Source organism: Cuculus canorus, chromosome 30, assembly GCF_017976375.1.
Source record: "Cuculus canorus isolate bCucCan1 chromosome 30, bCucCan1.pri, whole genome shotgun sequence".
Lineage (NCBI taxonomy): Eukaryota > Metazoa > Chordata > Aves > Cuculiformes > Cuculidae > Cuculus > Cuculus canorus.
In genome coordinates, this window is record NC_071430.1 from 1,239,834 (window position 1) to 1,484,745 (window position 244,912).

Below are 244,912 nucleotides of genomic sequence, written 5' to 3' on the forward strand. Positions count from 1 at the left end.
GCTCTACCCTGTGCCTCAGTTTCCCCTTATAGGCATGATCCCTGCATTGATTTTGAGGTCCCTGGAGCTGATTTTGGGGTCCCCCGGGCTGATTTTGAGATCCCTGGGGTGATTTTGGGGGTCCCTAGGGCTGATTTGGGGGTCCTGGAGCTGCTTTTTGGGGTCTTCAGGCTGAATTTTTGAGTCCCTGCGTTGATTTTTGTAGTCTTTGGGCTGATTTTTGTGGTCTTTGGGATGATTTTGGGGTCCCCGGGGATGATTTTGGGGTCCCTGGGGTGATTTTTGGGGTCCCAGGACTGATTTTGGGGTCCCCGGGCTGATTTTTGGGGTCTTCAGACTGTTTTTTTGAGTCCCTGCGTTGATTTTTGTGGTCTTTGGGCTGATTTTGGGGTCCCCGGGGATGATTTTGGCATCCCTGGTGCTGTTTTTTGGGGTCCCCGAGCTGTTTTTTGGGGTCCCCCAGGTGTTCGTGGACACGGTGGGCCCCGCAGCCCGGTTCTCGGCGCGGCTCCGTGAGCTTTTCCCGGCGCTCGACGTCACCGTCAGCCCCAAAGCCGATGGGATCTTCCCGGTCGTCAGCGCCGCCAGCATCTGCGCCAAGGTGGGGACCCCCCCAAAACTGACCCCCCCAAACCCTCTGACGCCCCCCGAGACCCCCAAATTGACCCCCTCGAACCCTCTGACCCCCCGAGATCCCAAAATTGACCCCTCCAAGTCCCTCTGACCCCACCATATCCCTCTGACCCCCCAAGACTCCCAAACTGATCCGCCCACACCCATCTGACCCCCCCTCGGGACCCCCAAACTGACGCCCTGGGACCCCCAAAATGCCCCCTCCCAGCTGACCCCCCCCCCCAAATCCCTTTAAATCCCCATCAGACCCCCCTTAAGTGCCCCCACCCCAAGTCCTGTGCCCCCCACAAATCCCTCTAGGCCCCCCCTAGCCTGTCTTCCTCCCCAAATCCTTGACCCCACCCCCAAGCCCCCCCTGAACCCCCCCAAAACCCCCTGAGCCCCCCCAAATCCCCCCCTGCCTCCCCCCCCCCAAGGTCGCTCGGGACTGTGCTGTGAAACACTGGAAATTTGAGGAGGATTTGGGGGAGATCGACCGCGATTACGGCTCCGGGTACCCCAACGGTGAGGGGGGGGCACAAGGGGGGGGTCCCAATGTCCCAACCTCCCCCCCATTGTCCTGGGGGGGGGTCACACTGTCCCAAAACCCCCCTTGTCCACCCCCCCAGACCCCAAGATGAAGCAGTGGCTGCAGCAGCCGCTCCGGCTGAGGGGGTCCTGAGGGTTTTGGGGTGCACAGCGGGGGTCTCAATGTCCCAAACCCCCTCCCCATTTGTCCTGGGGGGGGCTCTCAATGTCCCAACCTCCCTTTCTCTTGTCCTGAGGGGGGGTCACACTGTCCCAAATCCCCCCCTTATCCCCCCCCCAGACCCCAAGATGAAGCAGTGGCTGCAGCGGCAGCTCCTCCTGGGGGGGTCTTGGGGGTCCTGAAGGTTTTAGGGTGCATGGGGGGGGGCCTCAATATCCCCAACCCCCCCCAAACTTGTCCTGGGGGGCTCTCAATGTCCCAAATCCCCCCCTTATCCCCTCCCCAGACCCCAAGATGAAGCAGTGGCTGCAGCGGCAGCTCCAGTTGTGGGGGTCGTGGGGGTTTTGGGGTGCGCGGGGGAGGTCTGGGGGGGGGTCTCAATGTCCCGTTCCCCCCCCGTTTGTGTGTCCCCCCCCCTTTCAGATCCCAAGACGAAGCAGTGGCTGCGGCGGCAGCTCCAGCCCGTGTTCGGGTTCCCGGGATTCGTGCGCTTCAGTTGGGGGACAGCACAGGAGCTGCTGCGGAGGGAGGGGGTCCCCGTGGAGTGGTATGGGGGGGCTGGGGGGGGACGTGGGGGGTGGCCGGGCATGGAATTGGGGGTGGGGGGCGCTGTGGAAGCCATGGAATGATGGGGGGGGGCTCCATGCAGTAGTATGGGGAGGCATGGAATGGTCTAAGGGGGTTGGGGGGGGCATGGAATGGTCTGGGGGGGAGTCCATGGTGTGATACGGGGGGATTGGGGGGGGGCATAAAGTGTTAATGGGGGGGCGTGGAGTGTTCTGGAGGGGTCATAAGGGGCTGCTGTGGATTGGGGGTACACGGAGGGGGGGTCCTTGACCTCCTTCCCCCCCCTTCCTCCCCCAGGGCTGATGATGACCACCAGGCAGACCCCACTGCCCCCTCCTCTCTCCTCTCCTACTTCGCCCGGACACCCCCCCGCCGCCCCCCCCACCGCTTCTTCCAGGAACGAAACCTGCGGCCCCTGGCCGAGCTGTGACCCCCCCCACCCCCCCCAGAGCAGGAGAACACCTCCCCCCTCCCCCAATAAAGCTGTTTTTTCACAAAGAACAGCAAAAATCCACTTTTTTTTTTTGGGGGGGTGGGGTATTGTCTGTAGCGGTTTGGGGTGTCACATGGAAGGGGGGGGTCTGAAGGGGAAGGAGGGGGCCTGTGGGGGTCTCTGGGGTTGCAGAGACCCCCTTGTGGTGGAGTTTGAGGGGCGTTTTGGGCTCCCTGGCTTGGGGGGGTGGACCCCCATGAACCCGTGCCCCCCCCCGCTCCCAGTCCCGTTTGTCCCGGTCCCCCCTCCCCCCTTCCCCATTAATCAGGCCTGGCTGGGCGCCTGGAAATCACCGTGTCCTTAATCCCACGGATTAGGGGTGTAATCCCGGGGGGGGGGGAAATGTGTGGATTACCCTTCGGTAGCCCCCACCCACCCTCTTTTTTTTGGGGTGAATTCGGGTCTTTTTGGGACCATGATGTCATCACCGCAGGCGCGGGGGGAGAGGGCGGGGTGCGGCCGCTTCAGCACCGCGGACAGCGCGGGGGGGGGGGGGGAAGGAGACGATTCAGCACCGCGGACAGCGGTGGGGGGAGAGAGAGAGGTTCAGCACCGAAAAGAAGGGAGAGGGATGATGGGGTGTTCAGGAAGGAGAGGGGGTGCGAGGGCGATTCAACACAGTGGACAGCGCCAAAGGGGGGAGGGGGGGGAGTGAAATGCGATTCAGCACAGAGGAAATCGCCACCACCACACACCCCCCACCGGCGATTTAGCACCAAATGGGGAGGGGGCACGATTCAGCAGCACAGACAGCGCCGAAAAGGGTTTAGGATAGGGAGAATTCTGCATCGCTGACAGTGCCGGGGGGGGGGGAGTTGTGGTGGTGGTGGTTGTGTTGGGGGTATTCAGCACATCGGACAGCGCTGAAGTGGTGGGCAAAGAGGGCGATTCAGCATCGCGGACAGCGTTAAAGGCGATTGGGGGGGAGGGGGCGATGCGATTCAGCACGGAGGACAGCGGGGTGAATGTGGAAGCGATTCAGCACCGCGGACAGCGCCGAATGGGAGGGGGGAGAGCACGTCGATTCAGCACCACAGACAGCGTAGAATGGGAAGGGGGTGACGCGATTCAGTACCAGAGACAGCGCCGAATGGGGGGGGTGATTCAGCACCGTGGACAGCGCGTGTGGGGGGGGCGGTACAGTGCGTCCCTGCAGCGAAGGGGTTAAACCCCCCCCCCCCCCCAGGGTGTCCCCCCCCTCTCCGAACGCTTATTTCTAACAGCCCCCCCCCCCGGTTTGGGGCGGGTCTGGGTGGGGCTGGAGGGGGCGGGGCTAAACCCGGGGAGGGGCCGGGGTCCTTCGCTGTGGACGATGGCGGCGGGAGGCTGAAGGAAGCCGGGGGCGGGGGGGGCGCTGCGGGTTTTGGGGTTCAAAGAGGGGGGGTGTGGGGGGGGATAAGACCTAAGACCCCCCCTCCAACCGCCACCGTCATGGACGACTCGGGCGTGATCCGGCGGCGGCGGCTGCAGGTACCGAGGGGGGGGGTTGTTGGGGGGGGGGGGGAGATACCGGAGGGGGGGACCGGTAATGGAGGGGCGGGGGGGTCTCTACCGGAGCGGGGGGGTCACTACGGGGGGGATGGGGTGTCGGTAAGGCAGGGCTAATACCGGGCAGGGCGGGTATGGGGGGGTTGAAGCCCAATCGGGGGGGGGGGGGGGGCGGTCCCGGGGGGGGATGCAACCCCGGTACCGGGAAGAGGGGGGCGGGGCGGGGTCGGCACCGGAGGGGGGAGGGGGCGGGTGATACGGTATCGGGGGGGGGGGCTGGAATAGGGGCCTGGATCCCCCCGAAAGCGCTGTCAGGGGGTGGCTCAGGGGGTTTGGGGGGGACCCCGGGGGGGCTCAGGGGGTTTGGGGGGGACCCCGGGGGGCCTCAGGCTACGCCCCCTCCTTCCCGTCCCACAGAAGGATTTGCCGCTACCGAGGAAGAGCAGCAGGTGAGACCCCAAATTCCCCCCATCGCCTCCCCAGTGACCCCCATCATCCCCCCCATTGCCCTCCCGCACCCATCATTGCCCCCCCATCCCCCCACATCGCTCCCATCAACCCCCATTGCCCCCATCACTCCCCCATTGCCCCCCCATGGTCCCCTATCACCCCCTATCGCCCCCTATCGCCCCCTGTCTCTTCCCTATTGCCCCCCTACTGCCCTCCCATCACCCCCATTGCCCCCTATCGCCCCCCCCGGTCCCCCTCGATGCCTCTCGGGTCGGGCAGTGGCTCCATGTGCCACCGCGGCCTTCATCCCCCCCTTCATCATCCTCATCCGCCTCCTCCATCCCTTCCCTTCCACATCTTTGGCTTCATCCCCCTCCATCCTCATCCTCGTCATCCCCCCATCATCTTCCTTCCCCTCCATCCTCATCCTCATCCTCCATTCCTGTCTTTCAGCCTCAGCCTTCATCCCTCTCCATCTTCATCCTCAGCCTTTGTCCCTCCTCATCCTCATCCACATCCTCCATCCCTTCCCCATCCTCAGTCTCAGCCTTCATCCCTCTCCATCTTCATCTTCATCCTCAGCCTTCATTCCTCCACATCTTCCATCCCTTCCCCATCCTCAGCCTTCATCCCTCTCCACCTTCATCCCTGTCCATCCTCATCCTCATCCTGCTTCCCATCTTCAGCCTTCATCCCTCTCCATCCCCATCCTCACCTCCCTCAGCCTTCATCCCTTTCACTGTCCTCATCCCCCTCCCATCCTCCCTCCATCCTCAGCCTTCATCTCTCTCCACCTTCATCCCCCTCCATCCTCATCCTCATCCCCCTCCCATCCTCATCCTCCCTCCATCCTCAGACTTCATTCCTCTCTGTTCTCCTCACCATCCTCACCCCTTTCCATCCTCATCCTCAGCCTTCATCCCTCTCCACCTTCATCCTCCCTCCATCCTCATCCTCATCCCTCTCCATCCTCAGCTTTCACCCCTCATGACCTTCATCCCCCTCCATCCTCATCCCCTTCCATCCTCATCCTCATCCCCAACCCTCTCCATCCCCATCCTCGCCTCCCTCAGCCTTCATCCCCCTCACTCTCCTCCTCCTCCTCAGCCTTCGCCCCTCCCAATCTTCATCCCCCTCATCCTCATCCTCTTTCCCCTCCTCAGCCTTCCTCCCCTCCTCTCCCTCCTTCCTCCTCACTTCCTTCACCCTTTGGGTTTTTTTTTGGGGGGGCTATGGATGAGGGTTGGGGAGGGGATGTGGGGGTTGAAGGGGTGTCCTGGGGGGGGGTCCAATCCCCCCTGACCCCCCCCGACCCCCCCTGACCCCCCCGAACCCCCTCAGCTGCCGCACGAGCAACAGGAAGAGCCTAATCCTGACCAGCACCTCCCCGACCCTCCCGCGGCCCCACTCGCCGCTGCCCGGACACATCGGTGAGACCCCCCCAGTAACACCCAGTCACTCCCAGTAACCCCCAGTCACCCCCCAGTAACCCTCAGTGACCCCCCAGTAACCCCCCAGTCACTCCCAGTAATCCCCAGTGACTCCCCAGTAACTCCCAGTAACTCCCAGTAACCCTCAGTCAGTCCCAATAACCCCCAGTAACCCCCAGTGACCCCCCAGAGACTCCCAGTAACCCCCAGTCACTCCCAGTCACCCCCCAGAGACTCCCAGTAACCCCAGTCACTCCCAGTCACCCCCCAGTCACTCCCAGTAACCCTCAGTCACCCCCCAGTCACTCCCAGTAACCCTCAGTGACCCCTCAGTAACCCCCCAGTCACTCCCAGTAATCCCCAGTGACTCCCCAGTAACTCCCAGTAACCCTCAGTCATTCCCAATAACCCCCAGTAACCCTCAGTCACCCCCCAGTCACTCCCAGTAACCCCCAGTCACTCCCAGTCACCCCCCAGTCACTCCCAGTCACCCCCCAGTCACCTCCCAGTAACTCCCAGCAACCTTCAGTGACCCCCCAGTCACTCACAGTAACTCCCAGTAACCCCCAGTGACCCCCCAGTAACTCCCAGTAACCCCCCCAGTCACTCCCAGTGACCATTCAGTCCCCCCCAGTGACACCCCCCCCAGTCAGCCCCAGTAACTCCCCCAGTAACTCCCAGTAACCCCCAGTAACCCTTCAGTCACCTCCCCTGCCCCCCCATTGCCCCTCCCCTCCTTCTCCCCCTTTTTCCCCTTGGGGAGGGGGCGTGGTCTGAGGGGAGGGGGCGTGGTCTGAGAGGAGGGGGCGTGTTTGAGAGGAGGGGGCGTGGCTGTGACGTCACCCCGCCCCGCCCCCCGCAGGCAGCAGCCCCCTCGACAGCCCCCGAACCTTCTCCCCGAGCCACCCCGGGCAGTTCTGCTTCGCCTCCTCCCGCCGGTGAGGGGGGGCCCGGGGGGGGGGGGCAAGGGATGAGGGGGTCAAAGGCTTTGGGGGGGCACAGGGGGATGGGAGTGTCCAGGGGGGGTCCTGGAGGGGGAGACAGGGGATTGGGGGGGGGGCCGGGGGGGTCCAAGGGTTGGGGGGGGTCCAAGAGATGAGGGGGTCAAAGGCTTTGGGGGGGGCACAGGGGGATGAGAGTGTCCGGGGGGTCCGGGGGGGGACACGAGGAGCTGGGGGGGGTCCATGAGGTCCAGGGTTGGTGGGGGGGCACGGGGGGGTCCGGGGGGTTGAGGGGGACGGGGGGGGGGGGGGGCACGGGAGTTGGGGACAAAGGAGGCGGGGGGGGGGGGGGGCACAAGGAGTTGGGGGAATCCTGGAGTTGGGGAGGGGACCACGGGGTTGGGGGGGTTCAGGGGGAATCTGGGGGGGGTCCAGGGGGTTGGGAGGGGGTCACAAGGGGCTGAGGGGGTCCAGGGGTGGGGGGCAGAGGGGCTGGGGGGGGGTGGGCACAAGTATTTAGGGGGGCTCCAGGGATTTGGGGGGCTCCAGAGATCCGGGGGAGGTGTTCAGGGATTTGTGGGGGGGGTCAGGGGGTCCCTGTGACGCCCCCCCTTGTCCCCCCCCAGCCCCGATGGGCGCCGATGGTCTCTGGCGTCGCTGCCCTCGTCCGGGTATGGAACCAACACCCCCAGTTCGGCCGTCTCGGTGAGGGGGGGGCGAATGGGGGGGGGGCACCATGAGGGGGGGGCATGGGGGCAACCGGGGGGGGGGGGAGTGAGGGGGGGGCATGGGGGGTGCTGTGGGGTCTATGCGGATCTATGGGGTTCAGTGGGGTCTATGGGGCACAGTGGGGTGCAGTGGGGTTCTATGGGGTGCAATGGGGGTCTATAGGATGTTATGGGGTCTATGGGGCACAGTGGGGTGCTATGGGGTCTATGGGGTGCAATGGGGGTCTATGGAGTGCTAAGGGGTCTATGGGGCACATTGGGGTGCTATGGGGGTCTGTGGGGTGCTGTGGGGATCTGTGAGGTGCAATGGGGGTCTATGGGGTGCTATGAGGGTCTGTGGGGCACAGTGGGGTGCTATAGAGATTTATGGGGTGCAATGGGGTCTATGGGATGCTATGGGGGTCGATGTGGTCTATGGGGTCGATGTGGTCTATGGGTTGCTATGGGGTCTCTGGGGATCTATGGGGCACACTGGGGATCTGTGGGGCGGAATGGGGCTCCATGGGGTGATGGGGGCCCGCAGTCATCGTGCTCGTCGCAGGAGCGGCTGCACCAGCGGGGGGTCCATGGGGGGTACTGGGGATCTATGGGGCACACTGCAGATCCATGGGGCTCTATGGGGCTCTATGGGGCGCTGTGGGGTGACGCGGGCCCGCAGTCGTCGTGCTCGTCGCAGGAGCGGCTGCACCAGCTGGGGGTCCATGGGGGGTACTGGGGATCTATGGGGCACACTGCAGATCCATGGGGCTCTATAGGGCTCTATGGGGCTCTATGGGGCTCTATGGGGCTCTATGGGGCTCTGTGGGGCGCTGTGGGGTGACGCGGGCCCGCAGTCGTCGTGCTCGTCGCAGGAGCGGCTGCACCAGCTTCCCGCTCACCCCACGCCCGAGGAGCTTCGTTTCCTCTCCAGACACTTCGGCAGCTCCGAAAGCCTCGTGCAGGAGGAGGGGGGGGCTCGGGGGGGGACCCCCAACCCCCGGCCCCGATCCCGCAGCCTCAGGTGTGTGGGGGGGGCACACCATGGGGCTGGGGGGGAAAAGTTGGGGGTCTATGGGGGTCTATGGGGTGCAATGGGGTCTATGGAGTGTGCTATGGGGGGGCTATGGGGGGTCTGTGGGGTGCAATGGGGTCTATGGAGAGTGCTATGGAGGGGCTATGGGGGGGTCTATGGAGTGTGCTATGGGGGGGCTATGGGGGGTCTGTGGGATGCAGTGGAGGGGCTATGGGGGTCTATGGAGGTACTATAGGCTGCTATAGGGGGGTTTATGGGGTGCTATGGGGGTCTGTGGGGTGTTATGGGGTCTATGGGGTGATATGAGGGTCTATGGAGAGTTCTATGGGGGGGCTATGGGGATCTATAGGGTGCTATGGGGTGCTATGAGGGTCTATGGGGTGCTATGGGGTGCAGTGTGGGGCTCTATGGGGTGCTGTGGGGCTGGAGGGGGTGCAATGTGGGGCGCTGTGGGTCCCACGGGTGTTGGTCCCCCCCAGCCCTGGACGCTCGCCCTCATCCCACGATAACGAGATCGTCTTGATGAACCACGTCTACAAGGAGCGATTCCCCAAGGTGGGGCTGGGGGGCACTTGGGGGGCACTTGGGGGGCACTTGGGGGGTCTTTGGGGGCTCAGTCTGGGGTCGCTATGGGGCAGTGGAGGAGTTTCTGGGGTCACTCTGGGGCAGTGGAGGAGGTTCTGGGGTGGCCGTGGGGTTCTGGGGTGGCCGTGGGTCAGTGGAGGAGATTCTGGGGTCGCTATGGGGCATGGGAGGAGGATCCGGGGCGCTGTGGGGTGCTATGGGGCACTGTAAGAGGTTGTGGGGCGCTGTGGGGGCACTATGGGGCAGTGGAGGAGGTTCTCTGTTTTTACGGAACTGAAGGAGTTTCTGAGGTGCCTTTATGGAACTGAAGGAGCTTCTCAGGTCTCTATGGGGCACTGGAGCAGGTTGTGGGGCGCTGTGGGGCGCTGTGGGGCTGGAGATCTATGGGTCCTGCCCCCCCCCCAGGCGAAGGCGCAGATGGAGGAGCGCCTGGAGGAGTTTGTGCGGGGGGGGGGCCCGGCCGAGGCCCCTTTGCCCGACGGCGCTTTGAGCTTCATCCAGCACCAACTGGTGGAGTTGGCGCGTGACTGCCTGGCCAAGGCCCGCCAGGGCCTCATCTCCGCCGCCTACTTCTACGAGCTGCAGGACAACATGGAGCGGCTCCTCCAGGACGTGAGCCGCGGGGGTCACTGGGGGCCACTGGGAGGTACTGGGGGTCACTGGGAGGCACTGGGGGCCACTGGGACTCAACGGGAGCCATCGGAGCTCAACAGGAATCAAGAAGGGCCAATGGTACCCAATGGGATTCATGGGAACCAATGGGACCCAATAGGACCTAACGGGATTAACGGCCACCTATGGGACCCAACGGGATCAATGGGACCCAAAGGGACTCAACGGGACCCAACAGGACTGAATGGTACCCAACAGGATCAGGGGGAACCCATGGGACCCAATGAGATCGATGGGAACCAATGGGACCCAACAGGATCAAATGGGAACCAATGGGACCCAATGAGACAAAACGGGATCAACAGGAACCAAAGGACCCAATGGGACCCAATGGGACCCAACGGGATCAAGGGAAGCCAATGGGATCAAGGGGAACCAATGGAGCCCAAAGGGACCCAACGGGAACCAATGGGACCCAATGAGATCAACGGGACCCAATGGGACCCAATGGGATCAACAGGAACCAGTTGGACCCAATGGGACCCTATGGGACCCAACGGGACCAAGGGGAACCAGTTGAACCCAATGGGACCCAATGGGACCAAGGGGAACCAAAGGGACCCAACAGGACCCAACGGGACCCAATGGGATCAAGGGGAACCAATGGGACCCAACAGGATCAACAGGAATCAATGGGACCCAATGAGATCGATGGGAACCAATAGGATCCAACAGGATCAAATGGGAACCAACGGGATCAACAGGAACCTGTTGGACCCAATGGGACCAAGGGGAACCAATGGGAACGAATGGGACCCAACGGGACCCAATGGGATCAAGGGAAACCAATGGGATCCAACAGGACCCAACGGGGTCAAGGGGAAACAATGGGACCCAACAGGATCAACAGGAACCAATGGGACCTGATGGGACCCAATGGGACCCAATGGGACAAGGGGAACCAATGGGATCAAGGGAACCCAATGGGACCCAATGGAACCCAACGGGATCAAATGAAAACCAATGGGACCCAATGGAGACCCAACAGGATCAATGGGACCCAACGGGACCCAACGGGATTCAGCAGGAACCAATGGGACCAACAGGATCAATGGGACCTAATGAGACCCAACGGAATCAATGGGAACCAATGGGACCCACTGGGACTCAACAAGATCAAGGGGACCCAATGGGATCCAACGGGACCCAAAGGGATCAAGGGGAACCAATGGGACCCAATGGGATCAAGTGAAAACCAATAGGACCCAACAGGATCAAATGGGAACCAACGGGATCAAGGGGACCCAGTGAGATCAAGGGGAACCAATGGGACCCAACAGGATCAAATGGGAACCAACGGGATCAAGGGGACCCAATGAGATCGATGGGAACCAACGGGACCCAACAGGATCAAATGGGAACCAATGGGACTCAACGGGATCACAGCAATCTGTTGGACCCAATGGGACCCAACGGGACCAAGGGGACCCAACATGACCCAGTAGGACTCAATGGGATCAAGGGGAACCAATGGGAACCAATGGGACTCAACAGTTACCAATGGGACCCAACATGATCCAATGGAACCCAACAAGACCCAATGGGATCCAACGTGATCCAATAGGACCCAACACGACCTCCCTGTGTCCCGCAGGCGTACGAGCGCTCCGAGTCGGAGGAGGTGGCCTTCATCACACAGCTGGTGAAGAAGCTCCTCATCATCATCTCCCGCCCGGCTCGCCTTCTCGAGTGCCTGGTGAGACACGCGGGGGTGGGCTCGGCACTCTCCTGCTCATGTGTGTAAGCCACACGCGTGTGACGCTGTGTTCCGTGCGCAGGAGTTCGACCCGGCCGGATTCTTCCAGCTGCTGGCGGCGGCTGAGGGACAGGCGCGTGCCGGGACGCTCAAGGCTGACATCCCCCGCTACATCCTGGCCCAACTGGGGCTGCCGCGCGAGCCCTTCCCCGGTACACGCGTGTGCGAGCGGGAACACGGAACACGGCGTGGGGGGAACACATAGGGTCTGTGGGTTGGGGGCATCCATCATGGGGAGGGTGTGTAGGGGAAGACGCACACGCGTGACATCCCGTGTCCCTGTGGGGAACACACGTGATACAGTGCTCTCTCCACACATGTGACATCCCGTGTTCCCTCACACGCATGATGTCCGATGTCCCACAGATGTGGTGCACCTGGAGGAGCCGGACAGTGGGGGCACCAACACCCCCGAGCCCGAGGATGGCACCGAGGTGGGTGTGGGGTTCCCGTGGGTCTCCATACGTGTTTCCCATGTCCCCCCATATCCCCCTGGTGTCCCCCTAAGTTCCCATGTCCCCCCATATCCCCCTATATGTCCCCATATCCCCATCTCCCATGTCCCTCAATGTCCCTATCCCCCCATATGTCCCCATTGTCCCCCCATAGCCTCATGATCCCCCCATGTAACTGTCCCCTTCGTATGTCCCCCTACGGCTGAATGTCCTCCGTGTCCCCCATATACCCCTGTTCCCCATGTCCCTCATGTCCCCCCCATGTCACAATGTCCCCCCATATCCCTCCATGTCCTCATGTCCCCTCCATGTCCCCATCCCCCCATATGTCCCCATTGTCCCCCCATATCCCCTCATATCCCCCCATATCCCTCCATGTCCCCATATATCTCATGTCCCCCCACACCCCCCCATGTCCCCCCATATCCCCACGATCCCCCCATGTCCCCCAATGTCACCATCCTCCTCATATATCCCCATTGTCCCCCCACGTCCCCCATATCCCCCCCATGTCCCCAATGCCCTCCATGTCCCCCCATATCCCCATGTCCCCCCATATGTCCCCATTGTCCCCCCCATCCCCCATATACCCCCATATCCCCCAATGTCCCCATATCCCCATGTCCCCCCAATCCCCACATCCCCCCATGTCCCCCCATTGTCCCCGTGTCCCCTCAGGGCCGCGGCGCCGTCCCCAGAGCCAAGAAGCCACCGGGTGAAAGTGACTTCGAGACCATCAAACTGATCAGCAACGGCGCCTACGGGTGAGGGGACACGGGGGGGACGTGGGGGGACAGTGGTGACACTGCATGACATGGCGTGACGCTGGGTGCCACCAAGTGCCATGGCGTGACGCTCGGGTGCCGGCAGAGCCGTGTACCATGACGTTTGGCATGATGTGGCGTGTCACGGCACGATTCTGGGTGACACTGGGTGACAGCACGACGCTGGGTGCCGTTACGTGTCGCGGCGTGCCACCACGGTGCCGTGGCGTGACGCTGGCGTGCCGGCAGGGCCGTGTACCTGGTACGGCACCGCGCTTCGCGCCAACGTTTCGCCATGAAGAAGATCAACAAGCAGAACCTGCTGCTGCGCAATCAGGTGGAACAGGCGTTCGTCGAGCGCGATATCCTCACCTTCGCCGAAAACCCCTTCGTCGTTGGGCTCTTCTGCTCCTTCCAGACCCGACGGCACCTCTGCATGGTCATGGAGTACGTGGAAGGTACGGGGGGGGCGGTTGGGGGGCGCGCTATGGGGCTGGAGGTGGTGATATGGGGCTGGGAGAAGCGATATGGGGCTGGGAGTGGTGATATGGGGCTGGGAGAAGCGATATGGGGCTGGGCAACATCATATAGGACTTGGCATTGTGATATGGGGCTGAGGGTCATCGTATGGGGCTTGGGGTCACCATATGGGGCTGGGAGTGGTCATATGGGGCTGGGAGAAGCAATATGGGGCTGGAGGTGGTGATATGGGGCTGGGGGTGGTGATATGGGGCTGGGCACCATCATATAGGGCTTGGCATCGTGATATGGGGCTGGGAGCCATGATATGGGTCTGGGGGGCATGATATGGGTCTGGGATTGTGATATGGGGCTGGGGGGCATGATATGGGGCTCTGTCTCCCCTCTGTCCCCCCCACGTCCCCCTATCCTCCCGTATCCCTCCTGTCCCCCCCTTTTCCCCTGTCCCTCCCATCTCCCCCCTGTTCCCCTCTGTCACCCCATCTCCCTGTCCCCCCCATCCCCTCCTATGTCCCTCTGTCCCTCCATGTCCCCCTGTGCCCCCCTATCCTCCCGTATCCCTCCTGTCCCCCCCTTTCCCCCTCTATCCCCTCATCCCCCTGTCTCCCCCATCCCTGTCCCCCCCATCCCCTCCCATGTCCCTCTGGCCCTCCATGTCCCCCTGTGCCCCCCTATCCTCCTGTATCCCTCCTGTCCCCCCCTTTTCCCCTGTCCCCCTTTGTCCCCCCATCCCCCTATCCTCCCATATCCCCACTGTGCCCCCATCCCCCCATTTCCCGTCCCCCCATCCTTCCATCTCCCCATCCCTCTCTGTCCCTCCTGTCCCCGCTATCCTCCCATATCCCTCCTGTCCCCCCCTTTTCCCCCTGTCCCCCCCTTTTCCCAGGTGGGGACTGTGCGGCGCTGCTCAAGCAGATCGGGGCGCTGCCCCTCGAACTCGCTCGCCTTTACTTCGCCGAAACCGTCCTGGCCTTGGAATATCTGCACAACTACGGCATCGTCCACCGGGACCTGAAACCGGACAAGTGAGGGGGGGACACACCACACACACGGGGGGGGAGGTTTGGGGTCCCCTGGGGTGGGGGCGTCTCTGGGTGCTCAATAGCTGTAAAATCACAGCCTCGTGCACCGGGACCTGAAATGGGGGGAGTGGGGGGGCAAGGGGGGGGGGAATGAGGCTTCATGGGGAGCACAGGGGGCTCCCCTGGACCCCCAGATCCCCCCCCAGCCTGCTGATCACCTCTCTGGGCCCCCCCTGACCCCCCCGCCCCCCCCAGCCTGCTGATCACCTCTCTGGGCCCCCCCTGACCCCCCCGCCCCCCCCAGCCTGCTGATCACCTCTTTGGGCCACGTGAAGCTGACGGATTTCGGGCTCTCCAAGTTGGGGCTGATGAGTCTCACCACGAACCTCTATGAGGGTCACGTGGGGCGCGAGGCGCGCGAGTTCCGCGACAAGCAGGTACCGGGGCGGCGTGGCCTAAAGGGAAAGGGGGCGGTGCTTAGGGATGGGGCGTGGTTTGGGGAAGAGGTGGGGGCTGGGAGCTATGGCTTGTGGAATGGGTGGCGGTTAGGAAGGGGGCGGGGCATTAGGAAGGAGGCGTGGCTTCTTTAAAGGGGCGGGGCGGGGCCTCGAGAAAGGGGTTGTGTCTCGCAGTGGGTGGGGTCTGGGGTGGGCGGGGCATCAGGAAAGAGGGCGTGGCCTCTAGGGCTCGGGAAGGGGGTGGGGCTGGCAAAGGGATGGGTTTTATAAAGGGGCGGAGCTATGTAAAGGGCGTGTCTTTGTAAGGGGTGGAGCTTCGTGAGGAGGCGGGGCCTGGGAAAGGTCTGATGAAGCTAGGGGCGTGGCCGGGAGAGCAGGCACTGGGCAGGGGGGCGTGGTCTGAGCTGTTGGGGCGGGGCTTGTGGCAGGGGGCGGGACCACGAGAGTGGAGAAAGTGGGCGGGGCCTGAGGGCCTGATGGGTGTGGTTTGAAGGCCTGATGGATACGGTGGTTCAGGGGGTTATTGAAGGGGCGTGGCCTGAAGGGGGCGTGGCCTGGTGTGCATGTTGATGGCGGGAGTGGGCGTGGCTTATGGAAAAGGGGCGTGGTCGGACGTGAGCAGTGGTTGTGGGCGGTGCTTCATGAAGGGGGTGTGGCCCTATGTTCTTGGGGTGTGGCTTTTGTGGGGGCGTGGCCATATATGATGGGTGGGCGTGGCCTGGGGAGGGTCTATATTATGGGGGGGGTCGGGGGGGACCAGGCTTTGGGGGAGGGGGGGCATTTCTGGGGGTTCGTGGGCCCCTCCCTGACCCCCCCGACCCCCCCCAGGTGTGCGGCACCCCCGAGTACATCGCGCCGGAGGTGATCCTGCGGCAGGGCTACGGGAAGCCCGTGGACTGGTGGGCCATGGGCATCGTCCTCTACGAGTTCCTGGTGGGCTGCGTCCCCTTCTTCGGGGACACCCCCGAGGAGCTGTTCGGACAGGTCATCTCGGGTACGGGGACACGCGGGGACACGGGAACGAGGACATGGGACAGGGAGATATGGGACATGGGAACGTGGGGATAGGGACATGGGACATGGGGACATGGAGAAGGACTTCAGACATGGAGACATGGACATGGGGACATGGAGAAGGACATGGGACATGGGGACATGGGACATGGATATGGGGATATGGACATGGACACAGGGACACAGACACGGGATATGGACACATGGAGAAGGCCATGGGACATGGGGACATGGGGACATGGACATGGACATATGGACATGGGGACATGGCGACATGGACATGGGGACATGGGAACATGGGGACATGGAGAAGGACATGGGACATGGGGACATGGACATATGGACATGGTGACATCGGGACATGGACATGGGACATGGGGATGTGAGGACATGGGGACGTGGACACAAGGATATGGACATGGACACAAGGACACAGACATGGGACATGGGGACACGGAGAAGGACATGGGGGCATGGGGACATGGGGACGATGACATGGGGCACGGGGACAATGACATGGAGACAATGACATGGGGGACATGGGGACGATGACATGGGGGACACGGGGATGGCGACATAGGGCAATGACATGAGGGCACACGGGGACAATGACAAGGGGACATGGGGACGATGACATGGGGACAATGACATGGGAGCACATGGGGACAATGACAAGGGGACGATGACACGGGGACATGGGGACAATGACACAGGGGACATGGGGACAATGACATGGGGGCACACGGGGACAATGACATGGGGACGATGACATGGGGACACGGGGATGATGACATGGGGACAACAACATGGGAACAATGACATGGGGACAACGATATGGGAACAATGATATGGGGACAATGACATGGGGGGACATAGTGACAATGACATGGGGGACATGGGGATGATGACATAGGGACAACGACACGGGGACAATGACATGGGGGCAATGACATGGGGGCAATGACATGGGGGACACAGGGACAACGACATGGGGACAATAACATGGGGACGATGACATGGGGGGACAGAGCCGGGTGGACACGGGTACATGGGAGGACACGGGACATGTGGCACAGACACACGGACACGGGGGGGATGCGGGGGGGGACCCCAATGTCCCCGTGCTGACCCGTGTCGGCGCGGTGTCCCCTGGTGTCCCCCCAGATGAGATCCTGTGGCCGGAGGGGGACGAAGCGCTGCCGCCCGACGCCCAACACCTCATCTCGCGGCTCCTGCAGCCCGACCCGCTGCGCCGCCTGGGCACCGGTGACACCCCTGTCCCCAAGGACCCCCATGTGTCCCCCAAGTCCCCCCTGGGTCCCTCGTGACCCCCTGTGTCCCTATGTCCCCTTTGCGTACTCCATGTCCCCCCTGTGTCCCCCCGTGTCCCTATGTCTCCCCTGTGTCCCCATGTCCCCCCTCTGTCCCCATGTCCCCCGTCTGTCCCCATGTCCCCCCACATCCCCCATGTCCCCCGTGTCCCCCCCCACCCCGTCCCCCCTCTAATTTCGGGGGGGGGGCAGGAGTTAAAGGCTTCACCTCCCCCCTCATCCCCCCTCCGACCCCCCCCCAATTTTTCAGGGGAAATGGGGGGCAGAAGGTGAAGGTCAGGACCATCCTGACCCCCCCCCAGCCCTCCTCGACCCCCCCTGACCCCCCCATTTTCCAGGGGGGGCCCCTGAGGTGAAGGCGCACCCCTTTTTCGCCGCTCTCGACTGGACGGGACTGCTGCGCCTCAAAGCCGAGTTCGTCCCCCAACTCGAGTCCGAGGAGGACACCAGTTACTTCGACAGTGAGAGACCCCCCCAGACCCCCCCGGGGTCCCCCCAACACCCCAGCCCCCCTCCGAACCCCTGGGACCCCCCCAGACCCCCCCCGGGGTCCCCCCAACACCCCCAGACCTCCCCAGGACCCCCCAAACTCCCCAACCTCCCCCAGACCCCCTACAAACCCCTGGGACCACCCAGACCCCTCCAGACCCCCCCGGGACCCCCCAGACCCCCTCCAAACCACTGGGACCCCCCAGACCCCCCCGGGACCCCCAAACTCCCCCAGAACCTCCCCAGCCCCCCTCCTAACCCCTGAGTCCCCCCAAACCCCTCCAGACCCCCCCGGGACCCCCCAATGCCCCGCAGACCCCCTATGAACCCCTGGGACCCCCCAAACTCCTCCAAACCCCCCCTGAACTCTCCCAGACACCCCCCCGGGGTCCCCCAAACACCTCCAGACCCCCCCGGGATCCCCCAAACACCCCCAGACCTCCCCAGCCCCCCCCAGGACTCCCCAAATACCCCCAGAACCCCCCCCCACCAACTCCTGGGACCGCCTAACCCCCCCCCCCAGAACCCCCCGGGAACCCCCCATACCCATTGCCATATGCCCCCCCTTTTGCCCCCCCATGCCGCCCCATTGCTCCCCCATTGCCCCCCCTCACCTGATTGCTCCCCATTGCCCCCCTCACCCATGCCCCCCGTTTCCCCCCTCACCCCTTGCCCCCCTATGCCCCCCATTGCCCCCCTCATCCCTCCATTGCCCCCCCACACCATTGCCCCCCCATGCTTCCCCCCCCATTGCCCCCCCTCACCCCATGACCCCCATTGCCCCCCCTCACCCCCCATGCTCCCCCCTGTTGCCCCCCCACCCCATTGCCCCCCCTGCCCCCATTGCTCCTCCTCACCCCATGCCCCCCATTGTCCCCCATTACCTATTGCCCCCCCATTGCACCCCCTCACCCCATGCCCCCCATTGCCCCCCCCACCCCATGCCCCCCATTTCCCCCTCACCCCCCATTTCCCCCCTCACCCCATGCCCCCCATTTCCCCCCTCAACCCCCATCTCCCCCCTCACCCCATGCCCCCCATTTCCCCCCCTCACCCCCCATCGACCCCCCTTGCCCCCCCACCCCTTGCCCCCCCATACCCCCCATTTCCCCCCCTCACTCCCCCATTTCCCCCCATGGCCCCATTTCCCCCTCATCCCCCCATTTCCCTCCCTCACCCCCCCATCTCCCCCCTCACCCCATGCCCCCCATTTCCCCCCCTTACCCCCATTTCCCCCCTCACCTCATGGCCCCCATTTCCCCCTCACCCCACGCCCCCCATTTCCCCCCTCACTCCCCCATTTCCCCCCTCACCCCTTGCCCCTCCATGCCCCCCATTTCCCCCCCTCACACCTCTCCCCCCCCCGCCCCCCCCAGCTCGCTCGGAGCGGTTCCCTCACGCCGCGTACGAGGATGAGGACACGACTGAAGAGGAACCGGTGGAGATCCGGCAGTTCTCGTCCTGTTCCCCCCGGTTCAGCAAGGTGGGGGGCGGGGGGGCAAAAGGGGGGGACAGGGGGAGGGGGGGCAGAGGAGGGGTGAGGGGAAAGGGGGGGCAAAATGGGGGGGACAGTGGGATATGGGGTGGACAGGGGGGTAGGGGGGGACGGGGGCAAAAGGGAAGGGCAAAATGGCGGGATATGGGGAGAGGGGGCAGAGGAGGGGGTGAGGGGAAAGGGGGGGCAAAATGGGGGGGACGGGGGGATATGGGGGGGACAGGGGGGCAAACCGGGGGGTAGGGGGGGCACGGGGGGGGGACAGAGAAGGGGGACATGGGGAAAGGGAAGGGCAAAATGGGGGGACAGTGGGAGGGGGACACAGGAGAGGGTGAGAGGAAAGGGGGGCAAAATGGCGGGGATGGGGGGATATGGGGATGGGGGGCAGTGGGGGACAGGGGGGCAAACCCGGAGGGGTAAGGGGGACACAGGGGTGGGGACAGAGAAGGGGGACATGGGGAAAGGGGGGGCAAAATGGGAGGACATGGGGAAGGGGGGGCAAAATGGGGGGGCATGGGGAGGGGGGACAGAGAAGGGGCGGCAAAATGGGGGGGAATGGGGAGGGGGACACAGGAGAGGGTGAGAGGAAAGGGGGGCAAAATGGCGGGGATGGGGGGATATGGGGATGGGGGGATATGGGGATGGGGGGCAGTGGGGGAGAGGGGGGCAAACCCGGGGGGGTAGGGGGGACACAGGGGTGGGGACAGAGAAGGGGGACATGGGGAAAGGGGGGGCAAAATGGGAGGACATGGGGAAGGGGGACACAGGACGGGATGAGGGGAAAGGGGGGCAAAATGGGGGGGATGGGGGGATATGGGGATGGGGGGCAGTGGGGGACAGGGGGGCAAAATGGGGGGGCATGGGGAGGGAGGACAGAGAAGGGGCGGCAAAATGGGGGGGAATGGGGGACATGGGGATGGGGGGCAAAATGGGGGGGCAGAATGGGGGAGGACATGGAAGGGGGACACGGGGGACATGGAAGGGGGGGACATGAGGGCAAAACGGGGGGGCCCTGTGAGACCCCTGTGCTCTCCCACGTGTGCAAACCCCTGTGCCCGCCCGTGCTCACACGCGTGTGCGCAGGTGTACAGCAGCCTGGAGCAGCTCTCGCTGCAGTCCGAGCCCAAAGCGCCCAAAGGGCGACGCGACGGTGGTGTCACACGCGATGGTGGTGTCACACGCGATGGTGTCACGTGTGACCGCGGATGGCGCACGGCATCGCCCGAGCTGTGAGCACCCATGGCCGGGGGGGGGTCTTGGGGGTCCTGGGTGGGGGGGGGAAAGCCTGAGGGGGGTCTGAGAAGGGGCTAATGGGGGGGTCCGGGGGGGGTCCCAAGGGTGGGGCCTCAGGGGGGTCTCAGAGTGGGGTTTCGGGGGGGGGTCTCAAGGGTGGGGGTCTCAGGGGGGTGTCGGGGGGGGGCTCCCGGGGGGGGGTCCCAAGGAGGGGTCCTAGAAGGGGATTGAGGGGGTCGTGGGGGTCCCAGGGGGGTCTCTCAGAGTGGAGATCCCAAAGGTGGGGGTCTCAGGGTGGGGGTCACCCCCCCCCGAAACCCTGGGGGGTGTGGGGGGTACAGGGGGGGTCAGCCCTCCCCCCAAATGCCGGGGTTCCTGCAGGAAGCGCCCCCCCCCCGCCGAAGGGCCCCCCCCCCGAGGGTGAGGGGAGCCCCCCCCTCCCCGGTGCCCGGCGACGCTTCTCAGCACTGCTGGAAACAGGGGGGCCCCCACCCCGAAATGGGCCGCCCCCCCGCGAGGGACCCACAGAGGCAGCAGGAGAGGAGCCAGGTCAGCTGGGGGGGGGTGGGGGTCCGTTTTGTGGGGGCCCAGATGGAACTGGGGGGGGTCTTGGGGGCTGGAGTCCCTTTTCGGGGGGGGTCCTAAGCCCCTTTGGGGGGGTCCCACATTCTGGGGGACCCCTGGGTCCATTTTGGAGGGGGGGGGTGTGGTCCTGGAGGAGGAGAGGGGTTCCTGGATTTAGGGGGGTCACTTTTTGGGGGGAGTCTCAGATATTTGGGTCTCCCAGACTTGGGGGGGGGGGGGGGGTGTCTCTGATGGGGGGGTGTCCTGGAAGGGCTCCATGTTGGGGTGGGGGGTCGTAGACATGGGAGTCCCTATGGGGGGAGTCTCTGTGCAGGGGGGGGGTCCCGGGGGTCCCTGTGGCGGGGGGGGGGTCCTTATGGGGGGGTTCTCTGTGTAGGGGGGATCCTCACCAGGGGGTCTGTGTCCCTGTCCCCCCCCACAGGGGATCGGGTGCTGCGGGAGCTGCCCCCCCCCCGGGCTGAGCTGGGGCTGCGGCGGCCGCGGCATCCAGGGGTGCCCCCCCCCGAAACCGGGGGGGACAAACGCAGCCCCCGCGCCCCCACTAAGGTCACCAAGTCGGCATCGGCCACTGCGCTCTCCGTCATCATCCCCAGCGGTGGGTGACACCCCAAAACCCCCCCCTACACCCCAAACTCCCCCCACACCCCAAAAACACCCCTGCATCCCAAAACTACCCCTGCACCCCAAACCCCCCCTGCATCCCAAAACCCCCCAGCACCCCAATGCCCCCCACACTCCAAACCCCTCATGCACCCCAAACCCCTCCAAGCACCCCAAAACCCCCTCCAGAACCCCTCTTTCCTGCACCCCAGCCCCCTCCAGTGGGTAGGGACAATGGGGGGGTCCCCAGGTCTTTGTGGGTGCTGAGACCCCCAAAGTGGGGGCAATGGGGGGGTCCCCGGGTCTTTGTGGGTGCCGAGACCCCCATGGGGGGGCAATGGGGGGGTCCCCGGATCTCTGTGAGTGCCGAGACCCCCATGGGGGTGGCAATGGGGGGGTCCCCGGGTCTTTGTGGGTGCTGAGACATCCAAAGTGGGGGCTATGGGGGGTCCTCGGGTCTTTGTGGGCGCTGAGACCCCCAAAGGGGGGGCAATGGGTGGGGTCCCCGGGTCTTTGTGGGTGCCGGGACCCCCATGATAGAGGCAATGTGGGGTCCCCGGGTCTCTGTGGGTGCCGGGACCCCCATGATAGAGGCAATGGGGGGGTCCCCGGGTCTCTGTGGGTGCTGGGACCCCCATGATAGAGGCAATGGGGGGTCCCCGGGTCTCTGTGGGTGCGGGGCCCCCCCGTGGCCGTTGGGGGGGCCATGGTAGGCGTTGGGTGCCAACTCGGGGTGCAGCGGAGGCGCCCGGCTCGTCGCCCCTGGGCAGCCCCATGTCCCCCCGCTCGCTGTCCTCGGACCCCTCGTCGCGGGACTCGTCCCCGGGGCGCGAGTTGGCCCCCGCCGTGGCCGCCCCCCCGCGCTCCCCCATCGCCATCCCCCGCCCCGGCAAGAAGTTCGGGTTCACTCTGCGCGCCATCCGCGTCTACCTGGGCGACAGCGACGTCTACAGCGTCCACCACGTCGTCTGGGTCAGCGGTGACACCGGGGACAATGGGGACACGGGGGACGATGGGGACACGGGGGACGATGGGGACACAGGGGGACGATGGGGACACGGGGGATGATGGGGACATGGGGGGACAATGGGGACACGGGGGACGATGGGGACACGGGGGATGATGGGGACATGGGGGGACAATGGGGACACGGGGGACGATGGGGACACGGGGGACGATGGGGACACCGGGGACGATGGGGACACGGGGGACGATGGGGACACGGGGGATGATGGGGACATGGGGGACGATGGGGACACTGGGAACGATGGGGACATAGGGCACGATGGGGATACGGGGGGACGGTGGGGACACTGGGGACACTGGGGACGATGGGGACACCAGGGACAGTGGGGACACGGGGGATGATGGGGACACCAGGGGACGATGGGGACACCGGGGACAATGGGGACACTGGGGACGATGGGGACACCAGGGGACGATGGGGACACAGGGGACGATGGGGACACCGGGGGACAATGGGGACACCGGGGGACGATGGGGACACCGGGGATGATGGGGACATGGGGGGACGATGGGGACACGAGGGGCGATGGGGACACGAGGGACGATGGGGACGATGGGGACATGGGACAACGATGGATATTGGGGACATGGGGGACGTGAGGGGCGATGGGGACACGGGGGACAATGGGGATATGGGACAAGGAGGGATATTGGGGACATGTGGGGCAATGGGGACATGTGGGGCGTGGAGGGACACGGAGACGTGGAAGGACGTTGGGGACATGGGGGGACACTGGAACATGGGGGGCAATGGGGACATGGAGGGGACATGGAGGATATTGGGGACATGGGGTCATTGGGGGAATTTGGGGACATGGGGGGACATGGGGGACAATGGGGCCATGGAGGGACTTTGGGGTCATCGGGGATGTGGGGCCATGGAGGGACGTTGGGGAGATGGGGGGTCATGGAGACACGAGGCCATAAGGGACCTTGGGGGGACACCAGGACGTGGGGGGGACAGTGAGGGGTGGGGGGCGGTTCGGGGTGGCCCCAGTGCATTGTGGGTACCTGCCGGGGGGGGTCCCAGCATGTGGAGGAGGGCGGCCCCGCCCAGGAAGCCGGGCTCTGCGCCGGGGACCTCATCACCCACGTCAACGGGGAGCCCGTCCACGGGCTGGTGCACACGGAGGTGGTGGAGCTCATCCTCAAGGTCAGCGGGGTCAGGGGTCACAGGGGTCGTAGGGGGCACCAGGGCCGTGGAGGGTCAAGAGGGTCACTAGAGTCATGGCGTTGAGGATCATGGAGTTGAGGGTCATGGGGGTCACCAGGGTGATGGAGGGTCATGACGATCATGGAGGTCACCAGGGTCATGGGGGGCCATGGAGATCTGGAGGATCATGGGTTTGTGGGGGTCATGAGGATCATGGGGGTCATGGGGATCATAGGGGTCACCAGGGCCATGGAGGTTCATGAGGGTCAAGGGGGTCACTGGGGTCATGGAGTCGAGGGTCATGGAGGTCACCAGAATCAGAGTTGAGGGTCATGAGGATCATGGGGGTCATGGGGATCGTAGGGGTCACCAGGGCCATGGAGGGTCATGAGGGTCAAGGGGGTCACTAGGGTCATGGGGTTGAGGGTCATGATGATCATGAGGGTCACCAGAGTCATGGGGGGCCTTCAGGATCTTGAGGATCGTGTGGGTCACGGGATGTGGGGGTCATGAGGATCATAGGGGTCATGGGGTCATAGGGGTCATGGTGGTCATGGAGTCATGGAGTTGAGGGTCATGGCGATCATGGGGTGGGGGGGACAATGGGGACATGGGTGTCACCAGGGTCATGGAAGGTCATGAGGATCATGGGTGTCACCATGGTCATGGAGGTCACCAGGGTCTTGGGGGTCATGAGAATGATGGGGTCGAGGGTCCTGGGGGTCACCCAGTCATCCTTTGCCCCCCCCAGAGTGGGACGAAGGTTCTGGTGACCACAACACCACTGGAGAACACCTCGATCCGACTGGGCCCCGCGCGGCGCCGCCCGGCTCGCGCCAAGATGGCCCGGAGGAACCGGCGGGGCGGCAGCGGCCACGAGAGGTGGGACTGGGGGAACTGGGGGGGACTGGGAGGAACTGGGGGGACCAGGGGACGCTGCAGCACCTCCCCACCAGCAGGGGGCGCAGGGCAGAACTGGGGGGACTGGGGTTTGGGTGGATGGGGTGTCATGACTCCTCCCGTCCGCAGGGGGCGCTCTGTCGGGGTGGGTTGAGTGGGGTTGTCATGACTCCTCCTGTCCGCAGGGGGCGCCGCGCGCTGTTCCGGCACTTGGCCCGTCAGGCGTCGCTGTTGCACACGAGCCGCTCTCTCTCCTCTCTCAGCCGCTCTCTCTCCTCGTCCGACAGTCTCCCCGCCTCCCCTACCCACGCGCGCGCGCGAGATCCGGGTACGGGTTGCCATGGTAACGGGGGGCGGGATGGGGAAATGGGGGGGCGGGGCAGAAAGGAGGGAACTGGAGGGGAATGGGGGGAACTGGAAGGAATGGGAGAACTGGGAATAATGAGAGGGATGGGGGGAATGGAACTGGGCAGAATGGGGGAACTGGGAGTAATGGGGGAGTGGGAATAATGAGGGGAACGGGGGGAAATGGGAGGACTGGGAATAATGGGCAGAATGGGGGAACTGGGAATAATGGGGGGAACTGGGAGTGAACTGGAGGGAATGGGGGCAACTGGGAGGGATGGGAGGAACGGAGAGTAATGGGGGAACTGGGAATCATGGGGGGAACAGCAGTGAACTGGAGGGAAATGGGAAGAATGGGAGGAACTGGGAGAAATGGGGGGAACCGGAGGGAATGGGGGGAACTGGGAAGAATGAGGAGAGCGGGGGGAAACTGGGAGTAATGGGGGGAAATGGGAGTAACGGTGGAACGGGAGGAGCACGTGCAGATGGGAGAAAGGAGGGCGGGGCGCGGTCACGTGACCCGGCGTGATCACATGAGGCGGGCGTGGTCACGTGAGGGGCGTGGCCAGGGCGGTACCAAATGACCGAAGCCAGCGGGGGGGGGGGGGCGTTGTCACCGTGTGGGCGGAACCACGGGGCGGCGGGGGGTGGGCGATTGTGGTGTTCCCCGTTCTCGCCGGTAACCGCCGCTCCCCTCCACAGGCGCGTCCCCTCCCCGCAGCCCCCCGGGCCCCCCCGCGCCCGCCTCTCCCCGCCTGCGGCCGAGCTCCCTGCAGGGCCTTTCGCCGAAGCTGCAGCAGCGCCAGCACCGAGCCGCCCGCTGCAAATCCGCGGGGAACTTACCCCTCTCGCCGCTCGCCCACACTCCATCGCCGCCCCCCCCCCGCCGAGACCCCCCCGAAGCTGCACCCCAAAGCCGCAGACTCCCCGCGCCCCCCCCCGCCGCGCCGCGCCCCCCCCCGAGCTGCAGAGCCTGGCGGAGGGGGATGGGGAGAGCCCCCCACCTCCCACCCAGGGCCCCCCCCCCGCAGGGCCCCCCCTCTTCCAGCCGCCTGCCCCCCCCGCAGGGAGCCCCCCCCAACCGGCCCTCCCCGCCCCAAGGCCCCCCCCATCCCAACCGCCTGCCCCCCCCGCAGGGAACCCCCCCCGCTCACCGCGCCCCCCCCGCCCCAAGGCCCCCCCCCTACTGCTCGACCCCCCCAGACACAGGGCCCCCCCACACCTTTGGGGGTCCCTACCCGCCCCCTCCCTTCGCAGGGTTCCCCCCACCCCGAAACAGAGCGGGGGGGGTCGCGGGGCCCCCCCAAAACGCTGAGCCCGGTGCAGGAGCACGAGCAGGGGCGGCGGGGGGGGGGCGGCCCGGGGGGGCCCCCGGTGCCCATTGTAGTAGTGGGGCCTGGGGGGGGGCCCGGGGATGGGGCGATTGGGGCCCCCCCTGCCCGCTGAGACCAACACCCCCCCCCACACACACCCCGTTTCCCCCGTGGATATAAATAAGGGGGGGGGCGGGGGGGGGAGGTCCCCGGCATGCGCACCCCCCCCCGAACACAAAGGGTTAATACTGTGACATCCCTCGCCGTGACGTCATCATCACCCACCCCCCCCTTATCGCTATGCAAACCCCCCCCGGGGGCAAGGGGGGGGGGGGGGCGGCCGGGACCAATAAATCCTGTACAGCACGGTCCTCCGCCTCGTGACGTCACTGCACCCCCCCCAGGTGTGGTTTAGGGGACTCCCAGCCCTCCCAGGACCCCCCCACAACCGCCCCAGCCCAAGGTTTGGGGGTCCCTCACCTCTAGACCCCCCCCCCGCCCCGCTGCCCCCCCCCCCGGGACACCCCCCCCAGCCCAAAGTTTGGGGGTCCCGCACCTCTGGACGCCCCCAGCTGTGATTTGGGGGTCCCCCAGACCCCCACCACACACTCCCAAGACCAAAGTTTGGGGGTCCAGGACTCCCCCACAGCAGTTGTTTGGGGGTCCCCCCGCCCCAGCCTCCCCCATAGACCAAGGTTTGGGGGTCCAGGACTCCCCCTTAGCAGTGGTTTGGGGGTACTGCCCCCCCCCAGCTGTGGTTTGGGGGTCCCCCAGCCCCAGACCCCCCCCAGACTCCCCCCTAGACCAAAGTTTGGGGTTTCAGGACTCCCCCCGACCTGTGGTTTGGGGGTCCCCCAGCCCCAGAGCCCCCCAGAACCCCCCTAGACCCAGGTTTGGGGGTCCTGGACCCCCCCAGCCGTGCTTTGGGGGTTCTACAACCCCAGGGACCGCCCCCCCCAACCCCGACCGGGCACGTAGGGGTTAAGCCCCGCCCCCTCCGCCCCGCCCCTCCACACCCCCGTGACGTCACGGCCGGGGGCGCCGCCGCCAAACGTGAACGGTGCGGGGGGGGGGGGGAGTTTGAGGGGGTATTGGGGGTCCTGGGGGGCAGTTGGGGGGATCCTGGGGGGGTTTAGGGAGTCTGGGGGCAGTTTGGGGGGGCAGTTGGGGGCCCTGGGGGGCAATTGGAGGGGGTCTGGGGCAGTTGGGGGTCCCAGGGGGAGGTGGGGCAGTTTGGGGGGGCAGTTTGGGGCCCTGGGGGGTAATTGGGGGGGGTCTGGGGCAGTTGAGGATCCCGAGGGGCAACTGGAGGAGGGGGTCTGTGGCAGTTGGGGGGCAACTGGGGGGGGGATTTGGGGCAGTTTGGTGTCTCGAGGGGCAGTTGAGGTCTGGGGCAGTTGGGGGTCCCAGGGGGAGGCGGAGCAGTTTGGGGGGGCAGTTGGGGGGCTCACCTGCCCCCCCTCCCCCCCCCCCCAGGCCCCATGGCGCTGCGCCTCGCTGCCCGGCTGCTGCGGCCCCTGCGGCGGGGGGTGCGCTGGGGGGGCACCAAACCCCCCCCCCAAAATGGTGAGTGAGGGGGGGGGACCCCCAACTCCCACCCCCCTAAAACCCCAGAGCGGACCCACTCGCCCCCAGCCCCATTTGATTTTGGGGACCCCCCCGTCCCCCCAGCCCCATTTGACTTTGGGGACCCCCCCTCGCCCCCAGCCCCATTTGATTTTGGGGACCCCCCTCGCCCCCAGCCCCATTTGACTTTGGGGACCCCCCTCGCCCCCAGCCCCATTTGATTTTGGGGACCCCCCCCTCGCCCCCAGCCCCATTTGACTTTGGGGACCCCCCCCCGTACCCCCAGCCCCATTTGACTTTGGGGACCCCCCCTCGCCCCCAGCCCCATTTGATTTTGGGGACCCCCCCCCCTCGCCCCCCGCCCCATTTGACTTTGGGGACCCCCCGTACCCCCAGCCCCATTTGACTGGAGGGACCCACTGCTGCTGGAGCCGCTGTTGGAGCCCGAGGAGCGCCTCCTGCGAGATTCCGTCCGGGATTTTGCCCGCGAGCGGCTGCTCCCCCGCGTGATTCACGCCCACCGACATGAGGGTAGGAACCCCAAAACCCCCTCCCCGGCCCCAACACCCCCAAATTTATCACCCCCACCCCCCCATTCCACCCAGAGACTCCCCTCACAACCCCTTCATCATACAAAGTCTGCCAAGTCCTGACACCCCCAAATTTATTCCCCAACTTGGAGCTGATCCCCCCCACCTCAGACCTGACACCCCCAAATCTGATCTCTCCCCCAAAAGCCTCAAGGGGCCACCAGACCCACCCAGAGCCCCCCAAAACCCACTCAGAGCTGCCCAACCCCTCTGCCCCACGTGTGTGAGTGCACTGGCACGAACGCATGGGGACCCCCAAACCTGCCCCCACACCCCCGACCCAACACCCCCAAACGTGACTGCCCCCCCAAACCCTTCCAGAGCCTCCAGAGCCCCCAGAGCCCCCCACAACCTCCCACACATCCCCCCCTGAACCCCCTAAACTCCTCTGCTCCACATGCTTTGCACCCACCAGCATGAGGGTACAGGGACCCCCAAACCCGCTCCCCCCCAAACAAGCCCCCCAACTCAGACCTGACACCACCACACCCCCCCCAAACCTGCCTGCCTCCCAAGTCTGCCCCCCCACCTTGGACCTGCCCCCCCCAAAACTGCGCCCCCGGACTCCCCAACACCCTCACAAAGGTTCAGGGTCCCTCAACCCCCCCTAAACCCCCCTCAAACTCTTAAATTCCAACTTGCCCCCCCCCGGGAATTAACGAGGGGAGTCTGCGGGGGGGTCTGCATTGACACCCCCCCTGTGCCCCCCCAGAGTTTGACCGCGAGATCATCACTGAGATGGGGGCCCTGGGGCTGCTGGGCCCCACCATCAAAGGTGGGGGGGCATGGGGACCCCAAAAAACAGCAGGGAAGAGGGGGGCTACAAAGGGGGTGCAGAGGCTCATATGGGGGGGGGGGGAAGGGGCTCCAGGGGTCTCAGGGGGTCCCTGGGGGTATTTGGGGGGTGTCTATGGGGGGGATTGGGGGTCTATGAGGGGGGCCATGAGGGAGTTTGGGGAGGGCCTATGGGGGTTCTATGGGGGATTTTATGGGGGAGTCCATAGGGGGATTAAAGGGGGGTTGTTGGAGTTTGGGGGGTCGATGGGGGAGGTTCTGTGGAGAGTTGGGGTTCAGGGGGGGTCGATGGGGAGTTCCATGAGGGGTTGGGGTTTGGGGGGATCAATGGGGGGGGGTCCATGGGGGTTGAGGTTTGGGGAGGTTCATGGGGGGCTCCATGGGGGTTGGGGTTTGGGGGGGGGTCCATGGGGGGTTGAGGGTTGGGGGGGGGGTTCCTGGGGGGGGTCCACGGAGGTTGGGGTTTGGGGGGGGCCCATGGGGGGGGGGTCCATGGGGGTTGGGGTTTGGGGGTCTCAGTGGGGGGTCCGGGTTGGGGTGACGCGGAGCCCCCCCAGGCTATGGCTGCGCGGGCGCCTCGTGGGTGGGTTACGGGCTGGTGGCGCGGGAGTTGGAGCGAGTGGACAGCAGTTACCGCTCGGCGCTGAGCGTCCAATCGTCGCTCGTGATGCACCCGGTCCTGACCTATGGCAGCGCCGAGCAGCGGGAGCGCCTCCTGCCGCGCCTGGGTGAGGGGCGGGGCCTGAGACGCAGGGGGTGGGGCCAATGCTGGGTGATGGGCGGGGTTTCGCGATGGGCGGTACCTGGGGGCAGAGTCTGGTCCACAGGGGGCGGAGTCAGAGCGGGGGGGTGTGTCCGTGGGGCAGTTGGGAGGGGCTGTGGGAGGTCCGTGGGGCAGTTGGGAGGGGCTGTTGGGGGTCCAGGGAGGCTGGGGGGGGGGTCCTCACCCTTTGCTGCCCCCCCCCCAGCACGGGGGGAGCTGTTGGGCTGTTTCGGGCTGACGGAACCGAACCACGGGAGCGACCCGGGACGCATGGAGACGCGGGCGCGCAGGAACCGGGGCGGCACCTACACCCTGCGCGGCACCAAGAGCTGGTGGGGCCCTGAGCCCCCCGAATCCCCCTGACTCCCCAGAGCCCCTCTCCCATCCCCCGATCCCCAATGACCCCCCGACACCCCAAAAACCCCTCTCCCCCCCAATCCCCAATGATGCCCCAACACCCCAGAACCCTTCTCCCCACCCCCCGATCCCCAATAACCCCTTCGACACCCCAGAACCCCTCTGTCCCCCCAGACCACTGACCTCCCCAGACCTCCCCTGACCCCTCAAAGCCCCCCTGCCCCCCTCCCTCCCGACACCCCCAGACCCTATTGGATCCCCCCAACCCATCAAAGGGCCCCTGCCCCCCCCCAGACCCCACTGGACCCCCCCGACCCCTCAAAGTCCCCCAGGAGCCCCTGCCCCCCAGACCCCTACAGACCCCCCCCCAGACCCCATTGGAACCCCCCAACCCCTCAAAGCCCCCCCAGGAACCTCTTCTCTCCAGACCCCTGACACCCCCACACCCCATTGGACCCCCTCCAACCTCTCAAAGCCCCCCAAGACCCTCTTCCCTCCAGACCTCAGACACCCCCAGAGCCCTCAAAGTCCCCCCTGGATCCCCCCAACCCCTCAAATCCCCCCTCTGCCTCCCCCAGGATCACACACGCGCCGGTGGCCGACCTGTTTGTGGTGTGGGCCGTGTGCGAGGAGGACGGGCGAGTGCGGGGGTTCCTGCTGGAACGTGGGACCCCCGGGCTCAGCACCCCCAAAATCGAGGGTAAATTCTCATTGCGCGCATCCCCCACCGGAATGATTGTCTTGGAAGACGCGAAGGTGCCTGAGGAGAACGTCCTGCCTGGCGTCGACGGGCTGGCGGTGAGGGGGTGGGATTCGGGGTTCTGGGCGTGTTGGGGAGAGGTTTGGGGTTTGGGGGATCAGGGTCCAAGGGGCTGGGGGTGAGGGGGCATCCAGGGGGGCTGGAGGGGTCTGGGGGCGTATTATGGGAGGTCCCTGTCAGGGGTGGGGGACCCAGATGGGTTTTGGGGTCCCTGCAGTGTACGCGGAGGGCCCTGCTGTGGGTTTGGGGTTCCTGCTGTGGGTTGGGGGCTCACAGACATGGGTTTGGGGTCCCTGCTGTGAATTGGGGGTCCCAACCGTGGGTTTGGGGGTCGCAGCCAGAGTGGGGGTCCCTGCTGTGGGTTTGGAAGTCCTGGCTGTGGGATGGGGGACAGGGTCCCTGATGTGGGTTGGGGTTCCCAACTATTGATTTCGGGGTCCCAGCCAGGGTGGGGGTCCCTGCTGTGGGTTTAGGAGTCTCAGCTGTGGGTTGGGGGGTCCCTGCTGTGGGTTTGTGGGTCCCAACCGTGGGTTTGGGGGTGCCACTGCCCCGCAGGGCCCGTTCGGGTGTTTGACCCACGCGCGCTACGGCATCTCTTGGGGGGCACTGGGCGCCGCCGAAGCCTGTCTGGACGCCGCACGGCAGTACACGCTGGACAGGTGACCCCAACACCCACCTCCCCCCCAGACTGCAGTTTGGGGGGCTGTGCGGCCCCCACCTGATCCCTGTGCCCCCCCCAGGTCACAGTTTGGGGGGGCTGTGTGAACCCCCCTTAACCCCTGTGCCCCCCCAGGTCACAGTCTGGGGGGCTGCATGGCCCCCCCTGACCCCCGTGCCCCCCCAGGTTGCAGTTTGGGGGACTGTGCGGCCCCCACCTGACCCCTGTGCCCCCCAGGTCTCAGTTTGGGGGGGCTGTGTGACCCCCCCTTAACCCCTATGCCCCCCCAGGTCACAGTCTGGGGGGCTGCGTGGCCCCCCCTGACCCCCGTGCCCCCCCAGGTTGCAGTTTGGGGGTCCCCTGGCGCGGAACCAGCTGGTGCAGCGGAAGTTGGCGGATATGATGACAGAGATCGCGCTGGGGCTGCACGCCTGCCTGCGCCTCGGCCGCCTCAAGGAACAGGGCTGGTGCGTGATGGGGGGGTTTGGGGGGGGCCCCTGGGGGGAGCTGAGGGGTCTTATGGGGGGATCAAGGGAACTCAAGGTGCAGTGGGTGCTGCTGTGGGGTTTGGGGGGATCTAGGAGGGGTTTTGGGGTGCTGGAGGGGCTCCAGGAGGGGTCTTGGTGTGATGGAGGAGTCAGCAAGTGCAGGGTTTTGGGGGTGCTGGGGGGGCTCTAGGAGGGGTCTTGGGGTGCTGGGGGGGGGGGGGCTTTAGGAGGGGTCTTGTGGTGCTGGAGGGGTTGGCGGGTCCACGGGTTTGGGGGGACTCTAGGAGGGGTCTCGGTGTGTTGGGGGGGCTCTAGGAGGGGTCTTGGGGTACTGGAGGGATCGGTGGGTCCAGGGCTTTGGGGGTGTTGGGGGACTCTAGGAGGGTCTGTGGGTGCTGGAGGGGTCGAAAGGTCCAGGGGTTTGGGGGTGCTGGGGGGGTTCTAGGAGGGGTCACCAGGTCCAGGGGTTTGGGGGTGCTGGGGGATCTCGGGGGGGTGTCTTGGGGATCTGGGGGTTTGGGGATCCAATGGTGCCGCCCCCGCAGGGCTCCCGCCGAGGCGGTGTCGCTGCTGAAGCGGAACTCCTGCGGGAAGGCGTTGGCCATCGCGAGGGAGGCGCGGGACATGTTGGGCGCCAACGGCATCTGCGACGAGTTCCACGTCATCCGGCACATGCTCAACCTCGAGGCCGTCAACACCTACGAGGGTACCGCCCACCGCGCTCACCGCGTCCCACCGTGACACCACATCCCACCACGCTCTGCATCTCACCACATTCACCGTGTCTCGCCCCATCCCACCACAACACCACATCCCACCGCAGTCGCCACATCTCCCGGCATCCAGCTGTGCTCACCACATCCCACCACACCCCCAAGATCCTCTGGCACTGCACCACATCCGTCCACAAAACCACAACTTCTGCCTCAAATCTTCTCAAACTTCTCCTCAAACTCCCCAAAACTGTCACTTTTTACCCCAAATCCCCTCATTAACTCCACGAAAAACACAACTTCTGCCTCAACACGGCACCAACCACGCTCACCGCATCCCACCACGCTCACCATGTTCCACTGCGTCAGACTGCGCTCACCACGTCCCGCCACGCTCTTCATCTCACCACATTCACCACATTCACCACATTCACCGTATCTCACGGCATCCGGCTGTGCTCACCGCATCCCACCACGCTCCTAAGACCCTCCGGCACTGCCCCACATCCCTTTGCGCCCGCTGGAATCCCCCGGCGCCGCACCGTGCCAAGCCCGGCTGCTCTCCCGCCCACAGGCACCCACGACATCCACGCGCTCATCCTGGGCCGCGCCATCACCGGCATCCAGGCCTTCGCGCCACCACGGCGGGACTAGGGCAGGGACGGCACCGCGCCGGCGGCACAGCTGGACGTGATGACTGGTGTCACCCATGGGGACACGGCCGATCCTCGCACCGAGGGACCCAAGGAGACGGTGCTGATACCGGAACTGTCACCAACCAGACCCGACGTCTCCAACCGGAGCCACCAGCACCAACTGTACCCGGCGTCACCAACCAGACCCAGTGTCACCAACTGGATCCAGAACCACCGACGAGACCCAGTGCCTCCAACTGGATTTGGTGTCACCAACGAGACCCAGTGCCTTCAACTGGATCCGGTGTCACCAACTGGACCCAGAATCACCAACGAGACCCAGTGCCTCCAACTGGATCCAGAATCACCAACCGGACTCGGTGTCACCATCTGGACACGGTGCGACCAACCAGATCCAGAGTCACCAATCAGACCTGGTGTCACCAGTGGGGAATTGGTGTCACCAACTTGTCCCGATGGCTCCGATTGGACCATCTGGACCCGGTTGCGCTGGCGCCCGGTGCCTTTTTCCGCCCTTACCAATAAACGCCAGAGCAGCCGCTGCTCACCAGCGCTAATTGAGACGGGGGACACAGGGGGGGCCCCCCCAGATCCAAACTTAGGGTTTTTTCCTTTTTACTGTTTTTATTCCAACGACAAAACTTTGGGCCAAACCACCGCCATCGCAGGGGATCCCCCTCAGCACCGGCACCGCGCACCCCAGGGTGGGGCTTGGGGGGTTCTGTGGGTTTGGGGGGGGTCCTATGGGGTTGGGGGGCGGGGCTGAGGGTTTGGGGGTGTCCTGCAAGATTAGCGGGGGCTGCAGGGGTTCATAGGGGTTTGGGGGGACTGTTTGTGGGTTCAGGGGTGCCTTGTGGCGCCCCTGGAGGGCTCTGGGGGTGGCTCTGGGGATTTGGGTTGGTTTCCGTGGGTCTGGGGGGGCTCTGGGGGGTTCCTGTGAGTCTGGGGGGCTCTGGGTGGTTCCTGTGGGGGCACTGCGGGTGGCTCTGGGGGTTCAGGATGGTTCCTGTGGGTCTGGGGTGGCTCTGGGAGTTCGGGATGGTTCCTGTGGGTCTGGGGGGACTCTGGGGGTTCCTGTGGGTCTAGGGTGGTCTCTGGGGGTTCGGGGTGGTTCCCATGGTTCTGGGGGGGCTCGGGGTGGTTCCTGTGGGCCTGCGGGGGCTCTGGGGTGGCTCCCGTGGGTCTGGGGGGTCTCTGGGTGGTTCCTGTGGGTCTGTGTGGGCTTTGGGGGTGGCTCTGGGGGTTCGGGGTGGATCCTGTGGTTTTCGGGGTGCCCTCAGGCCTCGGGCTGCAGGCAGAGGTCGCGGTAGGCTGCCTCAACAGTGCGGCAGACCTGCTGCAGCTCGGCCTGCGCCTGCTCCACACGCTCCACGACAGCTGCCAACTGCTGCAGCCGCTCCTGGATGAGCGCGTTGTGGACATCGTAGCGCTGGAAAAGCCGCTCTTCCAGCTGCTCCGCCAGCCCCGACACCTGCCCGGAACACGGGGGACGAGGAATCGGCTCCTGTCGGGGCGCAGCTTCGCAGCGCTGCGTTCCGCCTGCATCCCCCGAGCGAGGGTGGCAGCTGCGGCCGCCCCGGCTGGCACGGCTCCCAGCCGGGCTTGGCTGCCCGCCACCGCCAGCTGCGCCCACGATAGCCGGATTGCCGCCCGCGGTAGCCACCGGAGCCGCAGCTGCCAAGGATGCACTGCCATCTGCGCGGGGGCCTCTGGGACTCCCTTGCTCCTGTCCCGCCGGCACTGAGCCCCGGCTGCGGGGACACCGGTGGGAGCCAAATCTGGCCCTCGCACAGCCGAGTGAGGACACTGAGGGCTGCGCGGGGACGCAGGAGCCATCGGCATTGCCTCCGTTGCCCAGAGCAGAGCCGGGGGCAGCTGCGGAGGGGCTCCCGGCAGCATCCGGCGCACCGGGTGCCACAGCTGGCACGCCGCAGCACCTCCTCTCGCCGCCTGCTGCTAATCCGGGCAGAATAACGCGATTAATAACACCATTAACCGCCTCGGGCACTGAGGTCTCTCCCGCGGTGCCCACCTTCAACAGCAGGCTCTCCCTGAAGCCGCTCATGACGGTGTGGTCGTCCTTGCGGCTGTCGTTGACGCGGTTGATGAGCTGCTGCGCGCGTTGCTGCAGGGCCCCGATGCTGGCGTCCAGCGAGGCGAAGTACCGGGAAGCCTGGCCATCCAACGCCGTCTCCACGCCGGACCGCGGCAACACCAGCTGCACCTCCGTCCTGGTGTGAGACGCAGAGACATAGAATCGTAGTTTGGGTTGGAAAAGACCTCAAAGCCCATTCAATTCCACGTCCTGCCATGGGCAGGGACACATCCCATTGGATCAGGGGCTCCGAGGCCCATCCAACACGGCCTGGAACCCCTCCAGGGATGGCGCAGCCGCCACTGCTCTGAACAACCGTTCCAGGGCCTCCCAACCCTCATTGTAAAGAAAACCCTCCTTTATGTCCAGTCTAAACCTGCCCCTCTCCAGTTTGTCCCCATTTTCCTCGTCCCATCACTCCAGGAGTTTGGGAACAGCCCCTCCGCAGCTTTCCTGGAGCCCCTTCAGGCGCTGAAGCTGCTCTGAGGTCTCCTGGGAGCCTTCTCCAGGCTGAACAACCCCAACTCTCCCAGCCCGGCCTCGGACAGGAGGTTCTGCAGCCCTCGCAGCATCCTTGGAGCCTCCTCTGGGCCCCTTCTGACAGCTCCATATCCATCATTTTTACCCCAAATCCCCTCACTGACTCCACAAAAACCACAACTTCTGCCTCAAATATTCTCAAATTTCTCCTCAAACTCCCCCAAAACGTCAATTTTTACCCCAAATCCCCCCACTAAATCCACAAAACCCACAACTTCTGCCTCAAACCTTCTCAAGTTTTCCCTCAATCTCCCCAAACCCAACATTTTTAACCCAAATCCCCTCAGTGACTCCACAAAACCCACAACTTCTGCCTCAAATCTTCTCAAATTTCTCCTCAAACTCCCCCAAACTGTCAATTTTTACCCCAAATCCCCCCACTAAATCTACAAAACCACAGCTTCTGCCTCAAACCTTCTCAAATTTTCCCTCAAGCTCCCCAAAACCATCATTTTTACCCCAAATCCCCTCGCTGACTCCACAAAAACCACAATTCTGCCTCAAATCTTCTCAAATTTCTCCTCAAACTCCCCCAAACCATCAATTTTTACCTCAAATCCCCTCGGTGACTCCACAAAAACCACAGCTTCTGCCTCAAGTCTACCAACTACCCGAAACTGCAACTTCCAAGACAAATCCCCTCATAGACTTCCTCAAAACGGCAACTTTTACCTCAAGTTTTCTCAGATTTCACCTCAAACTCCCCCAAAATTGCATTTTTAAGCCAAGTCCCCCCCAAACTACACCACAAATCTCTACACAGCCCTCCCCAAAGGCACTTTTTACCTCAAATCCCCGCACAAACACCACAAAGCCACAACTTTTACTTCAAATTTTCTCATTTCCCCTCAATCTACCTAAACCAGCATTTTTTACTTCAACTCACCTCACAAATTCCCCAAAAGTGCATATTTTTTTTTGCTCCAAATGCCCCCAAACTCCCCAAAATTTCAACTTTCACCAGAAATCTCCTAAGTCCTCCCCAAACTCCCCCAAAACGCAACTTTTACCTCAAATCTTCTCAAATTTCCCCTCAAACTCACCCAAAATGCTATTTTTCTATCCCAAATCCCCTCACAAACTCCAAAACAGCAAAACTCGCACCTCAAATCTTCTCAATTTTCCCTTCAAACTCCCCCAAAATGTGGTTTTTATCTCAAATCCCTTCACAAACTCCACAAAAACAAAACTTACACCTCAAATATTCACAATTTACCCCTCAAACACCCCCAAAATGTGATTCTTTTATCCCCAATCCCCTCACAAACTCCCCAAACCTGCAACTTTTTACCTCAAATCCCCTCCCAAACTCCACAAAAACAAAACTTAGGCACCAAACCTTCTCAAATTTCCCTTCAAACTCCCCCAAAATCTGATTTCTTTACCCCAAATCCCCTCCCAAACTCCAGAAAAGCAAAACTCACACCTCAAACCTTCTCAAATTCCCGCTCAAACTCCCCCAAAATGTTATTCTTTTACCTCAAATCCCCTCACAAACTCCACAACAAGGAGTCACAGCTTTGGGGACTTCAGAAATCACTTTTCGGGGGGAGTTTGAGGGGAAAATTGAGAAGATTTCAGGTGTTTTTCTTTTCTGAGGTTTGTGAGGGGATTTGAGATAAAAAGCTGAGGTTTGGGGAAGTTCATGACAGGATTTGGGGTAAAGAAATCACATTTTTAGGGACTTAGAGGTGAAAATTGAGAAGATTTTAGGTGTGAGGTTTGTTTTTGTGGACTTTGGGGACGGCTGTATGGAGATTGAAGGCAAAAGTCGCGTTTTGGAGCTATTGTGACCGCTCTCTTGCTTTCCACGTGCTCCTTTTGACCCCACACAAGGCAAACCCTTCGCCCAAAGGGCAGAAGCGCCGGTACCCGTCGGGCTCCTTGTCTTCGGGGCTCTCGGGACTCAGCCCTGCCTCAGGCTCGGGCCCCTCCTTGCGCGCCATCGCCGCTCGGGGCAGAGCGGTTGGGGCGGGAGCGCGGGACTCCACACCCACGCTGGGCTGCGACATGGCCGGAATGATAAGAAGGCGGGGCCTGCGGTGGGCGGGGCCTCGGGGAAAACATCACGATAGCCAATCAGCGCCCGCCTGGCCGCGCGCCAGCCAATGAGAGGCGGTAAAGAGAAAAGGCGGGAAGGGGCGATTTGGCGGGGGAGGGACCCGCGGTAGCCAATCAGCGCCCGCCTGGGGCCTGAGCAGCCAATGAAAGGCTGCGAAGGGAAAAGGGGGCCCCGCGCTGGCCAATCAGCGCCCACGTGATCCCAGGCGGCCAATGAGGAGCGGTGAGGGAAAAAAGGCGGGAAAGGGCGGTGCTGGGGCTGCGATGGCGGCGGGGGGAGCGCGTTGGGGATCCCCTAAAGCCGTGTGCCCCATCCCCTGCCCCCCAAATCCACGCCATGTGCAATCCGTGCCCCGGCACGGACACAGGAGCCAGCCGAGCAAAGGGGGTTTACACCTCTCCTCCCTGCACAGAGGCTCCTTTTGGAGGACCCCCTCAGCCCCAGGCGCTCTTTTGGGGACCCCAATCCTGCCCCACACCCCACGCAGTCCCTACCCCAGCACAGATACCGGCACGAGTTGAGCAAAGGGGCTTTAGTTACCCCCCACTACCCCAGTACAGAGGCTCTTTTGGAGGACCCCACCCCCCAGCTCCAGGAGCTCTTTTTGTGACCCCCCCAGTCCCAGAACCTCTTTTGGGATCCCCACTGGGCACAGGGGCTCTTTTGGGGACACCCCCCCCCCAGGCCCAGGAGCTCTTTTGGGGTCCCGACTGGGCACAGGGGCTCTTTTGGGGAGCCCCTCAGCCCCAGGGGCTCTTTTGGGGACCCCAATCCTGCTCCACGCAGTTCCTACCCCAGCACCGACACCAGCACCAGTTGAGCAAAGGGGCTTTAGTTACCCTCTACCACCACAGCCCCAGGAGCTCTTCTGGAGACCCCCACATCCCCAGCAGCTCTTTTGGGGTCCCCACTGGGTACAGAGGCTCTTTTGCAGACCCCCATAACCCAGGGGCTCTTTTGGGGACCCCAATCTTGCCCCACACCCCATGCAGTCCCTACCCCAGCACAGACACCGGCACCACTTGAGCAAAGGGGCTTTATTGGGGGGCCTTGGGCACTGGGGGGGGGGTTACTAGCCTCCCCCCCAAGGCTCAGAGTCTCTTTTGGGGACCCCCCCAGCCCCCAGGGCTCTTTGGGGTCCCCCAGAGCAGCCTATGCATCGAGGCGGCAGAGGGGGCTGTCATAGACCATCTGGAGGTCGACGCGGTGCCCCACCAGCTCGCGGATGTTGTTGATGCCGTATTTGATCATGGTGGGGCTGTTGGAAATGGAGGGGGGGGGGTGTCAGAGAGAGGGTTTGGGGGCTCATCAGAGCCCCCCCCTACCCCTCCCCAGCCCTCACCGCTCCAGCGAGAGCCCCCACGCGATGACGGTGACGTTCTCGGGGAGCCCCATGGGCAGCAGCAGCTCCGGGCGGAAAATGCCTGAATTCCCCACTTCCACCCATTTCTTCAAGCCTGGTGGGTGGGGGGGTGGAAAATAGAGGTGAGGAGGGGGCCCAGTTTGTGGGGCACCCCAGAGACTCCCCAGAGAAAGGCCCCCACCCTATGGTGACAACTCAGAACCTCCCCACTCCATGGGGGCCCCCCAAAACCATCCAAACCAGGGCACTCCCATAAACCCTGCACTCTACTGGAGAAAAAATTTGCCCCCCCTCCGACCCGCCCCACAGAGAGGGAACCACACAGACACCTCCCCCTATAGGGGGACCCCCAGGGCCCCCCCATCCATGTGGGGAGCATATGCACACCCCCAATTCCCCCACCCCCCTGGACCCCCCCTCACCTTCGTGGTAGCTGAACACCTCCATGCTGGGCTCGGTGTAGGGGTTGTACGCTGGCTTGAACCGCAGCCGCGTGAGGCCTGGGGGGCGGCATGGGGAGGTGAGGGGGGGCCCTGGGGTGCCCCCAGTGTCCCCCCTAAACCCGCCCCCGTACCCAGTTTGGTGAAGAACTGGCGGAGGGTCCCCATGAGGTGGCCCAACGTGAGCCCCCGGTCGGCCACCACCCCTTCCACCTGATGAAACTCTGCCAAGTGCGTTGCGTCCAGGCTCTCATTTCGGAACACGCGGTCGATGGAGAAGTATTTGACGGGGGAGAACTTCTCCTGGGTGGGAGGGGGAGTCAGGTGAAAAATGGGGGGGTCATGGGGTCCCCAAAAATCCCATATGCCCCACAAATCTCCCCAAACAGCTTGCGTGCACCACAAACCCCTCCGTGTCTCCCAAAACCCCTCGTGTGCCTCCAAACCAGTTCTATCTCCAACTTTGATGGAGAAAACGGGAGAACTTCTTCTGGGAGAGCAAATAAGGGGGATCAGGGTGTCCCCAAAACCCCATGTGCTTCCCAAGTGGTCCCCAAACACCTTCATGTGCCCCTCCAAACTCCTCTGTGCCTTCCAAAACCCTTCATGTACCCCCTGCTGATACACAAATGCTTTATGAGGCTAAATTTCTACTGGGGGGGGGAAATGGGGGGATTGGGGGTCCCCCAAACCCCCTGTGTGCCCCCTTGACCACTTGTGTGTCCCCCAAAACCCCTTGTGTGCCCCCAAATCTCCCATATGCCCCCCAAGTCCCCCCAGTCGATGGAGAAGTACTTCACCCAGGAGAGCTTCACCAGAGGAAGAGGGGAAATAGGGGTCAGGGGGAGGAAATGGGGGGAAGGGGGTAGTCGAGGGGGGGCCAAAATCCCCTTTGTGCCCCCTCAACCCCTCGTGTGTCCCCTAAACCCACCATGCGTCCCCCAAAAGCCCTCGTGTGCCCCTCCAAGTCCCTCCAGTCAATGGAGAAGCAGTTCAAGGGCAAAACTTCTCCTGGGGTGGAGGGGAAGTGGTGGGGGGGTCAGAGGGAGAAAGGGGGGGTCAGAAGGGTCCCAAAACTCCTGGTGTGAACCCCTTGTGCACTCACAAACCTCCCATGTGCCCCCCAAAATCCCTTGTGGGCCCCCCAATCTCCCACATGCCCCCCAAGTCCCCTCAGTCAATGGAGAAGTACTTCACTCAGGAGAACTTCACCTGAGGAAGGGGGGAAATATGGGGGAGGGGGAGGAAATGCGGGGAAAAGGGGGCAGTCAAGGGGGTCCCCAAAACCCCTGTGTGTCCCCTTCGAATGCCCTGAGTCCCCCCGGACCTGCTTGGCCAGCTGGTAGAGCGCCCGGGCGCTGGCAGCCGTGGTGTGGGTGCGCAGCAGGTTCTTCCGCGCCTCCTCCAGCCGCCACTCGTATTTGTACCTGGAAGGAAGGGGGGAAATCAGTGGGGCAGGGGGTACACGGCCCCCCAAACCCCCCCCTCAGCCCCCCAAAACACCCCCCCCTCACCCCTGTGAGCCGTAACCGCCCTGCGAGTGGACCTTCTTCACCTTGGCCGTGTAGCCGGCCGGCAACACCGGGGCCTCGGCAGGGTCTGGGGGGCAGAAAGAAATGGGGGGGTCAGGGGGGTCTGGGGGGGGCAGCAAGGTTTGTGGGGCAACGATGGGGGAAGACAGGGGTGTCTGGGGGGGTCAGCAGGGATTGGGGGGCAGCAATGGGGGGCCTGGAGGGATCAGCAGGGTTTGGGGAGGTAGCAATGAGGGGGTTGGGGGATCTGAGGGGGGTCAGCAGGGTTTTGGGGGGCAGCAATGGGGAGCCTGGGGGGGTCAGCAGGGTTTGCGGGGCAACGATGGGGCAAACGGGGGCGTCTGGGGGGGCAGCAGGGTTTAGGGGGCAGCGATGGGGGGGTCTGAGGACTCTGGCGGGGGGTCAGCAGTGTTTGGGGGAGCCAGGGAGGTCTGGGGGGGCAGCAGGGCTTGGGGAGAGCAGCAATGGGGGAGTCACAGGGATCTGGGGGACAGACGGGTTTGGGGGTCAGAGATAAGGGGGGGGTTCAGTAGGACTCGGGGGGGATCAGGAAGTCTGGAGGGGTCAGCAGGGTTTGGGGGTGCAGTGATGGAGAAGTCAGCAGGATTTGCGGAGGTCAGCAGGGTTTTGGGGGTCATTGCTTTAGGGGGGGTCAGTGGGGTTTGAGGGGGCCCTGTTCATTCCGCGGGGGGGCAGTGGGGTTTGGGGGAGTCATCAGTTTGGGGGGACCCTATTCATTCTGGGCGGAGTAGTGGGGTTTGGGGGGGGTCATTGGTTTGGGGGGACCCTGTTCATTCTGCAGGGGGTCAGTGGGGTTTGGAGGAGTCAGGGGGACTTGGGGGGGGGATCACTGGTTTGGGGGGAGCCCCGTTCATTCGGGGGGTGTCAGTGGTTTTGGGCCCCCCACCCTGCAGGAAGAAGGTGTCGTGCTGGTCCCGCGCCGGGTGCTGCTGCGGCTGGAAGAGAGCGTCGAAATTCCAGAAGGAGCTCTCCACGAAGCGGTCGGTCGGCATCTCCGTGAATCTGGGGGGGGGGAAACGGTGGGAGGACCCCCCCGGACACCATGTCAATGGCAGGGGCAGCAGGGACCCCCCCCCACCCTCCCGGGGTGAGGGGACAGCGAGGAGGGGTCAGTGGGGACACCCCCGGGGTGAGGGGACAATGTGGGGGGCCAGCAGGGATCCCCCCGGGGTGAAGGGACAGTGGGGGGGGGCAGCAGGGACCCCCCCAGGGTGAGGGGACAGTGGGGGGGGGGGCAGCAGGGACCCCCCCGGGGTGAGGAGACAGCAAGGAGGGGACAGCAAAGACCCCCCCAATTTTGCCCCCCCCATTTTACCTCCCCTCACCCTACTTTGCCTCCCCCTTTGCCCCCTCCTCACCCCATTTCGAGCACCCCCCCATTCCATTTCCATCCCCTCCCCAGACTCCGCCCCCCCCCATTTTGCCCCTTCACTCTACATTTCCACCCCTCCACCAGACCCCCCCTCCCCAGGTTGAGGCCCCCCCCCCCCCCATTCTGCCCCCCCCTCACCCCATCTCGAGGAAGGCGCCCCGCAGCAGGGTCCGCACGCGCAACAGGGGGTGCAGGCGCCCGCAGGGGGGGGGCAGCCCCCGCGCCTGGAAATTGTATGGCTTGAATGCGAGATCGCGCCACGAACCCCTGAGGGGGGAAAAAGGGGGGGTCATGGGGGCAAAATAGGGGGGTCAGGAGGAAAAAATGGGGTTCACGGGGTAGGAAAGAGAGGGCAAGTGGTGCCATGAGTCTCTGGGGGGGGATACAAGGGGGTAAAACGGGGGGGCAAAAGGAGGGTGAGCACTACCGCGAACCCCAGAGGGGTCAGGGAGCAAAATGGGGGGGGTCAGAAGGGGCAAAATGGAGGCGGGGGGGGAAAAATGGGGTCGGGGAGGGGGGGAAGAGGAGTAGCTGCAGCTATGAGTCCCTGGGAGGGGACACGGGAGTCGGGGGGGGCAAAATGGGGGGGTGCAAAATAGGGATAGGGGGTAGGAAAGGGGGGCAGATACTGCCTTGAGTCCCTAGGGGGGGGAACAGGGGGTCGGGGGGGGCAAAACAGGGGGATCGGGGGGGCAAAATGGGGTCAGGGGGTAGGAAAGGGGACAGGTGCCATCATGAGTCCCTGGGGGGGGACATTGGGGTCAGGGGGGCAAAATGGGGGGGGGCAAGATAGGGGTGGGGGGTAGGAAAGGGGTGCAGATACTGTCTTGAGTCCCTGGGGGGGGACGAGGGGGGGGTCAAAACAGGGGGATCGGGGGGGCAAAATGGGGGCGGGGGGGCAAAACAGGGGTAAGGGGGGCAAAATGGGGGCAGGTGGTAGAAAAGGGGGGCAAATGCTGCCATGAGTCCCTGGAGGGGGGGTTCAGGAGGGAAAATGGGGGGGGCACAGGGGGCAACATGGTGGCGGGGGGGGTAAACGGGGGGGGCAGGTGCCGCCACGAGCCCCTATGGGGGGATCAGGGGGAGTCGGGGGGGGGGACAAAAGAGGGGGGCGTAGGGGGTAGGAAGGAGGAAAGGGGGGCAGAAGGGGGTGGATATGGGGTAGGAGGGGGGGGGTCAGGGGTCCCAATCCCCCCCCCTCACGTCGCGATCATCTCCGGCGTCAGTTCGGTCTCGGCGCGTGTCACGGCTGTGCTGAAAGCGCTGCCCTTGCGGATCCAGTAAGATTTGAGGGTGCTGGAGGGGACCAAGGGGGGGGGTCAGAGGGCACCCCCAAACCTCTGACCCCTCCTCTGACCCCCCCCAAACCTGCTCCCCCTTCCTGCCCCCTCAAAATGTGCCCCCTCTCTCCTCTGGCTCCCCTTAAACCAGCACACCACTCCCCCAGGGTCCCCCAAACCTGGCCCCCCCCTTTCCCGCACCCCCAAATGTGTGTTGGGGGGTCTGCCCCTCCCACTCTACCCCCATCCTGACCCCCCAACCTAATCCCTGCACTGTCCCCCCCCCTCTACCCCCCTAACCTGCCCCCCCCAACCTGACGCCTCCCTCTCCTGCCCCCCCAAAACTTTAACCCCAACCCCCCAATCTACCCCCAATGTCTCCCCCAATCCTGCCTCCAATCCTGCTCCCTCCCCCATGCCCCCCCAATCCTGCCCCCTCTCCCATACCCCCCCCGCCCCCCCAAATCTGCCCCCCCTTCCTGCACCCCCAAACGTGCGTGTCTCCCCCCGGCTCCCTCTAAACCAGTCCTATCTCCATGTACCCACATCAACACCCCTCTACCCCCATCCTGACCCCCAACTTACCCCCTGCTCTGTGCCCCCACCTCCTCTGCCCCCCCAAACCCCCCCCCCGTGTGTCCCCCCCCTGCACCCACACTTCGAGCAGCAGTTTCCTGCGTTTGAGCTCGCTGCGCTCGCGCTCGGGCAGCGCCTCGGCCTCGCCGCGCTGCACCCGCTGCAGGCTCTGCTGCACCCCGTCCTGCACCTCGGGCACCTGGGGGGGCACGGGGGGGGGGGGCTGCAACAGAGACACCCCCCCAGACACGAGGAACCCACCCAACCACAGGTACCCCCTCGCCATGTCCTGTACCTCGGGGACCTTTGGGGGGGCTGCAACAGAGACACCCCCACCCTGTATCCCCCCATGACCCCAGACCCCCCCCTGTGTCGTCCCCCCCCCAAGCTCCTGGGAACCCTGTCTTTGTATCCCCCCCCTCCGTGGTCCAGGGGACCCCCCCGTATCCCCCCATGACCCTAGACCCCCCCCACCAGTGTCCCCCCATCTCCTGGGAACCCTGTCCTTGTGTGTCCCCCCCCTTCCCGGTCCAGGCCCCCCTACCCTGTATCCCCCCATGATCCCTGACCCCCCCCATAAGTCCCCCCCCCCAAGCTCCTGGGAACCCTGTCCTTGTGTGTGTGTCCCCCATGGTCCAGGGGACCCCCCCCTATGACCCCAGACCCCCCCCCACATCGCCCCCCCCAATGACACTCACAGCGCGCAGGACTCGGGCCCCCCCGGGCCCCCCCTTCTCCAATCGCACCCACTTGTTGGCCATGGCCTTGTTGAAGCCTACAGAGCCCCCCGGAAGCTTCTGGGGGGGGGGGAGAGGTGGTGTCAGGGCACGGGGACCCCCCCACTGTGTCCCCCCCCCCATCCTCGTACCCCTCCTCGGTGTGTGCCCCCCCCGATGCCCCCCATTCCCAGTGCCCCCCCAATACCAGCCCCCCCCCCCCCCCAATTCCTGGTGCCCCCTCCCCAACATCAGTCCCCCTCCCTCATTCTCGGTGCCCCCTCCCCAATATCAGTCCCCCCTCCATTCCCGGTACCCCCTCCCCAATATCAGCCCCCCCCTCCATTTTCCGGGTCCGTCCCCCCCACCCCGTTCCCGGTGCCCCCCCTCACCATGGCCTCGGGTTGGGGCACCCCCCCCTCCGGGAGGCTCCGGAACAGCCGCACCTCGGGGCTCCCGTCCCGCAGCACCGCGATCCCCTCGGGGCTGAGCTCCCACCGCCGGGCGGCGCGCGGCTCCGCTTCGATCACCTGCGGAACCGGGAACCGGCGTGGGAACCGCGAACCGGCACCGGGAACCACGAACCGGCGTGGGAACCGCGAACCGGCGTGGGAACCGCGAACCGGCGTGGGAACCGGGATTCGGCATGAGAACCGGCGTAGGAACCGGCAACCGGCACGGGGAACCGGGACGGCAACCGAGAACTGTCATGGGAACCGGCGTGGGAACAAGGAACCAGCACGGGAGCAGGGATGGCAGCCGGCATGGGAACCGGGAACCGGCACCAGGATGGCAACCGGCATGGGACCGGGAACCGGCATAGGACCCGGGATTCGGCACGGGAATCGGCGTGGGAATGGGGAACCGGCATCGGGCATGTGAACCGGAATGGGAACTGGGAACCGGCATGGGAACCGGGATCGGGAACCGGGAACTGACATAGGAACCTGGATAGGAACCGGGAATTGGCACCGGCATCAGGAACCGGTACCAGGATCAGCCCCGGGATCAGCATCACCACCACCAGCAGCAGCACCGGGAACTGGGAACCGGCACCGAGAGCAGCACCGGGAACTGGGAACCGGCAGCGAGAGCACTACCGCCATCCGCACGGAGGACACCGGTATGAGTGTCAGCACCAGCATCGGCGGCACTGGGACTTGGCACCAACACCGATATCAGCACCGGAAACGACACAGGCACCGATATCAGCACCGGCGTCAACACCAACGGCACCGGGTTGGGTACCGGGAGCGGCACCGGCAACAGCAGCGCGGGGAGCGGCACGGGCACCGGGATCAGCACCGGCAACAGCAAGATGAGCACCGAGTGCGACACTGGTGACACCGAGATCAGCACCGGGAGCCGCACGGGCAGCAGCACCGGCGACACCGGGAGCAGCACCGGGGGCCGCACTAGCATCAGCAGCACCGGGAGCAGCACAGGCACCACAATCAGTCCCGGCGACACCGGGAGCAGCACAGGCACCATAATCAGTCCCGGCGACACCGGGAGCCGCCCCGGGAGCGGCAGCACCGGCACCGGCAGCACCGGGAGCAGCAGTTCCGCCGCCCCCCGCCCCAGTCCGCACCTCCCCGAGCGCTTGAAGGCTCTTGACGGCGCCCACGAGCGTCTGGTGGTCGAGGCCGAGCGCGGCGGCCGCCTCGAGGCTGCAGAGGCCGCCGCCGGGCGCCTCCTCCCGCTCCAGGCGCTGCAGCAGCAGCTCCGCCACGCTGGGCGACATTGCGGCGGCCGGAAGTGCTCCACGCTCCCGCCGGAAGCGCCTATGCCATGTGGGGGAAGGGGGAGCGGGGGGGCGGGGCAAGCGGAGCGCGGCGCTATGTTGAGTGTGGCTGAAGCGCTCTATTGAGTGTGGCGCGGCGCCATGTTGAGTGTGTCTGTGACGCCATCTTAGGTGTGGCGGGTCACACCCCCCCTCAATTGAGGCTGTCCGGGTGCCATCTTGAGTGCGGCGCGGCGCCATCTTGGGTGTGGCGGGCTCCGGCTGCGGTGATGCTGACCCCGAGCATCCCGTTGCCATAGCGACAGCCCCTCAGTCGGTACTCGGGGACCGGGGTTTCACCCCCCGCGATATGACGTCATTATTGCGTCATCGCACCGTATAAGGTCATGAACCCCCTGTGTCCCCCCTTGCCTTACTTGCTGGTGTCAGTACTATTATGGGATGGTAAACCCCTAATATTCTTTTTCTTGGTGGTATCGTGAGTAAAAAGGACATAATATTCCTGGGTTTGGTACTATTATGGGATAGTGGGGCCATAGTATCCCTGTTTATGGTAATGTTACGGATAACAGCACCGCAATACACCTGCTCGTGGTGTTATTATGGGATGGCAAGGCTGCACCACCCTTGCTCCCAGTTCTATTAATGATGGTGAACGCGTAATACCTGGGAAAAAAATTAGGAGAAAAATAACAAAGTGGAGGGAAAGTGAGGGAAAAAGAAGGAAGAGAGGAAAAAAAGGAGGGAAAACCGAGGGGAAAGAGTGGAAAGTGAGGAGAAAAGGGGAAAACTGAGGGAGAAAGGGGAAAACTGGGGGAGAAAAGGCAAAACTGGGGGAGAAAAGGTGAAAACTAAGGGAAAAGAATAATATACCTGGGTATTGTGTGCTACTATGAACGATGAACTAATACTACTCCTATTCTTGGTGCTATTATGGGATGGTGAGTCCATAATATTCCTGTTCTTCGTGTTATTATGGGTGGCAAAGCCATTGTATCCCCGTTCCTGGTACTATTACAGGGGGTGGCGCAATATCGCCCCTGTTTCCTGTGCTATCATGGGATGGCAAGTTCGTGATATACCTGTTCCTGGTGCTATTGCAACCAGCGAGCCCATAATAATCCTGGATTTGGTGCTATTATGGAGCGGTGAGGCCATAATTTCCCCGTTCTTGGTGTTATTATGGACAGTAAACCCATAATATCTGCTTTCTTTGTGGTATTGTGGATCACAACACCATAATATTGCTCTTCCCAGTACTATTAAAGGCCAGCGAGCCCATAAAGGTGCTGTTCCTAGTGCTATTATGGGATGGTAAAGCCGTACTACCCCTGTTCCCAGTGCTATTAATGACGGTGTGTCCATAATATCACTGTTTTTGGTGCCATTACAGAATGGTGAACCCATGGTATCCATATTCCCGGTGCTACAATTGACAGTGAGCCCATCATATCTCTGCTCCCAATGCTATTAAGGACGATGAGCCCATAGTACTCCTGTTCTTGGTGCTATTATGGGATGGTGAGTCCATAACATCCTTGTTCCTATTCCTTTATGGATGATAAGCTGATAACATCGCTGCTCCTGATGCTACCATGGGATGGCAAGCTCGCAACATACCTGTTCCTGGTGCTATTACAGCTAGTGAGCCTACAATATTCTTGGTTTTGGTGCTATTATGGGATGGCGAGGCCACACTATCCCTGTTGCTGATGCTCTTAAGGATGGTCAGCCCATAATATCCCATTTCTTCGCGGTATTACGAATAACAAGACTATAATATTCCTATTCCTGGTGCTATTAGAGGGCGGCGAGCTTATAACGCTCCTGGCGCTATTATGGGATGGAAAACCCCCACCGCCCCGTGGGCGCCTGTCCCTTTAAGCGCGCCCCTGCCCCACGTGACCCCGTCGCGCGCGCGCGCGGGAGGGAGGGGGGGAGGGAGAGAGGGGGGGGGGGCGTCTCCCTCCGCACGCGTGGTCGCTGCCGATTGGCCGTCGCGCTCAGCCAATGGGCATCGGCCATCTGGGACGCCAACGTTCGGGGGCGCCGCGGGCGGGCTCTGAGCCAATGGGAGCGCGCGGCGCGGGAGCGCGAGCCAATGGGCGGCGCGAGGGGGCGGGACCTAAGGCCGCCCGCATATAAAAGGGCTCGAAGGCAGCGGCGGAGCCGCAGTGTCCGGAGAAGGAGCGCGTTGGAAGCGGGAGCGCCCCCTCTTCCCCCCACCCCCAGCAGCCATGAGCCGCCCCCGCAGCGCCCCCCGACTCACCGACGTTGTCCTCCTCTTTCTTCTCTTGGCATCGGCGGCCGCCGAGCCCGCCCAGTTCTTCAGGGAGGAGTTCGGGGATGGAGGTGAGGGCGGGGGGAGAGGCCTGAGAGGAGGGGTGGGGGCGAAGGGAGGGCCTCCCCCCTCAGGTGGGGGCGAAAGGGGGGCCTTCCCCCTCTATTGGGGGTCTCCCTCCCTCAGTTGGGGGCGAATGGGGACCTCCCTCCCTCAAGTGGGGGCGAATGAGGGGGATTTCCCCCTCAGTTGGAGACGAAGGAGGGGGGCCTTCCCCCTCAGTTGGGGGTCTCCCTCCCTCAGTTGGGGGCGAAGGGGGTCCCCCCCTCAATTGGGGGCAAAGGGGGTTCCTGGGGGATCCTCTAAGGTGGGAGGGACTTGGGGTTCCCCGGAGGTGGAGGGGGATGTGGAGGGGGATGTGGGGAGGCCCTCTAAGGTAGGGGCGATGATCTGGGGTCCCTCCTACGGTGTGCAGATCTCTGAGGTGGAAGGAATGGAAGGGGGGGGAGGGGGGGGCTGAGGCCGGTTTTGTGGGACCTTTGAAGTGAAGGGGGGTCTGGGGGCTTCCCCTGAGGTGGAGAGGACTTTGGGGTACCCAGATATAGAGGATCGATCTCGGGTGCTTCTCTGAGATGGTGGAATCTGGGGGTCCTCTGAGGTGGAAGGGGTGGAAAAAGGGGGTCCCTAAGATGGGGGGGGGGGCTGAGGGGGATCTTGGGGTTCCCATGACGCAGAGGGGATGGAAGAGGGGAGCCCTGAGATAGAGAAGGGATCTGGGGGTCTCCTGTGAGTTGGGGGGCTGTGGGGTCTCCTGAGGTAAAGGGAATAGGGAGGTGGGAGAGGCTGAAACGCAAGTAATTGGGGGTGCCCTGAGGTAGAAGGAATGGGGGGTGGGGGCTGAGGGGGGGGTCTTGGGGATCCCCTGAGGTGGAGAGGATGGGAAAAGGGGTCATTGAGGTCGAGGGCGCGTCTGCAGGTCCTCTGAGGTGGAGACGATAGCAGAGGTGACCTCTGAGTTGGAGAGAGATTTGGGGTGGGGGCACACCTGAGGGTCCTCTGAGGTGAAGAGGTCCCTGAGGAAGGGAGAGGGATTTGGGGGCGCCCCTGAGTTGGAGAAGATGGAAGAGGGGATTCCTGAAACGGAGTGGGATCTTCTGAGGTGGAGAGAAAAGAAGGGGTCCCTAAGATGGGGAGGGGCTGAGGAGGATGTAGGGGGGCGTTGGGGGTCTCCTCAGGTGGAGGGGATGGGGGGAGTCCCCAAGATGGACAACTGAAAGCGTCTCGGGGGCTCCTTTGAGATGGGGAGGAACTGAGGGGGGGATTGAGAAAGCTCTTGAGGTGGAGGGAATGGAAGAAGTGGGGGTCCCGGAGAGTGAAAGGGGATTTGGGAAAAGCAGCAAGACCTGAGATGGTTGTTCAGGTGGAGAAGATCTCGGGGAGGGAGGCTTGGAGGGACCTGGAGGGGCTCTTCTGCGGTGGGGTGGGTTTTGGGGGGGTCTCGGAGATGGAGGGAGGTTGTAGTGGACCCAAGTTGTCCCCCATGATAGTGCGAGATGGCGGCTGAGATAGAGAGGGGCTGGGGGCGGATCTGGGGGGGGTCTCTGAGGTGGAGGAGGGGGGATGTCTGTGGATCCCCTGAGATAGAGGGGGGCTGGGGGGAGGGTCTCCTGGATCCCCTAAGACTCAGAGAGACTGAGGGGTCCTCTCGGGTGAGGGGAACCGGGGGGGTCTTTGATGGGTCCCCGATCCTGGTGCTGGGTGGGGTCCAGAGGGGTCCTGGGTGCTGAGCACTCCCTTCCACAGATGCCTGGACGAGCCGGTGGGTGGAATCCAAGCACAAACCGGATTATGGGCGCTTCGTTCTCTCCGCTGGGAAGTTCTACGGAGATGCCGAGAAGGACAAAGGTGAGGAGAGACCCCGGGACGGATTGGGGACCCCTAGGAGTGGGCAGAGACCCCCCGGGGTGGGACATGGACTCTGGTATCCGAGCCCACCCCATTCCACAGGGCTCCAGGTGAGCCAAGACACGTGGTTTAATGTGCTCTTAGCGCACTTCAGGTCGTTCAACAGTTGTGGGTGTGGGCATGGACCCCCCCGGATGGGGCAGAGACCCCTGTATCCAGACCCCCCACATCCCAGCACCACCCATACCCCTTGTGGGGCTGCAGACGTGCAGTTCCATACATTCTCGGCATAGTTTGAGCTGTTCAGCAACCACAGCGGTGGGGCAGGGACCCCCCCCAGAACAGGACAGGACCCCCCTAGCTGGGCGGGAGCCGCTGGGTTGGGACAGGGACCCCAATATATGAGCCCCCCACGTTCCAATGCTGCTATAGACGAGCCAGGATGTGTGGTTCTATGCACTCTTGGTGAACTTCGAGCTGTTCAGCAGCTGTGGGTGCAGGCAGGGACCCACAGGATGGGACAGAACCCCCCCAAAACCAGGCAGGGCCCCCGGGTTGGAGCAAGGATCCCCTTATCCAGGCCTGCCATGTCCTGCAGGGCTGCAGACGAGTCGAGACGTGTGGTTCTGCACGCTTGGAGCCATTCAGCAGCCACGGCTGTGGGCTGTGACCCCCAGGATGGGGCAAATGCCCCCTGTATCCATGTCCCCTGTGTCCAAACCCCACCCGTGTCCCCCCAGGGCTGCAGACGAGCCAGGACGCGCGGTTTTACGCGCTCTGAGCACACTTCAAGCTGTTCAGCAGCCACGGCTGTGGGCTGTGACCCCCAAGATGGGGCAAATCCCCCCTGTATCCATGTCCCCTGTGTCCAAACCCCACCCGTGTCCCCCCAGGGCTGCAGACGAGCCAGGACGCGCGGTTTTACGCGCTCTCGGCACGCTTCGAGCCGTTCAGCAACCGCGGGCGCACGCTGGTGGTGCAGTTCAGCGTGAAACACGAGCAAGGCATCGACTGCGGCGGCGGCTACGTCAAACTCTTCCCCGCCAGCCTGGACCAGCAGGACATGCACGGCGACTCCCCGTACAACATCATGTTCGGTGGGTGCGCGCCCCTCCTTGCGCCCCCTCATTTAGGGGTGCTCCCCTCATGCCCTCCTCTCCTTGCCCCTAATTTTGGGGCACCCTCTTTATTCTCCCTTTTGTTTTGGGGGTTTCTCTCCACCCCTCTTTGCTCTGTGTTTTGGGGGAGTCCCTCTCCACCCTTCTTTGCTCTCTGTTTTGGGGGTTCCTCTCCACCCTTTGCTCTTCTGTTTTGGGGCACCTCCTCCCCCCCAACTCCTTTTGGGGCACCCTCCTTGCTCCGTGTTATCGTTTCAGGGACCCCTCACTCTTCCCTTGTCCTGTTTGTGTTTCGGGGCGCCTCCTCCCCTCACTCCTCATTTTGGGGTACTCTTCTCACTCCATCTCTTGCGTTTGGGGCACTTGTGTTTTGGGGGACCAACACTTTCAGCCTCACGCTCTATATTTTGGGGGGGCATCGTCCCCCCTCCTTGTTGCTCCCTTGTGTTTGGGGGCACCCCTTGTTAATGGGATCCCACATGCATTTGGGGTGACACCCTCGTGTTTTGGGGGTGCCCTCTCTTTGTGCTCTCGTGTTTTGGGGGGGGTCCTTGGTTTCAGAGCCTCCCCTTTCTCACAATCCTTTGTTGCTTTTTAGGCTTCTCACAGCCCCCCTGCGTTTTGGGATTGTGCCCCTTCCGCGCCCCTCCTTCATTTGGGGGTGCCCCTGTCTCTCTTTATCCCCCCTTTTTTTTGGGGAGGGGGGTGGCTGACCCCTCTTTCCCTCTCTGTTTTTGAAGGTTGTGCCCCTCGCTGCCCTTTGCATGTGGGGTGCTCCCCCCTTTGTTTTTGCCTCTCCCCTCCCTTTTCACCCCCATTGCATTTGGGTGGTCCCTTCCTCCTCTTTTCCTGCTTTGTTTTGGGCCTCCCCCCTTCCCGCCCCCCACCTCTTTTTGGGGGTACCCCCCTCACCCCCTTTTGATCCCACCAGGCCCCGATATCTGCGGCCCCGGCACCAAGAAGGTCCATGTCATCTTCAACTACAAAGGGAAGAACGTGCTCATCAACAAAGACATCCGCTGCAAGGTGGGGGGCTCGAGGGGGGGCTCGGGAGGGCTTTGTGGGATGTGGGGACCCCCCCTGACCCCCTCTTTTTCAGGACGATGAGTTCTCGCACTTGTACACGTTGGTGGTGAGGCCGGACAACACGTATGAGGTGAAGATCGACAACGCACGTGTGGAGGGGGGGAGCCTCGAGGAGGACTGGGATTTCCTGCCCCCCCGCAAAATCAAGGACCCCAGCGCCCACAAACCCGACGACTGGGACGAGCGCCCCAAGATCGATGACCCCGAGGACAGCAAGCCCGAGGTGGGGGGGGGCCTCTGGATGGACTTTGGGGGGGCTGGGGACAAGGTTTGGCCTCTGGGGATGAGAGAAACCTGAGGAGGGGGTCTCTGAGGGGCGGGGTGGGGGCTCTGGGTGGACTTGGGGGGCTGCAGGACTGGGAGAAACATGGCGGGGGGGCTTTGGGGGGCTCTGGAAGGAGTTTAGGGAATGGGGGGGGGGGGCTGTGGGGATGGGAGAAACCTGAGGTGGGGGGTTGGAGGGACTATGGGGGACTGAGTGGGGTGGCTGGGGCTCTGGGTGGACTTTGGGGGGCAGGAGGGGGGGGCTGCAGGACTAGGAGAAACAGGAGGTGGGGGGGTCTGGAAGGACTTTGAGGGGCTGCAAGGGTCGAGGGGGGGGCTCTGGATGGATTTTGGGAGGCTGGGGGGGGCTGAAGGGCTGTGAGAAACTTGAGGTGGAGACTCTGGGGGGGGCTGCATAACTGGGAGAAACCTGAAGTGGGGTTTTGGGGGTGTTTGGGGAGGTCGGGGGGGGACTGGAAAAGAGGAGGTGTTGGCAGGGGTCTCTATGGGGGTCCCCCGCACCCCCCAGGACTGGGACAGACCCGAGGTGGGGAACACTGGGCGGGTAGTGGAGGGGGTTTGGGGGGGGCTGTGGGGCAGTGGGGAGGTCAGGGGGGGCTGCAGGGTGGTTGGGGGGGATCTCTATGGGGGTCTCAGACCCCCCTGAAGCCCTCTTGCATCCCCGTCCCCCCCTCCAGGACTGGGACAAACCTGAGCACATCCCGGACCCCGATGCCAAGAAGCCGGAGGACTGGGATGAGGAGATGGATGGGGAGTGGGAGCCCCCTGTGATCCAGAACCCCGAGTACAAGGTGGGTGGAGGTCTGGGGGGGGGCTGCGGGGGGTGCTGAGACCCCTGTTCTGACCCCCCCCGGTCCCCCCCTCCCCCCAGGGCGAATGGCGGCCCCGGCAGATCGACAACCCAGCCTACAAGGGCAAGTGGGTGCACCCCGAGATCGACAACCCCGAGTACAGCCCCGACCCTCTGCTCTACTCCTACGACAGCTTCGGTGTCATCGGCCTCGACCTCTGGCAGGTGGGTTGGGGGGCTTGTGGCCCCCTCTTGGGACCCCTGAACCCCCTTGGGACCCCCAAGCCTTCTCGGAGCCCCCCTTGGGGGCTTTGAGACCCCTTGAACCCTGCCAAATTCCATCAAATCTCCAGCTTTGGAGTCATTAGCTTTGGCCTCTGGCAGGTGGGTGGGGAGCTTCTGGTCCCCCCGGGACCTCGCCAGGACCCCTGAACTCCCTTGGGACCCCCAAACCGTCTCGGACCCCCCTGCGGGCTTTGAGAACTCTTGAACCCCCTAGCTCCTACATAATTGACCTCAGCCTCTGGCATGTGGGTGGGGGGAGGATTGGGGGTCCCTGTACCCTCTCTCAGGTTTTTTTTTTTACCCCAATTTTCCCCCCCAGGTGAAATCTGGGACGATCTTTGACAACTTCTTGCTGGCGGATGATGAAAAGCTGGCGGAGGAGATCGGCAACGAGACCTGGGGGGCTACCAAGGTATGTGGGGGGGCCCTGGGACCCCCAGGTGCCTCCAAGCCCCTCCCAGGGGAGATGAAGGGGTGGGAAGGAATGGGGCACCCCCCGTCTTGTTACCCCTGCATGCCCCAATCTCGTCTGTGACCCCGGTGCCCCCTGAACCCCTGGGCCTCCCCCAAACCCCCCGGTGCCCCCTGAACCCCTGGGCCTCCCCCAAACCCCCCGGCCCCCTCCCCACTGCCTGGGGACCCCCAGTTCCTGCCCCATAGGCCTCCTCCACGCCCCCTCCTCACTGTCTTCCCCCTTCGTCCCTGCAGGATGCGGAGCGGAAGATGAAAGAGCAACAGGATGAGGAGCAGCGGCGGCAGCAGGAGGAGGAGGAGAAGCAGCGCAAGGAGGAAGAGGGGGAGGAGGAGGGGGACGGGGAGGAGGAAGAAGACGACGATGAGGAGGAGGAAGCGGAGGCGGCGCCGCGGGACGAGCTCTGAACGCGCCCCGCTCGGTCTCTGTGAGACCCGGACTCTTTTCTAGGGGCGGCGCCGTGGGCACCGGGGCGGGGGTGGGGGAGGTTGGGGGGGGCACCGGTGGGGGGGGGCGGTGCCGGTTCCCATTAAATTAACGCTTGGTCCCGGAATTGACCCGCGCCATGTTGAGCCGCGCCGCCATTTTGTGTCCTGTCACGTGACCGTGGGCTTTTGCGTGTTGCCTCGTGTGTCACGTGAAGGGGATATGAGTCACGTGTTGGGGTCTGTCACGTGATCGCGCCATGCGCGGGCTTGCCAGCGTCACGTGATACAGGCGCCATGCGCGGGTTTCCAGCGTCACGGGGGGGGGGGGGAGGAGGAAACAAGACGCCGTTTTCTCCGCTCACGTGGTGTGAGCGACTGGCACGGGAGGGGGAGGCTCTGCACCCTTATCACGTGACAGTGGCGCAGCGCAGGCCTCTCCCTAGTCACGTGGCGCGGGTGCGGCGCGCGGCAATTTCTTTATCACGTGACTCAGGCTCCACGCGTGTTTCTCGCTTGTCACGTGGCTCAGGTGGGGGGGGCGCTCCTCCCTGTCACGTGACGTGGGCGCGCGCAAGTTTCCCGCGTCACGGTGTGTTCTGCCCTCACCCTATCACGTGATGAGTCGGGGGGGAGGGGAAGGGAGGCGCCGTGACGCAGCTTCCGGTCCTCGAGGTCACGTGCCGGAAGCGGCGGGGCCGCCTAAGATGGCGGCGGCGTGAGTTGCATGTTGTGGGGCCGCCGGGGGGAAGCCGCGCCATGGCGGTGACCGTGACCCTCAAAACGCTGCAGCAGCAAACGTTTAAGATCCGGATGGAGCCGCACGAGACGGTGAGCGGGGGGCGGGGGGCGGAGCGCAGGGTCCCGCCCCCACCCGGGGCGCCCCTCCCCCCCTGCGGCCCCCGGCCCGGAGGAGCCCTTTGGGGGGGGGGGTGTCTATGCCCCCATCTTTTGCCTTAAAGGGGAGTCTCTGTGCGACCCCCCTCGATTTTAGGGAGGGGGATCTGTGTCCTCCGCGTCTCGGGGTTTTTTTTGGGGGGTGGGGTGTGTTCTGTGCCCCTTCCATCTCGTTTTTAGAGGGAATAAAGGGGCTCTGTGATCCCCCCCGCCCCATTTCTGGCGGGTGGAGGGGGTCCTGTGTCCCCCACTTTTGGGGAATAGAGAGGGACAGTTTGTGCGCCCCCTTCTCGATTTTAATTGGGAGGAGACCTTTTCTCTCTGTGTATCGTTTTTAGGGGGGTAGGGGGAGTTCGGTGTTCCCCTCGCCTCGTTTTTTAGGGGGTGGGGGGGGCCCTGTGACCCCTCCTTTTGGGAAAAGGGGGGGCTCTGTGCACCTCCACCTTGATTTTAGTGAGTATGTCTGAGTTCTGTGTCCCCTCCCACCTCATTTTGGGGGTGCTATGTGTCCCTTCAGCTTCTGATCTGGTCGGATGGGGGGGGCTCTATGTTCCCTCCTTTTGGGGCTGCGGGGGCTTTGTGCCCCCTCCCACCTCTATTTTAGGAGACATGGGGGGGCTCCGTGTCCCCTCCCACCTCTTTTGGTTCGGGGAAAGGGGACTCTGTGCCTTTCCCTCAGCTTTTTCTGGGGAGGGGGTTGGCTCTGTGTCTCCTCCAGCGTCATTTTTAGTGTGTTGAGGGGGCTCTGCCCCACCTGCATCTTCTGTTTGGGGGAAAGGAGGGGCTCTGTGTCCTCCCCCACTTTGTTTTGGGGGGAAGGGAGAGCTCTTGCTACCTCTCACATTGGTATTTTTGGGGGGGGAGCTGTGTCCCCTCCTTTTGGGGAGAAGTGGGGGCTCTGTGCTCTCTCTGCCCCATTTTTAGGGCGGAAAGGGGGGCTGCACATTCTCTTTTTAGGTGTGGGGGGAAACTGTGCCTCCTGCCGTGTCGTTTTTGTGGGAAGTGGGGGCTGTTTCCTCCCTGCCTCATTTCTGGGGGGGGTCCTCCAGAACCCACCCCCACCCCTCCCTTGCTTTGCCCCACGGCTGTCGCTGTGGCACCTCTGGATTTGGACTAAGATGATTCTCCCATCCCGGGGTTGGGGTTTTTTTCTTTTTGTATTTTGGGGTTTTCTGGTTCTTTTGAGCCCCCCCTGATCCACTTTCCCCCCCCCTTCCCTCCGGCACCACAGGTGCGGGCGCTGAAGGAGAAGATCGAGGCGGAGAAGGGCAGCGATGCCTTCCCCGTGGCTGGGCAGAAGCTCATTTACGCTGGCAAGATCCTGAGCGACGACGTCCCCATCCGCGAGTATCGCATCGACGAGAAGAACTTTGTCGTTGTCATGGTGACCAAAGTAAGGACCCCCCCCACTTCAGAACACCCCTCCAGCAACTGGGATCCCCCAAAACAGCTCCCACTACCCCCCTTTTTTTTTTTTCCTTCTTTTTGTCCCCAAAGGCCAAATCGGCGCTTGGCACCGCGGCGCCTGAAACGGGCACAGCCGCAGCCTCGGAGTCTCCTGCGGCACCGGGGCCCCCCCCGGCCGCTGATGCCGTCCCCCCCCCGCCACCGGCTGCCCCCAGCGAGGAGACCCCAGCCCAGGACCCCCCTGCGCTCGCCCCCTCGGAGCCCGCAGCGGGGTAAAAGGGGGGGACTCCCAAAACTTAGGGGCCGGGGGGGGGGGGGCACGGATTCTATTGGATTGTGCTGTGGGGGTAGAGGAGAGGCCGAGTGAAGCATTTGGGGGGGGGGGGCACAGAGGAAATTGTGGGGTGGGGGGCTTAGAACCCCTAAACTAGGGAAAAAAGGGAGGGCAGGAGGTGCTGATTTAATCAGACTTTGTGGTGGGGGCAGAGAAGAGAGCAGAGTGAAGCGTTTTGGGGGGGCTACAAAGGAGATTTGGGATGGGGGGGCAGAGAAGAGAGCAGAGTGAAGCGTTTTGGGGGGGCTACAAAGGAGATTTGGGATTGGGGGGGGCAGAAACCTCAAATTAAGAGAATTGGGGGCAGTTTGGGGGGGGTATTTCATCAGATCCTGAGTCTGAAAAAGAGAAGAACCCAGAGTGAAAGGTTTTGGGGGGGCAGAGAACAGAGGAGGAGGGGTGTCAGGGTTTGGGGGGGCAGGTGAGGGGCTTTTTGCAGGGGCTGTTGGGTGTTTTTTTGGGGAGGAGGTTGTGCCCCACGACTGCCGGAAAAGCCTCTCTTCTTGTGTCCCTCTCTGAATCCGCAGCTCTGTGCCCCCCCCGGGCAGCGCGGGGCGCTCGGCTGATGCCGCCTCCACCCTCGGTGGGTGTTGGGGGACACACACACACATCGTGGGGGGCGCTGGGGGAGTTGGGGGTCCCTGGAGAAGGGGTGGGGGTCCTCCCAGGTTCTGGGGGTCCCAGGCTGTGCTGGGGGGGTGGAGATGTCTGTGGGTCTGGGGTCTATGCTGATGGGGGGGGTTCACGTGGGGCTGGAGGCTGCATTTATGTGGGTCTGGGGGTATCCATGGGTCTGGGGGTCCCTGTGGGTCTGGGGGCTCAATTTATGTGAGTCTGGGGGTCCCCGTTGGTCTGGGGTCTGCATTTATGTGGGTCTGGGGTTCCTTATGGGTCTGGGGGCTGCATTTAGGTGGGTCTGGGGGTCCCTGTGGGTCTGGGGGGATCGCTGCTGATGGGGGGGGGGTCTCCGTGTGTCTGGGGGTTCATTTCTGGTGGTCTTGGGGGAGTCCCTACGGGTCTGGGGGTTCATTTCTGGTGGTTGGGGGGGGTCCCTATGGGTCTGGGGGTTCATTTCTGGTGGTCTGGGGGGTGTCCCTGCTGATGGGGGGGGTCCCTATGGGTCTAGGGGTTCATTTCTGGGGGTTGGGGGGGTCCCTGTGGGTCTGGGGGTTCATTTCTGCTGGATGGGGGGGGTCCCTATGGGTCTGGGGGTTCATTTCTGGTGGTCGGGGGGGTCCCTGCTGATGGGGGTTCCCTATGGGTCTGGGGGTTCATTTCTGGTGGTCGGGGGGGTCCCTGCTGATGGGGGGGGTCCCTATGGGTCTGGGGGTTCATTTCTGGTGGTTGGGGGGGGTCACTGCTGATGGGGGGGGGTCCCTATGGGTCTGGGGGTTCGTTTCTGGTGGTCTGGGGGGGGAGTCCCTATGGGTCTGGGGGTTCATTTCTGGTGGGGGGGGGGGGGTCCCCGCTGATTGGGGGGTCCCCGTGGGCTGTCGCAGTGACGGGCTCCGAGTACGAGACGATGGTGGCGGAGATCGTGTCGATGGGATACGAGCGGGAGCGCGTGGTGGCGGCGCTGCGGGCGAGCTACAACAACCCCCACCGCGCCGTGGAGTACCTGCTCACGGTCTGGGGGGGCCGGGGGGGGCACGGGGGGGTCCCAGGGGCTGGGGGGGGCGCAAAGGGGCCATCCCAGAGGCTGGGGGAGGGAAGGGGGGGGGGGCAAAGGGGGTATCTCAGGGGCTGCTCACAGTATGGGGGGGGTTGGGGGTATCCCAGGGGCTGCAGAAGTGGGGGGGCGGGCAAGGAGGGGGGCGGGGGGTGCAAAAGGGGTATTCCAGGGGTTGGAGGAGGGATTGGGGGGGGGGGGCGGGAGGGGGGTAGGGGCTGGGGGGCCATTGAAGGGGGGGGGATTGGAAAGAGAAGGGAAGTCTGGGAGAATCTCAGGGTATTGGGGGGAGTCCTGAGGGGATTCTTGGGGGTTTAGGGGGTCGAGGGGGGGTCCTAGGGGTCGGGGGGGGGCTGTTTCCTGGGAGGCTTAAGAAGGTGGGGGGGGGTGCATGTGGGGGTCCCATTCTGGGGGTGGGTTGGGAGGTTTTGGGGGGGTTCAGGAGTGTTGGGAAGGTCAAAGGGAGGGGGTTAACAGGGGGGGTCCCAGTCTGGGGGACTCAGGGGGGCTACAGGGGGGGGTCTGTCTGGGGGGCAGGGGAGGAGGCTCGAGGGGGGCAGGTGGGGGTCTCAGTCTGAGGGGGTTGGGAGGTTCAGGGGGGCCCTGGGGGGGCTTCAGGGGTGTTGGGAGGCTCAAGGAGGGGGGGCAAGTGGGGGTCCCAGTGTGGGAGGAGGGGGTTCCAGGCGGTCAGGAGTTTCAGGGGGGCCCTGGGGGGGAGAAGGGGGGGCTCTGTGGGGTGCTGACACCCCCCCCTTTCCCCCCCATCCCCCTCAGGGCATCCCCGGGAGCCCCGAACCTGAGCGCCCACCTGTGCAGGAGACCCCCCCGAGCCGCCCCCCCGAGCAGGCGCCGCAGGAAGGTGGGCGGGGCGTGGGCGGGAGGCCACGCCCCCTCTTTCCGGGCTTTCTTTGTGGGCATGGCCTGATGCGGGAGGGGCGTATCCCGTATGTGTGAATGGCAGTGCATGAGGCTCCGCCCGCTGAGGGGCGGGGCTATAAGGAGCGAGGGCGGCTTCTTTCTTTTGTGGGCGTGGCCAGTTCAGGCCCCTCCTTTCTTCCCCCCTCCCTTCTCCAGGGGAGAACCCACTGGAGTTCCTGCGGGAACAGCCGCAGTTCCAGAACATGCGGCAGGTGATCCAGCAGAACCCTGCGCTGCTCCCAGCGCTGCTGCAACAGCTCGGCCAGGAGAACCCCCAACTGCTGCAGGTACCGGGGGGGGTGACACCCCCAGAATCCCCCTGGAACCCCCCCAGAATCCTTGGAGTCTACAGAACCCCCCGAGAAACCTCTCAGAGCCCCAAAACTGCTCTGGAATCACCCACCTCCCCATCCCCAAATCTTCTCAGAGGCTCCTGGACCCACCCCAGAAGTCCTCCTTTTGCCCCCCAGCACCCCCTGGAACCCCTTTGGAATCCCCAGCGCCCCCTGGAAGTCCCCCCTCGAATTTCTGGAGCCCCCCCAGACCACTTTAAAATTTCCTCTGGAATCTTTGAAGTCTACGGAACCTCCTGAGAAACCTCCCAAACCCACCCCCCCTCCAAGAACCCTGAGACCCCTCTGGAATTGCCACCTCCAAATCTCCCCAGAGGCTCCTGGACCCACCCCAGAACTCCTCTTTTTGGCCTTCAACACCCCCTGAAACCCCTTTGGACCCCCCTGGAGTCCCTCTGGAATTCTTGGTGTCTATGGAACCTCCTAAGAAACCCCCCCAGAATCCCCCGTTAAGAGCCCTGAGACCCCTCTGGAATTGCCCCCCAAACCCTAAATCTCCCTGTGGAGTCCCCAAAGGCCCTGGAACACCCCCCCGCCCCCCCCGAGTTCCTTTGGAATGCCTTCAGGACACTCCCTTTCCCCCCCAGCAAATCAGCCAACACCAGGAGCAGTTCATCCAGATGCTGAACGAGCCGCTGGGGGAGTTGGGCGACCTGGAGGGGGAGATGGGCGCCATCGGGGACGAATCCCCTCAGATGAATTACATCCAGGTGACGCCTCAGGAAAAAGAAGCCATAGAAAGGGTAAGGGGCATCTGGGGGGGGGGGGGCTTCACGCTGTCAGTAGGGATCAGGGTTAACAGGCAAGAGTGAGTTACAGCCATCAGTAGGGACCAGAGTTAACACTACTGTAAGTTATTCTACTTAGAATTGTCAGTAGAGATCAGTTAACTGCCACAATGCATTTATAGTCATCAGTAGGGACCAGCGTTAACGACCACAATGGATTTACAGTCATCAATAGTGCCCAGAGTTAACATCTGGGAGAGGTGCACTGTCCTTAAGGCTGTTGTCCTTAGAGCTGTCGAGCTCTCATTAGGCTCCAGAGTTAACAGCAGTCGAAAGGAGCCATTATTGACAAACGTAAAGGCAACAGTTGTACTTCCGCCCTCATTAGATATCAGAGTTAACTATCACGAGTGACTTGAAGGCAGCAGTAGAGCCCAGAGTTAACACTCCCCATGGGGGAGACTCTCCGTAGCGAATGGCAGGATTGTGGGCTAGTAAACACTCTGGGTGAGGGACCATTAGTAGGGTCCAGAGTGAACACCCTGGCTGGGGGGGGGGGGCATCAGTTGGGCCTAGAAGTGAACAGTGGGGGTGAGAGACATTGGGGCCCAGAATGAACATCAGAGATGAGGACCATCAGTAGGGCCCAGAGTGAACGTTGGTGGTTGGAGGTTGTCATTAGGGCCCAGAATGAAAGGCGGGGACCCGGGGCCATCAGTAGGGCCCAGAGTTAACGCCGCCTGCAGCTGAAGGCGCTGGGCTTCCCCGAGAGCCTGGTGATCCAGGCCTACTTCGCCTGCGAGAAGAACGAGAACCTGGCCGCCAACTTCCTGCTCAGCCAGAACTTCGACGACGACTGAGGCGCCGCTGCGCTGCGAGGAGGAGCCGCCGCCATCGGAGCCCCCGCTCGGGACGCACCCCCTTTCCCCCCTCCCCCAATCCTGAGCTTTGGGGGGGCAGTGGGGGGGGGCAGCGGGGTAAAAAAAAAAAAATCCACAATTTTGGGGGGGGGAAAAGGGAGGGGGGGGGAAAGATTAAAAGCAGAATTTTAAGCCCGGAGTTGATGTGTGGGAGTCGTGATTTGGGGGGGTCATAATTGGGGGGGGGCTCCCAGTGGCTGTGTTTGGGCGCTCTGGGGGGGTCCCGCGGGGGTGACTGGGGTCATGTTTAGGTATCTGAGGATCCAATGGTCACCTGGGGGGCTGCGTTTGGGGGTCCAAGGGCCTCCCAGGAGGCCGCGGTTGGGGTGGGGGTCACAGGTGGGTGTCGCGGGGGCCATAGTTGGGGGTCCAAGAGTCACTTCGGGGGCCGTGGTTGGGGGTCGAGGGGGGAACACCGGGGGGGTAGTTTTGGTTGGGGGTCCAAGAGTCACTCGGGGGGCCATGGTTGGGGGTCACGGTTGTGGGTCAGGAGGGGCTCCGGGGGGCCGGGGGGCGGCGGCGGCCTCGGCAGCGGCCATGGCACTGCGCACGGCCTCCTCGCGCTCCTGCCGCCGCCGCCGTTTCTCGTCCTGGCGCTGCTTCCGCTCCATTTCCTGCAGCAGCGCCTGCGCCCGTTTCCCCTCGGCACCGGGGGCCCCCGCGGCCCCCCCCAAACCCGCCTCGGCCAACAGCCGCCGCCGCCGTCCGGCCTCTGCCGCCGCCGCCGCCCGGGCCCGCGCCCGCTGCTCCCGCCACGCCGCGATGCGCGACGGCATCGCCGCCAGCAGCTGCGCCACCAGCGCCTCCCTGGGGGGCAGCGACACCAGTGAAACCAGTGCCCCCCCCCACCCCGTCCCAATTCACCCAGTGCCACCCAGTCCCCATGGCTCCTGGGCCCAGTTCCCCTGGTCCCAGTTCTCCCAGTGCCCTCGGTTCCTCCGGTTCTGGTGGTCCCAGCATCCCCAGTTCTCCCAGTGCCCTCAGTTCCTCCGGTTCTGGTGGTCCCAGTATCCCCAGTTCTCCCAGTGCCCTCGGTTCCTCTGGTTCTGGTGGTCCCAGTATCCCCAGTTCTCCCAGTGCCCTCGGTTCCTCTGGTTCTGGTGGTCCCAGTATCCCCAGTTCTCCCAGTGCCCTCGGTTCCTCCGGTTCTGGTGGTCTCAGTATCCCCAGTTCTCCCAGTGCCCTAAGTTCCCCTGGTTCTGGTCATCCCAGTGTCCCCAGGTCCTCCAGCTCCAATTTTCCCAGTGCCTGCTCTTTTCCCAGGGCCAGTATTCCCAGTTCCCCCTGTTCCCCTGTCTCAGTTCTCCTGGTTCCCCAGTTCTCCCAGTGCTCCCTGTTCCCCTGTCCCCAGTTCTCCCAGTTCCTAAGTTCTGCTGGTTCCGCAGTCCCAGTTCTCCCAGAGTCCCCAGTTCCCTCTGTCCCCGTCCCCTCCCGGTCCCAGTTCTCCAGTCCCAGTTCTCCCAGTGCCCCCTGGTCCAAGTTCTCCCAGTTCCCCAGTCCCAGTTCTCCCAGTACCCCTGTTCCCAGTTCTCCCGGTTCCCCAGTATCCCCAGTTCTCCCAGTACCCCCTGTTCCCCTGGTCCCAGTTCCAGTTCTCCCAGTGTCCCCTGTTCCCAGTTCTCCCAGTTCCACCTCTCCCAGTACCCCCTGTTCCCCTGGTCCCAGTTCTCCCAGTTCCAGTTCTCCGGTCCCAGTTCTCCCAGTGCCCCGTTTCCCTGGTACCAGTTCTCCCGGTTCCCTCTGTACCCGTCCTCTCCTGGTCCCAGCTCTCCCAGTGCCCCCTGTTCCCGGTTCTCCCGGTTCCCTCCATACCCGTCCTCTCCCAGTCCCAGTTCTCCCAGTGCCCCCTGTTCCCGGTTCTCCCGGTTCCCTCCATACCCGTCCTCTCCCAGTCCCAGCTCTCCGGTCCCAGTTCTCCCAGTACCGCCTGTTCCCGGTTCTCCCGGTTCCCTCTGTCCCCGCCCCCTCCCGGTCCCAGTTCCCCGGTGCCGCCGCACCTCTCCTCGCGCTGCCGCGCCTCCTCCCGCCGCCGCCGCTCCGCCGCCTCCTCCCGCTCCCGTTGCTCCGCCTCCCGCTCGCGTTCTTCGGCCTCGACCTCTCGCAGCCGTTCGGGGTCCCCCCAGGGCTGCCAGGCGGGTCCCGCCGCCGCCGCCCCGAACCGCCCGAAGCGCCGCGCCGCCTCCCGGGGGTCCGAGGGGTCCGCGGGGCGCGAACCGCGCCGGAGCCGAAGCGGCGGCGCCCGGTAAAACCGCGCCGGGGCCGCTGCGAGCAGCACCCGAACCCGCGGCCGCAGCGCGACCGCCGCCATCTTGGGCGGAAACGGCAGGTAGCGAGGGCGGAAGGGGCGGGGTGTGAGGGCGGAAGTGGGTGAAGGTGAGGGCGGAAGTCGGGCAGCGAGCGGCGGGCGTGGGCGGGGATTGGGATGAGGATTGGAAGGAGTGGGGGGGCTCGGGGGGGATTGGAGGGTCCTTGTAGGACTCGAGTGGGATGAGTGGGGCTCTGGAAGGGAAGGGGGCGCCGGTGGGGATGAGGGGGGTACTGGGGGGGGCATTGGGGTTCCCAAGGGGGATGGGGCTCTGGGGGGAGGGGGTGCCAGTGGGGATGAGGGGGGTACTGGGGGGGGAGCATTGGGGTTCCCAAGGGGGATGGGGGGGCTCTGGGGGACAGGGCGACACTAGTGGGGACGGGAGGGGGGCATTGGGGTTCCCAGGGTGGATCGGGGGGCTCTAGAGGGACGGGGACCCCCATTGGGATGGAGGAGAGGGATTGGGGTCCCCAAGAGGGATGAGGGGGGGCTCGGGGGATGGGGTTGTGGAGTGGGGGGCAGAAGGGACCCTGTGGTAATGGGGGAGGATACGTTGGGGACCCCAGTGGGATTAGGGGGGCTCTGGGGACCCCAATGGTGATGGGGCAGGGGGGCTCCAGGGACCCCAACACCGTGGGGCTGAGAGCAGGCTGGGGGGGTCCCCAAACCTGCCACCCCTCCCCCTTTTGGCTTTTTGGATGGATTTGAGCTTAGTGCCCATCCCCCCCCCCCCCCCCCCATTTTCAGTCCCAGCCAAAAACCTGGGGCTGCGATTAACCCCTCCCTGCCCACAGCTGGGAGCCCCCCCCCCTCCCCCTTGAGACCTCCCCTCCCTCTGAGCACCCCAACACCTGGGACCCCTCTGGGGGGGGTGCAAGGGGGGGGGGCAAGGGATGGGAAAAGGGGAGGGGGCACAACGGCCCCTGCTTGGGCCCCACGGGGGGTGCGAAATGAGGCCGGAGGGGGAGCAGGGGGGGCCCTAATGGCTTCCAGGCCTCGGCGAGAAGCAGAGCCAAAACCCCCTGAAATAGCCCCAAAACCATCCCAGGGACGCACACGCACACACACACACGCACACACGAGAAACAGAGCCAACATCTCCTGAAATCGCCCCAAAATCCTTCTGGTGAGGGGGACACACGAGAAACAGAGCCCAAATCCCCTGAAATCACCCCAAAATCCTTCTGGTGAGGGGGACACACGAGAAACAGAGCCCAAATCCCCTGAAATCACCCCAAAATCCTTCTGGTGAGGGGGACACACGAGAAACAGAGCCCAAATCCCCTGAAATTACCCCAAAACCCTTCTGGTGAGGGGGACACACGAGAAACGGAGCCCAAATCCCCTGAAATCACCCCAAAATCCTTCTGGTGAGAGGGGGACACACGAGAAACAGAGCCCAAATCCCCTGAAATCACCCCAAAATCCTTCTGGTGAGAGGGGGACACACGAGAAACAGAGCCCAAATCCCCTGCAGTCGCCCCCAAACCCTCCGTGGGCCCCATGGCAGCCCCCCCCCCCCCCCTCCAAACGCGGCCAAGGGGGAGGGCCTGGAAAGCGGCCCATTTTTGGGGCAGTTTCCCCTGATTTTGGGGCCTCTGCGGTTCTTCCGCTGTTGCCTTTGTCCGATTTCCCCCCCCGGGGATGGGGGGGGGCAGTTACATTCCCCCCCCCCCCAAAGCCGTCTTCCACGTCACTGTGTCCCCCACTTGTCCCCTGTGTCCCCCCATGTCTTCGAGTCCCCCTGACTCGGTGTCTCCATGTTCTCCGGTGTCCCCTCCGTGTTAACCCCTGTGTCTCTGTGTCCCTCCGTGTGTCCCCCATGTTGCTGTGTGTCCCCCACAAGACACTTTCTGTGTCCCCTCCTTGTCCCCTGTGTCCCTCCATGTCCCATTGTGTCTTTGAGTCCCCCTTCATCCCCCACATCCCTGTCTTCTCCCTGTGTCTCTGTGTCCCTCCATGTGTCCCCTGTCCCCCCATGTCCCTCCATGTGTCCCCTTTATCCCTCCATGTGTCCCCTGTCCCCCGCTTTGTTCCTCCATGTGTCCCCTGCCCCCCCATGTCCCTCCATGTGTCCCCTGTCCCCCCCATGTCTCCTGTCCCCCCATGTCCCTCCATGTGTCCCCTTTATCCCTCCATGTGTCCCCTGTCCCCCGCTTTGTTCCTCCATGTGTCCCCTGTCCCCCCATGTCTCTCCATGTCCCCCCATGTCACTCCATGTGTCCCCTGTCCCCCACATGTCCCCTGTCCCCCCTTTGTCCCTCCATGTGTCTCCTGTCCCCCCTTTGTCCCTCCATGTGTCCCCTGTCCCCCCATGTCCCTCCATGTCCCCCCATGTCACTCCATGTGTCCCCTGTCCCCCCATGTCCCCTGTCCCCCCTTTGTCCCTCCATGTGTCTCCTGTCCCCCCTTTGTCCCTCCATGTGTCCCCTGTCCCCCCATGTCACTCCATGTGTCCCCTGTCCCCCCATGTCCCCTGTCCCCCCTTTGTCCCTCCATGTGTCTCCTGTCCCCCCTTTGTCCCTCCGTGTGTCCCCTGTCCCCCCATGTCCCTCCATGTGTCCCCTTTGTCCCTCCATGTGTCCCCTGTCCCCCCATGTCCCTCCATGTCCCCCCATGTCACTCCATGTGTCCCCTGTCCCCCCTTTGTCCCTCCATGTGTCCCCTGCCCCCCATGTCCCTCCATGTGTCCCCTGTCCCCCCCCTTTGTCCCTCCATGTGTCCCCTGCCCCCCATGTCCCTCCATGTGTCTCCTGTCCCCCCCCTTTGTCCCTCCATGTGTCCCCTGTCCCCCCATGTCCCTCCATGTCCCCCCATGTCCCTCCATGTGTCCCCTGTCCCCCCTTTGTCCCTCCATGTGTCTCCTGTCCCCCCCCTTTGTCCCTCCACGTCCCCCCATGTCCCCGTGTGTCCCCACGTCGCCGTCGGCAGCTCCGGCACCGAAGGGGTGGCGGTGGCAGTGGCGGTGCCAGCGTTGGCACCGGGTGGTGACAGATGGTGAAGAGGGGGGAGGGAGGACAGGGCTGCAGCCGGAATGACAGATGAGGTGCCACTTCTGTCACCGCCACTGTCACAACACGGTCACTGTCACGACATGGGCACTGCCATTGCCGCCACTACTGACACTGTCATGTCCCCTCGTGTCCTCCCCATCCCTCCAGGTCTCCCTCCTCTCTCCTCATACCCCCCCCATGTCCCTTTGTGTCCCCCCATGTCCTCCAATGACCCCTGTGTCCTCCCGTGTCCTCTCTGTGTTCCCTGTGTCCCCTCCACGTCCCCATCTCCCCCTTTGTCCCCGTGTTCCTCTGTGTCCCCCAATCTCCCCTCGTGTCCCCTCGTGTCCTCACCATCCCTCCATGTCCCCCCAATGTTCCCCAATGTCCCCCCATGTCCCCATCTCCCCCTTTGTCCCCCTGTGTCCCTCCAGGCCCCCCATCTCCCCTCGTGTCCTCACCATCCCCCCATGTCCCCCCATGCCCCCTCATGTCCCCCCATGTCCTCCAATGACCCCTGTGTCCTCTGATGTCCTCTCTGTGTTCCCCAATGTCCCCCTATGTCCCCATCTCCCCCTTTGTCCCCGTGTCCCTCTGTGTCCCCCCATCTCCCCTCATGTCTTCACCATCCCTCCATGTCCCCTGATGTCCCCATCTCCCCCTTTGTCCCCCCATGTCCCCTCCGGGTCCCCCATCTCCCCTCTGTGCCCCCTACATTCACTCACGTCCCCATCTCCCCCCTTCTCTCTGCCCCCCAATGCAGTTTGGGGGAGTTTGAGGAGAAATCAGAGAACCCATGAGGGAAAAGTTGCATTTGATGGGATTTTAGGAGGAGATTTGAATTGAAAAGTCCCGGTTTTGGGGAGTTCAGGGGATTCGGGCTAAAAAAACCCAAATGCAGCAGTTTTTTGGCTCTTGGAGGGGAAATTGGAGAAGATTTGATGTCAAAGGTGTGTTTTGGGGAGATTGCGAGGGGTTTGGGGGCCGTGGGGGGGAACGGGGAGCGCTGAGCTCCCGCCTCGAAAGGATCTGAGGCCATGAGGAAAGGGGCGTGGTCTTGGGTGGGCGGGGGCCTAAGAGTGGGCGTGGCCTCTAGTTGGGGCTCCCGAGGATGTGGTTTATCCGCTATCAGATATGGAAAGGGGAGTGGCTTAAATAGTGGGCGTGGCTTTTGACTGACAGGACTTTGCCTCAATGGGCGTGGCCTTGGGCAGGAGGAACCCAAAGTGGGCGTGGTCTCTTCATGTGGGCGGGACTTCTGGCCGACGCTGCTTGAAACCATGGGCGGGGCTCAAGCAGGGCGTGGCCTGTGACTCGAAGAGTCTGAGCTCTGACTGGTAGAGTTCACACTGGGCGTGGCTTCCGCCTGGTAGGACACGCAGGGGCGTGGCCTCTGGTTGATGGGGCGTGAAGTCCTACAGTGGGCATGGCCTCTAGATCACAGTGGTCGTGGGGCGTGGCCTCTCTGTGCTCGTGATAGGCGTGGTCTTTCTAGATGGGCGTGGCCTCTGACAACGCAGCTAGTGGGCGTGGCCTCGTTGGTTGGGCGTGGCATCTCCAAAGTGTGCGTGACCGCTCTTTGGTAGTCCTGGCAGTGGGCGTGGCCTCTGGCAGTGGCCTCTCTGATTGGGTGTGGCCTCTCAGGTCGTTCTTGTGGAGGGGCGTGGCCTCTTTGGATGGGCGTGGTTTCTAACTGCTATTCAGATGGGCGTGGCCTCTTGCTGGCAATGCTGAGTGGGTGTGTCCTCCTGCGGTAGGCGTGGTTTCTGTCTGGCAGCGCTCTCCAGGTGGGCGTGGCCTCTGGCTGGCAATACCTGCGGATGACGTGGTCTCCTTGGGTGGGCGTGGTCTCTGCCTGGTAATACTGCGTGGGCGTGGCCTCCTGCAGTGGACGTGGCCTCTACCTGGCAGCGCTCAGCAGGTGGGCGCGGCCTCTGGCTGGCCTCATCTTTGGTGGGCGTGGTCTCTCCACGTGGGCGTGGCCTCTGGCTGGCAATGTTGAGTGGGCGTGGCCTCCTAAGTGGGGCGTAGTCTCTGTCTGGCAGCGCTCAGCAGGTGGGCGTGGCCTCTAGCTGGCCTAACCTTTGGTGGGCGTGGTCTCTCCGGGTGGGCGTGACGTCTGACTGGCAATGCTGAGTGGGCGTGGCCTCATGAGTGGGGCGTGGTCACTGGCCGCACTCTAAAGGTGGGCGTGGCGTCTTGCTGGCAATACAGGCGGTGGGCGTGGCCTCTGCTTGGTAATGCTGAGTGGGCGCGGCCTCCTGAAGTGGGCGTGGTTTTTACCTGGCGGCCCTCTCCAGGTAGGCGTGGCCTCTGGCTGGCAACGCTGAGTGGGCGTGGCCTCTGCCTGGCAGCTCTTTCCAGGTGGGCGCGGCCTCTGCGTTGGCAGTGCCGGCGGTGGGCGTGGCCTCTCCCTGTGGGCGTGGCTTCTCCCCGCTTTCCCGCGGCAAAAGTGCGGCGGGCGCCAACTTCGCGCAAACTTTCCCCGCGCACCGCCGGCACCGGCACCCCAGGACCCCTCCTTTCCCCCCGGTGCCCCCGGATCCAGCGCCCCCCCCGCGCCTCCCGCCATGCCCCGACGCGGGTGACACCGCCGCCATGTACTCCCCGTACTGCCTCACCCAGGTACGGCCCGGGGGGGGGCGGGGGGACACCCCAAAACCGGGGTGCGAGGAGTGGGGGGGGGGCGACCCCCCTCCCGCCGGTCCCGGTGACTCCGCTGCCGGGGGAGGTTGGGGGGTGTCCTGCTTTTGCTGCGCAACTCCCCCCTCCCCCGAATAGTCCCCCACCCCCGAAAAATCGGGGTACGGGGCCCGGGGGGGGTGGGGGGGTGACCCCCTTGCGGTTACCGGTACCGCTGACTCCGCTGTCTCCGCCGGTCCCGGGACTGCTGGTGGTGGTGGGGAGACTGAACGGGGCCGGGGCAGCTGCCGGGCACCGATCCGGTACAGGGAAGGGGGGGTCCGGTTGTGTCCGATTCGGTGCGGGGGGACCCGATCCGGTACAGGGAAGGGGGGGTCCGGTTGTGCCCGATTCGGTGCGGGGGGACCCGATCCGGTGCTGTGGGGGTGGGGGGGGGTCCGGTTGTGTCCGATTCGGTGCGGGGGGACCCGATCCGGTGCTGTGGGGGTGGGGGGGGTCCGGTTGTGTCCGATTCGGTGCGGGGGGACCCGATCCGGTACAGGGAAGGGGGGGTCCGGTTGTGCCCGATCTGGTTCGGGGGGACCCGATCCGGTACAGGGAAAGGGGGGGGTGGGGGTGTCCGGTTGTACCCGTCCCGGCGGGGGGGGTCCCGGTGCCGCTGCTGAGCCCCGATGGGGCTGGGGTCCCCCCCGGGGGGGGGGAAAGCACGGGGTGTTCACCCCACGGCTGTTCGGGACCGCGTCGGGCTGAGAGCCGAGACTGAGGGGGGGTCCCAGGGTCCTTGGGGGTCGCTTCATCTTCTGAGGGGGATTATTTTGCCCCCAAACCCCCGTCCTGGATTCCCTCTGGGGGTCCTTTCCACACCCCCGTGCTGTCCTGGGGTCCCTCTGGGGGTCCTTTTCCCCCTCTACTGTCCTGGGGTCCCTCTGGGGGTCCCTCTGGGGGTCCTTTCCTCCCCTCTACTGTCCTGGGGTCCCTCTTGGGATCCCTCTGAGGGTCCTTTCCCCCCCGGTGCTGTCCTGGGGTCCCTTTGGGGATCCCTCTGGAGGTCCTGTCCCCCCTATACTGTCCTTCGGTCCCTCTGGGGGTCCTTTCTGCCCCCCTTACTGTCCTGGGGTCCCTCTTGGGGTCCCTCTGAGGGTCCTTTCCCCCCCTGTGCTGTCCTGTGGTCCCTCTTGTGGGTCCCTCTGGGGGTCCTTTTCCCCCTCGCTCTATCCTGGGGGTCCCTCTGGGGGTCCTTCCCCCCCCACCCCACTGTCCTGAGGGTCCCTCTGGGGGTCCTTCCCCCCCCCCCACTGTCCTGGGGGTCCCTCTGGGGGTCCTTCCCCCCCCCCTCACTGTCCTGAGGTCCCTCTGGGGGTCCTTTTCCCCCTCACTCTATGCTACGGTCCCTCTGTAGGTCCTTTTGGGGGTCCTTATCCCCCCCTCCCGCTGTCCTGGGGTGTCCCCCCCCCCCCCCAATATAGTTGCTCTGACACCCCTCGCTCCCCTCCTGCCGGGCGTTGCTGTTCCCCCCCCCCCCCTTTCTCTCCGTTGCCCTTTTCTCCCGCTTTTCGGGGTGGTTTTGGCGGCCGGTTACGTCTGGGCGAGCGGCCAGCGGCGCTTCTCGCAGCTTCGGCGCCCGCCCCGCACACGCGTGTGCACGCGCCAACAACATATACCACTTGCACATGCGTGTCCCCTTGCCCGCACACACCAGCACCCATCCTGCCCGCCCGTGCCGGCGCACACGCGTGTGCCCCCCCCTTGTGTGCTCACGACCTCATGCCATCGCTCTCTCCGCGTGCACGCTTGCGCCTTGCACACGCGTGTGCACGCCGACCCGTGGGCACCGTCCCACCGGGCACCCGTGCACGCTCGCCGTCTCGCTCCGTGCACACACATGGATGCACGGAAGCCTCACGGGTCCCGTCCCGGTCCGCTCGTGGACACGCAGCCGCCGCGCTCGCACACGCGTGTGCTCCATTCTCTCCTCCCTCTTTTCCCTTTCGAGCCGTTTCTGGGCGGTTTTGGGTCGGTGCCACTGTTTCTCCCCCCTTTCCTTCTCTCCCGCTCCGGCACAGGGCCAGACCCTCAGCGCGCGCAGGATCCGGCCGCCGCGTCCAGCCCTGGGCACGGGGAGCAGCATGCGCGGCGGCACCGATAGCGGCACCGATGGACGCACCGATAGCGGCACCGGTGACGGTCGAGCTGTGCCTCGTCCACCGCTTGGCACAGCACCGGACCCTTCTCCGGTGCAACCGTAACGGCTCCTCGCTCTGGACCGTCGCCCGCAACCTGCGCCGCGTAACCCCACGGCTGCACGCGTGACCCCACGGCGCTGCGGCTGCTCGCGTGTCCCCCATGTCCTTCTCCGGGCTCGCCACGTCCCCTCCGTGTCCCCCCCATGGCAGCACTCGGGGGGGGGTGCAGCGCAGCCGTGGGTCACCGGTGCCGTTACCGCCGCAGCCGTGCACCCCCCAACCCGCTTTGGCGCTGCGGCACCGGCGGGCGCTGTGCCCACGGCCGTGCCCGCTGCCGCATTCCGTGCGCGGTGCCGTGCAGCTTCCGCGCAGGACGATGCCGTGAGGTGTTGCCAACGGTGGGGTGCGATGCACATTTTGGGGGGGGGGGGGTCCAGTGCTCACGTGTCACGTAGAGGTCATACATGTGACGCCGGTGCTGGCGTGCCGGGCACCGCGGGGTCAGGATACGGCACAGTGCGGTGCCGCAGTGCGGAGCTGCTTCGGGGGACCGGGGAGGGGACAAGGGGTGCCTTAACCCCCCCAAATTTCCCCCCCGCACCCAATCGGTGCCGATGGCGAGGACGGCGCTGAGGTTGGCGCGTGTGTCACGGTGCAGATATTCACACACGTGTGATGCGGCGCAGGTTTATATGGCGAAGCGGATGCACGCGTGTGTCCCAGGGGGTGGGGGGGGTTGGTTTGGCGCACACGTATGTAACGGGGATGCACGCCGCGCGTGTAACGCGTGCGCAGGCACACGTGGCAGCCGCGCCTCCCCGTGCGGCGTCTCTGCGCGACAGTGTCCGCGGCGGCCGCCGCTCTCCCGCCCCGCAGCCCTCTGCGCTCCAAGCGTGCAATGCACGCGTGCCAAGCGTGGCACACGCGTGTTCGTGCCGGAGCTCCGTGGCCCACGCGTGGCCGCGCCGACGGCTGATGCAATCGGTGGAGGGGCAAAAAACCACCGCCGCTCCCCCTTTCCGCCGCCACGTGCGAGGCCGTGCGAGGCGCCCGGGGCCGTGCGAGGCGTTGGCGTGCGCCCTTCGTGGGAGAGGGTTGCGTGTGCGTGCCGTGCACACGCGTGGCGGGACGTGTGCGTGTGCTACGCTTTGCACAACTTCCCCCCCTTCCCCTTCCCGCGTCTGCTTTACGGCTTTGTTGATCCCCGTGTCCCCCCCGTGTCCCCCCCGTGTCCCCCCCGTGTCCCCCGATGTCCGCCGCCCGCGCCGGTGCCATCAATAATGGAGGAGCCTTTGGCCGGATTGGGGGGGCCCTGAATTATTGATGGGGCACAAAAAGCTTTCTTGGACGCCGACGCACCGCGGGGGACCCCCCCCGCCTTGGCACGAGGCCACATGGGGGGGGTGGGGGCTGCTCTGGGGAGGGGGGAGTGGGATTTTGGGGGGAAGGGGGGGGGAAAGATGGAGGGGACGCCCACGTCCACCGATGCCAAACCGCATCGGCCTCGCACGCTGCGGCACCGCCTCGCGCCACTGCGGCACGGCCGCTTGCCGGTGACCCCCCCGCACCCGGCCCGGAATCCCGGCACCCCAACATCCTGGGTATCCCCCACCCCAACCCCCCCCCCAAAAAAAAAAAGGGATTCTGGGGGTGCCATCGTATGCGGAGGGCGTAACGGGAGCCACCGGCGCCCCTCGAGCCGCCGGAATGCCGGTGTCCTCCATGTGGCTGCGGGCAGCGGAGCAGACACACGGCTGCGTCCGGGTGGACACCCCCAGAATCCTTCCCTGGGGTCCCCCCTGGATACTCAGGTGTGCCCCCCCCCCCCCAGGCACACAGGTCCCCTCCATGCTTCAAGGACACCCCCAAATGCTCAGGTCCCCCCTAGATTCTCATTCCATGTTGGCGCCATCCGGTGCGTTCTCCGATGCCGCCCGGACACCCCTTCTCCTCCACATCCTCGAGTCCCCCCCAGGTTCCATTCCTCCCCCCCCAACACACCTGAGCCCCCCAAAATTCCCAGACCCCCCCTTTGGATTCCTGATTCCCCTCTGAATTCTGAGTCGTCCCCCCCAATTCCAGCACCATCTGGCGCATTCTCCGACGCCTCCCGGACACCCCTTCTCCTCCGAATCCTCGAGTCCCCCCCCGACACACCTGAGCCCCCCCAAAAATTCCCAGACCCCCCCTTTGGATTCCTGCCTCCCCCCTGAATTCCGTGTGTCCCCCCGCTATTCCAGCACCATCCGGCGCATTCTCCGACGCCTCCCGGACACCCCTTCTCCTCCAAATCCTCAAATCCCCCCCAGATTCCATTCCTCCCCCCACAACACACCTGAGCCCCCCCAAAATTCCCAGACCCCCCCTTGGATTCCTGATTCCCTCTGAATTCCGAGTGTCCCCCCGCTATTCCAGCACCATCCGGCGCATTCTCCGACGCCTCCCGGACACCCCTTCTCCTCCAAATCCTCAAATCCCCCCCAGGTTCCATTCCTCCCCCCCGACACACCTGAGCCCCCCCAAAATCCCAGACCCCCCCTTTGGATTCCTGCTTCCCCCCTGAATTCCGAGTGTCCCCCCGCTATTCCAGCACCATCCAGCACATTCTCCGACGCCTCCCGGACACCCCTTCTCCTCCACATCCTCGAGTCCCCCCCAGATTCCATTCCTCCCCCCCCGACACACCTGAGCCCCCCCAAAATCCCAGACCCCCCCTTTGGATTCCTGATTCCCCTCTGATTTCCAAGTCATCCCCCCCAATTCTAGCACCATCCGGCGCATTCTCCGACGCCTCCCGGACACCCCTTCTCCTCCACATCCTCGAGTCCCCCAACACACCTGAGCCCCCCCAAAATTCCCAGACCCCCCCTTTGGATTCCTGCTTCCCCCTGAATTCCGAGTGTCCCCCCCAATTCCAGCACCATCCGGCACGTTCTCCGACGCCTCCCGGACACCCCTTCTCCTCCACATCCTCAAATCCCCCCCAGATTCCATTCCTCCCCCCCCAACACACCTGAGCCCCCCCAAAATTCCCAGACCCCCCCTTTGGATTCCTGATTCCCCTCTGATTTCCAAGTCATCCCCCCCAATTCCAGCACCATCCGGCGCATTCTCCGACGCCTCCCGGACACCCCTTCTCCTCCACATCCTCGAGTCCCCCCCCGACACACCTGAGCCCCCCCAAAATCCCAGACCCCCCCTTTGGATTCCTGCCTCCCCCCTGAATTCCGAGTGTCCCCCCGCTATTCCAGCACCATCCGGCACGTTCTCCGATGCCGCCTGCCTCGCGGCCGCTCCCGCTGCCAGGGTCCCTGGTGGCCTTTTCCCCCCCCTCACCCTGTGTGGGGGTCCCGGACACCCCCCATTTGCCTCCCCCCCCCCTCCTCAGCCCTTTCCCCCCCCGTTCAGCTCCGGAGGGTTTTGGCAGCAGCGCCGGGGGCCGCCGGGGGGGATTTTTGGCGGCAATTCCGGCTGTTTCGGGCTGTTTTCTCTCCCGGCGAAGCCGAGGGCCAGAGGGAGCTGGCAGCGGTGCGGGAGGCCGGGCCTTGCCAAGATGGGGGGGTTCGGGGGGGTTTTGGGGGGGGTTGAGGGGGGTGGGTGTGTTTTTTGTATTTTTTTTTCTTTCTTTTTTTTTTTTTTCTCCTTTTTTTTTTTTTTTTTTAATTTTTTCCCCTATTTTCTGGGGTTTTTGGTTTTTTTTTTTCTGGGCTTTTCCCTCCCCGATCCGGCGCCGCCCCCCCCCCCCCCCTTTCTCTTTCCTTTCCTTTCCTCAACACTCCCCGCCACCGCGCTGGCGCTTTGCCGGGCGTTCGCAGCTGCGGACGCGGCGACGTGGCTTCGCCCGAGACTGCGGCTCAATGCGGGGCCGGCGCAGCCAATGGCAACCGCGCGGCACCGCCGATGGACCCCCAGCCCCCCTTCTTCACTGTGGACCCCCCAAGTCCTGAGGGGAGGGGGGGGGATCCCATCGTCATCACGGAGGGGACCCCGACCTCGGCCAGAGACTACGGGGTCTTGGCAGGATCCGCTTGGCCGACACTCTAGATCCTTCCGTGCCAACCGCGGCGTCGCCATCGAGGCATCGGGGGGGGGTGTCCCGGGCGTTGGGGAGGGGTCCCGGGCGTTGGGGAGGGGTCCTGAGTGTAGAGGAGGGGTCCCGAGCGTTGGGGCACATCCCGGCATCCGTCAGCGCCGGCCTCGACATGGCGGCTCTTTGTCTTCGCCGGCGCCATTGCGGAGACTGAGGCGTTTGGGAGGGGTCTCAAGCGTTTGGGCTACCAACCCCTCCCCCTGCTAGCCCAACCGGCCCCCTGAAGTGGGGAGGGGTCCAGGGTGTCGAGGAGGGGACCCCCCGGTGTCGGGCAGAGGAACTATGGTGTCCAGGCAAAGCCCGCTTGGCCGAGCTTCTAGATCTTTCCGTGCCAACTGTGGCGTCACCGCAGAGTGGGGAGGGGTCCTGGGGGCTGGGGAGGGGTTCTGGGAGCTGAGGAGGGGGCCTGAGTGCTGGGGAGGGGTCCTGAGCGCTGAGGAGGGGGTCTTGGGTGATGAGGAGGGGGTCTTGGGTGCTGGGGGGGGATCCTGGGAGCTGAGGAGGGGGTCTTAAGTGCTGAGGAGGGGGTCTTGGGTGCTGGGGGGGTGCTGGGTGCTGAGGAGGGGGTCTTGGGTGATGAGGAGGGGATGCTGGGTTCTGAGGAGGGGTCTTGGGTGATGAGGAGGGGGTCCTGGGAGCTGAGGGGGGGTCTTGGGTGATGAGGAGGGGGTCTTGGGTGCTGAGGAGGGGGTCTTGGGTGCTGGGGGGGGGTCCTGGGTGCTGGGGAGGGGTCCTGGGAGCTGAGGGGGGGGTCTTGGGTGCTGAGGGGGGGGTCCTGGGAGCTGAGGGGGGGTCTTGGGTGCTGAGGAGGGGTCCTGAGCGCTAAAGAGGGGTCTTGGGTGCTGGGGAGGAGGTCTTGGGTGCTGAGGGGGGGGGTCCTGGGAGCTGGGGGGGGGGGTCCTGGGTGCTGGGGAGGGGTCCTGAGCACAGAGGAGGGGTCTTGGGTGCTGGGGAGGAGTCCTGGGAGCTGAGGGGGGGGGGTCCTGGCGGGGGGGGGGTGTCCTGTGCATCCATTTTGGGGGGGAGGGTCCCAAGCATTGAGGCTCGGGACCCCCCCTCTTTCCGCCCCCCCCCCTTTTACCAAATCCGCCGCATTTTGTGGCTTTTCCAAGGAAAAACAGAGCAGGATTTGGGGGGGGGGGGGGGCAGACACTATTCCCCCCCCAACCCCCCCTTGCAGTGGTTTTGGGGTGAAATCTGTGTGTTTTGGGGCTGCGGAGGAGCGCAAGCACTGACCCCCCCCACACCCCCCCCCCCGAAATATTAATTGTGTTTTTTATTATGATTTTCTTTCGCACAGAGGGAATTAATTATAGGGGGGGGGTGAAAGGGGGGGTGGAATTGGCTGCGAGCGCCGCGCTGGGGAATTTTGGGGGCAGAAGCGGTGGTTTTGGGTCGATTCGCGCTGTGACCGCTAAAATCCTTCCGAAATGGGGAGGGGGCAAACTGGGGGGGGGGGGGGGGGGGGGGAACATATGGAGCTGGAGGGGGGGGGGGGGAATGGAGCCCCCGCGTCCTCGCTCGACCCTTTGCACGAGGGTTTGCACAAGGGTTTGCACGAGGGGCGGCTTCGCACGAGGCTTTTGCACGAGGAACGTGCGCGGGGCACGCGGTGACCCCCCCCCCCCGCCCTGAATTTGGGTGGAAATCCTCGTGTTTTGGTGAAAATCACTGCCATCCTGGGGGGGGGTATTTTTTTGGGGGGGGGCTCTGCCTTGCTGGGTGTCCCCCTCCCCCCCATCCAGGGTCACCCCCTTATCTCACACAACCCCTCCCCTTGTCCCGGTGTCCCCCCCTCCCTTTACACTCCCCGTTCCCTTTTCCCCCCCTCCCGGTGTCCCCCCGGTGCTCCCCGTTCCCCCCTCTCCTCTCTCCCCCCCCCCCTCAGTGTGTCCCCCCTTTTTCCCCCCCGCCCCGGAGCTCCCCTTCCCCCCCCCCTTTCCCGGTGTCCCCCCCCCTTTCCCCCACCCCTTGCTTCCCCCCACCCCGTGTCCCCCCCGTTTTCTCCCCCCGGAGCTCCCCATTCCCCCCACTCAGAGTGTCCCCCCCTTTCCCCCCCACCCCCCTCTCTTCCCCCCTCCCGGTGTCCCCCCCTTTTCCCCCCCCCCGGTGCTCCCCCTTCTCCCTCCACCTTAGTTCCCCCCCTCCCAGTGTCCCCCCTTTTCCCCGCCCTGGTTCTTCCCCCCCCCCCCAGTATCCCCCCCTTTTTCCCCCCCCTCCTCTCTTCTTCCCCCCCAGTGTCCCCCCCAGTACTCCCCGTTCCCCCCCCAGTGTCCCCCCTTTCCCCCCTCCCCGTGTCCCCCCTTTTCCCCCCCTCTTCCCCCCCATTATCTCCCCGTTCCCCCCCCCGGTGTCCCCCCCTCTCTTCCCCCCCCCCCCCCCGGTGTTCCCCCTCCTCCCCGTGTCTCGGCCGCTGCCCCGAACTCCACCGCCTCTCCCCCCCCCGCCCCCCTCCCTCTCCCTCCCCCCGCCCCGGGCCCCGCCCCCTCCCCTCCCCTCTGGCCCCGCCCCCCCGTCCCGGCCAATGGCGCGGGGCCCCCCCCGAACGCTGCTCCCCCATTGGCCGCCGCCGCTGCGCTCCCGGTGCCAAAAGCGGCCGCGGTGGCTCCGCGCGCCCGGCGGCGGCTCCGGCACCGGCAACCCCGGACCCCCGCATCGGGATCCCACCCACCGGGACACCCCTCCCCCCCCAATACCCCCCACACCGGGACACCCTCTACCGCCCCCCCCCTTCCTCCCTCCCCCACACCGGAACTTGGATTCTTGTACCGGGACCCCCCCCCCCTTTCCCCCCCACCGGCACCGAGACACCGGGACCGGGACCCCCACCACCGGCACCGGGACTCCCACAACCCCGGCACTGAGACCCCCCCCACCGGCACTGGGACCCCCTACACCGGGACCTCCCCACCGGCACCGGGAAACCCTTTCCCCCCCATACACACACCGGCACTGGGACCCCCACATCGGGACACCGGGACAGGGACCCCCTCCTCCGCACCTCCTGCCTTGGGATCCCGGACCGGGAACCGCGCTGTCCCGTTAACTGGGACCCTCCGGTAACCGGCACCCCCAGCGGCTTGCACGCACCCCTCCTCCTGCAGTGTCCGTCCTCCCGGTATTCCCCGTTAACCCCTTCGGTAGCCCCCGTTAACTCTTCCCGCCCCCGGTCTCGCCCCCCTTCCTTCCCGTTCCTATCGTTTCCCCCCGGTTCTGCCCCCGCCGGGGCCCGACTGGCAGCTGCCCACGGCCGGGATGCGCCGCCGCGATGGTACGGAGCGGGACCGGGATGGGAGCGGGATGGAGACGTGATGGCACCGGGGACGGGGATCGCTGGCACCGGGGACGGGGATCGCTGGCACCGGGGACGGGGATCGGTGGGGACGGCGATGGGGATCGGTGGCACCGGCGATGGGGACGGGGATCGGTGGCACTGGAGACGGGGACGGGATTCAGTGACACCGGCGATAGGGATCGGTGGGGACGGCGATGGGGATCGGTGGCACCGGCGATGGGGATGGGGATCGGTGGCACCGGGGACGGGGCTGTCAGCGGGCACCGGGAGTAGGAGATGGGGATGGGGACGGGAACGGCAGCACCGATGAACGGCGACGAGGGACGGGGATCGCTGGCACCGGGCAACGAGGGCGATGGGGACGGGAGTCGGTGCCACCGGGGACGGTGCTGCCAGCGGCGAGCGGGACGGGAGAGGCAGCGGACGGGGACCGGTGGCACCGGGAATGGAGCTGTCAGCAGGGACCGGCTCGGGAAGCGGGACCGGGAACTGGGATGGGACTGGGGACCGGTGGCACCGCCGACGGGGCTGTAACGGGGACCGGTTCGAGGACTGGTCGGGATTGTGCCGAACCCCGACGGCAGCGGGAGCCTCACCGGGAGGGACGGGGCGGCACCGGGACGGGGTCCTGAGCTGAGCCGGTCCCAGAACGGGGGCGCGGGAGCGGCGGGACCGGGAACCGGAGCATCTCCGGGGCCGCTCGAGCACCGGGAGCGCGGCAGGTCCCCCTCACCGGGGCCGTTCCCGGCATCCCCGGTGATGCCCGGGGATAGATCCTGCATCTCCACTGCCCGGCGATGCCCGGTGCCGTTCTCTGCATCCCTGGTGATGTCCGGTGATGCCCAGAGCCATTCCCTGCATCCCCGGCGATGCCCGGGATGGATCCTGCATCCCCGGTGCCCGGTGATGCCCAGAGCCATTCTCTGCATCCCTGGTGATGCCCGGGGACGGATCCTGCATCCTCGGTGCCTGGCGATGCCCAGAGCCGTTCCCTGTATCCCTGGTGCCCGGTAATGCCCGGTACTGTTCCCTACATCCCCGGTGATGCCCGGGGCCGGATCCTGCATGCCCGCTGCCCGGTGATGCCCGGTGCCGTTCCCTGCATCCCTGGTGATGCCCGGGGCTGGATCCTGCATCCCTGGTGATGCCCAATGATGCCCAGAGCCATTCCCTTCATCCCTGGTGATGCCCGGTGCCGTTCCCTTCATCCCCGGTGATGCCCAGTGCCGTTCCCTTCCTCCCCGGTGATACCCGGTGCCGTTCCCTTCCTGCCCGGTGATGCCCGGTGCCGTTCCCTTCCTCCCCGGTGATGCCCGGTGCCGTTCCCTTCCTCCCCGGTGATGCCCGGGGCCCAATCCTGCATTCCCGCTGCCCAGCGACGCCCGGTGCCGCGCTGAGCCTCCCCGAGGGCTGTTCTGGGGCTGTTCCTGGTGGATTTGGGGGAGCCGCCGGGGCTGCCGCCGCCCCACTGACACCTCTCTGCCCCACAGGATGAGTTCCACCCCTTCATCGAGGCGCTGCTGCCCCACGTCCGGGCCTTCTCCTACACCTGGTTCAACCTGCAGGCCCGCAAGCGCAAGTACTTCAAGAAACACGAGAAACGGATGTCGAAGGAGGAGGAACGCGCCGTCAAGGACGAGCTGCTGGGCGAGAAGCCCGAGGTCAAGCAGAAGTGGGCTTCGCGCCTCCTGGCCAAACTACGCAAAGACATCCGGCCCGAGTGCCGCGAGGACTTCGTGCTCTCCGTCACCGGCAAGAAAGCGCCTTGTTGCGTCCTCTCCAACCCCGACCAGAAAGGCAAGATCCGTCGGATCGACTGCCTCCGCCAAGCCGACAAGGTGTGGCGCCTGGACCTGGTGATGGTCATCCTCTTCAAGGGCGTCCCGCTGGAGAGCACCGACGGCGAGCGCTTGGCCAAAGCGCCGCAGTGCGCCAGTCCCGGCCTCTGCGTCCAACCCCACCACATCGGCGTCACCATCAAGGAGCTCGACCTCTACCTGGCGTACTTCGTCCACACGCCCGGTGAGTGCCGCCGGTGGGGAGCGCGGTGGGGCCGGGACACAGGGGCCAATCCCTGCGGCACCGGTGCCCGGTAATGCTCGGAGCCGGATCCTGCATCCCTGGTGCCCGGTGATATCCGGGGGCAGATCCCAAATCCCCGGTACCCAGCGATGCCCGGGGGCAGATTCTGCATCCCCAGGGTTGTTTCCTGTGTCCCCGGTGCACAGCGATGCCCGGGGACAGATTCTGCATCCCCGGGTTTGTTCCCTGTGTCCCCCGTGCCCGGTGATGCCTGGGGGCAGACCCTGCATCCCCAGGGTTGTTTCCTGCATCCCCAGTGCCCAGCGATGCTCGGAGACTGATCCTGAATCCCTGCAGTTGTTCCCTGTGTCACCGGAGCTTGGTGATGCTCAGGGCCAGATTCTGCATCCCTGCAGTTGTTCCCTGTGTCCCCCGTGCTCGGCGATGCTCAGGGCCTGATCCTGCATCCCTGGTGCACAGCAATACCCGGGGGCAGATCCTGCATCCCCGGGGTTGTTTCCTGTGTCCCCCGTGCTCGGCAATGCTCAGGGCCAGATTCTGCATCCCTGGTGCCCAGCGATGCTTGGGGTTGTTTCCTGTGTCCCCGGAGCACGGCGATGCCCAGGGCCTGATCCTGCATCCCTGGTGCACAGCAATGCCCGGGGGCAGATCCTGCATCCCCAGGGTTGTTCCCTGTTTCCCCCATGCTCGGCAATGCTCAGGGCCTGATCCTGCATCCCTGGTGCACAGCAATGCCCGGGGCCAGATCCTGCATCCCTGGGGTTGTTTCCTGTGTCCCTGGTGCAGAGTGATGCTCAGGGCCAGATCCTGCATCCCCGGGGTTGTTCCCTGTGTCCCCGATGCCTGGCGATGCCCAGGGCCAAATCCTGCACCTCTGGTGCCCAGTGATGCCCAGGGTCGTCCCCTGTGTCCCCGGCGATGCCCGGGGGCAGATCCTGCCTCCCCGGTGCCCGGCGATGCTCAGGGCCGGATCCTGCATCCCCAATACAGTCTTTCCCTGCATCCCTGGTGCCCGTGATGCCCAGGGCCAGATTCTGCATCCCCGATGCCCGGCGATGCCCGTGGCCATTCCCGGCATCCGCGGTGCCCGGCGATGCTGAGCTGTGTCCCCCCAGCTCTGGTGGCCCCAGTGGTCACGGCGCCGCCGGTGATGCCCCCGGAGGGATCGTGCCCCCCTCAGCCCCCCGACTCTCTCCCATCTGGGGGTGCGGCCCCTGCGTGCCTCGCACAAAGCCGTGCCGTGTGCCAAAAGCAGGCGCCGCGTGCCACGTGCCGAGCCGTGTGCTGTGCCAGACTGCACCGGGAGCAGGGCACGGAGCTCTGCCGTGCACCGGGAGGTGCCGTGCGCCGAGCCGTGCCGTGCATCAGGCTGTGCCGTGCTCTGAGCCACACCGTGCACGGAGCTGAGCACCGGAACACATCCTGTGCTGTGCACCGGGCTGTGCCGTGCTCTGAGCCACACCGTGCACGGAGCTGAGCACCGGAACACATCCTGTGCCGTGCACTGAGCCTCAAACTGCACCGCGCTCTGAGCTGAGCGCTGCACCGAGCACTGTGCGCGGAGCCGAACCGTATTCCGTGCTGTTCTCTGAGCCGTGTCCTGAGCTCAGCTGTGGTCAGAGCCGCACCCCCAGTCCCGTGCCGTACCCTGAGCCGCACACCGAGCCCTGAGCCGTACTCTGTGCCATACCCTGAGCTGCACACCGAGCCCTGAGCCGTACTCTGTGCCATACCCTGAGCCACACCGAGCCCTGAGCCGTACCCTGAGCCGCTCAGAGCCACACACCGAGCCCTGAGCCGTACTCTGTGCCATACCCTGAGCCGCACGTCTTTTTGTGCTACTCAGAGCCACTTTGTGGCCACTTTGTGCCACTCAGAGCAACTTTCCGAGCCCTGAGCCGCACACTGAGCCCTGAGCTGTGCTCTATGCCATACCCTGAGACACACCGAGCCCTGAGCCGTACTCTGTGCCGCTCACAGCAGCTTTCCGAGCCTCTGAGCCACATGCTGAGACCTCAGCCGTAATTTGTGCCGCTCAGAGCCACACACCAAGCCCTGAGCCATAGTTTGTGCCGCTCAGAGCCGCACACTGAGCCCTGTGCCATACCCTGAGCCACACGCCGAGCCCTGAGCTGTATTCTATGCCATACCCTGAGCCGCACCGAGCCCTGAGCTGTGCTCTATGCCATACCCTGAGCCGCACACCGAGCCCTGAGCTGTGCTCTATGCCATACCCTGAGCCGCACCGAGCCCTGAGCTGTATTCTATGCCATACCCTGAGCCGCACGCCGAGCCCTGAGCTGTATTCTATGCCATACCCTGAGCCACACCGAGCCCTGAGCTGTGCTCTATGCCATACCCTGAGCCACACCGAGCCCTGAGCTGTGCTCTATGCCATACCCTGAGCCGCACCGAGCCCTGAGCTGTGCTCTATGCCATACCCTGAGCCGCACCGAGCCCTGAGCTGTGCTCTATGCCATACCCTGAGCCGCACCGAGCCCTGAGCCATTCCTTCCCTCTTCTCCGACCCGCGCTCCGCACCGCACGGCTGTGCCGGGGCACACATTGCCCCCCCTCCTTTCCTCGTGCCTGTGGGGCACCATCGGTGCACACGCGTGTGCACCGTGTGCCGCGGTGACGGACACGCGTGTGCGGTGCTGCTGTTGTGGGGCCGTATTTGTGCCGTGGGCCCCATCTTTACCGCTCCCATCTTCGCTGCCGGGAACGAGGCCGGGGGGGGAATGGGGCTGAAGGGAGGGATTTTAGGAGGGGGGTCCCCAATATCTGAGGGTGAACAGGGGGGTATTTTGGGGTCTATAGCCACCCCCCCCCCTCCAGGCTATATCTGTGCGTGGGGGGGGGTCTGTGTGTGTGTGTGTGTCCCTCCTCACCCCCTGACCCCCCCCTCTCCTGCTTGGCTTGGGGGGGTGGGGGTTGAGGTGGGGGGGGGGGGCCTCGAATCCCCATGGCAGCGCTCATCCGGCGCCGCCAAAATGGCCCCGGTTGGCACTGTGCCCCCACGCGCGGCACGAGGCCCTGTGGCGGCCACGGCCCCCCCCCACACCCCAGCAACCCCCCCTCCATCCCCCCCCTTCCCTTCTCCTCCCCTCCCGGAGGCCCTTTGGCTGCTGTAAGGCCTGGGGGGGGCACAGTGCCAACACCACCACCCCCAAACCCCACACGTAAGATGGCGGCGCTTTTGGCACCCGAAAGGCGCTGCGGCACCACAGCCCCACGGTGGGACCCTCCTGGAGCGGGGGGAGAGAGAGAGAGTGTGTGTGTGGCCCCCCCGCCATGTTGGGGACCCCCCACCCATCAGAGGGACCACCCCCCCCCCAGGTATAATGGGGGGATAACACACACCACCCACACCCCCCATGTTGGGGACGCCATTGTGCCCCTCCTTCTCTGCTATAGCCCCCCCTTGATGAGGACCCCCCCACCACCATGCTGCGCCCCCCCCACCAAGAGCCCCCATATTGGGGACCCCCCCCCGTTGATGTGGACTGCCCCCATCACGCTCTGTGGGGCTCTGAGGGGCTCTATGGGACTCTGTGGGGCTCTATAGGGCTTTATGGGGCTCTGTGGAGCTCTGTGAGACTCTATGGGGCACTATTGGGCACTATGGGGTTCTGTGGGGCTCTATGGGACTCTATGGGGTTCTGTGGGGCTCTGTGAGGCTCTGTGGGGCTCTATGGGGCGCTGTGGAGCTCTGTGGGGCTCTATGGGGCTCTGTGGAGCTCCGTGGGGCTCTATGGGACTCTATGGGGTTCTATGGGGCACTATGGGGCTCTGTGGGGCTCTATAGGGTTCTGTAGGGCTCTATGGGGCTCTGTGGGGTTCTGTGGGGCTCTATGGGGCTCTGTGGGGCACTATGGGGCTCTTTGCGGCTCTGTGGGTCTCTATGGGGCTCTGTGGAGCTCTGTGGGGCTCTATGGGACTCTATGGGGTTCTATGGGGCACTATGGGGCTCTGTGGGGCTCTATAGGGCTCTGTGGGGCTCTGTGGGGCACTGTGGGGTCACGGGATGCTATGGGGCAGGGATAGAGGATGCTATGGCCCCCCCCCCCCAAAAATAGCCCCTCTGAGCCCCCCAAGTGTGTGTCCCCCAAAATCCTGCCTGGCTGTGTTCCCCCCAAATCCCTCCCCCCGGAATCTGGGTCCAATCTTGGGGGGGAACTGGATTATGGGGTGTTGGGAGGGGAGGGGGCAGATTTTGGGGTCCCATCAGATTGGGGGGGGTCTGAGTCTGTGGGAATAATAATGATGGGGGGGGGTCGGGGGGGGTCTGAGCCCCTGTCCCCCCCCCCCAGATTCGAGCCAATCCGACAGCGCCGGCGCACAGGGGGACGCGGATGTCAAACCGCTGCCCAACGGTGAGACACCAGTGCTCCCAGTAACCCCTCAGTGCCCCCCCCAGTGCTCCCAGTGCTCCCAGTAATCCCCCAGTGCCCCCCCGGTGCTCCCAGTGCCACCCCAGTGCTCCCAGTAACCCCCCAGTGCTCCCCCCAGTGCTCCCAGTAACCCCCCCGTGCCCCCCCCAGTGCTCCCAGTAACCCCCCAGTGCCCCCCCAGTGCTCCCAGTGCCCCCCCCAGTGCTCCCAGTAACCCCCCAGTGCCCCCTCCAGTGCTCCCAGTAACTTACCAGTGCTCCCAGTAACCCCTCAGGACACCCCCATGTCCCCCATTGCAGTGCCCCCCCCATGTCCCCATATCCCCCCCATGTCCCCCCCATGTCCCCACACCCCCCAGTGCAGGGCCCCCCCCCCCATGTCCCCATGCCCCCCATTGCGGTGCCCCCCCCCATGTCCCCGTGTCCCCCCCATGTCCCCATGCCCCCCATTGCGGTGCCCCCCCCCATGTCCCCATGTCCCCCCCATGTCCCCACGCCCCCCATTGCGGTGTTCCCCCCCCCATGTCCCCACGCCCCCCATTGCGGTGCCCCCCCCATGTCCCCATGTCCCCCCCATGTCCCCACGCCCCCCATTGCGGTGCCCCCCCCATGTCCCCGTGTCCCCCCCATGTCCCCACGCCCCCCATTGCGGTGCCCCCCCCCAATGTCCCCATGTCCCCCCCCCAGGCCACCTGACCTTCCAGGACTGTTTCGTGACGTCGGGGGTGTGGAACGTGGCTGAGTTGGTGCGAGTGTCGCAGAGTGAGTGGGGGGGGAATGGGGGGGGGGAATGGGGGGAGTCTGGGGGACATGAGGGGACGCGGGGGGGGGGGACACGGAGACAGTGAGGAAAGGGGGCACGGGGGGGTCCTGGGGGCGGATGTGGATGTTGGGGGGTGATGAGAGGACACAGGGAGGGGACATGGGGGGCTGTGGGGATGGGGGGGGCAAAGGGGGGGCTGTGGGGATGGGGGAGACACAGGGAAAAGGGGGGCTATGGGGATGGGGGGACACGGGGCAAAGGGGGGGCTGTGGGGATGGGGGCGGCAAAGGGGATGAAGGGGGGCTCTGGGGATGGAGGGGACATAGGGGGCAAAGGGGGGGCTGTGGGGATGGGGGAGACACAGGGAAAAGGGGGGCTATGGGGATGGGGGGACACGGGGCAAAGGGGGGGCTGTGGGGATGGGGGCGGCAAAGGGGATGAAGGGGGGCTCTGGGGATGGAGGGGACATAGGGGGCAAAGGGGGGGCTATGGGAATGGGGGGACATGGGGGGCAAAGGGGGGGCTGTGGGGATGGGGGGGCAAAGGGGATGAAGGAGGGCTCTGGGGATGGAGGGGACATGGGGGGCAAAGGGGGGGCTGTGGGGATGGGGGGGACAGAGGGAAAATGGGGGGATGGGGGGGACACAGGGAAAAGGGGGGGCTGTGGGGATGGGGAGGATGGGGGGCACATGGGGGCAAAAGGGGGGCTGTGGGGCTGGGGGGGCTGTGGGACACGGGGGGACTGTGATGGTGTGGGGGACACGGGGTCCCGTGTGGGTCCCCCAAGTCCCCCCTTTCCCCCCCCCCCCGCAGCCCCTGTGGCGACGGCCTCGGGCCCCAACTTCTCTCTGGCCGACCTGGAGGGTCCGGGGGGGTACTACAACATCAGCCCTGTGGCCCTGGGCCGGCGGCCCCTGGGACCCCCCCCCACCAGGTACCCCCCACCCCGGGGACCCCCAGAACCCCCTTCCCCCCGCCCGGGACCCCCCAGTATGCTTAGATCCCCCATGACCCCCTGGGCCCCCCCCCCCGACCCCCCAAAACCACCCTATTACCCCCCCCGGACCCCCCCTCAGCCCCTTGGACCCCCATAACCCCCTGTGCCCCCCCTGAGCCCCCCAAAACCACCCTATTACCCCCCCCGGACCCCCCCTCAGCCTCTTGAACCCCCATAACCCCCTTTTACCCCTCCTGAGCCTCCCCATAACCACCCAATTAACCCCCCATGATCCCTCTTCCGCCCTCTGAACCCCCATAACCCTCTGTGCCCCCCCTGAACCCCCCCATAACCTCTCTATTACCCCCCCGATAGCCCATGGGACCCCCATAACCTCCTATGCCCCCCCCTAAGCCCCTCCTTAACCATTCAATTCCCTCCCGGAAACCCCAGACTCCCATGGGACCCCCCCAAAACCTCCCGGAACCCCCAATACCCCCCAAAGCCACCCCCCCCCGGCTCCTCTGTGTCCCCAGTGGGGGGGGTTCCAGTCTCACTGGGGGTGGGGGTGACACTGCCCCCTCCCTCCCTGACACCCCCTCCCCACAGCGGCCCCAAGCGCCCCAAAGCGCTGGATGAGGGGGACCTGGAGGGTCCGGGGGACGACGTCTTCTACCCCGGACCGGGGCGATCGCCGGCCCCGGGGGGCAGCCAGGGGCCCTGGGGGGGCGACGTCGACACCGGTGGGTGCCATGGGGGGGTTATGGGGGGGACAGTGAGGTTGGGGGGGCACTGGGGGGGGCACAGGTGGTTCCTGGGGGCAGATGTGGATGTTGGGGGGTGACACGAAGATATGGGGAGGGACGATGGGGGGACATGGGGGGCAAAGGGGGATGTGGGGGGGGGGCACTGGGGTTGGGGTGGGGGGCTATGGGGGGGACAGTGAGGATGGGGGGGCACTGGGGGGGCACAGGGGGTTCCTGGGGGCAGATGTGGATGTTGGGGGGTGACACAAGGATATGGGGAGGGATGGTGGGGGGACATGAGGGGCAAAGGGGGATATGGGGGGGGCAATGGGGTTGGGGCAGGGGGTTATGGGGGGGTGCAAAGGGGGGGGCTGTGGGGTGCAGGGGCTCCCTGTGAGCTGGCAGGGAGGGTGCTCCGTGTTAGGGGGTGTGACTGGGGTCTGGGGGGGGGGTGTCTCCATGGGGGTCATGGTGCACCCCTCAACCCCCCCCTTGCTGTGCCCCCCCCCGCCCCCCAGGTCCGGCGGCGCTGAAGAAGTCGGGGAAGTTGGATTTCTGCAGCGCGCTGTCGGGGCACTCGGCCGCCCCCCGCATGGCCTTCGGCCATCACCCCCTCCCCGTGCTGGCCGGTGTCCGCCCCGGTGAGACCCCCACCCACCCCGGGACCTCAGGGGACCCCCCTGCCTCCCCCAGACCCCTCGGGACCCCCCTGTGCTCATTGAGCCCCCCCAGACCTTCCCGACCCCCGTATGCTCATTGCCCCCCCGCCAGGACCTCCCTGACCCCCCTGTGCTCATTGCCCCCCCCAGGACCTCCCTGACCCCTCAGGAGCCCCCTGTGCTCATTGAGCCCCCCCAGGACCTCCCGACCCCCCTGTACTCATTGCCCCCCCCAGGACCTCCCGACCCCCCTGTACTCATTGCCCCCCCCCAGGACCTCCCGACCCCCCTGTACTCATTGCCCCCCCCCCAGGACCTCCCGACCCCCCTGTGCTCATTGCCCCCCCCAGGACCTCCCTGACCCCTCAGGAGCCCCCTGTACTCATTGCCCCCCCCAGGACCTCCCGACCCCCCTGTACTCATTGCCCCCCCCCAGGACCTCCCGACCCCCCTGTACTCATTGCCCCCCCCCCAGGACCTCCCGACCCCCCTGTGCTCATTGCCCCCCCCCCCAGGACCTCCCTGACCCCCCTGTGCTCATTGAGCCCCCCCAGACCTCCCTGACCCCCCTGTGCTCATTGAGCCCCCCCAGACCTTCCCGACCCCCCTGTACTCATTGCCCCCCCCCAGGACCTCCCTGACCCCCCTATGCTCATTGCCCCCCCAGACCTCCCTGACCCCCCTGTACTCATTGCCCCCCCCCAGGACCTCCCGACCCCCCTGTACTCATTGCCCCCCCCCCCAGGACCTCCCGACCCCCCTGTGCTCATTGCCCCCCCCCCCACAGGACCTCCCTGACCCCCCTGTGCTCATTGAGCCCCCCCAGACCTCCCTGACCCCCCTGTGCTCATTGAGCCCCCCCAGACCTTCCCGACCCCCCTGTACTCATTGCCCCCCCCCAGGACCTCCCGACCCCCCTGTGCTCATTGCCCCCCCCCCCCCCAGGACCTCCCTGACCTCCCTGTGCTCATTGCCCCCCCAGGACCTCCCTGACCCTCCCTGGGGTCCTGGGAGGGACACTGGGTCCCCCATTCCCAGTTCCCCCAGTCCCAGCTCCCCTGTTCCCAGTTCCCGGGCTGGGGGGGTTCTCGGGGCGCATACCCCAGGGGTGCCGGCGCTCAGGGTCACTGGGGGGGTTCTCGGGGCGCGTACCCCAGGGGTGCCGGCGCTCAGGGTCGCTGGGGGGGTTCTCGGGGCACGTACCCCAGGGGTGCCGGCGCTCAGGGTCGCTGGGGGGGTTCTCGGGGCGCGTACCCCAGGGGTGCCGGCGCTCAGGGTCGCTGGGGGGGTTCTCGGGGCGCGTACCCCAGGGGTGCCGGCGCTCAGGGTCGCTGGGGGGGTTCTTGGGGCGCGTACCCCAGGGGTGCCGGCGCTCAGGGTCGCTGGGGGGGTGTCGGGGCGCGTACCCCAGGGGTGCCGGCGCTCAGGGTCGCTGGGGGGGTTCTCGGGGCGCGTACCCCAGGGGTGCCGGCGCTCAGGGTCGCTGGGGGGGTTCTCGGGGCGCGTACCCCAGGGGTGCCGGCGCGCAGGGTCGCTGGGGGGGGTCTCGGGGCGCGTACCCCAGGGGTGCCGGCGCTCAGGGTCGCTGGGGGGGTTCTCGGGGCGCGTACCCCAGGGGTGCCGGCGCTCAGGGTCGCTGGGGGGGTTCTTGGGGCGCGTACCCCAGGGGTGCCGGCGCTCAGGGTCGCTGGGGGGGTCTCGGGGCGCGTACCCCAGGGGTGCCGGCGCTCAGGGTCGCTGCAGGCAGCCCGCGGGCCACGGCCTCGGCGCTGCACTTCCCGTCGGGGTCTCTGCTGCCCCAGTCGAGCCCCTACTTCGCGCACCCCACGATCCGCTACCACCACGGGCAGGACTCGCTCAAGGACTTCGTCCAGTTCGTCTGCGCCGACGGCGCCGCGCAGGGCCCCCAGGTGGGACGGGGGGGACAGGGGGGGACACGGGGACGATGTGAGGATGGGGATGGGGATGGGGGGACAGGGGGGACAGGGGGTTGATGTGAGGATGAGGATAGGGGGGACACTGCAGGGACGGGGGGACAGGGGGGGACATGGGCATGATGTGAGGATGGAGATGGGGGGGACACTGCAGGGACAGGGGGGACAGGGGGATGATGTGAGGATGAGGACGGGGGGACACTGGGGGGACAGGGAGGACAATGCAAGAATGAGGATGGGGGGGACACTGCAGGGACAGGGGGGACGGGGGGATGACGCGAGGATGAGGATGGGGGGGACACTGCAGGGTGAGGGGGACAGGGGGATGATGTGAGGATGAGGATGGGGGACAAGGGGACACAGGGAGGATGCAAGGATGAAGGTGGGGGGGACACTGCAGGGACGGGGGGACAGGGGGGACACGGGGATGATGTGAGGATGAGGATGGGGGGGACATGGGGGACGATGTGAGGATGAGGATGGGGGGACACTGAGGGGACAGGGAGGACAATGCAAGAATGAGGATGGGGGGGACACTGCAGGGACGGGGGGGACACGGGGATGATGCGAGGATGAAGGTGGGGATGGGGGGGACAGGGAGGATGATGTGAGGGTGAGGATGAGGGGGACACGGGGGACAATGTGAGGATGAGGAGGGGGGGACACTGGGGGGACAGGGAGGACAATGCAAGAATGAGGATGGGGGGACACTGCAGGGACGGGGGGGACACGGGGGATGATGCGAGGATGGGGATGAGGGGGACACGGGGGACAATGTGAGGATGGGGGACACGGGGGACACAGATGATGTGAGGATGAGGATGGGGGGGACATAGGGATGAGGGGGACACTGCTGGGGTGGGGACACGGAGGGGACAGGGAGACATGGATGGGGAAACGTGGGGATGCGGTGACACTGATGGGCGTCCTTCCCCGGGGCCGCGCTGGGGACACTGGTCCCAGTTTGGAGCCCTGCTGGGGACACTGGTCCCAGTTTACAGCCTTACTGGGGACACTGGTCCCAGTTTGGAGCCCTCCTGGGGACACTGGTCCCAGTTTGGCTCCCCAGGACGCTGGTCCCAGTTTGGAGCCCTGCTGGGGACACTGGTCCCAGTTTGGCTCCCCAGGGCACTGGTCCCAGTTTGGAGCCCTCCTGGGGGCACTGGTCCCAGTTTGCAGCCTCACTGGGGATACTGGTCCCAGTTTGGAGCCCTGCTGGGGACACTGGTCCCAGTTTGGCTCCCCAGGACACTGGTCCCAGTTTGGAGCCCTCCTGGGCACACTGGTCCCAGTTTAGAGCCCCACTGGGGACACTGGTCCCAGTTTGGAGCCCCACTGGGGACAGTGGTCCCCTCGGGGCGAGTGCTGTATGCAAATGAGGGGGCGGTGACCAGTACAGTGCGTCGAGATGGGCGTTGTTATATGTAAATGAGGATGAGGATGAGGAGGCGGGGTCTGTATGCAAATGAGGCGAGGGCTGCATACGACGAGACGGGCGTTATGCAAATGAGCCCTGGCTGCGGTGGGAAGGGGGGGAACGGGGCTGCCCCCCCACTTTGAGGACACCCCCCCCCCCTTTTGAACACCCCCCTTTTGGATAACCCCCCCGGTGCATCCCCTCCCCGAGGACCCCCCCCGTTGAAGACCCCCTCCAACCTTAAGGACACCCCCAAACACCTTGGGGACCCCCCCAACACATTGGGGACCCCCTCATTGGACCCCCCACACCTTGAAGATCCCCCCACCTTGAGGACACCCCACACGCACCTTGGGGACCCCCTCATTGGATCCCTCTTCCCAAGGACCCCCCCACCTTGAAGACCTCCCCTTACCTTAAGGACACCCCCAAACACCTCGGGGACCCCACCCAACACCTTGGGGACCCCCTCATTGGATTCCCCCCCCCAAGGACCCCCTCACCTTGAAGACCCCCCTACCTTGAGGACCCCCCCCCCCGCACCTTGGGGGGCCCCCCCCGCCTCCTTGGGCCCCCCCCCCCAAGCCGCCGCCTGCTTTGGGGATGGTGGGGATTTGGGGGTCCCGGGGGTCCCATCACCGTGTTCTCGTTGCAGCCATGTGGGGCGCAGGGTCGGTCTGGGGGGGCTGCGGGGGCCCCCCTGGCTCGGCCGCTGCCGCTGCCCCCAGCGGAGCCCAAAGCCCCCGGTGGCCCCCAGGGCGGAGCGGCCGCTGCACCCCGTAAGTGCCCCCACTGCGCCCCACTGCACCCCACAGCACCCCACTGCACCCGCAGCCGGGACCTGGCCGTGGGGGGCAGGGGGTGCAGTGGGGCGCAATGGGGTGCAGGGGGTGCAGTGGGGTGTAAGGGGGTGCAGGGGGCTGCAGGGTCACAGCAGGGGGGTGCAATGGGGTGCAGGGGGTGTAAGGGGGTGCAGGGGGGCAGCAGGGATGTAGGGTCACAGCAGTGGGGTGCAAGGGGTGCAGGGGGTACAGGGGGTACAGGGGTGCAGAGGGGTACAGGGGTGCAGGGTCACAGCAATGGGGTGCAGCAGTGGGGTACAGGGGGTGCAGGAGGGTGCAATGAGGTGCAGGGAGTGCAAAGGGTGGAGTAGGTGTAAGGGGGTGCAGGGTCACAGCAGTGGGGTGCAGGGGGACAGCAGGGGGGCACGGGGGGTGCAATGGGGTGCAGGGAGTGCAAGGGGTGGAGGGGGTGTAAGGGGGTGCAGGGCCACAGCAGTGGGGTGCAGTGGGGTGCAGGGCCACAGCAGTGGGGTGTAGGGGGTGCAGGGGGGTGTATGGGGTGTAAGGGGGTGCAGAGTCACAGCAGTGGGGTGCAGGGGGGTGCAGCAGGGGGGTGCAAGGGGATGCAATGGGGTGCAGCAGTGGGGTGCAGTGGGGTGCAGCAGTGGGGTGCACAGCAGTGGGGTGCAGGTGCCGGGCCAGTAGCCCCTGTGGCCGGTGGCCCCCCCCGAGCCGGCAGCGGTGACACAGGGGGCACCAAGGTGACCCAGGGCGGTGACTGGGGGGGGGACGGGGGACACCGGGGTGGCCCAGGGGGGGACCAGGGGGGCCCAGGTGGCCCAGCCCCGGCCCGGCTGCCCGTGCATCATCACCTCCTCCCCATTACCATTGCTGCCCCCCAAGTCCTGGGCACCCCCCGTCCACACCCCACACCCCCCCCAGTGCCTCATACCCCCCCCCCCCATCCCCAGTTCCGTCGTCACTGCTCCATTTCTCCCCCTTTTTACCCCATTTTCGGATTGGGGGGGGGGCGCTGCTGGGGTTGGGGGGGGGTGGGGGAGCAGTCCTGGACCCCAAAATAGGGGGGTCTGGAGGTGGGGTGGGGGAGCAGTCCTGGACCCCAAAAATAGGGGGGTCTGGGGGGTGGTGGGGGTGCAGATCGCTGACTCCATCGTCCGGACAGGGACATGGGGGGGACATGGGGGGACATGGGGGGGACACAGGGACAGTGGTGGTGGGGGGGTGTGCTCACAGGTGAGTACGGGGGCGCTGCGCGAGGAAGGGGGGGCTGTCACACGCGTGTGATTGTGCACACATGGCTTTGCACGCTCGTCTCTGACCTCAGTCGCAACCTCGCCGGCGGTTTGCACGCTTCCCCGCGTGCTCGCTGCGACGCCGGCCGTCTGCAGGTTTGCGACCGGCGTGGCACACGCGTGGCACACGCCTTGCACGCCCGCAGCGCGTGTCGCATGCCTGAGGCCTGTGCGGTGCCCCCTCCCCACCCCCCCACCCCCCCCCCGTCCCCTGCGTGTCGCACGCCCGCAGCACGTGAGTCGCACGCGCGTCGCGCGCCTTTGCGCTCGTGCCACGAGCAGGCGGTGGGGGGGGGGTTGGGGGGGCACACGCGTGTCACACGCTTCGAACACGCGTTGGGGTGGGGGGGCACAGGCGCCGTGCATGTCACACGCCTCGAACACGCGTGTCGTCCGCTCGCTCTCCGCAGCATTCGCAGCGTCAGGCGCCGCCGCTGCCCCCCGCCTTGTCGGCCTCGGACCCCGCGACGGCAACTTTCTGACCCTCCCCCAGCAGCAGGTAGGGACCCCCCCACCCCCCGGGGACCCCCCCCTTTACTCCTGGGGATGCACCCCCATCCTTGGAGACCCCCCCCATGCCCCAAGGACCACCCCCCCCCAAGTCCTGGGGACCCCCCCACCCCATGCCTGTGTACCCCCTCTTCATTCCTGGGGATGCACCCCCATCCTTGGAGACCCCCCCATGCCCCAAGGACCCCCCCATCAGTCTTGGGGACACCCCCCCCCTTTAAGCCCCTCCCCTTACACCCCCATGGACCCCCACTCAATCCTGCAGACGCCCCCCCCCCCCCACCTCCCGAGGACCCCTTCTCAGTCCTGGGGATATCCCCCTCTTCCCTGGGAGACCCCCCCCCAATTCCTGGGACTCCCCACTCACCCCAAGAACCCCCCCAACTCCTGCCCCCCCCCACCCCCCCGGCCTCCAAGGTTACCCCCAATTCCTGCCCCCCCGCCTTTTCCTCCTTCCCACCCAAAAGCCTGGACCTCCCCCCCCCCAATTAGGCGGTTAATGAACCCCACCCTGCCCCAAACTGGGGGGGGGGCACTGCCCCCCCAATGTCTGGTTGCCATGGCAACGAGACATGATGTCATCACCATGGCAACAATGGCAGGTCGCCATGGCAATGTGGGGGGGGGACACCCCCATCACCCTGTGTTTGGGGGGGGACCGCAGGGGGGGGGCGCGACCCCCAGCGTGGCGTCGCCATGGGCCGCGGGCGCTGTGGCACGAGGCCCGATTGGCCGCTTGCCCCACGGCGCCGGCCGCGAGCCAATGGGCCGGGGGGGGGCAGCGGGGCAGGGGGCCAATGGGGGCCTCGGCGGAGCCGCGGCGCCAAAGCCATTGGTTGGCAGCGATGGCGCTTTGGCAGCCGTCGGGCGCTGCGGCGGCGGCCGCACGCGGCACCATTGGCCCACGCAGGTGGTGCGACGGCCGCGCCGCCAATGGCGGCACCGCGACCGCGCCCGTGCGCCTGCGGCCCCGCGGCCACGGGGACCCCAACATCCGGCCATGGGACCCCAACAGAGCGGCTATGGGACCCCAATAGAGCGGCCATGAGACCCCAATAGAGCGGCCATGGGACCCCAATAGAGCGGCCATGGGGACCCAACAGAGCCACCATGGGACCCCAACATCCGGCCATGGGGACCCAACAGAGCGGCCATGGGGACCCAACAGAGTGGCCATGGGGACCCAACAGAGCCACCATGGGACCCCAACAGAGCGGCCATGGGGACCCAACAGAGCGGCCATGGGGACCCAACAGAGCCACCATGGGACCCCAACAGAGCGGCCATGGGGACCCAACAGAGTGGCCATGGGGACCCCAATAGAGCGGCCATGGGACCCCAATAGAGCGGCCATGGGGACCCCAATAGAGCAGCCATGAGGACCCCAATAGAGCGGCCAAGAGACCCAATAGAGCGGCCATGGGGACCCCAATAGAGCGGCCATGAGACCCAATAGAGCGGCCATGGGGACCCCAATCCTGCAGTCATGGGGACCCCAATAGAGCAGCCATGGAACCCTCAATCCAGCAGCCATGGGGACCCCAATCCTGCTGCCTTGGGGACCCCAATACAGCAGCAATGGGTCCCCAATCCTGCTGCAATGGGGTCCCCAATACAATAGCCATGGGGTCCCACAACCCCCATCCCTGGATCCCCCAAAACCCCATCCATGGATCCCCCAACACCCCATCCCTGGACCCCCCAAAACCCCATCCATGGATCCCCCAACACCCCATCCCTGGACCCCCCAAAACCCCATCCATGGATCCCCCAACCCCCATCCCTGGATCCCCCAACCCCCCATCCCTGGACCCCCCAAAACCCCATCCATGGATTCCCCAAACCCCCATCCCAGATCATTGCCCCCCCCCCCCCATTCTGGTTCCGTGTGTCCTGAACCCCAGTTCTGGGGAGAATTGCGGGGGGCAGGAGGGGGTGTCAGGGGATGCCCCCCCCCCCGCACTGACCCCCCCTTTCCCCCCCAGTCCTGGTTCCTCTGACGCCGCCCCCAAACGAGGAGAAACCGCCTGAAAAAGAAAAGGAGAAAAAAAAAGAACAAAAAAAAAGACAAAAAAGCCGCAGCCCCCCCCGGCCCCCCCCAATTCCCCCCCCCCGTCCCCCCACAACCGCCGCCGCCGTCCGCCCCCGGGGGGGGCCCCACACCCCCCAACCCCGACGTGGATGAGGGTTCGGCCTCTCTGATGTGTGTCCCCCCCCCTCCCCGGGACCCCCCCCACCCCCGGCACAGACAGGGTCACCCCGAGACCTCCCCCCCCCCCGAACCCCCCGATTTAGGGAGGGGGGAGAGGCCCCCGGGGGGGCACACGCGTGTTCTGGGCACACGAGATGGGAGCACACGCGTGTGCTGTGCACGTAAGACGTTAGCGCGTGTGTCCCTTCCGCCTGACACGTCAGCACACGCCTCCCATGCACACGACACCGCCGCACACGCGTGGTCTGGGTACACAACACATCAAGCACACGCGTGTGCTGTGCACCTAACACGTCGGCACGTGTGTCCCTTCCATGTGACACCTCAGCACACGCATCCCATGCACACAACACCTCAGCACACGCGTGTTCTGGGCACACAACACCTCAGCACACACGTGTTCTGGGCACACGACACATCAGCACACGCGTGTGCATCCCCCGGTGCTTCTGGGGGGGAGGAGGAGGAGGAGGAAGGGGGTGGGGGGGTCACACTCCCTACACTCCCCCCCCCCACGTGTACCCCCCCAACCCCCCCCTCGCACACGCGTGTGCCCCAGTCACCAGCACTCGCACACGCACTGCACACGCGTGTGCCGGGGGGGGGGTGTCCCCCTTGCTGCAGGACAGCGAGTGGGGGCCGGGGGGGGGTTGGGGGGGGCCCAAACCACCCTAAACCCCCCCTCAAACTCCCCCTCTCCGCCCCCCCCCCCCCCGGCTTTGGGTTCCCCCCCCCCGCTCGTTTTTTTAATTAAGTGCAATTACCCCCGGGCGAGGCCCCCCCCTCCCCCCCCCCCACTCTTTGGGGTCAAACCCCTTCATTTTGGGGTCCAACCCCACTTGGGGTCCAACCCCACCACCCCCCCCTTCGGGTTTGGGGTCAAACCCCCCCGTTTTGGGTCAGACCCCTTCTCCCCTTTTTGGGGTTAAACCCCACTTCCCCCCCCCCCCGTTTTGGGGGTGTCCCCCCCCCCATTTGATGCCCCCCCCCCCTTGGGGTCAAACCTCTCATTCTGGGGTCAAACCCCCCCTCTTCTTTTTGGGTGCCCCCCCCTCCCCCCCCCCGCAATTTTCCAAGTGCTTTTTTTGGGGAAAACCCCAATTTTCCCTGATTTTGCCCCGGGGGGGGTCGTTTCCCCCCCCCCCAATTTTATGTTTTTTATCGGTTTTGGGTCATTTTGCCCCAAATCTGGGGGGGGGGGGGGGGGGGGGGCAGAGAGGATGGGGGGGGGCATTCCTGACACGGGGGCCCTGGGGGGGGGCGAAGGGATTGGGGGGCATTTTGCTCAATATTTGGGGTTTCTGCACCTTTTTTTTTGGGGGGGGACACAGAGGACCCCCCTCTTTCACCCCAGGGTGGTTTGGGGGGGGGGGGTTCCCGCCCCCCCCCCCCGGCCCCCGGGTTTTGGGGTCAAATGGACCAAAACTGCTTTTGCCTTAGACCCCCCCCCACCCCCCCGCGTGCCTTCCCCCACCATGGGACCCCCCCCAAAAAATGGGGACCCCCCCTCAAAAAATGGGGACACCCTCCCCAAAATTGGGAACCCCCCGGAAATGGGGAAACCCCCCCCAAAAAATGGGGAACCCCCCCCAAAAAATGGGGAACCCTCCCCAAAATGGGGGGACCCCCCCCTCTCTTTGTGGCCCCTCAACCCCGGGTTTTGGACACCCCCCCTCCCCTCACGGGACCCCCCCCCCACCAGCAATGCCCCTCCCCCCGGGAAACAGCCCCCCCCCTCCTTATTTTTGGGGTCCCCATTGGGGCCCCCCACCAGCAATGGGGCCCCCAATATTTGGGGACCCCCCCACCAGCAAAGGGCCCCCCCCAGCCACCGGGACCCCCCCCCCACTCTGGACCCCCCCCCCCGCCTTCTAAACCATAAGGGGGGGGCGATGCTTGGGGGGGGCCGTGTGTCTGCCCCCCCCCTCCCAAAAGCACCTTTGGGGACCCCCTCCCGGTCGCCCCCCCCCAGCACGTGGTCGTGACGTCATTTCCCATTGGGGGTGGCTCGGCCCCCCCCCCTGCCGCCCCCCCCCTCCCCCCCCCGGGAAGGAGGAAAAATCCGCGGAAAAAGGGGCAAAAAGAGATAAAAAAAGAGAAAATTGAAATAAAAAAGTGTTGTACCCTCCCCGCCCCCAACTTTGGGGGGGTCATGGGGGGGGAGGGGGGATTGGGGGGTCATGGGGGGGGGGGGAGGGGGGGAGGGGGGGGATTGAGGGGGTCATGGGGGGGAAAGGGAGGGGGGGATTGAGGGGGTCATGGGTGGGGGGAGGGGGGGATTGGGGGGATCATGGTGGGGGGAAAGGGGGTGGGGGGGTCTCTGGGGTGAGATCTGAGGAGTTTGGGGGTTCATGGGGAAGGGGGGGTCTCGGTGGGGTGTGTGGGGGGGTCTCGATGAGGGGGTGTCTCGGTGGGGTACGAGGAGATTGGGGCGTTCATGGGGGCGGTCACGGGAAGGGGGGGTCTCTGGGGGACAAGGGGATTGGGGGTTCAGGGGGGGTCACGGGAAGGGGGGGTCTCTGGGGGACAAGGGGATTGGGGGGGTGACGGGAAGAGGGGGTTCTGTGGGCACGAGGGGATTGGGGGTTCCCGGGGGGGTCCCGGGGGGGTCTCAGTGAGGTGCAGCGGCATTGGGGGGTCACGGGGAATGGGGGGGGGTCTCTGGGACCTGAGGATATTGGGGATTCCCGGGGAGGGGGGGGGGATCACGGGGGGGGGGTCATGAGGCTCTCGGGGGGGGCGGGAGGGGATCGGGGGGGTCGGGGGGGGGGGGGTCGGGGGGGCTGCATCCCCCGCGCTGGCAGCATCCCCGCTCCCCAGATGGGTCCCCATGACAACGCGGTCTCCATGGCAACGGGGTCCCGCGAGGATGGGGGTCCCCATGGCGACCGCGGGGGTCCCCGAGATGCAGCCCCAAAATCGGCAGATTTCACCCCATTCCGCCATGGAGGGGGGGGGGGAGGTGTCCGAGCCCCTCCCCCTCCGCTGAAAGGGGCAAAGGGCGGTGCCCCCCCTCCCCTCCCCCCCCCGAGGGACCCAACCCCCCCTCCCCCCCTCCCCCCCTCCACGTGGCCCCATTGGAAAATACGGGGGGGGAGGGGGGGGCGGTGCTCCCGGGGTCGTGGGGGTCGTGGGGGGATCCTGAAGGGGGGGGGGCTCGGGGAGAGGGGGGGCTCGGGGAGGAGGGGGGGCTCGGGGAGGGGGGGGGGGGTCCCCCCGTATCAGGCGGAGCGGATTTGGGGCATTTCGGGGATTTTGGGTCAAAGCCGGAGCTGATCCCCTTCCCCCCCCCCCTCCTCCCAGTGTTTCCAGTGCTCCCAGTGCCGCCCCCCCGCGGGGTGTCAGGTGCGGGGGGGGGGGGGGCACAAAGCGACCCCACTTCCCCTTTCGGGGCCATAAAGAGCGGGAGGGGCCGCGGGGGGGGGAGGACAGGAGGGGACAGGAGGGGACAGGAGGGTGAGTGGACCTGAGAGCACCGGGGGGAACCCTGAGACCCCCCCTGGACACCCCCCCCCACCCCGGGACCCATCCGGACCCCCTTTGCCCCCCCACACACACCCTGGGAACCCCCTGGTCCCCCCGGACCCCCCTGGGACCCCCCCCCGGCCCCCTGTGCCCTCTGGATTCCAGAATCCCACGGGTGGGGGTCAGGACCCCTGTGACCCCCCCAGACTCACCATGGCCCCCCCCTCCCCGTGTCCCCCCAGACCTCCTACACCCCTCTGGACCCCATATCCCCCCCCGGTTCCCATGGGTGGGGGTCAGGATTCCTGTTACCCCCCCCCAGACTCCCATATCCCCTGGACCCCCCTGGACCCCATGTCCCCCATGGGTGGGGGTCGGGACCCCTGTGCCCCCCCTCGACCCCCGGACCCCTGTGCCCCCCCCAGATCCTCTGCCCCCCCTGGATTCCAGGGTCCCATAGATGGGGGTCAGGACCCCTGTGACCCCCCCCCGGACTCCCCATGACCCCCCAGACCCCCCATGTCCCCCATGGATAGGGGTCAGGAACCCTATGACCCCCCCGGACTCCCCATGACCCCCCCCTCCCCGTGTCCCCCCAGACCCCCCCCACCCCCCAGGTCCCCCCTGGGTGGGGGTCAGGACCCCCGTGACCCCCCATGTCCCCCCCCCGCAGATGCTGGCCCTGCTGTGGGTGACGGTGTCGGCGGTGGCCGGGGGGGCCCTGGGGGGGTCGGTGCAGTTCCTGGCCGTGGGGGACTGGGGGGGGGGTCCCCGAGCCCCCCTTTGTCACCCCACGCGAGGCGGCCACGGCGGCTGCCATGGGCCGAGCGGCCTCCGACCTCGGCGCCGACTTTGTCCTCGCCCTTGGGGACAACTTCTACTACGAGGGGGTGCGCCATGAGTGGGACCCCCGCTTCCAGGTAACGGGGCCCCCCGTGTCCCCTCCTCCCCACCCCCTCCCTGTCCCCTCCTGTGTCCCCCGTGTCCCCCCATGTCTCTCCATCCCACTATGTCCCCTCCTGCGTCCCCCATTTGTCCACTTCTGGTCCCCTCATGTCACACTGTGCCCTTCCACGTCCCCCTCGTGTCCCCTGTTCCCCATGTCCCCCCCCGTCCCCTTCTGTCCCTTCCATGTCCCCCCCATCCCCTCCTGCCCCCCCATGTCCCTTCCTGACCCCCCATGTCCTCCTCGTGTCCCCTGTTCCCCATGTCCCCCCATGTCCCTCTTCTGTCCCTCCCATGTCTCCCTTATTCCATGTCCCCCCCATGTCCCTTCCTGACCCCCCGTGTCCCCCTCCTGTCCCCCCATTTCCCCGGTGTCCCCTATTCCCTTCCATCCCCCCCCATCCCCCCATGTCCCCTCCTGTCCATGTCCCCATGTCCCCTCCTATACCCCTGTGTCCCTTCCTGACCCTCCATGTCCCCTCCTGTCCCCCCATTTCCCCGGTGTCCCCATGTCCCCTCCATGTCCCCATGTCCCCTCCTATCCCCCCATATCCCCATGTCCCCTCCTGTCCCCTCCATGTCCCCTCCTATCCCCCCGTTTCCCTTCCTGACCCCCCATGTCCTCCTTATGTCTCCCTCCTGTCCCCCCATTTCCCCGGTGTCCCCATGTCCCCCCTCCTGTCCCCCCTCCTGTCCCCCCTCCTGTCCCCCCGCTGTCCCCTCCTGTCCCCCCATGTCCCCTCCTGTCCCCATGTCCCCCCAGGACACCTTTGAGCGGGTGTTTGTGGCACCGGAGCTGCGGGAGCTGCCCTGGTTCGTCCTGGCCGGGAACCACGACCACGCCGGGAACGTCACCGCGCAGCTGGCGTACAGCCACCACTCCCCACGATGGTAGGGGACCCTCCTGCCGTCCCCAACTGTCCCCACCTGCCCGTGTCCCCAACTGTCCCCAAGCCCTTCATGTCCTGCAGGCACTTCTCACACTGCTGCAGCTCCTGCCCAGTGCTGGGGTCCCCTCTGGGGTGTCCCCAGGTCCCTCCAGGGTGGCCCCAAGTGTCTCCACGGTGCCCCCAACTCCCCCCAGGATGTCCCCAAGTGTCCCCAACCCTCCATATCCCACAGGCACTTCCCACGCTGCTACTACAGCTTGTGCCTAGTGCTGGGGCGTTGTCACTGGTGTGTCACCTGCGTGTCCCCAAGGTGTCCCCAAAGCCTCTATGCCTGCAGGCACTTCCCACACTGCTACCTACAGCCTGTGCCTGGTTTTAGGGTGTCACAGGGGTGTCCCCAAGTGTCCCCGTGTCCTGCAGGCACTTCCCACACTGCTACCTACAGCCTGCACCTGGTTGTGGGGTGCCCCAAAGGTGTCCCCAAGTGTCCCTGTGTCCTGCAGGCACTTCCCACAGTACTCCCTACATCCTGTGCCTGGTTCTGGGGTGTCCCCAAAGGTGTCCCCAAGTGTCCCCGTGTCCTGCAGGCACTTCCCACACTACTACTACAGCCTTCGCCTCTCGCTGCCGGGCACCAACGCCACTGCCCGGCTCCTCGTGCTGGACACGGTGCTGCTCTGCGGCGGTGGAGATGACTTCGAGGCCGGGGGAGCCCCACGGGGTCCCCGAGACGCGGCGGCGGCGGCGGCGCAGCTGGCTTGGCTGCGGGGACGCTTGGCCGCCGCGCGCCACGACCGCTACGTGCTGGTGGCCGGCCACTACCCGGTGTGGTCAGTGGCCGAACACGGTCCCACCGCCTGCCTGGTGCAACTGCTGCGGCCGCTACTGCGGCGTCACCGCGTCACCGCGTACCTTTGCGGCCACGACCATAACCTGCAGGTGAGGCCAGGGGACCCCAAAACCTGAGAGCAGACCTCAGGGCTTTGGATGGGGAGGGGACCCAGGAATCTGGGGAGGGGGGCACAGGGGTCTGGGGGGACCCTGGGGTCCAGGGAGGGGACCCAGGAATCTGGGGAAGGGGGGCACAGGGGTCTGGGGGGACCCTGGGGTCCAGGGAGGGGACCCAGGAATCTGGGGAAGGGGGGCACAGGGGTCTGGGGGGACCCTGGGGTCCAGGGAGGGGACCCAGGAATCTGGGGAAGGGGGGCACAGGGGTCTGGGGGGACCCTGGGGTCCAGGGTAATCTGGGGGTCCAGGGAGGGTACCCAGGTGTCTAGAGGAATCTTGGGGTCCGGAGAGGGGACACGGGTGTCCAGGGGAATCTGGGGGTCCAGAGAGGGGACCCAGGAATCTGGGGAGGGGGGCACAGGGGTCTGGGGGGACCCTGGGGTCCAGGGCAGTCTGGGGGTCCAGGGAGGGGACCCAGGAATCTGGGGAGGGGGGCACAGGGGTCTGGGGGGACCCTGGGGTTCAGGGCAATCTGGGGGTCTAGGGAGGGGACCCTGGGGTCCAGGGCAATCTGGGGGTCCAGGGCAATCTGGGGGTCTGGGGAGGGGACCTGGGTGTCCAGAGGAATCTGGGGGTCCAGGGAGGGGACCGGAGTGTCCAGGGAGATCCAGGGGTCCACAGAGGAGACCCAGGTGTCCAGGGGAATCTGGGGGTCCGGGAAGGGGACCCAGATGTCCAGACCCTTGACTGTCCCCCCCGTCTTTGCCCCCCCAGTTCCTGCAGGAGGGGGGGGTGGGCTACGTGGTGAGCGGTGCCGGTAACTTCATGGAGGAGACGCAGAGCCACGCGGGGTCCGTGCCCCCCGGCTCCCTCCGCTTCTTCTTCGGGGCACCCACCTCCCCCGGCGGCTTCGCTCACCTCCGCTTGGACGCCCACGCGGCCACTGTCACCTTCCTGGAGGCCACCGGCCGTGTCCTCTACCGTGTGGCCCTGCCACCCCGGGACCTGTGACACCCCAGACCCTGACGGACCCCCCTACAGCGAGCGACACAGGAGGGGACACCCCCTGGACACGGGGGGACCCCGAAATGGACCCCTGGGGTCTCCAAGTCGCGTGGGACCCCATCGCTGCTCCCTGATGTCCTCAAGCTGTGTGGGACCCCTAGCAGAATTCCCCTCTCCTGATGTGGGGGGACCCCATGAGGGTCCCTGGTGTCCCCAGGCTGTGTGGGACTTGGGGGTCCCCCAAGACCTGCCCAGTGAGGGGGGATTCTCCGTGTCCCCAGGCTGCTCTGATCCAGGGGGACCCCAAGACCCCTCCCAACCCCCTAAGCTGGCGTGGGGGGATCCCATCACGGATCCACGGTGTCCCCAGACCAGGTGAGACCTGGAGGGAGGCATCAGGACCCCCTTCCCGTGGCGTGGGGGGGGTCCATCATGGGCCCTCAGTGGCCTCAGCTAAGGGGGTGCCCCCAGGACCCCCCTCCTCGATGCGGGGGGGACCCCATGAGGACGAGGGGCGGGACCCCCGTAACCTCTAACCCCCACCCCCGCCCGAGGCCCAGCGGGAGCACAATAAAGTGCTTTGGCCACGATCCATCGCCCCGAAAATCGCCGCCTTTCGCCCCAGAAGGCACGTGGAGGGGGAGGGGGCAGGACGCCCTCGGGTCACGTGGCAGCAGCGGCTGCGGGGCCACGCCCCCGTCCGCGATTGGCGGATGCCTCGCGCGCCGACCAATGGGAGCGCGGGGCGGGCGGAAGTGGAGCCCTATGGGAGCGTGAGGCGGGCGGAAGTGGCGCCGCGGGCGCTTCCGGGTGAGAGCGCGGGGAAAGCGGCGGGCGCGGTGAGGGCCGGGGAGGGTCCCAGCGGCGGTCGAGGCCGCCCCCGCGGCGGGTGCCGGGCACCATGGGGCGCCGCAAGTCCAAGCGGAAGCCGCCGCCGAAGAAAAAGGTGACGGGGACGTTGGAGACGCAGTTTACGTGTCCGTTCTGCAACCACGAGAAGTCCTGCGACGTCAAGATGTGAGGGGGGGGGGGCGGGCACGGGAGGAGGGAACGGAGTTGGGGGGGGTCAGAGGAGGGAACGGAGTTGAGGGGGGGGTCAGGGGAGGAGGGAACGGAGTTGAGGGGGGGTCAGGGGAGGAGGGAACGGAGTTGAGGGGGGCACGGGAGGAGAGAACGGAGTTGAGGAGGGGTCACGGGAGGAGGGAACAAAGTTGAGGGGGTCACGGGAGGAGGGAACGGAGTTGGGGGGGGTCAGGGGAGGAGGGAACGGAGTTGGGGACGCGGGAGGAGAGAACGGAGTTGGGGGGGGCACGGGAGGAGGGAACGGAGTTGAGGAGGGGTCACGGGAGGAGGGAACGGAGTTGCGGGGGGCACGGGAGGAGGGCACGGAGTTGGCGGGTCACGGGAGGAAGGAATGGAGTTGGGGGGCGCGGGAGGAGGGAATGGAGTTGGGGATAGGGGCGTTAGAAGGGAATGGCTCGTGGTGGGGGGGGTTACAGCCCACAGCGGGGACTCAGCCTCTCCTCTGCCCCTGGCAGGGACCGAGCCCGCAACACGGGGGTGATCTCCTGCACCGTCTGCCTGGAGGAGTTCCAGACGCCCATTACCTGTATCCTTACCGGGGCCCCCGACCCCCCCCCCCCCCCCGCCCCGGACCCTCCCGTTTACCTCCCAGTTAATGCCTTAACCACTCCAACTCTGAGATCTGTCAGAGCCGGTGGACGTCTACAGCGACTGGATCGATGCCTGCGAAGCCGCCAACCAGTAGCGGTGTGGGGAGGACCCTAAAATCCCCGGGGGGGGCCGTGTCTGAGACCCTCTGAGTGAGGCGTTATGTTTACCTGCCCCTTGGTGACCTTTTCTTTACATTTTTTATTCTTCTGGCCCCGGCCTGGGGCATTTGGCTCCCAGAGGGACCCAGAACGAGGTCCCCCTGCCCCCAGGATGGTGTCCCCTGGGTGGGAGCTGGGGAGGGGGCTCACCCGGCCTTGCTGGGACCTGGAGCTGCGGGGAGACGGGGACCGGGGTGGGTGCCGTGGGTCAGCAGAGCCGACCTCGAATAAACGAGGCTGCACCGGGGTCTGTGGCGGATGTGTGGGGTCTGGGGAAGACGTGTGGCATCCTTGGGGACACGCGGAGACGTGTGAGATCGCTGGGAACAAGCAGGGATGTGTGGGATTGTGGAGGGACGTAGGGATGTGCAGGGACACCTGGGGTTGGATGGTGTCTGCAGGGATGGCTCTGTGGGGTCTGGAGACGATGAAGCTCGTTAGGAAGCCCTAACGAGTTTCTGTGGTGCTAATGAGTCTCTGGTCAGCCGTGCTGGCACAAATTGTCCCCTTCGACCACCAACTCCTGAACGTGGGGTCCCCCGTAGGCACCTCGTTAGGGCCAACATCGTCACAGAAGGGGGCACAGGGTCCTATGTTCTGGCGGCTCAGTGGGATTATCCCTGAACTGGGTGCCCAAATGTCCCCCCCTGTGCCTCAGTGTCCCCATCCCTGTTCCCCAGTTGTCCCCCATCCCACAGAGGCAGTAGCTTTGTGTGGGGGATTTATTGTGCCTCGTTCTGTCCCCCTCCCACCCCCCCTGTCCCCACTTGTCCCTCGTCCTGGTGCCCGCGGAGGCGGCAGCTTTGCGTGTGGGATTTATTGTGCCTCGGTGGCTTCGCCGAGGTTGGGGGGCACACAGTGCGAGCCCCCCCCAGGTCGAGCCGGGGCCGCGGTGAGGCCGGTGCAGGACGGTGCGGTGCAAGCGATTGGTGGCCGGTGGCTACTGGGAGTTGTAGAAGGCATCGAGGCCGTCCTCGCCCAGCAGCTCGGGGCCGCCGCAGTACTTGGGGTCGTAGACTTGGCGTGGCAGCCCGTACACCGTCATGCCCTGCTGCGAGGCGCCCTTGTTGCTGCCCATCTGCAGCCCGATGGTCAGCGTGTCGCAGCGCTCCATGCCCAATGCCGGCTCGAAGATCTGACGCTTTGTCCCCGGTGCCGTCATCCCCGCCTGGGGTAGGGGCAAGTGCTGGGGAGGGGTCCCCTTGGCCTCCCTCAGCCGGATGGGGGGTCCCTGCCCTTCCTTGGGGTCCCTCAGCCTCCTTGAAGGGTCTGGGGAGTGCTGGGAAGGGGTCCCCTTGGCCTCCCTCAGCCGGATGGGGGGTCCTTGGCCTCCCTCAGCCGGGTGGGGGGTCCCTGCCCTTCCTTGGGGGTCCCTCAGCCTCCTTGAAGGGTCTGGGGAGTACTGGGGAGGGGTCCCCTTGGCCTCTCTCAACTGGATTGGGGGTCTCTGCCCTTCCTCGGGGGTCCCTCAGCATCCTTGAAATGTCTGGGATTTCCCCAAATGTCCTCTCCAAGGCGCCAGGGTGTCTCTTGTCCTCCCAAAGGGTCCGTGTCCCTCAGCTTCCTCAGGGAACCCCATCTTGGGGCCCTTGGGAACCCCTTTTTCCCCCTCCCCAGCCCATCACGGGGTCTCCCTGACTCCCTTCCCCCCAGCGCTGTGGCCCCAAAGTGCCTTTCACTGCTGACCGAGGACACTGGGGTCTCCGGGACCGGCAGCACCCCACCATGACCCCCCCCTCATCCCCACCTGACTCTGGGGTCCCTGGGACACCCCCCTACCTGGCTGGCCCCCTTGTTGGTGCCCATCTGGAGGGAGATGGTGGCCTGGTCCAGGGGCTGATCCGTCCCCAGTTTGGGGTCGTAAAGGTGCCGCCGTGTCCCGTACGCTGTCATTCCCTGCTGGCTGGCGAACTTGTTGGTGCCCATCTGAGGAAGGAGGGGGGTGAGGGATGGGTTTCCATGACACCCCCAAAGCGCTGCCTTCCCCTCCTCCCCCCATGCCCCCCCCCCCATGGCACCTGGAGCCCGATGATATTCCTGCCCTCGCGCAGCTTCTCCGGGTGGAAGCGGCGCTGTTGCTTCTCCGCGTACTTCACGCCTAAGCCCACGTTGTTCCCCTTTGTCTTGGCCTAAGAGAGACCCCAAAAGTTAGGGCAGAGCACAGCGCACCCCCACCCCGAATGGACCCCCAGTTCCCCCCAAAACACCCTCAGGCTCCCCTGAGACCTCAAATACCCCCCAAAACCCTTGTCCTTGCCTCAACAATGGGGAAGGATGAGACACGCACGTGGTCCTCTGAGGGGATGCTTCCCCCCTGAGGACCTTCATCTTCCCCCTGAAGATGCCCAAGAACCCCCAGTGTCCACTTTGAGGACCCTTGGGGACCCCCAGCTACCCCTGAAGACCGTCATCTTCCCTCTGAAGGCACCCAAGAACCCCATTTCCTCCCTGAGGATTCTCGGGGACCCCCAGCTACCCCTGAGGATCTTCATCTTCCCCCTGAAGACTGCCAAGAACCCTCAGTTTCCCCTCTGAGAACCCTGAGGGACCCCTAGCTTCTCCTGAGGACCTTCACCTTCCCTCTGAAGACTCCCAAGAACCCCCAGTTGCCCCTCAGGGACCCCCATCTACCCCTGAGGACCTTCATCTTCCCCCTGAAGACTGCCAAGAACCCTCAGTTTCCCCTCTGAGAACCCTCAGGGACTCCCATCTGCCCCTGAGGACCTTTATCTTCCTCCCGAAGACTCCCCAGAACTTCCAGTTTCCCCTCAGGGACCCCCATCTACCCCTGAGGACCTTCATCTTCCTCCTGAAGACTCCCAAGAACGCACAGTTTCCCCCCCGAGGACCCTCAGCTCCCCTCACCAAGGGAACCCCAGCCACCCCTGAGCACCCCCATCATCCCCCCCAGGAGTCCCCAGCCTCCCCCTGAGGACTCCAAAGCCCCCCGTCACCTGGCTGGCGAGGGCGATGAGGGTGGACTGGACCTGCGTGTGGTTGGTGTTCTCGAAGAGGTCATTGGCCTCAAAGATGTCGTGGGGCTTCACCCCATAGCGCGTGATGGCCCGGAGGAAGTTCCCGATGTTCTCCAGCTGCGTACACGTTAGCTCGTGACCTTGACCCCCCCCCTCTCCCCGAGTACCCGGCCCTCCTCCCCCATTTGGGGGCAACCCCTCACCTTGTGCCAGTTCTGGGCGGGTTCGTTCACCTTCTGCACGGAGCCGGGCTGCAACTTGTTGATGAGCCTGGGGGACCAGGGTCAAGGTTGGGTTGAGTTCCTGGGCTCAACCCAGAGTCAAGGTTGGACTGAGTTCCTGGGCTCAACCCAAGGTCAAGGTTGGGTTGAGTTCCCGGGCTCAACCCAGGGTCAAGGTTGGGTTGAGTTCCCGGGCTCAACCCAGGGTCAAGGTTGGGCTGAGTTCCTGGGCTCAACCCAAGGTCAAGGTTGGGTTGAGTTCCTGGGCTCAACCCAAGGTCAAGGTTGGGTTGAGTTCCTGGGCTCAACCCAAGGTCAAGGTTGGGTTGAGTTCCTGGGCTCAACCCAGGGTCGAGGTTGGGCTGAGTTCCTGGGCTCAACCCAAGGTCAAGGTTGGTCCGTGCTCCCAAAGGGCAGCCCAGGGTCAGGGTCAGGGTTAGGGTCGTACTCGCAGAGGATGACGCCATCCTTGAGGCCATCCATGAAATTGTCCCCGATGCGGCGGCCGGTGGTGCCCTCGATCCAAGCGCGCAGCTCCCGCTCCCGCTGTGGGTCGTACTTCTGTGCCAGCTGGGGATGGGGGGGGGGGACAGGGTCAAGGGGGGTATCGGGGACAGAAGGGGAGAGGGGGGACAGGGGACATGGTCGGAGGGGGTATCGGGGACAGAAGGGGAGAGGGGGACATGGGGACATGGTCAAGGGGGGCATTGGGGACAGAAGGGGAGAGGGGTGACAGGGGACATGGTCGGGGGGCAATTGGGGATGTGGGATGGAGGACACCATCAGTGGGACGTAGGACACAGGTGACAGGGGTGGTACCACCAGAGGGACAGGAGATGTGGGGACAGAGGACACCGTCAGCAAGACATGGGGATAGGAAACATCATGGGGGGGTCATGGGGGACACGGTCAGGGAGTCACAGGTGAGGGGGGGGCCACGGGGGGGGGGGTGTCAGTCCGGGGGGGACACAGAAGCTCATCCTCGAGGCTCGGCGGACTCGGGGTCCCCCCGGGGGAGGGCAGGGGATGCCCGTGCCAGGGAGTTGGGGGGGTGGGGTGGGGGGGGGGGGGTGGACCGCAGCAGAGCAGTGAGCCCCCCCCAACCCCCCCCCGGCCTGTCCCGCCCCCCCGGCCGAGACGTTGCCCATATATAGCCCCGGGCTGAGCCGCCCCCCGGCCGAGCCGCCCCCCCCCGCCGCAGCGCGCCCGAGCCTTATAAGGGATCACGGCGGGGCCGGGGGCGGTGGGGCCCCCCCCGGGACACCGCACCCCCCCCCCCCCTTTCCTCCGCGTTAACCCTTCCCGCCCCGCCACCGGGGCGACTCCTCTCCATCACCCAGCGGGGCGCCTGCACGGGGAAACTGAGGCACCCCGGTATAACGGTGCCCCCGCCCAGAGGGGACCGAAGCGCTCGGGTGTCGTGTGTGTACCCCCCTAAAAGGGGACCTAGGCGTCCATCATCACCCCAGAGCGGGTGACCCCCCCCCCTCAAAGGGGACTATGGTGTCCAGGTGCCCCTCACTTCCTTCCCCCCCCGCCCCTCCGTAGAGGGGATCCAGGCGTCGCCCCCTCTTCAGAGGGGACCCCGTGCCCAAGTGCCACTCCCCTCCCCAAAGAGAGGACTCAAGCGTCTGGGGGAGAGGAATCCAAACCTCGGGGTTCCACCCAACTCCGATGGGACCCCAACATTCGGGTGCCGCCCCCCCCAAGAAGAAACCCCGCATCGACCCGAGAGTCTCGGTGCTCCCTCTCCACCACGAGGAGACCCCTGCGTTCCAGTGTATCCCCCCCCCCCAAAGGACATCTCCGTTCCAAATGTGTCCCCCCCTCCTCGAGGGGACCCCGTGCCCGGGTGTCGCCCCCGCCCCCCCTCAGGGGACCCCACAATCCAGGCGCCCCCGCCCGGGGCAGCACCAAGGACAGCGCCCGGCCCTGCCCTCCGCCCCCCCCCTCCGCCGGTCCCGGATGGGCTCTGCCCCCCCACCCCTTATTGCCCCCCACCCCTTATTGCCCCCCCCGTCCCGGCTCAGCCCCTCGCACCTTATTCTTCACCTCGGCCGACAGCCCGTACGCCGGTCCGCGGTTGAAGTGCGGGTTGGCCATGGCGGGGGTGGGGGGGGTCCCGGTGTGTGTTTGTGTGGGGGTGGGGGTGTCCCGGTATCCCGGTGCGGAGGAGGTTCCCGGTGGGTCGGTGCAGAGGGTTGTCCTGGTGCGGGATGGGGGTGGAGGGGGTGTCCCGGTGCGGAGTCTCCCGGTGGGTCGGTGCGGGGGGAGTGGGTCCCGGTGCGGAGGTTCTCGGTAGGTCGGTGCGGGGGGGGGGGGGTCCCGGTGCGGAGGGGGTCCCGATGGGTCGGTGCAGGCGGATGGTCCCGGTGCGGTGCGGTGCGGTCCCGGCGGGTCGGGGCGGTTCCTTCCCGCTGCCCTCGTCCCGTTCCCCACCCGCCGCAGTCACTTTTAAAAGTCGGCGGGGGGCGCGGGGCCCCCCCGGGCCGGGGCCGTCGAGGCCAATGGGCGCCGCGTGCCCCGTGTCGTCACCGGGGCGGGGGGGTGACGTCACTTTTTCCACATTTAGAGGGGGGGATCCCGGGGGGGGGGCGGGGGGAGCCCCCTTTCCCCTTCATCCCTTCCCTGTGCCCCGTCCCGCTGTGCCTCTGTCCATCCTTCTCGTCCCTCTGTCTGTCCCTCCTGTCTGTCCCTCCTGTCCCCGCTCGCGTTCCTCTGTCCATTCCTCCCATTCCTCTGCCCCCACTGCCGTCCCCCGTCCCTCTCCCCGTCCCTCCGTCCATCCCCTCTGTCCCTCTGTCCATCACCCCCCTCCCTCTGTCCCCACTCCCGTCCCTCTATTCATCCCTCCTGTCCCTCTGTCCATCCCTCTGTCCACCCCCTCCGTCCCTCTGTCCCCACTCCTGTCCCTCTGTCCATCACCCCTCCCTCTATTCATCCATCCTGTCCCTCTATCCATCCCTCCTGTCCCTCTGTCCCCACTCCTGTCCCTCTGTCCATCACCCCCTCCCTCTATTCATCCCTCCTGTCCCTCTGTCCCCACTCCCGTCCCTCTGTCCATCCCTTCCGTCCCACTGTCCATCCCTCTCTCCCTCTATTCATCCCTCCTGTCCCTCTGTCCATCCCTCTGTCCACCCCCTCCGTCCCTCTGTCCCCACTCCCGTCCCTCTGTCCATCCCTTCCGTCCCTCTGTCCATCCCTCTCTCCCTCTATTCATCCCTCCTGTCCCTCTGTCCCCACTCCCGTCCCTCTGTCCATCCCTCCTGTCCGTCTGTCCATCCCTCTCTCCCTCTATTCATCCCCCGCGTCCCTCTGTCCACTCTCCCGTCCCTCTGTCCCCACTCCCGTCCCTCTGTCCATCCCTCTCTCCCTCTGTCCATCCCTCCTGTCCCTCTGTCCACTCTCCCGTCCCTCTGTCCATCACCTCCCTCCTCTATTCATCCCCCCCCCGTCCTTCTGTCCATCCCTCCCGTCTCTTCCTCCCTCTCCCCGCCCCCTCGGGGTCCCCCATGTCTCCGGGATGGGGGTGGGGGGGCGATGGGGCAGCCCTGACGCTGCCCCCCCCCGCCCCGATGACGACACCGGATCGGACCTATGGGGAGGAGGAGGGGCGCTTCGTCACGGGCGGGGAATGCGCCCCCCCTCACCCCCCCGGGGCTGCGGCCGTGGCCGTTTCCATTTATAGCCGCGTCTGCGGCACCGCTGACGTCACCGCACCCCGCGTGACGTCACGGCGACCCCCGGGCTCTGACGTCACCGCCGCTGATTCCCCCGGCTGGGACGTCACTCCAGCTCCGGGATCGCCCCGGGGACCCGCGGTGACGCCACGGGGGAAGCCCCTGGAGCCCCGCCCCCCGTCCAGGTACCGCCCCTCACGCCAATCAAAGAGATTAGCCACGCCCCCTGGTAGCACTGACCACGCCCCTCATCAAACACACTGATCACGCCCCCACACATGTCAATCACTGCATGGCCACGCCCCCTCACTAAAGAGCAAGCTGGTCCTGTCCCCGCCAATCATCGCCTTGGCCACGCCCACAGCCAATTATGGCGCGATGGGCGTGGCCACGCCTCTGACCCGGAAGTGCTCGGCGCACGCTCGGCCAGCAATGGCGGCGGCGGTCGGGGCGCGGTGCCGGGCGGCGGCCGCTCGGCTGAGCTGGGCCCGAGGGCTCTGTGGGGTCCCGAAGGTGCGGGTGGCGCTGGGGGAGCAGCAGCAGCAGCAGCAGCAGCAGCAGCAGGAGGCGGAGGAGGAGGCGGAGGCGCGCGGCCCCGCGGCGTTCGCGGCGGCGCTGTCGGAGCTGGAGCGGGCGCCGGGGCGGCGCGTGGGGCGTCTGGAGCTCGTGGAGGCGGCGCTGGCGGCGATGCCGGCGCTGGGGGTGGAGCGGCAGCGGGAGGCCTACAACCGGCTGTTACGGCTGCTGCCCCGAGGGCCCTGGGTGCCCCGAGGGCCGGTGCAGCGAATGCTCGCGCCCTTCCCGAGGCAGCAGGAGTGCGGCCTCCAGGTCCTGGAGCAGATGGAGCGCTACGGTGCGTGTGTGGGGGGGGGCCGAGTGTCCCCCTGACAGGCCGGGGGGAGCAGGGAGGGCAGCCCCCACTGAGTCTCCGCTGGGCCAGAGCCCCTCCCCTGGGATCCTCTCAGGCCCTCCTGAGTTCCACCCCCCATCCCCGCCCTTCCGCAGACCCCATGGGTGTACCCCCTCAGCCCAAGGGGAGACCGCTCTCTGCCAGCCCCCACCCCTCCCCGTGTCCCCTCTCTGCCAGCCCCCCCCAGTCCCCTCTTTGTCAGCGCCCCCTCCTGTATCCTCTTTCCTGCCAGCCCCCCCCCCGGCCCTGAGTCCCCTTTCTGCCCACCCCCACGAATCCCCTCCCACCAGGCCCCCCCACGAGATCCCCTCCCAAAGGGATTAGGGGGTTCAGGCCCCTCAATTTCCCACCTGCCTGTCAAGGGGGAGGGGGGAGGAACAGGAGCTGCCACCCCCCCTGCCCTGATTCTCGCGTTCCCCCCGCGTGCAGGTGTGATGCCGGACGCAGAGACACGGTTTTTGCTCCTGGGAATCTTCGGGCCCCGCAGCCGCCCTGTTCGGAAGTGCCAGCGGATGCTGTACTGGTTTCCGCGGATGCGCCACGCAGACCCCCACCCGTTACCCCCTCAGCTGCCACCCCGCGGCCTCCCCATGGCTCGACTCGGCCTGCGCCGCATCGCCAACGACCACGATGCCCGCCTCACCGTCTACCAGGTGGGACATGGGGACACTGGGATGCGAGGACGTGGGGACACCAGGATAGGGGGGACGTGGGGGTGCAGGGGCAGCAGGACATGGGGACACCAGGACAGGGGGGATGTGGGGATGCGGGGACAGCAGGACAGGAGGACACTGGGATTTGAGGACATGGGGACACCAGGACAGGGGGACACAGGAACACCAGGATAGGGGGTATGTGGGCATGCAGGGACAGGGGGACACAGGAACACCAGGACAGGGGGGGATATGGGGATACAGGGACAGCAGGATACGAGGCCATCAGGACAGGAGGACACTGGGATGCGAGGACAGGGGGGATGTGGGCATGCAGGACATGAGGACATCACGAGGACAGGAGGACACGATGATGAGGGGCACACAGGAGCACAGGGACGGAACACTGGGATGCAGAGCTGGGGGTGCAGCAGGGGCTTCTTTTGCCACTGCAGCCGCTTGGGACCCCTTCAGGGGCCCTGACCCCATGAGGCCACGGTGTCCCCAGGGTGATGAGCGTCTCCCTCCCGCAGTGGCCGGTGCCAGATGAAGGGGACAAGGAGGGCTCCGTCCAGCCCTACATCATTGGTGAGTGCCACGGGACCCCCGGCATCCAGAGGAACTTGGGGTGTCTGAGGGGTTGGGGTCCCCAGCTTTGTCCCTGTTCCCCTGGCAGGCGCCCAGAGCCCAGATCAGCAGGAGCTCCTGGCTCGGCACGGCCCAAACCGGCCCGTCTTCGTGGAGGGACCGTTCCCACTCTGGCTACGCGGCACCCGCCTGAGTTACTACGTCCTGCGGGGAGACCCCCTGCCCCCCCACCTGCGGGTGAGCCCCCCTGAATCCCCGGGCTTGTGGGGAGGTGGAGGTGGGGGGGGCAAAACCTATTGCTTTAGATGAAATGAAAGCCCTGGAGTCGGGGAGGTGGGACCCCCACCTCTAGGAGAAGTAGGACCCTGCGATGGGGTTCCTCATGGCTCTGGGAGAGGGGGTGTCCCTGCAGAGGACCCCCCCCCCAACGCCGGCTCAGGATGGGTGGGAAGGGATCTGCTGCACCCCCCCTCATCCCCAGGAGGAACCCCTGGATCCAGAGCGCAGCCTGTACTACCCCCTACAACTCGACTTGGACCTGGAACGCGGTCCCTGGGATGACGACGAGTTCGATGTGGATGAAGGTAAGGCTGGGAATTTTGGCTGGGGGGGTTGGGGGAAAGCCCCTGTGTGCCCCCCCCTCTGCTCAGTCACCCCCTGACCCGCTCCCTGCAGTGGAGGAGGGCCCCGTCTTCGCGCTCTGCATGGCAGGCGCGGGCGATCGACGCACGCTGGGCAAATGGATCGCGGGGCTGCAGGTGACAAACCCCGTCCTGGGCTGCACCCCGGTTCTCTTCCGCCTGGCGGATGGAGACCCCGCGCCCCCCCTGCAGCTCGAGCCCCCCCACCCCCAGAGCCTCGGGGATGGGGGGGGACCCCAATAAACGAGGTGTCACAACAGAGAGTCGGGGTGTCTGTCAGAGGTCCTGGGCGGGGCGGGGGGGTGGTGTCACGGAGAGGGGGAGACACAAAAGGATGTAGGGGGGTGTGCGCGTTGCTGCGGGAGGATGGGGGGTGGGCAAAAGGAGGGGGCGTTCGGGGGGTTGCTGGGGCAAAAGGAGGGGGGAGGGGGGAACTGGTTGGGGGGGGGGGGCTGGGGGAAAGGATGGGGGGGTTGAGGCAAAAAAACTGGAGGCGGGGGGTGCCCCGTTTTGGGGTGAAAGGTGGGGGGGGGCGAAAGGAGGAGGGGGGGCAAAAAGAGGGGGGAAGGAGGGGGCAAAAATAGGGGGGAAGGGGGGCGCGAAAGGACGGTGGGCAAAAGGCGGGGGGGTGCGAAGAGGGGGGCCGAAAGGAAGCGGGGGGCGGTCTGGGGCGAAAGGGGGGGGGGCGTCATGGGAGGGGTACTACTGGAAGGCGGGGCCCGAGAAGGAAGGGTGAGGGCAGGTCTTCGCGCATGCGCAGTAGCTGCATAGAGGGCGATCAGGCAGCGCCTGGCGGAAGCGATCGCCCCACGCATGCGCCCTACGCCCCAATTGGGGCAGTAGCGCTATGGCGTCATCCCAAACGCGACGCGGAAGTGACGCAAACTCGTCGCGCCGCGGCGTCCCGGCATGAGCGCGGCCGAGCGGGGCCCGGGGTCTGGGGGCTGCGGCGGCCCCGGCCCCGGGGCGGAGCCGGGTGGTGGTGGTGGTGGCGGCAGCGGCGGGAGGAAAGCGCGGGGAAGGCCGCGGCTCACGGAGTCGGACCGGGCGAGGCGGCGGCTGGAGTCGCGGAAGAAGTACGACGTGCGGCGGGTGTACCTGGGCGAGGCGCACGGGCCCTGGGTCGAGCTGCGCCGCCGCAGCGGCTGGAGCGACGCCAAGCTGGCGGCCTATCTGCTGGGGCTGGAGCGGGGGCAGCGCGCTGGGCGGCGCGGGTGAGCGGCGCGGGGGGGCCGGGGGGGAGAGTGGAGAACGTGGGGTGAGGGGAGTGGGGGTCGGGGTTGGGGAGGGGTCGGGGGGGGGAGAGAGGGAAGTGGGGTGAGGAGAGTGGGGCTGGGGGAGCGAGGAGGGTGGAGGGAGCGGGCCGAGGGCTTGGGGAGCGAGGGGGATTGGGGTGAGGGGAGAGTGGGGTTCGGGGAGGGGGGTTGGGAGGAGAGAGAGGGCTGGGGGGAGAGGGGGTCCGGGTTGGGGAGGGGTCGGGCAGGAGTGGGGGAAATGGGGTGAGGGGAGTGGGGGTGGGGGGAGAGAGGGTGCTGAGGGATTGGGGGTCTCGGATGGGGAGGGGTCGGGCAGGAGTGGGTGAAGTGGGGTGAGGGGAGGGTGGTTGGGGGGGCAGAGAGCAGGGCAATGGGAGCAGGGCAAGTGGGGGGAACAGCCCCCCCCCCTTCCCCAGCCCCGGTTTGTCCCCAGGGCACCTCCCCCCCTCTCTGCAGGGACCCCTGGGAGCAGATCCCGAAAAAGCCTAAGCGGAAAAAAAGTGAGGGGGGGGGGGAGAAGGGGAAAGAGGATTGGACAGTGGCTGGGGAGGTGGGCTGGGGGGGGTTCTTCAGGGTTTGGGGGGTGCTGGAAGCTAAGGGGAACTGTGCAAGCGCTGGGGGGTCTTTGGGCAGAGGCTGGGGGGGTTGTGCAGGGACTGGGGGGGTCAGCAGGAGCCGGGAGGGTGGGGGAGTGAGAGTTGATCGCGGTCTGGGGGTGTTGAGGGGTTAAGGAAATGCTGGAGGTTGTGGGGGGTCATTGGGCAGAGGATGGGAGGGGCGACGGTGCAGGAGGAGGTTGGATACAGCCTGGAGAAAGCTGGGGGGGCTTTGGTGTGTTGGGCAGAGGCTGGGGGGGGGGCGCAGGGAGAGGAGATTTGGCACAACCTGGGGAGGGGCTGGGGGGGTTTGGGCAGGTTGTGAGGGGGGTCAGGAGGTAGGCTCTGAGGGCAATGGGATTTGGGGGGTGCTGGGAATCTTTGGGTAGGGGGTCGGGATTGGAGGGGGGGTCACTTAGGGGCTTTGGGTAAGGGCTGGGGGTCTGGGGAGTCCCGTCTGCCAGCAGGTGTCCCCCCCCCCAGGGCGTCGTCGCAATGTGAACTGCCTGCGGCACGCGGTGATTTGGTACGAGGACCACCGGCAGCGCTGCCCGTACGAGCCGCGGCTGGCAGAGCTCGATCCCTCGGTGGGGCTCTACACCACGGCCGTGTGGCAGTGCGAGCGCGGGCACCGCTACTTCCAGGACCTGCACTCGCCCCTGCGGCCGCTCAGTGACAGCGGCGACGATGACAGTGACAGCGGTGAGGGGACGGGGGGGCCACTGTGGGGCTTGGCGAAGGGGGTCAGGGGAGTGGGGCTCCTCCTTTAGGGGCTCCTCCTTTAGGGGCTCTCCTTTAGGGCTCAGGGAGGGTGGGGGCATTGCTTTAGGATTTCGAGGGGGTTGGTAGGGGTTAAAGGGACTGGGAGAGGGGTTAGAGGGGTTGGGGCAAACTTTTAGGGCTCAAAGGGGTGGTTTGTGGGGGGCACGAAGGAGTTTGTGAGGATGGAGGCAGTCTTATGGGGCTCAAGAGGGTCGTTTGGGGGGGCGCGGAGGGGGTTTGGGGGATGGAGGCAGTGCTTTGGGGCTCAAAGGGGTGGTTTGGGGGGGCGCGGAGGGGTTTGTGGGCATGGGGGCAATCTTTTGGGGCTCAAGGGGGTCATTTGGGGGGGCGTGGAGGGAATTGGGGGGATGGAGGCAGTACTTTGGGGCTCAAGGGGGTGGTTGGGGGGCACGGAGGGGTTTGTGAGGAGGGGGGTAGTCTTGGGACTCAAGGAGGTGGTTTGGGGGGGGTACAGAGGAGTTTGGGGGATGGAGGCAGTCCTTTGGGGCTTAGGGTTGCTCTGTAGGGGATTGGGGGCGTCAGGGCCGCCCTTTGGGGATTAGGATGAGCTGGGGGGGGGCTTTGGGTGGGTTAGGGATGCGAATGCAGTCCTGGGGGGCTCTAGGAGGGATTTAGGGGGGCTCGAGGGGGTTTAAGGGTATGGGGGCATTCTTGGGAGGTTCGGGGGGGTTCATTTGCAGTCTCCCCTTGATCCTCTGTCGCCGTCCTGCAGCAGCGGCTCCCGGCAGCTCCTCCTCTTCCTCAGGGGGCTGCAGCTCGGGCTCGGAGGCGGCGCTGGGGAAGGGCCCGTCGGTGCCTGGGGGGACAGCGGAAGGCCCCGCTGCGGGTGCGGACCCCCCCGTGAGCGAAGAACCAGGGGCGACGCTGGAGGCCGTGGTGTGCGTCCCGCTGCCGCTGCGCCTGGGCACGGGGCGGGGGCCGCTGGTTGAGGCAGAGACCCCCACCCTGCTGCAGGGCTCCCCCCTCCTCATCCTGGCCAGCCCTGGCTACGACGCGCTGGGGGGGCTTCAGCTGGGCGTGGGGGGAGACGAGGTGCCCTGTGCTCTGCTGGAGGGGGGGGGTGCCTTCCCCCCACCCCCTCTGGACCCCCAACCCCCTAAGACAGGTACGGAGGGGGGGCAGGGGGGGGTCGGATTGAGATACGGGGGGGCTCAGGGTGCTGTTGGGGGGGAAGAACTGGGGGGGATTGGGGGCTTTGGTGTGGCTGGGGGGGTTTGGGCTGGGGGCAGCGGACTTTGCGGATATGGGGGGGGGCGGGGGGGTTTGGTTGAGGTCACGGGGGGATTGGGTGCCCCACTTTTCACGCTGCTGGCAGAGGAGGAGGAGGAGGTGTTGGGGCTGAAGCAGGAGGAGGCACTGCCCCTGGCTGCTGCTGAGCCCGCCCTGGAGCCCCCCCCGGAGCCCCCCCCGGCCGAGGACTCAGACAGCGGCGATCTCTCAGCCATCATCTACGAGATCCCCAAAGAGCCTGAGAGGTTAGAGGGAGCTCGGGAAGTTGGCAGGTGGCATTTGGGGGGGGTCCGTGGAGTTCGGGGGGGCTTCGGGGGTCACTGCAGGGTTCTGGGAGGGCCTTAAATAGGGTTCAGGGACTGGGGGGGCTGCGGTTAGTTGGGTTATTTTATCTCTTGCAGGGAGATTTTAGGGTTATGGAGGGGCCCTTGTGGACGAGGAGGGAGGTGCTCTGGGGTCGTTTTGGGGTGGTGGGGGCTTTTTTGGGGGCGAGGGGCTGGGACAGATTCTGGGTACTCGGGGCAGGGGGTGGTTCCGAGGGTGCTCGGGGTGGAGGAGCCACGTGAGGGGGTTCAGGAGGCCTCAAAGACATGAGAGGGGTGGGATGAGCCCCCCCGACCCCGTGCTGCAGCCTCGCATATGGGGAGGGGGCTCCTCCCCCAGGCTGTGCTGTGTTCTGCCCCCCTCCCCACGCAGGCGCCGGCGCAGCAGGAGGATCCGCGCTCCCAGCCCCGATACCGAGGGGCTCCCAGAGCCGATCGCCTGCCCCTACGCGGGGTGCGGGCAGGTCTGTGTGGCACTCAGCAGCTTCCAGGTGCAGTCCCTGCACCCCCGAGACACCCCCGACACCCCTAAAGCCCCCCTCCCCCTGCCTTTTATCTCCCCCCACCTCTAATCTCCCTCTAGAACCACGTCACCCTCGCGCACCGCAAGGGCCGCACGCAGCAGTGTCCCCAACCCGGGTGTGGGAAGAGCTTCTCTCTGGCCGCTCATCTGCGCCGGCACATGGTCATCCACTCCGGTGAGTGTCCCCTGTGTGCCCCCCACGGCTTCCCTGGTCCCCCTGTGTGTGTGTCCCCCCCCGAGCTAATGCCCCCCCACCCCCCCATCTCTCTCCCGAGGCGTCCGGGATTTCAGCTGTGAGGTCTGTGGGAAGGCCTTCAAGCGGAAAAATCACCTGGAAGTTCACAGGCGGACGCACACGGGAGAGACCCCTCTGCAGTGAGTGAGGGGGGAGGGCAGCACCGGGGAGACCCCCCCCCCCCGCAGTGAGTGAGGGGGGAGGGCAACATCGGGGAGACCCCCCCCTGCAGTGAGGGGGGAGGGCAGCACTGGGGAGACCCCTCCCCCTGCAGTGAGTGAGGGGGGAGGGCAGCACTGGGGAGACCCCCCCTGCAGTGAGTGAGGGGGGAGGGCAACACCGGGGAGACCCCCCCTGCAGTGAGTGAGGGGGGAGGGCAGCACTGGGGAGACCCCCCCTGCAGTGAGTGAGGGGGGAGGGCAGCACTGGGGAGACCCCCCCTGCAGTGAGTGAGGGGGGAGGGCAACACCGGGGAGACCCCCCCTGCAGTGAGTGAGGGGGGAGGGCAACACTGGGGAGACCCCCCCCCTGCAGCAGATAGGGGGGGGGCACTGAGGAGACTCCTGTGCGGTGGGGGGGGGCTCACACTGAGGAGACCCCCCCTGCAGTGAGGGAGAGGAGGGAGGCCCCGAGGACACCCCGCCTGCAGTGAGGGGTGGGGGGACACACAGGGGACACCCCCTTGCAACGAGGCGGGGGGGGCCACACTGAGAGCCCCCCATGCAGCCATTTTGGGGGGGCACCAGCGAGTCAGCAGGGGCCGTGGGGACTCCCCTGCCTGGGTGATGGTGGTGGGGGGTGGTGGGGGGCAGTGGGGGCCCCGGTGATGTTGATGGGGGGCAGTGGGGATGTCGTGGGGAGCAGTGGGGCCCCCCCCGCCCCGGTGACAAAGGGCCCCCCTCTCTGCCCCCCAGGTGCCAGCTCTGTGGGTTCCGGTGCCGCCAGAGAGCCTCCCTGACGTGGCACATGCGCCGCCATGGGGGGGGCCCCCGCCTGCGCCACGGGGGGGGGTCCCCGCCCCCGCGCCTTCCCCTGCCCCCGCTTCCATACCCTTAAGAACCCCCCCGACCCCCGCCACACTTAGGGGTCCCCCCCCCTCAAACTACCCTACGGGGCACCCGGAGCCCCATGCACTTCTGGGGTCCCCTTGTCAACCCCCCCACAAGCTGCCCTGGTGTACCCCCCCCCCATTGCTTCCCCCCCCCCGTTTATTTATTTCCTCACTCTCCGTTCTGCCCCCCAGGGCAGCTGGGTCTGATGGGGGGCGCGACACCCCGGTTTTGTTGGGGGGGGGAGGGGGGGCACGTTCCATTAAAGTGATGGCTTTTATGCACTGTGCCCCGCGAGTGGATCTGGGGGTGCGTCAGGGCTTGCAGAGCCCGAGTGGGGAACACACTGCTGGGGGGGCAGTGGGAGGAGCGGGGGGGGGGTCCAGAGCCCGGGGAAAGGGGGGGCTCTAGGGGGGGCAGAGCCCGGGGAAAAGGGGGGGCTCTGGGGGGTCCAGAGCCCGGGGAAAAGGGGGGGCTCGGGGGGGGGGGCGGAGGCGCGGCCCCGTCTCTCGGCGCTGTCCGCGGTGCTGAAACCGGCGGCTCCGACCCCGCCCTCCCTTCACTCCTTCCTCTCCACTCCCTTATCTGCCCCCCCATCCTTCACCCCCTCCTCTCCATCTTTCACCCCCTCCTCTCCATCCTTCACCCCCTCCTCTCCATCCTTCACCCCCTCCCCTCCATCCTTCCCCCCCTTCCATCCATCCTTCCCCCCCTTCCATCCATCCTTCCCCCCCTTCCATCCTTCCCCCCTTCCATCCTTCCCCCCCTTCCATCCTTCCCCCCCTTCCATCCTTCCCCCCCTTCCATCCTTCCCCCCTTCCATCCTTCCCCCCCTTCTCCTTCATCCCCCCCATCCTTCACCCCCCCATCCTTCACCCCCCCATCCTTCACCCCCCCATCCTTCCCCCCTTCTCCATCCTTCCCCCCTTCTCCATCCTTCAGCCCCTTCTCCTTCATCCCCCCATCCTTCATCCCCCCCATCCTTCATCCCCCCCCATCCTTCTCACCTTCCATCCCTCACCCCCTTCTCCATCCTTCACCCCCCCTCTATCCTTCACTCTCTCCTCTCCATCCTTACTACCCCCCCCCCCCCCCGTCCTCTTCCTCTTCTTCCCCTCCTTCATCCGTTCTCCTTCATCCCTCCCCTCCTCCTCCTCCTCCTGGGTCACGTGGGCGGAGGGGGGGGCTATAGGCGGTGTCTATAGGGGGTCTCGGGGGGCGTGGGGGGGGCCCCGCCCGCTCGGCAGCCAATGGGCTTCGCCAGAGCCCGGGGGGGGGGGGGGGGCGGCCCATTTTAGGGGTGTCGGGGAAGAGGCGGGGGGGGGGGGGCGGACGAACCCATCGCGGTAGGGGGGGTGGGGGGTGGTCCGGGCCGCGCCCACCGCCGCGGTTTGGGGGGGGCCCCGCCCCGCCCCCGCCTGTCCAAGGACGTTTAAAGGACCGGGGCAGCCGCTCGCAGCGCCCCACGCCGCGCAGAGACACCCCCTCCCCCCCACTTTGGGGCCCCCCCCCCCCCCCCGGGCCGTGCGGGGGCCCCCCCCAAGCAGCCCCCGCAGCGATGGTGACGGTAGGAGCGGAGGAAGGGGGGGGGGTGTGGAGGGGGGGCGCGGATGGGAGCCCAGCATCCCCCCCCCCCCCAGCACCTCAAATGTCCCCCCCTGCCCCCCCCCAGCCTCCAGCCCCCCTTATTCCTTCCCCCCCCCATGTCCCCATCAGCTCTGCGTGTGACACACTTGGGTGGGGACGGGAGTGCCACGAGAGCCGCGTGCACACGCGTGTGCGTTGCGTGTTCGGGGCCTGTGGGGCGTCTGCTGCGAGGGGACACGGGGGGGGGGGCAGCTGTTGGGGGGGGGTCCCCTGTGCCCCCCCTTAATGCTTCTCTGCTCGGCACCGCCGCAGGGACACACACGCGTGTGCGCGGCGCAAAGGGACCCAGACACGCGTGTGCCGGTGCGCGCACAGAGCTTCATCGCTCCGCTGTAGCGCGTGGGCGCAGGGACGCGTGTGACACACCGAGGCGCTCTGTCCCTCTGCATCATCCGTAAATCCTGGGGTTTCAGTCCCATTTCCTCAATCCCATTTTTTCAATCCCATTTTTTCTCAATCCCATATTCTCAATCCCCTTTTCTCAATCTCATTTGTTCTCAATCCCATTTTTCCTCAATCCCACTTTTTCAATCCCATTTTCTCAGTCCCCTTTTCTCAGTCCAATTTTCTCAATCCCATTTTTCAATCCTATTTTTTGAATTCCATTTTCTCAATCCCATTTTTTCAGTCCCGTTTTTTCTCAGTCCCCTTTTCTCAATCTCATTTTCTCAATCCCGTTTTTTCAATCCCATTTTTCAATCCCCTTTTCTCAATCCCATTTCTTCAATCCTATTTTCTGAACCCCATTTTTTCTCAATCCCATTTTTTCTCAATCCCCTTTTTCTCAATCCCCTTTTCTCAATCCCCTTTTTCTCAATCCCCTTTTCTCAATCCCATTTTCTCTCAATCCCATTTTTCAATCCCATTTTTCTCATTCCCATTTTTTCAATCCCATTTCTCAGTCCCCGTTTGGGGCTTTTCCGCTTTCTCTTCCCTCGCCGCTCATTGTGGCCCAACGGACACGGACGGACAGAGGGACAGATGTCCCCTCTCCCCCCCTTTGCCCCCCCCGGTCCCCCCATGCACCCCAGGCCGTGGCTGGTGGCCCCGAGTGTCCCATCTCCCCGTGACAAAGCCCTATTGTCCCCCCCCCGGGATCGTGGGGGGAACGGCTCTGTTGCACAATGGGGGTTTTATCCCTGCGGGGAGGGGGGCGGCATTGGGGGTGACCCCAGATCTTTGGGCCCCCAAAGTGCCCACTGTGTCCCCCCCCACACACACCCCCCGAGTTGTCCCTCTTGTGTCCCCCCCCCATTGTCCCCCCCCCCCCGGCTCTGATCCTGCTTTGCTTCAGTGATGGCCCCATTGTCCCCCTCACTGCCCCCATGGCCTCAATGTCCCTGTCCCCCCCCGTGTCCCCACGACCCCAGTGTCCCCCCTGCAGTCCCCCCAACGCCCAGTGTCCCCCTGTCCCCTCACTTGTCCCCATGACCCCAGTGTCCCCCTGGTGTCCCCCTGTCCCCTCACTTGTCCCCAGCCCCCAGTGTCCCCCCAGTGTCCCCACGACCCCAGTGTCTCCTTCCCCCTGTGGTGCCCTTAACACCCAGTGTCCCCCCATCCCAAATGTCCCTGTCCCCCCGGTGTCCCCCTGTCCCCTCACTTGTCCCCACGGCCCCAGTGTCCCCCCTGCACCCCCCCAATCCCCAGTGTCCCCCCAGTGTCCCCTTCCCCCTATGGTCCCCCCAACCCCCAGTGTCCCCCCAGTGTCCCCTTCCCCCTATGATCCCCCCAACCCCCAGTGTCCCCCTGTCCCCTCACTTGTCCCCGTGACCCCAATGTCCCCCTGGTGTCCCCCTGTCCCCTCACTTGTCCCCACGGCCCCAGTGTCCCCCCTTGCGCTCCCCCAACCCTCAGTGTCCCCCCAGTGTCCCCTTCCCCCTATGGTCCCCCCAACCCCCAGTGTCCCCCCAGTGTCCCCATGGCCCCAATGTCCCCTCACTTGTCCCCACGACCCCAGTGTCCCCTTCCCCCTATGGTCCCCCCAACCCCCCGTGTCTCCCCAGTGTCCCCTTCCCCCTGTGGTCCCCCCAACCCCCAGTGTCCCCCCAGTGTCCCCCCAGTGTCCCCTTCCCCCTATGGTCCCCCCAACCCCCAGTGTCCCCTTCCCCCTATGGTCCCCCCAAACCCCAGTGTCCCCCCAGTGTCCCCCCAGTGTCCCCTTCCCCCTATGGTCCCCCCAACCCCCAGTGTCCCCCCAGTGTCCCCCCAGTGTCCCCTTCCCCTTATGGTCCCCCCAACCCCCAGTGTCCCCCCAGTGTCCCCCCAGTGTCCCCTTCCCCTTATGGTCCCCCCAACCCCCAGTGTCCCCCCAGTGTCCCCCCAGTGTCCCCTTCCCCTTATGGTCCCCCCAACCCCCAGTGTCCCCCCAGTGTCCCCCCAGTGTCCCCTTCCCCCTATGGTCCCCCCAACCCCCAGTGTCCCCCCAGTGTCCCCTTCCTCCTATGGTCCCCCCAGCCCCCAGTGTCCCCCCCGTGTCCCCACGATGCAGTCCCCTGGTGACTCCCTTGTCCCCTCAGCAGATCCTGAGCACGGTGGAGGCACAGGTCCCCAACGCCACGGGGTCATCGGGCTGCGGCCCCGTCCCCGTGGCGGTGCCGGTGGTGGCGGTGCCCAACGGGCCCCCCCCGGCCCCCCCAACAGCCGACGACAGCAAAACCAACCTGATCGTCAACTACCTGCCCCAAAGCATGAGCCAAGAGGAGCTGCGGAGCCTCTTCGGAAGCCTCGGAGATATCGAGTCCTGCAAGCTCGTCCGCGACAAAGTCACCGGTACGGAACCGGGGAGACGGGACGCGGTGGTGGGACACGGGAGGTGGGGATGGGGGGAGATGGGGAGGTGGGGAGGTGGGAGAAGGGGTACGGAACACATGGGAAGATTGGGGATGTTGGACATGAGGAGATGGGATATGGGGAGGTGGAGCGTGGGGAGGTGGGAGAAGGGGTACGGAACACATGAGAAGATTGGGGATGTGGGTCATGGGGAGATGAGATGTTGGGAGGTGGGAGAAGGGATATGGAACATGGGGAAAGAGGACATGGGAAGATTGGGGATGTTGGACGTGAGGAGATGGGACGTGGGGAGATGAGACATTGGAGATAAGGAAACAGGACATGGCGGATGGGTTACAGAGACGTGAGCCGGTGGGACATGGGACAATGGGACACAGGAAAAAGAAATATGGGATGCGTGGGTTGATGGGGAGATGAGATGTGGGGAGATGGAGCATGGGGAGGTGGGAAAAGGGGTACGGAACACATGGGAAGTTGGGGATGTGGGTCATGGGGAGATGGGATATGGGGAGATGGGAGAAGGGATATGGAACATGGGGTAAGAGGACATGGGAAGATTGGGGATGTTGGACTTGAGGAGACGAGATGTGGGGAGATGGGACATTGGAGATAAGGAAACAGGACATGGCGGATGGGATACAGCGATGTGAGCCGGTGGGACATGGGACAATGGGACACAGGAAAAAGAAATACAGGATATGAGGATTGGTGGGGACTGGGACAGAGATGGGGTCATGGGGACAGGGAGAACTTTAGGACCCTCTCCGGGGACAGCAGGTCCTGCAAGCTCGGCCAGAGGATCCCTTGTCCAGGGAGGTGGGGGATGTGTGGGACAAAGATGAAGGCAGGATGGAGATGGACCTCGGGGATGGGTGATGGGGACCAGGGGACAGGGCCACCCTCAGAGCTGACTCCACGTCCCAGGGCAGAGCCTGGGCTACGGCTTCGTCAACTACGTTGAGGCAGGTGACGCGGACAAGGCCATCAGCACCCTTAACGGCCTCAAGCTGCAGACCAAGACCATCAAGGTGCCCAACTTGGGGTCCCTTGGGAAGGGGTGGGCACCGGGGTGGTTCTTGGGGTGGGGGAAGATGCCGGAGTCCCTGGGGAAGGTTGGCGGGTGGGAGGAAGCTCTGGCACCCGGGCACTGAGGTCCCCAGGGCTGACCCACCCCTTCCAGGTGTCCTATGCGCGACCCAGCTCGGCCTCCATCCGTGACGCCAACCTCTACGTGAGCGGTCTCCCCAAGGCCATGGGGCAGAAAGAGATGGAACAGCTCTTCTCCCAGTACGGCCGCATCATCACCTCCCGTATCCTCATTGACCAAGTCACAGGTGCGCCCGGGCGCGGTTCCTCGCCTGGATCTCCTGGGAGGGGTTCCTTGGACACACGGGTCCTGCAGCGGAGTCTCAGGGCTTTGTCCCCCCCGATGCGTCGCACGCAGGTGTCTCACGGGGAGTGGGCTTCATCCGCTTTGACAAGCGCGTGGAGGCGGAAGAGGCCGTCCGGGGGCTCCACGGGCAGAAACCGCTGGGTGCCGCCGAGCCCATCACCGTCAAGTTTGCCAACAGCCCAGGCCAGAAGTCGGGGGGTGCTCTGCTCAGCCTCTGCCCCAGCGCCCGCCGCTACGGCGCCCTGCACCACCCTCCCCAGCGCTTCCGGTGAGCCCCGCGCCTGTGGGCACCTCGGGAGGGGGGGACACCCCTGGGGACTAAAGCCACCCGCAAGAGATGGGGCCACCAGCAGGGGCGTGGGGGCACCTCCACCACCGTGTGGATACCGCCGGGAGCAGTGCCACCCCAGGGTGCAAAGAGGAACGCGCGCGGGAACATCGCTGCGCCCCCACTTATGGTCTCTTTTCCCCTCCAGGCTCGACAATTTGCTGAACGTGGCCTACGGCGTGAAGAGGTAACAGTTCTTCCCCACCCCCTTTGGCCCCCGTGTCCACCCCTGCACCCCCACGCACGAGATGGGGACCCTGGCAGGAGGGGACCCACGCGTCCTGGGGGGCTGTGGGCGCCCTGACCCCAGGCCAGCCCGCTGTCGCTGCTGCCCAGGTTCTCCCCGTTGGCCATCGAGGCGGTGCCTGGGTTGGCCGGCGTGGGCCTGGGGGCCCCCGCTGCCGGCTGGTGCATCTTCGTCTACAACCTGGCGCCCGAGGCGGATGAGAGCGTCCTCTGGCAGCTCTTCGGGCCCTTCGGCGCTGTCACCAACGTTAAGGTCATCCGCGACTTCGCCACTAACAAGTGCAAGGGCTTTGGTTTTGTCACCATGACCAACTACGAGGAGGCAGCCATGGCCATCGCCAGCCTCAACGGCTACCGCCTGGGCGACCGCGTGCTCCAGGTCTCCTTCAAGACCAGCAAACAGCACAAGGCCTGAGCCTCATCCTTCTGTGCCCTGGGTTGGGTCCCCTCGTGCCACCACGTCCATGGGGGGACCTCCACAAGCACCAAGGACGATACCTGGAGACCATGAAGAATCCCCATGGACACCTGGAGACCCTCTCCATGGGCACCAAGGTTGCTATGGGGACACCTCACCCCGGCACCAAGGACGCTGTGGGGAACTTCCCACCCTGGAGAACTTGGGGAGCTCCTCCATGGGCACCAAGCACACTATGGGGACACCCGAAGGACAGCGTGGACACTGAGGACGCCTCCACCTCTCTGTGAGACATCACGGCCACCCTGAGGACTCCCCTGGTGCCCCAGAGCTCTTGGACGCTCTTGGTGGGGTACGGAGATGCTGAGGGCACCCCCGAACATCCTCCTGCCCCACCACCCTGGAAAGACTGGGGAACCTCCAGGCACTCCAAAACCCCAGGAGATCATGAAGGAGCCCGAATACAGTTGGGGGTCCCCTCCAAAGCCCCCAGGAACACCATGGGCACATGAAGGTGCCCCCCAAAACCTGCTGCACTCCTCGGGGCAGAAGCCCCCGTGCCGGAGAGGCCGTGTGCCCCCAGAACAGGTAGAAGTTGGGGGGGGGTCCCTCCGGGGCCGCGGGTTCGAGTCCCGGGGGGGGTCACGGGTTTGATTCTGGCGGGCTGTGGGTTCGAATCCTGGTTCCGGCTGCTGCCCCGGGGGCACCGGAGCCACCCCGGTTTGTCCCCAGGTTGGGGCCAAACTGGGGCCGTACCCCCTTCCCGTCTCATCCGGGAATCCGGGCTCTCAGCACACTCTCTGCCTCCTCTTTTTTTTTTTTCCCCCATTTCTTCCTTTTTTTCCGGAGGGGGAATTTCCTTTTGGAGAAAGAGCGAACAGTAACAAATAATACGTGGGCTTTGTATGAACCTCGTGAAGTTTAACGAGGCCAAACGGAAGGTCCTACCCTGGGTCGGGGCAATCCCCGGTTTCACTACGGAATGGAGGATGATGGGATTGAGAGCAGCTCTGCAGAGAAGGACTTGGGGTGTTGGTTCAGGAGAAGCTCAACATGAGCCGCAATGTGCGCTCGCAGCCCAAAACGCCAACGGTGTCCTGGGCTGCACCCAGAGCAGCGCGGGCAGCAGGGAGGGAGGGGGTTCTGCCCCTCTGCTCCTCTCTGGGGAGACCTCATCGGGAGGATTGGGTCCAGTTCTGGAATCCTCAACAGAAGAAAGAGATGGAACTGTTGGATCGGGTTCAGAGGAGGCTCCAAGGGTGATCCGAGAGCTGGAGAACCTCCCACCCAACTGGGAGAGTTGGGGTTGTTCAGCCTGGAGAGGAGAAGGCTCCAAGGAGGTCTTACAGCGACTTTCCAGTACCTGAAGGGGCTCCAGGAAAGCTGGAGAGGGGCTGTTCCCAAAGGCTTGGAGTGAGGGCCAACGGATATAAACCGGAGAGGGGCGGATTTAGACTCGACGTAACGAGGAACGTCTTCACCATGAGGGTGGGGAGGCCCTGGCTCAGGGTGCCCCGAGCAGTGGTGGTGCCCCATCCCTGGAGGGGTTCCAGGCCAGGTTGGATGGGCTTTGGGCACCTGATCCCGCGGGATATCCCTGCCCGTGGCAGGAGGGTTGGAATTAGGCGATCTTTAAGGTCCCTTCCAACCCTGACTGTTGTGATTCAATGACGAAGGGCAGTGAGGAGAGAGCCCGAGGCAGCGAGCAGGGGCTCCGCGGGAGGACAGCCGCAATCCGTCTGTTTTTGTAAGCGAAGGTCAAATGGAAAACCAAAAAACTTTTTTTAAAGAAAGAAAAACCCCTCTGAAGTGGCCTCGAAAGGCCCTTTGAGAGGGAGGTGGTGAGAGGGTGGGAATCCCTCCGTGCTCCCCACCCCGCGTTGTGTGGATGCAGAGATTGAGAGCCCCAATCTTGGTCACCACGTGTTTGGAGGGGGTCGATGGCCCTAAAGTGCCATCGAGTTGAGGCTCCTGGGGGGGGGGGTGTGTGTCCCGCTACGCCCGAACCCCAAGTACGGCCAAAGTGGGGGGCGCGGGTGTTCTTGCCCACCCTGCCCTGTCCCAATCCTTCTCACAATACCCCCAAAATGGGCAGATTTTTCCACCCCCCAACCTTCTCGGCTCGCTGGGGTCCGTATTTTGGCTTGAAGGACAGAACCCCCACCAACAACCCCCTCCATCCCAGCAGGCTGTGTCCCCCATAGCAGCCCCATCCTCCTATTATTATTATTATTATTATTATTATTATTATTATTATTATTGCTGCTGTTGTCGTTACTGTTATTATTACTATTGGTATTATTGTTTATTTTCTCCATCGGGATAATTTCTTCTTCTCAGCGATTTCAGTTCCTATTTATTTCCAATTCTTCACTGGCTTTCTCCTGCCCTGCGGACCCCCCCCGGACCTTCTGGGTCCCCTCCCGCCCCGGTCCCCCTGCGTGTTGTGCCCCTTTGCAGCTTCGTGTGGTTTTTAACTTCTTGTTAATGTAAATATTTATTACTCCCCCCCTTCCATCCTCACGCGCATCCCTGGGAGAGGGGAGGGATCCACCTCAACCCCCCCCTCCCTGAGGTCTGAACCCCCCCAGGGTGGCTCAACCCCGGGGAGCCCCGTCCTGGGGATCCAGGCGACCCCCATGAGATGGATGGGCCAAGGGGGGGCCCCCAAGTTCAGTAGCAATAAGAGCTGCACCCCAAGGAAGAGGGAGGGGGGCGCTGCCTTGGCCCCCGCTGTCGGTCTGGAGGAACCCAACATGGGGACAAAGCTCCTCCGTGCGAAAAGGACTCTTTGTACTTTTCATGGCAGAAATAATAAAATATAAAATACATTTCAGAAATGCCCTCGGGGGGCGTCTGTTCCTCCCTGGGGGGGCTGAGGGGGTGTGGGAGAAAAAGAGGGAGAGGGAAGGGGGCAGAAGGAAGGAGCTGAACTGGAAAACAGTCCGGATTGTCCGGAAAGAGGGAGACGCAATGTCTGTTTTTCACTCCTTTTGACTCATTTCTGTTATTTCCTCTCGTTTTGACAACTTTTCTGTCATTCCCATGTGTTTCTGACGTGTTTCTGTGTTGGTTTTTGACTCATTTTGACTCGTTTACACTTGTTTTGACTCATTTACACTTGTTTTGACTCGTTCTTGCTCGTTTTGACTCCTTTTCACTCATTTTGACTCGTTCTCACTCGTTTTTGACTCCTTTTCGCTTGAGAAACTCTCCTTTTCGTCTCATCCACCGTTCAGATAGGACCGAACACTGATTAAACCCCCGCCGGGAGCCGAGATCGCCCCTTGGGCTGCAGCACCGAGCTTCGATCACCAGGGGGCAGCAGAGATCCACTGGGCGTCAGTACCACCTTTTGGCCACCAGGGGGCAGCACAGACCCGGGTTCATCGACTCGGGGTGTGGGACCCCCTGTGGGTCACGCGGGGGCAGCAGAAAACCCGTGAGAAAGAGTGGAAAAAGAAGTGAAAAAGGAGTGATAATGGGATGAAACAAGTCAAAAAGAGTGAAAATGTTTCAAAATTAGTGAAAAATGACTAATAAGTTTGTCCAAATGAGTAAAAACAAGTAAAAATCAGTCAAAATGAGTGAAAGCAAGTCAAAAGGAGTCAAAACGAGTGAGAATGAGTGAAAAGAAGTGAAAATGCGTCACAAGGAGTGAAAAGGAGTCAAACCGAGTGAGAACAGTTTCCCGAGCACCCACCAAAGGTGTTGCAGCATCGAGCAGACCCCGCCATGCCAGGAGCCTGGATGCTAGGGGGGCTCTAGAGGGGTGCTGAGGGTGCCTACAGGGGTCCTGAGGGCTCTAGGTGGGTACTGGAGGGGTCTAGATGGGTCCAGGGGGGGTTAGAAAGGGCTCCTGGGGGCTCTAGAGGGTCTCTAAGGGTCCTGGGCACCTCTAGAGAAGTCCTGGGTGGCTCTAGAGGGGTCTTGGGAGTACTAGCAGGGTCCTGTGTGTCTCATAAGGAGTCCTGCAGATCCAAGAGGGGTCCTAGAATGCCCTAAATGGGTCTCAGGGCATCCTAGATGGGTTCTAGGAGGCCCTAGTGGGGTTCTGCGTGTCCTAGAAGAGTCCTGGAAGGCTTTAAAGGGTTCCCAGGGAGCTCTCAATGGGCGCTGAGGGTCCTAGAGTGGTTCTGGGTGGCTCTAGAGGGGTTCTGAGGGTCTTTGAGGAGTCCTGTGGGTCTCTAGAGGGCCCTGCAGGTCCACGAGGGCTCCTGGAAGGCCCTAAAGCTGTCTCACAGCACTCTAGAGGGGTCCTTGGAGGCTCTAGAGGTGTCCTGGTGGTCCTAGAAGGGTTCAGGGAGTCTCTAAAAGAGTTCTGGAGGGCTCTAATGGGGTTCTGAAAGACCTAGAGGAGTCCTGTAGACCCAAGAGAAGTTCTGGAAGGCCCTAAAAGGGTCCTGGGAGTCCAGAGAGGTTCTGATGGTCTTTGAGAGGTCCTGTGGGGCTCTAGAGGGGTTCTGCGTGTCCAAGAAGGATCCTGGAAGGATTTAAAGGGGTTCCAGGGTGCTCTAGAGGGGTCCTGGGGGTACCTAGAAGGGTCCTGGATGGCTTTATGGGTCCTGGCATCCTAGAGGGGTCCTTCAGCTCTCTGAACAGATCTTGGGGAGCTCTAGAAAGCACTTAGGGGTCCTAGAGAGGTCCTGGGGGTCTTACAAGGGTCTTGGTGGTCCCTAAAGGGGTTCTTGGGCTCTTCGAGGACTCCTGGAGGGCTACAGACAGTCCTGGGCGTCTCTAGCTGCGTGATGCTCCTGCTGACCACCCCGTGGCTGAACCCATACAATTGGCCTCAGTCCATCACTCCAGCCCGTCCAGGTCCCTCTGCAGAGCCTTCCTGCCCTCAAGGAGATCAACTCTCCGGCCCAACTTGTTGTCGCGCTCAGACTGACTGAGCCAAAGCTCCTTCCATCCTTTTCCGTAGGCGGATGTCACATTTGCCAATCTCCCGCAGTCAGCCAGGAGTGCTGATAAAGGAGGGAGAGGGGCTTGGTGAGCACTTCCAACAGTCCTTCCAGGACTCAAACTTACAGCAAAACATCCTTCCATGAAATAAAACCACAATGAAAAAAACCCAAGACCATTTTCTTTCTGTTCACATCACAACATGGGATTTAATTTTACGCAACTTCAGATCAAAACGGTGGAGAACTCGAGGATCTGTTTGAGGTCGTATGGAAACCTTCGAAGGATTTTTGCAGGTGCTTTTGTATTTTATCAATCAAAAAGAAGCGACTCTGCACTTTAAATCAATCCACGCGGTCGCCCTTAAAGACGTCTCCGAAGGTCAGATGGCAGCGAAACGTGGGCGCATTTATTATCCGTTGCCCACAGCTCGTGCTCGCGTTCGTATAAGACGCAACGAGCAGACGTCAGCTGGGACTGCAGCTCAAGATCACCTCATTTCACATTCACCTCATATTGGAGATCCGTAACCTTTATAAAACCAACAAATCCCACTTTCCGAGGACAGAGGATCGACACCAACCCACGGCTTCTTTCTGCAGAGGATCACTGACCGCACGCTGACCGCACGTGGTTGGAGAGCAAAGGGACTGAAGAAGCCAAAGAGGCAAAAGAAGAGAAAGGGAAAACCAAGTGGAGAGGATGAGAAGGTTCGGCTCTGCGGGATTTTCAGGCATTTCAACTCCACTGCACTGTGTAGTCTTGGCCCAATTCCAGTTCAAGGCCGGTGATTGTCAGGACCTACGAATCACAAGCAAAGAAAAAGCAATGAGTGACTCCGCTCTGGAGGTTCCTTGGGTTTTTTTTGGAGCTCATAGAAGATGCACTTTTTCCTATTTCGGATTATTTCTTTTCACCTTTCTAATTCATCTTTTGGGTTATATATTGTATATACAATATATGTGTAAGATAATCTATAGTGCTATGTGATGGTTATGATGTTACATTACATTATATCACATCACAAGGGTCACCTTCCATGGGCAGGGACACCTCCCACTGGATCAGGGGCTCCAAACCCCATCCGACCTGGCCTGGAACCCCTCCAGGGATGGGGCACCACCACTGCTCTGGGCACCCTGGGCCAGATCCTCCCCACCCTCACAGGAGAACATCTCCCCCTAAGATCTCATCTCAATCTCCCCTCTTGCAGCTGAAAACGGTTCCTCTCATCCCATCCCCGCACTCCCTGATCAGAGCCCCTCCTCAGCTTTCCTGCTTTCCCAATTATGTTTTGTTATCACGGAATCAAGGAACGTCCTGAGTTGGAAGAGACTCACAAGGACCATCGAGTCCAACTTCTGCCCCTGCACAGCACAGCCCCAACGTTCACACCGTGTGGCTGAGGGCGTTGGTCAAACGCCTCTGGAATATTCTCATTGGTGCCGTGACTGCTGCCCCGGGAGCTGTTCCAGTGCTCCACCACCCTCCGTGGGAAGAACCTTTCCTAATGTCCAACCTAACCCTCTCCTGGCATCTTCTGCCATTCCCTCGGGTCCTGTCCGTGGTCACCAGAGAGGAGAGCTCAGCGCCTGCCTCTCCTCCCCTTGTGCGGAAGCTGCAGATGAGGTCTCCCCTCAGTGTCCTCTTCTCCAGGCTGAAGAGACTCAGTGACTTCAGCCGCTCCTCATCCATCTTCCCCTCTGAACCCTTCACCAACTCCATGCCTTCCTCTGGACACCCTCCAGCAGCTTCAGGTCCTCCTCATCCTGCAGCACCCAAAACTGCACCCACTTATTGAGTTGGGACAACCCCAGTGCGGAGCAGAGCCGGACGATCCCTTCCCTCCACTGTTTGGCGATGCCATGGTGGATGCACCCCAGGACACGACCGCCCTCTTGGCTGCCGCGCTGCTGTCCCATCATCAACCAGAACCCCCCGACCCCTTTCCAGAGGGTGGTTCTCCATCCTCTTGCCCCCCAGTCCGTACGGACATCCACCGTTCCCTCATCCTGAGCGCAAACCCCAGCGCGAACACCACGTTACGTTATTGTATGTGACGTTATCTTATGTCACGTTGCCTTATTTGATGTTATATTAATTATATTATCATCATACGCTGCGTCACTATAGGTTTTACCTATTTTTTATTATATACATTCCTTTTATAGGATAATTATGCTTTTAATTGATCAATAGATTCCCTTTTGCTGCCTACTGAAAGGCAGAAGGCGATGAGACTCAACAGAGTCCTATAGAAAAGGGGCAAATGAAGTGCAACATCGACTGATTTTTGCCCGTGGGCGTCGCCGAGCGGCGCAACCGTCATCCGTGATGAGGTTTTATTAACTCCATACGATAAATTGCATTTCGAAAGTGCCCTGAGCTGAGCTTTGACTGCTGAGCTCTCAGTGAAGAAATCTGTTTTAGAACTTACGCCGCAGCCGAGAGGTGAAGCCCCGAAGGCTTTAAGGGCGCGTAAGGAACTGCAAAGATGGGTTTTCCCCATAAAACTTGGATTTACCTGTTTTCTGCTGTCGTAGGAAAAACTGTGAGGAGATGGGACTGTCCCCCCGCTCTGTGACACCGTCACCTCCTGGACGTTCGAGATCACCCCCAAAATTTTAATTTGAGTGAACTTCAAATTATTTGGATCAACGTAACCACGGTGCAGAACCTTTATCTCGAGAACATTCTGAAGGAGGAGGAAAAAAGAAAATCAGTGACCGCTCCTTGGGCAGAAATTGTTTTTTTCAGCTGCCATTTTTGTGCCCTTCTTCGATATAAAAATAATTTAAAAAAAAAAAATCTCTGGTGTTATTTATTTTCCAGACTTTGGAAGCTTTAGTTTTCCCCATCCCTTCACCACCTCAGAACTCTTGAGGGCTTCTCCACTACCGATGTGGTGCTCAATATTAAACACATTTGTCCTGAAGTTAATTTTGCAGCATAAGAAAGGATTAAATAATAGAAACATGGAATGGTTTGGGTTGGAAGGGACCTCAAAGCCCATCCTTTCCACCTCCCACCAGATCAGGGGCTCCAAGCGCCATCCAACGTGGCCTTCAACCCCTCCAGGGATGGGGCAGCCACCACTGCTCTGACCACCTGCGCCGGGGCCTCCCCACCCTCACAGCAAAACATTGCTCCCCAAGATCTCAGTCTCTCCTCTTTCAGCTCCAAACCACCCCCTCACCCTCTCCCTGCCCTCTCTGATCAAGAGCCCCTCCAGAGCTTTCCTGGAGCCTACTGGAAGCTGCTCTAAGGTCTCCCCACAGCCTTCTCCTCTCCAGGCTCAACAACCCCAACTCTCTCAGCCTCTCCTCATAGCAGAGGTTCTCCAGCCCTCGGATCATCTCCGTGGCCTCCCCTGGACTCGCTCCAACAGCTCCGTGTCCTTCCTGTGCTGAGGACTCCAGAAGTGCACCCAGTGACGCTATGGCATCACTTGGGAGAGGAGACCAACACCCACCTCACCACAATCTCTTTTCTGGGAGTTGCAGACGGTGATGAGGTCTCCCCTCAGCCTCCCCTTCTCCAGACTAAACACCACCAGGTCCCTCAGCCTCCCCTTATAACCCTTGTCCTCCAGCTCCTTCACCAACTTTGTTGCTCTTCTCTGGATGCTCTCCACCCCCTCAATGTCCTTCTTGGAGTGAGGACCCCAAAACTGAACTCGGGATTCGAGGTGTGGCCTCACCAGCGATGGGTCCAGGGGTAAAATCACTTCCCTGCTGCTCACGCCGTTTCTGACCCAAGCCAAGCCCTGCCCTCCTTGGCCCCTTGGGCCACTGCTGGCTGACGTTCATCTGCTGTTGACCAACAGGTCCTTCTGCGCCACGTTCCTTTCCAGCCGCTCTTCCCCAAGCCTGGAGGGCTGCACGGGGCTGTTGTGTCCCAAGTGCAGAACTCAACACTTAAGAATCATACAATGGTTTGGGTCGGAAGGGACCTTAAAGATCTCCCAGTTCCAACCTCCCACTGGAAAGCTCACTTGGCTTTGTCGGACCCTTATATTGCTTTGAGAATCGAACTGAACCGCCTTTGTTAAGCGCCCGATGGACGCTCCGGGTGCTCAAACGCAGTTACCGTCACGTACCCCACGAGCGGCAAACGAGGTCAGCAGATAGACACCATCTTCGTAGGCATCTGTTGGGGAATAAAGTACAACACGTTGGCTCTTCGTCCTTAGTTTTTGTTATTAGATAAAAGCATTGCGCCGCACACCCTCTGTGGACCTCCTGCGGAGTTTGGATACATCAAAACAGCCGCAATTTTGTGCATTTGTGATAATCTCACGGTAGAACTTCTCAAGGCCACCGCACAGTACTGTAAGGGGTGAAGAGGCTTCTGTAACAGATCCATCTTCACCAAAGATAATTTGGATTTAGTAATATCCAAGGAATTCGTTAAAGTTGCACTTTTACCCGCGTTTCGGTTGCCCACAGAGCTGAGAACAAATCCCTGCTCGATGCGTTTCTCACGTTTAACTCACTCAAAAGGTATCGCCTCTAAATATCAACATTTTGTTGTTATTGTGCCGTCTTTTCTCTCTTTTTACATTTTACTCTTTTTTATTATTTTACACCTTACTGTCATTTTACTTTAATTGACGGAGTTTAACCCTTTCAGTGCTATTTTTTCCCGGTCTGTGCTCACGTTTAGGATCAGAGAATATTAATCAAATCTGTCCTGATGTAAACTTTGCAGCATAAGAGAGAAATAAAGGAAAGAATCACGGAGTGCTTTGTGTTGGAGGGGACCTCAAAGCTCATCCTGTTCTGTCCCCGGCCACGGGCAGGGACACCTCTGGATCCAAACCCCATCCAACCTGGATCCAGCTGCTCCAAACCCCATCCAACCTGGATCCAGTTGCTCCAAACCCCATCCAACCTGGATCCAGTTGCTCCAAACCCCATCCAACATGGATCCAGTTGCTCCAAACCCCATCCAACCTGGATCCAGCTGCTCCACCCCCCATCCAACCTGGATCCAGCTGCTCCAAACACCATCCAACCTGGATCCAGCTGCTCCAAACCCCATCCAACCTGGATCCAGCTGCTCCAAACCCCATCCAACCTGGATCCAGCTGCTCCAAACCCCATCCAACCTGGATCCAGCTGCTCCAAACCCCATCCAACCTGGATCCAGCTGCTCCAAACCCCATCCAACCTGGATCCAGCTGCTCCAAACCCCATCCAACATGGATCCAGCTGCTCCAAACCCCATCCAACCTGGATCCAGCTGCTCCAAACCCCATCCAACCTGGATCCAGCTGCTCCGAACCCCATCCAACCTGGATCCAGCTGCTACAAACCCCATCCAACCTGGATCCAGCTGCTCCAAACCCCATCCAACCTGGATCCAGCTGCTCCATGCCCCATCCAACCAGACCTTGGACATTTCCAACATAGGAGTTATCTTAACAGGACGGCTTAAATTATCCTCACAGCTGCCATTCCAGAAGTAGAAATGCCGCTGTTGGTCAAGCGGTCGCCCTTGGCTTTGCTGCTGGAGTCGCATTTTAAGGCAAACAGTGACAGTTTGGCCAAAAAACCAAATATCATGGTTTGAGAAACACGGTGACCTTGTGTGTGACCTTTGAAAGTGGAAGAGGACGGACTCATAGGATGGTTTGGGTGGGAAGGGACCTCAAAGCCCATCCAGTTCCACCCCCTGCCATGGGCAGGGACACCTCCCACTGGATCAGGGGCTCCAAACCCCATCCAACCTGGCCTGGAACCCCTCCAGGGATGGGGCAGCCACCACTGCTCTGGGCACCCTGGGCCAGCGCCTCCCCACCCTCGCGGGAGAACATTTCTCCCTGAGAGCTCATCTCAATCTCCCTTCTTGCAGCTCAAAACCGTTCCCCTCGTCCTCTCCCTGCAATCCCTGATCAGAGCCCCTCCCCATCGCTCCTCTGATCCAGAGCCCCTCCCCATCGCTCCTCTGATCCAGAGCCCCTCCCCATCGCTCCTCTGATCCAGAGCCCCTCCCCATCGCTCCTGGTGTTGCGTAACTGCCAAACCCCAAATTAACCGTTGGGGTTCACAATTCACCGAGCGAACGAACAGGAATATTCGTGCGTTGCAGACTCCGAATCAGTTCATTTCTCGTGCAAACGTCGAACTCACCAATGCGCACCCCATCATCCCAGTAAAGCCGCCCTTCCGCAAGCTGGCTGTCGTTCAAAGCTACCGTAAGCGCCAACGGGTTCTTTCGGCTACGAAAAGAGTATTTGTCTTGGAAAAACATATTCTTTTTTCTTTCTCAAATGGTATAATTTGTATTATTGACATCGCACACAGCTCAGGTTCTCTCTGTCTTCCCCAATCCATAGCGTTACATTTAGAGGAGACCAAAAAGAGGGGGGAAAATTACCTTAAAGTAAAAGTGGTCCCATACACATGGATTTTTCTCAGGACTGATAATGTTTATTCGAAATAGGAGACACTTCCAAGCACGGTGTGCATTAAAACATAAAATTTTGCTTGTGCTGAGTTGGAAATAGGGAGTCCGGAAAAATACTTACGTTATATAGAATCATAGAATCACGGAATGGTTTGGGTTGGAAGGGACATCAAAGCTCATCCACCTCCCCCTCCTTGCCAAAAGCAGGGACACCTCCCACTGGATCAGGGGCTCCGAGCCCCATCCAACCTGGCCTGGAACCCCTCCAGGGATGGGGCAGCCCCCACGGCTCCGGGCACCCCGGGCCACGGCCTCCCCGTCCTCATCGTGAAGGATTTCTAAACTCAATCTTCCCCGTTCCAATATAACGTCATTCCCCCACCAATGAAATATCTCCCCTAAAAAGTGAAATACGCAATGAAGCCAATTGGTGTCATACCTGTAAACTGTCGTGTTGGCAGGACTTTGCTGAGCGAGGACGTAACCGCCACGGACGTGGAGGTTGATGTGTTCCAAAGGAGACGATAAAGTTCTGAATTGTCCCCTGAAGCCAACGTACTCATCCTGGTTATGGTTAAAAGAACACAAACACGACAGATCATCTCATCGTTGAATTGCCAATTTAACACTCCCTATTTGGGAGGAAGGGTGGGTCTGGAACGCAGGGCTTCCGGGAGCGGCTGAGGAAACTGAGACTCTTTAGTCTGGAGAAGAGGACGCTGAGGGGGGACCTCATTGCTCTCTGCAGGTCCTGGAAAGGAGATTGTAGCGAGGTGAGTGTTGGTTTCTTCTCCCAAGGAACAAGCGATGGGACAAGACTAAAGGGCTTCACGTTGACCCAGGGAAGGTTTAGATTGGATATTGGGAGAGGTTCCTTTACTGGAAGGATGGCAAAGCATTAGAAGAGGCTGCCCAAGGCAGCGGTGGAGTCCCCATCCCTGGAGGTGTTCAAGGAAGGTGTAGAGGTGGCACTTCATGACGTAGTTTAGTCAGCGCGGCGGTGGAGGGCTGAGGGTTGGATTGGATGATCTTTGAGGTCTTTTCCAGCCTTACCGATTCTATGATTCTACTCTTTCTTGAGTCAAAAACTGCCTGGATGGCTGAGCCCAGAGAACTGTGGTGAATGGACAGCTGGACGTGATGACCTTAGAGGTCTCTTCCAACCTTAATGATTCTATGGGTCTACGAAGTTCATAAATGCTAAGAAAGCTCTCACTGCAAACCCTTTGCTAATGCAGAAACGCGTGGTTTCTAGATACAACCTGAAATTCTCTTTATATAAAACAATCACACAACGTTGTAACAAACGTAGGGTCTGAGGCTGCAAAAATTCATAGAATCAGAAGAGATCTCAAAGCCCATCCTGTCCCACCCCTGCCATGGGCAGGGACACCTCCCACTGGATCAGGGACACCTCCCACTGGATCAGGGGCTCCAAACCCCATCCAACCTGGCCTGGAACCCCTCCGGGGAGGGGGCAGTCACTTCTAGCAGGAGGTGTCCCTGTCCATCGCGGGGACGTTGGAACGAGATTATGGTTAATGTCCTTCTAAGCCAACCAATTCTATGGTTCTCTGGGCACCCCGGGCCAGCGTTTCACCACCTTCATCACAAAGAATTTCTTCCTAATGTTTAATCTAAATCTTCCCCCTTCCAATCTAAAGCCATTCCCCCCTGTGCTGTCACTCCAGGCCCTCGGAAAATTCCTCCCAGGTTTCTCGTAGCCCTTCAGGCTGCTCTAAGGTTCCCCAAGAGGGACAAATGCTGAAAACTTCTGTCTTCCTCCATTCCATCGTTCTTAGGACAGAAATTATACGCATTGTCGATGGGTTAAACAAACCAAAGGTGAAAGTGCTTCTGATTACAGATGATATTCTGCTTTTTTAGCCCATTGTGTTGTAGAAGATGGCATTAAAACAAACTGATTTAAGCCAAAAAAAAAGAAGGAAATCAGCCAGGATGTAATTTTTACATTGCTGGAAGTTCCTGCTGGACCCACGTTGGTGAAAGAGAGGTGGTGGAACCCCACACCCCCCACACCCCCATGCTCTGCTCCTCTTTGAGCACACTGGAGTCATAGAACCACTCGGTTGGAAAAGACCTTTGAGATCACGGAGTTCAACCTTACTTATCCACGACTAAACCACATCCCTGAGCACATCTGCCTGGTTTTTGGATCCCTCCAGAGATGGTGACTCCACTACCTCCCTGGGCAGCCTCTGCCAGGACCTGGGAACACTTCCCATGGGGGAATTTTTCCTAATGTCCAATCTGAGCCGGCCCTGGTGCAACTGGAGGACGTGCCCTCTTGCACCGTCACCTGTGTCTTGGGAGAAGAGACCAACGCCGAGCTCTCCACAACCTCCATTCCGGCAGTGATGAGGTCTCCCCTCAGCCTCCTCTTCTCCAGGCTAAACTCCCCTCAGCCACTCCTCATAATCCTTGTTCTCCAGCCCCTTCCCCAGCTTTGTGTTCCTTCTCTAGATGTGCTCCAGCCCCTCAACGTCCTTCTTGGAGCAAAGGGCGCAAAACTCCACCCAAGTTTCAAGATGTGACCTCGCCAGCACCGAGTCCAGGAACAAACCCGCTTCCCTGGTCCTTCCGGCCACACTTTTCCACTGGGAAAAATAAAGATACTATAGCTCTTAAATGACTTACGGTGTGGTAATCGTACCAGCGGGCGTTTGGCAGGTAAGCGCTCACTGTTACAGCACCCTGGAATTAAAAGTTTACCTCTATTAAAGGCAGAAAAAGTAAAGTTGGGCTCAAGTCACTTCTGATATTTTCATCAGTTTCTGAGAGTTTTCTCATCTTTTTGCCCAACTTTTGGTACGTTTGTGTTTCTGATACCTCACCTGTTCCAGGACGGGGCTGACGAGCAGCGCTGGTCCCCACAGAAATTGCCTGTAGATATCCCACGTCGTTTTGTCTTCCACAAACCTATAAAGTAAGAAAGGAGTGGTCACAGCTCCAGTGTCCACCCTCTCCCAACTGTCCTTGGTGAAGCCGTTCCTTCTCAGGAGAGTTACCCCTTCCTCAACCGTGAGCGCGTGAAGGTGTCCCTGCCCGCGGTTGGGGAGTTGGGACTCCTCACGGGAGTTGGATGACCTCACGGGATGGGTGGGACCAAAGAGCGGTGATGAACGCAGCTCAATGCAGTTGGTGGACAGTCACGGGTGGTGTCCCCGGGGATCAGCACCGCCCATGGTTCTGTTCAATATCTTTATTAATGACCTGGATGAGGGGATCGATGCACCTTCAGTCCCCCTGCGGGTGACACGGAGTTGGGCGACAGAGTCGATGTGCCTGAGGGCAGGAAGGCTCTGCAGAGGGATTGGGACGGCTGCGCCCATGGCTGAGGCCAACGGGTTGAGGGTGAACAAGGCCAAGTGCCAACTGCTGCACTGCGGTCACAACAACGCCATGCAGTGCTCCAGGCTTGGGGAAGGGTGGTTGGAAAGCTGACTGGTGGAGAAGGACCTGGGAGGGTTGGTTGACAGTGGCTGAACACGAGCCAGTGGTGGCCCAGAAGGTCAAGAAGGTCAACAGCAGCCGGGCTTGGATCAGCCGTGGGGTGGTAGCAAGAACATGGAATGGATTTTCCCCTTGGAATCTGCATTGGTGACGCAGATCCTGGGTTCAGTTTTGGGTTCTTCACTCCAAGAAGGATATTGAGGGGCTGGAGCGCATCCTGAGAAGGGGAATGGAACTGGGGAAGAGCCTGGAGCATAGGGCTCTGGAAACAGCTGAAGGCCCTGGGGCTGTTCAGTCTGGAGAAGAGGAGGCCGAGAGGAGACCTCACCTCTCTGCACAACTCCCTGGAAGGAGGTTGTGGTGAGGTGGGTGGTGGGCTCTTCTCCCAGGTGATAGGGTGAGAGGAACCGGCCTCAAGTTGTTCCAGGGGAGGTTTAGATTGGATATTGGGAAAAAATTCTTCAGAGATAGGGTTGTCAAAGAGTGGCAGAGGCTGCCCAAGACGGCGGTGGAGTCCCCATCCCTGGAGGTGTTCAAAGAACACGTAGATGAGGCACTCTGGGACACGGTCCACCAGGCACGGTGGTGTTGGGTAATTGTTGGATGGATGAGCTCGGAGGTCTATGGTTCTAAGACAAAGATGTTGGCATGGAGGGAAATGAAGACCTTGAGCTGATGCTAAACGCGCGCGTTCTCAATTCCTTGCCAGCTTTAAGAGCAAAATGGCTCTAAGCGATGGAAAACCCTTTAATGATGACAGAAATCCCAGGATATCAGCGAAAATTCCCGAAGAAGGAAGGACCACACTTACTCGTGGAGCAGAGGGCGGACGACGGTGCTGCCGTGCGTGTTGGCTTCGTACATCAACGTGTACAAATAGGGCAAAAGGCTGTATCGGATATTTAGCACATTCCTAGAAATCGCTTCAAACGTGGAATTCCAGGCGGCAGGATCTTGCCTCTAAACAAGAGAAAAGAATCCCTCGTTACTCCAAACGGATTATTTTCTGCGGAAGACATGGGGGGAAAAAAAAACCCCTTCACATTCCTCATCGTTCTCTAATTTAGAAGACCTTTATATATTTATCCGTTCTTTAATGAAGGACAAAAATGCTCTACGTAAAGCTCTAACGAGGATAAAGACATTGCTTCCCTCATAGCCATTTCCCGCAGTTATATTGTTTTACACTCATACCGTCCTGGGTTTAGATGGTTATTTTAATTTATTCTTAAAGGAAAGACAAAATTTTACAGCAGAAAGTGGGCAAAGAACAGGAATTTTAGAGATCCGGGAATCTCATCCTCTTGTTCCCTTTCTAATTTGCTGGAAAATGAAGAATGAAGAAGTATAACAACACTAAGGTCACGTTTTCCCCTTTAAACACGTGGAGTGTTTTAGCCTCACAAGCGAAAGAAATGGAAATAAATGAAATGAAATTAATGAATGAAATAAAAATGGCTGACATTAAAAAAAAAAGTAACTATTTTGGTCTTTGTAGAGGGGCAATGTTTAAGTAGAATTGGAAAACGTTAAAAAGAATGATTTTGGTTCAGCACTTATGTTGTGTTTACCTAAAAAAGACGTATATGGGGAGGAAAAAATGTAGGATATGGGGAAAATATAGGAAATAAAGAACATCAGTCCAAGAAAAGCACCCCAGGTGCCCACCCTGCCCGTGTTGCCATTGTGGTTCCTGGAGTACGGGTAAAAGGCTCCCAGCTCCATCCATCGAGCGCACAACTCATAGTCCGAGTCTCCAAAGAAGCCGCAGATATCTGCTCCGGTCTGAAAATGAAGGGAAAAAAACCCCCCATGAACAGCAATATCAGTCAGTAAAGATAACTGAAATAATAGAGTCATGGAATCCTGAAGTGGTTTGGGTTGGAAGGGACTTCAAGGCCAGGGGCAGGGACACCTCCCACTGGATCCGGTTGCTCCAAGCCCCATCCAACCTGGCCGGGAACCCCTCCAACACACATTTTATCTGAACGAGATGGCATAAATGATCTTCACAGCGTAGAAACACAGCCATCGGTCAAGTGGTCGCCCTTTGCTTTGCTGCTGAAATCGCATTTTAAGGCCAACAGCGACACTTTGGCCGAAAAAAATCATGGTTTGAGAGATGTGGTGACCTCTTGTTTGGCAAAATTCATAGAATCATGGAATGGTTTGGGCTGGAAGGGCCCTCACAGCCCATCCAGTTCCAACCTCTGCCATGGGCCTCCAAGCCCCATCCAACCTGGCCTTGAACCCCTCCAGGGATGGGGCAGACGACACTTCTCGGGGCACCCTGGGCCAGGGCCTCCCCACCCTCACAGGAGAACATTTAATTCCTGAGATCTCATCTCAGTCTCCTCTTTCCGCTTATGAATAATATAAATCAATAAAGAGGGAGCTTACGTAAGATATTCCGAAGAGGCTGAAGTCCATCATCCCTGCAAGGAAGAGAGTTCGTTCAATAAGGACCGTGTTTGGTGTGGTCGGTTGCGCAGATCAGAAGAGTCAGGATGAGAAAAAGCAAAGAATTCCCAAAATCCCAGGAAAAGACAGCTTTTAAGAAGCAAAGCATCAGATTTTGGGGCAACAGGGAGAGGTGGATGGGAAGGAGATCGGGGATGAATTGGAGAACAATGCGGTTCCTGAACGTATGCAATTAAACCCAATTCCTATAGAAAAGGAAGAATTACTTAAGAGGTGATAAGAAGAAAAAAAATAGGTGAATGTGGGGGTCTACAGAGGGTGGGGGACCTCTGCTGACCGTACCCGGAAGGAGATCGTGGGATGGGAGGTGGGCATTCACCATAGGACCGCGCGAGAAAGTGGTACCACCCATTCACAGATTGTTTGTGTATAAACTAATCCAATCACGCGGAGACGCGTGGGTTAATCAAGGGGATAAGAGGCGCGCGTCAGATCAAGCGCCGCCGGCCATGGAACTTCAATAAAGAAACTCTCTTCCACGTCACCGTGTCGTGCCTCGACAGCGACAGGTGAAGACGACATTGGCCATAAATTCCAACTGCTCGACTGAGCGGCTGATGTCGGCTCAAAAAAATGTGCGTATTAGGAAGGAAATCCAGAAGAAATACGGAATAAATTGGTTTTACGGTGTCACCGTACCGATGATGGATTTATAAAGCTGATCCCAGGCTGCAGTGTTGTCCCCCAGCCAATGTCCCGACCACTTCCCGCTGCTGGGGTACGTTGAACGGGTGACGACGATTCCTCGCTCCTTTGTGAGGTTCCGCAAGATGCTGGGATTGCAGTGGGAGAAGAAACCAATTGGGTGAGAACCAAGATAACTCCTAAAGGGCGTGCGCACAACTCCATAAATAGAAGTGGTGTCTTTCCACAGAAAAGCCGTGCTGGGCTGTCCTCGGCAACAGGAGCAGCCACAAACCCAGCTGAGATCTGGGGCGTTGTTGGAATTCCCTGGGATGAACGCATCTGCAGAAACTGAGGATTAAGTGACCACCAACCCATCGTTAGAAGATGAACCGAAAAAGCGAGGAGAAGCTAAATTAAGGATCCCCACTTAGAATCATTTTAAGGGAAAACAGAAGTGGAGACCAACTTAGACTTATTTAAGGGTTAGAAGATCCGGTGCAGGTGACGTTGACTCCGTAGTTATGAATAGCAGCAACAGTTAAAAATTAGCTGAATTAACTTAAGATCAAGGCAATGGCACGGGAGAAAATAGAGCTGGAAACATCAGAGCTATCAGCATGGCATCAGGTGCCCAAAGGGAATTGAGCAGAAAATGAGCCCTTGATCTGTGAAAGGAAATTATTTAGAAGAGCCAGCGTGGATTCGTCACGAATCATGGAGTCCTGGAATGATTTGGGTTGGAAGGAACATCAAAGCCCATCCAGTTCCAACCTCTGCCATGGGCAGGACACCTCCAGCTGGATGTGGTTGCTCCAAGCCCCATCCAACCTGGCCTTGAACCCCTCCAGGGATGGGGCAGGCGACACTTCTCGGGGCAACCCGGGCCAGGGCCTCCCCACCCTCAGAGGAAAATATTTGTTCCTAATATTTCTTTCCTCACGGAGAAGCAGAGGGGGTTAACGGAACCGTGTTTTGTCACGACAGAACCTTTGTGTCTGATTTTATTATGATTTCCAGAGGCTACAGCGCTTCATGGTTTAGGCCAGGGGTTAATAACGATTCAAGGAGGTGTTGAAGACAACCCAACACCACTGTGCTGCTAAACTATGTCCTGAATTGCCACATCTACACATTCTTTGAACGCCTTCGGGGTGGAGGTTCCACCACTGTCTCGGGCAGTCTCTTCCAGTGCTTCTTCACGCTTTCAGTAAAGACGTTTTTCCTAATACCCCATCGTAAGGGCGCTTCCTCTCGTCCTATTGTTTGCTACTTGGGAGAAGACCTCAACACCCACCTCCCTACAATCTCCTTTCCTGGAGCTGCAGAGAACGATGAGATCTCCTCTCGGCCTCTTCTCCAGGGTAATCAACCCCAGGGTGCTCAGGCGCTCCCAGAACCCCTGAGCTCCAGATCCTTCCACAGCTCCGTTCCACTTCTATGGAGATGCTTCAACCCCTCAATGTCCCTCTTGGAGTGAGAGACCCAAAACTGAACACAGGATTCGCGGTGTGGCCCCACCAGCACTGAGTCCGTGTTGACCATCCCATCCCTGCTCCTGCCGGCCACACCATGGCTGATCCAAGTCAGGATGCTGTTGGCCTTCTTGGCTACCTGGGCCACCACTGGCTCATGTTAAGCTGCTGTTGACCAAGATCTCCAGGTTCTATTCCACCGAGCAGCTTTCCAGCCACTCTTCCCGGAGCATTGGCTGGGGTTGGTGGGACCCAAGGGCAGGACCCTCATGTCAAGCTTCTCATCCCCCAGCACCCTCAAGTCCTTCTCCTCAGGGCTGCTCTCAATCACATCATCCCCCATCCTGTACTGAAATTCTTTCTGGTCAATAAACTGCTGATGTTTTCATCGGGGGTGAATTTGCAACGTATTTTGGAAAGAAGGAACAAAGCCGACACTTACTCCAGGGTTGGTTTGGTTTGTGACCATCCGTAAAGGTTGTGGACGTCGTAGTGGCTGACGGGAGAGCCATCGGGGAGAAACTGCTGCCCTTCCATGCAGAGCGTTTTGTAACTCAATCCCGCTGATCGGACTCCCAGTCCTGTTGGAAAGGGAACGAGGAAACCTCCTGTAAGAGCCTTAACGAGTTCCTGTTTCTTGAATTTGTGTCACCCTGGTTGGTGTTCAGTTCCTCCTATGTATTTACGTTGATTTACTTTATCTTAAAGCAAATTATTTGGGGGTTCTGAGCTTGGATTTCAGAAGTGTAGGAAATGCTGAAATGTTATTTCAGAAATTGGGGAAATTCCGACATTCCTGATGTTGATGGGAGAGTGTTTGGGTCTACAGGCGAAATGGTGACTTGGCTATGGGTGCCCTTCCTGAAGGGGATCAAAGAGATCCGCCGAGTACACAAAACACTTGGAGACGAAGTCTGTTCCTGAACACGTCGGGAAATGACAGAGTCATAGAATCACTCAGGTCGGAAAAGACCTCAAAGCTCATCCAATCCAAACCTCAGCCCAACCGCGCTGCGCCTACTGAACCATGTCCTGAAGTGCCACATCTACACATTCTTTGAACCCCTCCAGGGATGGAGACTCAACCGCTGCTCTGCGCAGCCTTTTCCAGTGATTCACCACTCTCTCAGCAAAGGAATTTCTCCTAATATCCAAACTAAACTTTCTCGGTGCAACTCGAGGCCGTTTCCTCTCGTCCCATCTCTTGTTAATTGGGAGAAGAGACGAACACCCACTTCACCACAACCTCCTTTCCAGGGGCTGTAGGAAGTGATAAGATGTCCCCTCGGCTTCCACTTCAGACCACACAGCCCCTGGTTCCTCAACTGCTCCCAGAACCCCTGATCTCCAGACCCTTCCCCGCTCTGCTACTCTTCTCCAGACATTCTCCAGACCCTCAATGTCCCTCTTGGAGTGAAGGGCCCAAAACTGAAGCCAGGATTTGAGGTGCAGCCTCACCAATGCTGAGTCCAGGGGGACAATCCCTTCCCTGCTCCCGCTGGCCACCCCGTGGCTGATCCAAGTCAGGATGCCGTTGGTCTTATTGGCCACCTGGATCACTGCCGGCTCACGTTCAGCCACTGATGACCAACACCTCCGGGTTCTTTTCCACTGGGCAACTTTCCAGCCACTCTTCCCCAAGCCTGGAGCATCGCGTGGGGTTGTTGTGACCTACGGGCAGGACCCAACACCTACACCCACCTCACTACCACCTCCCTTCAGGTCCTTGCAGAGAGTTGTATTGAAACGCATCAGAAAGGCGCAGAAGTATCCTAAGAAAGCATTAATGAGTTATCCCCAATTAATACCCCTCTACATCAGTACTCTGGTAAAGCCCTGCTGTGAAGAGCGCATCGAGACCAGGCGTAAGGAAGAGTTTCTTCACCACGAGGGTGGTGAGGCACCGGAATATGTTACCCATGGAAGCTGTGGCTGCTCCATCCCTGGAAGTGTTCAAGGCCAGGTTGGATGGGGTCTTCAGTGGTCTGATCCGGCGGGATGTCCCTGCCCATGGCAAGGGGGGGTGAAGCTGGATGATCTTTAAGGTCCCTTCCACCCCTAAGGATTCTATTTCAACACCGTTCCTCAAATCAGGTGTCATAGTTTTACATCTCCTTCAGGATTAACGAGAGGAGGCACAAAGTTTTGGTCACCAATAGCATTTTTCATCTGGGAAAACTCTGCCAAACTCTGAAATCCGTAACCTCGGTCACATTCAAAGCAAAATCCTAGATAGAAATATCTAGAAAAATCTAGATGGAAAAGAAAAACCCTTCTTAATTCAGTGGGAGATGTCCCTGCCCATGGCAGGGGGGTTGGAACTGGATGACCTCTAAGGTTCCTTCCAACCCAAACTATTCTTCTATGATTTCAAAAGCACCCCGTGATCACTGTTCCCAGCAACAACACCAGAGTTAAGAGCTTTAATCTTCCCCAAAATTCAGTTGACTTTCTCTTATGGGTTCCGTTATGGATTTGCCTACTTAATTTTAACCATTTGTTCCATATTTCGTGTGTCAGAAGTTCTATAGAATCCAGAGGGGCCCAAAATACATAAATTATTTACAGAAGCGATCAGACTTACGCGGGATATATGGTGGAAAGTTGAGCTCTTGGTCTCTACAGCCACCAACAGAGCCGTTAACGAAGCTTGAGGGTTCATTCATGTCCTGAGAAGAGAAATAAAATGCTGGATGCACACGTTTCTCATAAATTTGGATAACTCCTTCCTCCTGTCGCTCCCCCGAGCGAACCAATAGACGCTGTATCAGGTGATGTGTAGAAAGTAGTGTTCGTGCTATCTAATCTAATCTTCGGAGCTGGTGAACCATTGCATCCTCTCCTTCTGCGATAGCGGAAAAATAAGTCTAATGGGGCCGTAAAACCAAAGCCGTGACAGAACAAAGGCAAAGGAACTTGAAGATGACAGAGAAGTGACATCTGGACAGTGCTTCGGGAGCCAAAAAAAAGATGGAGGTCAAGAAAGCCCTGATTTTGAGCCAAGAAAACCTCAAAGGAGGCCGGACGGCCACGAAACGCAGCAGGGGGCTGCTTTCATGGAATCCCTAGGTTGGAAAACACCTTTGAGATCATCAGCTCCAACCATACCGATCCACTACTAAATCATATCCTAAGCACCTCATCAACCCGTCTTCTAAACAACTCCGGGCGTGGGGACTCCACCACCTCCCTGACCATTCCAATGCTTCACAACTCCTTCAGTAAAGAAATTCCTCCTAATATCCGACCCAAATCTCCCCTGGCACACCTTGTGACCGATTTCCCGTGTCCTGCCACCGGCTCCCAGGGGGAAGAGACCAACACCCACCTCGCTACCACCTCCTTTTAGGGAGTTGTAGAAAGCAATGAGGTCTCCCTTCGGTCTCCTTCTCTCCAGACTAAACCACCTCAGCTTCCTCGGCCGCTCCTCACAAGGTTTGTGCTCCAAACCCTTCACCGGCTTTGGAGTCTGTCTCTGGATGCGCCCCAGGACCTCAGCGTCCTCGGAGTGTGGGGCCCAAAACTGAACCCAGGATTCAAGGTCGTGGCCTCACCAGTCCGGGGGCAGAACCATTCCCTAAGTCCCGCTGGGCACATTGTCCCTGGTGCAGGCGAGGGCACCATTGGCCTTCTTGGCCACCTGGGCCACCTGGGCCACTGTTCAGTCAACTGCCAATCAACACCCCCAGGCTCTTCTCCAGGGAGCTTTGCAGCCACTCCTCTCCAAACCTGGAGCACTGCGTGGAGTTGTCGCGGCCCAAATGCAGGACTCGGCACTCGGCCTTGTTGAGCATCATACAGTCGGCCTTGGCCCACGGATCCAGCCTGTCCAGGTCCTTCTGTAGAGCCTCCCCATCCTCAGGCAGATCAACACTCCCACCCAACTTAGTGTCATCTGCAAACTGACCGAGGAAGCACTGTTCCCGTGTCCACGTCATTGCTAAAGATATTGAACAGAAGCGGTGACACCGCTTGTGACGGCCACCAGCTGGACTTTACTCCATTCACCACAATCCTTTGGGCCCGGCCATCCCGCCAAGGGAAACGTCTGCCCACCCAGACCATGAGCCACCACCTTCTCTGGGAGAACGCTGTGGGAGACAGCGTCAAAGGCCTTACGAAAGTCCAGGTGGAACATCCACAGCCGTTCCCTCATCCACTAAGTGGCCACCAGGTCATAGAAGGAGATCGGGTGGCAAACCGGGCCTGAACTCAGGGTTCTTAAACTGATCCCTGGCCAAGGAGATGAGACCAAATCTGAAGATCAAAAAGATGCATAAAAATCTCAGGAAGAGAATAAATTTTTGCACTTACGATCCAGAGGCCGTCAAACTTCAAGCTTAGGGACGCATTGCGGGGGTTGTTGTAGACTTCTGCGATTTCTGTTGCCCACCATTCGATTGTGGAAGTGCGGAAAAAGTCGGGAACGGCAGCATAGGCTCGGTAGAGCTGTGGAAGGAGGAGAAAGAGATGAACGAGGCACGGACGCAGGGCTGAAAGCATTCTGCTCCCAACGCGTTGGAATTTAGAATGATAGAATCATAGAATGGTTTGAGTTGAAGGGACCTTAACGATCATCTAATTCCAAGCCATGGGCAGGGACACCGCCCACTGGATCCGGCTGCTCAAGGGCTCATCCAACCTGGCCTTGAGCATATCCAGGGATGGGGCAGCCACATCGTCCCTGGGCAACCTGGGCCAGGGCCTCACCGCCCTCATCGTGAAGAATTTCTTCTTTATGTCTCACCTAAATCTGCTCCTCCCCCAATTTAAAGCCGTCCCCCCTCGTCCTACCACTCCATGCCTTTATGTAAAGTCCCTCCCCAGCTTCCCTCATAGCAGAGGTTCTCCAGCCCTCAGATCATCTCCGTGGCCTCCTCTGGACCTGTTCCAACAGTTCCATTTCCTTCTCACGTTGAGGATTCCAGAACCGGACACGATACTCCGGATGAGGTCTCCCAAGAGAAGAATAGAGCAGCAGAACCACCTCCCTCCCTGCTGGCCACCACGCTTTGGATGCAGCCCAGGACACGTTGTGGGCTCACACGGAGCTTCCCATCTCCCAGCACCCCAAGCCCTTCTCTGCGGGGCTGCTCTCAACCACATCATCCCCGACCCTGTACTGAAACCATGGATTGCCCCGAGCCAGCGTAGGACCTTGCACTTAGGCTTGTGGAACCTCATCAGATTCACACGGGTCCGACTCTCCAGCCTATCCAGGTCCCTCTGGATGGAATCCTGTCTCTCCAGTGTGGCAACTGCACCACTCAGCTTGAGGTCATCATTGGTTTGATCTTATTACAAATCCACAATTTAGACATTTTCTGCAGCTCGCGCTGATGTTCTTTAGGGGTTTCTGATGTTCTGGTAGAGAAATTGGTCACTTTCTGCATCCAAAGTCCTGGATTTAACTTGAACAGCCAGTCCACTGCTATGAATATAGACCGTAATGAAACCCCTGCTCCCTCTCTGTTTGTGTCAGACACCAAAAAATACCAATCTTTACCTCCACTTGGGTTTCCCAATCCAGCGAGTTATTAACTTCTACGTTGGGGAGATCTGGCCAGACCTGGTAGGAGGAAGGAAGTGTGAAATAACCACATTTAACGGCGTTTTAAAAGTGAGCGTCATGGAATCACGCAGTGGGTTGGGTTGGAAGGGACCTCAAAGCCCATCCAGTTCCACCCCTGCCATGGGCAGGGACACCTCCCACTGGATCAGGGGCTCCAAACCCATCCAACCTGGCCTGGAACCCCTCCAGGGATGGGGCAGCCACCGCTGCTCTGGGCACCCTGGGCCAGGACCTCCCCACCTGAACAGGAGAACATTTCTCCCTAAGATCTCATCTCAATCTCCCCTCTTTCAGCTCCAAACCATTCTCCTCGTCCTGTCCCTGATCCAGAGCCCCTCCCCAGCTTTCCTGGAGGCCCTTCCCCTACTGGAAGCTGCTCTGAGGTCTCCTCAGAGCCTTCTCTTCTCCAGGTGAGCAAACCAATAAGGCTTCGCTTTACGTATTCAAACAGTGACGCAACCTGAAGACACTTTCCCTTTGTAGCCTGCAAAGCATCACCTAAATTCGGGAATGTCCATGGTATTGGAAGCCTCGTCCCCAACATCCACCCTGGAATGATGCTTATTTGGATAAAATAGACCGCTTTTTAACAGCAGCACCTTTGCATATATGATATCATCGGTATTGGGCCATTTTATGAAGACGTCCTTCTCCACGCCCCTTTGGAAGGCCAGGTAATCCGTTTCATTGCCAGAAATGGCCGGATCCTAAAACCAAAGTTAAGACAATTTTACTTTTAAGCTCAAAAGACAAACACAGAAATGGTTTTCAACACCTTTTGTAGCCTACAATGAAATGTAAAACCCAAGTTCAACACTCACCAGGATGAGGATGAACCTCATTCCTTCTTCTTGAATCTTATTAATTAAAGCCGGCAAACCAGAGAACCGTGGGCTGAGGGTGAAGTCCATTTGCCGCTCCATGTAGTCAATGTCTGCATATTGGACATCCTGCCGTGCGCACACCAAAAAAAAATGAATTAAAGGGCTTTTTTTGTCATTTCTTGAGTGACATCATCTACATCACCCATCGACAATGGGATCGTCACCCAAAGGCAACGGCATCAGCAATTGGAGGATTGGAAACCCATACAAAGCAAAGCTGAGAGGACCGGGTTTGTTCAGCCTTGGGAGAAGACTTAAGGAAGACCTTATTACCACGTACTTATACATAAAGGGCTTCTGCCAAGAGGATGGAGACTCCCTTTCTATGAGGAGTTACGTGGGAAAGACAAGGGATAATGGGTACAAGTCGCTCCCGGCGAGATTCCGACTGGATTCTAAGAAGGATATTTTTCACGATGAGACCAATGAAACATTGGAATGATCTCCCCAGGGAAGGGTGGATTCCTCTTCACCGGGCACTTTAAAGGCTCAGCTTGAGAGGGCGTTGGGACACCTTATTTAAACTACAGATCTCCTCAAACGTTGGACCAGATGACCCCTGAGGTCCCATCCAACCTGGAATTCTGGCATTCTACGACACATTCATCATCCAAGAAGGGCAAAAAAAGTTCACAAAGTGCGTAGAAGTGACACTTTGGGACACGGTTTGGTCAGCACAGTGGTGTTCGGCTGACGGTCGGATCGGATGAGATCAGATCTCTTTCCCAGTTTTCTCCAACCCAAGCTTTAACGGCTTTCTACGTACGTAGGGTATCCCGGCTCTTTTCATGTCTTCCACCAAGTCAGCAATTTCGGTGTCATTTTGATATCCGTAGCGGCATAACTGGAAGCCCAGCGCCCAGTAGGGCGGCATGACCGGCCGCCCAACCAGCTGAAAGTGGAAAAGAAAGCGTAATCATTGTGAATATCAACCTACTGGAGAGCATCCCGAGGCAGGCATGGAGCTGGTGAAGGCTCCAGAGGGGCGGTTGTGTGAGGAGCAGCTGAAATCACTCGGTCTCTTCAGCCTGGAGAAGAGGAGACCAAGAGGAGACCTTCACCAATCTCCCTGATAATACGGTCTATCAACAGTCTTTATCTCGTTTTAACCTTGCGTCAAGGGAGGGAAAATGACGACAGCGAGGCCTGGGAGCCAGGAGGGACAACCGTGTCCTGGGGTGCCTCCAGCATGGCATCGCCGGCCGGGCAAGGGAGGGGATCGCCCGGCTCTGCTCGGCGCTGGGGTGGCCCCACCGCGATTGGTGGGTGCAGTCTTGAGTGCTGCAGGAAAAGAGGGACCCAAAGCTACGGGAGAGAGCCCAGAAGAGGACACAACGTTGGTGAAGGGTTTAGAGGGGAAGAGTGTGAGGAGCGGCTGAAGTCCCTTGGTCTGTTCAGCCTGGAGGAGACTGAGGGAGACCTCATCACCATCTGCAGCTTCCTCACGAGGGAAGGAGGCGCAGGCGCTGAGCTCTTTTCTCTGGTGACCAATGACAGGACCCGAGGGAATGGCAGGGAGACACACCAGGAGAGGGTTGGGTTGGACGTTAGGAAAAGGCGTTTCCTCCAGAGGGTGGTGGAGCACTTGGAACAGCTCCCCGGGAAGAAGGCACAACGAGAAGCCTGGCAATATTCAAGAAGCATTTGGTCAATGCCCTCAGAGACGTGGTGTGAACGTTGGGGTTGTCCTATGCAGGGATATGTGTTGGACTTGATGGTCCTCGTGGGTCCCTTCCAACTCGGGTCACGATGTGATTCAACAACAATAACAAAAAATGTCCTTTTTTTTGTTGTTTCTTTAGGGAAAAGAAAGGAAACGAAACCAACCAAAACCCCTAAAGGGTTTGACTTTGTAGCAGGAGACTCGTACCGCCGTGTATTCCTGAACAACCAGCTCTGGTGTGGGCCCCAAAACCACGTAGAAGTCCAGAATGCCCCCGACTGTGCGATAGGTCAGGGCAGGCGTGGGCTGGAGGGTGACGTCTGGAAAAGGGGGACAACACGAGAAGGCAGTGAGTGCCGGCGTAAGGCAAACACCAAACACTGAAGTAAAACACGCTGAGAAAATAAAGTGAGCGTTGATTTTCACCCATGGCATTGCTGTTCAGCAAGAGGACTCCGTGGGCGCTGCCGTCTTCTTCAAGACCCATGTAGAACGGCTGGAAACCATATAAATTCAAGAGGTTCTGCAAGAGAAATGAAGAGCCTTTTATTGGAAAGACGTGAGGGGTATTTGGTTCTTTGCATCTATCAATCAATTATCCGTTATAAATAACACGGTTAATTATGGACCGGATTCACAGCGGTCCAATGTGTGATAAGGAACAGCGTAGGATGAGTGTGCAACAGGAAACGCTGACCGGGAGCAATCGCTTTCAGCCATGGGGGTTTCATAAAATCATGAAATAGTTTGAGTTGGAAGGGACATCAAAGCCCATCCCGTTCCAACCCCCCCTGCCATGGGCAGGGACACCTCCCATGGATCAGGGGCTCCAAGACCCATCCAACCTGGCCTGGAACCCCTCCAAGGATGGGGCACCACCACCGCTCTGGGCAGCCTGGGCCAGGGCCTCCCCACCCTCAGCGTGAAGAATTTCTTCCTAACGTCCAATCAAAATCTTCTCCTCTCCAATTCAGAGCCATTCACCCTCATCCTATCGCTCCTGTGCTCGTAGCAGAGGAGCTCCAGCCCTTGCATCATTTCCACAGCCTCCTCCGGACTCGCTCCAACGGTTCCATGTCCTTCCTGTGCTGAGGACTCCAGAATTGGATGCAGAGATCCACGTGGGGTCTCGTGAGAGCAGAGCAGAGGGGTGGAATCCCCTCCTCACCCTGTTGGTCCCACAATTTTGATGCCGCCCAGGACACGGTTGGCGTTCTGGCTGCGAGCACACATTGCCGGCTCGCGTGGAGCTTCTCATCAAGCAGCACCCCCAAGTCCTTCTCCGCAGGGCTGCTTTCAGCCCCTTCGTGCTCCAAACTCCATTGATATCAGGCATTGCCCCAACCCGGACGCAGCAAATCAACACCGGTTGATACGAAGCAAAGATACGGTAGAAACTCCAGAATGGAAACAGAATGGGGATTGTTTTCCCCCTTCCTCACCCCAGGAGGTTGATCCCTGGTGAACATTCCCCAGGAGACCCAGTTCATGTCATGTCGAAACGTGGTGTGTTCGGTCTCACCAAGGCCATAGACGTATTGGGACGCCAACCGGGTCGAGATCTGAATGAACATGTCGCTGAAGGTGAAAGTCGGCAGCTGAGAATCCCAACTGAAACAGAGGAAAAGAGAACAAATTCCAGCAAACGCGGGCCCTGGCCCAGGCGGCCCAAGAGCTGCCGGGCCCCGAGAGTGGTGGTCAATGGAGTTCACTCCAGCTGGAGGCCAGTCACAAGTGGGGTTCCCCAGGGCTCAGTACTGGGTCCAGCCCTGTTCAATGTCTTTATCAATGACCTGGATGAAGGCATTGAGTGCACCCTCAGCAAGTTTGCAGATGACACTAAGCTGGGAGGAAGTGTCGACCTGCTGGAGGGTAGGGAGGCTCTGCAAAGGGATCTGAACAGGCTGGACTGCTGGGCCGAGACCAATGGCATGAGGTTTAACAAGGCCAAATGCCGGGTCCTGCACTTGGGGCACAACAACCCTATGCAGCGCTACAGACTGGGGGAAGAATGGCTGGAGAGCTGCACAGAAGAGAAGGACCTGGGGGTGCTGGTTGACAGCCGACTGACCATGAGCCAGCAGTGTGCCCAGGGGGCCAAGAAGGCCAACGGCATCTTGGCTTGTATCAGAAATGGGGTCACCAGCAGGTCCAGGGAGGTGATTCTCCCTCTGTACTCAGCACTGGTGAGACCGCACCTCGAATACTGTGTTCAGTTCTGGGCCCCTCACCACAAGAAGGATGTTGAGGCTCTGGAGCGTGTCCAGAGAAGAGCAACAAAGCTGGTGAGGGGCTGGAGAACAAGTCTGACGAGGAGCGGCTGAGAGAGCTGAGGTTGTTTAGCCTGGAGAAGAGGAGGCTGAGGGGAGACCTTATTGCTCTCTACAACTGCCTGAAAGGAGGTTGTGGAGAGGAGGGAGCTGGGCTCTGCTCCCAAGTGACAGGGGACAGGACAAGAGGGAATGGCCTGAAGCTCCGTCAGGGGAGGTTCAGACTGGACATCAGAAAAAAATTCTTCATGGGAGGAGTCATTTGGCACTGGAACAGCTGCCCAGGGAGGGGGTCGAGTCGCCTTCCCTGGAGGTGTTTAAGGAACGGGTGGATGAAGTGCTGAGGGACATGGTTTAAGGGAGTGTTAGGAATGGTTGGACTCAATGATCCAATGGGTCCTTTCCAACCTTGTGATTCTGTGATTCTGTGAAGAAGTCACGGCTGCCCCATCCCTGGAGGGGTTCCAGGCCAGGTTGGGTGGGCCTTGGGCAGCCTGAGCCGGTGGGAGGTGTCCCTGCCCATAGCAGGGGGGGTTGGAACTGGATGGGCTTTAAAGTCCCTTCCAACCCAAACTGTTCTATGAGTCTGTGGTTCTGTGGCCCAAAACTGAACGAACGGAACAAATAATTTACTCTTCTTTGTCAGAAAGGAACTCAACTTGCAGTTAAGTCACATGAAATGAAATGAAAGTGAATCAAATCAAATTGTCACGGCTTACATCGCCGTCCCTGTGCTCCTGCGTCGAACCTGGATGCCAAATGGTTTGGTCTGAACCGTTACGTCATAAAGTCGATTCTCCGCTGTGCTCTCCGGGGTCGCGGGGAGGTCCAGGGGCACCGGCACCTCGTAGCGTTCGTTTGCGTAATCGTAAATCTACGAGTGGAAAATTAATTCATTTCAAGGTAAGCGGAACATTTACATTTACAGAAGTCACATTTAGAGGAAATCAGGACTGAAACAGTGAAAGCGATTTCTTGCGCTCCTCTTAATCAACGGAGTGGAGGACTCCAAGTTGGACACAGGGAAACGTTCAATTGTTTTGAAGTAAAAACAGTACGAAAGATAAATTACTTTGAACGGTTGAGTAAATCTGCTGAGACAAAGCCTCTTCTTCCAACACGTGCTCTTTCTCAGACTCAGTCAAAACAATCGGGTTGGGAAACAATGACCTCAAGGTCTCGTTTTGAGCCAGGAATGGCTCATTTGATTATTTCGCTATCTTAATTCAAGTGGATTCCTTATGTACAGTCAATGAATTTCACCTTTTTGGTTGAACTTTGGTGGGAACGCTGGTGCGGGCTGCCCGGGGGAGCCGTGGCTGCCCCTCTCTGGAGGGGTTCCAGGCCAGGTTGGATGGGGCTTGGAGCCCCCGATCCAGTGGGAGGTGTCCCTGCCCATGGCAGGGGTTGGAACCGGATGGGCTTTGAGGTCCAACCCAAACCATTCAATGATTCTATGGATTTTTAGTCAGTTTTAAGGGATTTTTCTTCAGGTTTTCTGTATCAAAGAAATTGGTGTGAGCCGAATCGAGACCAAGGGCAGCAAAAGCCGTTTGGTTAACAGGAGAAACTTCTTTGGATGACAAAGCATTGTCCGTATAACACAAAATTGACCGGAAACCTTATTCCCAGAAATTCTGCCCGGGGGAACAACACAGACTCGGAGACATTCTGCCTGACCTTAAACTGCAGCATGTGGTCGCTGTGATATTTCACCTCCAGGCGAAGGGTGCTGATGGGCAACGTTGATTTCTCGTAGGCTTTGAGGTTGCTGCTGCTGAAGGTGAGATTGGCCGTCACGCCGGAGGGTGTGTATTCGATGTCGGCAACGGAATAAGCATTGTTGGGGCTGTCGTAATAGCAGTATGGAATGTTTGATGCAGAGTCAACTTCCTGCAGATGGAAACACGGGGCTGGTGAGGAAACCAAGGCACCGGCGACGGCTGCTCGGAGAAGCCATGGAAACCCCACCCCTGGAGGTTCTAACCAGCTACCGCTCTCGACCAATAAAGAAGCTGCGTTGAACCCAACCACCTCAATACTATTTTAGATAAAATTAATTACTTCAAGGTTGTTTGGTCCACTCTGTGCCATTATCAAGTGATGACGATGTCATATTCCCTCTGTCTGTGGCCTTCACTTCAACCCTACCATAAAGGACCTTGAGGTCTTTACAGCCTCTGCCCACTTTGGCCACCTGCGAGATGGGCCCAAAAGCTATTAACGGAGTCAGATGTAACATCTCCATCAGCTTCTACGTTTCTTTACTCACACAACTTGTCTTTAAAATGCCCACTGGGAATTGTGGTTTATCCGTTGGAGACCCTGATAGGAAAAGGAAAGCTCCTTTGACCTTCCTTTGTAATTGAATAGAAGAAATGAAATTGCTCTGAAGTTGGATCTTCAGTTCAATGTCTTTATCACTGACCTGGGTGAAGGGGTCAAACGCACCCTCAGCAAGTTTGCAGAAGGCACTAAGCTGGGAGGAAGTGTGGATCTGCTGGAGGAGGCTCCAAAGGGATCTGAACAGGCTGGGCTGAGGCCAATGGGATGAGGTTCAACAAGGCCAAATGCCGGGTCCTGCACTTGGGGCACAACAACCCTATGCAGCGCTACAGACTGGGGGAAGAATGGCTGGAGAGCTGCACGGAGGAGAAGGACCTGGGGGTGCTGGTTGACAACCAACTGAACATGAGCCAGCAGTGTGCCCAGGTGGCCAAGAAGGCCAACGGCATCTTGGCTTGGATCAGAAATGGGGTCACCAGCAGGGCCAGGGAGGGGATTCTCCCTCTGTACTCAGCACTGGTGAGACCGCACCTCGAATACTGTGTTCAGTTCTGGGCCCCTCACCACAAGAAGGATGTTGAGGCTCTGGAGTGTGTCCAGAGAAGAGCAACGAAGCTGGTGAGGGGCTGGAGAACGTCTGACGAGGAGCGGCTGAGAGAGCTGGGGTTGTTTAGCCTGGAGAAGAGGAGGCTGAGGGGAGATCTTATTACTCTCTACGACTACCTGAAAGGAGGTTGTGGAGAGGAGGGAGCTGGGCTCTTCTCCCAAGTGACAGGGGACAGGACAAGGGGGAATGGCCTCAAGCTCCACCAGGGGAGGTTCAGATTGGATACCAGAAAAAATTTCACCGAAAGGGTTCTCAGGCCCTGGCAGAGGCCGTCCAGGGAGGTGGTGGAGTCCCCATCCCTGGAGGGGTTCAAAAGCTGAGCAGATGAGGTGCTGAGGGATCCGGTTCAGTAGTGGACAGGGACCATTTGACTCAATGATCTTTCCCAACCAAGCGATTCTATGATCCTACGTCCCAGCTCCACCGGCAGGGAGTGGCGTGAAGATGGGAATCTCAAATCTATTCAACCTTGCAGAGCCCTAATGTCCTTTGTCACCACCTTTCAAGGCCACGCAGCCTTCTTCTCTATTTTTCACACACTCAGGAGACCGGAAGGGCTCGAGAATGACCGATAAACCACCTATTTTTTGAAATCAAACGCTTTTAAGATTAATGAGACTCTTAAATCCGACAAAACCAAAGTTACAGTTCTTAACGTGTTTCTTTCCAAATTGGTTTCCACAAAGTTTTGCTTACGGTCCAGGCACAGCCGAGCTGTTCGCATTTCTCCTTGGAAGAATCCTGATGAGGATAACAATCGTATTTTTCGTTGTCGCTGATTCCTAAGGTCCATCTTAAGGAGTACGACTTTCCAAGCTCCAGCTGGAGTCCTTGTATGAGAGCCACCTGTGAACGGTAAAGAATCGAAGGCGATTAAATTCCACCTCCCAGCAGTGTTTTTCTCAGATCCCATCCCTGGAGGGGTTCCAGGCCAGGTTGGATGGGCCTTGGGCACTCTCATCCAGCGGGATGTCCCTGCCCGTGGCACGGGGGTTGGAACGGGATGATCTTTAAGGTCCCTTCCAACCCAAACATTTCCATGATTCCTTAAAAACAAGAATCACCAAATCAAGGAAGGGGTCGGGTTGGAAGGGACCTCAAAGCCCATCCAGACCCACCTCCTGCCATGGGCAGGGACACCTCCCACCGGATCAGGGGCTCCAAACCCATCCAACCTGGCCTGGAACCCCTCCAGGGATGGGGCACCACCACTGCTCTGGGCACCCTGGGCCAGGGCCTCCTCACCCTCACAGGAGGACATTTCTTCCTAAGATCTCACCTCAATCTCCCCTCTTTCAGCTCAAAACCATTCCCCTCATCCTCTCCCTGCCCTCCCTGATCCAGAGCCCCTCCCCAGCTTTCCTGGAGCCCCTTTCAGCACTGGAAGCTGCTCTAAGGTCTCTCCACAGCCTTCTCTTCTCCAGGCTGAACAACCCCATCTCTCCCATACGGGAGGTTCTTCAGCCCTCGGATCATCTCCGTGGCCTCCTCTGGACTCGCTCCAACAGCTCCGTGTCCTTTCTGTGCTGAGGACTCCAGAACGGGACACAGGGCTCCAGGTGGGTCTCAGCAGAGCGGAGCAGAGGGTCAGAAGCGTCTCCCTGGCCCTGCTGCTCCCACGGCTTTGGATGCAGCCCAGGACGCGGTTGGTTTCTGGGCTGTGAGCTCACAGTGCCGCCTAAAGTTGAGCTTCTCCTCCCCCAGCACCCCAAGTCCTTCTCCTTATGGTTGCTCCAAACCCATTCCCAACCCAACCTGGATTTGTGCTTGGGATTGCCCCAACCTTGATGGAGTAACGAGACGTCACTCAAACCGTGGCATTTGTCATAGAACTGAGTATTCTCCTTTTCGACGCTTAAAACAGAAAGGGAAGAGCTCCAGAGTTCTTCGTTCTGGTTTTCCTCTCGTTATTTACCTTATCCGCAGCGTTATACGTGATGTTAGGGGATGAATTTTGTACAACATTGTTGTGCAGCACCGTAAGCGACACCACCGCCTGCGGCAATCCCAGTATTTTGATTTCTTCAAACTTCAGTTGGTTTGGATCAGCGTAGTTGTTGTTCGTGACATTCATTTCTAGAACATTCTGAGGAATAAAGAAAGAATTTCATTGAGGTGCCCAAATTTCTCCTGATTTAAATTGAAAAGTGACATTTTCTTTTCTTTTAATTTCTGCGTTGCAGAAACATAGAATCACGTAATGGGTCGGAAGGGACCTCAAAACCCACTCAGTTCCAACTCCCCATTATGGGCAGGGACACCTCCCACTGGATCAGATTGATCCAAGCCCCATCCAACCTGGCCTGGAATGTTTCCAGGATGGGGGCACCATGACTGCCCTGGACCACCCGGACCAGGACCTCCCCACCCTCAGCGTGAAGGATTTCTTCCTATCGCCTTACTTAGACCTTCACCCTTCCGACTTTTTGCTCTCATCCTATCACTCCAGGCCCTTGGAGGAAATCCCTTCCCAGCTTTCTCGTCGGCCCCCTTCAGGTGCCGGAAGCTGCTCTAAGGTCTCCCTGGAGCCTTCTCTTCTCCAGGATGAAGAACTCCAACTCTCTCAGCTTGGCCTCGTAGTAGAGGTGCTCCATCCCTCGCATCATCTCCGTGGCCACCTCTGGACTCACTCCAACAGCTCTATCTACTTCTTATGCCGGGGATTCCGAGTACTCCTGATGAGGTCTCACCAGAGAGGAGCAGAACCCCCTCCCTCCCTGCTGGCCACACATCTTCGGATGCGGCCCAGGACACGGTTGGTCTTCTGGGCTGGGGGCGCAGTTGTCGGCTCACGTTGAGCTTCTCCTCCCCCAGCACCTCGCGGTGGATATCACGGACGCTTCTGTACTCCACGCATGGCGTCTGTATGCCTACAGCGCATCCACACCTCTTGACATGGACACACCACGCTCTTCCCACGTCTATTGACTGATTTTAGATGAGTTCACCCTCTCCACGGCTGCCACCAACACCGATTCAACACCTCTTTACCACCATAAGGAATTAAACTGTGGATGCTCCGTTTTTTGGCATTTTCTGGCCTCGCTGTTGCTCTCATTGTGGTCACTGCAACATTTTTTTTCCACCATAGAAGGGGGTTTTGTAATTTTTTCACCTCACAAACGATCTGTTCCTCTCCTTTCGTATCTTAATTGGTGCTTTCCAGAGTTTCTGCTCTATGAAGCGTTATAAACTCTACAAACATCTATTGCCGTTCTATGAAGTGGGAGGAAACTGGGAATCTTCAGGCATTAATTCGGGGGAGATAAGGCAATAACCCGATTGCCGTCTCGGTCAAGTGAAAACGCATTGCGAGGGCCCTCTTGGACTCATCAAATAATCGTGTTTTAGTCAATATTTTAGGCAAATAGGGAGGGGGGAAGGAATTTCCCCAGGAAGAATTACCCATTAAAACTCTTTGCCCAGAAAGAATTACTGATTAAAATTAGCTTCTCATCAACAGCACCCCAAGTCCTCCTCCGCAGAGCCACTCTCAACCGTATCATCCTCCACCTGTATCGACGCCGTGAAAACTCAGATCCTTTAAAACCCCGTACTTACATTGGAAACCTTAAAGTCGTAAGAAATGTAGGATTTGCTGTCAACGGTCCCTAAAACGTGGAGAGAAAAATTACAGTTGTGGTGTGGAGTGGAGCAGCATTTGAGGAGGAAAGCCCAGAAGGTCAAAATGAGGGGTAATTAATATTAGCATTGGAATTGCCCTCAAAAGCTTCCCCATGGAGAATGGGAGAACCTCCACCATTCTTTTGAATCCCAATTAGAGTTTGCAGAGGGGGGAATGAGTGTCGATGTTTGACATTCAGGCAGATCAAAACCTTCGTCAAATTGATCCGAGGCGTCAATATTTCTACGTTTTCCTGAACTCCTGTTATTTTTTGTCGTCTTCGTTGAGTTTGAAAGTTACCTATTGAGTTACCTATAATGGAATCATGGAATGGTTCGGGTTGGAAGGGACCTCAAAGCCTATCCAGCTCCCCTCCCTGTCATGGGGACACCTCCCACTGGATCCGGTTGCTCCAAGCAACGTCCAACGTGGCCTTCAACACCTCCAGGAATGGGGCAGCCACCGCTTCTCTGGGCGACCTGGGCCGGGGCCTCACCACCCTCACGGTGACGTCTCATCTAAACCTTCCCCCTTCCAATTTAAAGCCATTCACTGTCGTCCTCTCACTCCAGGCTCTTGGAGAAAGCCCCTCCGCAGCTTTCCCAGAGCCCCTTTCCATACTGGAAGCTGCTCTAAGCTCTCCTCAGAGCCTTCTCCAGGCCGAACAACCCCAACTCTCTCAGCCTGCCCTCACAGCAGAGGTTCTCCAGCCCTCAGATCATCTCCGTGGCCTCCTCTGGATCTCTTCCAACACTTCCATACACGTATTTAATATTATATTTAATATTATATTTTAAAGACTGGCGATTTTACTTTCTCCTCCTTCAATACAATCAGCTCAATGATTCCAACCACACTTTGATTGTCCTCCTTACTTCACCCCACCCCTTGATAGAGCCTCACCTGTCGATTCTCCATCATCCCAGAATAAGTCCCCTACTGCTTCGCCGTTGTCATCCAGGGCAACGATGAGTCCCATGGGATTCTTGCGGCTGAGGAACCAAAAAGACAAGAGCCCAGCGCTCAGTGGGTTGGAAGCCTTTGAGAAGAAAGTCCACTCGTCCTCAGATGTCCAAGGGCGTCGCGTCCAAGGGTTTGCGTGCAAAGGTGTACAATCCATGCTGAGATTTGAAAGTGCTGGACAAGAAACAATCTCAGCTCTCTCGTTAATCATCAAATACCTTTTGTCGTTGGTGAGGGCAGCGACTTCTGACTGACGGTTCTTAGGGAATTTCCAAATGGAAATGCTAAATCGTATCAAATGGGGCTCGTTTGGGATTGGGCACCATCAGCCTGAAGGAGGAAAGGCTCTGAGGAGACCTTAGAGGAGCTTTCAGCACCGAAAGGGCTCCAGGAAGGTTTGTGAGGGACTCTGGATCAGGAGCGTAGGGAGAAGATGAGGAGAATGGTTTTGAGCTGAAAGAGGGGAGACTGAGATGAGATCTTAGGGAGAAATGTTTTGTAGTGAGGGTGTGGAGGTCCTGGAACAGAGTGCCCAGAGCAGTGGTGGTGCCCCATCCCTGGAGGGGTTCCAGGCCAGGTTGGATGGGGTTTGGAGCCCCCGATCCAGTGGGAGGTGTCCCTGCCCATGGCAGGGGTGGGACTGGATGGGCTTTGAAGTCCCTTCCAACCAAAACTGCTCTATGAATCTATGAACCCATCCCGTTTCCTTTAGCTGCTGAGGGACACGGTCACCAAACCAGCAGCAAAGCGGAGCTGGGGGACCTCCTGCCCAACTGGAACGTTCTTATGCTATGAACGTTATTTAAACCATCGCATTAAGATACAAAACGCGTTGAAAAGCTTCAAAGCCAGTCCGGGCGGGGCTTGGAGCAACCACACGCAGCGGGAGCTGTGGTGGAAATGGATGGGCTTTGAGGTCCCTTCCAACTCAAACTATTCCATGACTTTATCTTAGAATCACTTGGTTGGAAAAGACCTTGGAGGTCCAATAAATAGTAAAGCTATTCTGATTCAATAAATATGACTCAACTTTATGATTCAATAAATAATAAAGCTACTAAAGATGTTTCTAAAGATACCACCGATGATTACATAACATTGTGATTTAATAACGTAACGATAGTAATTAAATAGTAGCGATGATGACGATGATGATAAAGATAAGAACACAAATGCTAAATGCAACTTTTCTTTCCGCAACCCGGTGACCCCGAGCCCCTTCTGGAGATCACATTTGAAGTCAATTTAGCGAAGGAAAACCTTTGCTCTGGACGCTTACCTCGCCTCCGTTGTGGTGGACGGCCTTTGGAAGGGGAAGACGTAACCTCCTCTCAAGTGAAGCCCCATTTTGTTCTCGGGAAGGTACACATCCGTCCACTGTTTCCTCAACCAGAGTCTTGCGCCCTGATGGACGAGGATGGAAAAGGGGCGGATGGCATGAGTTGCTGCTTCCTTCATTCCTCATGGACTCATAGAATAGTTTGGGGTGGAAGGGACGTTAAAGATCACCCGTTCCAGCCTCTGCCAGCGCCCAATGACCCTGTGGGTGAAGGAATGTTTCCTGATGTCTGATCTGAACCTTCCTGACACAACCTCAGACCATTTCCTCTCGTCCCCTCAGCTGCCACTCGGGAGAGGTGAATCATAGAATCATTTGCTTGAAGAAGACCTTCATGATCATCAATGCAGCCGTACCGGTCTACCACACTGCACCATCCCACCACCACCGAGTCCTTCTGAGATGTCTGGGTCAAACCTCGTCTCTTTTCTGCCAACTAAACCCAAAGCAGTGGGAAATTGTTTTCCGGAAGCTGATTTCCAAAGGAGGTCACAGAGGTGACGGCAGGGCTGGAGCGCCTCTGCCACGAGGAGAGGCCAAGACGGGTGGGGTTACTCAGCCTGGAGAAGAGAAGGCTACGGGGAGACCTTAGAGCAGCTTCCAGTAGAGCACAGAGCTCCAGGAAAGCTGGGGAGGGGTTTTGTCCAAGGGCCTGGAGCCATGGGACGAAGAGGAACGGCTTTAAATTGGAAGAGGGAAGATTTAGAGTGTACGTTAGAAAGAAATTCTTCACGCTGAGGGTGGGGTGGTGGCTGCCCCACTCCTGGAGGGGTTCCAGGCCAGGTTGGATGGGGCTTGGAGCCCCTGAGCCAGTGGGAGGTGTCCCTCCCCATCAGAGCAGGGTCAGCGCTGGATGATCTTTGAGGTCCCTTCCAACCGAAACCACTCCGTGATTCCGTAAATCGTGATTTCAGCCCCCGCTGATGTGACCTCGCTTGGAAACCCCCATCCCGCTGACTCACCGAGTCGTAGTCGTACCAGACGGCGTCAGGAATATACGCTTGGATGACGCTCACCCCCTGGAAGGGGAAGACAACCGTCACTTTCACATTCAAAGCTACGTTAATCCCACACGTGGGGCTGACCTCGGCTGGTGGGCAGATGCCCACCCAACCGCTCTATTGCTCCTCCACCTCGACTGAACGGGAGAAGAAACACAACCAAAAATAAGCCCAAACTTCCACAATCATAGTAAAGCATAACGAGAAAATTATTCCTATTCCCACTCGGTGTTTTGTCTTCTGTCACATCTTTCTACGATGGCCAAAACTGAAGACAATCACAGAATCCCCGGACGACCGGAAAACAGAGGTAACGGAGCAACAGGAAACCTCCAAGAGATCTGGAGATGGGTTCTTGACCAGGGAGCGCGGGGACAGGACGAGGGGATTGGGTTTAAGCAGCGAGAACGGAGATTGAGATGAGATCTTAGGGAGAAACGTTCTCCTGTGAGGGTGGGGAGGCCCCGGCCCAGAGTGCCCAGAGCGGTGGTGGTGCCCCATCCCTGGAGGGGTTCAAGAGAAGGTTGGAAGGGGCATTGACAATATTGCAGAAGGATTTGGTCAAAACCCTCAGCCACACGGTGTGAACGTTGGGGTTCTGTGCATGGACAGCAGTTGGACTCAATGGTCTTTGTGGGTCTCATCCAACCCAGGACATTCTGTGCACAGCACCACCCTGAGCCTGAACAAGACCGAAAAGCCAAGGGCAGCTTCCAAAGGCGGTCGTAAATACCGGTGGGAACAGAAGGTTGAGCAATTTAACTTTTGGGAGGAGCTTCTGCAATTCCCTGGGGAAAACGCGGTGCCCTCGGGAATTCATCACAAGGCAGCAAGAAATGAGACCTACGGGATCGAGCACAGGCGTGATGAGGAGCCCAGGACCCCACAGGAACTGCTTATCCACACCCCACGTCGCCTCTTCGGAATAAAACCTAAACAAATGGGAAAGTGGCATTAATTAGTTGTTATTAATTAATAACACCTTCATTGTTCTTATTATGAGGAATTCTAACGCTTTATGGTCTCGGTTGTGCAGAATCACTCTTGCGAAGTGCCCTTTGGTGCCACTCGGGGCTATTTTTGGTGGAGGCAGTTGGAGGTTAAGTTAATTCACAGCTCATTAATTGCTTATGCGTTAATTTTGGATATGGATAAGTGCGGAAGAGCGGCTGAGCAACCTGGGGGTGTTCAGTCTGGAGAAGAGGAGGCCGAGGGGAGACCTCATTGCTCTCTGCAGCTCCATGAAAGGAGGGTGTAGTGAGGTGGGTTCTGGGCTCTTCTCCCAAAGAACGAGGGATGGGATGAGGTGAAGTGGCCTCAAGTTGCACCGGGGGGAGGTTTGGGGTTGGATATTGAGATATAAAACATCTTTACTGACAGAGTGGTGAAGCATTGGAAGAGGCTGCGCAGAGCAGTGGTGGAGTCTCCATGCCTGGAGGGGCTCAAACCACGCGTAGAGGTGGCACTTCAGGACAGGGTTTAACAGGCACAGGGGGGTTGGGCTGACGGTTGGGCGGGAGGAGCTTAGAGGTCTTTTCCAACCTCAACGATTCTATGACTGTATGATGAGAGGAGAAGGCCTCAAGTTGCACCGGGGGAGGTTTGGGTTGGACGTTGGGAAAGGTTCCTTTATGGCAGAATGGTGAAGCTGTGGAAGAAGTTGCCCGGGGCAGTGGTGGAGTCACCATCGCTGGAGGTGTTCAAAACACGTAGGGAGGGGACCTTTTGGGACACAGTTTAGTAGGCAGAGAGGGGTTGGGCTGATGGTTGGACTCGATCTTAGAGGGTTTTTCCAGCCTTGAAGACTGATGATTCTGTGATCCTAAGCACATCTAGGAGCACCTGGTCTTAACCTAGTTCTACTCAAGAGCTTCAAGAAACCAAAGATGAGAAAATGTTAAACTCTATCTCAACAGAGAAACATTCCGTCAGCTGCCGATGACGTTTTGAATCCAACAGCACCATCGCCACGCGTCCAACAATGACAGACGGTCACTGATGACCCCATTACTCTAAAATGATGGGTTTGTGGATGTAGACACCTGTAGGTACGACGATGAGCGGCACGTGTCACAAACTACGGGTGGGTTTGGCAAATCTCCAGCAGCATCTCAGTGTCTGAATTCCTTCGTTCTACAATTGCGAAGGTCAACTTACTCGTGGAGAAGCGGCCGTACCACTGTGCTCCCTTGGGTGTGCGCTTTGTAGAAGAGCGTATAGAGGTAGGGCAGCAGCGTATAGCGGATGTTCAAGTAGTGCTTTGAGGTTTCAACCAAAACGGAATCTGCTCCGAAGACAGCTGGATCCTGGGGCTGAAAACATATGGCAGAAGATGCACGTGGGGCCTCCAGAAGAGCTTTTGATCAGGGACGGCAGCGAGAGGACACAGGAGACTGAGATGAGATCTTAGGGACAAATGTTCTCCTGTGAGGGTGGGGAGGCCCTGGCCAAGGTTGTCCAGAGAAGTCACGGCCACCCCATCCCTGGAGGTGTTGAAGGCCAGGTTGGATGGGGCTTGGAGCAACCACATCCGATGGGAGGTGCTGGAACTGGAAGGCTTTGAGGTCCCTTCCAAGCCAAATCGCTCAATGATTCTGTGGTTATTGCTGTTCAACAGAGCATTGAGGACACGACCGAGAGGTGTCACCAAAAATGGGGGTGGGACCTCAGACAGCAGAAAGCATTTGCTCCTCATTATAGAAACCACCAACAGGGACCAAATTTGATGTCAGATGATGATGGGAGAAATGATATTAATTGCATTCTCTGGCGCCCATAATTAACCCCTACGAAGCTCAACCGTTTGGAAGGAGGATCTCCCAAAGCATGAGGTTCAACAGCTTTTGAACGCGTTGGCTATTTAATGATCAGGGATACGAATAGAAGGATTCAGTTGTTGGAACAGAAACGCGTACCACAAAAGTTCCCATAGGAAGAGACTCCACTTACGATGCACTTTTCGGTGTTGTGATTCCTGGAAAACGGGTAAAAGGCTCCCACTTGCATCCACCTTCTGCAAAGTTCCTCTGTGACGTCTTCAAAGAAACCACAAATATCTGCTCCGATCTTAAAATAAAGACAGAACACGTTGGTTGCCATCGCGTTGCACCTCCAAACTCTACCCAACAACGCCGTAGGACTGAGTTCATAGAGCCAACGTTATGGGTTGGGTTGGAAGGAGCATCCAAACCCACCCAGCTCCACCCCCTGCCATGGGCACGGACACCTCCCACTGGATCGGGGGCTCCGAGCCCCATCCAACCCGGCCTTCAACGGCTTCCAAGATGGGGCACCACCACTGCTCTGGACAAGATGATCAAAGGTGATGGGGTTTAGTTCAGGTGGGCTCTATAGACCACACTTGGTCCCGTTTAACCCAGATGGGCTCATGTGGATCTGTTTTCATGGACACACAACCGGCAATGGTACAATAATCCACTCTTTTCATACATAAGGGATTCCAAACAGGCCGAATTCCAGCATCCCGGGGATCGCCCATTTGAGGTGGTCCCACGACGCCGTGTTGTCTCCCAGCCAGTGCCCGGCGTACTTCCCCGACCCTGCAAAAGTTGACCTGGAGAGAAGGAAGCTTCGTTTTCCAGGAAACAAACTTTCGATGGCTCTGGAAGTCAAACAAAAGGTTGGAATTAGGCCGAAGAAAGGAAAAGAAAAAATAAAAGTGGTGGGAATCACTGCAACCGGGGATGGTGCCATCAGCTTGGTCAAGTGAGGGTAGGAAAGGTAGTGCTGAACCCTTGACCCGGGCCATGATGGTGAAAATCAGTCACCTGAAGACAAGGGAATCCTAAAAGCAAGAATCAGTATCATGGAATGGGTCAGGTTGGAAGGGACCTCAAAGTCCATCCAGTTCTACCCCCCTGCCATCAGCAGGGACACCTCCCACTGGATCAGGGGCTCCAAACCCCATCCAATCTGGCCTTCAACACCTCCAGGGATGGGGCAGCCACCACCACCGCTCGGGGCAACCTGGGCCAGGGCCTCCCCAGCCTCACAGGAGAACATTTCTCCCCATGATCTCATCTCAGTCTCCCCTCTTTCAGCTCAAAACCGTTCCCCCTTGTCCTGTCCCTGCACTCCCTGACCAAGAGACCCTCCCCAGCTTTCCTGGAACCCTTTTCCATACTGGAAGGCCGCTCAAAGTTCTCCCTACAGCCTTCTCCAGGCTCAACAAACCCAACTCTCTCAGCCTGTCCTTGTGGCAGAGGTTCTTCAGCCCTCTTCAGCCTTCAGGCCACCATCCCCATGGCCTCCTCTGGACTTGTTCAAACAGTTCCATGTCCTTCCTGTGCTGAGGACTCCAGAACGGGATGCAGGGCTCCAAGTGGGGTCTTATGAGTGCAGAGTAGAGAGGCGGAATCCCCTCCCTCAGCCTCGTCCCACGTCATTGGATGCAGCCCTGGACACGGTTGGTTTCTTGGCTGCGAGCACACGTTGCCAGCTCGAGTTGAGCCTCTCCTCCCCCAACACCCCAAGTTCTTCTCTTCAGGGCTGTCTCCAGTCCATTCTCCACCCAGCCTGTGTTTGTGCTGGAGATTGCCCTGACCCGCGTGTAGGACCTTGGCCTTGGCCGTCCTTCACGGTGTTGCTATGAAGATATTAAGAAGAAGTCCTCACCGTTGTGTTGAGAGGATCATGGAGTATCCGTAAAGGTTGTGAACATCATAATGTTGCCCCCAGTTCTGCACCGCGTCCATACAGAGCGTCTTGGAAAACAAGAGCCTATCCACAACGTCTGCAGGGAAGATGTTCAGAGATGCATTTAAATTGATGGAAGTTAATAATGTTGTGATAATACAACTTAATCCATTTAATTAAGGGATCGAAAACAGCATTTCCATCCTTATCCTTCACGCACACCCGTGAAATATTGGCCCTTGGCTCAATTTGGTGTTTGCATCAACTCCGCTGATCCAGAGCCGGAGTGGGATGTGGTCCCCTGGGCCACGCAACACCACGAATGGTTTCCAGTTCTTTTCATCTTTGCTTTAACAAAGAACTTTTTCTGTCATCAAAATTCCCAAATTTCACATTAATCAATGCACAAAAAGCAAAATTATCCCCCGACGGTTGTGCAAACGGACACCAACGCAGCTTGGGTGACGGTGGGGGTTCGCAGACAGATTTTGCTTTGGTTTTTTTCCACTTAAGAAGCTTAAATCAACCTGGATCGTATCTCACTGTCATCGAGAAGGATTTCACCTGCAAGGATGGAACCACGGAATGTTTTTTGTTGGAAGGGACCTCAAAGCCCATCCAGTTACAACCCCTGCCATGGGCGGAGACATCTCCCGCTGGATGTGGACGCTCCCAGCCCCGTCCAACCTGACCTTCAACACCCCCAGGGATGGGGCAGCCACCACTTCTCGGAGCATCCTGGGCCTCCCCACCCTCAGCGTGAAGAATTTCTTCCTAATTTTCTTCTAAACCTTCCCCCTTCCAATGAAAAGCCGTTCCCCCTCATCGCGTCACTCCAAACCCTTGGAGAAAGCCCCTCCCCAGCTTTCCTGGAGCGCCTTCGGGCACTGCTGATGAGCAAAGGAAGACACGAGGGGTTGGGAGCGTTCGTTGGAGTCTGGCGGTGTTGGCCTTGAAGGCCTTGGAAGCTGATAAGGACGGAGCCATTAGCAGAAGGCTACTGATAAGTGGGCACTGGAACGCCGAACGCTGCTGCATTCGGTTCAGGAGGTTGAAAACCGCCGGAGGAGACTGAGTCTGCGCAAAGTTCAAGAAGAAAAATATCCATCCCGAGGAGGACCTCCTCCTCCATCCCTAAGAGCCCATCCCACGGCCATCGGGAGGCGCTACGCAGGCGCGAGGCCGGAGCGAACTTTCCAGATCTAATGATGATACGGAGCGGGGAGAGGGTACGAATATGTCGGAGGCGCTTATACCTCCGTATGTCTTTACACCTTACGCTCTCCGGTGTGCGAGCGAGGAGGAGAACCCCCTCGCACCCCGGCGCTGGGAATAAACGTACCCCCTTCATAACTCATTTTGGGGTGATCGGGTTTGATTCCGCAAAACACTGCTTTAAGGTCTTCCTGGAGCCTTCTCTTCTCCAGGCTGAACAACCTCAACTCTCTCAAACCGCCCTCATAGCAGAGGTTCTCCAGCCCTCGCGCCATCTCCACGGCCTCCTCTGGACCTGTTCTAACATTCCATCTCCTTCTTGTGTTGGAGACTCCGGAACGGGACACAGCGCTCCAGATTTGGTTTCCCAAGGGGGAAACAGAGGCGCAGGATCCCCTCCCTCCCTGCTGGAAGGACTTCTTTGCGTACAGCCCACCACGCGGTTGGTTTCCGGGCTGTGAGCAGACGTTGCCGGCTCCTGTCGAGCTTCTCATCCCCAGCACCCCAAGTCCTTCTCCTCAGCTGTTCTCAATCACATCGTTCCCCATCCTGAATCGAAACCATGGATTGCCCTATCCAGGGGTACGACCTCGCACTCGGCCTCGTTGAACTTCTTGAGGTACTGAGAAGCCCCTCTACAGTCCCCCAACCTCACATAAAAACTAAACCCCAACTTTTGGAGTGATTTGAGTTTGTTCGGACCGTGTCCTGGCAAAAAAATCAAACTCTTTGATAAAGAAACTCTTTGATAAAGAGTTTCAACATTTTATCTGAAAGGACCATAACTCACAATCATTTTGATTTGCTCCACAGGTAAAGACAACACTTACGGGGCGTGAAGGGAGGGAAGTTGATGTCATTCTGCTCACAGCCGTGAGCTGAGCCTGGGACAAAGCTGGCTACTTCGTTCATATCCTGGAAAATCAAGAACCTCAATCAGAAACGGCAGCTTTAGTGATTTTCCATAACGGCGATATTTTCGGGGCTTTCAGCCAAAGGCATCGTTTCAAATCTTCCTGACTTGAGGGCAGAAGAGTCGTTTCTATGAACGTGGAACAGGTTGGGCTGAAAGGAACCTCAAATCCCATCCAGTCCCACCCCTGCCATGGTCAGGGACACCTCCCATGGAGCAGGGGCTCCAAACCCCATCCAACCTGGCCTTCAACACCTCCAGGGATGGCGTCTCCACCACCTCTTCCAGTGCCTGAGAACCCTTTTGATGAAGGGATCTTTCCCAATATCCAATCTAAACCTCAACTTGAGGCCGTTTCCTCTCATCCCATCTCCTGTTGCTTGGGAGAAGGGGCCATGACCCACCTCACCCCAACCTCCTTTTCACATACTGTAGGAAGCAATGAGGTAATTTGTTCTGGCCCAAAAGAAATGACTTTATTGAGTTGAGACCCAGTGAGAGCCTCCTGAGAGACCAAAACGCGATGGGCCACCAGCTTAGTTTTGCCCCACATGGACTAATTCCGGGAATTACTCACAATCCAGATCCCGTCGTAGGGCACTTGGTCATAAAAGATCTTGCACTCCTCCACCCACCAGCTGGTGCAGGCGGGGTTGGTGAAGTCAGGGAAGACCGTCGTTCCCGGCCACACCTGCGATAAACCAGGAGGAAAAGGGAAAATAAGGTTTTGGTGACCTTGCGGAAAGATGAAGAACCTCGGATTGAGGGGAATTCATAGAACCATGGAACGGTTCGGGTTGGATGGGACCTCAAAGCCCATACAGTTCCATGGGAAGGGAGACCACTCGCTGGATCAGGGGCTCCAAGCCCCATCCGAATTAGTCTTCAACCCCTCCAGGGATGGGGCAGCCACCACTGCTCTGGGAAACCTGGGCCAGGGTCTCTCCACCCTCAGAGGGAAGAATTGCTTCCTAATGGTCGATCTAAACCTTCCCCCTTCCAATTTAAAGCTGTTCCCCCTTGTCCTGTCGCTCCGTGACCGTGGAGGAAATCCCTCCCCAGCTTTCCTGGAGCCCCTTCAGATACTGAAAGCTGCTCTAAGATCTCCTTGGAGCCTTCTCTTCTCCAGGTTGAACACCCCGAACTCTCCCAGCCTCATAGCAGAGGTTCTCCAGCCCTCAGATCACCTCTGGGGCCTCCTCTGGACCCATTCCAACAGTTCCATCTCCTTCTTATGTTGGGGACTCCAGAACTGGACACAGGTTCCAGGTAGGGTCCCACCAGAGGGGCGGAATCCCCTCCCTCCCTGGTAGTCCCACAACTTTGGATGAAGCCCAGGACATGGCTGGGCTTTTCTGACCCATCCTGGGGGTCCCAAAGGTGACACAGGGGACCCTGAGCCATCCTGGGGGTCCCAAAGGTGACACAGGGGACGCTGACCCATTCTGCGTCTCCCAGAGGTGACATATACGAGACCTTGACCCATCCTGGGGGTCCTGAAGGTGACACAATTTTCTTACCTCTCCAACTAACGGCGTCGTCCCGTCGGTCTCATTAACCCAGACGTTCCTGCTCTGCCCTCTCTCGTAGGCCTGGTACGGGGACCCATCAGTGAGAGGCTCTTTGCTGATAGCAGCATCCTAAAAGAGTGGAGAACATCCTAAATCCAGAAGGTTCCCTTCCCTCGGACAGGTCGGTTCTCCACAGCGATTGGGTAGAGCCCAGCAGAGGCTCATGGAACCAGCGAGGTTGGAGAAGACCTCCGTACTCCTCCAGTCCGGCTCTCAGCCCAACAGCACCGCGCTGACTCAACCATGTCTCAAACTGCCTCCTCCACACCTTCTGTTAACTCCTCCAAGGATGGAGACTCCACCACCTCCCTGGGCAGCCTCTTCCGGGTTCTCTCTACCCATCGTTTATTCTCTCCCCCAATCACTGCTTCTCTCCCCCAATCATTGCTCCTCTCCCCCAATCATTGCTCCTCTCCCCCAATCATTGCTCCTCTCCCCCAATCATTGCTCCTCTCCCCCAATCATTGCTTCTCTCCCCCAATCATTGCTCCTCTCCCCCAATCATTGCTTCTCTCCCCCAATCATTGCTCCTCTCCCCCCCAATCATTGCTCCTCTCTCCCCCAACCATTGCTCCTCTCCCCCAATCATTGCTCCTCTCCCCCAATCATTGCTCCTCTCCCCCAATCATTGCTCCTCTCCCCCAATCATTGCTCCTCTCCCCCCCAATCATTGCTCCTCTCCCCCAATCATTGCTCCTCTCCCCCAATCATTGCTCCTCTCTCCCAATCATTGCTCCTCTCCCCCAATCATTGCTCCTCTCTCCCCCAATCATTGCTCCTCTCCCCCAATCATTGCTCCTCCCTCCCCCAATCATTGCTCCTCTCCACCCCAATCATTGCTTCTCTCTCCCCCAACCATTGCTCCTCTCCCCCAATCATTGCTCCTCTCTCCCCCAATCATTGCTCCTCTCCCCCCCAATCATTGCTCCTCTCTCCCCCAATCATTGCTCCTCTCCCCCAATCATTGCTCCTCTCCCCCAATCATTGCTCCTCTCCCCCAATCATTGCTCCTCTCCCCCAATCATTGCTCCTCTCCCCCCCAATCATTGCTCCTCTCCCCCAATCATTGCTCCTCTCTCCCCCAATCATTGCTCCTCTCCCCCAATCATTGCTTCTCTCCCCCCCAATCATTGCTCCTCTCTCCCCCAACCATTGCTCCTCTCCCCCAATCATTGCTCCTCTCCCCCAATCATTGCTCCTCTCCCCCCCAATCATTGCTTCTCTCTCCCCCAATCATTGCTCCTCTCCCCCCCAATCATTGCTCCTCTCTCCCCCAATCATTGCTCCTCTCCCCCAATCATTGCTCCTCTCCCCCAATCATTGCTCCTCTCTCCCCCAATCATTGCTCCTCTCCCCCAATCATTGCTCCTCTCCCCCAATCATTGCTCCTCTCTCCCCCAATCATTGCTCCTCTCCCCCAATCATTGCTTCTCTCTCCCCCAATCATTGCTTCTCTCCCCCAATCATTGCTCCTCTCCCCCAATCATTGCTCCTCTCCCCCAATCATTGCTCCTCTCCCCCAATCATTGCTCCTCTCTCCCCCAATCATTGCTCCTCTCCCCCAATCATTGCTCCTCTCCCCCAATCATTGCTTCTCTCTCCCCCAATCATTGCTTCTCTCCCCCAATCATTGCTCCTCTCCACCCCAATCATTGCTTCTCTCTCCCCCAATCATTGCTTCTCTCCCCCAATCATTGCTCCTCTCCCCCAATCATTGCTCCTCTCCCCCAATCATTGCTCCTCTCCCCCAACCATTGCTCCTCTCCCCCAATCATTGCTCCTCTCCCCCAACCATTGCTCCTCTCCCCCAACCATTGCTCCTCTCCCCCAATCATTGCTCCTCTCCCCCAATCATTGCTTCTCTCCCCCAATCATTGCTCCTCTCCCCCAATCATTGCTCCTCTCCACCCCAATCATTGCTTCTCTCTCCCCCAATCATTGCTTCTCTCCCCCAATCATTGCTCCTCTCCCCCAACCATTGCTCCTCTCCCCCAATCATTGCTCCTCTCCCCCAACCATTGCTCCTCTCCCCCAATCATTGCTCCTCTCCCCCAATCATTGCTCCTCTCCCCCAATCATTGCTCCTCTCCCCCCCAATCATTGCTCCTCTCCCCCAACCATTGCTCCTCTCCCCCAATCATTGCTCCTCTCCCCCAATCATTGCTTCTCTCCCCCAATCATTGCTCCTCTCCCCCAATCATTGCTCCTCTCCACCCCAATCATTGCTTCTCTCTCCCCCAATCATTGCTTCTCTCCCCCAATCATTGCTCCTCTCCCCCAACCATTGCTCCTCTCCCCCAACCATTGCTCCTCTCCCCCAATCATTGCTCCTCTCCCCCAACCATTGCTCCTCTCCCCCAATCATTGCTCCTCTCCCCCAATCATTGCTCCTCTCCCCCAATCATTGCTCCTCTCCCCCAACCATTGCTCCTCTCCCCCAATCATTGCTTCTCTCTCCCCCAATCATTGCTCCTCTCCCCCAATCATTGCTCCTCTCTCCCCCAATCATTGCTCCTCTCTCCCCCAATCATTGCTCCTCTCTCCCCCAATCATTGCTCCTCTCTCCCCCAATCATTGCTCCTCTCCACCCATCATTGCTCCTCTCCCCCCCAATCATTGCTCCTCTCCCCCAATCATTGCTCCTCTCCCCCAATCATTGCTCCTCTCTCCCCCAATCATTGCTCCTCTCCCCCAATCATTGCTCCTCTCCCCCAATCATTGCTCCTCTCTCCCCCAATCATTGCTTCTCTCCCCCAATCATTGCTCCTCTCTCCCCCAATCATTGCTCCTCTCCCCCAATCATTGCTCCTCTCCCCCAATCATTGCTCCTCTCCCCCAATCATTGCTCCTCTCTCCCCCAATCATTGCTCCTCTCCCCCAATCATTGCTCCTCTCCCCCAATCATTGCTCCTCTCCCCCAATCATTGCTCCTCTCCCCCAATCATTGCTCCTCTCCCCCAATCATTGCTCCTCTCCCCCAATCATTGCTCCTCTCTCCCCCAATCATTGCTCCTCTCTCCCCCAATCATTGCTCCTCTCCACCCCAATCATTGCTCCTCTCTCCCCCAATCATTGCTCCTCTCCCCCAATCATTGCTCCTCTGACTCTATTATTGCTTCTCGCCACCAATTCCGTAGGGACGACAGCTACGGGTCGAGATCTCCTCTCTATCAACGTAGATATTAAATATATATCCATAAAACTCACTCATCTCCTGACAACGCCGCTATTTAGGATGGAGAAAGGAACCCCTCGGTGCTCACCAGGATGATGACGTACTTCTGCCCGTAGCCATGCAGGTAATTCTGGAAACTCGGGAGGTCTTTGAAGTTCACTTTGTCATAAGTAAAGTCTTTCTTGGCTTCCATGTAGTCGATATCCGTGTGCTGGACATCCTGGAAGAGAAAGGGACACCAGACGGGAAGGGCACCAGTGGGGAACCTCCTGAAGATGCCGTATTTTGATTAAAAACCTCAGGGAAGCATCTGGATGGGTGGATCCCAATTATATGTTTGTAGAATCATGGGATCGTTTGGTTGGAAAAGACCTTTGAGGTTATCCAGTCCAACCGTCCCCGAGCGCCTCATCTCTCGGCTTTCAGACCTCTCCAGGGGTGGGGACTCCACCGCCTCCCTGGGCAGCCTCTGAAAACCCTTTGAGTGAAGAAATCTTTCCTGAGGTCCAATCTGAACCTGCCCTGGTGCACCTTGGGGCCATTCCCTCTTGTCCTGTCCCATCACTTGGGAGAAGAGCCCAACACCCACCTCACCACAACCCCCTCTCAGGCAGTTGTAGACAGTGATGAGGTCTCCCCTCAGCCTCCTCTTCTCCAGGCTAAACACCCCCAGGTCCCTCATCCGCTCCTCATCACCCGTGTTCTCCAGCCTCTCCACCAGCTCCATTCCCTTCTCCGGACGCGCTCCAGGACCTCAATGTCCTTCTTGAAGTGAGGGGCCCAAAACTGAACCCAGGATTTGAGGTGCAGCCTCAGCAGCGTTGAGCCCGGGGGCACAATCCCTCCCTGCTCCTGTTGGCCACACGGTCTCTGATCCAAGCCAAGATGCCGGTGGCCTTCTTGGCCACCTGGGCCACTGATCCAAGCCAAGATGCTGGTGGCCTTCTTGGCCACCTGGGCCACTGATCCAAGCCAGGATGCTGGTGGCCTTCTTGGCCACCTGGGCCGCTGCTGGCCGATGTTCAGCCGCTGTCAACCAAGGCCCCCAGGTCTTTCTCCACCAGGCAGCTCTCCAGCTGCTCCTCCCCAAGCCTGGAGCTTCTCGGGGTTGTTGTGACCAAAGTGCAGGACCGGGTGATGTTGAACCTTAACTCAGTGGCCTCGGCCCATGGATCCACCCTGTCCAGGTCTCTGTAGAGACTCCACTTAATTGCTACCCATCAGAAAATTGGGGGGAAAGACCGAACTTCTTATGGCCTCTGATCTTTCCAGGGCTTCTGAGGGCGTGGGGTTGACCTCATCTGTTCACAGCTTCAGCCAAAGGAACGCACACAACGTGGAAAGGAATGAACTGAGGTGGAAGCTGCGGGGAGCAGGGACATCTTCAACCAGACGAGGTTCCTCCAAGGCCCAGGCACCTTCAACCCCTCCAGGGATGGGGCAGCCACCACCGCTCGGGGCAACCCTGGCCGGGGCCTCCCCACTCCCCTTGGGAAGAATTTCTTCCCAATGTCCAATCTAAACCTTTCCCCTTCCAATTTAAAACCATTTCCCCTCATCCCGTCGCTCCACGCCCTGGAAGAAAACCCCTCCCCGGCTTTCCCGGAGCCCCTTTCTCTCCTGGAAGCTGCTCTAAGGTCTCCACGCAGCCTTCTCTTCTCCAGGCTGAACAACCCCAACTCTCCCAGCCTGTCCTCACAGCAGAGGTTCTCCAGCCCTCGGATCATCTCCACGGCCTCCTCTGGACCCATCCCAACACCTCCATCTCCTTCCTGTGCTGAGGACTCCAGAACTGGACCCAGGGCTCCAATGAGGTCTCCCCAGAGTGGATCAGAGGGGCAGAACTCCATCCCTCACCCTGCTGGCCACATCTCTTCGGATGCAGCCCAGGATGCAGTTGGCTTTCTGGGCTACGAGAACACTTTGCCGGCTTACGTCCACCTTCCCCCCCCTCCCCAGCGCCCCAAGTCCTTCCCCTCAGGGCTGCTCTCAATCTCTTCATCTCTCGGCTTGTATTGATAACTGAGGGCTGCCCCGACCCAGGTGTAGGACCTCGCCCGTGGCCTCTTTGAACCCCACGAGGTTCTCACAGCCCCACTCCTCCAGCCTGCCCAGGTCCCTCTGGACCACATCCCGTTCCTCAAGGGCGTCAATCAAAACCAACCCCATTTTTACTCACGTAAGGGAGTCCGATGGCTCTGTTACGCTCCACAACAGCCTTCACCTCGTCCAGAGAGCCGTAGTCGTAGCGGCTGAGATGGAATCCCAGAGTCCAATAGGAGGGCAACATCGGCAGCCCAACGAACTGCAAATTGGAACCAAAAATCACCAGGGGCGATTACCTCCTCTCTTTAGGTTGGGTGCCCTGAATTCTCCGATTGCCTCTCAAGTCGGACACTCAACTCGAGCACAATAACGCGCATTTTAGGTTATCGCCCAAAACTGCTAAATGAGATCCAACCCAAAAAATGAGGCCAATCCTACAGCTCAGGAACGAATCGTATGGAGTTTAACAATGTTCACGATGAATTCTGCACCCAGGACGCAGCAACCATCGGTGTCCATAAGGACTGGGGAGCGAGACGCTGGAGACCAACCCTTCAAAAAGAGGTCTGAGGGTTCTGGTTGACAGCAAGTTGATCAGGAGTCATCAGCGTGGTAGCCAAGAGGCAACCATGTCCTGGGGCGCATCGCGCTTTGCCAGCTCACGTCCACCTCCTCACGTCCACCTCCTCACGTCCACCTCCTCACGTCCACCTCCTCACGTAATCGAGGGAAGGAATCGCCCCGCTCTGGTGTGGCCCCACCTTGAGCACTGGGGGCAGTTTTGGCATCAGAGGATAAAAACAATCTAAAGCTCCTGGAGAGCATCCAGAGAAGGGTATGGAGTTGGTGGATCTAAAGCTCCTGGAGAGCATCCAGAGAAGGGTATGGAGTTGGTGGAGGGTTTAGAGGGGAAGAGCGTGAGGAGCAACTGAAGTCACTCAGTCTGTTCCGCCTGGAGAAGAGGAGACCGAGGGGAGACTTCATGGTGCTCTACAGCTTCCTCCCAAGGCGAGGAGGAGCGGGCACCGATCTCTTCTCTCTGGTGACCAACAACAGGACCCACGCGAATGGCAGAAAGATGCCAGGGAAGGGGGAGGTCAGACGTTAGGGAAAAGCTCTTCCCCTGGAGGGTGGTGGAACAGCTCCCAGGGCAGCAGTTACAGCATCAAGGCTGACAATACTCAGGAAGCCTCTGGCCAATGCCGTCAGCCACATGGTGTGAACGTTGGGGTCATCCCGTGGAGGGACAGGAGCCGGACTCGATGGTTCTTGTAGGTCCTTTCCAGCTCAGGACATTCTGTGATTCTATGAACCGAGAGCGGGCAAGGAGAGACAAAGAGGTGGATCTGGAACACGTTCTAACCTGTCACAGCGAGACAAGGCTCAACACAACCGCTTCGCTCAGGGCGACTGACATATGGTTAAATGGAGACATCTTCTGACCTTTGGCTGGAAAAGGTCTCTGTGCGAGAGTGAAGAGCGAAAGTTCACAGCCAGGTTCTTGTGAAACCAAAGGAACCCAGGATTGAAACTTTCCAACGCGTGGCTGATGAAGAGATCCCAAACACCTCATTGGTGCCCAAAGGGCCCCATTTTTTGTTGGCAGAAAACGTGAAAGCAAAACCTATGGAGATCCTTCATAGCCTTTTTGGCCACCTGGGCCACTGCTGGCTCGTGTTCAGCCGCTATCGACCAGCGCCTCCAGGTCCTTTCCCAACAGACACCGTTCCAGCTGCTCTCCTCCAGCCTGGAGCGCTGCGTGGAGTTGTTCTGACCCAAGTGCAGGACCTGGTTGTGTTGAACCCTACAGAGTTGGACTCCCCTGATCAGCCTTGAGCTGTAATTTTGGATTAATAAAATAGTGAAGAGAAACAGAAATAATAGAGGGGGAATAAAGAAACCCGTTCAAAGCATAACGTCTCATGGTAAACCGCAAGTTGGAGGTTGGAGATCATCTGCTCGTAGATCGCCCTCACTCAAAGCAGAACGAGAGACAGTTGTTTGCCGAGGTTTGGGTTCGGTCATGTTTTGAGCGTCTCCATGGATGGACACATGGGTGCTTTCAAGGATGGAGGATCTCCCACCTTTGGGTTGGGGTCGACCAACGTACCTGCACGTATTCCTGCACCACTTGCTCGGGGGTGTCTCCCAAGAAGATGTAGAAATCAAGAATCCCCCCAATTGTCCTGTAGGTTACGGCCGGCGCCGGCTGCACGGAGAACTCTGCCGGCAAGAAAGGCACAAAATCAACACGGGAAAAAGAGAGAAGGATCGTTGAGGAGAAAATATCAAACCAAGATGTTCAAGGAGACCCAAACCCACTGCTGGGGAAGGGGAGGGCTTTGAGGTCCCTTCCAACCCAACCCATTCCATGATTTATAGCGAGACCATGGGTTATGAAGACGCCTTTCCTGCCCATGGCATTCCCGATCATTTAAATAAGGCATTGAACCTCTTTGCGCCACTTATGGAGAAGACGTCCTTACCCATAGCGTTGCTGTTCATCAAGAAAACACCAAAAGAGGCTCCGGAATCGTCTTCCAAACACAAGAAGAAGGTCTGGACGCCGTACAAGTTCTCAATATTCTTGAAGGAAAACAGAAAAGCCGATGTTAAAAGCTGTTAACCGCACACCCTGCAGGACCTCCGAATCGATCGCGTGTGGAGTTAAACCCTTTACACGGAAACAAAGAGCGAAAATAAAATCATGAGGGCAGCGGCTTTCATTTGCTTGTGTTGGAAGCACAACTTTGAGAAAACCGTAGAACAGTCATAGAATCATTGGAAAAGACCTTTGAGGTTGTTAAGTCCAACCGCACCCGTCCACCATTAAACCATCCCCAAGAACCTCATCTGCGCAGCATTTAAACGCCTCCAAGGGCGGTGACTCCATCACCTCCCTGGGCAGTTCCAGGGCCTGAGAACCCTTTCAGTGAAGGTTCTTCCCACAGAGAGCGGTGGAGCACTGGAACAACTCCCCGGGAAACACTCACGGCACAAAGCCGGACAACAGTCAAGGAAGTGTTTGGGGTTGTCCTGGAGGACCTGGACTCAATGGTCCCTGTAGGTCCCTTCCAACTCAACTCATCCAATGATTCTGTGAATGGATGTCAACGCGCCAACAATGGAAGGGTTCCAGAATGTAACCAGAAGGAAAATGTCATAAGAGAAGTCCTTACTCCGGACGGGGCCGTGTCCCTGCTGAGCATGGGCCAGGTTTTCCAGTTGAGGTCGTGGCGGTACTGCTTGTGCACGTGCTCGCCCACCCCGTAGATGTTGCTGCTGGGGACTTTGATGGAGAGCTGCAGAAACTGATCAGCGAAGACCAGCGGCCCGATGGTGGTGTCAAACCTGGCCAAACAAGGAGATGGAGCCTCAACGTTTGAGGGCTGAAGGTTGGATCCCTCAGGATCACTAAACCCACTCCGAAAAAGCCCAAGTTATTATTTAAGGACGGTTGGGCTTCAGAGGTCCCATGGGTCATTCTGCCCTCTGCATCTCGTAAAGTTGGTGAAGGGTCTAAAGGAGAAGATGTATGAGGAGCTGCTGGAGTCACTTTGTCTGTTCAGCCTGGAGGAGACCGAGGTGAGACCTCACCACACCCTGCAGCTTCCTCACGAGGGGAGGAGGAGGAGGAGGCACTGAGCTCTTCTGTCCGGACTCTGGGAGAAGAGACCACCGCCCACCTCATCACTACCTCCCTTCAGGCAGTTGTAGACAGTGATGAGGTCTCCCCTCAGCCTCCTCCAGGCTAAACAACCCCGAGTCCCTCAGCCACATCTCATAACCATTGTTCTCCAACCCCTTCCCCAGCTCCGTTCCCTTCTCCGGACGCACTCCAGGACCTCAGTGTCCTTCTTGGAGCAAAGGGCGCAAAACTCAACCCCAATTTCAAGGTGCGCCCCCACCAATGTAGAGTCCACTGGGACCATCCCAATTCCAACCTTCACAGAAAGCAGATGACATCACCATTTGATGGAAAAGAAGCCCAAAATGTACTCACAGAACTTTGCCGTTCCTTGCTCTGGTCACCTTGAGGCCGAAGGGATTGTGTTGGACATCGACCCGGTAGCTGATGTTGGAGGCTGCCGGACCGCCGAAGGGTCCCACATGCTCATGGGGGACTTCAAACCTTTGCGTTTTAGGGTCAGTGATCTACGAACGTTTAAAAACCCAAATAAGTGATTTAGAAATGAATGCCTCGTTTTGACACTTTCCGGCACAATCATCGGAATTAGACAAAAGAAACCCACGAATCGTGGGATGGTTTGAGTTGGAAGGGACCTCAAAGCCCAACCAGCCACAACCCGACCCTCCCCTTGGCACCTTCCTGCCATTCCCTCAGGTCCCGTCAGTGGTCACCAGAGAGAAGAGCTCAGCGCCTTCTCCTCCTCTTCCCCATGTGAAGACGCTGCAGAGCGCGATGAGGTCTCCCCTCAGTGTCCTCTTCTGCAGGTTGAGGAGATCAAGCGACTTCAGCTGCTCCTCACGTGATTTCCCACCTAAACCCTCCACCAACCCCACCCTCTGGATGCTCTCCAGGAGCTTCGGATCTTTGTTAGTCTGCGGTGACCAAAACTGCACCCGGTGCTCAAGATGGGGCCACACAAGAGTGGGAGAATGCCCTCTCTCATCAGCTGACGGTGCCACGCTGGGCACACCCAGGACACGGTTATCCTCTTGGCCACCACACTGTTGGCTCGCGGTCAACTTGCTGTCAACCAGAAGCCCCAAATCCATCTGCTTCTTTCCCTTTTCTCTCTTCAACATCCTTGGAAGAACGAGGACGTCTCTTGGTGGGAATCACGGGGCAAGAAAGAGAATTAACGCCCCTTTGGTTGGGGGTTGAGGGGACGCCTCATCGCTCTGCGCAGCTCCCGGAACGGAGGTTGTGGTGAAGCGGGCGTTGGTCTCTTCAACCAACGACCAATGGGACGGGAGGAAATGCCATCAGGTTGGGGAGGTTTAGGATGGACATCAGGGAATGTTCCTTCACCGAAAGGGCTGTCGAGCACTGGAAGATGCAGTGGTGGAGTCTCCATCCCTTGAGATGCGGCACTGAGGGACACGGCTGAGCGGTGGCCTTGGCAGTGTGGGGTTTACAGTTGGACTCGATGACCCTAAAGGTCTTTTCCAGCCAAAATGATTCCAGGATTCCGGGATTTCTACCCCCTCGGCGTCTCCTCGTGCCCCAGGAGGTCCAAAATCTTACCAAGAACACCGAGAGAAGCTCACCTTGAACCGAAAGCGATTCGGCGTCTGGTGCTGCGCCGTGAGGAGCACCGCGTCGACATCAGCCCCGAAGAGCGAAGGGGATGAGAGCCGCCTCAGCGTGGCCTGGAAGCCTGGGGTGGATGGGATGGGATTGGATGGAGAGGGAGGGGAGGGGATGGAGAGGGAGAGGGGATGGAGAGGGAGAGGGGATGGAGAGGGAGAGGGGATGGAGAGGGAGAGGGGATGGAGAGGGAGAGGGGATGGAGAGGGGAGGGGATGGAGAGGGAGAGGGGATGGAGAGGGAGAGGGGATGGAGAGGGGATGGAGAGGGGATGGAGAGGGAGGGGAGGGAGGGGAGGGAGAGGGAGGGAGAGGGAGGGGATGACATTAAATTAAATGATATAAAACTTAACGAAGTTTGCTTCAACAAAAAGCAAAATTAAATTGGGCCGAATTCAATGAAGAGAGAGGAAATTGTATTAAACAAACTTCACCTAAAAGAATATATTATATATATATATAATAAATATATACAAATACAATAAAAATAAATAATTATATAATAAAAATAAATAATTATATAATAAAAATAAATAAAATAATAAAAATAAAGGGAAACAAAATGAAATGAAGTAACAATAAAGCGAATCAAAACGAAATTAGATGAAACACAATGAAATTAAATTAATCGAAACAAAATGAAAGGAAAATAAATTAAATGAAGGAGAATGAGATTAAAGTAAATGACATTAAATTATACGACATTTAATGGAACAATGAGGGGAAGGGGAAGGGGAAGGGGAAGGGGAAGGGGAAGGGGAAGGGGAAGGGGAAGGATGGAAGGGGAAGGGGAAGGGGAAGGGGAAGGGGAAGGATGGGTGGGGAAGGGGAAGGATGGGTGGGGAAGGGGAAGGATGGACGGGGAAGGGGAAGGGGAAGGGGAGCAGCAGAGCGGGGCAGGCACTCGGCTGTCTCCTCACCCTCGGCCGTGTCTCGCAGCTCTCCGTCCACTTTGTAGCCATGGTTGGATGAGAAGAAGCACCACGGCACGGCCGTGTCGCTCTGGGGGCTCCAGCAGCAGCCGCGGCGCTCGCAGAGGCTCTGCGCGAGGGAAGAGTGGGGAAGAACAGAGACACGGGAAGCGTTGGGTTGGAAGGGACATCAAAGCCCATCCCGTTCCACCCCGGCCATGGGCAGGGACACCTCCCACGGGATGTGGTGGCTCCAACCACGTCCGGCCTGGCCTTCAACACCTCCAACACAGGTTTGATCTTAACGGGGTGGTTTAAATGATCTCCACGGAGCGGAAACTCTGCCGTTGGTGAAGCGGTCGCCCTTTCCTTTGCTTCTGGAGTCACATTTTAAGGCAAACCGGTGCAGTTTGGGCAAAAAAAAGTCATGGTTTGAGAAACACGGTGACCTTGTGTGTGAGCGGTTAAAATGAACTGGGATGGATTCCTGGAATCAGAATGGTTTGGGTTGGAAGGGACCTCAAAGCCCATCCAGTTCCGCCCCTGCCATGGGCAGGGACACCTCCCACTGGATCAGGGGCTCCAAGCCCCATCCAACCTGGCCTGGAACCCCTCCAGGGATGGGGCAGCACCACTGCTCTGGGCAACCTGGGCCAGGGCCTCCCCACCCTCAGCGTGAAGAATTTCTTCCTTATATCTCCTCTAAATCTTCCCCTTTCCAATCTAAAGCCATTCCCCCTCGTCCCGTCCCTCCAGGCCCTTGGAGAGAGCCCCTCCCCACCTTTCCTGGCGCTCCTTTCCCCACTGGAAGCTGCTTTAAGGCCTCCCCACAGCCTTCTTCTCTCCAGGCTGAACCACCCCAAATCTCCCATCCTGCCCTCGTAGGGCTCCACTCCTCGCATCGCCTCCATGGCCTCCTCTGGACCCATTCCAACAGTTCCATGTCCTTGGGATGCGGAGGACTCCAGAACTTTTCTCCAGGACAACCTGGAGAACCTCTTTCTCCTGAGCAGCCCCAGGTCCCTCGGCTGCTTCTCAAAGCCTTTGTTCTCCAGACCTTTCCCAGTTTCCTTCTCCTTCTCCGGACGCGCTCCAGATGTCCTTCTTGAAGTGAGGGGCCCAAAACTGAACTCAGGATTCGAGGTGCGGCCTCAGCGGTGCCGAGAACGGGGACAAAACCCCTCCCTGGCCCTGCTGGCCGCGCTGTCTCTGATCCAAGCCAGGATGCTGTTGGCCTTCTTGGCCCCCTGGGCCGCTGTCGATCAACCCCCCGAGGGTCTTTCTCCACCAGGCAGCTTTCCAGCCGCCCTTCCCCAGACTGCATGGGGTTGGTGGCGCTCAGCACCTGACCTCGTTGCGCACCGTCCCAGGTGGTGGTCAGTCCCTCAATCCAGGCTGTTCTTTAGGCCCTTCCTGCCCTCCCACCCACGGATCCACCCTGTCCGGAACCCTCTTTAGAGCCCATAAATTTATACTACAAATATTAATAACCCCCCTTTCGTCACGTAGATGTTTTTTATAGTGGGTGTCTTTCATCCCCAGCACCGAGAACGGAGCAAAGTCCTCCTGAGAAGATATTGGCATTATTGCTCTTTGTCGATAAACACCAGCATTCGCCCTTCCACCGTGGCCACGAACCCCACCCCGCAGCCACCACTCCAGGGTCCAGGAGACCAAATCCAGGCTCATTCCAAGATAATGCAGAGGTTTCGCCACTCCTGAACTCTGCCCTGGGGTGACGGCAACGGTGCCACCACACACACAACCCCTATTTTTCTGACCTAAACCCATAAAACTCAACCAATCAACCGGAAAACCTTCATGCGAGGGTTCATATCTCGGGGGGCTTTCCTGCCTCGTTAGACTTTGCCCTCATTTGTGATGAGTGGTTAATCAACACCAACTCTCCTCCAGGCAACAGGTGGTTAATAAATTAGTGTTCGGGGTCATAAATCAGTATTTGGGGTAATAAATCAGTAACTTTGGTGATTGGTGGTCCTTTGCCAGCTTTCAGCGAGGCTTTGTAGCAACTAAACGAGATTAGAAGTCATTTTAATTAGCTGCAATTAGCCTTTAGCCTGAAATCCTGGTGGGACCTCATGAGGCTCAACAAGGCCAAGTGCAAGGTCCTACCCGGGATCGGGACAATCACAGAACCACCAGGTTGGAAAGGACCCACTGGATCATCGAGTCCAACCATTCCTAACACTCCCTATGACGCGACGAGAGCTGCCCTGAGGAGAAGGCCTTGGGGCGCTGGGGGTGAGAAGCACCACGTGAGCCACCACCGTGTGCTCACAGTCCAGGAGGCCAAGCAGGTCCTGGGCCGCGTCCAGAGCAGCGCGGCCACCGGGGTGAGGGAGGGGATTCTGCCCCTCTGCTCGGCTCTGGTGACACCAAACCTGGAGCCCCGTGTCCAGTTCTGGAGTCCCCAACACAAGAAGGAGATGGAACTGTTGGAACAGGTCCAGAAGAGGCCATGGAGATGATCCAAGCCTGGAGAACCTCCGCTATGAGGCCGGGCTGGGAGAGTTGGGGTTGTTCAGCCTGGAGAAGAGAAAGCTCCAAGGAGACCTCAGAGCAGCTTCCAATACCTGAAGGGGCTCCAGGAAAGCTGAGGAGGGGCTTTCTCCAAGCGCTTGGAGTGATGGGACGAGGGGGAATGGTGTTAAATTGGAAGGGAGGAGATTTCGGTTGGACTTTAGGAAGAAATTCTTCACGCTGAGGGTGGAGACGCCCCGGCCCAGGTTGCCCCGAGAAGTGGTGGCTGCCCCATCCCTGGAGGTGTTGAAGGCCACGTTGGATGGGGCTTGGAGCAACCGGATCAGTAAGAGGTGACCCTGCCCATGGCACCCACTCTCACTGTGAGGAATTTCTTCCTAATTTCTCCCCAATTTCTCCTCTAAATCTCCCCCCTTCCAATTTAAAGCCATTCCCCTTCGTCCCATCACTCCATGACCTCGGAGAAAGCCCCTCCTCGGCTTTCTTGGAGCCCCTTTCTCTCCTGGAAGCTGCTATAAGGTGGACCTTTCTCTTCTCCAGGCTGAACAACCCCAACTCTCCCAGCTTTGCCCTCACAGCAGAGGTTCTGCAGCCCTCAGATCACCTCCGTGGCCTCCTCTGGGCCCGTTCCAACAGTTCCATCTCTTCCTTACGTGGAGGGCTCCAGAACGGGACACAACACTCCAGATGAGGTCTCACCAGAGAGGAGCAGAGGGGCAGAACGCCCTCCCTTGCTCTGCTCACACTGCGTCGATGCCGCCCAGGACGTGGGTGTCCTCCTGGGCTGCGAGCAGACCTTTCCGACTCATCTCACGTGGCTTTACCGAAGCAGAACCTTTGCGTTCGGCCCAGTTTTGTTCTTCAGTTCAGTTTCCATCACCAGGGGGATTTGTCCACGCTCCCAAAAAAAAATTATCCCACGTTTTAGGCTCTAAAATCTACTTTTTCTCTTTTTGGGCTCTTTTTCTAACCTTGGTGGCGACTTGGTCCGGGATGCAGTCGATCCTCTCCGCTATCTCCACGTCGGGACAGGTCGGGGAAAATGCTGTAGGCGGAGAAATGAAGGGATTGTTCTCAGTAATTGCATTAATTATTGCTATTCTTCTTCTCGAATGATCTTCCCAAGGGGTTTCCTCATCATCTCAGAATTCTCCAACTGTGACAGAACCACAGAGTGGTTTGAGTTGGAAAAGACCTTTAAGAACTTCCAGTCCAACCATGAATCCGGTCCTGCTAAGCCCACCACGAGACCACGTCCCCAAAGAGAAGATCTACCCATCTCCTGAACCCCTCCAGGGATGGGGACTCCACCACCGCCCCACGCAACCAAACCTGGAGCCCCCGTGTCCAATTCTGGAGTCCCCCAACAGAAGAGGGACTTTGAGGTCCCTTCCAACCCAACTCATTCCATGAGTCTCCTTTTTTTGGGGGGACAGAGGTTACGATTTCCCCCCATTCGTGAAGACTCCGATCACCGCGAGCAATGGAACGCTCTCCATGGAGTCCATGAGGGTCGGGTTTGGTCTGGGTGACCTCAGAGCTCCTTCCAACCTGAACGATTGGATGAGATTCCCGCAGACTATAAGATAATTATAATTTTTATATGAATCCATTCTATTTCCTTATAAACCTTGGGATACTTACAGAGAAATCAATTTGTTAATTGATTATTACTTCATATTATCCATTATTTCTTCCTAATTTATTTATATTTTATATAATTTCTCTTAACGTTTAATATTTCCACATAAATTCATCTCTATTTGTATAGAAATTAACTCTAAATTGCCCCTTTTGGGCGTGGTTTATGGAATTTGTCGCACGTTTCTATATTAAATGTTAATGTATTAAATTAAATACATTAATATTAATCACATATTTATTGTATTAAATTAAATTTACTGCGTTTTTATGCAGATACAAAGCGTCCTTTGATCAAATCGAGGCCAACAGTCCAAGGCGGGGTTGGGGTTGGGGTTGACCGCCTGAAGTCGACACTTACGGGCGCTTTCAGGCACGGGATCCCTCGTTGCTAAAAGCCCGATGAGAACACAGGCCACCACCACCACCAGGCAGAAGAGGACGATGAGGACCACCTCCAACGTACTGAACAGCTTCTCCTTTGCCCTCTGCACCACGAGGTGAGGGACCCAAAAAGAGCAATTGTGGAAAAGAATAAGGATTCTCTCTGTCTGGAATGGCGGAATCGCAGCCCTGAAGGTGTCCAAGGATGGGTTGGATGGGGTTTGGAGCAACCACGGCCAGCGGGAGGTGTCCCTGCCCATGGCAGGGCTGGAGCTGGGTGGGCTTTGGGGTCCCTTCCAACCCAACCCATTCCATGAGGAGGAGAAGGAGGTGGAGGGGAAGGGGAAAGAAGGAGAAGGAGAAAGGATTGGAATGGAGGTGAAGAAAGAGAAGAAGGATTACTATCCTGGACCATGAGGAGGAGGAGGTGGTGGAGGGGAAGGGGAAAGAATGAGAAGGGATTGGAATGAAGGTGAAGAAAGAGAAGAAGGATTACTATCCTGGAGTGGTTTGGGTTGGAAGGGACCTCAAAGCCCATCCAGTCCCACCCGCTGCCATGGGGACACCTCCCACCGGATCCGGTTGCTCCCAGCCCCATCCAACGTGGCCTTCAACACCTCCAGGGAAGGGGCAGCCACCGATTCTCCAGGCAACCTGGGCCTCCCCACCCCCATGGTGAAGAATATCTTCCCAACACCTAACGTAGACCTTCCCCCTCATGATTCCAAGCCATTCCCTTTGTCTTTTGGTTCGTAAATACCCATGGGAGTGCCAGGCACGGAGCCGACCCTCTCCAGACACGGTAAATGAAACCACGTACCTCGGGGTCCTTCATCTTCCCTCTCTCGGTGGTTGGTCTCGGCTGGGAGTCCGTGTTTTATTCCCTCCCGTTATCAGCCAGGGGCATCGTCCACTATCGAAGTCCAACGGCACAAGCGCGCCTCCATCTCGTTGGATTGAGGGATTTACGGCTCCGTTTTACAGCTTCAATCCACCCTCCCCGGAGCAGTGGTGGTTGCCCCATCCCTGGAGGTGTTGAAGGCCACGTTGGATGGGGCTCGGAGCAACGGGATCCAGCGGGAGGTGTCCCTGCCCACAGCAGGAGGTGGGGATGGATGGGCTTTGAGGTCCCTTCCAACCCAACCGTTCCAGGATCCCATGAATCCATCCCGTTTCCCTTCAGCCGGTCACACGCGAAGGCTCCACGTGTCTCAAACGATGACTTTTTGGCCAAACTGCGCCGTTCGCCTCAGAACGAGACCCCAACAGCAAAGCAAAGGGCGACCCCTTGACCAGAGGCAGCGTTCCCACTCCGTGAGGATCCTTTAAGCCACCACGTTAAGATAAAACAGCTGTTGGAGGTGTTGAAAGCCACGTTGGGTGGGGCTTGGAGCCACCACGTCCAATGGGAGGTGGTCCTGCCCATGGCAGGGATGGGCTTTGGGGTCCCATCCCACCTCCCACCAGATCAGGCGCTTCGGGGTCCCATCCCACCCCAACCATTCCACCTCCCACCGGATCAGGTGCTTTGAGGTCCCATCCCACCCAAACCGTTCCACCTCCCACCGGATCAGGTGCTTTGGGGTCCCATCCCACCCAAACCATCCCACCTCCCACCGGATCAGGTGCTTCGGGGTCCCATCCCACCCAAACCATCCCACCTCCCACCGGATCAGGTGCTTCGGGGTCCCATCCCACCCAAACCGTTCCACCTCCCACCGGATCAGGTGCTTTGAGATCCCATCCCACCCAAACCATTCCACCTCCCACCGTTTCAGGTGCTTTGGGGCCCCATCTCACCTGGAGGCCTTCAACACCTCCAGGACAGAGCAGATTTGGGGCCGTTTTCCTCTTATTTAGGGGAGATTTGGTGTTTATTTTTGTTCCCCTGGGGCCACTGAGGCAGATTTTGGGCCATTTTCATTGTGTTTTGGGTTCTTCGGTGTTTATTTGTGGGGTTTTGGGGGTCCATGAGGCAGATTTGGGGCCATTTTTTTCGTGTTTTGGGTTCTTCGGTGTTTATTTGGGGTTTTTGGGGTGCATGAGGCAGATTTTGGGCCATTTTCGTCGTGTTTTGGGTTCTTCGGTGTTTATTTGTGGGTTTTTGGGGTCCATGAGGCAGATTTTGGGCCATTTTCATCGTGTTTTGGGTTCTTCGGTGTTTATTTGTGGGTTTTTGGGGTGCATGAGGCAGATTTTGGGCCATTTTCATCGTGTTTTGGGTTCTTCGGTGTTTATTTGTGGTTTTTGGGGTGCATGAGGCAGATTTTGGGCCATTTTCATCGTGTTTTGGGTTCTTCGGTGTTTATTTGTGGTTTTTGGGGTGCGTGAGGCAGATTTTGGGCCATTTTCATTGTGTTTTGGGTTCTTCGGTGTTTATTTGTGGGGTTTTGGGGGGCATGAGGCAGATTTTGGGCCATTTTCATCGTGTTTTGGGTTCTTTGGTGTTTATTTGTGGGTTTTTTGGGGTGCGTGAGGCAGATTTGGGGCCGTTTTCATTGTGTTTTGGGTTCTTCGGTGTTTATTTGTGGGTTTTGGGGGGCCATGAGGCAGATTTTGGGCCATTTTCATCGTGTTTTGGGTTCTTCGGTGTTTATTTGGGGTTTTTGGGGTCCATGAGGCAGATTTTGGGCCATTTTCATCGTGTTTTGGGTTCTTCGGTGTTTATTTGGGGGTTTTTGGGGGGCGTGAGGCAGATTTGGGCCATTTTCATCGTGTTTTGGGTTCTTTGGTGTTTATTTATGGTTTTTGGGGTCCATGAGGCAGATTTTGGGCCATTTTCATTGTGTTTTGGGTTCTTTGGTGTTTATTCGTGGGGTTTTGGGGGTGTTTTCCCCCTTTTGGGGGCTCAGGCAAAGTACCCCCAGAGGAAGACAGCGATGGCCATGAGGATGAGGGCGTTGATGTCCACCACGCGGCTCCAGAGGGGGTCCTCGGGGGGCAGGGGGGGGGGCTTGGACCCGACCCCCACCTCGGGGGGACCCCCGTGCTGCACATCTGAAGGGAGGGGAGATGACGAAGGAGCCCTCCTGGACCAAAAGGTCCCCCCCCAAAGCCCCTTTGTCCCCCCCAAACCTCCCCAAACCCTGTGCCCCCCCCCCACTCCTCTGTGTCCCCAAAACCCCTGTGTGTCCCCCCCAAATCTCCCCAGACATCTGGGGCCCATCCTGACCCCCGGGGCACCCCCAAACCCCCGGCCCCCTTCAACCCATTTGTCCCCCCCAGATCCGTCTCTGACCCCCCCCCCCCCAGTCCTCTGTGCCCCCCAAATCCCTTTGTCCCCCCCCTCCCCAAACCCTCGGGTCCCCCCCGGGTCCTTTAGCCCCCCCCCACCCCCTGTGCCCCCCCCAATCCTCCACGACCCTCAACCCATTTGTCGTCCCCCCCAAACTCCTTTGTCCCCCCAAAACCCCCGGGTGCCCTTCGGATCCCTGTGCCCCCCCCAACTCTGTGACCCCCACATCCCTTTGTTCCCCCAAACTCCTGAGTTCCCCCCAACCCCTTTGTCCCCCTCGAATCCCTTTGTCCCCCCCTCAATCTTCTGTGTCCCCAAAATCCCTTTGTCGTTCCCCCAAACCCCTGAGTCTCACCTGGATCCCCGAGTGCCCCCCAGACCCCTGTGCCCCCCCCAAACCCCTGGAACCCTCCTGGATCCCAGGTCCCCCCCAAACCCCTTTGTCCCCCCCCAAACCCCTGGATCCCCCCTGGATCCCAGATCCCCCCAAAAGCCCCTGGATCCCTCCCAGGATCTCCTCTGGATGCTGGAGCCCCCCCAAACCCCTGTGCCCCCCAAACGAACCCCCGAGCCCACCCTGGAGCGGGACGGCGGGCGGGGGGGACCCCTGGTCCAGGTCGATTCGGGGTTCCTGACTGTGCCGGAGGCTGAACACCAACCGGTGCAGCTGCGGGGGGAGAGCTGGGACACCACAGCCGGGCCCCCCAAAACCCGGGGACCCCAAAACAATCCCTGCACACACCCTCCCCCAACCCACCTTTGTCCCCCCCAAAACCCCCTGGGTCCCCCCAACCCCTGTGTGTTCCCCCAAAGCTCCCCCAGAGCTCCTATCCACCCCATCCCCTGTCCTCCCTCCACCCCCTTTTGTCCCCCCCAAATCCCCTGAGTCCCCCCCAAACCCTCGTGTGCCCCCCCAAACCCCCTTTGCCCACCCAAAACCCCCCATTTCCCTCCTGAACCCCAGCCCCACCCCCACCCCCAAACCCGAGGGTCCCCCCCAAACTGCTGAGTCCCCCCAAACCTCACTAAACCCCACGGTCCCCCGCAAATCCCCTTTGCCCCCCCAAACCCCCGTTTCCCTCCTGATCCCCAGGATCCCCCCAAACCTCCTGTCTCCCCGCCGATCCCCTTTGTTCCCCCCCAAACCCCTGGGTCCCCCCCAAACCTCCCCAACCCCCTGTGCCCCCCCCAAAATCCCTTTGTCCCCCTTCCCAACCCCCTGGGTCCCCCCCAAACCTCCCCAAACCCCTGTGCCCCCCCCAAAATCCCTTTGTCCCCCTTCCCAACCCCCTGGGTCCCCCCCAAACCTCCCCAACCCCCTGTGCCCCCCCAATCTCCCCCGTCCCCCCCAGACTCACGTGCTGTCGGGGGATCGGGGGGTGGCAGAGGGAGACGGCGATGACGATGATGACGGTGGCGATGAAGAGGAGGACGGCGAAGTGGAGGTAGTGAAGGCCGCAGACAAAGGGGGGGCAGCGCCCCGGCACCCCACAAGACCCCGTCCCCAGAGCCACCTCGGGCACCAGGCGAGCGAGGCCCAGCGCCAGCCCCCCCAGGAGCCCCCAGAACGCACCCTGGGGACACCCAGGCCTTGGGGTCACCGGGGATCCCCAAACCTCTGGGACCCCCAAATGCCAGGTACCCCCCCCAACCCCTGGGACCCCCAAATCCTGAGCCTTTCCTGCCCTCCCCAAACCCCTGGGATGCCCCCCCAAACCCCTGGAACCCCCCCAAACCCCTGGGACCCTCCCAAAACCCCTGGGACCCCCCAAACCGCTGGGATGCCCCCCCAAAACCCCTGGAAGCCCCCAAACCCCTGGGATGCCCCCACAAACCCCTGGGACCCCCACAAATCCCTGGGACCCCCCAAAACCCCTGGGACCCCCCAAACCCCTGTGATGCCCCCCAAAACCCCTGGGACCCCCAAAACCCCTGGGACCCCCCAAAACCCCTGGAACCTCCACAAACCCCTGGGATGCCCCCCAAAACCCCTGGGACCTCCACAAACCCCTGGGTCACCCCCAAAACCCCTCGGACCCCCACAGCCCCCCGGTTTGGGGGCATTTGGGGCACATTTGGGGCCATTCGGTGTCACTTTTGGGCCACTTTGGGGTCCTTTTTGCCGGTTTTGGTGCCATTTGAGGGGATTGAGATGGATTTGGGGGTACCTCGATGTCATTTAGGGAAGGGGTGGATCGTTTCGAGGCGCTTTAGTCCCACTTTTGGGTCGGTTGTACCTCATGTTGAGCTGCTTTGGGGTTATTTTGGGGCATTTTGGGGGCGTTTTAGTCCCATTTGGGGCCACTTTGCCGCCATTTTGAGCCATTTGGACGCCATTTGAGGGGTTCAGACTCATTTGGGGGTGTTCGGAGCTCATCGGAAGCCGTTCTGCCTCACTTTGGGCCGATTTGGGGTCTATTTGAGATGGTTTGGACGAATTTCGAGGCATTATTATACGGCTTTAGGCCATTTCATGGTCATTTTGGGGCACTTTAACGTCATTTGAGAGGATTCAGACTAATTTTGAGGCATTTTGATGTCATTTGTGGAACTCGGGGGGCATTTGGGGGCATTTTAGACTCCTTTCGTGTCAGTTGTGTCTTATTTTGGGCCGCTTTGGGGCTATTTTAGGGCATTTAGGGCTCATTTGGGGCATTTTTAGCCTGGTTTTAGGCCCGTTTGGGCTCATTTTGGCCATTTTGATGCGGTTTCGGACCATTTGGGGGTGTTTTGAGCTCTCTTGGGGTGAGGTCTGCCTTGAATTTGAGTTTATTTGAGGTATTCGGGACTAATCCTGGGCCATTTTAATCCGGTCCGTGGCTGATTTGGGGTTATTTGGGGCCACTTTGGAGTTATTACCGATATTTTGATACCGTTTTGAGGCATTTCAGACTCATTTTGTGGAGTTTGAGCTCATTTTGGGCCATTTTAGCGTAATTTGGCTCCGGTTCTGCCCTATTTGGGGCTGTTTTGCAGAGATTTTAGGGCACTTGGGGCTCGTTTTGAGGCACTTTTGTCCGGTTCGGGGCTGCTGTGGGGTTATTTGTCCCCCCCCGAACTCACGGGTTCGTTGACGCGTGGGACGAAGACAGCGAGGAAGAAGACGGCGGCCACGGGGGGGGCCAAGTAACTGGCGACGGCTTGGATGTAGTCAAAGAGCTGCCCCCCCTGCGCCGCCTCCACCACCGGCAGCCAGGCCAGGCTCAGCCCCACCAGCGCCACGATCCACAGCCTGCGCACACCACGGGGACCCCGGCCTGGAGGTCTGGGGCCCCCCTTTCCCAGGTACCCCAGATACCTCTGCCTTTGCCTGGGTTGACCTGAGCTCCCAAATGTCTGGGACACTACCCCCCAAATTCCTGGGTCCCCCCTCAAACTCCTTGGTCCCCCCCAAATTCCTGGGTCCCCCCTCAAACTCCTGGGTCTCCCCTAAATTCCTGGGTCCCCCCAAAACTCCTGGATCCCCTTTGACCTTGACACCCGGGTCCCCCCACCCAAGTCCTGGATCCCCTATTGGCTGGGTTGACCTGAGGTCCCAATTGTCTGGGACCCTACCCCCCAAATTCCTGGGTCCCCCCCAAATTCCTGGGTCCCCCCCAAATTCCTGGTTCTCTCCCAAATTCCTTGATCCCCTCCCAAATTCCTCGGTCCCCTCCCAAATCCTGGATCCCCTTTGACCTTGACACCCGGGTCCCCCTACCCAGGCCCTGGATCCCTTATTGGCTGGGTTGACCTGAGCTCCCAAATATCTGGGACCCTACCCCTCAAACTCCTGGGTCCCTTCCCAAATTCCTTGACCCCCCCCAAATCCCTGGGTCCCCTCCCAAACTCCTGGGTCCCCCCCAAATTCCTCGGTCCCCTGCCAAACTCCTGGGTCCCCTTTGACTTTGACGCCCGGGTCCCCCCACCCAGACCCTGGGTCCCTTTATTGGCTGGGTTGACCTGAGCTCCAGAACGCCCGGGTCCCCCGAAAAGCCTTGAGCCCCCCCCTCAGATTCTGGGGTCCCCCCACCTTCCGGCCAGCAGGAGGTGCCGGGGCCCGGCGTGGGGCCGCAGGCGCTGGTAGATGTCGAGGGTGAAGAGGGCGCTGGCGCTGGCGAAGATGGAAGCCAAGGAGGACATGAGGGCGGCGAGGACCACCGCCAGCATCAGCCCCCGCAGCCCTGCGGGGACACGGGGGGTCGGGACGGGGACCCCAGCAGGGGCCGGACCCACCCCCGGCACCCCAACAGCCCTCTGATAGCCCTAATAGCCCACTAATAGCATTAATAGCCCCCTTATGGCATCCTAATAGCATTAATAGCCCACTAATAGACTTTATTAATGCCCTAATAGCCCACTAATAGCATTAATAGCCCCCTTATGGCATCCTAATAACATTAATAGCCCACTAATAGACTTTATTAATGCCCTAATAGCCCACTAATAGCATTAATAGCCCCCTTATGGCGTCCTAATAGCATTAATAGCCCACTAATAGACTTTATTAATGCCCTAATAGCCCACTAATAGCATTAATAGCCCCCTTATGGCATCCTAATAACATTAATAGCCCACTAATAGCCTTTATTAGAGACTTAAAAGCATTTATTACTGCATAACAGCCCATTAATAGCCCACTAATAGACTTTATTAATGCCCTAATAGCATCAATAGCCCCTTGATGGCATCCTAATAGCATTAATAGCCCACTAATAGCCTTTATTAGAGACCTAAAAGCATTTATTACTGCATAACAGCCCATTAATAGCCCACTAATAGACTTTATTAATGCCCTAATAGACCACTAATGGCATTAATAAGCTACTAATAAACCCCATAACCCCTAATAAATCCCTAATAATGCGCTAATAATCCCTAATAAGGCGCTGATAATGCCCTTTTAGCACTAATAAACCTCATGACCCCTAATAATGCGCTAATAATGCGCTAATAATGCGCTAATAATGCACTAATAATGCCCTTTTAGCCCTAACAAACCCCATAACCCCTAATAAATCCCTAATAATGCGCTAATAATACGCTAATAATGCGCTAATAAGCACTAATAATGCCCTTTTAGCCCTAATAAACCCCATAACCCCTAATAAATGCCTAATAATGCGCTAATAAATGCCTAATAAGCACTAATAATGCCCTTTTAGCCCTAATAACCCGTACCGGTGGGCAGCAGCGCCAGCACCAGGCGGGGGTACGCGACGTTGGAGCATCCGGCGGCGCTGCCACAGGCGCGGCTGCAGCGCTGAGCGTCCGCGCACCCAACCACGGCTGCGCGGAGGGGCGGGGCCTCAGGGAAAGGGGCGGGGCCTCATGGAAAGGGGCGGTGCCTCAGGGAAAGGGGCGGGGCCTCAGGGAAAGGGGCGGGGCAGGGGCGGGGGCAGGGGGAAAAGGACGGGGCCTCATGTGGTGGATTGGGAGGGGCGGGGCCAGGAGGAAGGGGTGTGGCCTCGGGGGGGCGGGGCGTTGGTGGCTGAGGGGCGGGGTTATCTCTAAATGGGCGTGGCCTCGGGGCGGGGATAAGGGCAGGGTGGGGAAGGGGCGGGGCCTCGTGTGGCAGTGAAATGAGCGCGGGCTTGGGAAAGGGGGTGGGGCCTCGGGAAAGAGGCGGGGCTTAAGGGGCGGGCAGGGAGTGGGTGGGTCTTGGGGGCGTGGCCTCAGCATGGGGGTGGCCCTTTTGAGTGGGTCAGGGTGGGCGGCCATGATGGTGAAGTCAGGGTTGGGGGTAACAGGGGGCCATTTTGTGTGGGCCAGGGTTGGCGGCCATGATGGTGAGGTCAGGGTTGGGGGGCACTGGGGGCCATTGGGGGCCATTTTGTGTGGGCCAGGGTGGCACTGGGAGCACTGGGAGGGCACTGACCGGGGAAGAGGACGCGGGCGGCCATGCCGGGCATCACCATGAGGAACATGGGCAGCACCTTGAGGTACCCGCAGAGCACACAGCCCGCGCGCACCTGCGTGAGGGAGCGCCCGGCCAGGCAGCGCTGCACGATCACCTGCGCCGGGGACACCAGGGGCACCAGGGACACACCAGTGACACCAGTGACCCCCAACAGCACCATCATGGGCGCCCTCTCTGCCCTCCCCAGTGACACCAGTGACCCCCAACACCCCCTCCACCCATCATGGGCGCCCTCCCCAGTGACACCAGTTGATCCCAGTGCCCCCAATCCCCTCCCAGTGCCTCCCAACTCTCTATCAGTGCCCCTAAACTCCTTCCCAGTCCCTCCCAGTGCCCCAAATCCCCTCCCAGTCCCTCCCAACTCTCTCCCAGTTGCTCCCAGTACCCCTAAACTCCTTTCCAGTCTCTCCCAGTGCCTCCTAAACCCCTCCCAGTCCTTCCCAGTGCCCCCAAACGCCCTCCCAGTCCTTCCCAGTCCCTCCCAGTTCCCCCAATCCCCTTCCAGTCCTTCCCAACTCCTTCCCAGTCCCTCCCAGTGCCCCCAATCCCCTCCCAGTCCCTCCCAGTGCCCCTAAACTCCCTCCCAGTCCTTCCCAGTGCCCCCAAACACCCTCCCAGTCCCTCCCAACTCCCTCCCAGTGCCCCTAAACTCCCTCCCAGTCCCTCCCAGTGCCCCTAACCTCCCTCCCAGTCCTTCCCAGTGCCCCCAAACACCCTCCCAGTCCCTCCCAGTGCCCCCAAACACCCTCCCAGTCCCTCCCAGTGCCCTCAATCCCCTCCCAACTCTCTCCCAGTTGCTCCCAGTGCCCCTAAACTCCCTCCCAGTCCCTCCCAGTGCCCCCAATCCCCTCCCAACTCTCTCCCAGTTGCTCCCAGTGCCCCCAAACACCCTCCCAGTCCCTCCCAAGTCTCTCCCAGTGCCCCCAATCCCCTCCCAGTCCCTCCCAGTCTGACCTGGTCAGTGCACCAGTACCAGGCGGAGATGATGCCCAGTCCCAGTATGAGCCCAGGCCAGGGCAGGTCTCCGGCGCTGGGGTCGCGCAGGAGGTGGAAGGCGTCGGGGCGGGGGCGCCCGCAGGGCCCCGTGGTGTTGGGGGGCAGCGCCAGGGGGTAGCGCTGCACCAGCCCCGCGTACCCCCCCACCGCGCCCAGCGCTGCGTGACACACCAGTAAGGACCAGTACGGACCCGTAGTGGGCGTTACAGGGGCTCAGTGTGCCTTCCCAGGGCCCCCTTTGCCTCCTCCCAGTATAACCCAGTACAGCCCAGTGCCCCCCTCGGAGCTCCCCCATGAGGTCCAGTACCAGTACAGACCAGTATGAACCAGTATTGGGCATCAGGGAAGCTCAGTGTGCCTTTCCAGTGCTCCCAGTCCATCCCAGTGCCCCACTCCTCTCCCACAAGGTCCAGCACCAGGAAGGACCAGTATAAACCAGTATGGCATTGCAGCACTTTCCACCGCCTCCCCGCACTCCCAGTCCCCTCCCAGTACATTCCAGTCCATCAGTGCCTTCAAAACCCCTCTTAACCTCTTACCCAGTATCTCCCAGTAACCCCAGTCCCTCCCAGTCCCCTCCCAGTATAGTCAAGGCCCTCCCAGACCCCCCGAGTCCCTCCCAGTCACCTCCCAGTCACTCCCATTCCCTCCCAGTCACCTCCCAGTCACCTCCCGGTCCCTTCCATTCCCTCCCACTCCCTCCCATTCCCTCCCAGTGCCCTCCCAGTCCCTCCCAGTGCCCTCCCAGTCCCTCCCAGTGCCCTCCCAGTCCCTCCCAGTGCCCTCCCAGTGCCCTCCCAGTCACCTCCCAGTCCCTCCCAGTGCCCTCCCAGTCCCTCCTACTCCCTTCCATTCCCTCCCAGTCCCTCCCAGTGCCCTCCCAGTCCCTCCTACTCTCTTCCAGTCCCTCCCAGTGCCCTCCCAGTCCCTCCCACTCCCTTCCATTCCCCTCCCAGTCTGTCCCAGTCCCTCCCACTCCCTCCCATCCCCTCCCACTCCCTCCCATTCACCTCCCAGTCCCTCCCAGTGCCTCCCATTCACCTCCCAGTCCTGCCCAGTGCCCTCCCAGCCCCTCCCAGTGCCCTCCCATCCCCTCCCAGTCCCTGCCACTCCTCTCCCAGTCCCGTCCCAGTCCGTCCCAGTGCTCCCAGTCTCACCGTAGCCGGCCAGCACGGAGGCTCCGGCGATCATGATCAGACTCTGCACCAGATCCGCGTACATCAGCGCCGCCAGGCCGCCTGCGGGGAGGGAAGGAACACCCCGTGGCCACGCCCATCCCCACGGCCGCGCCCATCCCCACGGCCACGCCCTTCTATAGCCACGCCCCTCCCGGCCACGCCCCTATTTTGGTCACGCCCCCTCGTTTGACCGTTGGCACGTGTAGCCACGCCCCCCGCCTTGCCCCGCCCCTTAGTCAAAACCCCTCCTGGCCCCTTTCCCTTGGCCACGCCCCCTCCATTAGCCACACCCACTCCGCTTTGGCCACGCCCCCGTCACGCCCCCTTGTCCGTGCCCCTTTTACTGTATACGGAGTGCCTCTCTCGGCCACGCCCCCTCGCGTGGCCACGCCCCCACTGGGCCCCATCCCTCCCTGCACACACCTCCTGCCTTGGCCACGCCCCTTCTGTTGGCCACGCCCCTTTCCTGCCCATCCCAGTGCTCCCAGTGCCCTCCCACTCCTCTCCCAGTGCTTCCAGTCTCCGCCGGTCATTCCCAGTGCCCTCCCAGTCCCCCTTCATCCCTCCCAGTGCCTTCCCAGTCCCCAAACCCCATCCCAGTCCCTCCCATCCCCTCCCACTCTCTCCCAGTCACCTCCCAGTCCCCCCCAGTCCCCCCCAGTCCCTCCCAGTGGCTCCCAGTGCTCCCAGTGCTCCCAGTCGCACCAGTGATGGTGTAGAGGGCGGTGATCCCCAGCAGAGCCCCCACGGAGGTGTAGAGGTCCCAGCCCAGCGCCTCGCGGATGAAGATGGCGCCCGAGTACATATCCACCTGCACACAGCACCCCCGTCCGGCCCAGGGGACCCCACGGGGACCCCACGGGGACCCCCCCGACTCCATAGGGACCCCATGGGGACCCCCTGACTCCATAGGGACCCCCCCGACCCCATGGGGATCCCATGGGGACCCCCAACTCCATAGGGACCCCCCCGACCCCATAGGGACCCCATGGGGACCCCCAACTCCATAGGGACCCCCTCGACCACATAGGGACCCCCAGACCCCATGGGGACCCCATAGGGACCCCCGACCCCATAGGGATCCCTTATTGTCCCCTCATGGATCCTCTACCGACCCTCTATTGATCCACTATGGATCCCCCATCGATTCCCTATCGATCCCTATTGCCCCTTTATCAATCCCGTATTGATCCCCCATCGATCCCCTATTGATCCCCCATTGATCCCCTATGGATCCCCTATCGATCCCGTATCGATCCCCCATCGATCCCCTATGGATCCCCCATCGATCCCCCATCCATCCCCCATCGATCCCCCATCGATCCCCCATTGATCCCCTATCGATCCCCTATTGATCCCCTATCGATCCCGTATTGATCCCCTATCGATCGCGTATCGATCGCGTGTCGATGGCCGTGGATCCGTACGGAGATTTTGGTGCTGATGTAGAGGACGAGCGAGAGCGCCGCGAGGCAGAGCCGGATCCGCGCCCGCCCGAACCGCCGCGACAGGTACTGCGGCATGGTGGAGACCTGCGGGACTGGGATGGACTGGGAGGCACTGGGAGGGACTGGGAGGGGACTGGGATGGGTGTTGGGGACACTGGGAGGGACTGGGATGGGTGTTGGGGGGACTGGGAGGCACTGGGATGGGTGTTGGGGGGACTGGGAGGGACTGGGAGGGACTGGGATGGGTGTTGGGGGGACTGGGAGGGACTGGGAGGGGACTGGGATGGGTGTTGGGGACACTGGGAGGGACTGGGAGGGGACTGGGATGGGTGTTGGGGACACTGGGAGGGACTGGGAGGGACTGGGATGGGTCTGGGATGGGTGTTGGGGACACTGGGAGGGACTGGGAGGGGACTGGGATGGGTGTTGGGGACACTGGGAGGGACTGGGAGGGACTGGGATGGGTGTTGGGGGGACTGGGAGGCACTGGGAGGGACTGGGATGGGAGTGGGGGCACTGGGAGGGACTGGGAGACACTGGGAGGGCACTGGAAGGCACTGGAATGGGTGTTGGTGGGGACTGGGAGGGACTGGCATGGGTGTTCGCAGCACTGGGAGGGACTGGGAGGCACTGGGAGAGACTGGGAGGGGGTTTGAGGACCCTGAGAGAGAGGGGGAGGCACTGGGATAGTGGCCTGGGGCACTGGGGGGGACTGGGAGGGCACTGGGATGGGAGTTGGGGGCACTGGGAGGGACTGGGAGAGCACTGGGAGCACTGGGGGGGTTTGGGGGTCTCCTGTTGGGGGTCCGCACTCACCCCCGCGAGGCGATAAATGGGGACGAAAACCCAACCGAGGAGCAGAACGATGAACATGGCCTGCGGGGAGGTGTGGGGCGGGCGGTGGGGCAGCTATGGGGCAGCTATGGGGCAGCTATGGGGCAGCTATGGGGCGGGGTGTGGGGCAGGGGGTGTGGCAGCTATGGGGCAGAGTGTGGGGCAGGGGGGTGCTGGATAGGATTTATGGGGCAGGCTGTGGGGTGGGATGTGGGGCAGGGTGTGGGGCGGGATGTGTGGGGCGGGATGTGTGGGGCAGGGTGTGGGATCTCTAGGACAGTGTATGGGGCCTGTGGGGCCGGGGGAGGAATGTGTGGGGCAGATCTATGGGTCGGGATCTGTGGGTCGGGCTGTGGGTCAGATGTGTGGGTCAAATCTATGGGTCAGGCTATGGGTCAGGCTATGGGTCGGGCTGTGGGTTGGGCTGTGGGTCAGATCTATGGGTTGGGATCTATGGGTCAGATCTGTGGGTCAGATCTATGGGTCAGGCTATGGGTTGGGCCATGGGTTGGGCCATGGGTCAGATCTATGGGTCAGGATCTATGGGTCAGATCTCTGGGTCGGGCAGTGGGTCAGGGTGTGGGTCAGGTGATGTGGGTCAGGATCTATGGGTCAGGATCTATGGGTCGGGCTGTGGGTCACTCACGCTCCACTCGAAGCCCCCCACCGCGAGCCCTCCGGCCGCCCCCGTCCCCGCCAGACCCACAAAGTGCCCCGAACCGATGTTGCTGGCGAAGAGAGACGCCCCCACCTGCCCCACAGCGACCCACGGCCTCAGGGACCCCGACCCACAGCGACCCACAGCGACCCACAGCGACCCACGGCCTCAGGGACCCCAACCCACAGCGACCCACAGTGCCCCACAGCGACCCACGGCCTCAGGGACCCCGACCCACAGCGACCCACAGCGACCCACAGCGACCCACGGCCTCAGGGACCGCGACCCACAGCGACCCACAGTGCCCCACAGCGACCCACAGCGACCCACAGCGACCCACGGCCTCAGGGACCCCGACCCACAGCGACCCACAGCGACCCACGGCCTCAGGGACCGCGACCCACAGCGACCCACAGCGACCCACGGCCTCAGGGACCGCGACCCACAGCGACCCACAGCGACCCACAGCGACCCACGGCCTCAGGGACCCCGACCCACAGCGACCCACGGCGACCCACAGCGACCCACGGCCTCAGGGACCGCGACCCACAGCAACCCACAGCGACCCACGGCCTCAGGGACCCCGACCCACAGCGACCCACAGCGACCCACGGCCTCACGGACCGCGACCCACAGCGACCCACAGCGACCCACAGCCTCAGGGACCGCGACCCACAGCGACCCACAGCGACCCACGGCCTCACGGACCGCGACCCACAGCGACCCACAGCGACCCACAGCAACCCACGGTGACCCACGGCCTCAGGGACCGCGACCCACAGCGACCCACAGTGACCCACAGCGACCCACGGCCTCAGGGACCCCAACCCACAGTGACCCACAGGGACCCATAGAGACCCATAGAGAACCATAGAGACCCAAAGAGACCCCATAGAGACCCCATAGAGAACCATAGAGACCCATAGAGACCCCATAGAGACCCATAGAGACCCCATAGAGACCCATAGAGACCCAAAGAGACCCCATAGAGACCCATAGAGACCCAAAGAGACCCATAGAGACCCCACAGAGACACAAAGAGACCCCATAGAGACCCCATAGAGACCCACAGTGCCCCACAGTGCCCCATAGCGCCCCACTCACCGGGCCCCACCCCATGCTCTGTCCGGCCAAGAAGTACCCACTGATCGTCCGGCGGGTGCCGCGGCGCAGGGACTGCGGGAGACCAGTACGGACCAGTATGGACCAGTATGGACCAGTACAGACCAGTATGGAGCAGAACAGACCAGTACAGACCAGTATGGAGCAGAACAGGCCAGTATGGGCCCAGTAAGGACCAGTTTGAACCAGTTTGGTACCAGTATGAGGACGAGGGCCAGCAGTGTGGGCCCCAGTGCTCCCAGTATGGCCCCAGTGCTCCCAGTGCTCCCAGTGCTCCCAGTATGGCCCCAGTGCTCCCAGTATGGCCCCCCTGAGCCCCCAGTGGGGGTCCCCCAGTGCTCCCAGTATGGCCCCAGTGCTCCCAGTCACTGATTAACCCCGTGTGCGCCGTCCGTGACGACCCCGACCCCATTGGGCCCCATTGAGCCCCCGCGGGGCTTTGTGGGTAATGTGGGGGTCGGGGGGGGGCACTTATGGGGTGAGGGGGGCACTTATGGGGCAGGAATAGGGAACGTATGGGGCAGGGGAGTCACTTATGGGGCAGGGGAGGGCACTTATGGGGCAGGGCAGCAACTTACGGGGCAAGAGGAGTTACGGGGTGGGGGCACTTATGGGGCAGGGAAGGTACTTATGGGGCAGAGGGAGTTACTTATGGGGCAGGGGAGGGCAGTTATGGGGCCGATAGTGTCACTCATGGGGCAGGGGAGTTACTTATGGGGCAGGAGAAGTTACTTATGGGGCAGGGGAGTTACTTATGGGGCAGGGGAGGGCAGTTATGGGGCCGATAGTGTCACTTATGGGGCAGGGGAGTTACTTATGGGGCAGGAGAAGTTACTTATGGGGCAGGGGAGTTACTTATGGGGCAGGGGAGTTACTTATGGGGCAGGAGAAGTTACTTATGAGGCAGGGGAGTTACTTATGGGGCAGGAGGAGTTACTTATGGGGCAGGGAGGGCACTTATGGGTCAGGACTCTTACCCAGAGCCCCACGGCGATGACGAGGCCGAAGTAGGCGGCCGTGACCCCCAAGTCCCAGGCAGAGGCGCCCGGCGCCGGCTCCATCGCTGCCCCACGGCGGCCCCACAACTGCCCCTGGGAGGCCCCGCCCCCCCCGCTCGGCTGCCCCACACGTGGCCCCGCCCATACTGGGGCATACTGGGATATACTGGGGCCATACTGGACCCATACTGGGTTATACTGGGATATACTGGGGCCATACTGGGCCCATACTGGGGCATACTGGGCCCATACTGGGTTATACTGGGATATACTGGGGCCATACTGGACCCATACTGGGGCATACTGGGATATACTGGGGCCATACTGGGCCCATACTGGGGCATACTGGGCCCATACTGGGTTATACTGGGATATACTGGGCCCATACTGGGGCATACTGGGATATACTGGGGCCATACTGGGTCATACTGGGGCCATACCGGAGCCATACTGGATTATACTGGGGGCATACTGGGTCATACTGGTTTATACTGGGCTGTAATGGAGGCATACCCAGTAATAATGGAGCATACTGGGTTATAGTGGGTTATACTGGGACCGTACTGGGTTACACTGGGAGCAGCCGGGGGAGGGGCCTGTGTCTCAGGGGCGTGGCCTTAATGCGGGGCGTGGCCTGCGCGTGAGGGGGCGTGGCCTGTGTCCATGGGAGCGTGGCCTGAGCGCTGCATCAGTGAGTGGATGGGGCGTGGTTTGAGTTATCTGGGGGCGTGGCCTGAGCACGCGAGGGGCGTGGTTTCTTTCTTTGGAGGCGTGGCCAGTGCATGGGAGGGGCGTGGTCTGATCTCAACGTCCGTCAATTGAGGGGGCGTGGTCTGCGTCCCGGGGGGCGTGGCCTTCGGGTGGGCGCGTCCCTCGCGGCGCTCCTCCCGTGTCGTCACTTCCGGCTCCTCACCGTCTCTTCCGGTGCCGCCATGGCTGCGGCGGTGTCGGTGTTCGCGTCTCCGGCGGAGCTGGGCGAGGCGCTGGCGGGGCTGGTGGCGGCGCGGGCGGCGGCGCGGGGCGGCGCGGGGCGGTTCTCGCTGGGGCTGTCGGGCGGGAGCCTCGTGGAGCTGCTGGCGAAGCACCTGCCGCCCGCGCTGCGCCGCCCCGAGCGCCCCGCGGAGCCCTGGCTGCTGGCGCTGTGCGACGAGCGGGTGGCGCCGGGCCCCAACCCCCACAGCACCGCCCGCCACTACCGGGTACGGGACTGGGGCCGTTCTCGGCTAACCGGGCTGGACTGGGTTAGACCGGGGCCATACTGAGCTATATTGGCTGATACTGAGGCCATAGGCTGAGTTATACTGAGGCCATAGGCTGAGTTATACTGGGCTTGGACTAGGCTGTGCTGGACTGGGTTATACTGGGGCTGGACTGGGTTATACTGGGGCCATACTGGGTTATACTGAGGCCATACGCTGAGTTATACTGGGGCCGGACTGGGTTGTACTGGGGCCGGACTGGGTTATACTGGGGCCGTTCTCGGTTAAACCAGGCTGTACTGGGTTAAACGGGGGCCATACTGGGTTATACTGAGGCCATAGGCTGAGTTATAGTGGGGCCGGACTAGGCTGTGCTGGACTGTACTGGGTTATACTGGGGCCGGACTGGGTTGTACTATGGCCATACTGGGGTATGTTGAGGCCAAAGGCTGTACTGGGTTGTACTTGGGCTATACTGGGGCTGGACTGGGCTATAGTGGGTTGCACTGAGCCATACTGGGGCTCTACTGGGATATACTGGGTTTGGTTGGCTTGTACTGGTGCCATACTGGGCTGTACTAGGCTACACAGCCTTGTCGTGGGTAACATTGGGGCCACACTGGGTTGTCGTGGGTTGTACTGGTCCATACTGGTTCATACTGGTTCCAGGAGCGGTTGCTGCCGCAGCTGCCAGCGCCAGCACCGACGGTTCTGGTGCCCAACGCCGAACTGGGCCCGGACGGCGCCGCCCGCGACTACGGAGAGCGTCTGCGGCAGGTACCGCCCACTGGGACCAGTACCGGCCCGTTATTGGCCCCAGTCCGTGCTGTGTTCCTGGACCCATTGCTGCTCCCAGTTCCAATCCCTGGCCCAGTTACTGCTCCCAGTCTGAGCCCTGATCCCATTACTGGTCCCAGTCCCAAGCCATTACTGCAGTAGGTGCCGCCCATACTGGGACCAGTAACGGCCTCTCACTGAGACCAGTCTGGGCTGTGTTCCCGGCCCCGGTGCTGGTCCCAGCCCTGGTGCCGTTACTGGTCCCAGTCCCAGCACCATTGCCCATCCCAGCTCCAGCCCCTGCCCCGTTACTGGTCCTAACAGTGATACTGGTCCCAGTCCCATTACTGGTCCCAGTCCCAGCCCCTTTACCAGTCCCAGTGCCATTACTGGTCCCAGTCCCAACCTTGTTCCCAATTCCAGCCCCTTTACCAGTCCCAGTGCTATTACTGGTCCCAGTCCCAGCTCCTTTACTGGTCCCAGTCCATCTCCCCGTTGGTTCCCACAGGCCTTCCCGGGTGCAGCCATTCCAGTCTTTGATCTCCTGCTGCTGGGACTCGGCCCGGACGGACACACGGCCTCGCTCTTCCCCGGCCACCGCCTGCTCCAGGTGACCCCAACCTGGCCCCAACCCTCTGGAGACCCTTCCTGCCCTCCATCCATGGATCCAGCCTGGCCCCATCCCTCTGGAGACCCTTCCTGCCCTCCATCCATGGATCCAGCCTGGCCCCATCCCTCTCCAGACCCTTCCTGCCCTCCATCCATGGATCCAGCCTGGCCCCATCCCTCTCCAGACCCTTCCTGTCCTCCATCCATGGATCCAACCTGGCCCCATCCCTCTCCAGACCCTTCCTGCCCTCCATCCATGGATCCAGCCTGGCCCCATCCCTCTCCAGACCCTTCCTGCCCTCCATCCATGGATCCAGCCTGGCCCCATCCCTCTCCAGACCCTTCCTGCCCTCCATCCATGGATCCAGCCTGGCCCCATCCCTCTCCAGACCCTTCCTGCCCTCCATCCATGGATCCAACTCGTTCCAACCCCTTTGTAGACCTTTCTTTTTCCACCTTTCCAGTTTTCTTCTCCCCTTTCCTATAGGAAACAGAGGAAATCGTCGCCGCCCTCACCGATTCCCCGAAGCCGCCGCCGGAGCGGGTCACGCTGACGCTGCCGGTGCTGAACGCGGCGCGCACGGTGGTCTTTGCCGTCACGGGCGAGGAGAAAGCTCCCGTTGTCAAGGTCAGACCCAAATCCACGTGGGAGAAGCCACGGTGGCCACGTTGCCCGGTTGCCGAAGGGCCTCTTGGTGCCGATTCCGGTGCCCTTTCCTCACCGGATGCCATTTCCTCTCTTCCAACAGCGGATCCTGGAAGGCAACGAGGAGAACCCCCTTCCAGCCGCCCGCGTCCGCCCTCACTCCGGGGAGCTCCTCTGGTTCCTGGACGAGGCGGCAGCCAAAGAGTTGACCATCCCGGTGGAGAAGCATTCCGGCTTGTAGAGCCATTCCTGGCGGAGGACGGCATTCCAGACCAAGAACGCCGTCAACCTGATGTTCTGGGCCAAGGACACCATGAAGCTGATGTTCCAGACCAAGAATGCCATCAACCCGATGTTCTGGGCCAAGGACACCATGATGTTCTGAGCTGAGGACACCATAAGCCGTCATTCCAGGCCAAGAATGCCTCAAAGCCAACGTTCTGGGCTGAGAACATCACAAAGCTGCAATTCCTGACCAAGAATGCCACCAATCCAATCTTCTGGGCCAGGAACATGATGTTCTGAGCTAAGGACACCATGAAGCTGACATTCCAGACCGCAAATGGCGCCAATCCAATATTCTAGGCCAAGAATGCCTCAAAGCCAACGTTCCCAAGCCAAGAACACCATGAAGCTGGCGTTCCAAACCAGAGAACACCACCAACCCAATGTTCTGGACCAAGAACACCACGAAGCAGATGTTCCAGACCAAGAACGCCATCAATCCAGTGTTCCAGGCCAAGAACACCACAATGTTCTGAACCGAGGACGCCACGAAGCCGACGTTCTGGGCTGAGAACATCACGAAGACGGCATTCCAGGCCAAGAACGTCACCAATCCAAGGTTCCGGGCCAAGAACGTCACCAATCCAAGGTTCCGGGCCAAGAACGTCACCAATCCAAGGTTCCAGGCCAAGAACGTCACCAATCCAAGGTTCCAGGCCAAGAACGTCACCAATCCAAGGTTCCAGCCAAGAACGTCACCAATCCAAGGTTCCGGCCAAGAACACGATGTCGCGGTGACACCGGAATGGGGGAGAAGACCATGAGGGTGGAGGAATTCCTGGGCTGGAGGTGGATTTTGGGGCACAAAGCCGCGGGATGGGGCGCGTGGCGCCGCTGGCCGTGGGGAACGAGGGTTTGGGCTCTGCTTGAGAGCCCGAAAAAAGAGCTTTTAATCAAAAAAAAGAGATTTTAGTCAAAAAAAAGAGATTTTAATAAAAAAAGAAGAGCTTTGAATCTCAAAAAAAAAAAAAAAGGGCTCTGAATCCCCAAAATGGACTTTGGATCCTCAAAAAAGGGGCTTTGAATTCAGAAAAAGAGGTTTTAATTCAAAAAATAAGAGCATTTAATTGAACAAAAGAGGCTTTCGTTCAAAAAAAAAAAGATTTTAATTCAAAGAAGAGGTTTTAATTAAATAAAAATGTTTTAATCTCGAAGGAAATAGCTTTAAATGTCAAAAAGAACTCTGGAGCGCTGCAAAGGGGCTTTGAATCCCCGGAAAAAAAGAGGCGTTAATGAAAACCAAAGAGTTTTGAGTCAAAAAAAAAGGGCTTTGGATCCCCCCCCAAAAAGGGCTTTGGATCCCCCCCAAAAAGGGCTTTGGATCCCCCCCAAAAAGGGCTTTGGATCCCCCAGAAAAGGGCTTTGAATCCCCCCAAAAAGGGCTTTGGATCCCCCCAAAAAGGGCTTTGAATCCCCCCAAAAAGGGCTTTGGATCCCCCCCAAAAAGGGCTTTGGATCCCCCCCCAAAAAGGGCTTTGGATCCCCCCCAAAAAGGGCTTTGGATCCCCCCCCAAAAAGGGCTTTGAATCCCCCCAAAAAGGGCTTTGGATCCCCCCAAAAAGGGCTTTGGATCCCCCCCAAAAAGGGCTTTGGATCCCCCCCAAAAAGGGCTTTGGATCCCCCAGAAAAGGGCTTTGGATCCCAGAAAAAAGGGCTTTGGATCCCAGAAAAAAGGGCTTTGGATCCCAGAAAAGGGCTTTGGATCCCAGAAAAGGGCTTTGGATCCCAGAAAAGGGCTTTGGATCCCAGAAAAAAGGGCTTTGGATCCCAGAAAAGGGCTTTGGATCCCAGAAAAGGGCTTTGGATCCCAGAAAAAAGGGCTTTGGATCCCCCCAAAAAGGGCTTTGGATCCCAGAAAAGGGCTTTGAATGCCCAAATAAGAGCTTTTAGTGCAAAAAAAAGAGATTTTAATTAAAAAAAAAAAGTGGTTTTGATTTAAAAAAGAGGTTTTAATCCCAAAGGAAAACAGCTTTGAATCCAAAAACAAAAGTGCTTTGAATTCCCCACAAAGAGCTTTTGACGGAAAAAAAAAAAGTGCTTTAATAAAAAAAAAAAAAGAGCTTTTAATCCCAAAAAAATCTTTCGGTCTCCGTTGACCGAAGTGCCAAAGCGGCGCCGCCGCCGCGCGGACACAGAGCCGCCTCTGTCCCACAGCGCCGCCTTCTCCCGCGTCCCACCCGGAATGGTGGGGTTGGGAGGGACCTCAAAGCCCATCCGATCCAACCCGGATCGGGAGCTCCACCGGACGATGCCTGGAGCCCCTCCGGGACCTCCCGGGGCCTCCACGCCCCCAGCGGGAAGGGCTTCTTCCCGATGCCCAATCTCAATCTTTTCCCCTTCCAATTTAAAGCCATTTCATCCCTTCGCTCCAAAGCCTTGGAGAGAGCCCCTCCGCAGCTTTCCCAGCAACGTCCGCTTCTTGGACACCATCTCCATCCATGGCCACGTCCCCACCACAGCCAACGTCTCCATCTTGGACACCATCTCCATCCCGGGCCACGTCCCCACCACAGCCAACGTCCCCTTCTTGGACACCATCTCCATCCATGGCCACTTCTCCATCCATGTCCCCACCGGGACACCTCCCGCAGGATGAGGGGCTCCAAGGCCCATCCGAGCCGGCCTGGAACCCCTCCAGGGATGGGGCAGCCTTATTGCAGGGCCTCCACACCCTCATCATGAAGAAGTTCCTCCTCCCGTCCAGTCTAAACCTGCGCCTCTCCCGTTTGCCCCCATTGCCCCTCGGCCCATCACTCCAGGCCTTTGGGAACAGCCCCTCCGCAGCTTTCCTGGAGCCCCTTCAGGCGCTGAAGCTGCTCGGAGGTCTCCTGGGAGCCTTCTCCAGGCTGAACAACCCCAACTCTCCCAGCCCGGCCTCGGGCGGGAGGTTCTGCAGCCCTCGCAGCATCCTCGGAGCCTCCTCTGGGCCCCTTCCAACAGCTCCATCTCCTCCTTCTGCTGAGGATCCCAGAGCCGGACCCAATCCTCCCGATGAGGTCTCCCCGAGAGGAGCCGAGGGGCAGATCCCCTCCCTCCCTGCTGGGCATCCTTCTCGTGGTGCAGCCCAGGACACGGGCGGTTTCTGGGCTGGGAGCGCACGCTGTGGCTCCTCTTGAGGTTCTCCTCCTCCAGCGCCCCAAGTCCTTCTCCTCAGGCTGTTCCCAACCCATTCCACACCCACCATGGATCTGTGCTTAGGATCGCCCCAAGTTCCGGACCTTCCCTTGGCCTGGTTGAACCTCCTGAGGAACCTCCAAGCCCACTTCCCTCCACCCCGGGGTGGGTTTGGAGGTGACGGGCATTTTGTTGACGCCCCCTTTGGGATCCCGGGGTGCTGCGGCAGACTCCGGTCTCATCTTTCCCAGTTTTTGGGGAGCTACCCCCAATCCTGTCCAGTTTCTCCCATCCTGCTGGATCTGCGTCTCCTTTGCTCTCCCCCAGAGATCTCCAGGAGCTTTGTCTTCACGAATACTGGAGGTGGAGAACATCCATGGAGAAGCAATTCAGGTGTAGGACCTTGGCCTGGTTGAACCTCCTGAGGTTCTCCATTGTGTCCAGGTCCCTCCGGATCACATCCCGTCCTTCTGGTGTGGAACTGCCCCCCTCAGCTCGGGGTCCCCTCCAGACTCGCTGTCGAGGTCACTGATGGAGATACCCAACAGCGCCGGTCCAGCGCGGACCCCTGAGGGACACCGCTCGGCACCGATCTCCATCGGGACTCGGGGCCATTGACCACCACTCTCCGAACGGGACCACCCAACGCGTTTCTCATCCACCAATCAAATCCGTGTCTCTCCAATTTGGATATTCAACGGCGGTGGTCGCCGTGAGACCATAATTCCTGGGGTTGCTCCTCTGAGGTTCTTCGCGGATGTTCCTCCTCCTCCATTCCACATTCCCAAAAGCCGAACGGTTTCCTCCTGACGGTGTTCGTTGCGGCCAAACCTTCGGGGAATCCATCCTGGTGAGGTCATGGGAGGCTTCGTCTTCTCCGGACGTTCCTGGTGAGTGACGGTTGGGAGCTGCGGCCAAGAGCGGCCGCGGATCCTCCTGGGAACACGGGATCGTGGGTCCCTCGGGAGCGGGGGGTGGTTTGGCCGTCGGCCGAGCGTGAAATGAGGGAAAAACGGGATGAGATGAACATCCAACCGGGAAACGGTGCCGGGAAGGGGGGATTCGGGAAGCAAAAACTGCTCGGAAGGGGAATTTTGGAGGTGGAAATGCTCGGAAGGGTGGAATTTCGGATATAAAAGTGGTTGGAAGTGGAATTTCGAAGTAAAAATGTTTGGAACTGTGGAGTTTTGGATATAAAATACTTAAGAAGAGTGGAATTTTGAGGTAGAAATGCTCGGAAGTGGAATTTTGAAGGTAAATATGTTGGTCCATAGCGGTCTGTAAGGGGGCGTGGTCTGGCCGTGGGCGGGGCCTCGTCCCTATCGGTCTATAAGGAGGCGTGGCCTTTCAGTGGGCGTGGCCTCCGCTGGGGCCGTGTCAATATCGGTCTATAAGGGGGCGTGGTCTGTATGTGGGCGTGGTCTCCTCTTGGACCGTGCCCATAGCGGTCTATAAAGGGGCGTGGTCTATCTGTGGGCGTGGCCTCCGCCGGGGCCGTGACCGTATCGGTCTATAAAGGGGGCGCGGTCTGTCTGTGGGCGTGGCCTAATTCGGGGCGTGTCCATAGCGGCCTATAAGGGGCGTGGCCTGTCGGTGGGCGTGGCGTCGCGGGGCGCGTCGCGGGGCGATGGCGGCGCTGCTGCTGAGCGCGGCGGCGGCCGTGTGGCTGTCGGGCCCCGTTCTCGCCTATTTCCCCGAGGAGCGCTGGAGCCCCGAATCGCCGCTGCGGCCGCCGCGGGTGATGGTGGCGCTGATCGCCCGCAACGCGGCCCACGCGCTGCCCGTCACCCTCGGGGCCCTCGAGCGGCTGCGGCACCCGCCGAGCAGGACCGCGCTGTGGTCAGGGGGGGACGGGGGGGACGGGGGGACAGGGATGGGGGGACGGGGGAGAGAGGGTACAGGGATTGGGGGGACGAGGGGGAGAGGGGAGGGGGAGGGACGGGATGGGGGTACGGGGGGGTCTCTGGCAAGGTGGGAGTCCCATGGGGAGTTTGGGGGTCCCATGGGGGGTCTCTGTCAGGGTGGGGGTCCCATGGGGTGATTGGGGGTCCCATGGGGGGTCTCTGTCAGGGTGGGGGTCCTATGGGGGATTGGGGGTCCCATGGGGGGTCTCTGTCAGGGTGGGGGTCCCATGGGGGATTGGGGGTCCCATGGGGGGTCTCTGTCAGGGTGGGGGTCCCATGGCGGGGATTGGTGGTCCCATGGGGGGGTCTCTGTCAGGTGGGGGTCCCATGTGGGGATTGGGGGTCCCATGGAGGGGTTGGAGGTCCCATGTGGGGATTGGGGGTCCCATGGCGGGGATCGGGGGTCCCATGGGGGATCTCTGTCAGGGTGGGGGTCCCATGGGGGGATTGGGGGTCCCATGGTGGGGATTGGGGGTCCCATGGGGGGTCTCTGCCAGGGTGGGGGTCCCATGTGGGGATTGGGGGTCCCATGGCGGGGATCGGGGGTCCCATGGGGGTCTCTGTCAGGGTGGGGGTCCCATGGGGGGATTGGGGGTCCCATGGCGGGGATCGGGGGTCCCATGGGGGTCTCTGTCAGGGTGGCGGTGGATCACAGCGAGGACAACACGACGGCACTGCTGCGCGAGTGGCTGATGCGCGTGCGTGGGCTCTACCACCGCGTGGAATGGCGCCCCATGGACGAGCCCCGGTGAGGGGCCGAGGGGACCCCGGGGCTGGGGGCGCCCTTGGGGTGGAGTGTTGAGGTTGAGGGAGAAGGTCTCCTTGGGGTGAGGGTCTCCATGGGGTGAGGGTCTCCAAGTCCGGGTGCCCAGGTTGGGGGCAGAAGGTTTCCATGGAATGAATGTCTCCGTGGGGTGTGGTTCCTCAAGCCTTGGGGTGTCCCTGTGGGTGCCCAGGTTCAACGGAGTCCCCATGGGATGAGAGTCTCCAGGTTTGGGGATCCCAATGGGATGACGGTCCTCAAGTTTGGGGGTGCCCATGGCTGTAGGTGCCCAGTTTGGGGGTGCCCATGGCTGGGGGTGCCCAGTTCGGGGTCCCCGTGGCTGGGGGTGCAGCGTGTCGCCGTGTCCCCAGGTCCTACCCCGACGAGGAGGGCCCCAAGCACTGGTCGCCCTCACGCTACGAGCACGTCATGCGGCTGCGGCAGGCGGCGCTGGAGGCCGCGCGGGCCAGCTGGGCCGACTACCTGCTGGTGAGGGCTCCTGGCCCGGGCTGGGAGGTGGCCCCGCGGTGGCCGACGGCGCGGCTGGAGCCCCTTCCGTGTCCCCCGAGCAGTTCCTGGACGCCGATAACGTCTTGACCAACCCCGACACGCTGGCGCTGCTCATGGCCGAGAACAAGACGGTGGTGGCTCCCATGCTGGACTCGCGGGCCGCCTACTCCAACTTCTGGTGCGGGATGACGGCGCAGGTGGGCGCTGCGCGGGGGCCACCACGTTACCGGGGTGCTGCGTCTCCTGGTCCCGGGTCCTCTGGAGTCCCTCGGTGCCACAGCTCCCGGTCCTCTGGGTGCCACATCTCATGGGTTCCAGGTCCTGTGGGTTCCATGTCTTCTGGTCCTCTGATCCTATGGATTCCCCGGTCCTCTGGGTGCCACATCTCCTGGTCCTCAGGTCCCCTGTTCCTCTGGGTGCCACGTCTCCTGGTCCTCAGGTCCCCTGTTCCTCTGGGTGCCACGTCTCCTGGTCCTCAGGTCCCCTGTTCCTCTGGGTGCCACGTCTCCTGGTCCTCAGGTCCCCTGTTCCTCTGGGTGCCACATCTCCTGGTCCTCAGGTCCCCTGTTCCTCTGGGTGCCACATCTCCTGGTCCTCAGGTCCCCTGTTCCTCTGGGTGCCACGTCTCCTGGTCCTCAGGTCCCCTGTTCCTCTGGGTGCCACGTCTCCTGGTCCTCAGGTCCCCTGTTCCTCTGGGTGCCACATCTCCTGGTCCTCAGGTCCCCCAGTCCTCTGGGTGCCACAGCTCCTGGTCCTCAGGTCCCCCAGTCCTCTGGACACCACATCTCCTGGTCCTCAGGTCCCCCAGTCCCTTGGGCGCCACATCTCCTGGGCTTCTGGGTCCTCTGGTCCCTTGGGTGCCACATCTCCTCGGTTCCATGTCCTCTGGGGATTGGGTTTTCCAGGTTCCTCTGGGTCCCCTGAGTTCTCCACCTCCTCTTGGACCCCTGGGTGCCGGGTCCTCCAGGTCCTGTGGCTCCCGTGGGTGCTTTGTCCGTGGCTGTTGGGTTCTCCGGCTCCTCAGCGCCCGTTGAGTGTCCCCTCCTCCGTGGGGCCAAGCCGTGGTTGCCCAGTGCGTTCCTGCCCTTCGCAGGGTTACTACAGGCGGACGCCGGCGTACTTACCCATCCGGAAGCGGGAGCGCCGCGGCTGCTTCGCGGTGCCCATGGTTCACTCCACCTTCCTGCTGGACCTGCGGAAGGAGGCGTCGCAGGCGCTCGCCTTCTACCCCCCTCACCCCGACTACACGTGGGCCTTCGACGACATCATCGTCTTTGCCTTCTCCTGCAAGCAGGCGGGTGAGGAGCGCTGGGTCGGCATTGGCTCCGACCAACGTGAGCCTCGGGTTGGTGTGGTTGTTGGGCGGGCATCGGCCTCAGGGTGGTGTCATCCTTAGGCTGATGTCGGCCTAGGGTTGACGCGAGCCTTAGGTTAGCGTTGGGCTTGGACTGATGTCAGACTTGGGTTGGCATTGGTCTTAGGTTGACCTCAGCCTCAGGCTGGCGTTGGCCTTGGGTTGACCTCAGCCTCAGGTTGGCGTTGGCCTTGGCCTTGTGTTGGCGTTGGCCTCTGGCTGACATGAACCTTAGCTTGACATGGGCCTTGGATTGGGCTGAGCCTTGGGCTGGCGTCGTCCTTGAGTTGCCGTTAGTCTTGGGTTGACCTGAGCCAGGGGTTGGCATTGTCCTTGGACTGGCGTTGTCCATGGGTTGACCTGAGCCTTGGGCTGATGTCACCCTTGGGTTGACGTGGGCCTTGGCTTGGGCCGAGCCTTGGGCTGCTGTTAGCCTGGGGCTGGCGTTGGCTTTGGGTTGACCTCAGCCTCAGGTTGGCGTTGGCCTTTGGGTCACCTTGGCCTGGCCTTGGCTTGGGCGCGTGTTGGCCTTGGCTTGCCGTGAGCCTTGGCCGCGTGTTGCCCTGTGTTGACCTTAACTCCAGCCGGGTGTGAACTTCCGCCTGGTTTTGATTCCCCTCGGCCTGGTTTTGGTTCCCCTCGTCCCGGTTCCTCTCCCCTCGTCCCGGCTCCCGCCCAGTGCCGGTTTAACCGAGCCGCTCCCCTTTCCAGGCGTGCAGATGTTCGTCTCCAACCGGGAGGTCTTTGGGTTCCTGCCGGTGCCGCTGCGCTCCCACAGCTCTCTGCGCGACGAGGCCGAGAGCTTCCTGCACGTCCAGCTGGAGATCATGGGTGAGCCCCGACGCCGGCATCACCAACCGGATCCACGTGTGCCGTGGGGGCGGTGGCTTCCCCTCCCGGCTCTGTGGTTGCCACGTTGGCATTGGCTCTGCCTTCTGGCTCCGTGTTTGCCGCGTGGGCAACAGCTCAGCCGTGGCTTCGTGTCCCTGCTCCGTGGTTGCCAGAGGGGTCCTGGGGAGTCCTAGAGGGGTCCTGGAAGGCCTTGAAGGAGTTCTGAGGGTCTTTGAGGGGTCCTGGGGGGCTCTAGAGGGGTCCTGAGGCTCTTAGAGGGGTTCTGGAAGGTCCTAAAGGGGTCCCAGGGGACTCTGGGGGGGTCCAAAAGGGGTCCTGGAAGGCGTTAAAGGGATCTTGGGTGGCTCCAGAGGGGTCCTGGGGGGGTCCTGTTGGTCTTTAGTGGGGTCCTGTGTGTCCAAGAGCCGTCCTGGAAAGCCTTAAAGAGGTCCCGGGGGGGGTTCTGGGGGTCCTAAAAGGCTTCTGGGGGGCTCTGGAGGGGTTCTGGGGGTCCTAAAAGGCTTCTGGGGGGCTCTGGAGGGGTTCTGGGGGTCCTAAAAAGCTTCTGGAGGGGTTCTGGGGGTCCTAAAAGGCTTCTGGGGGTCTCTGGAGGCGTTCTGGGGGTCCTAAAAAGCTTCTGGAGGGGTTCTGGGGGTCCTAAAAGGCTTCTGGGGGGCTCTGGAGGGGTCCTGAGGGCTCTGGAGAGGTTCTGGGGATCCTGAAAGAGTCTTGGGGGGTCTCTTGAGAGGGTCCCAGAAGGGTCCTGGAGGTCCTGGAGAGCTCCAGGGGTTTCCTAGAGACGTTCTGGAAGGTTCTAGTGGGGCCCTGAATGACCTGGAGGAGCCCTGGAGGGGTCCCTGGAGGTTCTAGAAGGTTCCTGGGAGTGCAGAAGGGCTCTGAAGGGGTTCCTTTGCCTCTCGGTTGTGTGTTTGCCGCGTGGGCTCCGGCCGTGCCGCGGTTCTCGCCCTCAGCCGCGTTCCGTCCCCGCAGTGACGCTGCCGCCGGCGGAGCCCTCACCCCACGTCTGGGTCCCCCCGAAGGTCCCCGACAAAATGGGCTTCGACGAGGTGAGCGCCGCCCTCCTCGCGCCGCACCGCTTTGCCGTCTTTTTTTCCCTCTTTCCTTCAGTTTTGGATGTCTTTTCCCCTCTTTCCTTCATTTCTCATCTTTTTTCCCCTCTCCTTTCTTGATAGTTAGGATTTTTTTCCTCTCTTTTCTTGAGTTTTGGCTCTTCCCCCCCTCTTTTCCTGATTTTTGTCTCTTTTCCCCCCTCTTTTCTTGCTTTTTCCCTCTTTTCCCCCCTCTTTTCCTGATTTTTTTCCCCTCTTTTCCCCCCTCTTTCCTTGAGTTTTGGCTCTTTTCCCCCTCTTTTCCTGATTTTCGTCTCTTTCCCCCTCTTTTCTTGGCTTTTTTCCCTCTTTTCCCCCCTCTTTTCCTGATTTTCGTCTCTTCCCCCCTCTTTTCTTGGCTTTTTTCCCTCTTTTCCCCCCTCTTTTCCTGATTTTCGTCTCTTCCCCCCTCTTTTCTTGGCTTTTTTCCCTCTTTTCCCCCCTCTTTTCCTGATTTTCGTCTCTTTTCCCCCTCTTTTCTCGGCTTTTCCCCTCTTTCCCCCTCCCTCTTTGTCTCTTTCCCGTTTCCCCCCTCCCCGTTCTGCATTTTCCCCTCTTTTTTCCGGGATTCCCGCAGGTTTTCCTGATCAACCTGCGGCGCCGTGCGGATCGCCGGGCGCGGATGCTGCGCTCGCTGCGGGAGCAGGAGATCGCCGCTCGCCTGGTGGAGGCCGTGGACGGCGGGTGAGGGCGCCGTGGGAATGCCCTTCCGCGGGGGAATATTCCCCCTCGGGAACGGCGACGGAGACCACCGCGTTCTTGGCAGGGCCTTGAACAGCAGCGAGGTGAAGGCCTTGGGAATCCGGATGCTGCCGGGATACCGGGATCCGTACCACGGGCGGCCGCTCACCCGCGGCGAACTCGGCTGCTTCCTCAGCCACTACCGCGTCTGGCAGGAGGTGAGAGACCCCAATCCCATGGGAAAAGGGGAGAAGAGAGACCCCGATCCCGTGGGAAAGGGGAAGAGAGACCCCCATCCCGTGGGAAAGGGGAAGAGAGACCCCCATCCCATGGGAAAAGGGGGAAGAGAGACCCCGATCCCGTGGGAAAGGGGGAAGAGAGGCCCCGATCCCATGGGAAAAGGGGAAGAGAGACCCCAATCCCATGGGAAAAGGGGAGAGAGACCCCGATCCCATGGGAAAAGGGAAGAGAGACCCCCATCCCGTGGGAAAGGGGGAAGAGAGACCCCGATCCCATGGGAAGAGGGGAAGAGAGACCCCCATCCCGTGGGAGAGGGGGAAGAGAGACCCCCATCCCGTGGGAAAGGGGGAAGAGAGACCCCCATCCCGTGGGAAAAGGGGGAAGAGAGACCCCGATCCCGTGGGAAAAGGGGAGAAAGACCCCCATCCCATGGGAAAAGGGGGAAGAGAGACCCCCATCCCGTGGGAGAGGGGGAAGAGAGACCCCCATCCCGTGGGAAAGGGGGAAGAGAGACCCCCATCCCGTGGGAAAAGGGGGAAGAGAGACCCCGATCCCGTGGGAAAGGGGGAAGAGAGACCCCCATCCCGTGGGAAAAGGGGGAAGAGAGACCCCGATCCCGTGGGAAAAGGGGAGAAAGACCCCCATCCCATGGGAAAAGGGGGAAGAGAGACCCCCATCCCGTGGGAAAAGGGGAGAGAGACCCCCATCCCATGGGAAAAGGGGAAGAGAGACCCCGATCCCATGGGAAAAGGGGGGAAGAGAGACCCCCATCCCGAGGGAAAGGGGGAAGAGGACCCCAATCCCATGGGAAAAGGGGGAAGAGAGACCCCATCCCGTGGGAAAAGGGGGGAAGAGAGACCCCATCCCATGAGAAAGGGGGAAGAGAGACCCCGATCCCGTGGGAAAAGGGAAGAGAGACCCTGATCCCAACGAGAAATGAGGTGAGAGACCCTGATCCCACGGGAAAGGGGGGATGGGACCCCAATCCCATGGGAAAAGGGAGATGGGGACCCCAATCCCAATAAGGAATGAGGTAAGAGACCCCGATCCCATGGGAAAGGAGGGGATTGGACCCCAATCCCAGTGGGAAAAGGTGGGACAAGACCCCAGTCCCATTGTAGAGGAGGGATAGACCCCCAATCCCATTGGAGAAGGGAAACGGGGACCCCAATCCCATGGGAAAGGGGGGAAGAGACCCCGGCCCTGAGGGGATGGGGGGGCCGAGGCCCTAATCCCAAGGCCAAGGTTAGGGATGAGTTCTTGATCACAAAGGAACGGCTAAGGATGAGTCCGGAATCCCGAGGGGACGGTGGGGATGAGACCCCAAACCCCGTCGGGAAGGACGGAGAGGAGTCCGGAATCCCGAGGAAAAGGAGAGGGGCCGAGTTCCTAATCCCGAGGGGCGTCACCGGGGCGGTGGGAGCTTCCCGTCTTCCCAGCGCTCCGTTCCGGCGCAGATCGTGGCGCGGGAGCTGCAGCGCTCGGTGGTGTTTGAGGACGATCTGCGCTTCGAGATCTTCTTCAAGCGGCGCCTGATGGCGCTGGTGGAGGACCTGGCGGCGGCCGGCGTCTCCTGGGACCTCATGTGAGTGCGGACGCGGAGCCCGAGTGGCTCCGGAGCTCATCCCGGGGATCTGGTGGGACTCCGGAGCTCATCCCCAGGATCTGGTGTGACTCTAGAGCTCATCCCAGGGATCTGGTGGGACTCCGGAGCTCATCCCAGGGATCTGGTGGGACTCCGGAGCTCATCCCCAGGATCTGGTGTGACTCTGGAGCTCATCTCGGGGATCTGGTGGGACTCCGGAGCTCATCCCAGGGATCTGGTGGGACTCTGGAGCTCGTCCTCAGGATCTGGTGGGACTCCGGAGCTCATCCCGGGGATCTGGAATGAGTCCAGAGTGTGTTCTAGGGGTCTGGAGTGGCCCTGGAATGCAATCCTGGGATCTGGATTGGCTCTGGAGCACTTCCCTGGGGATCTGGAGTGACTCCAGAGTGCATCCCAGGGATCTGGTGTGAGTCCATATCACTTCCCAGGGATCTGATGTGACTCTGGAGCGCATCCCTGGGACCTGGTGTGACTCCAGAGGACATCCCTGGGATCTGGAGTGACTCCGGATCGCGCCCCCGGTGCTAACGAGCCTCGTCTCACAGTTACATCGGGAGGAAGCGGATGCAGGTGGAGCGGCCGGAGAAGCCGGTGCCGCGGGTGAGGAACGTGGTGGAGGCCGATTATTCCTATTGGACGCTGGGCTACGTCCTCTCGCTCGGCGGCGCCCGGAAGCTGCTGGCGGCGGAGCCGCTCGCCAAGATGGTGCCCGTGGACGAGTTCCTGCCCATCATGTTCAACAAACACCCGGTGTGAGTGCCGGTGGGGTGGATGGAATGGGATCGATGGAATGGGACGGGGCGGGATGAGATGGATGGAATGAGATGGGACAGGATGGATGGGATAGGACGAGGTGGGATGAGATGGGATGGATTGGATGGGGATAGATGGGATGGATTGGATGAGATGGATTGGAATGGATGGAATGGGACAGGACGGGATGAAATGGATGGGATGAGGTGGATAAGATGGGACTTGATGAGATGGGATAGGATGAGGTGGGATGAGATGGATTGGATGGGAATAGATGAGATGGATTGGTTGGGATGGGATGGATGGGACAGGATGGGATGAAATGGATGGGGTGGGATTGGATGGATGAGATGGGATGGGATAGGGTGGGATGGGACGGGGGGGGATGCTGTGGGCCGGAGGTCCCCCCTCGGCGCCGGTTCCGACATCCGTTGCCGATGTTTCTCTTGAAGCCCTTTTTCTTATCCCACTCCATCAGTTTCTTCGGCTCCGTTTGCCCTCGGAGCCGTTTTCTTCTCCCTTGGGACACTCTTCGTGTCCCTTTGGCGCCCGTTCCGCGTCCCCTGGGATCCGTTTCCCCTCAGATACTGTTCTTTGTCCCTTGGGATCTCTTCCTTGTCCGTGGGGAGGCGGTTCCTTTCCCCCTTTGGCTCTGGTTCCCCTCGGAGCCGTTCTTGGAGCTTTGGATCCACTTCCCTTTGGCTCCGCGTCTCTTTGTTTCCACGTCCTTTTGGCTCCATTTCCCTTTGTTCCCATTTCCCTTTGTCTCCGTTATTTCCTTTTGTCTTCGTTATTTCCCCCTCTCTCTGTTATTTTCCTCTCTCCGTTCTTTCCCTCTCTCTCCGTTATTTCCCTTTGTTTCCATTATTTCCCTCTCTCTCCGTTCTTTCCTTTTCTCTCCGTTATTATTTCCCTCTCTCTCTGTTCTTTCCCCCTCTCCGTTATTTCCCTCTCTCCGTTATTATTTCCCTCTCTCCATTATTTCCCCCTCTCTCCGTTATTTCCCTCTCTCTCCGTTATTTCCCTTTGTTTCCATTATTTCTCTCTCTCTCCGTTATTTCCTTTTCTCTCCGTTATTATTTCCCTCTCTCTCTGTTATTTCCCTCTCTCCGTTCTTTCCCTCTCTCTCCGTTCTTTCCCTCTCTCTCTGTTCTTTCCCCCTCTCTCCGTTCTTCTTTCCCCCTCTCTCCGTTCTTCTTTCCCCCTCTCTCCGTTGTTCTTTCCCCCTCTCTCCGTTCTTCTTTCCCCCTCTCTCCGTTATTCTTTCCCTCTCTCCGTTGTTCTTTCCCCCTCCTTTCCCATCGTTTCCGGCCCCGATCGCTCTCTTTCCCGTCGGCAGTTCCGATTACGCGCGGCACTTCCCGTGGCGCTCTCTCCGGGCGCTGTCGGCGGAGCCGCTCTTGGTGTTCCCGACGCACTACACGGGGGACGAGGGTTACGTCAGCGATACGGAGGCGTCGGCGCTGTGGGACGCGGCCGAAGCGTCGGCGCTGTGGGACGCGGCGGAGCCTTCGCCCAAAATGCGGGAGCAGCGGGAGCTGCGGCGCGAGGCGCGCAATTCCGGGGTGCTCCGATCGCCCCTCGACAGCGCCGCGCGCGACGAGCTCTGACCCCGGCGGAGGTGGGGGGGAACGCGGGGAGGGAGGGGGGAAAATCCCACATAAAATCCATCTTTATTTTTCAGTCCGTGGCTCAGAGAAGCAGAGGAGCCCCCGCGCGCCCCGAAAACACCCCCAGAGCCACCCCAATCCCACCCAAATTTACCCCCGTCCCTCCTTCCCAACCCAAATCCCATCCGATCCCCCCCAAATCCATCTCTAATCCCCCATTTCCCCCCAAATCCCTCCCGATCCACTCCAAATCCATCTCTAATCCCCCATTTCCACCGAAATCCCATCCGATCCACTCCAAATCCATCTCTAATCCCCCATTTCCCCCCAAATCCCATCCAATCCACTCCAAATCCATCTCTAATCCCCCATTTCCACCCAAATCCCATCCAATCCACTCCAAATCCATCTGTAATCCCCCAAATCCATCTATAATTCCCCATTCACCCCCAAATCCCACCCGATCCCCCCCAAATCCCCCCAAATCCCATCTGATCCCCCCAAATCCATCTATAATCTCCATTTGCTCTCAAATCCCACCCAATCCACCCCAAATCCATCTATAATCCCCCATCTCCCCCCAACTCTCACCTAATACACCCCAAATTCTTCTATAATCCCTCATCTGCCCCCAAATCCACTCCAAATCCATCTGTAATCCCCCATCTCCCACCCAAATCCATCTATAATTCCCCGTTTTCCCCCAAATCCCCCCACTCCCCCCATTTCCATCTCCAATTCCCCCCTCATCTCCCCCAAATCCCCTTAATCCCCCCCAATCCCCCCCCCCCCCCCCCCCCCTCTCGGCTCAGCCCTCATCCCGGGGGGGTCCCCGTCCCCCCCACCCCAAAAAATCATCTTCACCCCCAAAATGACACCCACACCCCCCCCCCCAAAGCACTGAGGGGTCTGTGGTCCCGGTCAGCTCTTGGAAAGGGAAACTGAGGCAGGGGTACACTGCCCCCCCACCCACTTCCCCCAGGCAGCAGGAATGGCCCCTCGAGGGGAAACTGAGGCACAGAGCTCCCCCCAGGGTGGGAGGCAAAGGGGGGTTCCTTGTACAAGGGGGGTCTGTCACACTCGGGGGGGTCTCTCGCGCTCGGGGGGGGTCCCCGGTGCTCGGGGGGTCCCCTGGGGCGCGGCTCAGAGCTCGTCGTGCTCCCCGCGCTCCGGGGGGTCGCGGCACGCCGCCGGCGTCACCAACTCCAGAAGGTACTCGCAGCGACTCGGCTCCGACGCCGCCGTCACCGCCGTCTCCGTCCCACACGACAGCTTCACCTGGGGGGGGAGGGGACACATTGGGGGGGACCCCAAAGGACAGGGACACCCCAAAGGACAGAGCACCTTCCCGGGGAACCCCCGAGGGATGTTGGGGACACCCCAAGACACAGGGAACCCCCCCCAGGGCAGGGGACACAGACACCCCCCTAGGGGATATGGGGGGGCCCCCCCAGGGGGACACAGGGCACCCCAAGGGATGGGGGACACCCCAAGGGGACACAGGGACACCCCAAAGGGTGGGGACAGCCTTAGGGACAGCAATGGGCCACCCCGAGGGATGGGGACATTGAGGGGGACATCCCAGGGGGTGCTGCGGAGGGACGGGACATGGGGACACTGGGGGGGATGTGGGGACACCCTGAGGGCCATGGGAACACCCTGGGGACACCCCAAGGGCTGTGGGGACACCCTGGGGACACCCCGAGGGCTGTGGGAACACCCTGGGGACACCCCGAGGGCTGTGGGGACGCCCTGGGGACACCCCGAGGGCCGTGGGGACACCCTGGGGACACCCCAAGGGCTGTGGGGACACCCCAAGGGCCGTGGGGACGCCCTGGGGACACCCCGAGGGCTGTGGGGACACCCTGGGGGCACCCCGAGGGCCGTGGGGACACCGTGGGGACACCCCGAGGGCGGTGGGGCTCACGGTGGTGGAGCGGTTGGGGCCCTGCCAGCAGCCCGTGCCGTGCTCGTAGCGCATCGCAGCGAAGCGATCGCCCTCAGGGCCCGACCAGGAACCCCACGTCCTGCGGGAAAGAGGGGGACAGAGGGGGACAGAGGGGGGACAAAAGGGGGAACAGAGGGGGGGACAAAAGGGCGTGAGGGACAACTGAGGTGCAGCGACGCGAGGGGGACAATAAGGGATATAGTGGGGATGGGGATATGGGGATATAGGGGGAGATGGGGGATATGGGGGGACATTGGGGGACACAGGGATATGGGGGGACACGTGAGAGGGACGGGGGGGGACACACGGGGGGCCCTCCGGGGGACACTCGGGGTTCGGGGGGAGCCCTCACCCCAGGTTGGTGTCGGCACCGCCGTGTTTGGGTTTTTGGGAGACGCGTTTGAAGGGACACAGACGGTAAATGTACCTGAGGGGAAAAAGGGGGGGCAGAGGGGGGGCTGTGGGGACACTGGGGACCCCCAGGACACCCCCATAGCCCCCCCATAGGCCCCGGGACCCCCCAGGTGCCCCCCCAGGACCCTTTTCCAGCCCTATAACCCCACAGCCCCCCCTTTTCCAGCCCCCCCTTTTCCAGCCCCCCCTTTTCCAGCCCCAGAGCCCCCCCTTTTCCAGCCCCCCCCCTTTTCCAGGCCCCCCCTTTTCCAGCCCCACAGCCCCCCCTTTTCGGGCCCCCCCTTTCCGGCCCCCCCCTTCCCGGCCCCTCACTCGCTGGTGGGCAGTTCGTAGCAGTGGCCGTGCAGATACCAGAACTCGCCCTGAGGGCCGAAGTCGAAGCCCAACTCCTGCTCCAGAGCCCTGGGGGGGGGAAACGGGGGGCACGGGGGGGTCCAGGGGCGCCCCCAAACCCCCACACAACTCCCCCCCTCAAAAAACCCCAAGACCCCCCCAAAAAACCCTGCCCCCCCCACCCTAAACACACCCGGACCTTCCCAATCCATGGGGAAACTGAGGCACGTGGGGCAAAGGGATCAGGGTCCCCCATTTTGGGGGAGGGGAGGGAATTGGGGGTGCCCCACCCCAAAGCAGGAGGAGTTTGGGGGTGGCCCCCACACCCCAAAAAAAGGGTCTCAGCCCTCCCCCAACACCTCCAGACCCCCCCCAACCCACAGGCAAACTGAGGCACGTGGGGCAAAGCAGCCAGGGTCCCCCAAAAGGGGTGGAATCGGGGGTGTCCCCCCACCTTCCTGAGCCAGAGGGGTTTGGGGGTGCCCCCCCCCCCCAGCCAGAGGGGTTTGGGGGTGTCCCCCCCCACCTGATGGACTCGTCGGTCTCCTTGAGCTCCCGCTCGGCCTCCGCCAACTCCTCCCGCGCCTTCTCGGCAGCTGTGGGGGGGTCAGGGGGGACCCCAAAATGACACCCCACCCCCCAAAACCTCTGGACCCCCCAAAAACTCCCAGACTCCCCCCCGCCCCCCCACTGCCACCCCCCAAAAAGAACGAAGCCCCCCCATGGGCTCCCCCCAAAAATCCTCCAGCCTCCCCGCCCCCCCCCCCCCAGGAACCCCTAATTCCCCCCGGGACCCCCCAAAACCCCCCCCGGACCCATTCAGGAACCCCCAAACCCCCTCAGTCCCCCCCAACAGCTCCAGGCACCCCGAGGACCCCCCAAAAAAAAGCCTCATCCCCTCCCTAAACACCTCAGTGACCCCCACAAAGACCCTCAACCCCCCCCCAGGACACCCCAACATCTCCAGGAACCCCCAAACCCCCCACCGCACCCCCAGGGACCCCCAAGTCCCCCCAGGAACCCCCAAACACTCCCAAGGACCCCTACAGGGACCCCCAAGTCCCCCCAGGACCCCCCCAAAACCGCTCAGGGACCCTTTGGGGAACCCCAATCCCCCCAGGACCCCCCCAAAACTGCTCAGGGACCCTTTGGGGAACCCCCAGTCCCCCCCAAAAACCACTCAGAGACCCCTCAGGGAACCCCCAATCCCCCCAGGACCCCCCCAAAACCGCTCAGGGACCCTTTGGGGAACCCCAATCCCCCCCAGGACCCCCCCAAAACCGCTCAGCGACCCTTTGGGGAACCCCAATCCCCCCAGGACCCCCCCAAAACTGCTCAGGGACCCTTTGGGGAACCCCAATCCCCCCAGGACCCCCCCAAAACTGCTCAGGGACCCTTTGGGGAACCCCCAATCCCTCCAGGACCCCCCCAAAACCGCTCAGGGACCCCTCGGGAAACCCCCAATCCCCCCCAGGACCCCCCCAAAACCGCTCAGCGACCCTTTGGGGAACCCCCAATCCCCCAGGACCCCCCCAAAAGTCCCCCTCCTCACCATCAATGAGTGCCTGAGTGGCGGCGTCGAAAGGGGGTTCCGGGGGGGGCTCCTCGGACCCCTTCTCCTCAGGGTGCTGCGGGGGGGGCACCTGGAAGGGGGGGGGGCGCAGCGGGGTCAGGACCCCCCTCAAAACGGGGTACAGGGGTCCCCCCCCGCACCCACAAACCTTCAGCTCCTCCTCAGGGCCTTCGTCGTCGTCCTCTTCCTCTGCGCCGTCCTCCTCCTCCTCCTCCTCCTCCTCGGGGGGTGTCGTCTCCTCCAGGGGGGGTTCGGGGGGGGGGCGGGGGGGGCTCGGCCTGGCCCTGGGGGGGGCACGAAAGGTAGGACACCCCAAAACACAGGAACCCCCCCCAAAGGCCTGGGGTCCCCCCCCATCCCCCCACTCCCAAAAAAACCCAAAACCTGGGGACCCCTCAAACCTTGAGACTCCCCCAAACTCGGGGACCCCCCCTGCAAAAAGCCCTGGGGACCCCCTCAAAGCTCTGACCCCCCCCAAAAAAAAGTGTCCCCCTAAATGTGGGAACCCCCCCCCCAAACCTCCAAAAGCCCCTCAAAATCCAGGGAAACCCCTCAAAAATTTGGGACACCCCCCCCCAACCTGGCCCAGAGGCGCTGAGCCCCCCCAAAGCCCTGGAGCACCCCTCAAAAGTTAGGGACCCCCCCCAAATCTGTCCGTTCCCCCCCCCAAAACACCGACCCTCCCCTAAAATCTGGGATCCCCCCCAAAAGGCCCTCAGAACACCCCAAAAAGGCCCTCAGACCCCCCAAAGGCCATGAACCCCCAAAAAGGTCCTCAGAACCCCCCAAAAAGGCCCTCAGAAACCCCCAAAAGGCCCTCAGAAACCCCCAAAAAGGCCCTCAGGACCCCCCAAAAGACTGAGCCCCCCCAGAGCTGCCCCCCACCTGTGGGGGGTCCCGGAGGCGCCCCCAGAGTCGCTGGCGGAAGGTTTCGGGGTCCAGGGGGAGCCCCCCCGCCACCACCTGTGGGGAGACTGGGACTGAACTGGGACGGACTGGGAATAAACTGGGAAGGGGAACCCCAAACTGGGACCAAACTGGGACCCTGAATTGGGAACGCCCCTCCCTGAAGGGGGAGAGGCCCCCCCAAACTGGGAACAGCCCCCCCCAAACTGGGAACAGACCCAAAGCCTCACTGGGGGGGCAGAGAGGGGCCAGGACCCCCAAACTGGGAAGAACACCCCCCAAACTGGGAGCAGCCCCCCCAAACTGGGAAGAACACCCCCCAAACTGGGAGCAGCCCCCCCCAAACTGGGAAGAACACCCCCCAAACTGGGAGCAGCCCCCCCAAACTGGGAAGAACACCCCCCAAACTGGGAGCAGCCCCCCCCAAACTGGGAAGAACACCCCCCAAACTGGTTTTGGGGTCCCACCTGGACTTCGTCCTCGGAGACGGCGCCGTCGCCGTCGCTGTCAAACTCGGGGCGCACGCGCAGCTCGGCCGCCGTCAGCCTGGGGGAGGGGGGGAGGTCAGGGGGGTTTGGGGGGTCCTGGGTGCTGCTCTCCCCCCCCCGGGGTACCCCAAAACCCTCCCTTTGCACCCCCCCCCCTCACCGCCCGTCGCCGTCGGCGTCCAAAGCCGCGAAGGTTTCGTCCGCCCGCGCCGCGTCCTGCGCTGCCGCCGCCGCCGCGCGCTGCTCTGGGGACCCCAAATCCGAGACACCCCCCGTTCAGTCTTGGGGGACCCCAATATCCGAGAGACAACCCCCCCCCCCAACTTAGGGGACCCCAATGTCCAAAGAGCCCCCCTCATTCCATCCTAGGGGGACCCCCATACCCGAGAGCCTTCCCCACCCCATCCTAATGGGACCCCGAGATGGGGGGACCCCAAAATGGGGGAGGGGGGGCTCGATATCCAAGAGACCCCCAAAACACCATCCTCAAGGGATACTGATATCTGGGGGGGACCCCAAAACTCAAGAGACACCCCCACCCCATGCTGGGGGACCCCAATATCCAAGAGACCCCCTTCACCCCATCTTTGGGGACCCCACAATGGGGTGGACCCCAAATTGGGGGGGGGTGGCCTCCGAGGTCCAAGAGACCCCGCCCCCAAATCCTAGGGGGACCCCAATGTCTGAGACACACACCCCCCCCGCCCCACTGGGGTCCCACAGCACCCCCTCACTCTCGGGGTCCCATAGCCCCCCCTCTCTGGGGGTCCTCAGGGTCCCATAGCCCCCCCCTCACTCACTCTGGGGGTCCCATAGCACCCCCCTCACTCTCTCTGGGGGTCCCATAGCCCCCCCTCAGTCTGGGGGTCCCACAGCCCCCCCCTCATGGACTCTGGGGGTCCCCCGGTCCCCCCCTCACTCACTCTGGGGGTCCCCCGGCCCCCCCCCTCACTCACTCTGGGGGTCCCACAGCCCCCCCCATGGACTCTGGGGGTCCCCCGGCCCCCCCGTACCGTCCCAGCGGCGCCGCTGCTCCTCCTTCGCCGCCCGTTCGGGGCCTTCGGCCGCGTCCTTGGCCGCTCGCAGGGCCCCCACGCGCTGCTCGAGCCCCCGGCGTGCCGCCTGCAGCCCCCCCAAACGCTCCTGGGGGGGCACGGGGGTGAGGACCCCCCCATGACACCCCAAACCCCCCCTGAACCCCCCCATGACACCCCCGAACCCCCCCTGCAGCCCCCCCAAACGCTCCTGGGGGGGCACGGGGGTGAGGAGCCCCCCATGACACCCCAAAACCCCCCGAACCCCCCCTGCAGCCCCCCCAGACGCTCCTGGGAGGGCACAGAGGTGAGACCCCCCCCATGACACCCCAAAAACCCACCCGGACCCCCAATGTCCCTCCATGTGCCCCCCAGAGCCCCCCCAAAGGCCACACGCACCCCCCCAGGACCCCCAATGTCCCTCTGTGCCCCCCAGGACCCCCAAAGCTCCCCCCAAACCCCCCCAGGACTCCCAATGTCCCTCCATGTGCCCCCCAGAGCCCCCCCAAAGGCCACACGCACCCCTCCAGGACCCCCAATGTCCCTCTGTTTCCCCCCCAGGACCCCTAGAGTCCCCCAAAACCCCCCCAGGACCCCAAAGCCCCCCAAAACCCCTCCCAGGACCCCCAAAGCCCCCCAAACCCCCCCCCGAACCCCCAATGTCCCCCCCAGGACCCCCAAAGCCCCCCTAAACCCCCCCAGGACCCCCAAAGTCCCTCTGTGTCCCCCCAGGACCCCCAAAGCCCCCCTCAAACCCCCCCAGGACCCTCAATGTCCCCCCCCAGGACCCCCAAAGTCCCTCTGTGTGCCCCCCAGGACCCCTAAAGCCCCCCAAAACCCCCCCAGGATCCCCAATGTCCCCCCCCGGACCCCCAAACCCCCCCGGCCCCCCCAGACCTGCTTCTCGAGCCGCCCCGCCGCCGCCTCCTGCGCCAAACGCTGTTTGAGGCGCAGCCCCTCGCGCTCCAGCTCGGCCCTGCGCTGCTGCGCCTCCCGCTCCCGCCGGCCCAGCTCCCTGCGCCGCCCAGTAACCACCAGTAACCACCAGTGCCCTCCCAGTAACCACCAGTGCCCTCCCGCTCCCGCCGGCCCAGCTCCCTGCGCCGCCCAGTAACCACCAGTAACCACCAGTAACCACCAGTGCCCTCCCGCTCCCGCCGGCCCAGCTCCCTGCGCCGCCCAGTAACCACCAGTAACCACCAGTAACCACCAGTGCCTCCCGCTCCCGCCGGCCCAGCTCCCTGCGCGGCCCAGTGCTCCCAGTAACCACCAGTGCCTCCCAGTCCCCCCCATGCCCCCCCAGTCCTTCCCAGTCCCCTCCCAGTCCCTCCCAGTCTCCCCCAGTCCTTCCCAGTCCCCCCCAGTCCTTCCCAGTCCCCTCCCAGTCCCCCCCAGTCCTTCCCAGTCCCCTCCCAGTCCTTCCCAGTCCCCTCCCAGTCCCTCCCAGTCTCCCCCAGTTCCTCCCCAGTCCCCCCCAGTCCTTCCCAGTTCCCTCCCAGTCCTCCCCAGTCCCTCCCAGTCCCCCACAGTCTCACTTGCAGGTGTTCTCGCAGACTCCACTCTCGTACTCGTCACTGGCGTCGCAACAATCTGGGGGGGGGGGGGCGCTCAGCATCTTGGGGACCCCCCCAGATCCTCACAGGACCCCAAAACTCTTCAGGACCCCCCAAGATCCCCCCCAGGGACCCCCCACCCCCACCTCTGGGCCCCCCCCAAACACCCCAGGGACCCCAAATCTCCTCTGGGAGCCCCCACATTCCCCCACAGGGACCCCAAAACCACTCAGGGACCCCGCAGGGACCCCCCCATCCCCTGGGACCCCCCCCAGGAACCACTAAACCCCCTGTGGGACCCCCCCAAACACCCCAGGGACCCCAAATCTCCTCTGGGAGCCCTGAAATCCCCCCCCAGGGACCCCCCCTCATCTCCTGGGACCCCCTCACCGCCCCCCCAGAGGGCTCCCCAACCTCTGGGACACCCTGGGACCCCCAAATGCTCCCCCGGGACCCCCAGATCTCCCCCTGGGACTCCCACAAACACCCCCACGGACCCCAAAACTGCTCGTGTCCCCCCCCTCACCGCAGACGCCGTCGTTGACGTGGGCGGCCGGAATGGTTCGGGGCCGGAATCCGGCGTTGGTGCAGTGGAAGCGGCCGTTGGGGCAGGCGGGGGTGCCTGGGGGGGCACGGCAGAGGTTGGGGGGCAGTTGGGGGGCAGAGGGAGGAACTGGGGGGCTGGGGGGGCAGAATGGGGGGAACTGGGGGGCACTGGGAGGAATTGGGGGGCAGTTAGGGGGCAGAGGGAGGAATTGGGGGGCAGGGGTCAGATGGGGCGGTTTAGGGGTCTGGGTGGGGGGTTTTGAGGTCCAGAGGGTTTCGGATAAGGGGGTTTGGGGTCTGGATGGGGGTTTTGGGGTCCAGAGGGTTCCGCATGGGGCGGTTTTGGGGTCTGGGTTGGGGTTTAGGGGTCTGAGTGTGGGGTTTTGGGGTCCAGAGGGTTCCCGATGGGGGGATTTGGGGTCTGGGTGGGGGTTTTGTGTCTGGAGGGCAGGTTTTGGGGTGCAGGTCGGGGGTTTCGGGGTGCAGGTTGGGGTTTTGGGGTGCAGGTCGGGGTTTTGGGGTGCAGGTCGGGGGTTTTGGGGTGCAGGTCGGGGTTTTGGGGTGCAGGTTGGGGTTTTGGGGTGCAGGTCGGGGGTTTCGGGGTGCAGGTCAGGGTTTTGGGGTGCAGGTCAGGGTTTGGGGTCTCACCGGGCTCATCGGAGCCGTCGCGGCAGTCGCAGTAGTCGTCGTTGACGCGGGCGAAGGCGATGGTGGCCGAACCGTCGAGGCAGGTGAACGGCCGCGAGGCCTCGTAGAACGGCAGGTCTGGGGGGGCCGGGGGGGGTCAGGGGGGGTCCCCCATTCCTCCCAGTGCCTCCCAGTGCCTCCCAGTTCAGCCCAGTCACTCACTGGAGAGCGAGACGCCCCGCGGCCGCGGCACCTCCAGAGCGCCGAGCAGCGCCGGCGGCAGCAGCAGCAGCAGCAGGGGGGGGGGCAGCATGGCGGTGCCGCTGGGGCCTATAAGGACCGTATAGGGACCCTATAGACACCCCAAAAGCCCCTATAGGGACCCCCGCAGAGACTCTAAAATAAAACCACCACAGGGCCCCTATAGGGACTCTGCGCTATAGACACCCTTCAAAGGGGCCCTACAGTGACCTCTGCTATAGAGACTCCTTATAGAGACCCCCTATAGAGAGAGAATCCCTATAAAGACCCCCCATAGAGACCCCCAATAAAGAGAGACCCCCCATAGAGACCCCCTATAAAGACCCCCCATAGAGACCCCCTATAGAGAGAGACCCCCCATAAACACCTGCATGAACCCCATAGAGACTCTTATGTAGAACCCTATAGAGACCATCCTGGACGCTACAGAGCCCCCCACTATAGAGTTCCTATACAGCTCCCTATAGAGACCGCTATCCGCGCCCACAGCCTACAGAGACTCTACAGAACACCCTATAGACTGCCCTATAAGGACCCCCCATAGAGATCCTCCCAGACCCTATAGAGCACCCCACTGTAGAGCTCCTATAGAGACCCCCCCAGAGCCCCCTATAGAGCCCATCCCAGACCTCTCCCCCCACTGAGGCCTCTATGAAGCCCCTACAGAGCCCCCCCCAGGTCCCCTATAGCGCTGCCTCCTCCGAGATCCCCCCAAGACCCTTTGATTCCCCCCACGACCTCCCTTATACCCTCTATAGACACCTCGAGGCCCCCCAAAGACCCCTTTATGCCCCCCAGCCCCCCTATAGCCCTCCTATAGGCGCCCCCTGTGCCCCACAGGCCCTGGGGAGCTCCTGGGCACCCCCAGACTCCCCCTCAACCCCCTATACCCCCACATATCCCCCTTATATCGCCCTACAGCCCCGTGCAGCCCCCCCACAAGATCCCTATGAGCCCCTATAGGCCCCCATACCCCCTATATACCTCCATAGGACCCCCATAGCCCCCAATAAACCCGCCATATTGCCCTATAGTCACCCTATAGCACCCCTATAGACCCCCCATGGAGCCTTATAGCTCCCTATAGCCCCCCATAGCTCCCCCTATACCCCGTTATAGCCCACACAGCCCCCTATAGGTCCCCTATAGGACTCCCGGTACCGCGAGGAGCTCCGCGCGCGGCCGGTTCAGGGTCCACACGGAGGAACCGGAAGGGTCGGAAGTGTCACTTCCTGTCACGCCGCGAAGGGCAGGCGGTGTCCGGGCGCCGCCGCCATGTTGAGTGTGGCACACCCCCGACCTTCCCTTCCTGGGGAACGCCATGTTGGGTGTGGCAGCGCCCCTGACCCCCATAATTTTTTCCGGGTGCGGCCATGTTGGGTGTGGCAGCCACGCTGACCATCCCGGCTGGGGTCGCCATGTTGGGTGTGGCGTGGCAGCCAATGAGCGGCCAAGCGTCCGGTTGCCATAGAGACAAAAGGAGGAAGGGGGGGCGAGGGGCGCAGGAGCCGGAGCTGCACGTGTGTGCGGGAGGGGGGGCTGAAATGGGGGGGCTGAAATGGGGGGGGTCAGGGGGATGGGGGGGGGGGAGTCCTGGAGAGGGATGAGGGATGTTTTGGGGGGGCACTTGGAGGTCCGAGGGGGGCGTTGAGGGCTCCGGGGGGGCACTAAGTGCCTGCGGGGGGGGGGCGGGGGGGGTCTGGACTCCCCTGACACTCCCCCCCCCCCAAAAAAAAAGGTGTGGGAGCTCCTCCAGGACCCCCCCATGGCGACCCCGCGCTGCCCCCCCCGGCCCCCCCCCGGCAGCGGCCCCCACCCTGGTATGGGGGGACTGGGGGGACTGGGGGGGGGGGCACTGGGGAGGCAGAATGGGACTGGGGAGGGGGGGCTAGGGGGTGTTGGGGGGCAGGATGGGGAAGTGGGGGGCTGGGGGGGTCCTGGGGGGGGTGGGAGAGGCATGGGGGGGGAAAGTTGGGGGGCTGAGGGGGGGCAGCATGGGGCTGGGGGGCCTTAAGGGGGCCTCGGGGGGGGGCAGGATGGGGAATTGGGGGGCTGGGGGGGTCCTGGGGGGCTGGAAGAAGCACGGGGGGGTTGGGGGGGCTGGGGGGGGCAGAATGGGGGAGTTGGGGGTGCCCGGGGGTCTGGAAGAGGCATTGGGGGGGGAAGTTGGGGGGCTGAGGGGGGGCAGCATGGGACTGGGGGGCCTTAAGGGGGTCTCCGGGGGGGCAGGATGGGGAATTGGGGGGCTGAGGGGGGTTCTGGGGGGCTGGAAGGGGCACTTGGGGGGGGTATGAAGGGGGCGATATTGGGGTGTCTGAGCCCCGACTCCCCCCAGGGCCCCCCCCGGGGCTGCGGGCCCAGCGCCGGCGGCTGCAGCAGGATCTGGCCCTGGCCCTGGCGGTGAGGGGGGGCCGGGACCCCCCTGACCCCTCCCGACCCCAAACCCTGGGACCCCCCTGACCCCCCCTGACCCCGAGCCCTGGGACCCCCCTGACCTCCCTGACCCCCCCTGAACCGCCTGACCCCGAGCCCTGGGACCCCCCTGACCCTGAACCCTGGGACCCCCCATGACCCCCCTGACCCCCATGACCCCCAACCCTGGGACCCCCTGACCCCCCATGACCCCCCTGACCCCCCCTGACCCCAAACCCTGGGACCTCCCTGACCCCCCCGACCCCCCCTGACCCCCATGACCCCCATGAACCCCCTGACCCCCAACCCTGGGACCCCCCTGACCCCCCCTGACCCCCCTGACCCCGAGCCCTGGGACCCCCCCCGACCCCATGACCCCATGACCCCCCTGACCCCCAACCCTGGGACCCCCCTGACCCCCATGATCCCCCTGACCCCCAACCCTGGGACCCCCCCTGACCCCCATGACCCCCATTACCCCCAACCCTGGGCCACCTCTGACCCCCCATGTCCCCCCATGACCCCCATGACCCCCAACCCTGGGACCCCCCTGACCCCCCTGACCCCCCTGACCCCGAACCCTATGACCCCTATGCCCCCCCGTGACCCCTATGACCCCTATGCCCCCCCGTGACCCCTGTGCCCCCCCTGTGCCCCCCCAGGGTCCCGAGGGGCCCTTTCTGGAGCTGCTGCACCGTCGCCCCGAGGGCCGTGAGCTCCTGCGCCTGCGGGACCGGGGGGTGAGGGGGCGTTTGGGGGGGCCGGAGGGTGTTTTGGGGGGTGTTTGGGGGTGTCTGGTCCGTTTCGGGGGGCGGGGTGGTGGTTTTGGGGGGGTTGGGGTGTAAGGGGGGTCCATTTAAGGGGTGTCTGGGGCTGTTCTGGGGTGCAGAGTGGAGTTTTGGGGGGTGTTTTGGGGTGCTGGGGGTGGGTTTTGGGGTGTTTTGGGGTGCAGGGGGATATTTTGGGGGTGTTTGGGGCCGTTTTGGGGTGCAGGGGTATGTTTGGGGGATTTTGGGGTGCTGACCCCCCCCCCAGCGGGCGCGCGCTCTGCTCTGTGGGCGCCTCTGGCTGCAGCGACGCCGCTTGGACGCCCTCGGACCCCCCAAAACCCCGGGGGGACCCCAACCCGCACCCCCCCCGCGCCCTCCCCGCGCCCCACAGCAACAGGTGGGTACCCCCCCCACTCCAGGACACCCCCATTATAGAGACCCCATGGGGACCCCAAAACCCCCCCATTATAGAGACCCCATGGGGACCCCAAACCCCCCCATTATAGAGACCCCGTGGGGACCCCAAAACCCCCCCATTATAGAGACTCCATGGGGACCCCAAATCCCCCGTCAAGAGACTCCGTGAGGGTCTCTGAACCCCCCAAACCCCCCCCAGGACCCTGACCTCCCCCACTTAGAGACCCCCATGGGGACCCTGAGCCCCCCAAACACCCCTGGGAGCCCCCAGAGTGCCTGACCCCCCCATTTAGTGACCCCCATGGGGACTCTGTGCCCCCCCAAATCCCCCCTGGGACCCCCAAGGACCCTGACCCCCCCATTTAGTGACCCCCTGGGGACCCTGAGCCCCCCCAAACCCCCCCCAAACCCCCCCCAGGACCCTGACCCCCCCACTTAGGGACCCCCAAGGACCCTGCCCCCCTCTCAGAGCCCCCCTGAACCCCCCCAGGGCGGCTGCACCCCATGGCGGGGGGGGGTCCCGGGGGGTCCCGAGGGGCTGCGGCTCCGCACGGAGGCGGCCGAGAGACTCGGGGGGCTCTACCGGCACCTCCAGACCGTGCTGCAGGTGAGGGGGGGCCCGGGGGGGGTGTCCCCCATGGGGGGGTCCTGGTTGGGGGTCCCATGGGGAGAAGTTCTATGTTGGGGTCCTATGGGGGGATCTCATGGGGGTGGGGGTCTATGGGGGGGGGGTCCCATGGGGGGGTTCCTGGTTGGGGGTCCCATGGGGGGAAACCTATGGGGGGGTCTCATGGGGGGGGTCCCTTGAGGGGGTTCTATGGGGGTGTTCTAGGGGGGGGTTCCTGGTTGGGGGTCCCATGAGGAGAAGTCCCATGGGGGGGATCCCATGGGGGGGTTCCATGGGGGGGGTTCCTGATTGGGGATCCCATGGGGGGTTCTATGGGGGGTTCGTGGTTGGGGATCCTATGGCGGGGTTCTATGGGGGTGTTCCATGGGGGGGTCCTATGGGGGGTTCTATGGGGGGGGTTCCTGGTTGGGGGTCCCGTGGGTCCCAGTTGTGGGTTCTATGGGTGGCAGTGGGGCAGAACGAGGCCGCCCCGTGTTTGGGGGTCCCAGTTCTGGGTCCCCATATGGGTCCCCATATGGGTTCCGCTGTGGGTCTCTGTGGGTCTCTGTGGGTCTCTGTGGGGCAGGAGGAGGCGCTGAGGCTGAAGGGCCGTCTGGGGGTGTTGGAGATGGAGCTGCGGCGGCTGCGGGGGGGGCAGCACCACCCCCCCGGGGTAAGGGGGGGCTATGGGGCAGCTATGGGGCAGGGAGGCCTCTACAGGGCAGGGGGACGGGGGGCTATGGGGCAGACGGGGGGGGCTCTCTATGGGGCAGGGGGTCTATAAGCCGGGGGGCTCTATGGGGCAGAGGGTCTCTAATTCAGGGGCTCTCTGTGGGTCAGAGGGTCTCTATGGGGCAGAGGGCCTCTGTGGGTCAGAGGGTCTCTAATTCGGGGCTCTCTGTGGGTCAGAGGGTCTCTATGGGGCAGGGGGTCTCTAATTCGGGGCTCTCTATGGGGCAGAGGGTCTCTGTGGGGCAGAGGCTCTCTATGGGTCAGGGTCCCGGTGCCCCCCAGCCCCACGGTGCCCCCCAGCCCGGGGGGGAGCAGCGGGAGAGGGGGGCTGCAATGGGGGCGACCCACGAGGAGGAAGAGGAAGAGGAGGAGGAAGAGGAAGAGGAGGAGGAAGAGGAGGAGGAAGAGGAAGATGAAGGCCCGGAGCCCCCGGGGCAGGTAGGGGGGGCGGGGGGGGTCCTGGGGACCCACACGGGGGGCAGTCGGGGGGCAGGGGGGGCTCCCACATGTGGGGCAGCAGTGGGTCAGGGGGGGTCCTGAGGACCCACATGGGGGGACAGTTGGGGGGCAGCTGTGGGGCAGAGGGGGTCCGGGGGTCCCACCTTTGGGGCAGCGGTGGGGGGGCTGTGGGGGGTGTCCCGGTCCCCCCCGGTCGGTGCAGCCCCTCCTCCCCCCACCCTGCGCCCCCCCCGCCCCCCCCCGGAGCCGCAGGAGCAGACGGAGCCCCCCCCGCCCCGCGCCCCTCCCCCGCGGCCCCCCGGGACCCCCCCGGACCCCCAGGTGAGACCCCCCCGTGTGTGTGTGTGTCCGTGTCCCCCCATATCCCCTTTATGTCCCCCCATATCCCCCCATTATCCCCATCCCGTTAGCTCTTATCTTCTTATCTTCTATCTCATTATCCCATTACCCCTTTATCCCCGGACCCCTCATCCCGTTATCCCCTATCCCGTTATCCCATTGTCTTCTACCCCGTTATCCCGTTATCCCATTATCCCATCACCCCCTCTCCCGCTATCCCGTTATTCCCTATCCCGTTATCCTCTCTCCTATCATCCCCATCCCCTTATCCCACCATTCCCTCTCTCATTATCCCATTATCCGGCTGCTCACTATCCCCTTACGCTCTATCCCATTATCCCATTCTCCCCCATTACCCCATTGTCCCCATTGTCCCCCGTTCTCCCATTGTCCCCCGTTATCCCATTGTCCCCCATTATCCCATTGTTCCCCATTATCCCATTGTCCCCCGTTCTCCCATTGTCCCCCATTCTCCCATTGTCCCCCGTTATCCCGTTGTCCCCCGTTATCCCCGTGTCCCTCTCCAGGCTCTCCGGTCTCTCCGGGCCGAGGTGGCTGCGCTGGAGGAGCGGCTGCAGCGGCTGCAGCTGCACAGGGGCGGGTACGGGGCAGCCGTGGGGCGACTGTGGGGCAGCCGTGGGGCAGCCGTGGGGCAGCTGTGGGGCGGCTGTGGGGCAGCCGTGGGGCAGCCGTGGGGCGGCTGTGGGGCGGCTGTGGGGCAGCCGTGGGGCAGCCGTGGGGCAGCTGTGGGGCGGCTGTGGGTCACGGTGGGTCTCTGCCCCATTGGCTGTGGGTTGCAGGGCGCAGCAGCGGGCGCAGGAGCTGCAGCTATGGGGGCAGTGGGGCAGCTGTGGGTCGCTGTGGGTCGCTATGGGGCAGCTGTGGGGTGCTGTGGGTCGCAGGGCGCAGCAGCGGGCGCAGGAGCTGCAGCTATGGGGCACAGTGGGTCGCTATGGGGCAGCTGTGGGTCGCTGTGGGTCGCTATGGGGCAGCTATGGGTCGCTGTGGGTCGCAGGGCGCAGCAGCGGGCGCAGGAGCTGCAGCTCTGGGGACTGTGGGGCAGCTGTGGGTCGCTGTGGGTCACTATGGGGCAGCTGTGGGGCAGCTATGGGGCAGCTGTGGGTCGCTGTGGGTCACTATGGGGCAGCTGTGGGGCAGCTGTGGGTCGCTGTGGGTCGCAGGGCGCAGCAGCGGGCGCAGGAGCTGCGGGCGCAGAGGGACGACGCTCTTCGGGCCGCAGCCGCGGTGACCCACGCGCTGCTCAGCGCCCGCGGCCGTCTCCAACGCCTCCACCAACGCCTCGGCCCGGTGAGCGGCACGGGGGGCGCTATGGGGCAGCGGGGGTCTCTATGGGGCAGGAGGAGGGGGTCTCTATGGGGCAGGAGGAGGGGGGCGCTATGGGGCAGGATGTG

The 244,912-nt window shown here is 61.5% G+C and overlaps 20 protein-coding genes across 37 annotated transcripts in view; 13 read left to right on the forward strand and 7 right to left on the reverse strand.

Annotated features, from left to right (window-relative positions):
* RNASEH2A (ribonuclease H2 subunit A) overlaps positions 1 to 2,350 on the forward strand; it is a 4,949-nt gene extending 2,599 nt beyond the window's left edge. The window contains exons 5-8 of the mRNA XM_054051860.1: positions 464 to 601; positions 1,050 to 1,137; positions 1,745 to 1,868; positions 2,186 to 2,350. Of these exons, the coding sequence (XP_053907835.1) occupies positions 464 to 601; positions 1,050 to 1,137; positions 1,745 to 1,868; positions 2,186 to 2,318 (483 nt within the window). The 3' untranslated portion in view covers positions 2,319 to 2,350. The remainder of the gene's footprint in view (positions 1 to 463; positions 602 to 1,049; positions 1,138 to 1,744; positions 1,869 to 2,185) is intronic.
* A 1,390-nt stretch (positions 2,351 to 3,740) lies between these two features.
* Positions 3,741 to 26,239, forward strand: MAST1 (microtubule associated serine/threonine kinase 1). Its single transcript, XM_054051747.1, has 28 exons — positions 3,741 to 3,851; positions 4,287 to 4,318; positions 5,661 to 5,749; positions 6,612 to 6,687; positions 7,317 to 7,395; positions 8,252 to 8,418; positions 8,910 to 8,985; positions 9,421 to 9,627; positions 11,282 to 11,383; positions 11,466 to 11,595; positions 11,810 to 11,877; positions 12,577 to 12,662; positions 12,912 to 13,120; positions 14,029 to 14,167; positions 14,469 to 14,601; positions 15,451 to 15,616; positions 16,801 to 16,902; positions 17,306 to 17,428; positions 18,833 to 18,939; positions 20,035 to 20,180; positions 20,570 to 20,733; positions 21,191 to 21,364; positions 22,109 to 22,341; positions 23,426 to 23,548; positions 24,300 to 24,430; positions 24,634 to 24,776; positions 25,496 to 25,698; positions 26,051 to 26,239. The coding sequence occupies exons 1-28, from the start codon at positions 3,813 to 3,815 to the stop codon at positions 26,237 to 26,239; spliced, it is 3,636 nt and encodes a 1,211-aa protein (XP_053907722.1). The 5' UTR covers positions 3,741 to 3,812.
* Positions 26,240 to 27,107: 868 nt separating this feature from the next.
* Positions 27,108 to 33,983, forward strand: GCDH (glutaryl-CoA dehydrogenase). The gene is made up of 11 exons (XM_054051818.1): positions 27,108 to 27,166; positions 27,583 to 27,672; positions 28,069 to 28,203; positions 28,975 to 29,037; positions 29,615 to 29,785; positions 30,026 to 30,152; positions 30,756 to 30,975; positions 31,493 to 31,596; positions 31,937 to 32,062; positions 32,629 to 32,789; positions 33,371 to 33,983. The coding sequence occupies exons 2-11, from the start codon at positions 27,588 to 27,590 to the stop codon at positions 33,448 to 33,450; spliced, it is 1,272 nt and encodes a 423-aa protein (XP_053907793.1). The 5' UTR covers positions 27,108 to 27,166; positions 27,583 to 27,587; the 3' UTR covers positions 33,451 to 33,983.
* Positions 33,984 to 34,621: 638 nt separating this feature from the next.
* Positions 34,622 to 38,091, reverse strand: SYCE2 (synaptonemal complex central element protein 2). Its single transcript, XM_054051840.1, has 3 exons — positions 37,960 to 38,091; positions 35,485 to 35,683; positions 34,622 to 34,923 (listed from the first exon to the last, which is right to left on the reverse strand). The coding sequence occupies exons 1-3, from the start codon at positions 38,031 to 38,033 to the stop codon at positions 34,729 to 34,731; spliced, it is 468 nt and encodes a 155-aa protein (XP_053907815.1). The 5' UTR covers positions 38,034 to 38,091; the 3' UTR covers positions 34,622 to 34,728.
* A 1,073-nt stretch (positions 38,092 to 39,164) lies between these two features.
* FARSA (phenylalanyl-tRNA synthetase subunit alpha) lies at positions 39,165 to 47,216 on the reverse strand. The gene is made up of 13 exons (XM_054051808.1): positions 47,041 to 47,216; positions 45,842 to 45,979; positions 45,432 to 45,530; positions 44,814 to 44,932; positions 44,081 to 44,173; positions 43,016 to 43,144; positions 42,392 to 42,507; positions 41,467 to 41,551; positions 41,280 to 41,379; positions 40,087 to 40,255; positions 39,935 to 40,012; positions 39,492 to 39,606; positions 39,165 to 39,407 (listed from the first exon to the last, which is right to left on the reverse strand). Exons 1-13 carry the CDS (start codon positions 47,191 to 47,193, stop codon positions 39,302 to 39,304), a joined length of 1,500 nt encoding a protein of 499 aa, XP_053907783.1. The 5' UTR covers positions 47,194 to 47,216; the 3' UTR covers positions 39,165 to 39,301.
* A 2,148-nt stretch (positions 47,217 to 49,364) lies between these two features.
* Positions 49,365 to 55,837, forward strand: CALR (calreticulin). Its single transcript, XM_054051819.1, has 9 exons — positions 49,365 to 49,545; positions 51,278 to 51,379; positions 52,273 to 52,476; positions 53,429 to 53,523; positions 53,597 to 53,806; positions 54,546 to 54,659; positions 54,740 to 54,883; positions 55,263 to 55,355; positions 55,652 to 55,837. Exons 1-9 carry the CDS (start codon positions 49,431 to 49,433, stop codon positions 55,820 to 55,822), a joined length of 1,248 nt encoding a protein of 415 aa, XP_053907794.1. The 5' UTR covers positions 49,365 to 49,430; the 3' UTR covers positions 55,823 to 55,837.
* A 670-nt stretch (positions 55,838 to 56,507) lies between these two features.
* On the forward strand, positions 56,508 to 63,118 carry RAD23A (RAD23 homolog A, nucleotide excision repair protein). The gene is made up of 9 exons (XM_054051827.1): positions 56,508 to 56,671; positions 57,969 to 58,130; positions 58,235 to 58,416; positions 59,006 to 59,061; positions 59,978 to 60,105; positions 60,922 to 61,006; positions 61,222 to 61,352; positions 62,006 to 62,161; positions 62,893 to 63,118. The coding sequence occupies exons 1-9, from the start codon at positions 56,600 to 56,602 to the stop codon at positions 63,004 to 63,006; spliced, it is 1,086 nt and encodes a 361-aa protein (XP_053907802.1). The 5' UTR covers positions 56,508 to 56,599; the 3' UTR covers positions 63,007 to 63,118.
* A 258-nt stretch (positions 63,119 to 63,376) lies between these two features.
* Positions 63,377 to 65,392, reverse strand: GADD45GIP1 (GADD45G interacting protein 1). Its single transcript, XM_054051838.1, has 2 exons — positions 65,064 to 65,392; positions 63,377 to 63,873 (listed from the first exon to the last, which is right to left on the reverse strand). Exons 1-2 carry the CDS (start codon positions 65,372 to 65,374, stop codon positions 63,540 to 63,542), a joined length of 645 nt encoding a protein of 214 aa, XP_053907813.1. The 5' UTR covers positions 65,375 to 65,392; the 3' UTR covers positions 63,377 to 63,539.
* Positions 65,393 to 69,290: 3,898 nt separating this feature from the next.
* Positions 69,291 to 98,181, forward strand: NFIX (nuclear factor I X). 7 transcript variants are annotated; one of them, XM_054051811.1, is made up of 11 exons: positions 69,291 to 69,314; positions 82,066 to 82,597; positions 86,932 to 86,994; positions 87,699 to 87,773; positions 88,588 to 88,708; positions 89,321 to 89,454; positions 89,976 to 90,098; positions 91,833 to 92,026; positions 94,123 to 94,246; positions 95,973 to 96,061; positions 98,058 to 98,181. In XM_054051811.1, exons 1-11 carry the CDS (start codon positions 69,306 to 69,308, stop codon positions 98,070 to 98,072), a joined length of 1,479 nt encoding a protein of 492 aa, XP_053907786.1. In that variant the 5' UTR covers positions 69,291 to 69,305; the 3' UTR covers positions 98,073 to 98,181. The 7 variants fall into 7 exon arrangements, with proteins under 7 accessions (XP_053907786.1, XP_053907784.1, XP_053907788.1 ...); XM_054051809.1 differs by lacking the exon at positions 69,291 to 69,314 and adding an exon at positions 69,549 to 70,989; XM_054051813.1 differs by lacking the exon at positions 69,291 to 69,314 and adding an exon at positions 69,556 to 70,989 and having other exon boundaries at positions 91,860 to 92,026.
* Positions 98,182 to 102,422: 4,241 nt separating this feature from the next.
* ACP5 (acid phosphatase 5, tartrate resistant) lies at positions 102,423 to 106,146 on the forward strand. The gene is given in 5 exon segments (XM_054051748.1): positions 102,423 to 102,509; positions 102,511 to 102,669; positions 103,458 to 103,585; positions 104,172 to 104,523; positions 105,307 to 106,146. Coding segments are annotated over 5 exon segments (963 nt in total). The 3' UTR covers positions 105,544 to 106,146.
* Positions 106,147 to 106,310: 164 nt separating this feature from the next.
* Positions 106,311 to 107,605, forward strand: ELOF1 (elongation factor 1). The gene is made up of 3 exons (XM_054051843.1): positions 106,311 to 106,554; positions 107,076 to 107,146; positions 107,241 to 107,605. The coding sequence occupies exons 1-3, from the start codon at positions 106,439 to 106,441 to the stop codon at positions 107,303 to 107,305; spliced, it is 252 nt and encodes an 83-aa protein (XP_053907818.1). The 5' UTR covers positions 106,311 to 106,438; the 3' UTR covers positions 107,306 to 107,605.
* Positions 107,606 to 108,171: 566 nt separating this feature from the next.
* Positions 108,172 to 112,890, reverse strand: CNN1 (calponin 1). Of its 3 annotated transcripts, XM_054051829.1 has the most exons (9): positions 112,880 to 112,890; positions 112,606 to 112,671; positions 111,014 to 111,135; positions 110,548 to 110,614; positions 110,324 to 110,461; positions 109,627 to 109,704; positions 109,388 to 109,498; positions 109,149 to 109,295; positions 108,172 to 108,537 (listed from the first exon to the last, which is right to left on the reverse strand). In XM_054051829.1, the coding sequence occupies exons 2-9, from the start codon at positions 112,666 to 112,668 to the stop codon at positions 108,310 to 108,312; spliced, it is 954 nt and encodes a 317-aa protein (XP_053907804.1). In that variant the 5' UTR covers positions 112,669 to 112,671; positions 112,880 to 112,890; the 3' UTR covers positions 108,172 to 108,309. The 3 variants fall into 3 exon arrangements, with proteins under 3 accessions (XP_053907804.1, XP_053907803.1, XP_053907805.1); XM_054051828.1 differs by lacking the exon at positions 112,880 to 112,890 and having other exon boundaries at positions 112,606 to 112,769; XM_054051830.1 differs by lacking the exons at positions 109,627 to 109,704; positions 112,880 to 112,890 and having other exon boundaries at positions 112,606 to 112,768.
* A 1,771-nt stretch (positions 112,891 to 114,661) lies between these two features.
* ECSIT (ECSIT signaling integrator) lies at positions 114,662 to 117,305 on the forward strand. The gene is made up of 6 exons (XM_054051846.1): positions 114,662 to 115,098; positions 115,585 to 115,808; positions 116,342 to 116,396; positions 116,485 to 116,633; positions 116,878 to 116,980; positions 117,072 to 117,305. The coding sequence occupies exons 1-6, from the start codon at positions 114,678 to 114,680 to the stop codon at positions 117,278 to 117,280; spliced, it is 1,161 nt and encodes a 386-aa protein (XP_053907821.1). The 5' UTR covers positions 114,662 to 114,677; the 3' UTR covers positions 117,281 to 117,305.
* A 592-nt stretch (positions 117,306 to 117,897) lies between these two features.
* ZNF653 (zinc finger protein 653) lies at positions 117,898 to 123,147 on the forward strand. The gene is made up of 9 exons (XM_054051749.1): positions 117,898 to 118,251; positions 118,750 to 118,793; positions 119,373 to 119,591; positions 120,385 to 120,777; positions 120,988 to 121,147; positions 121,599 to 121,716; positions 121,809 to 121,923; positions 122,024 to 122,123; positions 122,898 to 123,147. The coding sequence occupies exons 1-9, from the start codon at positions 117,947 to 117,949 to the stop codon at positions 123,037 to 123,039; spliced, it is 1,596 nt and encodes a 531-aa protein (XP_053907724.1). The 5' UTR covers positions 117,898 to 117,946; the 3' UTR covers positions 123,040 to 123,147.
* A 1,408-nt stretch (positions 123,148 to 124,555) lies between these two features.
* Positions 124,556 to 132,656, forward strand: ELAVL3 (ELAV like RNA binding protein 3). 5 transcript variants are annotated; one of them, XM_054051822.1, is made up of 7 exons: positions 124,556 to 124,599; positions 127,199 to 127,448; positions 128,394 to 128,497; positions 128,650 to 128,803; positions 128,914 to 129,130; positions 129,339 to 129,377; positions 129,506 to 132,656. In XM_054051822.1, the coding sequence occupies exons 1-7, from the start codon at positions 124,591 to 124,593 to the stop codon at positions 129,849 to 129,851; spliced, it is 1,119 nt and encodes a 372-aa protein (XP_053907797.1). In that variant the 5' UTR covers positions 124,556 to 124,590; the 3' UTR covers positions 129,852 to 132,656. The 5 variants fall into 5 exon arrangements, with proteins under 5 accessions (XP_053907797.1, XP_053907799.1, XP_053907796.1 ...); XM_054051824.1 differs by having other exon boundaries at positions 129,527 to 132,655; XM_054051821.1 differs by having other exon boundaries at positions 124,567 to 124,599; positions 127,196 to 127,448.
* Positions 132,657 to 134,901: 2,245 nt separating this feature from the next.
* On the reverse strand, positions 134,902 to 193,928 carry LOC104059944 (maltase-glucoamylase; the record flags this gene model as incomplete). The annotated part of the gene is made up of 47 exons (XM_054051844.1): positions 134,902 to 135,560; positions 137,284 to 137,454; positions 138,859 to 138,908; positions 140,894 to 140,982; positions 141,610 to 141,734; positions 143,829 to 143,885; positions 144,026 to 144,110; positions 145,456 to 145,604; positions 146,313 to 146,429; positions 147,045 to 147,079; positions 147,765 to 147,898; positions 149,667 to 149,805; positions 151,809 to 151,893; positions 153,539 to 153,673; positions 154,731 to 154,793; positions 155,396 to 155,503; positions 155,618 to 155,746; positions 156,447 to 156,572; positions 157,551 to 157,663; positions 157,770 to 157,866; positions 158,786 to 158,954; positions 160,333 to 160,487; positions 161,294 to 161,506; positions 163,203 to 163,352; positions 164,422 to 164,592; positions 166,068 to 166,117; positions 167,035 to 167,123; positions 168,374 to 168,498; positions 169,396 to 169,452; positions 170,282 to 170,366; positions 171,592 to 171,746; positions 172,384 to 172,500; positions 172,885 to 173,056; positions 174,070 to 174,187; positions 176,136 to 176,220; positions 176,796 to 176,909; positions 177,739 to 177,858; positions 181,053 to 181,184; positions 183,144 to 183,269; positions 185,121 to 185,233; positions 185,497 to 185,596; positions 186,190 to 186,361; positions 187,014 to 187,165; positions 188,246 to 188,355; positions 189,205 to 189,325; positions 192,669 to 192,742; positions 193,700 to 193,928. Coding segments are annotated over 47 exons (5,544 nt in total), but the record flags the coding sequence as incomplete, so codon positions are not given.
* A 2,550-nt stretch (positions 193,929 to 196,478) lies between these two features.
* On the reverse strand, positions 196,479 to 210,182 carry LOC128849538 (sodium/glucose cotransporter 2-like). Of its 4 annotated transcripts, none has more exons than XM_054051799.1 (15): positions 210,070 to 210,182; positions 209,075 to 209,146; positions 207,959 to 208,063; positions 207,295 to 207,354; positions 206,458 to 206,562; positions 205,736 to 205,841; positions 205,010 to 205,090; positions 203,811 to 204,010; positions 202,815 to 202,950; positions 202,118 to 202,225; positions 200,970 to 201,120; positions 200,021 to 200,189; positions 198,316 to 198,531; positions 197,534 to 197,624; positions 196,479 to 196,719 (listed from the first exon to the last, which is right to left on the reverse strand). In XM_054051799.1, the coding sequence occupies exons 1-15, from the start codon at positions 210,151 to 210,153 to the stop codon at positions 196,571 to 196,573; spliced, it is 1,833 nt and encodes a 610-aa protein (XP_053907774.1). In that variant the 5' UTR covers positions 210,154 to 210,182; the 3' UTR covers positions 196,479 to 196,570. The 4 variants fall into 4 exon arrangements, with proteins under 4 accessions (XP_053907774.1, XP_053907773.1, XP_053907775.1 ...); XM_054051798.1 differs by having other exon boundaries at positions 197,522 to 197,624; XM_054051801.1 differs by lacking the exon at positions 210,070 to 210,182 and adding an exon at positions 209,290 to 209,324 and having other exon boundaries at positions 196,480 to 196,719; positions 197,522 to 197,624.
* Positions 210,183 to 210,992: 810 nt separating this feature from the next.
* PGLS (6-phosphogluconolactonase) lies at positions 210,993 to 214,892 on the forward strand. 3 transcript variants are annotated; one of them, XR_008447427.1, is made up of 6 exons: positions 210,995 to 211,289; positions 211,959 to 212,066; positions 212,575 to 212,676; positions 213,163 to 213,303; positions 213,425 to 214,195; positions 214,315 to 214,891. XR_008447427.1 is itself a non-coding variant. In XM_054051831.1 (5 exons), the coding sequence occupies exons 1-5, from the start codon at positions 211,023 to 211,025 to the stop codon at positions 213,560 to 213,562; spliced, it is 756 nt and encodes a 251-aa protein (XP_053907806.1). In that variant the 5' UTR covers positions 210,995 to 211,022; the 3' UTR covers positions 213,563 to 214,890. The 3 variants fall into 3 exon arrangements, 2 of the variants coding, with proteins under 2 accessions (XP_053907807.1, XP_053907806.1); XM_054051831.1 differs by having other exon boundaries at positions 213,425 to 214,890; XM_054051832.1 differs by lacking the exon at positions 212,575 to 212,676 and having other exon boundaries at positions 210,993 to 211,289; positions 213,425 to 214,892.
* A 3,405-nt stretch (positions 214,893 to 218,297) lies between these two features.
* Positions 218,298 to 228,106, forward strand: COLGALT1 (collagen beta(1-O)galactosyltransferase 1). Its single transcript, XM_054051803.1, has 12 exons — positions 218,298 to 218,559; positions 219,262 to 219,372; positions 219,759 to 219,876; positions 219,960 to 220,094; positions 220,991 to 221,195; positions 221,963 to 222,082; positions 223,073 to 223,149; positions 223,769 to 223,875; positions 223,958 to 224,090; positions 225,570 to 225,697; positions 226,264 to 226,470; positions 227,811 to 228,106. The coding sequence occupies exons 1-12, from the start codon at positions 218,348 to 218,350 to the stop codon at positions 228,079 to 228,081; spliced, it is 1,824 nt and encodes a 607-aa protein (XP_053907778.1). The 5' UTR covers positions 218,298 to 218,347; the 3' UTR covers positions 228,082 to 228,106.
* Positions 228,107 to 229,059: 953 nt separating this feature from the next.
* Positions 229,060 to 239,054, reverse strand: PRKCSH (protein kinase C substrate 80K-H). The gene is given in 18 exon segments (XM_054051845.1): positions 229,060 to 229,359; positions 230,009 to 230,108; positions 230,382 to 230,456; positions 230,756 to 230,845; positions 231,303 to 231,372; positions 232,329 to 232,419; positions 232,498 to 232,570; positions 232,572 to 232,633; positions 233,235 to 233,312; positions 233,723 to 233,801; positions 233,904 to 233,988; positions 234,757 to 234,886; positions 235,675 to 235,792; positions 236,313 to 236,367; positions 236,857 to 236,952; positions 237,525 to 237,641; positions 237,726 to 237,833; positions 238,926 to 239,054. Coding segments are annotated over 17 exon segments (1,545 nt in total). The 5' UTR covers positions 237,817 to 237,833; positions 238,926 to 239,054; the 3' UTR covers positions 229,060 to 229,224.
* Between the last annotated feature and the right edge of the window lie 5,858 nt (positions 239,055 to 244,912).

Excerpts from the sequence above, each read along its gene's own strand:
- MAST1 (XM_054051747.1), top strand. The coding sequence starts at position 3,813 with ATGGACGACTCGGGCGTGATCCGGCGGCGGCGGCTGCAG. Across the intron at positions 14,602-15,450 it reads GCGAGTTCCGCGACAAGCAG|GTGTGCGGCACCCCCGAGTA; the intron begins GTACCGGGGCGG and ends GACCCCCCCCAG. Across the intron at positions 15,617-16,800 it reads GTTCGGACAGGTCATCTCGG|ATGAGATCCTGTGGCCGGAG; the intron begins GTACGGGGACAC and ends GTGTCCCCCCAG.
- GCDH (XM_054051818.1), top strand. The coding sequence starts at position 27,588 with ATGGCGCTGCGCCTCGCTGCCCGGCTGCTGCGGCCCCTGCGGCGGGGG. Across the intron at positions 29,038-29,614 it reads GCTGGGCCCCACCATCAAAG|GCTATGGCTGCGCGGGCGCC; the intron begins GTGGGGGGGCAT and ends GAGCCCCCCCAG. Across the intron at positions 32,063-32,628 it reads CGCCTCAAGGAACAGGGCTG|GGCTCCCGCCGAGGCGGTGT; the intron begins GTGCGTGATGGG and ends CCGCCCCCGCAG.
- SYCE2 (XM_054051840.1), bottom strand. The coding sequence starts at position 38,033 with ATGGCGCGCAAGGAGGGGCCCGAGCCTGAGGCAGGGCTGAGTCCCGAG. Across the intron at positions 35,684-37,959 it reads GAAGACAAGGAGCCCGACGG|GACGGAGGTGCAGCTGGTGT; the intron begins GTACCGGCGCTT and ends GTCTCACACCAG. Across the intron at positions 34,924-35,484 it reads GGGAGAGCCTGCTGTTGAAG|GTGTCGGGGCTGGCGGAGCA; the intron begins GTGGGCACCGCG and ends TGTTCCGGGCAG.
- FARSA (XM_054051808.1), bottom strand. The coding sequence starts at position 47,193 with ATGTCGCCCAGCGTGGCGGAGCTGCTGCTGCAGCGCCTGGAGCGGGAG. Across the intron at positions 45,980-47,040 it reads GCCTTCAAGCGCTCGGGGAG|GTGATCGAAGCGGAGCCGCG; the intron begins GTGCGGACTGGG and ends CCGGTTCCGCAG. Across the intron at positions 41,380-41,466 it reads GGCGGTTACGGCTCACAGGG|GTACAAATACGAGTGGCGGC; the intron begins GTGAGGGGGGGG and ends CCTTCCTTCCAG.
- CALR (XM_054051819.1), top strand. The coding sequence starts at position 49,431 with ATGAGCCGCCCCCGCAGCGCCCCCCGACTCACCGACGTTGTCCTCCTC. Across the intron at positions 49,546-51,277 it reads GGAGGAGTTCGGGGATGGAG|ATGCCTGGACGAGCCGGTGG; the intron begins GTGAGGGCGGGG and ends TCCCTTCCACAG. Across the intron at positions 54,660-54,739 it reads TCCAGAACCCCGAGTACAAG|GGCGAATGGCGGCCCCGGCA; the intron begins GTGGGTGGAGGT and ends CCCTCCCCCCAG.
- RAD23A (XM_054051827.1), top strand. The coding sequence starts at position 56,600 with ATGGCGGTGACCGTGACCCTCAAAACGCTGCAGCAGCAAACGTTTAAG. Across the intron at positions 60,106-60,921 it reads CCGTGGAGTACCTGCTCACG|GGCATCCCCGGGAGCCCCGA; the intron begins GTCTGGGGGGGC and ends CATCCCCCTCAG. Across the intron at positions 62,162-62,892 it reads AAAAAGAAGCCATAGAAAGG|CTGAAGGCGCTGGGCTTCCC; the intron begins GTAAGGGGCATC and ends CGCCGCCTGCAG.
- GADD45GIP1 (XM_054051838.1), bottom strand. The coding sequence starts at position 65,374 with ATGGCGGCGGTCGCGCTGCGGCCGCGGGTTCGGGTGCTGCTCGCAGCG. Across the intron at positions 63,874-65,063 it reads GCGCGGCAGCGCGAGGAGAG|GGAGGCGCTGGTGGCGCAGC; the intron begins GTGCGGCGGCAC and ends GCTGCCCCCCAG.
- NFIX (XM_054051809.1), top strand. The coding sequence starts at position 70,963 with ATGTACTCCCCGTACTGCCTCACCCAG. Across the intron at positions 82,598-86,931 it reads GTACTTCGTCCACACGCCCG|ATTCGAGCCAATCCGACAGC; the intron begins GTGAGTGCCGCC and ends CCCCCCCCCCAG. Across the intron at positions 87,774-88,587 it reads GTTGGTGCGAGTGTCGCAGA|CCCCTGTGGCGACGGCCTCG; the intron begins GTGAGTGGGGGG and ends CCCCCCCCGCAG.
- ELOF1 (XM_054051843.1), top strand. The coding sequence starts at position 106,439 with ATGGGGCGCCGCAAGTCCAAGCGGAAGCCGCCGCCGAAGAAAAAGGTG. Across the intron at positions 106,555-107,075 it reads AAGTCCTGCGACGTCAAGAT|GGACCGAGCCCGCAACACGG; the intron begins GTGAGGGGGGGG and ends TGCCCCTGGCAG. Across the intron at positions 107,147-107,240 it reads GTTCCAGACGCCCATTACCT|ATCTGTCAGAGCCGGTGGAC; the intron begins GTATCCTTACCG and ends TCCAACTCTGAG.
- CNN1 (XM_054051829.1), bottom strand. The coding sequence starts at position 112,668 with ATGGCCAACCCGCACTTCAACCGCGGACCGGCGTACGGGCTGTCGGCC. Across the intron at positions 110,462-110,547 it reads CCGCCCAGAACTGGCACAAG|CTGGAGAACATCGGGAACTT; the intron begins GTGAGGGGTTGC and ends ACGTGTACGCAG. Across the intron at positions 109,705-110,323 it reads TCATCGCCCTCGCCAGCCAG|GGGGAAGATGAAGGTCCTCA; the intron begins GTGACGGGGGGC and ends GGGCATCTTCAG.
- ECSIT (XM_054051846.1), top strand. The coding sequence starts at position 114,678 with ATGGCGGCGGCGGTCGGGGCGCGGTGCCGGGCGGCGGCCGCTCGGCTG. Across the intron at positions 115,809-116,341 it reads CCCGCCTCACCGTCTACCAG|TGGCCGGTGCCAGATGAAGG; the intron begins GTGGGACATGGG and ends TCCCTCCCGCAG. Across the intron at positions 116,397-116,484 it reads CGTCCAGCCCTACATCATTG|GCGCCCAGAGCCCAGATCAG; the intron begins GTGAGTGCCACG and ends TTCCCCTGGCAG.
- ZNF653 (XM_054051749.1), top strand. The coding sequence starts at position 117,947 with ATGAGCGCGGCCGAGCGGGGCCCGGGGTCTGGGGGCTGCGGCGGCCCC. Across the intron at positions 118,252-118,749 it reads CAGCGCGCTGGGCGGCGCGG|GGACCCCTGGGAGCAGATCC; the intron begins GTGAGCGGCGCG and ends CCCTCTCTGCAG. Across the intron at positions 118,794-119,372 it reads AAAGCCTAAGCGGAAAAAAA|GGCGTCGTCGCAATGTGAAC; the intron begins GTGAGGGGGGGG and ends CCCCCCCCCCAG.
- ELAVL3 (XM_054051821.1), top strand. Across the intron at positions 128,498-128,649 it reads TGCAGACCAAGACCATCAAG|GTGTCCTATGCGCGACCCAG; the intron begins GTGCCCAACTTG and ends CACCCCTTCCAG. Across the intron at positions 128,804-128,913 it reads CCTCATTGACCAAGTCACAG|GTGTCTCACGGGGAGTGGGC; the intron begins GTGCGCCCGGGC and ends CGTCGCACGCAG.
- LOC128849538 (XM_054051798.1), bottom strand. The coding sequence starts at position 210,153 with ATGGAGCCGGCGCCGGGCGCCTCTGCCTGGGACTTGGGGGTCACGGCC. Across the intron at positions 205,842-206,457 it reads ACATCAGCACCAAAATCTCC|GTGGATATGTACTCGGGCGC; the intron begins GTACGGATCCAC and ends TGCTGTGTGCAG. Across the intron at positions 198,532-200,020 it reads TCCCACGCGTCAACGAACCC|GGTGCGTTCTGGGGGCTCCT; the intron begins GTGAGTTCGGGG and ends GGGTGTCCCCAG.
- PGLS (XM_054051831.1), top strand. The coding sequence starts at position 211,023 with ATGGCTGCGGCGGTGTCGGTGTTCGCGTCTCCGGCGGAGCTGGGCGAG. Across the intron at positions 212,067-212,574 it reads ACGGAGAGCGTCTGCGGCAG|GCCTTCCCGGGTGCAGCCAT; the intron begins GTACCGCCCACT and ends TGGTTCCCACAG. Across the intron at positions 212,677-213,162 it reads CCGGCCACCGCCTGCTCCAG|GAAACAGAGGAAATCGTCGC; the intron begins GTGACCCCAACC and ends CCTTTCCTATAG.
- COLGALT1 (XM_054051803.1), top strand. The coding sequence starts at position 218,348 with ATGGCGGCGCTGCTGCTGAGCGCGGCGGCGGCCGTGTGGCTGTCGGGC. Across the intron at positions 218,560-219,261 it reads CCGAGCAGGACCGCGCTGTG|GGTGGCGGTGGATCACAGCG; the intron begins GTCAGGGGGGGA and ends GGTCTCTGTCAG. Across the intron at positions 223,150-223,768 it reads ACAAAATGGGCTTCGACGAG|GTTTTCCTGATCAACCTGCG; the intron begins GTGAGCGCCGCC and ends GGATTCCCGCAG.